Source organism: Rhinopithecus roxellana, chromosome 13, assembly GCF_007565055.1.
Source record: "Rhinopithecus roxellana isolate Shanxi Qingling chromosome 13, ASM756505v1, whole genome shotgun sequence".
Taxonomy (NCBI): Eukaryota; Metazoa; Chordata; class Mammalia; order Primates; family Cercopithecidae; genus Rhinopithecus; species Rhinopithecus roxellana.
Window position 1 is genome coordinate 132,171,097 of NC_044561.1, and position 280,435 is coordinate 132,451,531.

General features: G+C 53.2%; 6 protein-coding genes, 1 long non-coding RNA gene and 1 pseudogene across 19 annotated transcripts; 5 read left to right on the forward strand and 3 right to left on the reverse strand.

Moving 5' to 3' along the window:
• Positions 1-8,567: 8,567 nt before the first annotated feature.
• Positions 8,568-12,464, reverse strand: LOC115892653. The gene is made up of 3 exons (XM_030914005.1): positions 11,675-12,464; positions 11,474-11,556; positions 8,568-8,859 (listed from the first exon to the last, which is right to left on the reverse strand). Exons 1-3 carry the CDS (start codon positions 12,124-12,126, stop codon positions 8,726-8,728), a joined length of 669 nt encoding a protein of 222 aa, XP_030769865.1. The 5' UTR covers positions 12,127-12,464; the 3' UTR covers positions 8,568-8,725.
• Positions 12,465-21,245: 8,781 nt separating this feature from the next.
• On the reverse strand, positions 21,246-82,500 carry FAM207A (family with sequence similarity 207 member A). 9 transcript variants are annotated; one of them, XR_004052825.1, is made up of 8 exons: positions 71,952-72,136; positions 68,116-68,224; positions 52,270-52,338; positions 45,609-45,756; positions 39,803-39,877; positions 36,837-37,009; positions 30,564-30,762; positions 21,246-23,705 (listed from the first exon to the last, which is right to left on the reverse strand). XR_004052825.1 is itself a non-coding variant. In XM_030915591.1 (6 exons), exons 3-6 carry the CDS (start codon positions 52,298-52,300, stop codon positions 36,886-36,888), a joined length of 378 nt encoding a protein of 125 aa, XP_030771451.1. In that variant the 5' UTR covers positions 52,301-52,338; positions 68,116-68,224; positions 82,332-82,500; the 3' UTR covers positions 34,854-36,885. The 9 variants fall into 9 exon arrangements, 5 of the variants coding, with proteins under 5 accessions (XP_030771451.1, XP_030771450.1, XP_030771449.1 ...); XR_004052822.1 differs by having other exon boundaries at positions 21,247-23,705; positions 36,777-37,009; XR_004052824.1 differs by lacking the exons at positions 21,246-23,705; positions 30,564-30,762 and adding an exon at positions 34,657-34,826 and having other exon boundaries at positions 36,777-37,009.
• Positions 74,089-78,670, forward strand: LOC104659960 (annotated as a pseudogene).
• On the forward strand, positions 81,856-130,729 carry ITGB2 (integrin subunit beta 2). 4 transcript variants are annotated; one of them, XM_010360153.2, is made up of 16 exons: positions 81,856-81,982; positions 106,535-106,595; positions 106,980-107,068; positions 111,431-111,611; positions 114,926-115,096; positions 116,676-116,917; positions 117,978-118,133; positions 119,291-119,386; positions 121,782-121,871; positions 123,251-123,391; positions 124,753-124,940; positions 126,572-126,816; positions 127,301-127,520; positions 127,941-128,143; positions 129,782-129,948; positions 130,252-130,729. In XM_010360153.2, exons 2-16 carry the CDS (start codon positions 106,538-106,540, stop codon positions 130,312-130,314), a joined length of 2,310 nt encoding a protein of 769 aa, XP_010358455.2. In that variant the 5' UTR covers positions 81,856-81,982; positions 106,535-106,537; the 3' UTR covers positions 130,315-130,729. The 4 variants fall into 4 exon arrangements, with proteins under 4 accessions (XP_010358455.2, XP_010358454.2, XP_030771446.1 ...); XM_010360152.2 differs by lacking the exon at positions 81,856-81,982 and adding an exon at positions 97,065-97,369; XM_030915586.1 differs by lacking the exon at positions 81,856-81,982 and adding an exon at positions 102,640-102,656.
• On the reverse strand, positions 84,421-86,654 carry LOC115892902. The gene is made up of 2 exons (XR_004052826.1): positions 85,951-86,654; positions 84,421-85,539 (listed from the first exon to the last, which is right to left on the reverse strand). It is a non-coding gene; the product is annotated as an uncharacterized LOC115892902 (long non-coding RNA).
• Positions 130,730-141,635: 10,906 nt separating the features above from the next.
• Positions 141,636-168,368, forward strand: PTTG1IP (PTTG1 interacting protein). Of its 2 annotated transcripts, XM_030915593.1 has the most exons (6): positions 141,636-142,919; positions 151,515-151,567; positions 156,194-156,302; positions 161,225-161,396; positions 162,328-162,374; positions 166,329-168,368. In XM_030915593.1, the coding sequence occupies exons 1-6, from the start codon at positions 142,805-142,807 to the stop codon at positions 166,373-166,375; spliced, it is 543 nt and encodes a 180-aa protein (XP_030771453.1). In that variant the 5' UTR covers positions 141,636-142,804; the 3' UTR covers positions 166,376-168,368. The 2 variants fall into 2 exon arrangements, with proteins under 2 accessions (XP_030771453.1, XP_030771454.1); XM_030915594.1 differs by lacking the exons at positions 156,194-156,302; positions 161,225-161,396; positions 162,328-162,374.
• A 29,832-nt stretch (positions 168,369-198,200) lies between these two features.
• On the forward strand, positions 198,201-211,185 carry SUMO3 (small ubiquitin like modifier 3). Its single transcript, XM_030914878.1, has 4 exons — positions 198,201-198,388; positions 202,772-202,900; positions 207,374-207,445; positions 209,764-211,185. Exons 1-4 carry the CDS (start codon positions 198,368-198,370, stop codon positions 209,851-209,853), a joined length of 312 nt encoding a protein of 103 aa, XP_030770738.1. The 5' UTR covers positions 198,201-198,367; the 3' UTR covers positions 209,854-211,185.
• A 3,832-nt stretch (positions 211,186-215,017) lies between these two features.
• Positions 215,018-251,187, forward strand: UBE2G2 (ubiquitin conjugating enzyme E2 G2). Its single transcript, XM_010360151.2, has 6 exons — positions 215,018-215,335; positions 231,949-231,984; positions 232,079-232,124; positions 242,822-242,940; positions 246,859-246,999; positions 249,056-251,187. Exons 1-6 carry the CDS (start codon positions 215,293-215,295, stop codon positions 249,166-249,168), a joined length of 498 nt encoding a protein of 165 aa, XP_010358453.1. The 5' UTR covers positions 215,018-215,292; the 3' UTR covers positions 249,169-251,187.
• The last annotated feature ends 29,248 nt before the right edge of the window (positions 251,188-280,435 follow it).

Genomic DNA, 280,435 nt, shown 5'->3' on the forward strand with positions numbered 1-280,435 from the left:
CTCCTCTCTGCAGCCTCCTGCCAGGACCAGTCTGCCGGAGCTTCCTTCGCACAACCTTGAACCCCGCCCACCACTCTCTGCAGGCACAAACCCCTGATTTCTGTCCATTTGTTCCTTGCCTCTGAAATGTCACCATTGGGTGTTAAAGGATCTGGAGGTGACCTGGGGCAGGTGAGATGGGGGGTCGGGGGGCCACTCCTCAGCACTATGCTCTCTATTCTGCCCCTAACAGGAGCTAAGGAACTGTTCTTCGGTCTGGTTGTGACGCTGCATCTTGTGCTCTCACTGTGTGGTGGGCTGAGTAACGGTCCCGGAATGTCCGGGCCCCAATCCCCGGAACACGTGAAAGTGACCTCACCTGGCAGGAATCTTTGCAGGGGGGATTCAGTCAGAGGCCCTGAGACGGGGGATTATCCCAGATCATGCGGGTGGGCCTGAGATGCCTCCTGTGTCCTTAGGAGGGGAGGTCTGCCCCAGAAGACCATGTGACACCAGCCCCGTGCTGCTCTGCTGGCTGCGAGAGGGAGGCCGAGGGGGCAGCGCGGGGAATGGGGTGGCAGGAGCCACAGGGAGCACAGTCCTGCAAACACCTTTGTTGTGCCTGGTGAAACCACTTTGGACCTGGCCTGGAGCTGAGAGAACGTCCATTTCTGATGTTGCAGCTGCCTGCTCTGTGGCGATTTCTTGCAGCTGAAGCCCGTGCAGCGTGGCGGTGGTGTGATCTGTGTTTCTCGGGATGCGTGGCCCCCATTCCTGCTGAAGCCGGGGCACTGAGCGGAGGTGCTGGAGGCCCAGGGGGGCATGCGTGTGGTCCCCTTGAGGCTGCTCGGCTGTTAGGACCAACGTCTCCACCTCCTCCAGCAGCCCGCCCTCCTGTAGCAGCTGGGGTTGGGCGGGGCATGGGGGGCGCAAACACAACAGGCCAGAACCCAGGTGTGGGGTTGAAGCTTCTGGGGGCTGCGCCGTGCGGGTGCGGTTCCCAAATAATTATCTGGTCAAATGTGACGCAGTCCTGCAGGGAGCCTTGGCAGACTGGGCAGAGCCCGACGGGCTCACACACTTTGATCAGAAATTCCTTTTTTAGAAATTGCCTCTAAGGAAATGCCATGCGTGGGGATCAGATGCGCAATGGAAGGGGCTTGATGCCGCCGCTCCTCGAATTTTGGTGGATTTGGTGGGTGGCACCACCCCAACCACACCTTCTGGTGTGTTCCCTGTGGGCCACTGTTGGCCACTGTTCAGACAGACGACCTGGCCCCAGGGTTCCAGGCAGGGTCTGGGCTCACTGACTTGCTGGAGAGGTTGGAAGAAGGGGTGAGGGGGGCTGTCCCTCAGTGCCTTGGCCCTGCAGCTTGAGGTCACACCCTGGCTTCGGTGTCGGCAGCAGGTCCCACACAGGCCCGTGCCAGCCTTGCTGTGCGGGTACCCCTCTGCTGGGGTGGGTCTCAGCAGAAATGGTGAATATTGTGCTATCGAGAACACTAAACATGTTAGCTGTCAGTGAGACCACAAGTGATTCCTACCGTTTTCTTCATGTACCTTTGTATTTCTAGATTTCCTACAATAAACATGTATTAAATTACTATTCTAGTGAAAGAAATAAAAGAGGCCGGGCGCGGTGGCTCAAGCCTGTATCCCAGCACTTTGGGAGGCCGAGGCGGGCGGATCACGACGTCAGGAGATCGAGACCATCCTGGCTAACCCGGTGAAACCCCATCTCTACTAAAAAATACAAAAAACTAGCCGGGCGAGGTGGCGGGCACCTGTAGTCCCAGCTACTCGAGAGGCTGAGGCAGGAGAATGGCGTGAACCCAGGAGGCGGAGCCTGCAGTGAGCTGAGATCCGGCCACTGCACTCCAGCCTGGGTGACAGAGCCAGACTCCGTCTCAAAAAATAAAAAAATAAAAAATAAATAAAAGATAGTAGACTTCCACTTCTAGACAAGATGGGGTGACAGGGGCTGAATGTACTTGTCTGCCCAAAACAACTAAATAAGAGACAAGACTATTGAAACCAGGGTCCTCAAGGCAATGGGCATCAGACAAAAAGGGGCCGTGACCCGAGAAACGGGACACAGAAGCGATGAGCCCTCCGAGGGCCCAGCCGACCTCCCAGAGACAGTTTCCAGGTCACAGTGCTGGGAAGTGATGCAGGTGGAGCCAGGGGATCTCCTGAGTTGAGGACACTGAGAGTCGGGGAGACCAAGGCAGCCACAGTTTGCAGGGCAGAGGACGAGAGAGGGGAGCTGCACTTAGCAAGAACCCTGGAGAGGTGCGGAGGGCCCCTGAGAGGTAGCAGAGGGCTGATTAGCAAACTGAATCTGTAGTTAAAAATCTTCCCCTCTCACATACAAAATAACCCTGGGCTTAGACAGCTTCACAGGGGAGTTCCAGCCAACATTTAAAAAAAGAGCTAATAGCAATTTTACATAAGCTCTTCCGGAAAGCTGAAAAGCAGGGATTTTTCTCGAATCCTTCCAGGAGGCCAGCATGATCCTGATATGAAAACCAAAGACGTTACAGGAGAAGAAAATAGGAACAAGCATCCCCCTTTAGAAGTTCAAAACAAAAGCTTACTAAATTGAACCCAACAATGCATTAAAAAGATAATATATCACAACCAAGGGGAATTTTCCCCAATATGTCATGATTGTCTTAAGGATCGAACACTTAAAAATCAATTTAAGTGACCATATTAACAAACTGAAAGAAAAACAATGTGATTCTCTCAATAGACACAGAAAAAGCATTTGACAAATTCCAACATGCATTCTCAAAACACTCTTGGCAAACAGGAGTGGAAGCAGTTTCTTCAACCTGATAAAAGGCATCTCTGAACACCCCACAGCTGACATCATACCTACTCGTGAAAGACGGGGTGCTTCCCCTGAGGCCAGGAACAAGTCAGGGACAGCACTCTCAATGGTCCCATTCAGCACTGTACAGGAGGTTCTAGTCAGGGCAATTAGGAAGGAAAAAAGAAAATGAAAGACATCGTTATTGGAAAGAAAGGAATAATACTGTCTTTATTTGCAGAAGACAAGTTCATCTATGCAAGAAAAACAATCTAATGGAATTCACGAAACAAAAAGCTGCCAGAGCTGAGGAGTGAGCGTCACAAGGTTGCAAGGTCAAGATCAATGCCAAGAGTCACTGCATTTCCATACCCCAGCAACGGACAGCCAGAAATTAAAATGGAAAGAACAACATGCTTATAACAGCAAAAATAGGAACTAGGCATAAATCTGACAGAAGGTGTGAAAGACTTGCACACATAAAACAAGAAAACTTTGCTGAGAAAACATAAAGAGAACATAAGAAATGAAAACTTACACCATCTTCATGGGCGGAGACTCCATGTGCGTAAGATAGAAGCTATCCCCAGACTGATCCATACATTCAGCAAAATCCCAACGCAAGTCTCGAAAGGCTTTCTTTTTTTTTTTTTTTTTTGGAAGAGGATTTAACAAACCCATTCTGGGCCGGGCGCGGTGGCTCAAGCCTGTAATCCCAGCACTTTGGGAGGCCGAGGCGGGTGGATCACGAGGTCAGGAGATCGAGACCATCCTGGCTAACACAGTGAAACCCCGTCTCTACCAGAAAAAATGCAAAAAACTAGCCGGGCGAAGTGGGGGCGCCTGTAGTCCCAGCTACTCGGGAGGCTGAGGCAGGAGAATGGCGTGAACCTGGGAGGCGGAGCTTGCAGTGAGCTGAGATCCGACCACTGCACTCCAGCCTGGGCGACAGAGCGAGACTCCATCTCAAAAAAAAAAAAAAAAAAAAAAAAAAAAAAAAAAAAAAAACCATTCTAAAATTCACAGAGAAAGGCAAAGGCCCTCTAATAACCAGAACATCTTTGGGAGAGGAGAGCAAAGTTGGAGGATTTACACTAGCTGATTTTTAGATTTTATAAAGCTATAGTAACCAAGATAGTGTGTTTATATAATGCTCAGAAATACAGCCATACACACATGGACGATTGGTTTTTGACAAAAGACTCTCAGTGAAGAGAAGAGAGTCTTTTCAACAAGTGGTGCTAAAACAACTGAATAGCCATATGGAAGAAGGAATATTGATCTATACCCCAGGGCCATGTAAAAAATGAACTCAAAATGGATTATAGATCTAAATGTAAAACCTAAAATTATAAAACTTCCAGAAGAAAACACATGAGAAAATCTTTGTCTGTTAGGCAGGAATTTATTAAATTCAATACCACAATAAATGAATAAACTAGAATTCATCAAAATGTAAAACTTCTGCTCTGCAAAAGATATGTTTAAGAGAATTAAGAGATTGGCAACAAAGTAGGAGAAAATATTTGCAAACGATGAATCTGATAAGACTCCAGCATGCATTAAAGAACTCCCAAAATTCAATAATAAGAAAACTAACAACACCGTTAAAAAATGGGCAAAAGATTTGAACAGAAAATCCCTCAAAGAAGACATAGAAATTCAAATCAAAACACAAAAAAGATGATCAACATCATTAGTTACCAGGGAAATTTAAACCACCATGAAATGCCACTGTCCACACATTAAAATGGCTAAAATGAAAAAGACTGGTAGTATCAAGTGTTGGTGAGGATGTGGAGTGTCATGGTTGAATGTCTATGTACCTCCAAAATTCGTATACTGAAGCCTTAGCTCCCAGTGGGGTTGTATTGGAGATGGCCCTGTAAGGAAGCAATTAAGGTTAAATGAGGTCCTAGGGGTGGGGCCCTGATCCAATAGGATTAGTGTCCTTATGGGAAGAGACACCAGAGAGTTTGCTCTTTTTTCTCTGCATGTGTGCACTCGTGAAGGCCCTATGAAGACACTGCAAGAAGGTGGCTATCAACAAGCCAGGAGAGAGCCCTCACTGGGAATCAAATCTAGCAGCACCTTGGTCAGGGACTTCCAGCCTCTAGAATGGTGGGAAAATTAATTTTTGTGGTTTAACCCCCCATTCTGTGGTATTTTGCTAGAGCAGCCTGAGCAGATCAAGATACCAAACAACTGAGGATGTGGAGAAACTGACACTGCTGGTGGGGAAAGAAAATGGAACAACCACTTTTAGTAGCAGTTTGACAGTTTCTTAAAAAGTTAATGATATGCCTGCCGTAGGATCCAGACCTTTGACCCTAAGTTTTTCATCAAGGGAAATGAAAGCATGTATGTCCACACAAAGACTTGTCTACAAATACTCACAAATGTTCACAGCAGCTTTATTTGTAGTGGCCACGGACTAGAAACAATCCAAACACCCAGCAACAGGGAAACTGGTAAACAAACTGCTGTCTCTCCATACAATGGAACTCTAATAGGAATGCCATACTGATCCACACAGCAGCACAGACGGATCTCAGAAGAATCATGCTGAGTGACAGAAGCCAGACCAAAAACAAACAAACAAACCAAAAAAACAACAACAAAAAACCATACTGGATGATTCCACTTATATAAGTTTCTAGAAAATGCAAACTAATCTATAGTGACAGAAACAGATCAGTGGTTGCCTGGGGATGGGTTTACACGGAGGCGCGGGAGGGGGATGGGGTTACGCGGAGGGGCAGGAGGGGGACGGGGTTGCACAGAGGGGCAGGAGGCGGGCAGGGTTGCATGGAGGGGCAGGAGGGAATATTGGGGGTGCACGGAGGGGCAGGAGGGGGACGGGGTTGTACGGAGGGGCAAGAGGGAATATTGCAGTTGCAAGGAGGGACAGGAGGGAGACGGGGTTGTACGGAGGGGCAGGAGGGGGACGGGGTTGCACAGAGGGGCAGGAGGGGGACGGGGTTGTACAGAGGGGCAGGAGGCAGACGGGGTTGCACAGAGGGGCAGGAGGGAATGTTGGGGGTGCACGGAGGGGCAGGAGGAGGACAGGGTTGCACAGAGGGGCAGGAGGGGGGCAGGGTTGCATGGAGGGGCAGGAGGGAATATTGGCGGTGCACAGAGGGGCAGGAGGGGGATGGAGTTGCACAGAGGGGCAGAAGGGGGTTGGGGTTGCATGTAGGGACAGGATGGGGACAGGGTTGCATGGAGGGACAGGAGGGAATGTTGGGGGTGCACGGAGGGACAGGAGGGGGATGGGCTTGCATGGAGGGACAGGAGGGGGAAGGGGTTGCACAGAGGACAGCAGGGAATGTTGGGGGTGCTGCACAGGTTCGTTATCTTGATTGTGGTGATGGTTTCGTAAGTATACACATGTCAAAACTTGTCAAATTGCAGGCTTTAAATGTGTGTTTATTTCACATCAGCATTACCTCTGTTTTTAAAATTCTAGATGATGACGACTGCAAAATGGCAGGACAAGGATGTCCAAAAAGCCTCATTGATAAAAGCAATGAGAACACTGGCAAAAATGATCAGAATCAGGTTTTTCAGACCTCTGGAAATTAGCAAAAGATTTGCAGTGAGGAATGAAATTCTGGTGAAAAGCAATAGCCTGGCAGCCACTGGGGTGGAGAACCGAAGCTGAGCTCCCCCAAAGCCTCTTCCCAGAGAACTGCCATTGTCTGAGCTGCCTCTCTGTTCCATGGAAGGCTCTACTTGCAGGGCTAACTTGCCTGATTGACTCGGAGCTTAACCGGTAGGAACAGCCATTTCCCCAGGGTCTTTTGCTAAAAAGAAGAAGAAAGAAAACCCAAACAGGCAATTATTTAACATTGCAGGTGCCTGAGGCAGTGGGTAGCAGTTGGGCGGTGGGGGTGGGGGGGAAATAGGCTAACAAAAATGTTTAAAAGCAAAATCTGGGGGAATGAGATATCCGTAGGGAGATATGAAAAGCTCCTGCATATTCCTGGGAACCTCAAAGGCCACGGTCATGCCCAGGGTCCGTAAAGAAGACCATGTGCTCATCTCCCACGAATCGTGAGGCAGGCAGCGAAGGCTGAGGCAGAGTTGACAGCTGCCTGGCTGAGTGTTGACAGCACGCCTCATCACTGCATGGAGCTCCTCAGCAAAGATGGAGAGACTCTTCAGTTCCAGACGCTTAAGGAGGCCTCTGCCCGATTATTCAATGGCCACTAAGCCAAGTGAGCTGAGACTTCAGCAGGTACACACGATAGAGAATATAGATGCAACAGAATTTGTCCAGAAATCACTAAACAAACAACAACAAGTAGAAACAACAACAAACTCTGGGAAGGGAAGATAATTTGATTTCTAGAATTACAACATTCTATTATTTTAAATGTCCAGTTTTCAAAAAAGAGTTTTAGAGATATACAAAGAAATTTTAAAAAGTCTCAAACCTGGGGAAAAAAAGCAAACAAGAGAATCTGTCCCTGAGAAAGTCCAGAGATGACAGTTACTGGACAAAGACTTTAAATCAGTTGCTTTAAATATGTCCAAAGAACTAAAGGAAACTATGTATAAAGAGCTAAAAGAAACTATGAGAACAGTGTATCACCAAGTAGAAAATACAACAAAGGGATGTAAAGTATTTCTTTAAAAAATTCTGGAGTTGAAAAGCACAATAACTCAAATGAATCTTTCCTTGTAGGGGCCCACCAGAAATGTGAGCAAGCAGAAGAAAGAATCGACAAACTAGAAGATAGGTCAGCCTGTCCAGTGTGAGAAACAGCACAGCAACAACAACAGGAATATGAAAAATGAACAGAACCTTCCGAGACCTCTAGGACACCATCACCCAGACAAAAACACACATCACAAAGTCCCACAAGGAGAGGAGAGAGAGGAAAGGGAAGAAAGAATATCTGAAAAAATAACAGCCAACTTAACTGTGATGAAAACATTAATCTACACATCCCAGACTTAGCTCAACAAACTCCAAGTAGAATCAGCTCAGAGAGATCCACACCCAGACGCATCATAATCCAGCTGTGAAAAGTGAAAAGCAGAGAGAATTCTAAAAACAGCAGGAGAGAAGGGACTCATCTCATACAAGGAATCCTAAATAAGATTAACAGATGACTTCTTATCAGAAATCACGAGGCCAGAAAGCAATGGGATGGCATATTCAAAGTGCTGAAAGGAAGACTGCCAACCAAGAATTGTATAATAGCACAGCTATGCTTCAGAAGTGAAGGAGAAATCAATACAAATAAACAACAAAATAAAATGATTAAATATAAATAAAATTATATAAATACAATGCATTATATATAAAATTATATATATTAAAAATTCTAAATAGAAATACAATTGTGTATGTGTGTGTATATACATATTCTATATCAATTTTTTTAAACAGTTTTTAAACAAAATCTGAGATAATTCATCACTAGCAGACCAGATACTGTAGGGAGGACTACAGGCTGACATGTAAGGACACCAGACAGCCACTCACATCAACATGAAGAAATAAAAAACACTTGTAGGCCGGGCGCGGTGGCTCAAGCCTGTAATCCCAGCGCTTTGGGAGGCCGAGACGGGTGGATCATGAGGTCAGGAGATCGAGACCATCCTGGCTAACACAGTGAAACCCCGTCTCTACTAAAAAATACAAAAAAAACTAGCTGGGCGAGGTGGCGGGTGCCTGTAGTCCCAGCTACTCGGGAGGCTGAGGCAGGAGAATGGTGGGAACCCGGGAGGCGGAGCTTGCAGTGAGCTGAGATCCGGCCACTGCACTCCAGCCTGGGTGACAGAGCGAGACTCCGTCTCAAAAAAAACAACAAAAAAAAACCACTTGTAAAGGTAACCATGGAGGTCAATATAGAAGATGGTATGAATGTCATTTTAAATTTTAATCTTGTATGCTTAGACATAGAGTTACCATATGTGTTAAGCTGTTTTTATGGAGCTATAAAGAAATACCTGAGACTGGGTGATTTCTGAGAAGAGGATTAACTGGCTCACAGTTCTGCAGGCTTCAGGAACCATAAGGGCTTCTTCCTCTGGGGAGGCCTCAGGAAGCTCTTATGCATGGCAGAAGGTGAAGGGGGAGCAGGCGTGTCACGTGGTGAAAGCAGGAGCAGCAGGGTGGGGGAGGTGCCACACATGTTTAAACACCAGATCTCCCAGGAACCCAGAGTGAGAGCTCACTCTGCACCAAGGGGGTGGCTCAAACCATTCCTGAGGGAGCCACGCCCGTGACCTAAACACCTGCCACCAGGCCCCACCTCCAACAAGGGGGATCACAATTCAACATGAGACTTGGCAAGGATGTGCATTTAAACTCTATCACCATAAAACCCGGGAAGTCTCCTCCTAGGCAGATGCTCAAGACAACCGAAAACAGGTCCACACAAAACTTGTAAATCAATGTTGATCACAGCATTATTCATCATAGCCAAAAGATGACATCAGCCCCAATGTCCATCAGCTGCTGGACAGGTTAAAAACGTGGCCCATGCATGCAACGAAATGTTGCCCAGCCTTGAGAGGCATGAAGTACTAATGGAGTTTCACGTGGAGCAACACGGAGGAGCCTCAGAAACACCCACCGTGGTGCTGCCTGGAAGAGGCAGACGCGGAAGGCCACACGCTCTACAACCTCAGCCATGGGAAACGCACAGAGCCAGGGGCCGCCAGGGCCTGGGAGGAGGGGGCACAGGAGGGCCGGCTATTGGGATGGTGTTTCTCCTGCGGGCGGTGGGCCGGATGACCCACTGCACCACCATGGGAGTGGACCGAATGCCGCTGAACTGCCTGGACTTTCAAGGGGTAAATTCCAAGGCAGGTCAATTACATTTGAACTTAAAAACATTCTGTGAGAGATCATTTTTGTTAAAGATGCCATCTATGCTTAAAAGCCTGCACCAATGCCAGGCCATACCACTGTGGACCCTGGTGCCCCCACCCAGGGAGCAGTCCAGCTGTGAGCCCAGGCCTATGGGGCCAGCAAGAATGGGAGGGGGCATGGAGGGGCCCACAGATGCTGCAGCCTGGCCTGGCCTGAGAGGGGCCACCTCTGTGCTGGGGCTCCCAGGCACCCACCTCCCGTGGCAACTCCTGGCTCCAGTCGGCTCCCGGCCCCTCCGTGGCTTCGGAGGCCGAATCTGCCTGCATCTGCCATTGATTTCTAATTCCAAGGATGTTGTTTACAGTGTAGTGAGATGGGTTTGTATTTCTGCAGGAGATTCTAGAAGCCAGACCTCAGAGTGGGGGAGGCGCTAGGCCTCCTTCCCACCCGGGTAACCCGACCCCGAGCCTGGGGAAGCTGTCTTGGCACCCCCAGCCCTGACCTCTCCTTGTGGACCTGGCACGGCAGGCTCTGGGCACAGCCAGTACCCCCAGGGCCTCAGTCTAGCCTCTCATTTCCCAAGGCGGCAACTGAGGCTCAGCCAGGCTTTCAAGGCCGGGGCAGAGCCAGCCTGGAACTCAAGTCCCCAACTCCCAGTCATGGAACGTTGTATAAGAGGATTCTGGCAGCCAACCCTGACATCTTTAAAAATGATTTTTCTGACCCTTAACTACTGAGGCGGCACAGTTCCTCGGCCGTCTGTGTCTGTGCTGGGCTGTGCCTGGCTTTGTCTGTGGCTGTCAGTCCTATTTTGTCCACTAGGAACAAGGTCAGGGCAGCCTCTGTGGTCCCCTCAAGCTGGCCAGTCTTCCCTGACGCTTCCCTCTTCACCCCTGGCCTTGCTGTAGTCGTGTCCATGGATACCTCCTGCCCACCCTGGTGGGCACCACTGTGTGGACACAGTGCTGGGAGGGGTGGGGGGCACCCCATTGGGAACCGCGGGTCTGAGCTCTGCCTTGTCTTTGAGCCCTGGTTTTCCTTGTGTGCAGACAAGGGCTCCAGCCAGGTCCTCTCTAAAGTCTCAGCCCGCTGCCTGGCACAATCTCTGCCTGACAAACCTGGACCCCCGAAGTGCTCTCACTCCTTTGAGTCTCATTTTGTTAAGAGGTGGCTGTTCTTGTGGAGAATCCTGCACTCATTGTCTTAGCTGACCCCACAGCAGGGAGGTGGGGAGGGCAGGGATCTTCTGCCCACTCTGAGGATGAGGAGACAGCCTGGAGGGTGGCTGGAGGGTCTGGCTCTGTCCCTTCCGCTCCTCAGCTCCTTCCCCAGCCCCCTCCCCAGTCTCTCCCAACCCTCTCCCCAACCCTTCCCCAGGTCCCTCTCCAGCCCCCTCCCTAACCCCTCCCTGCCCCTTCCCCAGCGCTTCCCCAGGCCCCTCCCGAGCTCCCTCCCCAGCTCCCTCCCAGCTCCCTCCCCAACCCCCCCAGCTCCCTCCCCAGCTCCTTCCCTAGCTCCCTCCCCAGCTCCCTCCCCAGCTCCCCCACAGCTCCCCCACAGCTCCCTCCCCAGCCTCTCCCCAGCCCCTCCCCCGCTCCCTCCCCAGCTCCCTCCCCAGCCCCTCCCCAACCCCTCCCCAGCTTCCCCCAGCTCCCTCCCCAGCCCCCTCCCCAGCTTCCTCCCCAGCTCCCTCTCTATCTCCCTCCACAGCCCCTCCCCAGCTCCCTCCACAGCCCCTCTACAGCTCCCTCCCCAGCCCCCTCCTCAATCTCTCCCAACCCCCTCCCCAGCCCCCTGCCCAGCTCCCTCAACCCCTCCCCAGCCCCTGGATTTCAAGGCTGCATCACCTGGCCTCTTGCAAGGACAGACCAGCTGGCCGTGGTGCTGGCTCTTGGGCTTTCTGGAGCGAGTCCCTGGAGGCCTAAGGGGGCTGGGGCAGGGGCAGACACAGGCGTTTAGCCCCCATGCCCAGCCCCCTCACAGGAGAGTTAGCAGGGCAGACGACAGACCCCAGGCGGGGACTGACTATGGGCTTGGGACAACACTACCTGAAGGAGCAGCAGCCCCCAGGTGGCAGGGCTGACTCAGTAGCTGCGTGGGGCGCTGGGCCTCCAGCCGGGCCGCACTCACAGCTGGCTGTCCTGGCAAGCTCAGGGCTGAGACCAAGGTATGGGGGTGCGGAGCAGCGCCTCCAGGCCGGTTGCCCCAACTCAGCCTCTCGGGATCCACTGCCCCAGCACGGGTGCCCTCCCAGGACCTCCACACGGGGACATGGGCTGCCAGACCCACCCCCTGCTGCCATGGCTGGATCCAAGGTCACCTTCCTCTGCAGACACTTGTGGGCTGGGGGGTGGGACCAGGAGGCTGGGGAATTCAGAAGACCCCAATTGCAGTTCTGGCTGGGCCACAAATCAGCTGCATCCTGGCAAGTGGGCCCCTGGTGGCCACATGCTCTCAGGCGTGTCCCATGTCCACGGCTCCTGCCCGGATGCCCCTCCATGCCTGTGCACCTCCCTGCTGTTACCAGGCCCCAGGCTGAGCGAGAGCGGCCAAGACCCAGCCTCAGAGCCCACGCTGCCTCCCGGCCTCTCCTGCCCCACAGGCCCTGGCCCAGGCTGGTGTCCACGCTCCTCGCTCAGAGCTCCGCCAGCCCGTCCTCCCTGGCTTCCTGCCACTCTGTGTGTGAGTCACCGGGCAGGAGCCACTGCGCCAAGAAAGGAAGCCAGTAGGGTGGAGAGCGCCCTCAGCGTGTGGTCAGGGGCACCAGCCTGGCCACCTACCACTGGGCCTCCCGGACAAGTGATGGGGGCTTCTTCTCAGGGCGCACTTGGAGTCACAGACACCCTGGGGCAGAGGTGCCGTGAGTGCTTCCGGGGTCCAGGCTTCCGCTCGCACAGAAGCCCCGGGGCAGAGGCGCCGTGAGTGCTTCCGGGGTCCAGGCTTTGGCTGGTGCAGAAGCCTGGGCTGAGGCGCCGCGGAAATCTGCAGGGTCTGGTTTTGGATCTGATTTACGTCTCTGCTCTGTCGCCAAAGTTTTGCCTTTTCCGGAATGTTACAGAAATGAGGTCTCACAGGATGCAGCCCGTCTGGCTTCCTTCACTTAGAAAAGCACGTTTAGGACTCGCCTGTGCTGTGAAGGGCCAGCGCATGCCTTTTGCCCCCAAGATCCCGCAGTGGGGGGGGCCACAGCTGTTTTATCCCCTCGCTGGTGACGGGCACCTGAGCTCTCTCCAGTGCGTAGGGGGTTACAAACACACCCTCTCTCCACATTCACTCCCAGGTTTTGTGTGAATACAGGTTTTCAGTTCATTCGGGTGCACGCCCAGGACAGGTTTCCGTTGAGCCCTGGCTCCTCTGACTAGAGGGTCCGCCTGGACAAAGGGGTGGTCACGGAGTGTGGGCGAGGAAGTGCAGCAGCCTCAGTGGCACAGTTTCCAGAATGCTCTTCAGAGGCGGCTGCTCGGAAAACCGGAAAACTGAGGCTCCACAGCACCCACCTGGTGAGCTGACCAAGCGGGGCGGGGCCACAGACCCCAGCAGCGGGGAGGCCATGGTGGCCACCCCTGGCTTTTCTTAGACAGCAGGGCACCTGTGCAGTTCCGTGGCCACAGCAGTTGCCCCACTGTCGTCCTTGGTTCCAGGGAACCAGGTGGTGTCAGGAAGAGCCCGGGCCACACCACAGAAGCAGGGTCCTCCTGACCCCCTCCCCGACCTCACTGCCTGGTTACCCCACCGGGATCGCCTGAGCAAGGAGCTCCCAGGTGAGGGCCAGAAGCACATCTCACTGGCCCCAGGCCCTGAACATGTGGCTTCCAGGTGAGGCTCGAAGGCCCTGCCCTGCAGACATGGGACAGGCGTTCCAGGCTGGAGAGGCTGGCTTGGGCATGGCTAGGAGGCTCTGGGGAAGGGACACAGCACAGAGGATGGCTCTGCCTGGTCAGTTCTGTTGTTCTGGGGATAGAAGGAAAAGCAAATGGTGTCAGAAGATCAATCCAACTGCAGGGCCACGGGTCACTCCAAGGCCTTCCCCACAGGGAGGGAGAGTCCGTGAGAGCATGCAGGGCCTCCAGGCTTCCTGCAGCTGCTGTGACAGGAGCTCATTCTCTCACAGCCCTGAGACCAGAGTCCAAACCAGTGTCATGGGTCAAAGTCAAGGTGCCAGCTACACGCCCCTGGAGGCCACAGGACGTGTCCTTCCTGTCTCCCCCAGCTCCTGGCGGCTGTCCGAGCTCCTTGGCTTGTGGCCACATCACTTAGCCCTTCAGGGTGGAGTCTTCCCCTCTCCCTGCTGCGTCTCCTCTGAGTCAGCCGGATCCCTCTACCTTCCCCTTGTAGGATGCTGGTGATGGCAGTTAGGGCCCTCCCAGGTAACCCAGGGACATCTCCTTATTTTAACATCCTTAATTTAATTGCATTTGCCATCCAGGGAACAGCGACTCATCGCCTTCCTATTCACAGTTCCAGGGACGAGAAAGGGAATGTGTCTCTGGGGCACTTGCCCGCCTGGTGCACAGGCCAGAGCTCTTCTCGTATTCCCAGCTGGACGCCCTCTGTGGTGGGGAAGAGGACAGTTTTGCGAGTTTGGTAAGAAGGCATCACACGTGAGACGCATCCATCCTCGTGTTTTTCTGATGAACGCTCACGGACATTTCCGGTTGGTGATGGTGTCACCTGCGGACATGACTCAGTTGTTCCTCACCCTGGTGCCCTGGCCGGGGCCCCTAACGCTGTGTGGTGGTGCCCACAGGCCTCTGGGCCTTGTTTCTGTCCCTGAGAGGCACACAAGCGACTCACTGCCCGGCATGTGTGAGCTGACAGTGTGGACGGATGTTCACGCAAACTGGGAGGGCATCTCCTGAGAATGAATTCGTCAGTTTTTGTTTTGCTTTGTTTTGTTTTTTTTAAAGCAGAACTCACTGGTGGAGCAGGAAGCCCCTTTGTTTGGGGAAGATCTCCAGAATCAGCCCTTTATGGGCACAAACGTGAAATTAACACCCAGTTTTTCACAGAGAAAACTGTAAAATGACTATTGGCTTGTCTACAAATGTTTTCAGCCAGTGAGGTCTGCATGCTGCTTTGTGTTTGTTGGACCATCAGTCTCCTAAGGGTCTCTATCCACAGACCGGGTGGGCCAGGGGTACAGTCGTCGGCCAGCATGGGAAGGACACGCAGCCACAGCGCTGACAGACCAGCTAACGAGCCCATGTTAATCCTGTGGGGGTGAGAGGAGGGGCCTGGCCCCACACCATCCCGACTTTGCCTCACAGGCGTGCCGTGGTGCGTCTGCATCTGAGCTCCGGTTCCCAAAGGTACTTGTCATGGGGCACACATTTCTGCAACATCCAGGTCACAGAGCCCTGAGCCAGGAACCTGCTGCCAGCCTGGAGCGCAGGCCTCCTGCAGGATTAGGGCCTGGGCAAGCCGGACGTGTCCCCGGCCCTCCTCATGCTGCAGGCAGGGTGCCCCAAGGCCGCCTGTTCTCTTCACAGCATTGCAAGAAAGCAGTTAGGGCTGCTTGGAGACAAGAAATTCCTTGGAAAACATCACAGCAAAGATTTATTTGCTATTGAACAGTTTGCAAATGTCGTAAAATAACTGGAAATCATCCTGGCCTGGAAAAAATTTCACACAACCGATTCACTAGCCAAGAACTTTCGGAAAAAGGAGACAGCAGAGGAAAGCCTGGGCCTTTCTCATCCAAAGATCCTCAGGTCCCAAAGGGAGATCCAGCTGCATATTGCTTTGGTTTTGAAAACACAGGTGCCTCCAATCACTCGTCCTCTGCGGCAGCAGCAAGCAACTCCCTGACCCCGCAGGTGGGGATGGGCGGGGCTGGCCCACGAAATGAGCAGCCGTCAGGACTCACAGCCACGCTGCAGCTTCCCATCCATGCTCCACGCCGAGCATGGGTGGCTGGGAGGTGTTGTCCTCACTGTGTTAATGCCCATCACACAGGAACTTGGGGGAGATGCCAGCATGGCACCCAGGGTGGGGTCCCTGGGGTCCCTGTGGAGCAGCCTGCATGGGGCACCCCTGTGACCCAGGAATGGACTGAGAGCCCACCAGGACAGGACCATGAGCACCGTCCCTCTTGGGTTTCCTGTGGAATTGGGGGTGGGGGTCTGGCCAGTGAAATCTCCAGCGCCAGGGTGCCCATCCAATGCCCGGCTGCCCGTGTGCAGTGTTTGCCAGCTACTGTGGTGTAAATATTCCTGCCTGGCTGATCTCAAAGCAAAGCACTGAGCTAAACTGTACACAGTGACTCTGACAGCACTGCACGGTGGCCCCAACACCTGTGCAGCATGGACTCCCTAAGGACTCTGGGCAGAGTGAGTTTCAGGGGTGCAACAACAGCTGTGAGGTCCCCAGGGCATCCTCCCGGCCACCTGCCACAAACACGGCCCAGCTTCTCCCTCCTGGAGGTCCCCGCCCCGGGTCCTGCAGAGCCACGTGATGTCTGTCTGACACCATCTCCCTTCCAGCTCTGCTCTGAGGCCTGAGCGTCCCTGGCCGCCAAGCGTCTGCTGACTGAGAGCTCCAGCTCCCGAGAGGTGCCCAGTACCTGGTGAGCAGAGGGGTCTGAAGGAGCAGGTGCCTCCTCTTCAGGCACCTGTGGTCACTTCACAGTGAACGAGGCTCCAGCCGGGTGCCCTGAGAAGTGACCAACACCCTACCAAGAAGAAGACCGCACAGCCACGGCCAACGTGGAGCTCTAACTCCACGTGGGCTCTGGCCTCCAGCCCAGTCCTTTTCCTTGAGTAGGGACGACCCTTGCAGTGGCCTCTCCACATTCCATGAGTGGGGAGCACGTGTGGTAAAGACAGGCAGCCTGCAGGTGCCTGCTATGCGTGAGGGCCACGGCCGATGGAAAGCTCAATCATGAGTGAAAAAAAAGAAAGTGTTTCAGAAAATATAACAAGTCAGTGGGAAATTAATTTATCAAAAAGCAATTTAAAGCAGCCTTGCAGGAACATGGGTCCGCACTGGCGAAGCCACTGCTCACCTGTGGGCTGTGTCTGTCCGTCCACTCAGCAGATCCATGAGTCTCTGCCCAGCGCTGCACCCAGCCCAGGGGCACCGGCCTCCCGAGCTCATGGCCGGGGTAGGGCTCCTAGCAGACTCATGTGGGCAGTGAGGGCCGAGGTGCTGGGGTGCCAGGCAGCCTTGCAGCGACCACAGCTCTGCTTGACCCTGCGAGAGGACGCTTGTGCGGAGCCACTGAGCTGCCCGGATGGGGGTCCCAGGCACTGGGCACCCGGGACTGGCCCCACAGCCAAGATGGTGCCGCACAGTCTTTTGTCAGGTTCCCGGGATCCACACTGGTGTGACCCCCAACCCCGCATGGAGCCCCAGAGCCCTGGAACCCTGGCTGGCAGAGAGAAAAGAGTGAAGGGTTCCTATTCCCCTTTTCTCTTCTGAGACCGGCAGGGCCCCCTGGGCTGCTGTCTTGTGAGCCATTGCTCTGCACAGGGCTTTTCTCGGGCGAGAGGTAGGTGGAACTGGCCTGGGAAGCAGCTCTGGCCATGCCTCCCCCACTGTCTTCAGGGAGCCAGGCCCATGTTACCAGCCCTGTTCTCCCAGGAGAGGCGGGTGGCACACAGCGCCTTCTCCAAGAGGCTCCTGGCATGACACACAGAAGCTGCTCCCCCTGCGAAGCTCCCAGCCCAAGGCGAGGGAACGGGGCACCATCCCACCAGGCTCCCTGCCAAGGCGAGGGGACAGGGCACCATCCCACCAGGCTCCCTGCCAAGCCCTCTGGAGCGTGGATCAAGGACTGTGGCGTGGGCAGAGGCTCCAAGGACATGTGGTCCAGGTTCCTGTTTCAGATGAGGGAAACTGAGGCCAGGGGAGTCCCCAAATCACTCCCTGTGGGGTCAGAGGTTGAGCTCAGCCTGGCTGAGCCTCTGCTGCTCGTGCTGTCTCTCTCTGTCCCAGGTAGGCCGGAAGGTGCCTGATGGGGCCCTGGCCAGGGGACCCCTCCCACCCTCACAAGATGGGGACAGGGGCACAGGAGGTCCAGAGAGGGCAGGCCAGATTCTGGCTGCTGTCCCTGCCACCAGCCCGTGGCCCAGTGCAGGGACAGCTCCACGCAGCAGGGACAGTGAGGGTGTGCAGGAGGGAGGTCAGGCTGTCTCCACTGCCACCACCACTGCCTGGGGGTCGCCTCTACAGCACAGCACTCGTGGCCCTGGCTGGGGTAGAGGGAGGGCCAGGCGTCAGGCCAGCGAGGCTTCAGAGTCCACGCAGCATTGGCATCTGAACCAGCAGGGCTGTGGGACCTGAGCAGCCACGTGGCATCATCTGCCCCAGGCCTGGGCCTCCCCCGACACTCCTGGCCACTGTGGAGGCTGCAGTCCAGTGCGGCCTCCCAGGGGGCAACTTCAGCCTGTTCTTCTCCTCCTGGCCGTGAGATGGGCCCAGGGCCTGCCCCGCACAGCTGGGTGTGCTGCCTCAGACCAAGCCTGCCACTGAGGGAGATGCAGGAGGCCCACACACGGCCAGAACACTGCTGCCACTCACCCCCGTCGGCTGCTCTCCTGCAGGACTGATGTGAGCAACCCCCATCGCCGGGGGAGGAGGAAGCGGCCAGTGGCCCAGCTCCCAGAGCTGCAGGGACAGGGTGTGCGGGCACCAGGACGGTGGCTCCCTCCTGCCTGCTGTGGAGGCAGCCCTGAGGCCTCGGCCTGGCCCCTGCTCTGCCACGGTGCTCAGCCCAGCAGCAGAAACAAGACTCAGGGCCCCAACTCAGAGGGCAGGAATGGAGCTGGCATTGGGCTGAGCACCCCCGTTCCCAGCTGCTGAGGGCTGAGCAAATCACAGCTCTGAGCAACTCTGACCCTTGGCACCCACCCTCCTGCTGGGGCACCACAACTCCCAGGGCACCCACCTTCCTCTCCAGCATCCCCGTCTTCCTCCCAGGGAACCCATCTTCCTCCAGGGACACCCAGGTGCCTTCCTCCCAGGGCACCTACCTTCTTCCAAGGGCGCCTACTTTCCTCCTGGGGCACCCCCCTTCCTCCGGGGGCACCCACTATCCTCCTGGAGTACCCCATCTTCCTCCCATGGCACCCACCCCATCTTCCTCCCAGTGGCATGAGGTTCCTGGGGAGCTGTGTCTGCAGGGGCAGCATGTCCAGCCTGTGTCCAGTCCTGGGCAGGGAGTCCCACAACGGCCTCCAGGCACCTGCACCTGCCCAGCCGGGGTAGCCCTGACCAGGCAGTGCAAACACCAGGGCCTGGCCTCTCCCACATGGGGTCATCTGCTCACCCAGGGAGGGCTCAAGACTCACCTCAGCCCCTCCCTCCAGCCACAGGGAACAGGGTACCACGGCAGCCTCCAGAGCAGTCCTCGGGGTGCAGATGGCTCCAGAGCCCCCAGACCAGCCCCAGCCCCAGCCCCGGGCTCCTGGGCCATGCCCAGAAGGGACCCTCCCCCTCAGGGCTGGAGATGCCTGGCCTGGCACCAGCTACTCAGCCTTCTCCAAAGCGCTTTAAAAAAAACACCCAGCAGCAGCACCTCATCCTCAGGGCACCCGCAAAGCTGAAGATGCAGACAAAAAATACAGTGAGACTCCTGGCGGTGACAGGGCTGAGCTCGTGCCCTATGAGCTCTTTCCCAGGTTACAGAGCTGAAAGGAGCAAAGGGACCTGCAGGAGGCTGTGCCAACCCCCGCCTGATGGCTGGAGGTTGAGGGACTGGCAGCGGCCAGCCTGCCCATGGGCACTCAGACCCACGGCCAGCGGCTTCTGGAGCAGGACAGCGGAGGCAGCGAAGCCCCCTTGTGGGGTCTGTTTCTCGCTTCCCCCAGAGCCACTCTGGGATCTTCTTGATACGCTCTTGGATGCCCTTGTTCAGTGAGGGGGCAGGCAGGACTGAGTGGCCCCCATAACTCCTCCCCAGCCTTCCGAGGACCTTAGAGGGGGACCCTTTCTCTCCCCCGCATCTTGGCCAAGGGGTCCTGCACTGGAGCTGGGGCCTTGGTCAGACTCCAGGGCCCTGAAAGTCTCTTCCTTCCCCACTGAGGCTAGGAGAGGAGGCAGGTGGGCCTGGAGGCTCAGGTCGGGCTGCTGCTGGGCACCTCACTGGCTCTGCACCTACCTGCCCATGGTGTCAGCTGCTTTGCCGCTGCGTCCCCAGGTCACACACTGGGAACCCCATGTGGCCACCCCCATGTGTCTTTCCCAGCATGGGGCCCCAGTGGAGGGTGGGCTGGGACCCTGTCTTCGGCTCCTGTTCCACAGCTTGCCCGAGCTGGCAAGGGCTGCAGACTCAGCTGACAGATCAGGCTTGCCAGAATCACTGGTCCCGTGCAAAGCCAACACCCAACTCCAATGGGCAGCAAAGCGCCGCAGGCACAGAGCCTCCTTTCATCTCTACAGCAGGGCGGAGTTTAAAAAGCAGATTTTCTACACAATGTCCTATGTGAGTCCCAAGAGAGCTCAGGCCACGACCTCCAGCTGCCTGCAAGCCTGCATCTTCCTCTGGGAGGCTTCCCCCCTCACCCTGCCTCTGGGCCCGGGGTTGAGGGGCGATGGAGGCAGGATCCCCTGCAGCCGGGAGTTCTGGGAGCAGGTGCCCAAGGCAGAGGCCATGGCCCCCGGGCAGGTGGCAGCTTCGCCCCCACCAGAGCCCACCACCCTCATGGCATCCCACATTGCCTCAGTCTCTGCCTGGGCCAGGCCCTCAAGCTGCTGGCTCGGGTGTCCAGACCGTGGAGGCAGTGGTTGAAGGCTGATGGCTCCTGGTGTCATTAAATACTCTGTTTTTACCTGCTCTGGGCCTCCGGAGACCAGCCTGGCACCAGAGGAGGGGACGGCAGAGCCCCAAGCTGAGCCAGGCTCCAGCCCACACCCACTGGCCCCAGGTCTGGCCACGGGCTGGGCCCTGGTGTGCAGACACCAGTGGCTACTGCTCCAGGGCCTTTGCACAAGCCAGCTGCAGGCCCAGGCGGTCGCGGGGAGTGCGGCTGCAGCGGCCTCTTTTTCCTTCCCCTCTTGGGAGATGGCTGCTCCTCCCGGCTGTTTCCGGAAAGTGTGTTTGTTATTTGGCTCCTGGAAACACCATCTGATGAAACAGGTTCTGTTGGGCTGACCTGCCAGGCAGAGGCTGTGGGCGCCCAGGAGTCCCACCACGAAGCAGGCGGCAGAGACCCGACGGCCCCACCCTGAAAGCTGGGACCTGGCACCTAAACGGGGAGATGGAAGAACGTGGAAAATTCCCTGAGTGCAAATTGATGCTCAGCTTCCACAGGCACCAACTTGCTGCGGAATCCTGCTTTGCGGGTCATCGTTCTTCAAGCATTCGGACGCCTCGGGCCCCAGATATTCAAGAACAAGAAAGCTCTGTTTCATGCGGACACGCTCACACACGCACACCTGCTCTCACACACCTGCTCACACGACTCACACGCATACATGCGCACACACACGTGCTCACACATGACACACGCACACAAGCACGCCCACGCACTCACACACATGCACATGCTCACACTACACACACGTGCTCACACACACGCGTGCACACGCTCACAAGTGCACATGCACACTCACACACCCATGGCCACGTAGCCCCAGTCTCAGCATCATGTCCTCTATTTAGAAATATTGGCTAAACACCTAATAAATAACTGAACAGAAATGTAATCTTTAATGAAGACTCACAAACCAAAAGCCAGCTGGCAGTTCCATTTAGAACATCCATGAACACAGTGGCATTTATAGGAAACCTTCTCCAACAGCGATGCTCCCATGTGTGACAGCCCCCCCTCCAAATGTCCTTCCTTCCCCTTCACGCCTCCTCACAGCCCAGGGCCCTAGGGACACGGGTGCCAAAGGACTGGATCTGGTGGACAGGCCAAACCCGGGCCATGGGCCACGGTACTGGGCAGGCGGGGCCCTCAGGGAGGGACGGGGCTCCCTGGGTCAGCCCTCTGCCAGCCGACCAAGACTAACCCTAGATGGTGCCCTCGACCTGTCCTCCCTCAGCAGCCCCATGAATGTAATATCCAGACCAGTTTGTGGCCCCTAGGAGGGGAAACTGAGTCCCAGCCCCAGAGTCCTCCCTCAGCTTCACCAGGTGCCCCATGGAGGAGACAGCCAGGGTTTGTCACCTGACAGGCTCACCAGAATCAGGACAGGTGGGAGGATAGTGCAGGTGGGGGCAGGACAGGTGGGGACGGGGCAGGTGGAGACAGGACAGGTGGGGACGGGGCAGGTGGGGACAGGACGAGGGTGGACTCCAAAGGGAGGCCAGCAGCAGTGTGTCCCGGCAGCAGTGTGTCCCGGGGAGGCTGACAGTGGCCCTGGAGGCGTCAGGTCTCCTCCCAGGCCAGCAGCAGGGCCGTATGCTGGGAACAGGACCTTGTGGTGAGCAGGTGGGAAGGAGGTGGGTGGAGATGGTGGGCAGGGCTGCCTGGAAGACTCCCCAGGAACGGCCATGTGTGTTGGGAGCACTGCTGGAAGGAAGGTGTGACCAGGAGGAAGTCTCAGGGATGGGGTGAGGAACTGGAGCCCAGAGTCTGGGTGTGAAGAAGTCACCCTCAGCAGGCTGGGCCCATGGGCGATCAGGGAGGGGGAAGGGAGATGGGGAGGGGGCTAAGGCCTGCCAGGAGCCAGGTCCTGGTGGGCAGCAGATGGCACGGCGCCTGGCAGCACTGAACGGGAGTGGGTGGGAGGACACGGAGCCAGGCCAGCCTCAGTGGCGGGGTCCTGGGGCCTGTGTCCAGAGGCGAGGCCCACACAGCAGTGGAATGGTCCTGCAGGTGCACGGCCACAGTCGGCAGGGGTGGGGGCTTTGGCGCCCTGGCTGCCCAAAGCTTGACACTAACCTAGAGCCAACCAAACCCCACATTCAGGGCACACCCCACGGCGTATCAGACATCTATAGCCACGTAGCAAATAACCCCAAAACTTAGCAGTTTAAAAAGGCCTCCACGTGTTAGCTCCCCCATCTCTGGGGCAGCGTGGCTGGTGGCTGCAGCTCAGGTGGCAGCCACAGGCAGTCCCATGTCCAGGACGGGGCTCACGGGGCTGTGGGGAGGCCTCAGCCCGACCACGTGGCACCCCCAGGCTGCCAAGTCTCCTCCAGGTGCCAGAAGCCACAGTCTAACCCCCTAGGTCTGGAAGTGGCCTCCCTTGTGCCTGCTGTGGGCTGTGGTCACACGGGTTACCCTAAGGCCACGTGGGTGGGGCTGCACCAAAAACATCTACCCGGGGTCAGGGCGTCCGGGCTGCCACAATGCCAGCTCCTGCAGTGCTGGCCACGTGCCCAGCAAGGAACCCTATACACAGACCCTGCTCTGCCCATTCCCCAGGGGCCACGAGGCACACAGACCCCGCTCTGCTCACCCCTCAGGGGTCATGGCGCCCTCATCCTGCTGGGCCAGAGACGGTGGCCTCTGCCCTCCTCATACTGGCCGCTGGGAGACCATGTAGTGGTGGCAGCAGATGCCTGTGCGGAGGCATCCTCAGTGCTCAGACAGGGCAACGTGCACACACACACATGCATGCATACATGAGGGGCTTTGTGGGGAAGAGGAGCCCAGGGAGCACGACTCCTGACACGTTCCGTGGCAGGCCCAGGGTCGGGGGTGTAGCAGGAACTCTGGCCTTGAATCCAGAGGCTCCGCCACATCTGGGGCTGCTCTCGCCAGCTGTGCAGCCTGGGTGACTCCACGGCTCTGGGTCGTGGGCTGTGCTCGGTGCCTGGGGGGCCTGGCCTTCTGTGTCTCAGTGTCCCCCACCCCCCGCACAGCAGGCTAAGGACGCCTGATCCGTGAGACGCAGGGAGCTGTGTGGGATAATTTCTGGAAAGCACAGCCAGGACCGGCATCAGTGAGGGCATGAGCTTTTGGCCGCCTCTGCCCTTCCCATTCACAGCTGCCTTGCTGCCTGCCGTGGCCTGGAGACGCGGCTGCGGACGCTGTCTGCTTGCAGTTTTTCCCTTTTTTAGCCCAAGGCTGAGCGGTCCTTCTGGACTGAGGTGCGTGGAGCCTGGCTCTTGACTGGCAACGGAGACGCTCTCCAAAGCTCCTGGAATGTTACTGACCGCCGGGCTGGGATGGCGCTCACATTCTTCTAGGTGTGGATAGTGGAACAAAACCAAAATATTAGCACAAGGCTAAGTTTGTTTTACAGCATCCCGTAATATATGAGGTGCTTGTTTGGATTTTATCTAAACAACTTTCCCTGCACACCCAGCAGCTGCTGAGTTTCAGCTCCCGGCCCCTGGAGCGCCTGCGGCTGAGGCTGGGATGGGGGCTCCAGAGGTCACTCCTCCCCTGGAAGACACACGTTGGCCTTGGGCCGGGGACTCTTAGTGATGCGGTCACCCCAACGTACCGGAGGCTATGGCTCTGCTTCCTCCTGGGGCTGAGCTAAGCAAGCTTTAGCTCTCGGGCCGAGTGCAAGGAGGGCAAGAGCGAAGTCTCCGACGGTGCTGAGGTCTGCCCCGGGTGCAAGGGACCTGTGTTTTCAGCACTACCGTGTGGCCTGTGGATGCCCCAGGCCCCTGGACAACTGATATCTGGGGTCCACACTCCTGGACAGGGCTGAGGAGGTGATGTCCCCAGACTCACCCCAGCACAGCCATGGAGGGCACCCCGGACACCCACCCCGGCCTCAGGCTCCCACCCCAGCGGGCCCTGACATGGGTGCATGTGACGCCCTCCTGGCCTTGGCCTCTCAGGCCCAGCTCAGCCACGGCCATCCAGACCCTTGGGCTCCGGTGTCTTCTAAAAGCTCTGAGAAGCACCCCCTTGGGGCAGCCGGGGCCCTGACTACCCTCCGACCCTCAGCTGGACTCCCTGTGGCCCAGTCCGGAAGGTTCTCTTCAGAACAGATGGCAGATGAGGCAAGAGTCGGCTCTGAGCTCTGCCCTCCGGCACCAGCAGCGCTGTGAGGGCCCACAGGGTGGGTCAGTGGTCCCCAGGGACCTCGGCCTTAGGGAAAGTGCAGCAGAGGCCTCAAGTCCCCAGGCGCTCAGCTCATGTTGCCCTCGCTCCTCCAGAGCACAGCCCGAGCTGCAGGAGGGCAAACGCTCCACCTCTCAGCCAGTGTCCCTAACACCCGTGCCGAGAAAACAGCAAAGGCCGGTGCAGGATGGAAAGGACGTGAATGGTGAGGCCAGCAGTGAGCCCGAGGGGACCAGCCCAACAGCCAGTGCTCCCAGACACCGGCCAAGAGCAATGCCCCATCCTCACCGCAAACGCCGCTGTGACGCGCTGACAGTGGATGCGAATGTGTGACAGACAGTGAGTGCCAGTGTGACCGTCACGGCTGATGCTGAGCACTGCACCCACACACCAAGGAACCCGCAAGCCCAGGGCTCAGCTCCTGCTCGCGGGGTGCAGGCCGGGCCTCACTGTCCTACGTACACAGCAGCATGGGCGCTTCAGGCCTCTCCAGCCTCCTCCGTGCAGAGCCTGCCACCATCAATGTTGCACAAGGGACAGGTGCTGCACAGAGAGGCCACGTGCCTTGCCCCGGGCTGCCAGGTCCAGAGAACGGTCCAGGGATGCCAGGGTCACCCGGCCCCAGGGCTGCTCCTGACCAACCTGGGACGGATCTGGGCAGAGACAGGATGAATCACCTTCCGGACGGTGGCTCCAGGTCAGAAAGCTGCCAGGTCACCCAGGTGCCATGCGAGCCGCTCCCCGGGGACAGTTTTCGGCCTTGGGTTGATCACGGCAGCTGTTTTCCGTCTGCCAGGCCAAGCCCAGCTTTCATCTCCCATCACACAACCCTCTGCTTCCTGGGGCTCTGGGCTTATCGTGGTTTTCTTTTCTACTGTCTGGAACTGAATGTTTAGCTCATCTATTTTGTATTCTCTCTTGTTTATAATAAAAACATTTTAGATGAGTTTTCCTCCCAGTCAGTGCGTTTCTGGCCACCTTCTGGAAGCCACAGCAGCATCAGCTCCTCTCTGACCTCACAGCGGCTCTGGAGGGCATCGGGTGAGTGTCCAAGCACCTCTCACCTCAATGCGACACAGGGTCTATTTCCAGCCTTCCTGCGTGCCTGGGGATGCCTTACGTGTGCATATCGCAGCTGCAGTGCGCTGTTCACGGGGGGCCGACCTCGGCTGCATGCTCACCCACCAGGGCGTGGAATCCCACGAACAGGGTTTCGTCAAACAGTGACAGGGAGACACGAGTAGACCCCACGGTAGGATGGGAGGGGCCTGTCTAGTGAGAAACTCAAGGGAACAACCTTGCCAGAGGCCCATAAACCCAGGCAGCACAGGGACTGGGCTCATCCTGGAACATCAGGAGCAGGACAGTGGCCTGAACATCAGGACATCTAACGGCCAGACCAGTGCTGGGACTCCCGGGAGTAGCAGGTAGTAGTGGGCAGCAGCCTCAAAGAACCCCAGGACCCCCACCCAGGGGGCAGTTCCGGGTGGGGACAAGGACAGACAGGACACCTGGTCAGTCCTGAGAAGCCACACAGAAGCCTTGCTCTCAGACAGGCCTCCCTCAGGCCTGGGCTGCCTGGCTCTGAGCCCCCAGCAAGGTTTGCAGCCACGGGGAGGGGAGAAGTTAGGGGTCTTGACCTCTATGCGGCACCAGGTTGGGGAGCAGCAGGGCAGGCAGGGTGGGGTCCCACCTTGGAGGACCACCTGCCAAGGGTGAGGCAGGGGCAGGGAGGTGGCTGGCAAGCACGTCCCCCTCCCTACCAGCTGCAGCTTGGGTGACGCTGCTGAAAATCTGCAACCCCAAGGCCTCAGAGACACGACCTGCAGGACAGGCCTCTGTTCAGCCAGGCTGGACACCAGCTAGGAGGAAACCTCTGCTGCCCCGAAATACGAAATTGGAACAGAAGGTTACGGGCCAGTTCACTCATAGGCAGAGGACAACTCCAAAATGAGGCCCTGGCAGGCAAAATACAGCCCGGCCCAGGAATTCCCGTGCCTGAGCTCGGACTTCAGAAACAGAAACCCAAGGCTGTGTGGCACACCTGCCCGCAGGAAAAACAAAACACCCAGTTTTCTCAAAGGGCACCGAGAGGGAAGTCAGTAAAAGCTCCTGATAAAAGTGATGCAATGACAGGTTTCATTCCTACTTGATACAAGTGAGCAGATAAAAGCAAATACCTACGTACTTGTTGAGAATGCTTGGGTTTGCCCCTAAAACCACACACACACACACACACACGTGTGCACACGCTCAAGTGCGTGCACCCACGCCCCCAGCTCCGCCCTGGAGAGCCAGGGCGAGGCCGTGTGTCCTGACTTTCCAGGTGCACTGGTGCTTGTCAGCAGGCTTTCCCGAGGACTTCAGGACACCCTGGGGCTTCCTCCCTTGGGCTGCAGGGAAGGACTAGGCCCCTCGGGTGCCCCCTCGGCAGGGGTCAGTGGCGTGTGCGCATCCTCTGCAGCTGCAGTGCCTCCCCTGGGTCCCACCTGCCTCATCTAAATCTGGATGCCACCCCACCCCCCGAAGCTTGAGTGGGAAGTATGGGGACCCCCGGCCTGAGCAACCAGTGGTCAGCACGGTCACTGCCCCGGCCCCTGGCATCACCCCCAGGCAGGGCCTTGTCTGAGTGGACCCAAGTGCCCACTGGGCTCAGCTGTCCCCTGGCCTGAGTCCTTGGCCACTTCTCACTGAGCCCAGGGCAGCCAGGATGCTTCTGGGGAGGAGGAATGTGACCCAGCATGGCGCCCCGGAGCCTGGAGTCCACGGGCTGGGTCCTAGGGATCCCAGAGCTCTGTTCCACCCAGAGCAGAGGCGGGCGCTGCCTCGTGGCTGCAGGCCTGGAGCCCCAACCCTCCCCGCACACCAGGTCACAGAGGTTGGCTGACACTGACCAGCAGCAATGCCTGTTGGAAAGGATTTTGGGTTTTCGAGACACCCATGCATAGACACCTCCTGGTGGCACTTTCAGCAGTGCCCTGAGGGTCAGTCTGGCTGGGCTTGGCCATGGGCCCACTGCCCAAGGCAGGGAGGCCCAGGCTGGCTGGCAGCGGAAGGGTCCAGTGGAAACAGGTGGGGAGCAGCAGCCGCCAAAAGTGGGGGGTGGGGCCAAGGCAGCCCATCCATTACAGGGGCACAGAAGCCCCAGAACAGAGCTGCCAGGAAGGGCTCAGGGGTCCACTCCAGCTCCCCTGGCTTATGGAGGGTCGACTGAGGCCCACAGAGGGAGCACAACCTCCCCAAAGCCTCAGCCACCAGGTCTGAGGCCAAGCCAAGAGCAAATCACTCACTGGGCCTCGTGCTGGGGGCAGAGACCTCGCCCTGGGTCCTGCTCTCCAGCAGGCTGCGATCGTGGCATGTGGTCAGCGGACACAGGAACCCAGGACCGCAGGCTGCAGAGCTGCCAACGGGAACAGAGAGGTCCTGGGGCTCCCTCCCAGCTCTGTGGAGGGCTCCCCTGAGTCCAGGCCTTCCTGAGGCTTCAATGGTCTCCCCAGAGGCCAGGGATGTCCTACTGGCATGAGTTTTGGCCACCTCTGCCCAGGCTGGCCTGGGCCCCTGACTGAGGTGCCCACTCTCTCCCAGAGGGGTGGGGGCATCTCCCAGGGGCACAGTGGGGTGCAGGTGAGCGGCTGTCTTCTAACAGACACCAGGGTGGGCCTATGTTTCTGCAGTAAACAGGGCACCATCCCTGCTCCTTGGGACAGGCACCCTCTCCCCCTAGAGTGCTCCAGCAACACCAGACCACAAGGGCCTGACATAGGATCAGCCCTGGTACGCCTTTCACCCCCCACCGTTCTGGACTTTCTCTCTCTCTGGAAAACGAGAGCTGCTACCTGCAGGGCTGGGCACGTCTGTGACATGGGGCCCCTGCCAGAGCCCAGCCAGCCCCAGAGGATTTGCAAGCTGATTTCCTGTCCCTGTCCGTAGCCTGGGCAACGGGACAGATACCTTCCTCGGAGGGCAGGGAGCTTCCTGCCAGCTTCCCTGCTGCCCCCACGCTCAGTAGCTGTAAGCAAAAGCGCCAGCCTTCTGGGGCCCACAGCCTCACCTGGGAGACTGGGATGCAGACGTGATAGCTGGGGCTCTGGCAGCTGCTTTGGCATGAGAACAAGGGAAGGGTGGTGGCCCCTGGGCTACCGATGGCATCGCAGAGGCTGGGACTGCCTGTGCCCAGACTTCTCACTTTGAGACGGAAAGGCCCACCGCGTTTTAAACATAACCTGCCAGGACTTGGGTCTTTTCTTAACAAGCAGCCTGCCATGAGACTAGGAGGCCAGCAGGCCCTGCTCGTTCCCAGGACCGGCGAGCCCGTCCTCGCCTGTTCCACGTGGGCCTGAGTTCTGCCTACCCCTGGGCCCCACCTGGCAGAGCTCGTCCTAAAGCAGCAGAGTCAGGAGTGGGAAGCCTGGTCCCCGAGCACCTCCTGGCCAGAAGATGCCTGCTGCCTGCCCAGCCTGGCCTCCACCCTCCTCAGTCCCCATTAGGGCTGTCTCTCCAGGGCCCAGGCCTGACCACCCTCCACTTGGAACTCTCCCACCTCCAACAGGTGCCCCTTTCCCTCCTGGGAGACTTCAGGGCCCGCCCAAGGTCTCTGTGGCCGTCCTATGCCCCCGTGGCTGAGCTCCGAGGGGGCGGGCTGGAGCAGGGATCATGGCTGTTGCACAAACGAGACAGCTCATGGGCCCTGCCAGGCACAGGCTTCAGGAAGCGGGAGCCAGGCCCTGTGTGGGCGGGGGCAGTTTCACCGGGGATGGAGGGGTCATGGGGCAAAGGCCAGGTCCAGTCAAACCCCAGGCCACCCAGGAGCCATGCAGAGTCCCAGAGGGGAGAGACAGGAGGCTGCCCCCATCCCGCAGGAGCTGCACAGACACAGGGCCGGCCGCCTTCTCCAATTAAACATCAGGGTTAATTAGAGTCTTCCGGGCCCAAGGGAGGGGACCGAGATGAAGTAATCACGGCTGTGCCAGGAAATCCAGAGCTAAGGTTGGAGGAAGCGGGGAGCATGCTGCCCACTGGGAAGGCGGGAAAGCCAGGACTCAGCCACCCATGAGGGGTGCTCCGGCCACACCAGCTCTGGGCCGGAGCACACACAGGTCACATTCGGCTCAGTGGGGCCCTCAAGCCACCCGTCCTCACAACTGTGTGTGGTCACCGCCACCATCAGGGCCGGTGGGGGATGCCAGAGCCCAAGAGGCCACGGGCTCAGCATGGCGGCTTCTCCTGAGACAGCAGGGTGGGGTGTTTGAGGGGGTGTGTGGTGTGTGGGGGGCTGTGGGGGTATGTGTGGGAGGGCATGTGTGTGAGGTGTGGAGCATGTGTGGGATGTGTATGTGGAGGGCGGGCGAGTGTGGGGTGTGTCGGGGTGTGTGGAGGTGTGTGTGGGGGGGATGTGTGTGGGGGGATGTGTGGAGTATGTGTGTGGGGTGTGTGGGGATATGTATGGGGAAGGTGTGTGGGGGGGTGTGTGTGTGTCGGGGTGTATGGAGGGGTGTGTGGAGGGGGTATGTGTGGGGTACGGGGGTGTGTGTAGGGGTGTATGTGGGGTGTGTGTGGGGGATGTATGGGGGTGTGTATGGGTGTGTGTGGGGTATGGGGAGGGGTTTGTGTGGCGGGTGTGGGGAGGAGCATGTGTGTGGGGATGTTGAGGGGTGTGTGTGGGGTATGGGGGTGTGTAGGGGTGTATGTGGGGTGTATGGGGGTGTGGGTGTGGGGGGGTGTACGGAGGGGTATGGCGGGTGTGGGGAGGGACGTGTGGGGGGGGTGTGAGGGGTGTGTTGGGGGATGTGTGGGGTGTGTGAAGGGGGGTGTGAGTGTGCGAATCCCACCCCTGAACTTGGAGTTCGGGAGGGAGGGGCTCAAATGGAAAACAGATCCTGTCTCGGACTCTGCCTCCGGCCCCATGACACCTGGGGTGCCACTCCTCCCAGGACACCGGAGTGTGTGCCACAGTCCCCCTCACACAGACCGGAGCACGGTGGGAGGTTCAGCAAGTAAGATGGGGTCTGGGGTGGATGCTGACCTTGAGAATGGAGGGGACAGCCGGAAGCTCTGTGCTCCTGAATGTCAGCGCCCATCACCTGGCTGGCTGGAGAGGGAGGCTCTCTCAGGCCTCAGTTTCCCCACTCAGGGCTTCAGGGCCTTTTGTCCTAAGTGGCCGGGAGATCAGGCCTCTGCTCCATGGCCTTGCAGGGACTCTGAGGCCCCAGGCGCCTCTGCATCTGTGTCACCAGGAAGAAGTATTTGGAATCAGAAAACATGTCATCACCGGTTTTCTCTAAGTAATACCCCACCAAAAATTTTTAAATGAAAACTCCTTAATCTTCAGGAAGACTGAAACAATCCAGGAAGAGGCCTCTCATTATCATCCTGGCCCACGTTATTTTAACATCTCTGGAAGAAACACTTTAATTGGGTCTGTCTGACTTTAAAAAAACGGAGCTTTCCATACAGACCCGAGGGTCTCAGCGCCAGGAGCCAGGACCTGGCATGGAAGCCCCGGGACGGCAACTTCAAAGGGGAAAGAGGCAAGACCAGCATCCGCCCGCCAGCAGCCACCCCGGCATCCTGGAAGCACTCGCTGATAGTAGCGCCCCTGGAAAACCTGGTCACGGCGGCAGCTGAGAACCCACCAGGCTGGAGGGGCTGCCAGGGGCTGCAGGCAGACAAGGCCTGGGCGGCAGCCAGCACCCACCAGCGTCTCGGAGCAATGACCGTGGCTGCCGTCACTGGCTTTATCGCCACACAGGGAACATTCCAGAAGCAACACGCCTGGTGTTTGTACAACACTTGGCTTCCAAGCAGCACAGAACCCTGACTCACCAGCTTGGGGGCTGCGGCTGTGCCTTGCCTCTGCCCGATGCGGCCCCAGCCACCGCCCTCCCTCCCCATGCAAGACAAAGGTCGAAGACCTGATGTAACCTTCATGGACAAACTCAGGCTGGCACAGGGGCGCTGTGGGGCCTGGACAAGCCAGGTGCAGGCCTCATCTAGACAAACCCCTTGTGTGGGACGCTCTCAGAGCCCAGCGATGCAGGCAGTGGAGCAAAGGACCCAAACGTAAGCCAGCCCTCAGGGCCAGCACAGGGTCCCGCCGCCTCCCACAGCCGAACGGAACACACCCCTTGCCAGGAGCTCACCCACCCACACGTCTGGGGTGATCCGGGTGGACCCCATCGCTCTTCCCCGCAGGGGAAGGTGGAATGGGCAGGCTGAGATGGACAGTTCAGGGAGAGGTCCACCGGCACGCTGGAGTCGGCTCTGTGTGCAGGGCCCGTCCAGGCCCGGCTGTCTCCTGTGGACACCACACGCAGGCTCTGTGTGCGGGGCCCGTCCAGGCCCGGCTGTCTCCTGTGGACACCACACGCAGGCTCTGTGTGCGGGGCCCGTCCAGGCCCCGCTGTCTCCTGTGGACACCACACGCAGGCTCTGTGTGTGCGGGGCCCGTCCAGGCCCCGCTGTCTCCTGTGGACACCACACGCAGGCTCTGTGTGTGCGGGGCCCGTCCGGGCCCCGCTGTCTCCTGTGGACACCACACGCAGGCTCTGTGTGTGCGGGGCCCGTCCGGGCCCCGCTGTCTCCTGTGGACACCACACGCAGGCTCTGTGTGTGCGGGGCCCGTCCGGGCCCCGCTGTCTCCTGTGGACACCACACGCAGGCTCTGTGTGTGCGGGGCCCGTCCGGGCCCCGCTGTCTCCTGTGGACACCACACGCAGGCTCTGTGTGTGCGGGGCCCGTCCGGGCCCCGCTGTCTCCTGTGGACACCACACGCAGGCTCTGTGTGTGCGGGGCCCGTCCGGGCCCCGCTGTCTCCTGTGGACACCACACGCAGGCTCTGTGTGTGCGGGGCCCGTCCGGGCCCCGCTGTCTCCTGTGGACACCACACGCAGGCTCTGTGTGTGCGGGGCCCGTCCGGGCCCCGCTGTCTCCTGTGGACACCACACGCAGGCTGTGTGTGCGGGGCCCGTCCGGGCCCCGCTGTCTCCTGTGGACACCACACGCAGGCTGTGTGTGCGGGGCCCGTCCGGGCCCCGCTGTCTCCTGCCTCCCATTCGTCCGGCGACACTCATCTGCGCACAGTCCTGGTGCTGACCACACCGCACAGAGCAAAGACCCTGCTCTCTGGAGCTTTCCTTCCGACGAGGAAAGAAGGAAAACCAGGGCCCCAAAGTGTCCAGGAGCATCGTGGCCAGGCCAGGAGGGTGCGGACAAAGAAAGGCAGGGGCCGGGTGCTTCTGTTTGAACTGGGAGATCAGACCCTGAGAAGGGGCCAGAGGTCCGGCTGGGCAAGAGGAGGCGGCGTGGATGCCCCCAAGGGCCCTGAACAGCCTCCACCTTCCTTCCCTCATCGTCACATCCCAGCCTCAGCCCACTCGTGACCATCAGCAGCCACCCTACGGCCACCCAGGCCCCAGATTCTGGCCATGAGGCCCACACCGCCTCTGCAGCCCCCATCACGCCCACGGTGCTCAGCTCCAGCTGCAGGCCCCCTCCCACCTGCAGCAGGGGCATCTAAAACTCTGGTGCCCGAGGGTTTAGTCCACCGCCTAGATGGGAGATTTCCCAAAACTCATGTCCCCCAGAACCTCAGAGTATTTGGAACCAGTCAAGATAAAGCCACATTGGAGTAGAGAGGGCCCTAGCCCAACGTGGCCGGTGTCCTTATAGGACGTCACAGACACAGGGACGGGAGCGACGTGGCCACAAGCCAGGACGCCAAGGGCTGCTGGCATTTGTGGCACCAGGAGAAAGTGTCTGGAATCAGAAACACAAGTAATCACCAGCAGCCGGACAGGCAAAGAGGACCCTGCCCTGCAGCCTGAGGGAGCGCAGCTCTCGACACCCTGAGTGCAGACCACCGGCCTCCGGGACACAGACAATGTGCTGTTGTCTGACGCCCCCACTGTGCGCCAGTTTGTCACGGCAGCTCCAGGAAAGGAACCGCTCAGCCAGCGAGGCTGGCCAGGGTGTGGGGGGCCTGGCCCGGAGCGGTGGGGACTGTCCCTGCTTGCATGAGGACCAGGGCGGCAGCTGGTGACAGACACACAGCTCCTGGGAACAGGGATTGCTTACTCAGTGAGGGGCCTGAGAGGAAGGGAAGGAGGGCTGGGGGCTTTCTTGGGGAAAGGCGGGTCCAACAGCTGCTGGGTGTGGGCCTTGCAGAAGCCTGGTGGGTGCTGCGAGGTGGTTTCCTTAGCCCCCCTTGGAGTGGCCACACTAAGTGCAGACTGAGGGCAGCCAGCGACAAAGGAGACCCTGGGCGCCTGGAAGGAGGACTTGGGCCTGCCCGGGGCTGAGGACTGAGGACACCCAGGGACAAAGGAGATCCCGGGCGCCTAGAAGGAAGACCCAGGCCTGCCCCGGGCTGAGGGAGGGTGACCCCCCCAGGGCCTGCTGCTGTCCCAGCCAGGAGTCCTTCACTCTGGGCCTGGCGTTTGCTGTTCCTTTGGCCAACACCCCACACCCCCTGCAACCAGACACTGCCCTTCCTGCGGGACTGGCGGGGAGGGGGGGCTCCTCCCACTGCCTCTCCTGTCTCCCACTGTGTCCCGCAGCCCCCCATATGCCAACACTGGGTTTGGGGCTGAGGCACCCAGGATGTGCCCAGGCCGGGTCTGTGGGCCTCGAGCCTGGTGTCCACCGTCCCAGCCCAGAGCTTCTCAAAGGGTCATGCAGGCCAGCGTCAGGCACCTCCAGGCCCCAGGAGCCTTTGACCCGCTGTGTTAACCCTTTAACTCTGAAAAATGCACCGAGGGGCCCAGGGTCTAAAAGGCATGAAAGCCCAGTCAACTGTAGAACTTGTTTAAATCGATGACTGGGGGATTCATGTTCCTTCTCCTGAAGCTCTTCCAGTCATCCTCTCTGACCTGCTGATGCAGCGGCTCTACCCCAGGTGTCTGTCCAGAGAATGCACATGCCCCGTCCTCTGCCTCGAGCCTCCCTCTCAATGGTGGCCGGGAGAACTCAGCTGACAGCCACGACGAACCCCACACTTGGACGCTCTTCTGTCACGGGACGACCCCTTCCCAGCTGCCGCCATGGCTGAGGGTCAGGCTCTCTGCACCTGCAAAGAATGCTGGGGTGGCACTCCTGCGAATACTATCAAGGGCTACTTTCCTGGGACAATCTGCGTCCATCTCAGCCGATGGGACACCTGCTGCCACTCCTGCCCGTCACTGTCCTTCCACAGCGCCCTCCTCCACGTGACTCTCAGGCACCGCCAGGGGCTGCTCGCCCAGGGAGGAGTTAGACGCCCCTGAGCCCGCAAGGATCCCTAGAAGAGGAGCTGCGAGCCACAACCAGACAGGAGTAATTTCAAAACCAGGAAGCAAGAAGGTTTTTAAATTTTTATTTTTTAAAGACAGAGATCGCTCTGTCACCCAGGCTGGAGTGCCGTGGTGCAATCTTGGCTCACTACAGCCATGGCTTCCTAGACTCAAGCAATCCTCCCACCTCAGCCTCCCCAGTAGCTAGAACTACAGGCACGCACCACCACACCTGGCTACTTTTTGTATTTTTTTTGTCGAGATGGGGTCTCACTATGTTGGCTGGTGGTCTTGAACTACTGGCCTCAAGTGATACACTTGCCTTGGCCTCCCAAAGTGCTGGGACTGCAGGTGTATGTCACTGTGCCCAGCCAGGTTTTTCACAAGAAACCCAAACCGTGGGATGATGATGTTGGAGAAAGTGGAAGCCGCCCCCCACCCGCCTCCCCACCACGCTGCCCTGTGTGCATCCCACAGACGTTGTTCCCAACACTCGTTCTACCACAAAAACGGTTTTTTTGCAAGCACTGGTTTGTGACTAGCTCCTCTGAAGCGAGAAGTCCGTTCTCTAAGGAGCTGGGGCTGGGCAGCCAAGCCGGCCCCACCCGAGGGAGTGTGGGATCTGCTGCCTGTAGCTCCTGTATGCCCGTCTGCCCCATCATCGGGGCCTTGGAGGGTGTCCAGGCTGTCTCTGTGGATGCCGTGCCTGCTCATGTCAGGGAAGGGCCAGGAACACTGAACAGAAGGGATGCAGGCTCCAAGTCGTCTCGGCCACCCACTCGCCAGGAAGCCTTGGGGGGGCTGCTGGGGCTCTGAACCCTGAGCAGGCGGCAGGGCCAGGGGAGGTTGGACCACGGGCGCTCACGTCAAGAGGGGCCGTGCACACAGGGGCCACCCACATGCCCTGGAGCCAGAAGGCCGTGGAGCCCCTGGGACTACCCCCACCCCAGGCAGCCTGGGAAGGCTAAGGGTGCTGGGCCTCTGCCTGGGAGCTGAGAGTGGTCCTGCTCTGTACTTCCCAGACACCCCGAGTGGGGTGCACCACCACGCCCAGCCTGCCCAGCCCTGCTGCAGGACATGGGCCAGCGAGGTCCCGCAGAGCACTGGGGTGGCGGGAGCAGGGGCAGGGGGAGCCCAGCTGGGCCTCAGGGGCCTGGGGACGCACCACCCCCTTGCTTTCCACACCCTGAAAAAAAGGACTGATCAGTCACTGATTCACAGTCCAACAAACCCCCAAATACCAGGGCTTCCAGCAACAAAGGAGGCCCTCTCCTGCTTCTGGGTCAGCAAGAGCTTCAGGGCGGGGCCCACTCCGCGTCTCCTCCCTGCAGAAGGGTCCTCTGCTCTCCGCCCCCAGAGCAAGGCAGTGGGCGCCTGGGTTTGGAGCAGCTGGGAAGGGCGGGGGCGATGGTTGGGGTTAGTGGGCACAGCCCAGGGGGTGCATACAACAGGCGAGGAGCAGGCTGGGGCCTTGCCAGGGGCATCTGTGTCCCTGGTCACTGAGGGTGGTAAGGGAGACTGGAAGGGAAACAGACCCCCGGGTGGGGAGGGCCCCAAGCCAGCCCCCATGGCAGCCCCTGCAGGCCTCAGGGCTCCTGGATCCCACCAGGGCCGCAGCAGGAACCAAGGCTGAAGCAAATCAGGGTGGCTGGTGGCACAGCTGGGGCCACACCCAGGCACAATTCCTTCCCAACACAGCCAGGAGGCTATCTTGGGGGCACCAGTGCCTGTTCAGGGACGGATTTAGGGCCTCCACAACTATAGTCCCCACAAACCCTGTGCACAGCCCGCCCTGACTCGGCGTGGGGGCTGCGGCCGCCAGCGGAGGGATGTGGCTTGTCGTCCTGAGCAGAGCAGGGGCAGCTGTCCCAGGGTGGGCCCAGCCCTGTGAATCAGGGAGCAGCTCATGGGAACGGCCCTGGGGGTGCAGGGGAAGTTCACAGAGCCCTTTATTGAGTCCCACAACTGACCAGAGGGAAGGGTGTCCACCAGGCTCAGATCATGGTCCTCGAGGGGCTGGCGCTTTCTACCTGGCCCGCACGTGTGTCCTGAGGAGTTGGGGCACGCCCACTGTCCTGGTCAGAGCTGGCCGCCACCTTCCAGCTGCATCTGCCGGGCCAGCGTCTGCCCGATGGCCACCAGGGGTCTGGCTCTGTAGGCCGGACTGGCCAGCAGCTCCCGAAACCGGGTCCTTTCTTCCTCACTGAAAGAATGGAGACCACAGATCAGCAGGCAGGAACCCCCAGGCCCCTCAGCACCCCCAGGATCCGACACAGCTCAGCCCCTCAACATCCAGGCACGTCGGACACCGGAATGAATGGCAGAGGCCTGGGGCCACCACTGGACTGAATGTCGGGGCCTTGGAAACTCCAGCAGGAGGGGAGAGGCTGCCCCGGGCCCGCAGGGCCACATGCGTCCCAGAGCCCTGGCAGTGCCCACTGTGGGGTGTGCTGTGGAAGTGTCACCCGGCCCCGGCAGCAAGTCTGGGGCTGATGGGGCTGCTGCGAAGGCTGAGAAACGGGGCGGCAACTCACAAGCCCTGCAGACCACACCTTACATAAGAGACGACTCCCTCCACGGGCGACCAAAATAGACGCACATGAAGGAGAGCTGAGAGCCGGAGAGCCTGAGCTGGCACAGGCCTGCAGCAGAGGGGGGCACAGCAGCCCCAGATGGGTGCCACGGCGACGACCCAGCACAGCACCAGCTCACCCCAGCCGCCACCCAGCCCGGCGGCCACTCAGCTCCTGCTCTAAACCCAGAGCAGCTGCTGGCATCCCAGAGAGGTGCCCTGTGGAACACAAAGGTGACATGGGTCCCATTTCAGGCACAGAAGCCTCGGGGGCAGCTAACAAGGCTCCTTCACACCCCACTGGATGACCACCTGGGCAGGCTGCTCACACACCAGAGCCACCGAGGACAGCGGGGCTGGGGCCATCTCCACAGCAGGAGGCGGTCAGGGCTCTGCTAGTCACTGACCACCACCTCCTCCTGCCACTGCCACCCTGGCCCCAGCATGGCAGCTGGGACGCTCCCCGTAAAGTCAGGGTGAAATGCCTCAGTCACAGCCTGGACATCACTAGTGAGCTCTGGGGCTATCAGGACCCAACAAGGCCCCACCGGGGGCAAACAAGGAGCCGAGCCCAGGGCAGGCCCAGGCCAGGTTCTTAGCACTATGGTCCATCGGGCAGAGGCCTGGGTCAGAGCTGGGGAGGAAAGGAGCCGTGACAGTGACGCTTGGAAGCGAAGCTGCACGGGGAGGGGTTGCAGGGCGAGCCTGGGCCTGCGCCCGAGTTTGGACACGGTATGGGACACGGGCTCAGAGCCCCTGGCACTGTGTGACTCCCATGCTGGGCCAGGCCTCCAGGTGCCATCCTGGACAACTGTAAACAGAGACTCATAGAGAGGGCCCTCCCACCTGAGAGAACAGCCCTTTCCTTGGTTTGGTACACATGGGAGCAGCTGTGGGGCACAGACCACCAGCCCCAGGAGCTCCAAGGCTCACGTCCAACACAGAGCCCCCAGGGCAGCATGACCCAGGGAGGGGCCGCTCTTGCTTCCCACTGGGATCTTGGGATTGAAGGATCCAAAGCCACTCAAACATCTGAGCCCTGTCCCCACATGCCAGAAAGCACCACGGACACAGAACACGCAGTGAACAAGGGGCCTCCTGCTCTCCTCTCAGAAGCAACAAGAAACCAAACTCAATCTCTCATGAAACCAGGAGACCTGTTAACCTGAGCTGCTTCGAAATGCAGAGACCCCAAGGACGTGGGGGCACCAAGGGGTGCAGGCCACAGAGAGTCTGCGAGAGGAAAACCCGTCGTCCTGTCCAGGCAGGGAGGGGCTCCCTGGACCAGGCTGTACACTGGGGAGAGGCGGAGAGGGAGGCCACGCAGGAGGATGGCCACATGGAGAGGGCTCTGCCGTTTCCAAACTGTCTCCAGACAAGACTGACCGGGGAAGAACTCAGTTCACAAACAGAGAAGCAGAAACCAAAGAGGACAAACAAAGATCTACAGGAAGACCCCGCTCCTGAGGAGGCCGAGGCAGGAGGATCACTGCAGCCCAGGAGGCGGAGGCGTCAATGAGCCTTGATCACACCTCTGCACTCCAGCCTGGGCCACAGAGCAAGGAACTGTCTCTAAAAAATAAAAACAAAAACACTCTAAAAAACTAAAAAAGACAGTTTACTATACTATCTATACTTCACTCTAGACACGACAAAGTGTCCAGAGTAAAAATGGATTAGAGAACACGAGACGGAAGACAGATCAGAGAGATGTAGTAAATGTGTAATTGGTGCCCCTGAAGAAAAGCCAAGACAATAAAGAAATCTTTGGAGCTACCATTCGACACCAGCTGCTAAACAATCGTACTGATAAAACAGACTTCAGATTCTACACTGGAGATTCTACACTGGAATGGCACAATGGGCCTCAGTAGAAACTGACACGGAATGTTCCCTACTGAGAAATATCTTAGCAAAGTCATTTCAAAAACAAAGAAAAAAATTATTCCAGTAGCTTAACTAAAGCCATCTTATAAGGGCGTAACAATGTCCCTCAGTGGAAACCGGAGCTGAGTCTACAAAGAGGCAAGAGAGCGTGGTCTGCAGATTTTTGTACTCAAGAGGACAACTGAGTACAAATTTCTGCAAATCACAGTGTCCTAGCCTTGCTAACTGGGGGCCACAGTACACAGCCACAGAACCAAACACGAGCCCTCCTGGAGTGGATAGGCAGGAGCTAATGGAGCAGCGTGGAGCGGACTGGGGGGACGGGGGCGGGGTTCTCAGCTGCTGAACCCGAGAGGGCAGGCCGAAGGCACTCAGGAGCCCTGGAGAGGGCAGAATGGGGGCACACAGGAGCTGAACCCCTGGAGAGGGTGGGCAGGGTGGGGGCACTCAGGAGCTGAACTCCCTGCAGAGGTGGGTGGGGAGGTGGGCACTCAGGAGCTGAACTCCCAGGGAGGTGGGCGGGGTGGGGACACTCACAGAAGCTGCCGTCTTTGGGCTGTGCTCATCCGGCTGAGCTCTGAGGGCCGGGGCTTGTTGCTCTCCCTCTCCCTGCTGTGGACACAGAGAAGCCACGTTAGTCAACATCCAGCATCCCCTGAACACCTTCCCGTGGGCAGAGGTTGGCTCCTCCCTTCCTGGAGCAGACATCGTGGTGGCTGGAGGTGACCAAACCGCTGCAGAACCACAAGTTCCATGCTGCACTGTGGCCGTGGAGGCTGGACCTGGACAAGCAGTACAACTGCCTGACAGTCCTGTGACCACTGGCCCCAAGCTGCTGCGCATGGAACCTGGTGACTCCTGCAGCTCCTCCTGGCTCCGTGGGGCATGGAGGGAGTGGTCAGTCAGGAACATGTCTCACGACACACAGCATCTTCACCCCACCTGCCTGGCCAGGGCAGGCTGCACAGACACCTCACGCTTCGGGCCAAATGACCCTGGCAGGCAGAGCCGGTTCCACTCCCAAAGCACACACCACTTCCCAGGAAGGCTGAGTCACCCACCCATGTCTACATGTCCCCAAGTCCTCTCTCTAGAAGAAGGCGCATGCTATTCTACAGTGGGGAGCTGCGCCTGCCCTCCTGATGACTGAAGTTGGGGACAGGGGCGCGGACCTCCCGTAGATTCTGCCCTGCCTGCACCTGTGGGGAGGGGGGGTACCAGCGAGCACTGCGGTCCCCCATGGACAGGTGGAGGAATTGAGGAGGTTTCCTGAGTGCTGCTGGTTATTCCCTTTAGTCCTGGGATCTCCAAATCACCAAGCTGGGCCTTGACTCAGGGCACAGGTGGGCCAGGACACTCTCATCTCTGACGTCCACCCCAGGTAGGCTCTGGCTCCCCGCGGAAATTCTCACCCTCAGGTAACCGTGGGAATCTCTGGGAGCTCACCTGCACTCCCTGTGGTCAGCCGGCCAAGGCAGCTGCCCACCTGTCCGAATGTTCAGATGGGACAGCGACCTGGGCCTTGAAAGGAAGAGAAAACCTTCAGGGCCACACCAGGTGCCTTCCCAGACCTGCCGTCCACACAGTGAGGTGGGACCCAGAGGACGGCAGGAAGGTGGAGCCGCGGAGTCCTCAGGCCAGGAGACTTGATCTTTTATTTATGGATCTCTTAAAATATGAATGACAGACATTTTGTGTCTGCCCAAAATAGCCCTCAGCGTCCGCTTTCTTTTAACCCTGGCTCTGTGCTGACTTGGGGAAGGACTCAGTCCTCATCCCTTCCTGCTCACACCGGCAGATGACAGCCCCTCGCGTCTCCCGTTCCCTCCGCCCGCTCAAAGCCACAGCTCCATTCATTCCAGGGGCTCTGCCAGGGCTGATGACATCTCCCCGAGGCCTCTCCTGGGCCAGTCTTGCCCCGATGCAGCTCTGCCCCTCTGGCCGGCTGACCCCCTCCCTGAGCCCACCCCTGAGCAGCAGATCCCTCAGCAACTGCCCAGAGCTGTCCTGGGTCCCCGCCCTTGCAAAAGCCGTCAGCGTGTGGCCCCCTCCTCTAGGTGCACCCCTGGTGCCAGGGCAGAGCCCTCAGTGGGGGCAGCCACGTGCTGGCATCAGGAGACCTGAGCTCGGGCCCAGGGCAGCCTTCCTGGTTGGGGAAAACTTGGGCCCCGGAGCTGCACCCTCACTTTAAGAGATGAAATAGCAGTGGGGGCAGGACCAATGCCTCCCAAGGTCGCAAAGCAGAGGAGCTGCACCCAGGGTGGCTGCAGTGCCCACAGGGCCAAGCGCAGCACCTCCTTCTCCCCACTGCAGGGACCACCCCCCCACCCACACGTCCCACACCCCATCCTCCCAGGCGGGACGCACAGCCTCCCAGTGGGGTTTCCCGAGTTCAGGGTCCTGGGAACAGAGTGCTGGGCAGTCACCGTCACGGGCCAAGGTGACCCGTAGGGCAGCACCGGCAGTGATGCAACTCCAAGAGGCCTAACAGCAGGAAGCCGTGGAGGAATCCGAGCCTAGCTCTGCCCAGTGTGGACCCTCGCCAGTCCCCATGGCACTCCCTCCAGGCAGGAGCAGCGACGTCACCACCACCCCCCTCCTGACAATCGCCCACAAAGCGCACACAGGAGGCCGAGGTCCAGAGCTTGGGGGGGGTCACCGGGGTCAAGTGTCGCTCGATGTCTGCTTCCCAGCCAGGAGCGACGTGATCCCCAAACACGGGCCCTGCCCTGGCCTCTGAGATTCCAGCTCTGCACCCCGCACCCCAGGAGCATGAGGCCCTCAGGGCAGGGGGCCAGGACAGGGGATTGAGGGGACTGAGGGTTGGGAGGGGCTGTGGGGCAAGGACCCAATGCTTGGGTTCCACAAGGACGGCTCTGCCAGCCCAAGCCAGACATTCTCCCCGCTAGGTGGGAAGGGGAGAAGCGGGAGACAGGGCTCCAGGCTGGGAAGGAAGGGCTGTCTACCCTCCAGCCTCCCAGGCCACTGGTGCTCGCCTGCTGACCCCTCAAGCCCAGAGCACAGCAGAGTCCATGAGTGGTGGTCAGTGGGGCAGAGACCTGCCTGCTGGGACCTAGGTGCAGTTCCCAGAGACATGGCCCACTGCCCAGGCACGCGAGCCCCAGATCCCAGGGTCTCGCACCTGCAATGCCAGGCTCAGAGCTCCCTAGAGAGACAGCAGGACTGGCAGGAGATGTCCAAGATGCACCTGGGGCACCTGTGGGTGCTGGGCAGTGGAAAAGAGCTAAAAACACGATCCCCACCTCAATGGGGCCAAAGGGAGCTGGAGGCAACTGCAAGAACTCCCAGCGGCCAACGCTGGAACAGTTTCAGCACCAAAATCAAGTAGTGCTGGATGACAACCTCAAGTGTAAACTACACATCCATCTGTCCAGACCAACACCAAGGCATGACCGATACATATACGGGGAGGACAGACAAAGCTCCTTTCCCAGCAGAATTCCAAACCATCTTTTGTCACTGCTCTGTCTTCCAGGAGGTGGAGCACAACCCCCACCCCAAGCCAGGGCTGCAGAGTGACTTCCTTCCAAAGGGGACAGCATGGAGGGGGGGCCTCAACCCAGCAGGGGTCAGCTCAGCCTCACAGTGGTCAGTCACGGTGACAGGGTGTGCCCGATACAGTGGAGTGACAGTGGGCCTCCACCCCCACACTCATCCCTTCCTGTACCATGAGAGAAACATCAGACAGATCCCAGCTGAGGGACAACTTCCTCAGAACAGTCAAGGTCGCCAAAACCAAGAAGAGTCTGAGAAACTCACAGCCAAGAGGGGCCTAGGAGCCGTGACGTCTGGCTGTCACCTGGGATCCTGGACAGATCCTGAGGCAGAAAGGGGTCGTTAGGGAGAAATGAAGGAAGCCTAAGGTATGGGCTTTAGCTAACTATTAATTACTTACAGCTCACTATTTCTCTTTTGATACTGTTCCTTATGTGACAAACACACCACACTCATGTCAGAGGAACAGCACGCGGGGATGGCGGAGCTCCAGGGAGCTCTCGGTACCACCTTTGCCATTTTTCTATGAATCTAAAGCCTGTCTAAAATAGGGCCCATTCCCAGAGCTCCACCAGGGTCAGGAGGCACTGCTTCCCCAGCCGCATCCGAGGAGGGACGGGGACTTCCAGCGACAGGAGGCTCTCAGGGCTGAGAGCAGATGGGCCTTCCCAGCCCAGAGCCCCTGGCCCAGAGCCCCGCTCGGAGGCGCAGGCAGCCCTGAGGCAGGGGCACATCCTCCTCGGCCTGGGGGCTGGGTGTTTACACAGCTCTCTCCCTTCTGGGAGCCCCAAGCACATTTTTCAGATGAGAAAACTGAAAACAGGGAAACGATACTTGACCAGGGTCACATTTTTGTCCAAGAACCAGGAATGTTCGGTCGTCACATCTCCACTTCGGGCGGCCACTCCTAGTCTGGACCCAGTGCTCCACTGTGGGATGCCGGCCTGGAGCTGCCTGGGCCTGCAGCGCGTGACCTGCCACCCCCGGGCCTGGGCAGCTGGGCCATGAAAGGATGGACCCCAGGTTTGACATTGCACACAGCCCCTGCTTTCTTCTCAGATGGAAAGTTAGTAGGAGAAAGAAAATTATTTTTAAAAAGGCAAAATAAGGCCAGGTGTGGGGGCTCACACCTGTAATCCCAGCACTTTGGGAGGCCGAAGCAGGCAGATCATAAGGTCAAGAGATCGAGACCATCCTGGCTTACACTGTGAAACCCCATCTCTACTAAAAATATAAAAAATTAACCGGGCGTGCTGGCGGGCGCCTGTAGTCCCAGCTACTTGGGAGGCTGAGGCAGGAGAACGGCGGGAACCCAGGAGGTGGAGCTTGCAGTGAGCCGAGATCGAGCCACTGCACTCCAGCCTGGGCAAAAAAGCAAGACTCTGTCTCAAAAAAAAAAAAAAAGGAAGAAAGAAAAGGCAAAATTAGAGATGCACAAATGAATGAGGAAGGCCCGGAAGCTGAGACAGAACAGAGCAGCCCTGCCTCTTTCCCGCCAGCTCCGAAAGCTGGGCAGTGGCTACGAAGCTCCTGCCTGAGCCCACAGCCTCAGCACCCACACCCGGGCGGTGCCTCCCAGCCCCTGGGAAAGGGCGGAGGCTGCTCTCCTTTCGCGGGCATGTCACCCAGGCACAAAGAGCAGGAAAGAAAAGCTGCCGGGAGAGAGGCGCCACAGGCAGCAGCTTATCGGCAGGCTGCAGCCCCTGCAAGGTGACAGCGAGGTCATGCAGCCGCCGCCCTCCTGGTTGAGCCATCCTGGGTCGCACACACCACAGCAGCCTGGCAGGGCCACATCCACATGGCCAGGGCACAAGGAACCTGCCACTGGCAAATGGCTCACTGGGTGACAGGGTTCTGGAGGGAGCATCTCAGTGTATCAGGAGGGCTCATGCTGGGGACCAGGCCTTGCCCAGGGCAGGAGGGCAGAGGGGCCTCACTGAGGCCCAGGCCTGCTGGCTCGGCCGTTCACGCACTAAGGGTCCAGAATCCACCACCCCAGCTCTCAGCAGGGAGCAGGGGAGGGGCACTGTGATGCCAGCAGCCAAGGGTGGGGCAGGGGCCTGCTTCTTCCCTGAAGAACAAACCACATCCAGACCCATGGTGAGGCTGGGTGGCATGTGCCTCCCACACAGGTAGGTACAGCTCGGGAGAGCAGCCGCACTCACACCAGGCCCTGTCCCTCCTGGGGAGGATGCATGAGGCAGCTCCCATTCCAAGGGGACAAGCTCCGGATGTGTGTCCCAGGGGCCTGCATGTGTGCGTCCCACACCCTCAACATGCCTGACAGCAGGCCTGAGCCATCCCCACAGGCCACCCTCTGTGGGACGGAGTAAGGGGCAGGGTAGGGTGTGCAGCATTAGGCGGGCGTCAGGGAAAGGTCCACTCCGGAGGGGAGACTGGAGCCCTCGTTAGAGGCACAGGAAGAGCATGGTAGGTGCTCAGGGGCCTCGGCTGAGCACAGCAGGGTTTCTGTAGGACGGAGGCTGTGGCAGAACAGGGAGTTGCAGGGACCCCCAGTGGGACCTGGCAGGAGCTGTAGCCGATGTGAGGGGAGGGGCACACGAGGGAGCTCGGCATCAGCAGAGTCACCAGGCTCCTCACGAGGGTGGGCCTGGGTGCCCCCGAAACGCCCCCACAGCCCCCGCCAGCCTCACAAATTCACGCCCTGGGAACGGGGTACCTGCGTGGAGCACCAGCTGAAGCCCCAGCTCCTGGCCTCTGCAGGGTCAGGAGCCACCGTGGCCCACAGGTCCGGCTCATATCCCTCCACCTTTGGACCCGGGTCAGCCCCACAGCTCAGACAAGGTCACCACTCCCAGACACTCACCTGCGGGCTTGGCGCCGGCTGCTAGCCTCGAGCCCCAGCAGCTCGGGCAGGGCGTCCCTGAGCGGGTGCAGGTCCCCCACCACCACCGTGGCCCTCCGCCTCCGCTCCTCCCTGTGCTTCTGCTCAGCCAGTTTTATGGCTTCGATTTCTAAGGAAGGAGATACGGCATTAGAGGCAAGCCAGAGGCGGAGGAGGAGCCCAGGCCCAGAGCCCCGGCCCATGACAGACCCGGCGGGGTGCCCAGCCCCACTGCCTCTCTCCTTCCCGCTGTCGCCCCCATTCCGCCCCGGGAACCTGCGGGGTGGGCAGGCTTGAGTTATTTTTTTTCCCCTTAATGACAGAGCTGTGCTTTTTAATCATAGGGCTGACAATGAGGTGGAGTTGCAGCCACTGAGGATTTCTCCTGCAAAGGGATGCTGGCAACCGAAGCCGGAGCACGCATGGGGGATTGCACACAGCTACCGAGCAGAGGGGAAATGAGGAAAAGGGTCCTCAACTTAAGATGGCAAGTCACAGCCTGGGAGGCTCAGCTTTGTTCCCAGGAGGAAGAGGGCTCCCCAGAGGGAAGGGAGGAGCCCCAGGACAGACCTGAGGGCTTGGGGCCATGGGGGGTGGCAGGCAGGGCTGAGGCCTCCACAATAGAGAAGGGATTTGGGCAGGGTCTGGAGAGAAGGGGCATGGCCTTGGGATTTGATTTCATTTAAAAATGTATTTATTTCAAAATTGCTAAGAGAACACATGCTCGGACATGCTGCTCGCTGCATGTGGCTCCTGGAGGCTGTGGAGTGCGGACAAAGCCTGCTCTCTTCAGGGCAATCCAGTGGGACAGGCCTGCAGCTCAAACACTGCCAGCTCATGATACAGGCCCAGGCATGGCAGCACCTGTGCCCCCCAGGAGGAGTGCCCAGGTTTCCAGAGGTGCCAACAGCCAGCTCCTCTCCAATCCCACTGTCTGGGACGGCGGCGTCCCTCTCAGCCCCCAGGGCAGGTGACTCACAGAGCAAGGACTGAAGGGCCCACCTTGACCAACCCAAAGTCAGGGATGCCACCCTGCCCTGGGTCCCTGTAGCAGGGAGTGTTTACCTGGCTCCAAATCACTGACAAGAACCTGGGACAAAGACCACCCTTCCTCTGGGTCCTCAGCCCCCAGTGCAGCTTGAGAGCTTGGAAGGTGTACACCAGCTCTCCACAGCCTCGGAAACCACAAACATAAGGTAAGAACCCAGCACTTTCTCAATCCTGCCCGGACTGTGGTAGACACGTTACACAGCACCTCATCCAAAAGAGAGCCAGGGCACCCTGGAAAACGGGGATAGGGAGGGGCGGGCCAGGCCAGGTGGCTCCTTCACAGGCTGCAGACCCAGGCCAGGATGCGATGCGTGTGGCTCCCATGAGGACAGACACAAAGGCCTGCACCTCAGCAAGTCAAAGCCAGAAGCCTTTCAAAAGAATGATACTTGTGCCCAAGCAGGGTGAGCCTCAGGCATGCAAGGATGGTTCTCCTGGGAAATGCCTCAGGGTGACCCTCCACAGTGGCCACTCAAGAGGCGAGAAAGCCTATGGTCACCACCACCAGTGTCCAGAGGATTCTGCACAATTCACTGCCCACGAATGAGAAAAATCACAATGAAACCACAAACGGAAGGAAGCTCCTTGACAGAGATGAGCTGCTAGAAACCCACAGTGAGTATTGCATTTCAGGGCAAAACATTAGACACTCAATGATAAATCAGAGCAAGGAAAAGATGACCACAATATCGACAATCCCACCTGGCCCACTCTATTCTGAGAGAGGAGGGAGGGAGCCAAGCAGTGGCGGGCAGGACCCACGCCCTGGGAACACCGAGCACTGCTATCATCTGCGGCACCTGGGGGAGGCCCCACACAAACACCAGCTTCCACGCAGCCAGGAGAACCCACGGGAGAGTGCAGTTCTTCTCTGTCAGTTACTCCAGAAAAATCTGATGCCTCAATTAAAATTTCAACAGGATTTCTAGTCAAACCTGTGCAGCTAATTCTAAATTTTATTTTTTAAAAACAATTAAATGCATAAGAATAGTAAAGACATTTTTAAAAAGAACAAGCAATAAGAAAGTAGGGCTATCGGAGAGTAAAGCAAATGATGCCGTCTAGGAGGACAACTGAGGGTTGGGAAAGTCAACTGGGATATGCGTGTGATTCCAACTACCCACTCTCCCACCCACGGGACGTGGGGAGCCACTGCCTGCGGCATGGTTGGGGCACAGGCTGTGTGGTGGAGTGTGGAGGCACTACCTGGGCACTGGGCAGGTGTGTGGACAAGACAAAACAAAGCAAGGGATAGAGAGTGACTAGGGGAGGCCTCCAGGAATGGGAGGGCCCTGCAAAGGGGAGGAACAGCAAGGACAAAGTTTGCGAGCTTGTCCTCACAAAGATAAGGGGAGGCGGTGCGTGCAGATCCACAGCAAAAATTTCAACATATGTTGGGGAAAAAAAGCAAATTGAATGAAAAAATCCACACATACAGAAACTACGCATTTCTAAAGATCCTAAGGAATCTACCAAATGACCACCAGACCTAATCATGATATTAGTAAATTCATAGGATACAAGATCAATATTTTAAAAAACCAATTGTGTTGGTTTTTTAATATACTAGCAGAGAGCTGAGAACAAACTGTATTTATGATAGCATAAAAAACTATAAAAATACTTAGCAATAAGCTTATTACAAGATGTAAGACCTCTACACTAAAACTATGTAACACTGATGATGAAAATTAAATGGTGAGATATACCACGTTCACGAATCTGAAGATTTGCTTTGCTAAGATGGCAATTCTGAACTGATCTATACATTCAATGAAATCCCAATCATAGCCCCACTAGGTTTCTGTTGTTTTTAAAGAAATAGACAAGCTAATAATAATTTATATGGAAATGCCAAGGACCTAAAATATCCAAAGCAACCTCAAGACAGACAAACCAACAAAAAGGACTTGTGTTATCTGACTTCCAGACTAATGCTAAAGCTATAGTAATCAAGATAGTTTGGTATTTGCTAAGGTACAACAAATAGATCAATGGAACAGAAGACAGCCTAGAAACAGAACCACACTTATGAGACTTTCTGATTTTTCAAAAAGGCACCAAAACAATCCAATAAGGAAAAAAAGTATTTATAACAAATGGTGCTGGAACAACTGAATATCCACATTAGGGGAAGAAAAGGAACTTAACCACTAACATCACACAGACGAGCAATTCAAGATAGAAAAAAAAAAAAAAAAACCCTAAATATGAAAGTTCAAAGTATAAAGTTTTTAGAAGAGGAATAATATCTTCATGACTTGGGATTAGGCAGTTTTCTCAAATAGGACACACATACACATACATACACACACAATAACTAATATAAATTAAACTTCTCAAAATTAAACCCCCGTTTATTAAAAAAGTTCTCACGCCTGTAATCCCAGCACTTAGGGAGGCTGAGGTGGGCAGATCACGAGGTCAAGAGATCGAGACCATCCTGGCTAACACGGTGAAACCCCATCTCTACTAAAAATACAAAAAAGAAAAGCCAGGCAAGGTGGTGTGCGCCTGTAGTCCCAGCTACTCAGGAGGCTGAGGCAGGAGAATCTCTTGAACCCAGGAGGCAGAGGTTGCAGCGAGCTGAGATCGCACCACTGCACTCCAGCCTGGCGACAGAGCGAGACTCTGTCTTAAAAAAAAAAAAGTTAGGAAAATGAACAGGCAAGTCACAGTCACAGTCTGGGAGAAAAAAAACATCTGTAAAACACATATCCAACCAGAGACTGGACTCCAGCACAAAGAATTCTTAGAGCTCAATAATAAGAAGGCAAAAAGCCTCATGAAAAATGAATTTCACTGACGCTGAAACACAAACGGGCAGTAAGTACATGAAAACGCGCTTTCCGTGGCAGTGAAAATGAGGACCACCGTGAGACACCATTTCATGGTCACCAGACAGCCGAGGCTGGAGACGGCACGCCACGTGTTGGCAAAGCTGCGGGGCAAGGACTCTCACAGGCTTCTGGTGGGAGCATGAACGTACAATCACTCTAGAAAAGCGTCTGGCAGCTGCTTATAAAACTAAACATACACCTACCCTATGACCCAGCATTCCATTCCTCAGCATTTACCCAAGAGAAACGAAAACACATCCACAAAGAGACTTGTAAAGAATGTTCAGAGCAGCCTTATTCATAGTAGCTAAAAATGGAAGAAAGCCCAGGTGCCCATCAGTAGGAAAGTGAATAACCAATGGTGTATTCACACAATGAAATACTTCTCAGCAATCAAAAGGCATGGACTGCTGCTACATGCAGCCTGGACGGCTTTCAAAACCATTACGCTGAGCAAAAGCAGCCAGACCCAGAAAGAGTGCATCCTACACGATTCCATTTATACAAAGTCTAAGGCAAGAAAAGCTCAACTGTGGACGAGAAAGGATGACACAGTGGTTATTACCTCTGGGGCAGGTGGAAGAGGTAACTGACTCGGAGGGGCGCGGGACTGCCAGGAATGGTGGTGACGGTCCGTAACCTGAACGGGATTTCAGCTGCACAGGTGTCTACAACATTTGTCAGAAATCATTGAATGGCACACTTACGATCTGCATTTCGTTTTATGTAAATACAATCTTCAAAAGAAAAAGAAAAAAGCACCATAAATTCTAGAAGAATTATTTGGGGCGGAGTGTACTGATGATGTCTGCAATTTACTTTGAAACGCATTTTAAAAAACCCATGTTGGTAGGTGGACAGAAATTGCTAGATGAACAGTTATGTAATAAAGATTATAAAATCTGTATGGTGGGTATAGGGTATTCACTATAAAATTCTTCCCACTTTCCTAAATAAAATTTTTCATAATAAAATACAAAGTAAAAGTAACTTGGGAAATGTAGCTAAAGCTGTATTTAGAGACAACTTACAGCCTTTCACTCCTGAACAAAACATATATAAACCGATGAGCAGAGCAACCGAAACCCAAAAAAAGCTAGAATGGGAGAATGATCAAAATAAAAGCAAATAATTTTGAAGACAAAAGAGTAGAACTGATCATTAAACATTAATTATTAAATGGAAGAGACAAAACTTCTTAATCAGAAATGAAAGGGGGATACAAATAAAGAACGATAAAGAAAATAGAATATTTAATAAGAAACCAACTAACACATAAAGATTGAGCTCTGACTACATTTGATTATTAATATTACTTAGAGACAGGGACCCACTCTGCCGCCCAGGCTGGAGTACACTAGTGCAATTATGGCTCCCTGCAGCCTCAAACTCCTGGGCTCAAGCGATCCTCCCACCTCAGCCTCCTAAGTCACTAGGACTAGAGGCTCAGAGGCACGCACCACCTAATCTGGCTAATTTTTACATTTTTTGTAGAGACAAGGTCTCGCTATGTTGCCCAGGCTAGTCTGAAACTCCTGGGTGTAGGTGATCCTTCCACCTCAGCCTCCCAAGGTGCTGGGATTACAGGCATGAGGCACCGTGCCCAGACAAATTCGATCATTTCATGAGTGGCCAAAATTGACTCAAGTCGTGAAAAAAGAAAAAAAAGGACCAAGAGCTGTGGAATAAAATTTACACATCATCAAAGAATTATGGCCTAGAAAATCAGGGTCCAAAAGGCCACAGTCCAGGAGTCCGTCCAATCCCACTTTCACAGCTATGCTAGGAACTGTGAAAAAGAAAATGGAGGAATGAATCATTTCCCTGAGAAATATCCAAAAAGGGATCAAAACCATAAAACTAATAATCACGAAATAAACCGACCAAGTTTTCTACGTCCGACCTCTGAAAAACATAACCTCCAAAGAAAAAATAAAGCAGATCATACTCTAACGTGGGAGAACATAAAAAAGAAAATATTTCAAATTAATTTCACAAAGTCAGCAGAGTCACACTAAAAAGATAACCAAAAAATACAAGATAATTTTGACGAGAAACAATCTTAGAACAACACGGGCAAATATCCAGCATCATGAAAAATAAGGAGATACTCCAAAACAACCTGAGCGGGAAGTGTGGCTTTCAGCCCTCGGAGATGTGCGGCTGCGAGCACGTGGCAAGGCCGACCTCCCATGTGGAGCCTCAGAAAAGAGGGAGCCACGGGCCTGAAAGGGTCTGGGGCCCCCAGGAACCCTGCCCACACCCACATCGCTATGCGCAGACACTGTTTTCACCGCGGGCAAGGCCTGAAAGGATTTCACACACCACTGCAGGCACTTCTGAACCATAGACTCCACAAGCACAGGTTACTTCCATAATAAAAAATTTCACAGTGGGGAACAAAAATAGGTAATTTTTACAAACAAGGAGCCGAGAGCAGCAGCTTCCCAAGGCCGTCCTCCAAAGGGAGGCAGCCCAGCTCTGCAGGTACCCACAGGGATGGGGTGGCAGTGCCACCCGTAACAGGCCAGACCGGCTCGGCCGTGCTGCCAAGTCTCCATGGCACTCTCTCTGTGCCTCCACTGTCCTTTGGCCCCCACAGCCGCCTCTAAAGGGTCTTGGGAGATCCCCTTGGGCACCCTGCAGGGAGTGTGGCTGGTGTAGAAGGCCAGACCGTGTGGCTGTGGGAACAGGAGGGCCCACGGGATGGGACCTGGGCCGGCAGCTGCCTCGAGATGCAGGCAGGGACTTACTCTGCAACCACTGTTCACGCCTCAGCTTCATTTTCTCCTTCTTGGGCAAAACGGTCTTGGCCTCTGCACCTGAGGAAAGAGAACATGGGAGTGAGAAAACGTGTCCAGGTGGCACCCCCATGACCTGAGAATGGGCTGGGGCGGGTTCTGACGGTGGAGCCACCGCAGTCACTGCAACTAGTCTGGCCTGTGCCGGCCTCTCAGGCTCCACGGCTCTGGGCAGCACCAGGGGCACCTGCAGCATGCCTCGACCTGGCCTTGGGAGGCTCTCTCAGCAGCGGCCCCCCGCAGTGATGGCCTGGCCACTTACTCCTGACCTGCCCCGGAAAGCAGGTGTCCCAACACGGAGGCCTCCTCCCCACCCATGCCCCGAATGACTGTCAGGGCAGGCCACGGCAAAGCCATGCAGGAACACCCAACAGCTCATGAAGGGGGCCACGAACAGGGCAGAGGCCTCTACGGGGACATCCCCAAGATCCTGCACGGTCACGTGAGGCCCAGCGATGTACCTGCTCCCTGCCCCCTGCCAGGCCTGATGACGTGCTCAGTGGACCAGAGGCTCCATCCCTGGATCCCACAAAGCGGCCCTCTCAGGGAGTCCCCAAAAGTGAACTCCACAGGTGCCCCTGTGCTTGGTCCACATGGAGCTCAGACACCTGCCCGGCAGGTGGGGAAAGGAGCCTCATTTGCTCAGGGAATGGGGTAGGGGCGGGATGAGCCTGCAGGGCCATGCAGGTGGGGACAGCAGGAGAGGGCACTGGGCGCTGCATCTCCGACTCTAGTCTGCTCTAAAATAGAGGGGACTCAAGGCATCCCCGTTTCCTCGGCCTGAACTATTTCCAAGGCGGTTCAGCCTCCGCCGCATTCTCCCCAGAACACATCTCCCAATTTCTCTTTTAATGCATGCAGACCTTCCTGGCTTGTCCAACAAATCCACCACGTCTCATGAAAAACAAAGCAGAAGCAAGCCCTGCCTGGAGAAAGGCAGTCGCTGCGCTCAGCATTTCAGACTTCACTTCGGGAGTTGGTGTGAAACCTCCAAGGCCCAGGGCTCCTTCCTGCAGGATCTGATCCCCTCCCACGGCTTCCCGGTGTGCCTGGGCTGACCTACTTTCCTCCACTGCATCCCCGACCTCTCGCTCCCGACCACAAAGGGGAGGGGCTGATTCCGCAGCTTTTCTGGAGCTCTGAAATTGTTTCAAAAGAAAAATGAATCTAAGACCAGTGGAAACTGACCCGGACAGTGACCTGTGTCGTGTCGGAATGAAGAAAACGAGGCCTGGGCGCAGGCCGGGTCAGGAACGCAGCACAGTGACCCTTCCCGGCTCTGGCCCCAGGGAGCTCCCCAGCCCCATTGCCATGGCACCAGGAAAACAGGAACCAAACACGCTACTCCTGCAGGAGGAGAGGGCCTGGAATGCTGCAGCCGGAGCAGAGGCTGCCTGGAACTGCTGGCAGTGGCCCCACGACCCCCAGCTCCCACTGCTTTCTGGGCCCAAGGCGCCCTCGCTGAAGTGCCCTGGCACAGGTTCATGCCTCCTCCCCTTCCAGCCTCTGGATGGGCTGACGGGTGATCACGAGCTACAGAGGGGGCTCGCCCTGCGCGTTCTGCTTCTCTCTCCTCCGTGGGCCCAGGGCCACAGGGACAGGGCAGGTGGGTGCACCCCCACCTGTGAAGGGGACAGTGTGAAGTCAGCTCGAGCTACTCTGGTTTCTAAATTTACCCACAACAAGGCCAGCACAACACAGCTCCCACAGGTCTGCAGAAGCACAGGAGTTTCCTGTGAGTGCAGCAGAAATGCCAGCTCGGAGGGCTGGGCTGGGAGTGCAGATGCTGGGCCTCAAGCAAGGGTGTCTAGAGCCGCCGCTGTCCTGTGCCTCGTCCCAAACCCAGATCCCATCAGCGCCAGCACTACAGCCCCAGTGGCTATGCGAGGGGAAGGTCACCAAACACGTCTGATTAGTGACAAAATGACAGCAGCAGGGGCCACCCCTGAGGCACGTCATCCCAGCCTGAGCTTCTCACACGGGGCCTGGCCGTCCGAGTGGGCACCAGGAATACCAAGCCAGAGCTGATGGTAAAAACACGACGTCACAGAATCGACCAGTCAGCCGAGCTGAGGCTGCAGAAGGGTGCACACTTGGAAGGACTGTGACCTCGGCTTCCCGCTCTGGGCAGAGAGGCTTCTTCCTCCGCGCCCTGTGCCCTGTCTGCTTCACACACTAGGCCACCTGCTGCACAGGCGGCTCAGACACTGCCACTCCTTCTGGCCCGCTCAGTCCATGACTCAAAGGCGTCAGGGGAGACAGGCAAGTCCCCATTAAACTGAACCTTAAAAAACCCCAGCCAGTGGCTGAGGCAAGGCTAGAGGAGGTGCTCACACCCTCATTCCCCCAAAAACTGAGACAGGACCCCCCCCGAGGCAAGGCTAGAGGAGGTGCTCAAACCCTCATTCCCCCCCAAAGCCGAGACAGGATCCCCCCAAGACAGAGCCTCCCTGTGGGGAAATACGCTGCAGGTGCCATCCACTCCTCCTCACACTCGGCGGAACCCTCTGGGGTCACCTGTTGCTACTGGCAGTGAACAAGCCCAAAGGGTGAAAGCCACAGGGTGGCTCCTGCGATCTGGGTCCTGGGGCCACCCAGTGGTACCCAGGGTGCTCCTGGCTGCCACAGCGCCTGTACCTGAGGTGGACTGCAAGGCACAGGGCAGATGGATGGTGGAGATGAAGACGAGGAGGATGAGAAGCCATGCCCTCGCCTGAGTCTTCAGAAGCCCAGGATGCAGCTGCCACGGAGCCGACCTGCAAAGAGGTGCCCGGCTCACACGCAGCATGTGGGGACGGACCGTGTGGGACAGCCCCTCCAGTCCAGTGGGAGGCACTCTGAGGAGGACTCGAGGGCCATTCGAGGAACAGCCTTTCTAACCCTTGACTCTGGAAGATCCTGCCTCGGCCCTGCCCTCGGGGAGTGACTAGAAACCAGCCCTGAGCTGACTCGCCACGGAGCCCTGGGGGTGGCTTTGGTCCCCGGAATGCCGGCTGACCCAGCAGAAATCTGCAGCATGAGTTGAATGGCTCCGCACAGAGAGGGATGGGCACACACTCAGGTACAGGCTGCCTAAAAACCCATGACAAGAAAAGTGAAGGTGAGATGCTGCCACGCAGGAGCCAGGGCACGTGCTCTGGAAGTGCAATTCTGGGGACCCTGGGCAAGCCAACTGCCCCGCCAGAACCACGGCCTTCTCAGCTGCCACGGTGCTGCCTGGGCTCTCTGATCTAACAAAGGGGTCCCGGGAACAGATGCAGTAAACCAGGCACAGTGGAGGACACCACATGTGGCAGCCACACAGCAAGCCTGTGCGCTGCAGGCAGCTCACCTGGTTCCCGGCCCTCACCAGGTCAGCAGACACAGAACCAGGCTCACCAGAGTTGGGCTGTAGGGTGACGCGGTTCACGGGGCACGTGTTCTGACGGACCCTAAGGAAAATCAGCACGAGACTGGCTTTTCCATGCACGCCATCAACAAGCCATGATTCTCACCCCACAAAGATCTGCATGAGGCTCAGGCACAGAACACAAGACGCGATTCTGCTGGCACGTGCTGCTTCATCTCGGACTCAGGTGCCGGGAGACGCTGTGGCCTACAGAGCCGCTCAGATGCTGCCACCACCACCCAGGTCACGAGATGAAGCAGCACATGCCAGCAGCATCTCACGGTGTTGAGGTTCTCCTCACCACGCCTTCTGGGTGAATGCAAGCTGAAATGCATCGCGAGACAGGCCGTTTGGGGAAAAATGAAGTGGGAATCATCCGTCTCACTCTATACACAAAAATAAAGTCCTGATGGACCAAATACATTAAAAAGGTACTACAAAAGCACTGCAGAGAACACAAAGGGGCCACAAAACACACACAAAACACAGAATTTGCTACAGAAAACCTTTAAACCTCTGCAGAGAAAAAAATAACATGAACAAATTCAAAAGAACTACCAACGAGGGGGAGACATCTGCAGTTAACAAAAGAGATTGCTTCCTTCCTACATAGCTTTCTCAAACCAATCAACAGCTGAAAAGAAAAACAGGAAAAGGCACATACAGACAGCTCACAGCAATGAAGGCTGAATGGAGCCTTGCTGACGAAGAGCCGCACATTCTACGAGGCAGGCATCGGCAGACACCTCGTCCGTATCCTCCACAGGTACCGGCTGCAGGTGGAGGCCGACTTGGGTGCTGCTCCCGGCGGTGTCTGCAGTAGGCAGCCTGGCAACGCCTGTGAAGTGTCAGATGTTCATCAAGCTGGATCAGCAACTTCACCACTGCGGTCTGGTCTACAAATGTCTTTACATTCACAAGGACGGCCCACACTCCCTATACAGCTGGGTGCACCGGACAACAAAACCTCAGCAGCCGTGATGTGAGGCTGCCCCAGAACACAGCCCAGGGAAGCAGTAGGGGCAGACACACCCCCACTTGTAAAAACATAGGGGGCTGGGAGCAGCAGCGTGTGCCTGTGGTCCCAGCGGCTCAGGAGGCTGAAGTGGTGGGGAGGACTGCCTGAGCCCAGGAGGTCCAAGCTGTAGTGAGCCCAGATTGCACCACAGAGCAAGACACTGACCCCCGCCTCTGAAAAGAAAAAAAAAAAAAAAGGAGAGGAGCAGATAGACCAAGACGTCTGCAGCGGGGAGGCTGTCACTCAAGGGTAGTGTGCATTGAGTTTTTCACAATATCTACCATTTGCCACTTTGCACAACTTCACGAAGAGGCGGTGCTGCTGGAATACGCTGGAGAAAGCACAGCTTTCCCTGGGAGCACTGGTGGGCGAGCATCCAAGGGGAGAAGCGGCAGGAGCACAGGGGACCGGGAGTAGGGCAGTGGGAGGGCCAGGTTCCCCTGCCTCTCTGTTTTCCAAGCTTTCTTCCTTTTTTTTTTTGAGACGAAGTCTCACTCTGTCGCCCAGGCTGGAGGGCAGTGGCGCAATCCTGCAAATCTCCGCCTCCCAGGTTCAAGCCATTCTCCTGCCTCGCCTCCGGAGCAGCTGGAGTTACAGGCGCCACCACACCCAGATAATTCTCTATTTTACTAGAAATGGGGTTTTCATGATGTTGGCCAGGCTGGTCTCGAGCCCCTGACCTCAAGTGATCCACCTGCCTCGGCCTCCCAAAGTGCTGGGATTACAGGTGGGAGGCACCGTCCCCAGCCTCTTCCTTCTTTATACTACGTGTCTGTCATCAGGTGTCCATTTTAAAGAAATACTCAAAGACCTTTTTAAATATTGGTGACAAATTGTCTTGGTCAAAGACAGCATCCTGGAACAAAACTGGAACAAACCAGGCACTGCCATCCAGGGTCCGCATCGGCAGACACCCCCGGCAGAGGTTTGCAGCAAGGAAAAAGTACCGGCAGCACAGCAGGGAAGAGCAGTCACAGCCAAGAGCGCCTGGGGGGTGGCGCTACCCATGGACACTGAAACGCACAGCGCCAAGGTCATGCTGCTGCACTGAGGAACCCAGGCTGCAGGGCTGGAGGATGTTTCCACCGCCGGTCCCTGTGCCCACATCTGCTGTTCTGAGGAAAGAGAAATGGCTCACCTCAACTCCCTTCTCCCAGGACCTGAGGGTGGGCATTCAAAATCACAGACAAATCTGTCAATGGCCAGAGTTCCCCAAGTACCATGTCGGGCAGTCCCCACCCTCCAGCCAACACCATCCACCCCAGCCAGGGGCTCCACACTCCCCCCGAGAGAAGGTGGCCTGGGAGACAGGGCCTCTGAGAGAAGGGTCCCCAGGAGCACCGGAGACAGCCTGTGCACGGCGCCCGCAGAATGCTCGGCCCCTCTGATCCTGTCAGCAACCCACCGACCAGAAGATGTGGAGTCCACGGGATCTGGTCTTGCAAGTGTCACAGAGCTGATACAAATAAGAAACGTGGGCTCCAAACCCCACAGGATTCTCTCCACAGACATGGCAGCAGGCTCCCTGCACACTCCATACCCACCCCCAATGTCAGCTCACCCCACAAAGACCCTCCAGAACCCCCATGGGCAGCGCAGCCAGCGGTGGATGCGGTACTCCGGGCAGTGCGGCTTCTTGCTGTCTTGTGAGCTCCCAGCCAGGGTGACCAGGCAAGAGAAACATGTCAAAGGCCTAAGAACGGAGAAGCCAGAGACAGAACCACCACCATCCCCATACATGGCACGGTGGTGATGCAGAAAATGCCAAAGGATCCACAGCTACTGGGACTGAGGGCTTCAGAAAGGCCTTGGGGTGCGGCTGAGGTTTGCAGCGAGGAAAGTACCAACAGCGCCGCAGGAAAGAGCAGTCACGGCCAAGAGTTCCCTGAGGGGTGGCGCTACCCAGGGACACTGAAACGCAGAGTGCCAAGGTCACGCGACTGCACCGAGGAACCCGGGCTGCGGGGCCAGAGGGCTCTCTTGGCCTCCTGCCCACACACCTGGCCTGTGTCCTCGGCATCTGCCCAAACTACCCGTCCTACCTGGAAAGGAGGGGGCCCCTGAGGACTGCTTCAGTCCTAAGTCAACACAGGACAGGCTCCCGAGGCCTGGACACAGGGCCCCACCACCGGGGATGGGGCCCGAAGGAGTGGCTGTTCACCTAGAGGCGTCCTGCCCCAAGAGGTACAGCCACGCGCAGCACTTGGTGGGTTCAGTTGGTTTGGGGGCCCCCCCAGGGAATCTCACAAGAGCCTCCACGACCTGCCTACTCCTAGGACAAGCACATCAGAAAATCACAGTGCTCAGGCCTCGGCTGCCCACGGGTCCTACCCACAGCTGCACAGGGCCCCTGACCGTGACAGGCCGGCCACACGCCCAAAGGGGAAGGGAGAGCCCTGTAGCCAGGAGGGCATTCACTGCCACCTCCCATTAGGAGTAGGGTCTGAGGAGTGAACCAAGAGAGCCTGCTGCACAGGCTCGGCTTGGGCCTTCCCAGGCGGGGTTTGGAAAACACACCAGGTGGGGTACCAAGGGGGAGGCTGCCAGAGGCAGGGCCCTGGGGACCTCCTAGCCTCAGGACAGTGCCTGCAAGACAGAATGAGTGCCATGCCCAGAATACAGTGGCATCCAGGGCCCCAGCCCGTCCCTGCTCACTCCTGTTTCCATTTGAAAACACTCAGCTGCCCTCCCACCCCAGCTGTCGAGGAGGACAGTGACGTGCAGGATGCCTCAGCAGGATGCTACCAGCCAGGCCCCACCAACAGAACATGTCGAGAGCCTTAAATAGCTCCAGCCACCAAGCTCCAAGTGCCAGGTTTAGAAATAGCAACCCACATGCTCAGACACCGCCCCGCCGTCTCCTAGGCAGGAGGGCGCCCAGAGCACATGACACGGACACCCACGTAGCAGCAGCCCAAACGAGGGAAGGTCCCGCGGGGCCACATAACCCCAACTGTCCACCGAGACAAAAGACCTCTGCTGGGCACAGCATGCCCCTTGGGAGGGCGGTCCTGAAGCAGCTGGGGCCAGATCTGCAGGGGAGAAGGAGGGCCCTGGGGCCAACCTTCTAGTGATGGAAGGCGGCTCCTGGGAACCCCCAGGCCAGGTCCAAGGTGACTGGGTCACATACTCTGATGTGAAAGTTCCAGAAACAACTTAAACATTAGCCCTGACAGCAGACAGCTCTGATGAGAGGAGTCACTCCCTGAGCGGCCAGGGAAGCTGCCGATTGCTGTCTGGCAAACAGAAAAAGGCAGTGGCCGAGCTTCCCGGGTGGCGAGCAGCGCAAGCCCAAGACGGCGGCCCAGGGACCTCAGTGAGTCAGTGAGATCCAGACGGGCCCCGCCCACAACGGCCACACATGGCTGGCGAACCCTGCTCAGACATGGAGCAGCAAGGGCTCCTGAAGATGCTGCTAGCTAAGGCAAGGGCCTTTCCTGAGACGTCCCGCTCCAGTTAGTGATCAGCACGGGCAGCAGGCCTGGGCAAGAACACGTGTGGTCCAGAGACGGTGCCCACACAGTGCCCTCGGGCAGCGAGAGATGGTGCCCACACGGCGCGCTCGGGCGGCTCTAGGGGCAGGGCCTGGCTTCTATCTCCCAATGGTGCATATTTGCCTATTCTGCAATGTGTGCGTATGCGCTACTTTTTCAATTATGAAAGGTTATTTTCTACAAAAGTAATTCGAGATAAAGGTTGATCTTGGCCGGGCGCGGTGGCTCAAGCCTGTAATCCCAGCACTTTGGGAGGCGGAGACGGGCGGATCACGAGGTCAGGAGATCGAGACCATCCTGGCTAACACGGTGAAACCCCGTCTCTACTAAATACAAAAAACTAGCTGGGCGAGGTGGCGGGCGCCTGTAGTCCCAGCTACTCGGGAGGCTGAGGCAGGAGAATGGCGTAAACCCGGGAGGCGGAGCTTGCAGTGAGCTGAGATCCGGCCACTGCATTCCAGACCGGGCGACAGAGCAAGACTCCGTCTCAAAAAAAAAAGGTTGATCTCTAACCTTCAAATCTCAGCCACAGGCATGACGGTGAGTGGGGCACGGTGGGCAAGGACATGGCTGTTCACCCTGTGCGTTGAGGACTCAGCCCCTGGATCCAGATGGTAGAGCCGGGACTTGAACAGGATGGGCAAGAGGCCACATCCACAGCCTGTCCCTTTGCTTCTTCTGGGGCTGTTGCGGCAAGCTAGGGCCACCCATGCCCACTCTCCCTGCCTCTCTCCTGTCTCCCTGCGCGATGCCACGAGGTGCTGGCCCCGTGGATGGCTGTGAGCTTCAGCGCCATCAGGCAATGGGAGCTCCTCTGCGCCCAGTATGGCAGCGGCCGCGGTTTCATCTCAAGCTGAGTGAACAGGAGCCAGGCCACGAGACACAGGCACAAGAGAGACTGGTCGAGCCCAGGGGAATTCTCCTGTGTGTTCTGCTGCTGCTGTGTGTTTGAACCATTTTTAAGACCTTTAAATCCAACTGGCAACTTTAATCCGACGAAGGCTTAGCCGGCTGCACTGTGCCCACGACACGTGTGCCCAGTCGCCGTCACGTGCTCCAGGACAGGCACCAGCTGGAGTCCCTGTGATCCTCAGGCAGGTGCCGGCCACACTTGCCTGGGCCGGTCTCTGTGCCCCAAGTTCTACGAGGATAAACCCATCGCAGTTCTACAGCAGTCCCCAACTCCCTCCTTCCGCAGGTGAAGGAGCTGATTGCAGAAACCCTGAGGACACCGGCAACGAGGCGCAGGAGGCTAGAACCCCCGAGGCCCTGGCTGGCTCCTGACTCCCAGAGATGGGAGGAAACAGCACTCTGTCTGGTCCACGTCAAATGCCTCAGCGTGGCACCATGGGACTACGTGACCGTGGGCCTGAGAAGCGCCACCAACAGGGCCACGCTCCCGGATGGACTGGCGTGGGCCACGCCTCTGACCCCTGGTCTAGCATCTCAGCAACACACGGCTCATGAGGATGTCTGGCCTAAGAAACAAGTCACTGGGCTCCCAACATACCGGTCAGCACGGCCACACCCTCCACAGGAGTGCAGGTAAGAAGGCGCCCCACTCCCAGCCACTGCACCACGCAGCCAAGGCAGACGACACACAGGGAGCTGCGGCCGAGCCAAGGCCATCTGACCCCAAGCCTCACTTCCACGGAGGCATCTCCAACGTAACCTCCCCGTCGGTTTGTTCTTATTTTAACTTGGGAGTAGATATAAGTAACAAGTGTGTTCTGCATGGTTTCTGTCATATCCTTGACTTCACAATTGTAGAAAAAGGTCTTTAAAAAAGGAATTTTTTTTTGAGATACTGGAAAATAGCAGAAAATGAGCCCATTCTGTTTTCAGACAGGCACCTGGGACTCAAGCTCAGAGACATAGGCAGGGTGGGGGCAAGGTTCACTTTCCGCCATTTTCCAGTTTTCTTAAAAAAACAAAATCCCTGAAGACAACCGTGTAAGCCCAGAGTCTAAGGCATTCTGTACTGTCTGATGAGGAGCCGGGACTTCCCAAGTCTCCACTGTGCAAGGCAGGAGGGAGAGCCTGCATCTCTATCCCGGGACTGACCCACACCTGGGCTGACCTGAAAAGGACACAGCTCTGCTGCCCTCTGCTGGGCAGATCACCCGTGCAGAGGGACGCCCAGGAAGCCAAGGTGGCTCCCTCCACCGCAGGTGCCTGGGGGTGGAGTGGCGTCTAAGCAGGTACGATCACCTGGGCATCGCCCTGTGCTGACTGGGAGAGCCAGCCCTGCCCGAGGGCCGGGTGCAGGAGCTCCGGGTGTCCTTGCACCACAGCCTGGTGGCCTCGTCACCCAGTCCAACACGCCTGCAGATGTGTTCCACTGAACAGTAGCAGGTTGTACACAGCCGGGAGGCGCAGGCGGAGGCGGCAGGAGTGGCTGTCAGAGCAGCAACGGTGGTGGTGGGTGTCCTTTGCCCGGCATCTAAGAGCAGGCCTCTGCGGCTTCAGGTCTGGCCCCGCGGTGCGCTCTGGCCTGCTGCTGCTGCACAGAGGGCTCTGGGGAGTAGGTGGGGCTGGGGCCACGCTTTGGGGACCCGGACAGCAGTGTGTCCACCTGGCCAAGGGTGCCGGGTTCCTCTGGAGGAGCCTATGTGCAGGACCGCCTGGGCTGTGTCCCTAGGGTCCACCCCATATTGGGGTGACTGCCAGGCCTGACATTCCTGACAGCTAGGTCCAGGGCCCACAGCCCATGGCCCACAACCCACTCCCAGATCAGGAGCAGCCCCGGGCAGGGCCACAAGCTGTGCGAGGGGAGCCACAGCTGCATGCTCCAGAGCCAGCAGGAGCAGGAGCAAGCAGCAGCCCACCTCAGGGCTGGGGACCCAGCCTCTCTGCACTCTCACTCTTACAGGCTCAGAGATGCCTGCTCCTGCCGCCTGGCCTCTCCCTGCTTCCAACACCCACTCCAATCTCAAAGTGGGGTTGGGGCCGAGCCCAGGCGCTGTCACGGCCTGGCCGGGTGTGCACACACCCAGGCCCTGCCACCTCGGGCCCCTCTGGACCTTGGGCACCAACGAGCTCTGGGAGGAAGCCAAGGCAGGGGCTGCGGGTGGCTTGGCGCTGGCCTGCAACGGCCGGACCCTACGCTTGCTCACACACACCCTTCGCCACTCCATGCCCGACTCCAGTCTCCCTTGGAGCCATGGGATCCAGGCCAGTAGCAGTAGCACAAGCTTAGCACAGCCTGCCAGGCCAAGTGGGTGAAACGAGCCCAGCGGCCCTGGGCAAAACTCGAGCAAAGGTGCCACCGGCCACAGGTATCTGGCCAGAAAAGCAACACCTCCAAAATCCTGTAACCCCACCAGCGCCTCTCATGGTCCCCACGCCCCCAAAAGCCATCCACCGTGCTGTGAGCTCCCTCTCCAGCAATGGTGACAGGCCTCCCTCCACCCTCTGCTCAAGGGGCCCCGAGCCCCACCTGGCTCTGAGTCCACGCCAGGCCTCGCCCCGCTTGAGTCCCGAGTGCCTGTTTGAAAACAGGTGGGTTCATTTTCTGGTATGAAAGAACACAGAACTAGAAATCCAATTCTAAGCATGCTCCAGGACAAGCTCCCTGGACCACATGATGCTGCATGACCAGCTCCCCCGGACCACCTGATGCCAAGGATTGGCACCATGCCCAAGGCTTCACGACCAGCTCCCCGGACTGCCTGATGCCAAGGATTGGCGCCGTGCCCAAGGCTGGAGGATGCAGCCACCACTGGACACCCGGCCGGCTGCCAGGCTCTGGTGTTGCACAAGCTCACTGCGCCAGCTAGAGTGGGCTGCACAGCACGCACAGCAGGTGGCACTGTGTTGGGGGAGGCTCAGGAGACGGGTGCTCAACCCAGCTCTGCCACAGGTCCCTCGCCACCCCCAAAGCAGACACGGAGGAGCTGTAGCCTCGATATGGGGTCCAGAGGCTGCCACAAAGCCCCTGCATGCACAACCCAGCCCACAGGCAAAGCGGAGTCCTGCTGGGGAGGTGCAGAGGGTCTTAGAGAGCTGGGGCGGGAGGGGACTCTGGGCCAGCCTCAGCCTTGCACCCATGCCCTCCTCCTCCCATGGCAGGAGGCTGCAGAGCTCAGAGGGTCCCTCCCAGGATGCAGGGCTCACCTGTAATGGTAAGGCAGGCCCCAGGGCACAGGAAGGGAACTGGGGGCAGATGTGGCTTCTGGGCGAGCTGGGATCCCAAGGGCTTCAAAAAAACACAGAAGGGTGCAGATGGGCACATGGATGTCCACCAAGTGATGGGCCACAGCCTAGACCCCTCCCCTGGGCCACCCGGCTCCTTGGCCAGAGATGCGGCATGCAGTGCTATTTCTGACTCAGGCCAGGGAAAGGACGATGAGACACATCTTGGGAAGTTGATGTTGCACTAATCCAGGCAGACAGGCACCCACAGGCCGCCACCTCACTTCCATAGCCAGGCGGGTCACTGAGGGGTGGCGGCCAAGTCACGGGATGCAGTATCTGCATGACATGGGCCTGCCCTGGGCCCAGGCCCCAGCACAAGCCCAGGGTTGGGGGGGTAGGGACCCAGGGCACCAGCCAATCAGGAGCTGAGGAGACCACACCAGAAAAACAGAACTGTTCCTGGAGAGAGGGAGGAACATGGTGAGGAGCAGCCAAGATGCAAAGGAGCCCAGTGAGGCGCCTGGATACCTCGGAAGCCCGAAGAAAAGGGGCTGGGGCCTCCAGACCAGGGCAAGCCCCTCCGCCTGTGGGGCTGCTCCTCTGAGGGTCTGTGGGCCCCACCCATGGGGCACCCCTGCCACCCTGCCAAGCTGGCGCTTCAAATCCCAGGGGAAGTGGAGGCTTGTCCCTGCGTCTGAGCCCTCTGTGAGGTCCAATGGTCCCCTTTATCCAGCCCAGGACTCTTCAGTGCAGAGAACCCACAGCAGGCGGTGGAAGGAACGTGCACCAGAACCCTGGGCCGAGAGCCGCAGACAAAGATGGCTGGCCAGAGGCCTCGCTCCAGGACGGCTGTGACGGGGGCCCGCGGCAATGAGCTCAGAACACCTCCTCCACAGGACGGCCATCTGGAATGCACCTCAGGGACAACCTCCAAGGGACCATTTTGGAGCACCTTCTCCTGAATCCCCCTGGGGCACCGAGGCAGAAATCACAGCCATGGGCAGTGCCTGAAGCCACCGGCTCCAGGCCAGAGCCACTAAGTTCATCCCCAGGCCAAGGCCCCAACACCCAAAACCCTGACCCTGCCACACAGCTCAAATAACTCCCATCCTTGTGCCCCTCCAGGCGAGCTATGGGAAACACTGCATACAAGCAGGAAGTGCCAGCATGGGCCAAGCTACAGTCCAAACTGCACGAGCTCAGGGCTGGGGAGTGCAGAATGGGCCACGCTACACTTGGCACAAGCTTTAAGATTTTTACGCACAAATAAGGGTATATGAATTAAGAAAAAAATCAATTACCAATGGACTCGCAATCAATAGAATCTTCAAATTTTTCCAACTTATTGTTCAATTACTTCAAGAAAACATTTCTATGCTCTACTCTCATAACGTGGTTCTGAAATTTGAAATCAACCTTTGACACCATAAAGTTCAAGCTTCTACCCTCTCCCACCAGTTACTCTAAATTAATGAGGTTTGAGTTTATAGAAAACAAAGACCTGGCCAGGCGTGGTGGCTCATGCCTGTAATCCCAGCACCTAGAGGCCAAGGCAGGCACATCACGAGGTCAAGAGATCGAGACCATCCCGGCCAACGTGGTGCAACCCCATCTCTACTAAAAATACAAAAATTAGCTGGGCGTGGTGGCATGTGCCTGTAGTCCCAGCTACTCGGGAGGCTGAGGCAGGGGAATCACTTGAACCCAGGAGGCGGAGGTTGCAGTGAGCCAAGATCACGCCACTGCACTCCAGCCTGGTGACAGAGCAAAACTCCATCTCCAAACAAATAAACAAACAAACAAACAAAACCAGAAGATCCAGGGTGGCTCAAAGGAGAGGCCACAGGGCTGCTGGGCGTGACCTCAGCCCAGGAACACTGCGAGGCCAGATGTTGCTAACGAGGAGTTTCCCTGGTAGGCAAGAGGGGTCGTGAGCGTGACGCCTCCCTCAACTAGGAGGGGAAGAGGGGACGTGAGGGTCAGTGCAGCAGGTGGCCTTGGGGACCAGATGAGCCACAGGGGTTGAAGGGAGAGGGCCAAGAAAAGGCAGAGGAAAGAGGCCGCTGTGTGAAAGAGAAGCTTTCTCTGAGAAGCTCAGGCCAGAGCCGGGTCAGTGAGACCCATGGCTCCCCTCCCCTTGGGGACAGCCTCAGTGGCCTCGTCAGCAATCAGGGAGCGCACAGCTCGGGCAGACCACCCACAACATCGAAGCTTCTGGCCGGAAGGCACAGCTTCTCTCTGGAGTTACCTGGCCTGGTCACCTCACCAGGTCCTCCTCGGAGAGAAGGCGCAGGAAACCAGCACTGGTTAAATGTACCTGGATCTTTCTAGAGGCACAGTGAAGCCCTCAGCACCTATGAGCTATGTCTGTCGCCGCTTTGTGGACAATGGAGCTGAGGGTCAGAGAGCCCACAATCACATGACTTGTGCCCAAGGAATTACGGCTGGCCACCTCTGGGCAGCTGCAAAACCTACTCATCCCCAGCCTTGCCGCCAGACCAGCCTCATTCAACAGATGCAGAGTGGACACCTCCACAGCCCGCACTGCACTGTTTGAAACGTTTCACACCAGCTAACTCATCTCAACCTCAAAACTGCCAGAACTCAGGAGATAAATATTGTTACCACCTTTGACAGATGCAAAACCCAGGCCCAGAGTGATCAAGTGCGCAGCCAGAGGCTACCAGGCGGTGAGGAGCAGAGGCCCAGAGCCCACGCTCTCAACAGGCTGCCTACAGGTCCCAGACCTGGCTCCTGCCCTGTCCTGACACTCCCAGCTCTGCAGACTGTGAAGTCAAGTGCAGTCTTCACTGTCACACTGGTGCCCCGAGCTCTGCACCCACAGCCAGGCCCTCTCCCTCCCCAACCCGTGGCTCTCCGAGGCCGTCAAGATGTAAAAAGTCGAGCTCTGCACCCACAGCCAGGCCCTCTCCCTCCCCAACCCATGGGCTCTCCGAGGCTGTCAAGATGTAAAAAGTATTCCTTGTGCCCCTCATGGACTCCCTTAGATGAGTGAAGGAAGCTCTTTCCTGGATTTATCCCTGGGAGTGACACTGTGTCACCACCCTCCAGCCAGAAAGTCAACACTCCTGGCGTTGAGCATGGTGGCCTGGAACTCTCTAGAACACCTCAGGCTCAATAGGAGGTGCAGGGGACTGCATTCCGTGCTAAGCTCCAGACACTGGAGTGAGTGCGAATTCCCGGGCCCTCTCCCTGGCCAGGCTGACGTGTGTGCTGCAGGACTGCAAGGAGCACAACCAGGAGACAGGGAAGGGCGGCGCATGGCTCTGATGAAACTGACAGGACCCCACTTGGGCTTCAGGATCTAAACCCTAATGAGTTATTTGTACAAAATGATAAATAGCTAACCTCTGCAACACATAAAGCACTTGCTTAAGAAAAGGGATCAAAACTGCCCCAAACATAGAGACAGATCATGAGAGAATCAGCACACACGGAGAAAATAGTTCAAACCCTGTTGGTCACCAAAGAAGCCCAAGTTCCTGTGGCTTTAGCGCTGCTGCCAGGATGCAGGGCAGTCCCTGCGTAGCTGAGGGGGCAAGATGCAGCCCAGGGGCAAAACCACAGCTGCAATCTACTCTGGGGAATCGCCCCAACAAACAGCCAGGGGCATCCCTTGCTCAAGGACATTGTCAGGTACAGGTTAGCTGGAAAGCTGCTGAGACCTCGGGTGTGTGAGTGAGTGATCCCAGATCTGCTGGGCATCAGCATGGCAACCCACGCACTCAAGACTGCCTCACCTCTCCTGACGGAAGTGACACTCCTCACGTCCAGCTCCAGCTTCTGCACCAAGGCGCTGGGGTCTATCTTGGTCCTGGCAAAGATGTTGGTGTTGATGAACGCCCAGTCCTAATGTCCCCAACAAAAAAGGAAGGAAAAGAAAGGTGTGAGACTTGTTCTGTGGTTTCCGAGGGAAGTTAAAGGTGAGGAGAAGACGGAGGACAAGAACCCGGATTCCCTAGCTTCTCTGCCTGGGAGGACCTGAGGGGAACAAGCCTCACCTCCCAGAGCAGGAGCCTCCGGTCCCAGAGCTCCAGGGCGCCCAGGCCCACCTGCCCCCTGCCTAAAATCACCAGACGGGCTTTAGGAGTCAGGACCAGTATCTCAAGAACCAAATTTCCTGCCCAACCGTTTCATCTTACTGTTTCTACAACATCCTCCTGTGCCGCAGAAGAAACCTGCAGCTGAGCAGATGAAGGAGAGGCAGCTCCCAGCCTGCCGGCCCCTTCAGCTCACAATGACCACACCCCATCAGAACCAGTCATCTCAGCGGCCCCTCTGCCAGGTCTCCTTCTGAGCCACACTCATCCCTACATGAAGATTTCAGCTCCTCCAAGTCAGCTGTCGACCACACTGTAAGACAGAACCCCCAGTCCCTGACCCCCGTGCTGCCTGGCCCATTCACGTGCAGGCCTCGCTGACCTTGGCAGGGAAGGCAGCATCAACCTCAACAGAGGTTTCTGAGGGGTGTCAGAATACGCCACCCCAAAACATGTCACTTTGGCAAAAGAATTATTTTGAGCTAAAGGCACTTAAAAATATAGCAGGTACCAAGAGGGCACATTAACCCCCTCCCTGTTTTTCCTGAAAGAAGATAAAATCCCCATATGGAAGATGCCCTCTTACACCAGAAGGAAAGTGACATTCTTATCATCAGGGACGGATGAGAGGAGCCAAAAGCACCCTGTACAGACACACCTGGTGAACACAACCCCTCCCCTCCTGCAGCCTGCCTCCCCGAGCAGTTTAGTTTTCCACAATCACCTCCATTCAACCTCTTACCCTCTCACAGAAGCACAAAGGTCTTCCACTTCCTTGTCTTCATTTCCCTATGAGGCTCCCATGTCACATAAAACTTCAACAAATGTGTATGCTTTTCTCCTGTTTATCTGTTTTACGTGAGTCTAAATCTCAGGCCCAATCTGAAAACCCTGAAGGTAGAGGTAAAATGTGGCCTCCCTCACATTACAGAGGAGACAAGGTGCGGGTGAGGCAGAAGGCAGCTAGGGCACCAAGAGGTGCCGGGCTGGACTGCAGCTCCCCAGGCGCCCTCACCCACAGCACGTGAGGGAAAAACCCTCGGTCTTGGGGGGTTACGTGGCAGGGACAATAAAGTCGGTACATGGGAAAATATCAGACTCGAAGAGCAACAGTGCTGGAGACCAGGGCAGCCTTCAAATGGGTGGGCAGGTGGCTGAGGCAGCACAGGTAGGCTGAGGCCTCACAGGCAAACAGGGCCCAGGTGGGGACAAGGGGTGGAGCGTGCAGCCTTCCAGATCATGAATGTACGTTGGTATATGGCATACGACTGCTTTTCCCACCGTACCTGGGACATTCTCCATGGTGGCACTTTATACCTCATTAATGCATATTTCTGGAGCTTAATATAAAAAATGCTGTTACATCATTTGAATGTCTTTCAAGGATTACAACGTCATTGTCTGATTAGACACTAGAAATCCTTTTTACCTGTCTATTCCATATTCAAGTTCAATGACTACATTTTCCATATATACAAGTTCTATCTGTTGCTTTTATCTTCAAATTTGCCATGTCTTTTTAACGGCTCTGTTCCTTTCTATGATTCCTGAATTATGTCTTTCCCATTTTCAGACACACTTATTTTTTAGTTTCTGTCTGACAATTCTATTTTCTAATTTCCACCCCAGGCAGGGACATCAGAACACTGGGTCCCGCTCAGTCCCACCTCAGCCACCAGCACGGCGCAGGGCCAAGACGACTAGGGGCACACCCCTCTCCTGCTAGTAGAGAAAGATGTCACCTGAGAAGCTGAAGCTGCTCCTGCCCCATCTCTGGTGTCCTGACATGGAGCTCCCGCCCAGGAAAGGCGGACTGCAAAAAAGAACTCCACAGCTCCGCCAGAGGGGACTCACTTCGTCTGCAGCTCCTGTGAGGGCTCTCACGCCTAAGGGTGTTGTTGACCAGGAAGGAGCTCTGGGTGGTGACGGGTGCAGAGGGCAGGGTGCCCAAGGCTCCTGGGTAGACGGTAAGCCCCTCTGACCCAGGAACAACTCCCAGGAAGTCGCATCCCTGGCAGTCTGGAGGCTGTGCGCGTGTTCACGGATGCGCCCTCCCAGGAGTGAGAAGAGGGACTCTGTAAGCTACTAGTCCTTGGCTGTGCCTCTCTGAGGACAGAAGGGAGGTCAAAAATATGCACACGCTGAACCTGACAGCCACCTCCAAGCCGGAGGTATCCAGTGGTAAAGGGCAAAAACCCACTGGCCAAGGAGGTGTTAAGAACAATTGCTGACCAGTAAAGAGCTTAAGTAGATCCAAGTAGCCAGGCTAAAAGATAAACAGAGGAAGGAGAAAAAAAAAACAACAACAACAAGGGGGCACATCAGAGGCTACACACAGCTGGAAGGGGACGAGGAGAGAGGTCACACAGTTCAGTGCCAGATCAATAAAGTAATCAAGCAAATACTAATCCCTGGTTGCTACAGGACTATCCAAAACGCCCAATTTTCCACAAAAAGTGATACATTCAAAGAACTAGGAAAGCATGAGCCAAGTAACAGAAACTGCTTTGAGGGGCCCACATGTAAAGAATTCAGAGTAGCCTTTACAAATACTTCCGAGGACTAACAGAGACCATCGTCTAAAGAACTAAAAGCTATAATGACATTCTCACATCAAAAAGAAAACATCAGTCAAGAGAAATTATTTTTAAAAGGAGGAGGAACAGGAGGAGAGAAATAAAGTCAATTCTGGGGTCAAAAAAAATGAAAAATTTCACTGGAGGGGTTCAAAAGTAGCTCTGGGCTGGGAGAACATGTAAACTTGAATTAAGAGAGAGATTATGCCATCTGAAGAAAAGAGAAAAACTGAATGAACAGCGCCTTAGAGCACTGTGGGACACCATCAAGCACGACGTACATCTTTATAATGGAAGTATCTGAAAGAGAGGAGTGACAGAAAAAGGCAGAAAAAATTCTCAAGGAAATAATGGTTGAAAACTTGCCAACGTAATGAAAAACATTAACGTACATATGCAAGAAGCTCAGTAAACTCCACGCAAAATAAATACAAAGAGATCTACACCAAGACACATCGGTCAAAATATTTAAGGCAAAAGTTAAGAAAAAAAATTCTGAAAGCAGTAATTCCTTTCACGTGCAGTGTCTGGAACAAAGACAGAAGGTAGATTCGTGCTTGCCTAGGGCTGAGTGGGATGGGGAGACAGGCAGCTGCCTGCTAAAGAGAGCGGGGTCTCTCCTGAGTTTGCTCTCCGTCCTTCTCTAATCCTGGGAACGTCCTTTCCTTTCCTGGGAGCTCAGTGCGATTCAGGAACCTCTGAGGTGCGCGTGGCAACCCTGGACCGCAGCGGGAGGTTCCTGGCTCTGTCCCCGCCCCGGGAGCGGCGCGAGTCCATGTGCCCAGGACTGCAGCGCAGAGCGGAGCCTCGGAGTTAGCCACGCTTCGCGAAGCAAGAAAGTCGCGTCTGTCGCGCAGCAAACGCTCGCAGAGCCCGAGACCCCTGCCGGAGGCGAAGCCCCGCAGCTCACCCGCCCTCGGACCCACGCGGCGGCCCCCGGCCCGCGCCTCCCCCACTCACCTTCCCCGCGGCCGAGGCCGGCGGAGGGGCCGCCTCCGGAGCAGGAGGCGCGGGGCCGGGGGCGGCCTCCCCCTTGGGCCTCACGGCAGCCTGGTGCACTCTGGCGCGCAGCCCCCTCACTTTCCCCATCTTCCCCGCAGAGATCGGCGAACGCACGGAGCGTCTCCCGGAAGCTGGTCCTGCGCTCTCGCCGCCCGACGGAAACAGGAGCGGCGGCTGCCGGGATCCGCGCGGGCGCCGGAAGTACCCGGAAGCAGCTCGGGCGGGCGCAGGGTCGGGGATGTAGGGTTGCAGCGCTGTGCCTTTCACCGACGCCCCGGGGAGAAACAGACCGGAGGACGGGGATGGCGCGGAGCGCGAGAAACAGTGAGTTTCTGTCTAGATCGTGGGGTACCCAGGGGGGTGGGTCCGAGGTCGGGGATGGAGAGGACGCGACCCCCGCGGCAGTCGAGCTGGCCTTTTAAAAATTCTATGTTTGAGGAGTCTCCCGCTGTCGCCCAGGCTGGAGCGCAATGGCGCGAAATCGACTCACTGCAGCCTCGACCTCCAAGACTCGAGCGATCCTCCCGCCTCAGCCTCTCGAGTAGGTGAGACCACCGGGGGGCACCGCCACGCCCGGCTAATTTTTATTAATGTTTTTCTAGAGCCAGGATCTTGCTGTGTAGCCCAGACTGGTCTTGAACTCCTGGACTTCAGCAATCCTCCCTCCTCGGCCCCCAAAGCGCTGGGATTGAGAGCATGAGCCACACTGCGCCTGGCCAAGCTAGTCCATTTTGACTGACCTTCACTTCATGTCAATTTATTTTTTACTTTTCGATTTATTTATTTTTACTAAATTTATTTTTATTTTTAATTATTTATAAATTTAATTATATATTATATTATATATTATATATTAACATAAAAATAATTTACTATTTATATTTAAAATTATTTAAAAATAAATTTAAATTTATTTTTACTATTCAATTTAGTCCTCAGAACAGTTCCTTAGAATTGTGTATTACTCAGTTTACATGGGAAACATAGCCTCCAGGTAACGGGCTGGGTCCTGTGCTGGTAATGGGAGCCCTGCTTGTCTGACTGCTTGCACCCCCTGCTGTCTATGCTGGGCGCCCTGGGGTGCATTAGAGAAGAGACCCGAAGATGCAATGCCTGTCCTCAAGGAGCCCATTGTTCTCACGGGGACACAAAGCTGACACATCAAGAACAAACTATGGAACGGACTGTGGTTGGGGGCCATGAAGGAAGGCTGCCAAGTCCGGGCCCAGCCAGGTAGCGGCCACACCTCTACCCTGCTTCCCAACACTGGGCACTAGCACTTGCCTGCCCAGGACCCGCAGTGAAAACCCACCCATACAAAATGCACTTTGAAGAAGAGTAGCGGGTCCCAGGCAGAGCCAGGGCCACCTCTCAGAAAGGACCTCAAGTTTCTCGCCCAACTGAGAGATGGACAGATGACCACACAAGCCACTCGCAGCCCAAGGTTATAGACTAGGATATATTCAAGGCTCTGCAACTGGCTTGAAGTCGTGTCTACTAACATATTCGAAGACCTATGGAGCATTCACAAATCGTTCTTTTTACCCTCCAACTGGATGTGTTCACAGCCAGTCTACCTAGGAATGCTGTTGGCTGTGAAAACTCCGGAGATGAAAACTCCAGAGGCTGGTGTCTTTAGAGTTCCGTCAGGGTGCCTTCAGCATCTGAGCCCAGCGACTCTTGAGGTGAAAATGTTCATCTTTTTTTTTTTTTTTTTTTGTGAGACAGTCTCACTCTGTCGCCCGGGCTGGAGTGCAGTGGCATGATCTCAAAGTACTCATCTTTATGTACTTTTGGATGCCAGTGAATGTCTATTGTTTTAGCCACCTGGATCACTTTACCTGTTAACCATTCCAATGTGAGTTTACTTCATGGGATTGTCCCTGTTTTTAAAGAACATTCTGGCCAGGCGTGGTGGCTCACGCCTGTAATCCCAGCACTTTGGGAGGCCGAGGCGGGCAGATCACCTGAGGTCGGGAGTCTGAGACCAGCCTGACCAATGTGGAGAAACCCCGTCTGTATTAAAAATGCAAAATTAGTCAGGTGTGGTGGCGCATGCCTGTAATCCCAGCTACTCGGAGACTGAGGCAGGAGAGTCACTTGAACCCGGAAGGCAGAGATTGTGGTGACCCGAGATTGCGCCATTGCACTCTGCCCTGGGCAACAAGAGCAAAACTCCGTCTCAAAAAAAAAAAAAGAAAAAATCTATATGATTTAAAGATCAGCCTCCTCTTCCACGGCAAGCCCAGTATTTGCTATGGTTTGAATGCCAGTACCCTCTGAAACTCATGTTGAAATTTAATTGCTGTCATACCACTCCCATATTAAGATGTAGCACCTTTAAGAGGTGATTAGGCCACGAGGACCCTACCGTCAGGAATGGGTTAATGTTGTTATCATGGGAGTGGGTTTGTTATTAAAGTATTTTTTATAAAAGGACTAGTCCTGTCCCCCTTTTGACACACTCTTGCCCTCTCTTTGCTGTTCCACCGTGGGATGACACAGCAAGAAGGCCCTTGCCAGTTGCCAGCCCTTCAGTCTTGGACTTCCCAGTCTCCAGAACCATGAGCCAATGCATTTCTGTTCATTATATAAATTACCTAGTCTGTGGTATTCTGTTATAGCAGCACAAAGCAGAGTAAGACAGAGACAAAGATACTCACCTGCACCAAGGTGGAAGCTTCAAAAGAAGCCATTCATGTATGGGGTGGTGCTGCAGAAAGACCACAGTGGAGAATCCCTCACCAGTAAGGAACTGTGTTAATCAGGTAACTAATTAATTAAAAAAAAAAAATTTAAGAGACAGGGTCTCACTCTGTTGCCCAGGCTGGAACAGTGGTGCAATCATAGCTCACTAACGGTGACCTCCTGGGCTCAAGTGATCCTCCCACCTCAGCCTCCTGAATAGCTGGGAACACAGGCATGTGCCACCACACCTGGCTAATTTATTTGTTTATTTATTTACTTATTATTATTATTATTATTATTTTTGCAGAGACAATCTCCCTGTGTTGCCCAGGCTGGTCTTAAACTCCTGGGCTCAAGCAGTCCTCCCACTTCAGCCTCCCAAAATGCTGAGATGACAGGCGTGAGCCACTGCATCTGGCCCCAGATTTTCGTTTTTAAAAAAGCAGCATATGTGTATGATACTGTAGGGGAGGCAAATATCCACCTTCCTCCTCTTAGGGTCCTGGCTGGGCCTGGGAACTAAGTTGAAAGCAGATGGATTAAACAGGAGAAATGTATACAAATTTAATGTCACCTTCATGTGACACAGGACCCTGCTAAGGAAGCAAAGACCCAAGGAAGTGACGAAACCTATGTGTTTTTGCAGGAGGTTGAACAAAGAGGCAGTTATGGAAAAGTAAACCGTGTGGGGAGGCTTAAGAACAACAGGAATTACTTTAATTACTTCAATGTCTGTACAGAATTCTGTCGGCTATGATGTGCTTCCCTGTAAAGGAATATTTCTTTGCCCGGTACAGGGAGGGCATCTTTCTTTTCTTTCTTTTTTTTTTTTTTAAGATAGTCTCTGTCACCCAGGCTTGAGTGCAGTGATGCGATCTCGGCTCACTGCAACCTCTGCTGCCCAGGTTCAAGCGATTCTCGTGCCTCAGGAGAATCTCAGTAGCTGAGATTACAGGCACCTGCCACCGTGCTCGGCTAATTTTTGTATTTTTAGTAGACACAGGGTTTCACCATATTGGTCAGGCTGGTCTTGAACTCATGACCTCATGATCCACCCGCCTCGGTCTCCCAAAGTGCTGGGATTATAGGCGTGAGCCACTGCACCCGGCCGGGAAGGCATCTTTCACATGGGCATTTTTTTTTAAAATTATTATTATACTTTTTAAGTTCTAGCGTACATGTGCATAACGTGCAGGTTTGTTACATATGTATGCTTGTGCCATGTTGGTGTGCTGCACCCATCAACTCGTCAGCACCCATCAATTCATCATTTATATCATGTATAACTCCCCAGTGCAATCCCTCCCCCCTCCCCCCTCCCCCCTCCCCATGATAGGCCCCAGTGTGTGATGTTCCCCTTCCCGAGTCCAAGTGATCTTATTGTTCAGTTCCCATCTATGAGTGAGAACATGCGGTGTTTGGTTTTCTGTTCTTGTGATAGTTTGCTAAGAATGATGGTTTCCAGCTGCATCCATGTCCCTACAAAGGACAGAAACTCATCCTTTTTTATGGCTGCATAGTATTCCATGGTGTATATGTGCCACATTTTCTTAATCCAGTCTGTCACTGATGGACATTTGGGCTGATTCCAAGTCTTTGCTATTGTGAATAGTGCCGCAATAAACATACGTGTGCATGTGCCTTTATAGCAGCATGATTTATGATCCTTTGGGTATATACCCAGTAGTGGGATGGCTGGGTCATATGGTACATCTAGTTCTAGATCCTTGAGGAATCGCCATACTGTTTTCCATAATGGTTGAACTAGTTTACAATCCCACCAACAGTGTAAAAGTGTTCCTATTTCTCCACATCCTCTCCAGCACATGTTGTTTCCTGACTTTTTAATGATTGCCATTCTAACTGGTGTGAGATGGTATCTCATTGTGGTTTTGATTTGCATCTCTCTGATGGCCAGTGGTGATGAGCATTTTTTCATGTGTCTGTTGGCTGTATGAATGTCTTCTTTTGAGAAATGTGTGTTCACATCCTTTGCCCACTTTTTGATGGGGTTGTTTGTTTTTTTTCTTGTAAATTTGTTTGAGTTCCTTGTAGGTTCTGGATATTAGCCCTTTGTCAGATGAGTAGATTGAAAAAATTTTTTCCCATTCTGTAGGTTGCCTGTTCACTCTGATGGTAGTTTCTTTTGCTGTGCAGAAGCTCTTTAGTTTAATTAGATCCCATTTGTCAGTTTTGGCTTTTGCTGCCGTTGCTTTTGGTGTTTTAGACATGAAGTCCTACACATGGGCATTTTTATCTCCTGTCTTCAGGAAGAAAAGGAGAGATTCAGTGATGCTCTTGCAGGTGCCGTCTTTCAAGTGCCTTAAGTAGAAGTGATTCTCACGTCAAAGTCACAGAGTCAGCCACCCTTCGATCCCAATGGAAACATCCTAAAAGCTGTTTACAGTGAACAGTTTCCCTTCCTCCCCTGACCCCAGACCCTAGTTCCCTGCCCACTTGAAACCATGATTACAGGTTTCCTGTCGCCATCCTAGAGACTTTTATACAAAGAGAGTTTTATCTATGAGAAAATATTTTTCAGTGATCCTGTTCTTCACACCAATTAAACCGACTTCCCTGATCCACACCTGGCTTCTCTCACATCATAAAGATCTTACTGTTTGCCCCTCACTCCCCCTGGCACTCCATAGTGGCTGCAGAGGACACTGGATATGGCCGTGGCTCCATCAGTTCCCATGTGGCTTGTTCCCTGTCTCCTGCTGTAACTGACATGCTGGCATGCGCATTGCCTAATACATACAAACAGAAGCTTTCCAAAGAGAGAAGTCTCAGGAAATTCATGGTGAAATGTTTGGCAGTTGGTGTATATAAAAAGCTCAGGCCTGCTGCTCCCTTCCTGTTGTACCCAGGAGTGGCCAGAAGGCTTCTCTCCGGGCCTCATGGGGGGAAACACTGGTCTCATGAAAGACCTGGGTCCTGCCCATCAGGACCAAAGCGGCATGTGCGAGGACGCTGCGGGCCAAGAGACGACAGCGATACAAACCCCAGCCCCAGTCTTGCAGCTGACCTTGCAGGTGACACCCTGCCCGGCTGTCCCGGTGCAGCTGAACATCAGGGGCCTCTGCTGGACAAAAACTCCGAGTCCACACTCTGACCCCAGGGGCTGGGGCTGGTAGGTGACACGTTGCACTCTCATTCTGGATTCTGCTGCCTCTTTCTGATCAACAGGTGAAGCCTCAGCATGCAGAGAGGGGGCTAGGAGAGGCCCCTGCAGACATGCTGGGCCTCGTGGTGCCTCACGGCTGTCCAGAACCAAACCACACGGTGCTGCTTTGCCCCAGCCATGGCCAGTGGTGAAAGGGACAGAGGGAATCACTGACGCCTGCAGGGATGCTCGGACCCCTCAGGAAGGCTGCCCAGGTGCCCACCTTCAGGGAGACCCACAGATGCCCCATGCTGGAGGGGCACAGTATGAGTGGCCGGATCCTTGCAGAGCCAGTGCTGGGCTTGGACCCTGCAGATGCAGGGGGTGCTCCAGGGAGGGTCTCCATGGACTCCAAGCCTGCCTCCGTCCTGGACTGTCTCCTGCCTCTGCCCTGGACTGTCTCCTGCTCTCTCCTCTCTGCCCCTGGAGTGGTGTGTGCTGGCTCTAGGTCAGTAGGAGGCGTCATTCAGAAATGGCTTTCAGCTTGCCGCCCCGACCACATCTCTGTTTCAGGACCACTTCTACAAGAGGGGATGCTGCTGTGGCTGCATCAGTTTCAGCCCTCTCCCTGCCCCGAGACGTCCCAGAGAGCGGCTGGGTGCTCACAGTTCCCGTTAGGCCATCAGAGGAAGATCAAAGATCAACCCTCCCCCATGGGCCCTTGCCTGCCAGGTGGGCTCCCTGCCTGTCTCCCGGCCCCCAAGAGCTCCACAGACTCTGCCGATGGCTGCTTTGAAGGAGGGAGGGGGTTTTCTGATTCTCTGGATATCCCTGGGACTGGGGCTATGGGCTGAGCCATGGGAGAGCCAGCCCAGTTCCCTGGGGGTTGGGGGCTGTGCCCCTCCATCCCTTAGTAAAAATACAGCAACTCCCAACTCAGAGTCAAGGGTCAATAGTCAGAAAACCTTGGTGCAGCCTGGGACAGGCGTAGAGGTCTCAGCAGAGCTGCCCAGGAGCAAGACCTAGGATCTAGCAGAGAACTATGTAGTCACCCCCGAGAGGCCGGGCTCTCTTCCTGAGTTCCAGGCCTAGGGTGGGGGTGGTTGTGGGTTCTGACACTCTGTTCCCCTACGTGATGGGTCTCTCCCACTTGGCTCCTCCCACTCGCTTCCCTTCTGTGGAGAAGCCTGTCCAGGTATCACTGCCTCCAGGAAGCTGTGTCTGATTTCTCCAGTTGAACAGTGAGACTTGCCACACCTCACATGCTCGCTCTTGTCACTGGAATTATAACCACAGGTTTTCCTGTATCCTGGAGGACAAGGATGAGGGTTTCCACTTGAGCCTCCCTGGTGGAGCCCAGCTCCTGACATACCTGGTGAAAGTTCTCAAAAAGAAGAACATGGAGGAGGAATGTGGATAACAACCCTGGCTGCCTGCGTATTCTCAGCTAGGAAGATGTAATGGTGAATGGCCTGCCTGTGTCACAGCTCTGACTCAAGCCCAGGCCCTGGGTTCCGGCCCGAGCCTGAGTACTAGGTCCAGAGCCACACAGCGCCAGGCCACATCCGCCTCACCTGGGATCCTACGTGGGGTACAGTCTGCGGCCCCACCCAGACCTGCTCAGTGAAAGACCCCATGGCAGGACTCAGCCACCTGTGGTTTCCAATCCTCCAGTGGGTTCCTAGGTATGAAGACCACCGATGAGAGGCTGAACTGGCAGGAGCCTGTCTCTAGCCCCTCCTCGCCCCAGCCTGGCCCTGCCTCAGAGGCGGCACCCAGGACGTGGCCATGACCCGTGGACTCCACTCAATCCCTCTTCTCCAGGAGCCATGCAAAGTGTCAGCCAGCCAGGCCTCCAGAAGGCAGTCGTCACCTTTGAGGCATTGCGGTGTCAGTCGTGCAACTGCCAAGTGCCAGCACATGGCCCATGTCCAGTGCTCAGTAGCAGGGAGCCATGACCTGGCAAAGATTCCAGGCTCAAAGGCGCACCTGGGGGCCCTGGCGTCCGGGTGGCTCAACTTTGCGGGCACATCTGCCTCCTTCCAGATCTCCCATGCTCACCTCTGGACAGGGAGGGAAGGCTCTGCCCCGCCCTTCCTTCCCTCAGCTCCGCCAGTGCAGGCTGGGCAGCCTGGGCTTTAGAGCTGGCTTCTGCCCACACTTTCTCCTTGAAAGAAGAACGAGGCTGAGGCTGCCAAACGCATCTCAGGTGCTTTTTTAAAAATCCTGGCCGGCCGGGCGCGGTGGCTCAAGCCTGTAATCCCAGCACTTTGGGAGGCCGAGACGGGCGGATCACGAGGTCAGGAGTTCGAGACCATCCTGGTGAACACGGTGAAACCCCGTCTCTACTAAAAAATACAAAAACTAGCCGGGCGAGGTGGCGGCGCCTGTAGTCCCAGCTACTTGGGAGGCTGAGGCAGGAGAATGGCGTGAACCCGGGAGGCGGAGCTTGCAGTGAGCTGAGATCCCGCCACTGCACTCCAACCTGGGCGACAGAGCAAGACTCCGTCTCAAAAAAAAAAAAAAAAAAAAAAAAAAAAAATCCTGGCCCCCTCTCTCTGTCCCATCCTCCTCCTCAGGGACCTCGTCTCTCTGTGGTTCTCTCCCCACACTCGGTCACTGCCACATTTTCACCTGGGCCTGGCCTTTGTCTCCACCTGAAAATCTTGAAAATCTTGAAATGGATTTCTAGGTCCCTGGGGACTCGGGCAGCACATTCCCCTTCAGAATAAAGGGCGCCCACGGTCCCCCAGCACCTGCCCAAGCCGCGCTCCTAGCTCCCCTTCCTACCCCTGCAGCCCAAGGGCCCCTTCAGCCACCCCCAAGTCCCCACCTGGGCTCCTGCCCCGCCCCTGGCTATCAGCGCCTTCTCCACCCGGGCGCCTCTGCTCACAGAGCCCCCCTCGCTTCCCCTGGGATGGGGGCCAGGCCATGACCCTGAAAGGCTAGCCGTGGTCTTGACCTCCCCTGAGCGCCCTCCCCTCCCTCTCCGTCCCCCGCCCGGCCCCGGCCCCGTCCTCTGCTGCTGGCCTCCGGGCCGCGTCCCGCAGACTGAGCTGTGCGTGGGGGTCCTGGCGGCCTGGGCCCTCCCGCACCAAACCCAGGCGGTCGGAGCCCAGCGGGGATGCGCGAGGTCCTTCTCGGGGCTCCTCAGACCCTTTCTCGAGTCGCCTGAGGGCGCTGCTTCCCCGCGGCCGCCCCTGGTTTCTGCGGAGCCGGGGCCCCAGACTCCGCGCCCGGGAGACCCAGTGAGACCCCGGGGAGGCCGCCGGGGAGGCGCGGCTCTGCTCCCGGGTACCAAACGCACCGGCTGCCCCTTAGGAGGGACGGCGACCTCCACCCACGGCGCCGGCGCCCGCACGGCCGCTCCTCCGGCTCCCGCAGCCTGGACGCCTTCCGAGGCCGCCCAGCCGGGTCCCACGCGCGGCCCCATCCACAGGCCAGGACTGCCTTCCCGGAGCTCGCGGCCCCCAGCCTGGCGGACCCGGCCCCTGACGCCCTCCCAGCCTTCCCCAGCCCGCTCTCGGCCCGCAACCCCCGACGGGTCTGAGTGCGGGTCTCTGGCCCCGGCCTTTCCCGGGGAAGGAAAGCTCCCTTCGCGCGCCCCCAGGGAGCGGCCGGGCTCGGAGCGTGGAAACCCTGCCCGCCGCGGGCCGCAGGTTTTGGGCCAGCTCTGGCCTTCCTGAGCCTCAGTTTCCCCTTCTCTACAATGGGGACGCCGTGGGGTTTTTCTGAGGACCCATAGGGAAAGCTCCAGGAAGCGCCTACGCACAGCGCTTGCTCAGTGGTGGCCCCGGAGCTGGCAAGGAGCAAATGCAACGGAATACGGCCGGGGTCGGGGTGGGGGTCAGGGTCGGGGTCGGGATCGGGGTCAGGGTGGGGGAAGGATCGCAGTAGTGTCCGCGGCGGAGGAGGCTCCGAGCACCAGCCGAGCAGCTCCGGGCAGCGGGGGAGGGGAGGCGGCTTCCTCCTTGGAGACTCACCCTCGTGCCCGGGGGGCACCTCAGGGAAGGAGGCGCCATGCTCCAGGGCACCCGGCTGGGACCTGCCGCAGCCTCTGCACGCAGCGGGCTCCATCCCCCGGGCCACGGATTGGGAGATTGTAGCAGGCGCGAAGCCCACCGCCCAGCCTCTGCCAGGCCTGAGACCCCGGCCACCTCCGGGCAGGTTTCCTGAAGCCCGGGGCCAGGAGAAGGTGAGCGGCTGCCCGTCGGGCGTCGGGGGTCGCCTGCACCGGGGGGACGCGGTGGCACTTGGGTACGGTTGACTCCCAACCTCACCGTCCAACCAAGGGATCGCCCCGGCTGGGCGGGGACCTGGCGCGCCTAGGCCGGGAGGGGACAGCTGGTTTCGGGCGGCCTCTGCCCCAGTGACCTGTAGACTTTGGCTTTGGTTCAGGGACGTCTGGGGTTACAAATGATCGTTTGGCTTCCTGCAGTACTGTTCGCGGTCTGAGCATCTCCAGAACCCGCACATTCCCATAATGAATTTCCGAGAACCCTTACCAAGAATTGGGACGGCGAGGCCGCACCCCACCTGTGTACCTCTGTGCGTAGGGACGGCAGATGGCCCGGTTCCGCCTGTCGGTGCCCCAGGATGCTGCAGGAAGCTCAGATGCAAACTCTTTGGGGCTGCGGAGTTCCCGCATTGGGAAACTCTTGCAATAAAAATAATCTTTTTTTTTTTTTTTTTTTTTTTTTTTTGAGACGGAGTCTCGCTCTGTTGCCCAGGCTGGAGTGCAGTGGCCGGATCTCAGCTCACTGCAAGCTCTGCCTCCCGGGTTTACGCCATTCTCCTGCCTCAGCCTCCTGAGTCGCTGGGACTACAGGCGCCCGCCACCTCGCCCGGCAATTTTTTTTTGTATTTTTTAATAGAGACGGGGTTTCACCGTGTTAGCCAGGGTGGTCTCGATCTCCTGACCTCGTGATCCGCCCGTCTCGGCCTCCCAAAGTGCTGGGATTACAGGTTTGAGCCACCGTGCCCGGCGATAAAAATAATCTTGCTGTAATCCCCAGGGACCATTGAGAGGAAGTGGTGAGGGCCGGGGAGGGGCGGGAGGAAGCGGCTGGGGGCTGAGGTTGCCAAGTCTAGATTTGGGCAAGCGCTGTGCTGGGGTGGGTGGGAAACCGGCTGCGCCCAGCACGGAGCCGCTTCCTGATAGCCCTGGCGGCATCACCCTTGGGTCGGATTCCAGAGCCCGGAGGTCCTTTCAGCTTTCCGTTCCTGTTCCTTACACTCGTCCCTCTCTGCAGTTAGAGAGAGGCAGGCTTCTGGGGTCTGGGTGCTTTCGTTTTGGAGCCATTTAACTTGATTTATAATAACATGCTTTTCTGATTATAAAATTAATGCATGGCTACCATAGGCAATTTGGAAAAGTCAGAAAACAAGTTAACACGTTAAAATCTCCTGGATCCTGTCTTGTGGGGACTGCAGTGAAGCCCAGCCGGCCACCCCTTCCAGGGGCCTCTGTTCTCCCTGGGGCCTTGCAGCCTTTCTGGGCTTGGCATTGCTATGGCTAAAGTGTGAAAGGGTCAGGCAAGGCTGTCAGCCTTGCATCCCCCACGTATGACTGCATGGGGTCGCACCCAAATCTGAGTAATAGACCCACTCAACCTCACCCCTGCTCTGCTGGCCTCAGGGAGGAAATGCTCATCATTGCATCCGCCCACCCCACCCCTGCGGTGCCACATTCACCAGCCTTGCTGGGCATGTTCCCCTACCCCACCCTCTGCCCCTGCCGCATTCACCAGCCTCACTGCCCATACGGCTTCCCTCACTCAGCAACCTCTGGGCCCCAGTCCCCACTGCCACTCTATGTACCCAAGTTCTGCAGTCCCAACCCTTTGTCTGCTCCTCCCTGGGAGGCAGACCTGTCACCCCATTTACAAATGGAAAAAGGTGCCTTTCAGGAACTGACCTGACGCCGTGCAGCCCCCTGCCTAGCAGGTGCCTTGGGCTGCACCCCAGGCTTTCTAGAGCCCAGCCATGCGGGCCACTTGCCTGCCCAGCTCCTCTGTGTGTGAGAAGCCAGCTGGGCCCCTGGGGCCCAGTGGAGAGAGTTGCTGCTGTTTCTATCAGAAAGAAAAACTCACAGGGGGAGGGAGGGGGGAGGAGGGAGGTCTGCCCTCCAGCCTGCAGGGACTTCCTGGGTGGAAGGGGCCAGACCTTTCTGATCAGGTCCCTCTGGGTTGAGAGGTCATCTCTGGGCCAGGACCCAGAACTGGAGGAGAGAGGGGCAGGGAGGAAAGGTCCCTGCCTGGCGGTGCTGCCTTCCAGCAGGGCCTGGTGGGGCAGAGGCTGGAACACCCACTCGGGGTTTCCGGTGGGAACTGGGGAGCCGGGTGGGAAGCCTGAGTCCCGTCAGAGGAGGAGTCGTTTTGAAACTGGAGGGAGAGTCTAAGAGAGGAGGCTGTGGAGAGACCTAGGGTCGCCCAGGGTCCAGCATCAGTGTTTAGGTTCTCTGGCTCTTCCCTGCCTCCAGTGTCCTCCATGTCCACACCATTCCCATGTGCCTGTGTCCCACCCCTTCTCCCACACACTGTCTCCACTCCCCATGCCCCATTCCTCTCCAGAGAATCACTGGTCCAGAATAGAGACCTACAAACTTTGGCCCTTAGGCTGGCCCTCCACCTGTTTTTGTCAATGAAGTTTTATTGGAAAACAGTCATACTCATTCACTTTCAGAAGGTCTATGGCCACTCTGCAGCCACAATGGCAGAGCTGAGAAGTCGTGGCAGAGACCATTTGGCCAGCAAAGCCTAAAACACATACTGTCTGCAGGGGCTTCCTGGGTGGAGGCGAGTGAACCTTTCTGGTCAGATCCCTCTGGGTTGAGAGCTCTTCCTCCTCCAGGGAAGAGCTTGCCCAGCTCCTCCCTAGCGGGGGCATCTCAGCTCACTTTTACGGAGCACTTTCTCTGTGTTCTGTGCCACCCAGGCCCATACCCAGGCCCAGTGAGCTCTGTGCATAGGTCATCCCCCTCACTGCAGGGGAAGGCCCCAGATACCACCCACGGGACACATTGGTGTGTGAAGTGTCACACTAGGGCCCAGAAGGGACAGCTCCCCACCAGGTAGGGACGAAGCAGGGGTAAAGGGAACACATGGGCCGGCCTAAGGACTGGACCCTTCAGGATGGGAAATGTGTGGGCGGGGTTGCGGAGGGGGTTGGTAAGGGGCTCAGAGACAACACAGATGTGTTCAGAGACAGGGCGGGTCATTAGATTTGATGGAGGCTTGGGGTCCCTGAGCTTAGAAAGCCCCCATGGAAACCAAGTCACAGGAATCCAGGATGATGAAGGCTGCCCAGACTTTTCTGGGAGACACATCCCCAAAGGAGTCCTCTCGTGGCTCCATTCGGGCGGAAACCATGAATTGAACAGGAAAGGAAAAATGTCAAGTATCGGAAAGAAGACTGGCATGCTTTGAGGGCAAGTGGACCCCCAGTCCGGGACAGGGCCTCGGTTGGGGTAAAGGGCACCCACCCGATCTGACCCAACCCGACACTCGGGAGCCCTGCTCTCTGGTCAACCAGCCTTCGTGGGGTGCGGAGGTGGGTGGAGGAATGAGGTTTAGTGGTCTGTGAAGGTGGCAGACCTCGTTTTGGTAGATGAGGGCATTACCTCCCATTGCCCCACCGCATTCGAGATGCTTTCAATCGGCTTGGTGCTTTTGCTCTGACCGTGGAACTGTTGTTCACTGCTAGGCCATGTGGACGGACTGGAATTACAGTTTCTTCTCCTCTGGTTTTCCCCTGGAGTCCATCATTGCTTAACTGTTTTCCTTGCTCTGTCTCCTTTGAACAATGAGCATCTTCCCACCCTCCGGGGGCCTGGAAGGCCCTTCCCAGCATTAACTCCACCTCCCCCCCAGCCAAGGCTACCAATCAGTCTGTCCCTGGGCAGGGGATGACAGGTGAGCCTGTCTGGCAGCCCTTGCCAGGGGCTGTGAAATCTTCTTTTGGGTGAGTCAGGGAAGCAAGAATGCCACATCCTCATCTCCCTCTCTCAAGGAGGAGCCACGCCACGCAGAGGAAGGCAGAGGAGGGAGGAACTGTGCTCCCAGCGTGGGAAGCTGCGTCGGGGGGAGCACAGGCCCACCCAGGCCACAGGGGGATGGAGGCTGCCCCCAGCTTCTCCCGCCCCTGCCTCCTTCCTACACTCACCTGGCTGCCCAGGGCAGATCTCCATTTCTGCAGTGAACCCCGTCAGGTGGCCTGAGACCAGCCCTGGTGTTCAGCCTGTTGTATGAATCTGTGGAGGATCCCATGAGAAAGAGCTCGTTGGAGCAGCCCACCTGGGGCACCCAACTCCATTTCCTGCCCCATGCCCTCCCCACTAGCCTCTAGGGAGTGTGTGTCACCTCCTCCCCTCCACCAGCACTGCCTGCAGCCCTCTCCCCCGCCCCCGCCCCCGCCCCCGCCTGCAAAGGGCCTCACTCGCCTGCAAAGGGAGCTGAATCAACACTGTAGAAGGAAGTCACTGGGGGGAAGAAGTGAAAAAGAAAAAATAGGCCTACGTGGGGGCAGGGTTGGGAGGAGACCAGAGTTGGGTTGCAGGGGAATTTGCAGGCAGGTTGGAGGGTGGGCGGGAGAGAGAAGTGTGGTGAGTGACTGGGAGGGAGCAGCTGCGGCCCAGTGGTGCCCAGAGTCCTCACGGGGGTGCTCTCCAGGCAGGAAGGGGCTTTCTGCCACTTGGACATCTCCTGCTGGGGCCAGACCCCAGGGGTCTCCGCGGCTGGTGTAGACCCCATTCTCATCATCTCAGTTATGAACCCCACTGACCTGACTCTCTTCCCTCGGTGTTGTCAAAATACTGCAGCTCCCCAAGCACCACTGTGAAGTGAGCCTGGAACCACCCCCTCCGCACTGGCCCTCTCCATCCTTAGCATCTTTCTTTCTTTTTTTTTTTTTTTTTTTTTTTTTTTGAGATGGAGTCTTGCTCTGTCACCCAGGCTGGAGTGCAGTGGCACAATCTTGGCTCACTGCAAGCTCCGCCTCCCGGGTTTACGCCATTCTCCTGCCTCAGCCACCCGAGTAGCTGGGACTACAGGCGCCCGCCACCTCGCCCGGCTAGTTTTTTGTATTTTTAGTAGAGACGGGGTTTCACCGTGTTAGCCAGGATGGTCTCGATCTCCTGACCTCGTGATTCGCCCGCCTCGGCTTCCCAAAGTGCTGGGATTACAGGCTTGAGCCACCCCGCCCGGCCCTTAGCATCTTTCTAAACCTTCAAACCCTGCTCCTATGGGGTCTCCTCTGTGGAAACTTCCAGAATCCCACCTGTCACAGAGAGACCTCCTTCCCAAGCTCTGGGGCTACGTGTTATGGGGATGGAAGCTGGGTGAAGGGAAGCTGGGGGGCCAGGCCAGCGTCCAGGATGGAAGGGCAGGAGAGCAGCCCTCAGGTTCTGAATCTCCTTCCCCGCCTGTGCTTGCCAGCTGCCCCCGCTGCCTCCACGCGTGGACACTGGAGGTCCCTCTCATCCACCCGGTGTCATGGCTGACGTGCTTGTCTCCTGAACTCAATGGACTGTTCTGGAGTGCAGGGTTGGGCAGCCTCAGAGCACTAAGCTCCGCCAGGCCAGCACAGGGAAAGGCTCAACCAACCCCTGATGACATCAGGTGGTTTTCTGGAAGATGTAAGTGAAAGTGACTGCAAATGGAATTTCTGGGCTGACGTGAGGGAAAAGATTGTTCCCAGAATCCTGCTCCTGTTCTGCTCACTCACGCCCGGCTTCAGAACCGCGTTCAGTGGTTGAGCAGATGAGAAACCCTGAACAGTTGTACCCAGACATGTGGCTAGTTTCACCCACCTGACTCCCTCAGCCCTTAGGGCTGGACTCCTCATTCCTAGCTTGGGATCAACATCCACCCTTTCCTGCAGCCGCTGAGCTGGCAGAGCCCTGGGAAGCAGCCCGGCATGGCCCCACGGGTGCCGGTGCTGCTATGCTTCCTTCTGCGGTCGCCATTTCCTCATCAAAGCAAGAGGGCAGGGCAGCAGGCCTCCCAGCTCCTTGGAGCCTGTGATTTTCTTTTCTTTTTTTTTTTTTTTTTTTGAGACAGAGTCTCACTCTGTCGCCCAGGCTGGAGTGCAGTGGCCGGATCTCAGCTCACTGCAAGCTCCGCCTCCCGGGTTTACGCCATTCTCCTGCCTCAGCCTCCCGAGTAGCTGGGACTACAGGTGCCTGCCACCACACCCAGCTAGTTTTTTGTATTTTTTAGTAGAGACGGGGTTTCACTGTGTTAGCCAGGATGGTCTCGATCTCCTGACCTCGTGATCCGCCCGTCTCGGCCTCCCAAAGTGCTGGGATTACAGGCTTGAGCCACCGCACCTGTAATTTTCCCTCCGTGCAGCCACACCTGATATTTTTACACTAAATGCACCAATTACTCCCTTGTGTCCACAAAGAAGAACGTGCACAGCCTCTGACTTCCAGCCTTAGGCACATCACATGGGTGACAGGGAGAGGAGTGCTGAGTCCCCGGAATGGAGGCCTGGTCCTCCCACAGCAAGGTCACAGTTCTGGGAAGCCCCAGAGTCCCTACCCCTCCCCTCCACTTCCTCCACCAGCCTCCTTTCATTTATTTATTTATTTATTATATTTTGAGATGGAGTGAGCTCTGTCGCCCAGGATGGGGTGCAGTGGTGCCATCTCGGCTCACTGCAAGCTCCTCCTCCCGGGTTCACGCCATTCTCCTGCCTCAGCCTTCGGAGTAGCTGGGACTACTGACACCTTTTTTTTTTTTACTTATTTATTTTTACTTATTTATGTTTACTTATTTTTTTACTTATTTATTTTTACTTACTTATTAATTTTTACTTATTTTTTTGTTGTTGTTGTATTTTTAGTAGAGACAGGGTTTCACTGCATTAGCCAGGATGGTCTCGAACTCCTGATCTTATGATCCGCCCACCTCGGCCTCCCAAAGCGCTGGGATTACAGGCATGAGCCACCACGCCAGGCCTCCCTCCACTGGCCTCTTTTTATATAGGGCTTTAGCGATTGCTCTAGGAATTACAATAGACATATGAAACACTTCATTGTCTACTTATAACAAAATTAGTATTTTACCACTCCAAGTAAAACGTAGAGAAACGTTACAACTGTAGAAATTTCAACCGCCATTGCTTTCTGCTGTAGCCGTCACATATTTTGCATTTATATACGTTGAAAACCCCACCAATGATACAATTTTTGTTCTCAACATATTTTAAAGAACACAAGAGGAGAAAAGTAGTCTGTTCTATTTACCCAGATATTTACCATTTCTGTTGCTCTTTCTTCATTTCTGAATTTCCAGGTTGCCCTCTGGTGTTATTTCCCTTCTGCCTCAGATTCCTTTTAGAGTACATTTGCTGGGGTCTAGTGTTCTTAGTTTCTCTTCATTTGAGAATGTCTTTATTTTTCCTTAATTCATGAGGAACACTTTCACTGGATGTAGAATTCTGGGTGGGCGTTTCTTATCCTTAAGCACTTTCAAATGTTGTTCTGTTGTCTTCTGGCCACCATGGTTTCTGATGGGAAATGTGCAGTTTGAATGGGTGTCTCTCTATGGAATATCTTTGGTTGAAGCTTTTCAGGTGTTTTACTTTTGGTTTTCAGCAGTTTTAACATGGTGCATATAGGCTTGGTTTATTTTGAGTTTATCTTTTGGAAATTCACTGAGTGTCTTGAATCCATAAATTCATGTTTTTACCAAATTTGGGAAGTTTTCGGTCATTATTTCTTCGAATACTTTTTTCTGGGCCAATCTTTTACTCCTCCTCTTCTGGGACTCCAGTGAACAAATGTTATACCTTTGATACGATTCCACAGGTCTCTAAGGCGCTGTTCTTGTTTGTTTGTCTATTTTTTCCCTCCCTGTTGTGTATATTGAATAATTTCTATTGGTCTTCAAGTTCGCTCACCCTTTCCTCTGTCTTCACCATTCTCCTATTGAGCCCATCCCATTCACTGAATTTTTTTTTATTTCTGTTATTGCATTTATCATTTTTCATTTTTTGTAACTTCTATATTTTTACTAAACATTTTTACCTTTGCATTTGTTTTAAGAGTTGTTGCCTTTACTTCATGGAACATATTTATAACAGCTGTTTTAAATGCTCCATGTGATCATTTCAGCGTTGGGATTATCTCAGAGTTGGCATCTGTTAGTTATTTTTTCTCTTACAAGTTCTCAAGATTTTCTTTGTTGCTGTTTGAGTACTTTTGGGTTGTATCATGGACATTTTGAATATTATTTAATAAGACTCTGGATTCTACTAAAATCCTCTGGACAGCAATGATCGTTTTGTTTTGCTAGCAGTCAGTCTGGTTAGGGTTAGACCACAAGTCCAGACCTGCCTCTTGTGGGCTGTGGTTCCCATGTGAGTTCAGTTTTTATTTTTTTATTTTTCCTTCCTTCCTTCCCTCCTTCCTTCCTTCCTTCCTTCCTTCCTTCCTTCCTTCCTTCCTTCCTTCCTTCCTTCCTTCCTCCCTCCCTCCCTCCCTTCTTCCTTCCTTCCTTCTGTCTCTCTCTTTCTTTCTTTCTGACAGGATCTTACTCTGTCACCCAGGCTGGAGTGCAGTGGTGTGATCTTGGCTTACCATACCCTTGAACTCCTGAGCTCAAGTGATCCTCTCACATCAGCCTCCTGAGTAGCTGGGACCACAGGCATGCACCACCACACCTGACTAATTTTTGTATTTTTTGTAGAGATGGGATGTTGCCATGTTATCCAGGCTGGTCTTGAACTCCTGAGCTCAAGCAATCTGCCCACCTCAGCCTCCCAAAGTGTTGAGTTACAGGCGTGAACCATGAGTTCAGTTTTCAAAGTCTGTGTGTCATATTTGCATCCAGCTCACACTCGCATCCCCGAGGCCAGTCTGCGACCTTGGCAGTCAGTGGTCTACCCCATGGTTCAATTCTCAAAGCCTTAGACTTGCTCTTTGGGGTCATTTCCACACAGGTTCGGTTCAGGGCTGAGTCTGGAACTTTGTACACAGCTTTATGGGATGCCTCTCTTGAGCTCCTCCTTATTGGTTTCTCATACTCTGTGGCTTTCCAGGAGCCCCCTTTCCTGGTCCTCGCCTCCAGGCATGTCATATGCTTCCTCTGGGCATGTCACATGCTTCCTCTGGACACTGCCATATGCTTCCTGCTGGCTCCTGCAGTTGCTCCTGCTGCTGTGGCTGCTGCTATCACTACTTTGGGAGTGCAGTTTCAGGACAGGGGTTTGCTTCTTGGACAAGAGCAGGAGAAGGAAAACAGCACATATCCCCCGACTCTCTTCATCCTCCGGGGCAACCCCTTTCTAGGCCACTGACCAGAAAGGAGGGTTTCTCTTGGCCGTACTCACTGTGCTACTTTGAGGTTCAGACTGCTGCACATCAAAGCCAGGAGACAGGGAAGCGCAAGAGACAGGGAAGGGCAAGAGACAGGACACTGACCACGACCACGCTGTCAGTCCGGCCTCACATTTCGATTTCTCTCCAGTCTGTCTGCTGTTATTTTATTCTGTGTGGTGTCTTAGCTGTGCTCGGTGACAGACATAGAGTGCACTCCACTTACTCTGTCTTAGCTGGGACTAGAAGCTACTGGAGCTTTTTGTTCTTCTAAATATCTTGAATTTAATTTTATTTTTTTTTTTTTTTTTTTTTTTTTTTTTTTTTTTTTTTGAGACGGAGTCTCGCTCTGTCGCCCAGGCTGGAGTGCAGTGGCCGGATCTCAGCTCACTGCAAGCTCCACCTCCCGGGTCCAAGCCATTCTCCCGCCTCAGCCTCCCGAGTAGCTGGGACTACAGGCGCCCGCCATCTCGCCCGGCTAATTTTTTGTATTTTTTAAGTGGAGACGGGGTTTCACTGTGTTAGCCAGGATGGTCTCGACCTCCTGACCTTGTGATCCGCCCGCCTCGGCCTCCCAAAGTGCTGGGATTACAGGCTTGAGCCACCGCGCCCGGCCGAATTTAATTTTATTTTTTAACAGCATCATCAAAGTAGAATTTACATGCCAATACTCATTCTTTTTCAGTGTACAATTTTATGATGATTTTTAGAAAATTTGCAGAGCTATGGGCTGGGGGTAGTGGCTCACGCCTATAATCCCAGCACTTTGGGAGGCTCAGGGGAAAGGATTGTTTGAGCTCAGCCTGGGCAACATAGCGAGACCTAGTCTCTGTTAAAAAAAGAGAGAAAGAAACAACAACAAAAAGAAAATTTATGGAGTTGTGCAATCATCACCACAATCTCATTTCAGAGCATCTCCACCCCCTAAAAGATCCTTCTGCTCATTTGCAGTCACTTCCTTCTAGTTCCTTTAAAAAAAAAAAAGATATAAACTATTTTAAGAATATAGAAAAGCATGGAGCGCACTAGTACCAATCCCTAGACTCCTATCTCTCATCTTATCAAATCTTAACGTGTTGCCTGACTTTGCCCATAACTTTTTCTTCCTTTTTAGTAAAGAAAACTCTTTAATAGAAACACTGGGCTGGGCGCGGTGGCTCACGCCTGTAATCCCAGCACTTTGGGAGGCCGAGGTGGGCGGATCACAATGTCAGGAGATCGAGACCACAGTGAAACCCTGTCTCTACTAAAAATACAAAAAATTAGCCGGGCGCGGTGGCGGGCACCTGTAGTCCTAGCTACTGGGGAGGTTGAGGCAGGAGAATGGCGTGAACCCGGGAGGCGGAGCTTGCAGTGAACCAAGATCGCGCCACTGCACTCCAGCCTGGGCAACTGAGCAAGACTCCGTCTCAAAAAAAAAAAAAAAAAAAGAACACTGAAGCCCTCTGCTTCCATCTCCCAGGCCCATCACCTTCTCTGTCTTCAGAGGTAACCACCGTCCTGCTCGAGGGGTGTGTGGGTCTGCAATGCCTCCTTCTGCATTTTGCTTTTCAGAAGAATCTCAGTGTTACGGATCTGTGGGTCACAAGGCTTCAGACCAGCACTTGAAAGGCTCTTATTCATTACCCTGTAGCATGAGTGTGGCACCACAGACGTACGCGATCTAGGCTATATTTGGGTCCCCTATTCAGGAGTGCTGTTTTTTTTCTTTCATGCCATCCTTTGGCCAGCATCTAATTTCATTCAGTTGTGCCCGTGAATTTGACCTCCTTATGATCTTTGTGCTTTAGAATGTGTGATTACTTCCTTCGTGGTCAAGGAATTATGTGTTTATCCTTGTCCCGTGTTGTAACATAATTGTGTTTAAGTTGGAGACGAAGGGTTACATTCCTCAAATCCTCTACCTGCCAAATATGCATTTCTATTTGATTTTTTTCTTGTTTATTTATTTATTTATTTATTTTTGTTTGTTTGTTTTTTGTTCTGGAGACAGAGTTTCATTCTTGTCACCCAGGCTGGAATGCAGTGGCACGATCTCGGCTCACTGCAACCTCCACCTCCCAGGTTCAAGTGATTCTCCTGCCTCAGCCTCCTGAGTAGCTGGGATCACAGGCACCCACCACCATGCCCAGCTCATTTTTGTATTTTTAGTAGAGACAGGGTTTTGCCATGTTGGCCAGGCTGGTCTCGAACTCCTGACCTGAGGTGATCCACCCACCTCAGCCTCCCAAAGTGCTGGGATTGCAGGTGTGAGCCACCGCGACTGGCCTGATGTGTTTATTTCTGAGAGAGATGTGTTAAAGATATTTGCCGTTCAGGGCTGTGTTGGTTTGCTCATATATTTGTCAGTCTTTGTTTTATATATTTTGAAGTTCGGTACATAAAGGTTTATGACTGCTGAACTGTCTTTGTGGATTGTAACTCTCGTTCGTTACATCTTCCTTTGTTCATTTGATGCATTTTGCTTTGATTTATGTCTTTTTGACGTTATGTGATATCTTCGTTAGTATTTTCTAGCACATACGTATATTTTCTGTGTGTTTTCAGCCTTCAGTGTTGTTCTCTTTTAACCGTGTATCTGATAGAGAGACTTTTTCACACTTTTTACTTTTTTTTTTTTTTTTTTTTTTTTTTGAGACGGAGTCTTGCTCTGTCGCCCAGGCTGGAGTGCAGTGGCCAGATCTCAGCTCACTGCAAGCTCCGCCTCCCGGGTTCACGCCATTCTCCTGCCTCAGCCTCCCGAGTAGCTGGGACTACAGGCGCCCGCCAGGTCGCCCGGCTAGTTTTTTGTATTTTTAGTAGAGACGGGGTTTCACCATGTTAGCCAGGATGGTCTCGATCTCCTGACCTCGTGATCCGCCCGTCTCGGCCTCCCAAAGTGCTGGGATTACAGGCTTGAGCCACCGCGCCCGGCCACTTTTTACTTTTTAATTGGGATAAAATGTACATAACATAAAATTCACCATTTTAACCATTAGAAGTATGCATTTCTGTGGCGTTAAGGACACTTATTACTGTGCGACCATCACCACCGTCTCCAAAACCATTTCGTCTTACAAAACGAAAACTTTATACCCGTGAAATAATAACTTTGCACTTCCTTGAAATGTTTTTTTAATCTTACTACAAAAAATTTCACACATCTACAAAAGTAGAGAGAACAGTTTAGTGAAGCCCCATGTCCCCAACAGTGGCTTCAATAATAATCAACTCACAGGTAACCTTGTTGTGTCAACACCTCTCTCCCCGCACCCAACCCACCGCTCTTTATTTGGAAATAAATCTGAAACATCCTACTGCACCATCTGCAAATATTTCAACATGTAACTCTAAAAGATGAGGACTTTTAAACATAACCACAAACCATTGTCACACTTAAAACAATTAACAATAATTTCAAAATTATTTTGAATGCTCCTTGCATTGCAATTGGTTCATATTGAGATTAAATCTCCTAATTCAAAGGGTCTCTCTCCCTTCCTCTCTCCTCTTGTACTTTGCCGTTTGCCTCGTGGGGATTTCTTCGGCTTGGATTTTGCAAACTGCATCCCTACGATGTCATCTCACACATCCCCCTGACGCTTCTTTGTAGATCTAAAAGCCTCGACCTGACTCAGCCTCAATAGTAACCATTGTTCTTTCTATTTATCTTAATTTCTATTGTTATTTCATTAAGACCAACTCATTAAAGGTGTGTGCATAATGTCTGGTGCATCTGTGATGTTCCCAGCAATGGTCATTGACGACTTGAAGTCATCAGCGGGTGTAGTCGAATGATACTCTCTTTCTGTCCTTCTTCATTATTGTCTAGACTAAGTCTGTAATGAGAAGATGCCCTTGACAGAGAGCATTTAATTGGAGCTTGTTTTGTCTCTTTATTTCTAAAACCCAATGCAAGACCTTGTTGATTTAAAACGAGAAAATGTAACCCATTCACAGGTGCTGTGATTCCTGGTGGGTTTGAAATTATTCCCGGCCGGGCGCGGTGGCTCAAGCCTGTAATCCCAGCGCTTTGGGAGGCCGAGACGGGCGGATCACGAGGTCAGAAGATCGAGACCATCCTGGCTAACATGGTGAAACCCCGTCTCTACTAAAAAATACAAAAAACTAGCCGGGTGAGGTGGCGGGCGCCTGTAGTCCCAGCTACTCGGGAGGCTGAGGCAGGAGAATGGCGTAAACCCGGGAGGCGGAGCTTGCAGTGAGCTGAGATCCGGCCACTGCACTCCAGCCCGGGCGACAGAGCGAGACTCCGTCTCAAAAAAAAAAAAAAAAAAAAAAAAAAAAAAAAAAAAAAAAAAAAAAAAAAGAAATTATTCCCAATGTCTTATTGTTTGGTTTTTATTTACCTTTTCTTGTTTGTTCTATTTTCCCTTACTTTTTTCTTTTAAAGGATTTGTCTTTGTGTGTGTGTGTGTGTGTGTGTGTGTGTGTGTGTGCTCAGTTGCCCAGGCTGGAGTGCAGTGGTACAATCATGGTTCACTGTACCCTCAACCTCTTGGGTTCAAGAGATTCTCCCACCTCAGCCTCCCTGGGACCATATTGCGTGCCACCATGTCTAGCTAATTTTCAGAGCATTTTTTTGTAGAGATGAGGGTCTGGGTCTCCAAATGTTGCCTAGGCTGGTCTCGAACTCCCGGGCTCAAGCGATCCTCCCACCTTGGCCTCCCAAAGTGCTGGGATTACAGGTGTGAGCCACCACGACCAAAATAAAGATTTGTCATATTTTTTCAGGTATACACATTCTATTTTTATTCCTAAGGAGGCTTTTGAATTGTTATCATATATACTTAGATTTTTTTTTAGCAAAATGCCCACTGACGAGCATCTGTATTCCTCCCCAGATAGGATGGAACGGCAGTGTGCTCCCTGGCCCCTCCAACCCAGCTCTCTGGGTGTTTTGTTTCATAGTGTTAATGTTTTTACCACTATTTTTAAATCAATGGGTTATGACATCATAATTTTTACTTATTTCTTTGCCCAACTTTGTATCATCTGCTCTTGTATTTCTCATGGATTTCTTCATGTCTATTTCTGCAAGACATTTTTAAAACAGAGTTTAGGGGCCGGGCGCCGTGGCTCATGCCAGTAATCCCCGCACTTTGGAAAGCAGAGGTGGGTGGATCACTTGAGGCCAGAAGTTCAAGACCAGCCTGGCCAACATGGTGAAACCCCGTCTCTACTAAGAATACAAAAATTAGCTGGGCGTGGTGGTGCACGTACCTATAATCCCAGCTACTTGGGAGGCTGAGGCAGGAGAATTGCTTGAACCCGGGAGGTGGAGGTTGCAGTGAGCCGAGATCACGCTGCTGCACTCCAGCCTGGGTGACAAGAGCAAAACTCCGTCTCAAAAAATATTGAAAACAAAAAATAAATACATAAATAAAACAGAGTTGAGGGTAGTAATGTGTCTGAGTCCTTGCTCTGAAGATGTCTGATTTGGATTTTTTTCTAGGTATAATCTCTTTCCCTCCTCTTCCTCTTCCTCCTCCTCTCCCTTTTCTCTCTCTCTGAGCCTGTAGTATTTTACCTTTTGTGTTCTGTGGTATCATCCTCATGTTCCTAGTTACGGGACCTCATTGATCCATCCCTGGGGGGTTCAGTGGCCTCGCAATCCACGTCCCCACCCAGATCTGCAGCCTTCCTCCTGTGACCTGAGCGTCTCCTCCTCACTGTCCCTGTTCCCTCCCCTCCCGCCCGCGGGTGCAGGTGGATGTCAGTGCGTGCACGCAGCCACGTTTTCTTGCCTGTTCCCATCTCTTTATCCTCCTTGGCTGGTTCCTCCACTCTGTTCTCTGGCTCAGGAATTTGCTCTCCAGGGTTTTTCGTTCTGCTCTTTGGCAGAATGTGTTACTGTTGCTTTCCGTCATCAAACTTTTCACTCCCATGGCCTCTGTGCTCTTCTTCCTGATGGGTGCCCTCTCCTCTGCCTGGCGCTCCTGGAGGCCGGGCCCCTCTCCCAAGTGCAAATCTGATGAAGGCAGGTCCTTCTTGCCAGGACCTCGTGAGAAATGACATGTCCCACCTGTCTCGAGGGGTTGTTCTCTGACCTCGGAGCGGCTGTAGAGCAGAGAGGGGCAGGGGTGAAGGGCCGCGGTGGTGCAACCCACCACTTCCTCCAGCGAGGAGCTGAGAGGAACAGGAAGTGTCGGTACTTTAGGACCCACGCCTCCAGCTGAGGTTTTTAGACGTGATCCAGGGCAGACTGGTAGTGAAGCCCCCACACCAGCCGGGAGCACCGCCGAGGCCTCCAGTGCACCGAGGGTGAGTGTGCAGAGGCCCCGCCATGTCCACGGTGATTTTTGGAGGGAAGCACTCGCCTGTCCCGGCCTGGAGTGACCCTGGTGACCCTGCTCATGGCCCCGGCCCAGGGGTGTCTGGCAGGAAGGGGTCTCCAGACCCTCTGCTGCAGGGTCCCCTGTGAGACCCAGCAAGGGGAAGTGCCTGCCACCACGCGCAGTCACACGGGGTGCTGGGAGCGATTGTGACTGAGGATGGCGCCGGCAGGGGAGGACAAGGGACTGTGAGGCCGGCAAGGCCAGGAGAAGGCTGGGCCCATAAGTGCCTAGGGGTGGCTGGGGGGTCCTGGCGCTCCGGGCTGGGCAGGAGGAGGGTTCCTGGGGCCTCCTCTGTGAACCTGCTGCGCCTGCCTGTGTTAGGCCCTCCTGTCTGCATGCCGCCCCGCCTAGCTACAGTGAGTCCATCTCCAGATCAACTCGCAGTGTGTGGTGTGGTTTGTGGTGTGTGGTGTGTGGTGTGTAGTGTGGCATGGTGTGCATGTACGTGTGTTCATGTGTGGTTCTTGTGTGTAGCATAGTATAGTGTGGGGTGTGTGTGTGTGTGTGTATGGTGTGCGAGTGTGTGTGTGATGTGGTGTGGTGTCTGTTGTATGTACATGTGTGATGCACATGTCTGTAGTGTAGCATGGTGTGGTGTGGCGCATGCTCCACGCTCCTCTGGGACCCTAAAGCTTCCCTGCCTCCTCTGTGGGGACCCCTGGGTGAGGTCTTGCTGTAGGGGAGCGGGCGCTGCTGTGCAATTCTGGTCCAGATGTTTCAGCTGATGACCCTGGCCTCCCCACGACGGCTCCTGGAGGCCGTTCCCAAGGTCCTGGTGGGAGGGGGATTGAAGCCATGCCCCTGGGTCCCGGGCCCACCTGGTCCCCTTCTCCCAACACTGCGCTCTTGGGGCCAGCCCTCCCCATGCATCCTCTGCCCTGGCACCCCTTGTACCACCGCACCCACACACAATCTCCTCTCCCCCGGATCTGGGGGCTGAGATCCTGCCCTGCTGTCCCTGTCTGTCCATCTGGGGCCCCTCTCCTCTGTCAGTTCCTGGGTGGGGAGAAGGAGGGGTGGCACGGCTGCAATGGGGAAGCGGGGGATGGCCTGAGAGCACAGCCTGGGAGCAAGCTGTGGGGGCACAGGGGACACTCACTGTCACTCAACTTCCCCGTGACGGTGGCGCGATGCCCACGGGTTTGGGGGCTGAGGCTGGATTCTGGAGGCTTCTCAGAAATGAGCTGCTAGAAGCTCTGGGCTGTCCACCGTCACTGTAGCGCTTTACCATGAGCGGCTTTGCAACTCCACGCCCAGCTCACTGCAGAATCCCTGGGGCCAGCGCTTCACTGAGAGTGGCCTCCAGACTCCATGTTTTAGGAAGGAACTCCCGCCCCACCCAGTTGACTGCAGAATCCCTGGGTCCCTGCTGGCCTGGCACCCAGTGTTCCCCTTGGTATTCGGGGATGAGTGGGGGAGTCCCTTTGCCGGGAAGAGGTCCCTAGCTGGGCCCCTGCAGGCGGTGGCTGAGCCTTGGCCCCAGGGCCAGTCCCCACTGGGTGTGCCATCCTGAGCAGGGCCACAGGACAGATTCCCCACACGGCCAGGACCCCTGTGGCCGCCTGACCCCGGGGGCCCTGTGGCTCTCGGTGAAGCAGGTGACCGGGCGGGCTGTGGGGCTTGGTGTCAGCTCCGCAGTGTCACTGCCGCTCAGCATATGAGTTTCCATTCCCAGCAGTAAATGAACAGACGAGCAACCAAAGGCGCCTCCGAGTGCTGGGAGAGGAGACGCTCAGCCACCCAAGGGCCTTTGCCCCAGGGGAATAAATCCGGGCATTTGCTGGTGGGCATGGGCTGGGCTGGAGAAGCTGGGCCTCCAGGCAGGGGATGGCATGAGATCCAAACACTGCACGGGCAGCTGGACACTCCTCACCTGGGCCTCAGGCTTCTCACCTGAACCACAGAGTGGTAACCCCTGCCTCTCCCAGGCTGCGTCGACCTGACCTGCCTAGTGCACAGTGAGCCTGAAGCAATACAGTCACCACTGGGGGACTCCCTCGGGAAGAGGCCCCCAGACTGCGAGGTGCCCATGAAGGGGCCATCGCCACCCAGGAGATGGGAGGGACCCTGTCTGCACCCTGTCTGGAAGGGACGTGGGATGAGCAGGCTATTTGGTCCCCTGGGACTCAGTTTCCCCATCTGTGAAACAGGAGGGGTGGTCTGGCCAATTGTGCACACTCCAGTTGTCTGTATAGTCAATCGTGTAATTTGAACTCACTTCCCCAAGGCTCCTGCCAGGCCCAGCTCTGTCCACTCCGGCCCAGGCCAGGCCCCACCAGGTACCAGGGCTGTGGGGCATTTGCCTCTGTGGATGGAGCAGCATGGTGCCTGTGGCTGTTCCATGGAACAGGTCCTGTGTGGCCCCCCTTGCTGCACTCCTGTCCTGTGCTAGAGAACCGTGGTTCCACCTGAGGCCATGTCACCTGAGGCTGGCTCCTGTTCCCGGAGGAGAATGCCAGCAGCCACAGGGGTCAGTAACACAGGCGTTCACCAGCGGGTACAGACCAGGTCGCTGGGAAGCCCCAACTCAGGGGGCTCTGCAGTGGGTGCCTGGCAGTTATGGTGATGTGGGTGACACCCACCCCAAGCCGGACCTGGTGCCAGCAATGATCCCTCACATCCTACTTGGCACAAACTGGCACTAACATGGGGCATTGATTAGGTGGTTGCACTCCTCGACTCTGAGCCCATGTGTGTGGAACCCAGGCCCTGAGCGAGCACAGAGGGCCCTGGTGCTATCCTGAGCAGAGGCTCCCCCCACCCCCTGCCCACCCGGGACTACGTGTTCTCTCTGGCCATCCAGGGACCGAGAGTGCAGAAGAGTTAGCCGCAGGGGAAAGCTTCCTGCCCAGCTGATTGGTAAACAGCCTTGCTGGGAACACGTGTTGGTGTTGGGAGTGGTGGAGGTTTCTGTGAGTGATGGAAACTCGGGATAGGGGTTGGGGGGAAAGAGGTGCTGAGAGTCTTAGCAGAGGGCAGAGTCCAGGAGTCCTGGAGCACAGCTCGGAGCCCATGTGCCGTGCCCAGAGGAGAGGCTGGCAAGCCTGTCCCATGGATGGGTGAATGGGTGAGTGACAGTGGCGACAAGCCCATGCCAGCAGGGAGGTCCCACCGCCGTGAAGCAGTGTCCTCACCAACGTCGCGGTGGGAACAAGAAAGCCAGTGGCTTTGGAATCTGGAGGAGCAATTTCAGCACAATTCATCGGCCACCATGAAATTCAGTTTTTAAAATGTCCTTTATTCATTTATCACAGAAAGGGTGGAAAATACAAACAGGAATAATGAAAACTGAAAATACTCATAGTGCTACCACCCAGAGAAACACAGAATATTTTGGTACTGTCTCTCTTCCTCTTTCCCACAAATTCACTTTTACCACAAAGCCAAGCTGCCCTGAGTAGCCGTTCACATGTTTTTGTTGCTGCGTGGGACTCCACAGTGCAGGCATCAAAACTGTCAAAGCGTCTTCCAGGTTGACGGCTACACAGGGAATCAAGATATTTTGGCTGAAATCCCTGGTTCTTTCCTAGCGTGACTTGTATGTTTCTTAGCCAGTTTTCTTTCTTCTTTTGTGAATTACCTGTTCAGGGTGCCACAGCCTTGAAACATCCTTGAATGGAATATTTACCTTTTTGTTATTAATTTCTAAGACATCTTTAGAGGGGAAGATTACCAGTTACCTTTTGCACTAGAGAGATATTAGGTATTTTCTCTATGCAATTTGTTATGTACAACATGTGTCATTTTCAGAGGCTGTCTTCTTGCTATTTTCCCCCTTAGCTTTTCTTTTTTTTTTTTTTTTTTCTCTTGAGACAGAGTTTCACTCTTGCTGCCCAGGCTGGAGTACAGAGGTGTGATCTCAGCTCACCGCACCCTCCACCTCCCGGGCTCAAGTGATTCTCCTGCCTCAGCCTCCCGAGTAGCTGGGATTACAGGCGCCCGCCATCAGGCCTAGCTAATTTTTGTATTTTTAATAGAGACGGGGTTTCACTATGTTGCCCAGGCTGGTCTCAAACTCCTGACCTCAGGTGATCCACCTGCCTCAGCCTCCCAAAGTGCTGGGATTACAGGTGTGAGCCACCACGCCCGGCCTCCCCTTAGCTTTCATGCTGAAGTTCCCTTACTCTTAGATACCTATTCTTCTATTTCCTTTATTGTTTTATTCCCTAAAACCGAAGTCCTACACATTTATGGCCATTCTTTTATGTCCACAACAAGAGTGTCCAGGGCCTCAGCCTCGCGTCGCCACCTGGGAACAGACAGTCTCCTTCGTGTTAGACGGAAGAGTGGTGTCCCCTGGTCTAAAATGCTCTAAATATCATTGGATTTCCCTTTGACTTGAGGTATTTAGCAGAGTACTTTAGCATTCCTTATTAATATGTGTGTGTGTGCGGGATGGGGTGTCTTGTTTTATTTCATTTGGCCAGAAATTGTGGCCTTTAAAAGTTGTGCTATCAGGCCGGGCGCAGTGGCTCACGCCTGTAATCCCAGCACTTTGGGAGGCCGAGGCGGGTGGATCACGAGGTCAGGAGTTCAAGACCAGCCTGGCCGATATGGTGAAACTCCGTCTCTACTAAAGATACAGAAATTAGCTGGGCCTAGTGGTGCGCACTTATAGTCCCAGCTACTTAGGAGGCTGAGGCAGAAGAATTGCTTGAACCTGGGAGGCGGAGGTTGCAGTGAGCTGAGATGGCACCACTGCACTCCAGCCTGGGCAACAGAGTGAGATTCCGTCTCAAAAAAAAAAAAAAAAAATTGTGCTATCAAACTTCACAGATAGTAAAACGAACGGTAGGAACACGTCTCCCTGACGCTTGGGGAAATACACTTTTGCAGGGTCGGAGGTTCAGAGGAGACACGGGCTGGGTGTTCCTGCATCCTCTCCGCTCCAACTTGTTCCGATTTGATTTGACCTGTTTTTGTCCCTGGATTTCCTGGAGCCTCTGTGATCCGAGAACAGCCTTGCAGCCTCCACCTGAATGGCACTTCTCTCCCGTTCTTTATCATGTTCCCACGAAGCAGAAATGAGAGCATCTTGATGCTGTGGCCTCTGGCTTAGAAGGTGGATGCCCAGTTTATAATCATCCCTTGAGCCTTCCGTTCCCTCCCACCTCCTCTTCCTTCCAACCTCGTCCCCCACCGACGTCGTCCATTGCTTCCCGGGCACCTCCGAGTCACTTTGATGCGAGCGCATGTCCTCTAAGAAGCGTAAGGTGGGTTTTATTCCCTGACCCCAGCACAGGCAGGAGCAAGCTCTGACGCAAAGTTCTAATGGGTCTGTGGGGCCTCTGGCTTCTCAGGCAGTCTCACCTTAGAGTTTTACGGGCTTGCAAAAAGGAGCCTGACCCCGCTGATTCCTCTCCCAGCATAGGCTCTGCCCTCTCTCTGCTGTCTCACTTTAAAGTTTCCTTTCTTTCCTTTTTTTTTTTTTTTTTTTTTCAGACAGACAGAGCCTCCTTCTGTCACCCAAGCTGGAGTTCAGTAGTGCCATTAAGGCTCACTGCAGCCTCCCCCTCCTGGGCTCCAGTGATCCTCCCGCCTCAGCCTCCTGAGTAGCTGGGACTAGAGATGCACACCACCATGTATGGCTAGCTTATTTTCTATTTTTATTTTGTAGAGATAGGGGTCTCACTATGTTGCCCAGGCTGCTCTCAAACTCCTGGCCTCAAGTGATCCTCCTGCCTCGGCCTCCCAAAACACTGGGATTGCAGGTGTCAGCCACCACGCCGGCCTGTTCGTTTCCCGTGTTTGCTCCTGTTCTCTTGTCTTTGATTCTGTGAAATGGTGCGTGTGATTTGGTGCGGATCTGCTGCAGGTCTCTTCTGACGCCACTTTCGTGTCTCAGAGCCTGAATGTTCAGAGCTTTGCTCGCCGTGAAGTGGGGTTCATCTGGTGCCTGGGAGGGAAGGGAACCCGAGGGTTCTCCGGGGAAAGATGACCCCATCCCCCTGGTCCTGCCCCCTCAGCCCCCCGCTTCCCCTGTGCAGGGGACTTGGTGACAGATACCACTTCCTGCAGCTGGGCTGGAGTTGCACCAGCACTTCCCTCCCGGGCAGGGTTGAGGTCAAGGGCGACTCTGATGCAAGGTTCTGAGAGGCCCGCGGGGCTGTGAATTCCAAAGCAGCCTCAGCTTTGGGTTTTGCACCTTAGGTCTTGGTAAGGGGACCCGCCTGCCCTTAGACGGAGGAAGTCCAGGAGCTGGAGGACGAGGAGGGCGCCCGCCCCCAGTGTGGGGCAGCAGGGAGGGCGGGTGATCAGGCTCCAGGCCGGAGCTCTGGGACCAGCTCAGGGGCCGGGGTGCAGGAGGGGAAGTCTGTGCTCTTCCTCCCTGCTTGCCCTGCAGCTCTGCCGACTTAGCTTCAGGGCACCAGAGGTGACAGTGGCCAGGTATCTGCCTGTTTGTCCGAATGCTGCCCTACATCTGTGCCTTACCCATTCCCATCCCCCAGGGAGCTGGCACAGGCCCTTCGACCACCTCCAGGCACACGGAGGAAACGGACGCAGAGAGGCCAGATGGGGTCTTGGTCTCTCAGGCCTCAGGTGAGGCCCTGGACCTCCGTGGGCCATCCTGGCTGCTGGGCGGAGGGGCTGCCCTGCCCTGTTCTCCCACAGATGGGAGGCCGGCTGCCAGGCTCAGTGTACTGCCTTACCTCCTGGAGTCGACCTTCGTCCCCAGCTGTTTGTCTGGGCTCAGCCACTGGCATTGGGGGGTGGGGCAGGGCCTGGCTTCTCTTATGCCCCCAGCTCCCAGCCCCCCAGGGCTGTTCATGGAGGAGCAACAGTGGGGAGAGGGTGGCTCCCCACCCGCCCCCTTGCTATGGTCATGGTCGGGGCGCTGTGGTCTCTGAGCCAATCCTGCTGGAATCAAGGTGCACCCCCCTCTCCCTAGGGGCAGGGGAGGTGCTCAGGGTAACTGGGCTCTAGGTCCATATCTTGCTGCTGCTGGGGGCCTCAGTTTCCCCATTTGAGGGTACGAAGTGTTTGCATGCCGCTGGTCATGACTGTGTTAGGGGCGGAGATGTCAAGTCTGCGGCCCCAGGGAGAGTGTGGAGCTGGCGTGTGGGTCCTTACCAGCCTGGCTGGGGCTGGCACTGCGACCTGGGGGTGTCCTGAGGCCGGCTGGACCCTGCACCCTGGGGTGGCTCCAGCATGCACAGGGCCTCCGGTCAGCTGAGGGGCTGGTGGGCACTCGTGGCACCGAGGTCCATCCAGGCGCGAGACTTTGAGGGGGTGCAGATGGAGAGCTGGAACTGGCCTTGGCCTGAACCACAACCCCCAACGATCAGAGACACAGGGCCTTTCAGACACAGGGTGGGCCCCGTGTGAACCCAAACTACCTCCTCCAGGAAGTTACAGCAGGGTGCATGTTCTGTTTTTGACCCCAGAACAGGAAGGATCAAGGGTTCCCTTTTGACATTTTGGAATTCTGATTGTAATTTTGCTGGGAACCAGGAAACAAGGTCACCTCCAAAACGACAGGACCTTGGGGCTGGTTGGGGCCTCTAAGCTGTGGGATGCTCAGATGGGCCCGGGTGGGTGTTCCGTCGGCCTCAGAGCCCCCGGCACAGGTGCAGGGGTTTGGGGGGATGGAGGGGAGCCAGGGCCTGTGGCTGAGGGCACCCGAGCCTCCCCGGCCACAGCATAGCACCCAGCGCTGTCTTCAAAGTGAGCAGGCCCTAGTTTGGGGTTCTGCTGGCTTGGGTCTGCCCACTGAACCTGGGTGACCCTGCCAGCACCACCCGAGGGCAGTGGGTGGGACAGAAACACCCCAGGAGCCTGGAGGCCATGAGAGGAACCAGCATTTGCTGGGGGAGGTGTGTTAATCTTTGCTTCTGATAACAGCCCCAGGGTAACAGAAGTGTCTTCCTGCCCACTATTGCAGGCAGGTTCCTGGGTACCCCTTCTCAGTACCTCTCCACCTCTTGGTGCCAGATAAAAGGGTCCCAGCCAGGACCCAACGTTCTCAGGTCCTGGAGGTCAGACCCAGAGACCCACCCCACCTAGGAAGCCCTAAGACCCCCAAGGAGCTGACCTAGGGCTGCTTTGGGCACCTCCAGGATGGAGGGAAGGGAGCCCAGGGGTGGAACGGCCCTGCCGCCCGTTAGGAGGTGCTGCCAGCCTCCAGCACCAGGCTGAGGCCTGGTTCCATCATTTTGCCTCTGGGGCCGAGGGCCTGTGAGTGACCACAGAGCTGCCCCGGCTGTGGATGACTGGGTTAAGGACGGGGTGGGTGTGTATCTGGAAACAAAAGAGCAGGACCCCTGCAGCTGGTGGCTTGGGCAAGTCAGGTGACTTTTTTCCCCACCTGGCAGGGACCGCAGGGCTCCTGGGCAGGCCTTGCACACAGCCTGGCACTCGCAGGCATCAAGCCAGCTTTCTCTTCCTGGCCCTGCTTCTGCCACAGAGAGACAGGACCAAGCCCGGCTCTGCTCCAAGCACAGGCTCGGCACATGGAGGACTTGGGGTGCACAGGGGCAGAGTGCACACACCGGGTGTGTGGGGTTGTGGTGTGTATGTGCATGTACATTTGTACGTGTGTATGGTATGTGTGTGTGGTGTGTGTGCCTGTGTGGTGCGTGCGTGTGTGTACATGTGCATGTATATTTGTGTGTGGTGTGTAGTGTCTTGTGGGGAGTATCGTGTGGGTAAGGGGTGTATACATCTCTGTGTGTACATATGTGTGGTGTGATACATGGATGTGTATGTGTGGTGTGTGCGTGCGCGTGGCGTGTACATGCGGTCAGGCATGCGTCTGTGTGCGTGTACACGTGCATGTGTGGTGTGTGGTGTGTGTATTGTCTGCATGTGTGTGTGCCTGTGTTGTGTGTCTCTGCAGGGACCCACCGCAGCTGTCCTGGGTGCCTGGCTGCTAAGCAGGTGTGCTGCCCGCACTGCTGGGCCTGGCCTCTCTCCCTCCCTGGCTATTGGAAGCTGGGCCCAGTGCACCTGTGCTGGCCTGACTCTATCCCACCCCCTGCAGGAGGGACAGGGACCCAGCTTCTTGTCCCAGGCCAGCTGGAGGGGGGCTTTGTGGGTGGTCAGCCCCAGGGGCTGGGCCTGAGACCGTCACCAAGACCCCTTCCCTCCACAGGACATGCTGGGCCTGCGCCCCCCTCTGCTCGCCCTGGTGGGGCTGCTCTCCCTCGGGTGCGGTGAGTTCTGTGTTCCACGGAGGGGACTCCACGCATCACATTCCGGTCAGGGAGAACAGGGCCTGCCCTCATGTTCCCACAGACAGAAGTTCCCGGGAGGCTGGGGAAGGATCATGCCCCTGGGGGCAGGTCGGGGACTCAGGCTTCGTCTCCCCACGTGCCAGGAAGCTGTGGCTGTGCTGTTTCCCCAGGGCCCCTCTCTGCACCTGGGGGAGGTGGTTGATGCAGGGTCTCCTGGAGGCTGCCTCCCTGTCTTTCTGGGCCTCCTCTGACCCTCCTGCTCTACTCCCCCTTGGGTGTGGGCCTGTGGTCACTCACAGGCCCCCTTGGGTGCGGGCCAGGGCGGCCCAGAGCACCCACTCACCCGCTGGCCTCGTCCCTCAGTCCTCTCTCAGGAGTGCACGAAGTTCAAGGTCAGCAGCTGCCGGGAGTGCATTGAGTCTGGGCCCGGCTGCACCTGGTGCCAGAAGCTGGTAAGTACCTCCTGGGCCCCTCCCCACCTGCCCAGCTCCTGGGTGGGGGCCCTTTCCTGCCCCTGAAGCCAGTGGCACCCAGAGGACCAACAACTCCATTCCTCTTGGGGGGTCCCCAGACCCTGGCCTTACCCTCCCCTCAAGGGGCCCCTGAAGTTCTGATGTGTGGTCTATTTGGAAACACACACAGAACACACACTTTTAGTTTTCTCAGCCATTTCAGAGTAGGTTGTAGCCATGGAGCCCTTTGTTTTGTAGTACTGCAAGGGAGGTCTTTCTTAAGAACCGGGTTTTCACTTACAAAACCATGTAAGCAAGTGCAGAAACACACGCACTTCTGGCGCATCGCCAGCACGCTTTTCCGTAGAGGCAGCAGGCTCAGGGCCAGCGACGGGACCCACCAAACAGCCCTCCTCAGAATCCAGGGGCTTTGCAGGGACAAGGTGGCAGAGAAGAAATGTATTTGGATGTAAATGTGTGAATGTATTTTGATACATGTATATCTATATTTGATAAATACATGTATCAAAACCAGGAAATTCAGCATTGGTATCTCATTATGATCAAACGTACACACTGTACACATATTTTATTGATTGTCCCAGTGATGTCTTCGTGAGCATATTTTCCTGGTGGATCTTGTAACCCAGGCTCACCCTGCGCTCAGCCCTCTCAGGCCCCGACCCTCCTAACCCAGGCCCACCCTGCGCTCAGCCCTCTCAGGCCCCGACCCTCCTAACCCAGGCCCACCCTGCGCTCAGCCCTCTCAGGCCCCGACCCTCCTAACCCAGGCCCACCCTGCGCTCAGCCCTCTCAGGCCCCGACCCTCCTAACCCAGGCCCACCCTGCGCTCAGCCGTCTCAGGCCCCGACCCTCCTAACCCAGGCCCACCCTGCGCTCAGCCCTCTCAGGCCCCGACCCTCCTAACCCAGGCCCACCCTGCGCTCAGCCGTCTCAGGCCCCGACCCTCCTAACCCAGGCCCACCCTGCGCTCAGCCGTCTCAGGCCCCGACCCTCCTAACCCAGGCCCACCCTGCGCTCAGCCGTCTCAGGCCCCGACCCTCCTAACCCAGGCCCACCCTGCGCTCAGCCGTCTCAGGCCCCGACCCTCCTAACCCAGGCCCACCCTGCGCTCAGCCGTCTCAGGCCCCGACCCTCCTAACCCAGGCCCACCCTGCGCTCAGCCCTCTCAGGCCCCGACCCTCCTAACCCAGGCTCACCCTGCGCTCAGCCGTCTCAGGCCCCGACCCTCCTAACCCAGGCTCACCCTGCGCTCAGCCGTCTCAGGCCCCGACCCTCCTAACCCAGGCTCACCCTGCGCTCAGCCGTTTCCTTGGGCTTCTAGAATCTGGACCAGTCCTCAGCTTTGTCTTTCCTGTCCTTGGGCATTTCCGAGGAGTTCGGGGACAGCTTTGTAGCATGACTCGGGGTCTTGTCTGGAGTTTCCTCCTCCTGGACTCAGGTGTGCTTTGGCAGGAGCCCCTCAGTGACGGTGTCCTAAATGCCCGTGAGAGGCTCTGCTGTTGCCCTGTCCCAGTCCTGATGAGGTCAGTGTGGATGGCTCTGCTGAGATGGCATCCGCCCGGCCTCCCCACCCCACTGCACAGTCCACTGTGGGCTGGTGACGTTCTGCTCGCATCAAATCACACGGGAAGGCTCGGCATCCGCAGAGGTCCCCACCTGAAGCTGCCATCACTACGATGGCTGCAGCTGGGTGCAGCAGTGGTCCGTGCCTGCCTCTCACGGCTGCCAACCTGAGGAAGGGTTTCTCCTTCTCCACAGCCTCTCTCTCATCAGCGTGACCCGCAGTTTTATTTTGTTCAGCAGTGCATCATCTGTGACTGTCCTTTCTTCCCCAAGATGCCCAAATCCACTGGGTTTGGCTCCGTGTCCTGTCCATGAGTCAACATCTTATTTTTCTGAACACTTTCTTGCTTTCTGGAGCAACATGACACCGCAGGCCCATCTTCATGTCCCTTGCCCCAGCCTGGAATCGGATGTTTTTCTGAGGGCTCTGGTTCTTTTCCCTGCGAGTCCGGGTTCCAGCCCTGTTGTAGCAGGACAAGCCACAGGCAGAAATCCTCAGACACCCGGTTAAAGAAGGAAGGGCTTTATTTGGCCGGGCGCGTCGGCAGACTTGCATCTTAAGAGCCGAGTTCCCCAGAAAAGAAATTCCTGGCCCTTTAAGGGTTTATAGCTCTAAGGGGTCCACGTGAAAGGGTCGTGATAAATCAAGCAAGCGTGGGGAACGTGACTGGGGGCTATACGCATCAGCTGACAGAACAGAAAGTTTTACAATGCTTTTTCATTCAATGTCTGGAATTTACAGATAACACAAGTAGTTTCGGTCAGGGGTTAATATTATTATTATTATTTTAACCACCAGGGCCAGGAGGTGGTGCCAAGGTCGTCTGGCTATTTATCTTACTCCTGTTTCTTTCCAACTTTTTGCTTTCTCCCATCTCTCCTGTCTTATAAACTAGGGAAGGGGAGCGGGAGGAGAAGAAGGGAAGGGCAGCAGGAGAAGTGGTGTCTCATTTCTTTTTTTTTTTTTGAGACGGAGTCTCGCTCTGTCGCCCAGGCTGGAGTGCAGTGGCGCGATCTCGGCTCACTGCAAGCTCCGCAACCCGGGTTTACGCCATTCTCCGGCCTCAGCCTCCCGAGTAGCTGGGACTACAGGTGCCCGCCACATCGCCCGGCTAGTTCTCTGCATTTTTAGTAGAGACAGGGTTTCACCGTGTTAGCCAGGATGGTCTCGATCTCCTGACCTCATGATCCTCCCGTCTTGGCCTCCCAAAGTGCTGGGACCACAGGCCCGAGCCACCGCGCCCGGCCGTGGTGTCTCATTTCTTACCGTCAGTGGCTTCCTCGTTTCTCAAGTTTGCGGCCCATGGGGAGTGGCTTTGGGGCCTCCAGCCCACGCCACCGCGGCGAGCAGCCCGCGGATGAGAAGCTGGGTGGCTCCTGTCTGTCCTCGGACTGAGCAGGGCAGCCGGGCCCCAGGTGGAACCACCTTGCTCAGGTTGGGTTTTTCTCCCTCCCCTTTCCGGAGCTTTTCAGCTCATCTGAAATAAATACCTTCCAGTGAGATTTGTTTGTTTCTGTGTGGATTACATTTAGGCTTTCTTTTCCTTCTTGCGGGGATGCTTGCTGATGTAGTTTAATTTCTGGAGAACTTTAAAACTTCTGTGGTTTCAAAAGTCAGAGCCGTACAAAGAGGCACCCTGGGGACTGTCGCCCTCCCCTCCCACCTGCCCCCCTGCCCGCAGGACTCACCAGCCTGGGCGGGGGGGGGGGGCGGGGGGGGGCGGGGCCGGGCTTATCCTCCTGAGCTTCCCTCTGCGAAAGCAAGTAGAGAAACACATGCGTAGGCCGGGCGCGGTGGCTCAAGCCTGTAATCCCAGCACTTTGGGAGGCCGAGACGGGTGGATCACGAGGTCAGGAGATCGAGACCATCCTGGCTAACATGGTGAAACCCCGTCTCTACTAAAAATACAAAAAACTAGCTGGGCGAGGTGGCGGCGCCTGTAGTCCCAGCTACTCGGGAGGCTGAGGCAGGAGAATGGCGTGAACCCGGGAGGCGGAGCTTGCAGTGAGCTGAGAGCCGGCCACTGCACTCCAGCCTGGGCGGCAGAGCAAGACTCCGTCTCAAAAAAAATAAAAATAAAAATAAATAAATAAATAAATAAATAAATAAATAAATAAATAAATAAAAAAGAGAAACACATGCGCTTCCGGCCCCGCATCGCCAGCACGCTTTCCCATAGAGGCAGCAGGCTCGGGGCCAGTGACGGGACCCACCAAACACAGCCCTCCTCAGAATCCAGGGCCTTTGCAGGGACAAGGTGGCCAAGAGGAAAGCACCCCGTGCCCAGGCCTCCCAGGCTCCCCTCCAGCTTCCACTCTTCTAAACTTCGAGGGGCTTGGCCCAGAACCCTGCCCATGTTCTGGGTTCCTTGGGGGCCTAGGGACTGCCACATTCCTTTGGGACAGAACAACTCCCTTGGACAAAGGTTCTGCTGATGAAGGGCTTGGAGCCCCTGGGCCAGCTGCTGGAGGAAGCTGAGGCCTCTCCTCTCGGGTCAGCCTTGGGCTGGAGAGCGGGTCCTGAGTCCTTTCTGCTGTTAGAGGCAGAGGAGGAGGGGATACCCCGCCCCCCAGGGCTCTGCTGTGTCCGGGAGCCTTCAGGGAGGTGCTGTCTGGGAGGCTGGAGGAGCTCCCTCTGTCCACAGGGACTTCTGTCCCAAATTCCAGGTACAGAGGAGGAGGGGACAGGGTGGGTCCTCAGTCCCTGACGGCCAGTCAGCCTCCTGCAGGTCCTGCAGTGTGACCCCCTCCTGACCTCTGACTCCCCCTCCCCAGAACTTCACAGGGCCAGGGGATCCTGACTCCATTCGCTGTGACACCCGGCCACAGCTGCTCATGAGGGGCTGTCCCGCAGACGACATCATGGACCCCAGGAGCCTCGCCGAAACCCAGGAAGACCACAATGGGGGCCAGAAGCAGCTGTCCCCACAAAAAGTGACTCTTTACCTGCGACCAGGTAGGCTTGGCCTCGGTGGCGGTGCCAGGCACCCTCTGTGCTGGTTATTGGCTCTGGCTAGGAGCCTGGCCCTGCTCTGGGGTGTCAGGGCTGCCCAGAAGGGGCATGTGTCCAGGTTGGATGGCTGGGTGGGCCAGTGAAGCCCCAAGGCTGCTGGAAAGCTGAGCTCCTCAGCGCCCTTCCGCTCTGTCCCCAGGTGGAGCTGCCCCAGCCCTCACCATCGGCTCTCTCACAGCCAGACATTCTGCATCTTTTTTTTTTTTTTTAAGGGAGACCAAGCCATTTGGAAAACACTATTCCATTATATACTCAGAAGGCCACAGTACTCTTAGAAGAGTAAAGGGTCTGATAAGTCTTGCAGCTAAGAGACCTGAGTCACTGTTTAAACCAGTGTTGTCCAAACTGACTTGACCAGAGCACAGTTTCAGAACACAGTCCCCTGTCAGCACTTTGAGAAACGTCCTCCTTATCGGTGGCTCACACCTGCAATTCCAGCACTTTGGGAGGCCAAGGCAGTGGATCATTTGAGGTTGGGTGTTCAAGACCAGTCTGGCCAACATGGTGAAACCCCATCTACTAAAAATACAAAAAAAAAAAAAAAAAAAAAAAAAAAGATGAGCCGGGCATGGTGATGCGCACTTGTAATCTCAGCTGGCAGGAGAATCACTTGAACCCGGGAGGCAGAGGTTGCAGTGAGCCAAGATTGTGCTACTGCACTTTAGCCTGGGCGACAGGGCGAGACTGTGTCTCAAAATGAAAAGGAAGGAAGGAGGAAAGGGGAAGGGGAAGGGAGCGCCCTCCTTGCTCCAGGAAGGCGGGTGTGTGGTGGTGCAGCAGACAGGAGAAGAAGGCCTGGTGTGGCCACCGACCTGTGACCTCCCAGGCCACAGTGAGGCCAGGGAAGCCATCTCCCAGGGAGGGGGTGCAGACAGAGCGGGGGTGACTTTAGAGGAACCAACTGGTGTTGGACAGGCTGAGACTCAGAGCTCTGCCCTCAGGGGAAGCCCAGGTCAGCAGCCACTGAGTTAGCCTTGGGGCAGAGTCGCCCAGGGTGCAGGTGGCCAGGTGAGAGCCAGCAGCAGCCGGGCAAGAGGTGCCTGGGAGACAGTGAGGGACGGGGCCAAACCAGTGGGGAGGTCCTACACGAGTAGGGGCCAGGTGTCCCTGGGGGCAGCAGTGGACAAAACCCCACCTTGGTGGGGGGATCAGGCCGGCCCCTCATTGCCCCGTGAGCAGGCACAAGCCTCTTCGCCTTGGAACCTCCACCTCTGACCTCAAACTCGAGGGCCTGGCCCTGTGGCCCCTAGAGGCAGCTCTGATGTATTTTCCCCATGTCCCACTTCACAGTGAGGAAACAGGCTGGCAGAGGTGTTGCCTGTGGCCAGAGTTTGTGCAGCTCTGTGGTGCTGGAGGTGTCAGGAAGGATCGTCCTGGAGGGTGGGGGTGCGCCTGAACGGGGGCATCCTTGTGCCATGGGGAAGGGTCAGGGAGTGGCTGACCGTGGCCTGGCATGCATCTCCACTGTGCAGGGGGCAAATGCTGTCGCCTCTGGGGGGGCACAGGTGAGCTCAGGTGGGCACAGGTGAGTGTAGGCAAGCTCAGGTGAGCACCAGGGAGAGATCCTACAGCACCCCAGGGCCACAGGCTCCCAGAGCAAGGTGGTAGGATCTGGTAGGGGAACGTCCTCTCACGGGGTCCCGGCCCTAACCCGTAGCCCGCTGGCCCTTCGCTGAGCCTGGCACTCTGGAAGGGAAGGGACGGGACCCCTTGGTCAGCCACCAAAGGCCTATGTCTGTGCCCTTTGACTGCAGCAGCCACAACGCTTGTGGGCGCATGGTCTTGGCTGCCTCCTCCATGTTGCTGCAGACGCCGCAAGGCCCCTGAAGCTGAACACATTTACTGTCTGGCCCTTCACAGAAAGTGTTTGCTGGTCCTTGGCCCAGAGGCCAAGTGAAGCCTCTGAGGGCTAAAAGGCACAGCAGGGCCAGGGCCAGGATCGCCGGCTGTGAATGTGGGTGTGTGTGTGTGTATGTGTGTGAGTGCATGTGTGTGTGTGATGTGTGCGTATGAATGGTGTGTGTTGTGTGTATGTGTTTAGCATTCTGAGTGGAGTATGTGTATGTGTGGCATGTGTGTATGGGTGTGAGTGCATGTGTGTGTGAGTGCCTGTGTGTGGTGTGTGTATGTGTGGCATGCATGTGTGTGTGAGTGCATGTGTGTGTGTTTGGTGTATGTGTGTGTGAGTGCGTGTGTGTGCATGTGGTGTATTTGTGTATATGAGCACGTACATGTAGTATGTGTGCTATGTGTCTGGTGTTGTGTATGAGTGTGTGGGGTGTGTGTATGTGTGCATGTGTGGTGTTTGGTATTTGTGGTGTATGTATGCATATGTGGTGTGTTTGTTGTGTGCGGGTGCTATGTGGGTGTGTGTGTGTGTGCTGTGTGTGACTGTGTGTGCATGAGGTATATTTGTGTGTATTGTCTGTGTGCATGTATGTGGGTGTGTATGCCATGTGTGACTGTGTGTGCATGTGGTGTATTTATGTGTAGGTGTATGTGTGTGTTTTTGTGTGGGGGGGCACACATACCCTTTCTCTCAGGGTGTGGCAGCAGGTATGTTGGGGATGGGGTAGGCTCTGCACTTGTCCCAGGGCTGAAGGCTGGAGGGTTGGACAGAGGGGACAGGTCTGGTCACCCTCCCTCCTTGCTCAATCATTAACGTGATGTGTGTTTATGGAAAGCTGACTTGTGCCAGGCACGGTTCTGGGAGGCAGGGACACAGGCTGGTTGCGGTGACACGTAAACACAACCGCAGGTGTGACTGAGATGCAGGCGAGTGGAAGTCCAGGGCTGGGATGGAGAAAGGGCCATCCTGGGGACGGCCTGCGTGGGCCTTGCTGGAAAGTGCCAGGTTTGTGTGATGGCTGTCTACGTGGCTGCTGATGAGGGTGCCCGTGGGACTGCCGGCATGGGGCCGGGTTACGTGTGAGCCCAGGTGAGCCACTGGCACTCTCAATGAAAGGCGTCCCCGATGTCACTGGCGTCAACTCTGTGCACCCCAGGCAAGGGTTTCAGTGTCACTGCGTGGCACATGCCTGCGTCCTAGAGTCATGTCCTTCCTCTGAAACTCCAGCCTGCCTGGGTGTCCTGTGTCTGGTCCTCAGCTCTCCTGCCAGGTGGGGAGAGGAGTGGTCAGGAGGATTTAGGGGCTGGAGAAGAGGGCGCCAGTTCACAGCCCACTTGGGGCCACATGTCCCCAGACACCCTGTGTGAGACGTGAGGTGTGGCTCATGGTGTTCTGTCCCTACCGGCAGGCCAGGCAGCAGAGTTCACCGTGACCTTCCGGCGGGCCAAGGGCTACCCCATCGACCTCTACTACCTGATGGACCTCTCCTACTCCATGCTTGACGACCTCAGGAACGTCAAGAAGCTGGGTGGCGACCTGCTCCAGGCCCTCAACGAGATCACCGAGTCCGGCCGCATTGGTGAGGCCCAGGCGCTGCAGGATGAGACCCAGTCCTTTCCCAGACCCTGGCCACTCCTGCCTGTGGCCCACACACCTCTTCATGCACAGGTCCCCAGGGCAGATCGGGGGACCCCAGATGCAGGTCCCCCCAGGGCATCCACAGAGCTGCAGTCGGCCTTCCTCCCTGCCAGGGGCCACACCCAGTCCCTGGCTCCCCAAGACTTGTAGACATCGTCCAGTCCTCCACTTCCCCTTCCACCTTCTACTTCCTTTATTTATTTCTTGGTACGTTTAAAAGACAAAAGTCTGACAGTGCCAATTATTAGACATTAAAGACCATAACACACATAGATGGTACAGCAACAGCACCACCAAAGAAACCACACAGCAAGCTCTGCTGGGCCAAGGGCTCCGCTCTCCACCCAGCACTGCCTCGCCACAGAGCAAGTCTCCAGCACACGTGTGTGTCAGTCACAGCACATGTCTTCCCCGCCAGGCATGGCTCCTCCCATCAGCACTCTGCCAACTTCCCTACATGCAGGGATGCACACACGCATACTTACACACACACACACATGCACACACGCAAATGCATGCTCACAAACATGCATGCTCACACACAAATGCACGCTCACACACGTGAATGCATGCTCACACATGCAATGCACACACACAAATGCACGCTCACACAAATGCACGTTCACACTCGCAAATGCATGCTCACGCATGTGAATGCATGCTCACACACAAATGCATGCTCACACATGCAAATGCACACACAAAGGCATGCTCAAACATGCAAATGCACGCTCACACATGCAAATGCACACTCGCACATGAATGTATCCTCACACGCACAAATGGATGCTCACACATGTGAATGCATGCTCACGCAAATGCACGCTCACACATGCATGCTCACACAAATGCATGCTCTCACATGTGAATATATGCTTACACAGGAATGTATGATTACACACCATTGCATGCTTACACACACGAACGTATGCTCACGTACGAATGCACACTCACACATGCAAATATGCATGCTCACACACTTGCATGTGCACACACATGCACACACAGACATGCTCACATGCGTACTCCTGATCACCCATGTATGTCTTCACTCACATGTACAAATCATACGCAAACACACATGTCCACATATGTACCTGGTCACCTATGTGAACCAGGTGTGTCCACACCTGAACATGCTCACATGCATACAGGAATATGTGCACACACAGTTGTGCTACACATGTACACACTCATGTTCACATATGCAGATGGCTGCACACGCACAGATATGCATACGCACATGTCCACATGCCCACACTTATACCTGGTCACACACATACATGCAGGAACACACATGCATACACTTGTGCTCACACATGTACATGATTGCACATACCCACATTCACATGCACGCTTGCACAACACACATGCTCACACACACTCCACATGTGCCATCTTGCTTTCTCCCCTTCCCTGCTAGGACAGAGGAAACAGGCTCGCCCTCGTGCCCCTTTGAAGTTGGCCCTCCTACCTGGGGCCAGCCTGCCGCCTCCCCAGCCCCTCCATGTGCCCTGCAGGCTTCGGGTCCTTCGTAGACAAGACCGTGCTGCCGTTCGTGAACACACACCCTGATAAGCTGCGAAACCCGTGTCCTGACAAGGAGAAAGAGTGCCAGGCCCCGTTTGCCTTCAGGCACGTGCTGAAGTTGACCAGCAACTCCAACCAGTTTCAGAGAGAGGTCGGGAAGCAGCTGATTTCAGGAAACCTGGATGCACCTGAGGGTGGGCTGGACGCCATGATGCAGGTCGCCGCCTGCCCGGTGAGGACACTGCCCCTGCTTGGGTCCCTGGCTTCCCCCAGTGTTGGGGGCTCTGTCAGGCACTGGGGGAGCAGTGGGGTACCCTGGCTGGCAGGTCATCTAAGGGACTCCAGCCTGGGCCTGAGGAGGGCAGCCCCTCACCCTGCTGCTGCCCATGCAGGAAAGGGCAGGAGGACGGGAGTGGCCACGACGGCTTGAAAACCATGCGCAGATTTCATTGTTCGCTGTGAATTAAATTTGTGACCCTGGGCAAATCTTTTGAAGCCTAAACATTTTGCGAGTGGCCAAGGGTAGAACAGGGCCGCCAGGCAGCTGGTCCCGTGGTTCCTGGGGTGGAACTGCCCTCCTCCCTCCAGGCCCGGTGGGCCCCGGCTGCCCAGTGCACGTCTCTCTCCACGTCCTGCCCACCCCGTCTGTGACTGTGAGCCTAACGGAGCAGCCACAGACCCTCGGCTGTGTTGAGGCTGCGCCCCGTCCTCGCCTCACAACCCACCTTAGCTCTCCAGCTTCCCTGCAGGCCCAGCGTAGACACACTGCTCACGGGTGTCAGGTCACGGCCTAGGACATGCACAGCCCACAGACGCGCCTGCCAGAGGCTGTCCATGGTGGGCTCAAGTCCTGCCGGGCCCCCTCGGGCTCATCTTCCTCTGTGTTGCGCTGGTTCTGCATGTGGTTCACGTGTCTACGAGGGTTTTCCCCCTTGGGGATGGTTTCCTGAGGGTTTGTTCCCAGCTCTGAAGTGCAGGGACCACAACCATGTGTCTCTCCTTGCCTTTCCACGCGTGCCTGCGCTCCCTGCGCCTCACACATGCAGGGGGTGTTTGAGGGCCATTGTCTCCTTCTGGGCGTGGCATCTGGGGGAACATGGCTGGGTCCCTGAGACCCAAGGGAAAGGGGCACCAGCGCCAGCCTCCGGGCTACCCCACCAGCTCTGCGTTGTCTCCTCTGCTCCAGAGGGCCAGGTTTGGGAAACCCAGGCTCTTCGTTGTCTCCTCTGCTCCAGAGGGCCAGGTTTGGGAAACCCAGGCAGGTAACCCTGCCCTCCACGCTTTCCTCTCAGGAGGAAATCGGCTGGCGCAACGTCACACGGCTGCTGGTGTTCGCCACTGACGACGGCTTCCACTTCGCGGGCGACGGGAAGCTGGGTGCCATCCTGACCCCCAATGATGGCCACTGTCACCTGGAGGACAACATGTACAAGAGGAGCAACGAGTTCGTAAGTGCCCACCCCAGGCACCACCTGGGCACCGCCTGGCAGGACACCACTGACGGAGGGAACGAGGCGGGGTCTCCACCTTACAGAGCCTCCTTCCAACCCAAGGAGCAGATTCCTGAGGAAACTTCTGGAAGCCCCAAGTGGCAGTGTGGGGTCTCCCAGGACTAGCCTCAGGCCAGGGGAGGGTGGGGTTGGTGGGGACAGCCAGGCTGAGCCCCGGCCTCGCCGTTGTGGCACTCCCAGGCCCTGTTGGTCTCCAGCCCCACTGCCCCTGCACCTGGGCTGTCAGCGGCTGTGGAGGTACAGTAACCACCCCCAGGCTACAGCTGCGCCCTGTTGTCCCCGCCGCTGGCCAGGGTCCCATCCCGGAGCATCCGCCTCCTCCTCCTCCTGGCCTCCTCTGTGGTTTCCCTGCTGCCCCTGAGTCCGCCTCCTCCAGTGTGGACCCTCCCTGCCCCCAGCGCCTGAGCTGGGTGAAGGACTGCAGGGACCATGAGGAAAATGTGGGGAGGGACAGAGGCAAGAAGGGACCCAGGATGCACAGGGTTAGGACGAGCCTCTCTCCGCAGAGGCATCTCAATGGCTCGGAGGGGCCAGGACCTCTGGCTGGGATCAGCCGTGGGCCCAGAGGCCACCACCGGTCACAGGGGCTTGTCCTCGCTGACCGTGGTGCAATGCTCTTGCAGCCTGACATCATAGGCTCTGGGGGCGGGAAAGGACTTTAGAGATGCAAAACTCAGGTCCCCTGCCGGAGCCACAGACAGGGGAGGGACGGCCGTCGGGTCCTGGAACTTGGGTAGGGAGAGCCGCACCTGACCCTCATGGCCTCTGCTGAAACTAAGCGCCCCTCAGTGCGAAAGCAGGTCCACCGTGTGGGGCAGGCTGTCTGCCCCGTGGGCATTCCCAGTCCCACGGTGAGACGCCTCAAATGCTGCTCATGCCTGGACTCTGAAAGCCCAGGTCTATGCACACGTTGCCCAGAGGCCATGGCGGCTGTCTGCACTGCACTCCTGCGCGGCAGCCTCTGCCTCTCCAGCCTTCCCCCGAGAGGGTCCGAAGCACAGGCAGGGCTAAGGCTGAGTGGGGCAGACAGGGGCGGGCACCTGGAAGGCTTGTCTCAGACTCGGGGCCAGCTGAGCAGGACCTCCTTTCTCCAGGACTACCCATCGGTGGGCCAGCTGGCGCACAAGCTGGCCGAGAACAACATCCAGCCCATCTTCGCGGTGACCAGGAAGATGGTGAAGACCTACGAGGTGAGTACTGTTGGGTCCTGAGCATCTCTCGGGCAGGGGCACGTTTCAGCCGCAGGCCAGACCCAGCGCCACTGCAGGTCTGAGTGCCACCCCCACATGCTGGGCACGTGAGGGCCAGCCGGCCCGGGTCACAGATGCCCGTGGGTGAGGAGCCTGAGGCTTCCCGTCCAGGACAGGACACCTGCGCGTCGATAGGAGGAGGAATTCCTCCCTGTCCCTGAAACTTAGCTGTGTTAACAGCGTGTCTTGGCATTGGTGATATTTTCTGTTCTTTTCTGGAATATAGCACAATTCTTTATTTTATGGAAACATGCTTATTTTATGCTCACATACATTTGAATATCAACACTCTCCACGAAGATAAAATTACACAAAAACGTTCACAAGCTTGGAGCATGGAGTGGGATGAGTTTCACAAAGGAAGCACAGCCGATAACCAGCTCTGCTCCTAGAAGCAGAGGCTCTATACGTTCATCCCGAATTTCCACCGCTCGTGCCATGTGTTCAGCCTGGCCTGAGCAGGTTCGTGCGTTCAAGTCGCTCAGGTGCTGTCGGGGTTCCCAAGACCACCCTCAGGGTCAGTGATTTGCTGGAAGGACTTGCAGAGCTCAGGAACCAGTAAACTCACAGTTACGGTTTATTGCAAAGCAAACCCTCCTGGGTGCCAGCCGCTGCCCGAGGTGGGAGGATACAGACAAAAGTCACTAAAGGTCAAAGGTGCACAGGAGAGAAACCAGGCCACCTCCCAAGGGAAACCACTGCTTGTGCACACGGAGAACACACCCTTCTGCCATGTGTTGGCGGAGAAAAGCCTTCCATAAATGCCTCAAATGGCAGGAACCAAACCAAACGAATGGAGCCCTGGGATTCAGCACTGGCTTTGAAACAGCCCCGCCCATCCTACCTGGAGCAGGACATAGCCCCCTGGTCTGCAGAGCCCGATCTGTCCCACCCGAGAAGGACAGAGCCTCCTGTCTGTGCAGCCCTGTCCACCCCACCTGGAGAAGGACAACCCTCCCCGCACAACTGTGACCTATGCTTTGGGCATGCAAAGTGCAGTTAGAACCAGGCCTGACTTCCCCAACCCCCCATGCCAGGGAGCTCATCTCCACTGCACCGATGTGGAGGCCATGGCCTCTGGGAGGAAAGCACGGTCTGACTCCCATCATCAGGGACCCTCAGCCCTCAGCCCATGGAGCAGAGGGCCTCCCCCTCCATGTGTCTCTGAGGAGAGCAGCAGTTGGATCCAACAGCACTACACAGTGTGGAACAGAGGAAGAACCAAATAGGGAGATGATGATCCGGTGGTCAGGGTGGCACCCTGCAGCCCCCTCTGCCTATGAGTGTTGTTCTGGCCTGTCGGCACCAGCCAGGCTAGAAGGAAGGAAACGCCGCACACCCTCCTGAAAGGAGCCTCCGCCCGTGGCAGCCTGCACGGTGTGTGGCCCCAAGGCCACAGGGACAGAAGGACTGAGCTGGAGGAAGGAGGTGGTTGTCATCGTACTTTATGCAGCCACGTGCCCAGTTATTCAGGGTGGAGTTGGAGGAACGAGATGGTTGTCATTGAACTCTACACAGCCACGTGCCCAGTTCTTCAGGGTGGACAGGGCCCTGGGCGGCTCACCTCACACCCAGCTCTGTTACTTACCACAGGACACCCCAGGCCCTTCCTTACTGCAAGCCCTCAGTTTCCTCATCTGTGAAAGGGGCAGTGGTGCCCGGTCGGCAGAGCATCATGGGTACTGAGCTCACCCACTCAGGGAATTCACAGAGCAGCCGCCCTAAAGGGCCTGATTATCCTCATCTGGACAGTGACCGACCTGCTGGCCATTCCAAGGCCATCACCACCATCTTCTTCAAAATGGCACACAGGAAACCAGGGCACCCTCTTCCCCCCGCCCGGGGCTCTGCTGGGCAGCCTCACAGCCCCTGCCCTGCTGCTTAGGCTGAGGAGAGGCACTCGGGGTTTGGGGAAGAAACATGCCCGGGGCCGCCTCTTTTGTAAAGTGCACGTTGCTGAGCTACAGGGGTCCATCGTCAGGTCTGTATCCCAGCTACAAGCTCAACCTCGTGGTGTGTTGGGGACCACAGTGAGACCAGTGGTTCCTGCCATAGGTTCCCCGGGCTCTGGAGTTGGAGTAGGAAGAGATCTTCCCACATAGGCCTCCCGAGTGCTGGGATTCCAAGCATGGCCCCAGGCAGCTCAGGGCTTTTTACCCCCAAGAACCTCTTGCCACACATCGCTGACCACATACTCTGGGGACCAAGTAAGAAACTGCATTGAGGACCGTCCCAGCCATTTTGCAGGTGCAGAAGCCCCTGGGGTGAGCCCAGTGCATGGAGATGCCATGGCACAGGTCCTAGCCATGCCGTATCTGGTCTTCTTGCCCAACAGAAACTTACTGAGATCATCCCGAAGTCAGCGGTGGGGGAGCTGTCTGACGACTCCAGCAATGTGGTCCAGCTCATTAAGAACGCTTACAATGTGAGTCTCCCACACCGCTCAGCTGGGACCCATGCGGTGGCCAGCAATCTCCCCACTGCAGGTCAGCTCCTGCTGCAGGTCAGCAGGAGGGTGGTCTGGGAGGAGAGCCACTGCCCTGTGGGCTGGCTGCAGCCTCCAGGACACCCTGGCCTGGCAGTTCCATGGGGAGCTCCGTGTCCTCTCTCATTGATATTGTGGGCGATGCTCCTTGAAACCCAAGCTCAGGCCCTCTTCATGCCGGACTCTTCTCTGTGGGTCTCTATGGGGAAGGGGGGTGGACAGCTCTGGTGGTAGACAGTGCACCTGGGGCGGGAGGAGGCCACAGGAAACCCCCACGGTGGACTTGGGCCCTGGGAAGACACCCTGGGGGGTGGAATTCCTCTTGCTCTGTACACCTGTCCTGGGCAAGCCCCAGAGAAGCCCTCACCCACTGAATTTCTTCCTGGTGCATGGCCCAGCTGCACCCTGGGCTGCTCCCTGGGGAATCCCGGGGCCCTGGTGGGCATAGGTAGGCACAAGTGCACACTAGGCACCGCTCAGGGCCCCAAGCACCAGAGGTCCCAGACTGCTCTGGAAATCCACCCCCCGCTGAGAGATGTTCTCAGAATTCTGGCCTGGATCCTTCTAGGCCAAAGGTCCTGCTGGCTTGAGGGAGCCCAACACTTTAGCGCCTCTGACAAATGCTGGGTCATTGAATTAAACTGAAGACCTGTGGAGGAGGTGCCATTTGCTTCTTGTAGCCTCCTGTGAGTCCCAGAGCAGACCCTCCTGGGTGCCAGCCACTGCCCGAGGTGTTTCTGTCCTTATACAGAGGACGCAGGTGACACCACCACCCTGGCCATTATGAACCTGATGCCCCTATGAACCTATCCCTCTGCCTCCTCTCTATTTCCTTCTGTCTCTCAGTCTTCGTCTCTGTCTGTCTTTCTCTGTCTCTGCCCCATCTCTGTCTGTCTCTGTCTCTGCCTCTCTCTGTTTTTCTGCATCTCTCTATCTCTGTCTCTGGCTCTGCTCATCTCTGTCCATCTCTGCCTCTCTGTTTCTCCCCGTCTCTCTCATTGCTTGAACAATTTATCCAGCTCCTGCCCTGTGCTAGGTCCTGGGGACTCAAGGCTGAGGAGCAGCAGAAGCTCCCACCCCTGAGGCTCCCACCCTGGCTCCATGCTGGTCCCTGTGGTCGGGCCGTCTTGGGGTCAGGACTGTGGCCCTGGCAGCCCCGCCATCCTCGGCACATCCTGCTGTTCTCTCCTCTGTGTCATTAGCTGACACTGGTCACCTGCAGGGAGAGGAGAAGTAGAGACGGGTCTAAACCGCTGGGCCAGGCAGGGCCAGGACAGCAGAAAGACTCGCCCCTAAGAGTGGCCACTCTCTGCCCGCAGAAACTCTCCTCCAGGGTCTTCCTGGATCACAACGCCCTCCCCGACACCCTGAAAGTCACCTATGACTCCTTCTGCAGCAATGGAGTGACCCTCAGGGACCAGTCCAGAGGTGACTGCGACGGCGTGCAGATCAATGTCCCGGTGAGCCTGGCCACCAGAGTCCCTATCCCAGCATGCGGAGGGGCTCTGGGGACAGTCACAAGGAGCCAGGGTCCCCATCTCAGCAGGCTGAGGGGCTCTGGGGAGAGCCAGAAGGAGCCAAGGTCCCCATCCCAGCACTCTGACGGGGGCAGGGAGGGGCACACAGGCATCAGATGCTGTCTGGGGGCAGGCGGCATCCACTGGCAGGTCCCTGTTTCTTTCCTTCACCCCCTCTCTGCCGAGGCCAGACACTTTCCTTGTGGAGCTCGTGTCATGAATGTCAGCGAGAGGGTGCCCAGACAGTGCTTCACACACGCCTTGGCCCAAGAGTCCTACTCATCAACCTGGAACCCCAAATCCCTGGGTCAGGCCAGTGTAGACTGAGGGATGGAGTGATGGCTGCAGGCCCTGGGGACAGACACCGGACCACAGACCAGGCACAAATGCAAACCCGGGCTGGGCTCATCCTCATGATTTTCTGCGTGTTTCATTTTGTTTTTTGACAGACACATTAAGGCATGGGCCACGCAGGTGATTAGGACACTGAGTTCCCTCCCTAATCTTTCAGGTTGAAGTTTATTATCCAATCATTTGTTTTTTGTTTTTGTTTTTGTTTTGCTAGCTGCGAACTAATATTCAGTAAGACACTTGCTTTCATTGCACTTTTTTAATATGACTTTGGAATTCCTTCACACACGTTTCTCCCTAAATGTTGCCCATGTATTTTTTTTTTTTTTTTTTTTTTTTTTTGTGAGATGGAGTCTCGCTCTGTCGCCCAGGCTGGAGTGCAGTGGCGCCATCTCGGCTCACTACAATCCAAGTGATTCTCCTGACTCAGCCGCACGAGTAGCTGGGACTATAGGCGTACGCCACCACGCCCAGCTAATTTTTGTATTTTTAGTAGAGATAGACTTTCACCATGTTGGTCAGGCTGGTCTCGAACTCCTGACCTCAGGTGATCTGCCCGCCTTAGCCTACAACAGTGCTGGGATTACAGGCGTGAGCTCTGGCGCCTGGCCTGCCTGTGGCTTCTCACCAGAACATTCCCTCATGCTGGGTGGTCTGAGTGGGAGTGTGCTCAGCTTATCTTGATTTGCTGTCTGCGTGTCACATGTCTCTGCTGATGTGTGGCCTGGGAGATCCTGGTGCTGGTCAGAGCGGGAGTGCGGGCAGAGCACCTCCTTGCCAGCTGACTTCGGCTTCTCGGATCTGAGCATCAGCTCTTCCCTGCTCCCTGTCATCCCCTCGTCCCCACACTGAACCCCCCACAACCCCTGCAGAGGCCAGCAGGCGAGGGTTGGAAGCCGGGCTGTGACCCTGGCCGCCGAAGGTCCCCACCTGAGCCCAGCACTGCCCTGCAGGTCACCTTCCGGGTGAAGGTCACGGCCACAGAGTGTATCCAGGAGCAGTCGTTTGTCATCCGGGCACTGGGCTTCACGGACACTGTGGCCGTACGGGTCCTTCCCCAGTGTGAGTGCCGGTGCCGGGACCTGAGCAGGGACCGCAGCTTCTGCCATGGCAAGGGCTTCTTGGAGTGTGGCATCTGCAGGTGAGGCGGGCACAGGTCCCCGTGAAGCCTCCCCCAGCCCCACCCCACAGGGCAGGTGTCTGCAGGTGAGGTGGGCCCTGGTCCCCACCCCACAGGGCAGGTGTCTGCAGGTGAGGTGGGGGCAGGTGGCTCCATCCCCTCCCCCACTCCACAGATCGGGCGTCCTGGGGGCCCCCTTCTGCAGGAGGTGGGGAGATTTGGGATTGGAACCCAGAACCCCTCGGCAAGCCTTCCCCCGTGCTCCTGAGCCAGGGCACCAGCGATGCCAGCCTGTACTCTACACTCTCTGGCCATGGAGGACCCAAGGCAGGGGACTGGTGGGCGGGAGGACCCCCTCACCAGAGGATAGAGGCCCATGTCAGGGGCACAAGGAGTCCCCACTGGGCGTGCCCATGGCCTTGAGTGGGTCACTTTCTCTGCCCGACCTTCCTTGACCCTCAGAGCTGGCTTCTCTCTGTCCTTGGGGACCCAAGGCCATCAGGCTGGCAGCCCTGGGGCATGAGAGGCCAGAGAGCCTCCTGGGACAGGTGACTGCTTCTGGCAGCCTGGGCCCCATAGGCCTCCCTTCAGGAGTGCACACCCCCTGCCAGGCATGGGCACCCCACCTCAGGGAGAAACTGGGGACAGGTGGACCCAGTGAGGAGGTTCACACAGCACTCAGCCAGGAAGCTTACCCTGGGGCTGGATGGCTCTCCCCCTTTCCTTGCCTGCCTGGCTGGAGCTGCTGGGCTGACCTCGCAGGGCTCTGCCCCCTTTGCTCTGGCCACCTCCTCCCCTCTCCAGACTGCTGTGCCAGTCCACGCCCTGGTGGCAGTGCCCTTCCCCACCTGCAGGTCGCTGCTGCCCCCAGCCTCCTCCCATTTCTCAGGACAGTGATGGTCTCTGTGGTCTTGGTGGTCTCTGGCTGTCCCTGTGCCTCACTGCCCACCCTGCCCACTATCCTGGGTGTGCAGTCCTGGGGCGGCCTCTTCACGGGACTGTAGGGGTGACTCAGTCAGAACACTTGGCAGGTGTCGCGGGGTGCCCTGCCAGAGGTACTCAGACACTCGGTCCTGTGGCTTCCTCCGCTGGGGAGCAAGAGAGCCCATGGCAGGGTCATCCTTGAGGATGCCTCAGGGGCTCCTGTCTGCCTGCCTCTTGGTGCCAGCTTCCACATCTGACAAAACCACTTGTCCCTGAGTTCTCCCACAACCTGGCCGGTCAGTGCACAAACGCAGGCGGCAGCTGGCTGGAGAGAGGGCGGGGCTGTGGCAGGTGGCAGTGCCAAGTCCCCGCTGGCCACCATGTGGGGCATGCAGGAGCAGACACCAGCCACTCACAGGGCACCGGTGTCGCAGCACAGGCCATGTGCATGGCAGCAACACAGCTGCACAGTGAGCCTGCCGAGCTGCTGCATGCTCAGGCCGAGGCCAGGTGTCTGCTTTCCCCTCAGGACATCCTGGGGAGGAAGCCCAGGGCCCCCGCACGCTTTGAGCACATTTAGTACATGGCAGGTCCTCAGTAGGCCTCGAGGAAAGCACAGACAGTATGCCATAGGGGTGTTCTCCACCAAGGGCAAGGGGCCTGGAGGACGGGGCGGCCATCCCACATCACTGGGGGGAGCCTGACCTTGGAGCTCCTCCTGTCCCCAGGTGTGACACTGGCTACATTGGGAAAACCTGTGAGTGCCAGACGCAGGGCCGGAGCAGCCAGGAGCTGGAAGGAAGCTGCCGGAAGGACAACAACTCCGTCATCTGCTCAGGGCTGGGGGACTGCGTCTGCGGGCAGTGTCTGTGCCACACCAGCGACGTCCCCGGCAAGCAGATCTATGGGCAGTACTGTGAATGTGACAACGTCAACTGTGAGCGCCACAACGGCCAGGTCTGCGGCGGCCCGGGTGAGCCCGTGGGTCCCTGCTGGACAACAGCCGCCCTGCGGCACAGACTTGGCGTTGGGGGGTGCATTCTGGAACACACAACAAGTGGAACAGAAAGGGGGGATCCTGAGGACAGACAGCGCAAGTCTCGCCCGGCCACTGGGCGTCAGCAGGAACTTGGATGACCCTGCACCCTGCCCTGCCTCAGTTTCTGTCTCCATGAGGGCAAGGGGTCCTTGTAGGGGGGGCCCATAGGAGGAACAATCACAGCCCTACTGAGGTCCCATTCACAGCAGGGCAGGGGCAGGCCCAGACTGGCCAGGAGGTGGCCACGTGGCTGGCGGGGCAGGAAGGCCTGGCTAGTGGCCCGGTGCCTTTTGCTCAGGCACATCCCCCAGGCTGGAGGAGGCAGGTGGGCCGGAGGGAGCGACGGCAGTGGGGTTTCAGGAGGGTCTCGGTCCCCAGGCCAAGCAGGAGCTTAGCCCTGCTGGCCCCCATCTTCCAGGGAGGGGGCTTTGCTTCTGCGGGGAGTGCCGCTGCCTCCAGGGCTTCGACGGCTCGGCGTGCCAGTGCGAGAGGACCACCGAGGGCTGCCTGAACCCACAGCGCGTCGAGTGCAGCGGCCGTGGCCGATGCCGCTGCAACGTGTGTGAGTGCAAAGACAATTACCAGCCGCCTCTGTGCCAGGAGTGCCCCGGCTGCCCCTCGCCCTGCGGCAAGCACATGTGAGTGCAGGTGGAGCAGGCAGGGTGGGCGGGGATCCCTGCTCTCCGGCCACCTCCCCAGCAGCCGGGCTCACTCAGGGACCCCAGTGAGCACCTCTGCACCACGAGGTTCTCTGCGGGTGCATCTGGACTGAGGAGCCCTCAGCGGCCGCTGCGCCCCTGTGCCCCCCTCCCTCCTGTGCGCACCTGCCATGGGCCCTGGGATCAGGCTCTCAGTTCACCCACTGCACCCCGCATCTGCCCCACTCGGGCCCCCTCCTTGGCCTGTGGACACCCCAACCCCACCTGCCCCACCTGGTGGACACACACCCAAGCCCAAGCCCCCGATGCCTGAGCCCCAGCATGCCCTGGCACCCACGCTCACACCCTGGCACCCACACTCATGCCCTGGCACCCACGCTCACGCCTGACTCCCCACAGCTCCTGTGCTGAGTGCCTGAAGTTTGACAAAGGCCCTTTCGGGAAGAACTGCAGCGCAGCGTGTCGGGACCTGCAGCTGTCGAACAACCCTGTGAAGGGCAGGACCTGCAAGGAGAGGGATTCAGAGGGCTGCTGGGTGACGTACATGCTGGAGCAGCAGGACGGGTGGGATCGCTACATCATCTATGTGGATGAGAGCCGAGGTGAGGCCACTGGGGTGCAGCGGGGACCGGCTCCAGAGCTCCGACTGTGGGGTCTCTGCAGAGGTGAGGGTGGTGCGGAAGGAGGGTCTCACCTCCAGTGGTGTGGGCCTAGCAGAGTGGGTGAGCCATGTGGGATGCCCTTGGTGGCATTGCAAGGAGGCCAGAGGCCAGTCTCCCCTACCCCGAGCAGCCTCCCTTTTCCATCCCCTCCTCACCTGACCCCACATCAAGCTGGGCAGCAGATGGCCTATTCCCCGGGGCACCGCTGCTCCACACGGGGCAGGCCCACCAGCATGCCACACTGCCGGGGCCGGGTCATCTCCCACTGGATGCCTCATGGGGCAAGGCTTGGAGTTGCAGGTCCCTAGGGGTGGCCTGAGGTCAGGCTGCTGAGTGAGGCTCCCCTGAGGGGACTGGGAGATCCTGGTGCTCGGCTCTCAGCCCTGGAGGGGCCCAGGGCCACCAGGCACTGCCATCCCCCAACACTCTCTGCTCGTCACTCATTCGGCTCCAGTCGGAACCAGGCCCAGCCCCACGGTGACCTTGGCGGCACTGACCCTGTCTTTTCAGGTCTCATGTTCCACAGGCTCCCGAGAGGCAGAGGGGCTGGGACTGGGGGGCCGCTGGCAGACTCCATCAGGCACGGCCAGCAGCCAGCCAGAACTCTTGCAGGACTGAGACCAGGGAGCTCCTCCCTCCCCAGGAGGGGACCCAAGGAAGGCAGTGGGGTGCTCTAAGCCTGTAGGTGACATGCCTGGGGCTCACAACCACACGTGAGCCTGGGGCTGCGGATCCCCCCCTGCCAGGGCAGGAACCCCTGCAGGCCACTTTGAGGGACAGACCTGGGTCACGTCTGGTTTGTGCAATCCCAGTCAAGTCACTTCACCTTTGAGGACAGGTGAAGGAAGGCAGGCCCCGCCCAGGAAAGACAGGACGGCAGGAGGGGCACGGGGAGTGAGGGTGCGGGTCAGGATGGCAGGAGGGGGCACGGGGAGTGAGGGTGCCGGTCAGGACAGCAGGAGGGGGCACGGGAAGTGAGGGTGCCGGTCAGGATGGCAGGAGGGGGCACGGGGAGTGAGGGTGCCAGGTCAGGCCAGGGACTGCCTGTCTGTCCCAGGGTCAGCAGCTGTGGGCCTGGCCCACTATGGCCACGGCCCCCATGCTCAGGAGGCGAGCACAGCTGCTGCGGGAGCCAGGACCTCACGCTGCTCATCCTGGTCCTGTCCTTGACGATCATAAATCACCTTCGCAGTAGGGGGAGCGAACGCCAGCAGGGACCCTGAGCCTTATTCTGAACTCTGATGTAGAACAGCGGGGTCCCTCACACTGTCTCCTACCTCCCAGTATTAGCGCTCTGCCCTGGCTGCCCAGTACTCTGGCCCTGCCTTCTTCTCTGTGAGCAGGGGTGGTGGCAATGGCCCTTAGATTTCATTTGGAACCATGGGGCCTGGCCTTGAATCCGGCAGGGGCTCGGCCAGGTTCTCACTGACCCCTGGCCGTGGTGATGGACGGTGAGCCAGGGCCCTGGGAACCTCCGTCTCTCTAAGTGCTGTGTTGTGCGGTGACCTCGGACCTGTGGGCACACACGGCCCAGTGAGATGGGGCTGGACTGATGCTCGGTGTGCTGCTTCTGCCTAGAGTGCGTGGCGGGCCCCAACATCGCCGCCATCGTCGGGGGCACTGTGGCAGGCATCGTGCTGATCGGCGTCCTCCTGCTGGTCATCTGGAAGGCCCTGACCCACCTGAGCGACCTCCAGGAGTACAGGCGTTTTGAGAAGGAGAAGCTCAAGTCCCAGTGGAACAACGTAAGTGGCCATCCTCGGGGGTCCCACGCAGAGGGGCGTGTACGTCCCACACTCTGCGACCTCCTGCTGCGGGAGGCCACGGACACCCACGCGTGGCTGCACCCCGGCCTCCCCGGGCAGCTTGTCCTCTGGGTGTCCGCCGCTGTGGGTGAGCTTGGCCGCTGGTGCTGGGACCCTGGGAGGGCTGCCCCACCTCTAGCTCTTCCTCAAAGCGACGGCTTCCATGTGGGGAGTGTCTTCAGGGATAAAGATTCTGCTCTGAAAACCTCCCACACCCACAAGCCTGTTTGCATTTCCCACCAGGATAATCCCCTTTTCAAGAGCGCCACCACGACGGTCATGAACCCTAAGTTTGCTGAGAGTTAGGAGCACTTGCTGAAGACAAGGCCGTCGGGCCCACCACGTCTGCCCCGTCACGCGGCCGAGACATGGCTTGCAACAGCTCTTGAGGATGTCACCAATTAACCAGAAATCCAGTTATTTTCTGCCCTCAAAATGACAGCCATGGCCAGCCAGGTGCTTCTAGGGGCTCATCAGGGGGTACAGCCCTGCTCTGACCTGCACAGTCCTTGCATGGAGACATGAGAAGGGAGGGCTTGAGGCTGCTGAGGTGAGGAGCATGTCTCCTGTGCAAGTCAGGACAGCAGTCTGGTTAAAGGTGGTGCCAATTTATTTACATTTAAACTTGTCAGGGTATAAAATGACATCCCATTCATTAAATTGTTAATCAATCACATGTATAGAAAAAAAATAAAACTTCAACACAGGCTGTCCATGGAAACTGGCCACTGTGTCTGCTGTGTTCCCCCGACTGGCAAGGTGGCCAGGCGCACGGGGCCCTGTCCTGCTTGCTGACCTTGGCCACACAGGCTGGCTTCAGACCGTAGGCAGGGCTCTGTTTTCCCTTTTCCTTCCTTACCTGCTGGTCTGTACAGAGCCCCACCCTGAGCCCCTGTCCCAAATCCTAGGTGCATTTCCAGAAATGGTGTGGTGGCCCCGCCAAGGAGGCACCTGTGGCAGAGCCTGGCCAGGGCAGAAGCAAAGCAGGAAAGTGAGTGTCTGTCTGCCCTCCCTTCCAGCAGTCTACACCTCCCCTTCAGCGGTCTACACCTCCCCTCCAGCGGTCTACACCTCCCCTCCAGCGGTCTACACCTCCCCTCCAGCGGTCTATACCTCCCCTCCAGCCATCTATACCTCCCCTCCAGCGGTCTACACCTCCCCTCCGGCCGTCTACACCTCCCCTCCAGCCGTCTACGCCTCCTCTCCAGTCGTCTACGCCTCCCCTCCAGCTGTCTACGCCTCCTCTCCAGCCGTCTACACCTCCTCCTCCACCCATCTACACCTCCTTTCCAGCCATCTATACCTCCTCTCCAGCCATCTACACCTCCCCTCTGGCTGTGTCTACATCTCCCCTACAGCTATGTCTGTACCTCCTCTCCGGCTGTGTCTATACCTCCCCTCCAGCTGTCCATACCTCCCTTCCAACTATGTCTACACCTCCCCTCTGGCTGTATCTACACTTCCCCTCTAGCTGTGCCTACACCTTTCCTCCCTCCAGCTGTCTGCACCTTCCCTCCAGCCATCTACACCTCCCCTCTAGTTGTCTACACCTCCCCTCCAGCCGTCTACACCTCCCCTCTGACTGCCTACACTTCCCCTCCAGCTGTGTCTACACCTTCCCTTCAGCCATCTACTCCTTCCCTCCAGCTGTCTACATCTCCCCGCTCAAGCTGTCTACACCTCTCCTCCAACTGTGTCTACACCTCCCCTCTGGCTGTCTACAGAGCCCCCTCTGCCTCCCACTGGGGTACTCAGAGGGGAGGGAGCCAGTACCGCTTTAGGGGAAGTATAGAAACAGCCCTGGGCTGTGCTAAAGCTGCTCACAGCCCCAGAGCAGAATTCAGCACTGAGCTCCACACAGACCCTGCCTGAGAGCTCTGGACACAAGCAGGCTGCCGGCCGTGGCTGCAGTTGGTGAACATCTCGGTGTTAGCACAGGAAGGCCCTTGTCCTGGGAAACCCCTCAGTTTGTCTGGGCAAGCCACACAACTGGCCACACTGCCAGGGGCCCTGCAGACCTGCAAATGGGCACATGTGGTCAGCATCTGCTTTAGGTCCCCTACTTTAAAATTCTAACTGTGGCCAGACACGGTGGTTCACGCCTGTAATCCCAGCACTTTGGGAGGCCAAGGTGGGAGGATTGGTTGAGCTTAGCAGTTCGAGGTCAGCCTGGAACCTGAGGCTGTTAAGTTAGCAGCTGCTGACTTAACAAGAGTCACACGGCACACCTGGTGACCCAGCTGCGAACAGTGAGACTTCATCTCTACTAAACATTAAAAAAAATTCGTAGTGTGGTGGCACGTACCTGTAGTTCCAGCTACTCGGGAGGCTGAGTTAGGAGGACGGCTTAGGCCTGGGAGTCGGGGGTTGCAGTGACCTGTGATTGCACCACTGCACTCTAGCCTGGGTGACAAAGAAAGATCCTAGCTTAAAAAAAAAAAAAAAAAGCAAACAAACAAAAAACAAACTTCTAACTGCGTGATAACCTTTTACCATACATGCCTGGGAGCCTTTACCTGGGCAGGTGCGAGGAGCTAGAAATGACCAGATGCTCCATCACTGCCCACTTCCCAGCTCAGGTGTCCTCCACCCAGCCTGCGCCTGGGGCTTTAAATGCCCCTTCCCTGCCGGAGAAGGGCTGCCGTGGCTGGTGTTCAGTGTTCCTCGGGGAGGCTGCTGTGCAGCCAGGTTGGAGACCCACTGGCCTCGAGCCCCAGTTCCCCAAGGCTGGCCTGGGCAGTAGAACAAGCCTTATCTAGGAGCCTGTCAGAGATGCATTCTCAGGCTGGCCCCAAACCAGCTAGTCAGCAGCGCTCCGGGTGGGCCCAGCAATCTGGGCTTTGTGGGTCCTCCAGGGATACCAATGCATGCTGTAGATTGAGAACCACTGGGCAAAGCTAGGAGATGGAGATCAAATTGTTGACATTGACTAGGCGCAGTGGCTCACGCCTGTAATCCCAGCACTTTGGGAGGCCGAGGTGAGCAGATCACGAGGTCAGGAGATCGAGACCACCCTGGCCAATGTGGTGAAACCCCATCTCTACTAAAAACACAAAAATTAGCTGGGCGCGGTGGCACAGGCCTGTAATCCCAGCTACTCGGGAGGCTGAGGCAGGATAATCGCTTGAACCCGGGAGGCAGAGGTTGTGGTGAGCTGAGACTGCGCCACTGCACTCCAGCCTGGACAACAAAGCTAGATTCCATCTCAAAAAAAAATAATTGTCGACATCAAGGAATGGTCTACAGGGGTGTGTGCAGTGTGGTGATGCCCTCTCAGGAAGGAGGGATGGGGGAGGGTGACCCCAGGTGACCAGGCAACCAGAGGGCCTGGCACAGAGCACGTCTGGCCGAGATCGGATACCAGCCCTGCACGAAACCCTCCTCACAGAGTTACTGAGAATTCCAAGTCAGGCTTTGGGCAGAATTGGAGCTGGGCACTGACCAGGGTGTAGCAGGCACCATCACCCGCCTCACTGCAGCTCCTAACTTAACAAGAGTCACCCGGCACACAGACCACCTGCTCCCCTGTTGTTCCTGGAGGTGGAATCTCTGAGCATGGACCTTGTAAGCGAAGAATTGCTTCGGTGTTTTCCACACCGTAAATTCCAGCAAAACAGCCGATGCCAACCGGTCTGAAGGCCCCCACCAAGGAACTGACTCAGCTCAGGAATGTGCTTTCTTCATCCCCCATCCCGTGATTTCACCCCTCATACTCACCAATCAGTGATCTCCATGCTTCAGAACCCATCACCTGCCCAGATCCCTGAAAAACACCATCCCCAAGCCCCTCAGGAGGCGGGTTTGAGGTTTCCTCCCATCTCCTCGCTTGGCTGCCCCATGCGTCTTAGCCTTTCTCTGCGGCAACTCCCTCTGTTTCGGTGGGTTGGTATATCACTGTGCAGTGGGCAATAGGCCCTGAGCCAGGGTCCTAGGACACACGTGCCCCTGCTCGAGATCCATCTCAGTGATTGCAGCAAGGGCCTGGATCACCCCCCCCCCCGATGTGCCTCTAGCAAGACAGATGCCCTCAATCCACTTTGTGGTTTTTCTGACATCATTTTCCTGCCAGTTTTCAGGTCTTTTTGACATTCCAACCTTGTTCCAGGGAACTGAGGGGAGCTCCTGAGACATGGGAAAGAAGCACAGACTCCAAGGGTGAGCCCCCAGTCCACGTACAGCTCTCCTTCTTACTGCCTGCCTGACCTGGAACAAGCTGTGTTTTGTCTTGTGGAGGGATCACTAAAGCCTGGCCCTGGGAGGATGCAGAGAGGCTGGCACAGGAAGTACTTTGAGAATCGTAACTGCTTGCAAGGGATGGGCAACCGGAACTGTCTGTGCCTTGGTCAAGGACAAATTCCTGAGCACAAGAGACCCCACATGGCACAGACCAGCTCTGAAGCCATGAAGCTGCCCCCGTGTGCAGCCTTACAGGAGTCCTCCCACATACCAGGAGTGCAGGTTCCGCATCATTGCTTAGTCCTGTCATGGGACATGGGCTCTGGCCTGTGGGCACAGCCCTCTCTCCCTCCCTCTATGCCTCGCCCCAGACCCTGCTGACTGCTGCCTGTCCAAGGGCTCCCACAGACCGAGGCTCCACACGGTCTAGCCCCTTCCAAAGTGGGTCCCAAGTCTGGGACCTTCGGGTGCTCTCCTTGTTCTCCCCAGTGTTAAGCATCTGGTGGTTTAACATGCTGCCAGAAGGTTCACTCCTTCTATGCAGCCTCTCTGGAAGTAACTCTTTCACCCACTAAGGAATGTACTCGTAATGACCAAAAAAGCACAGACACTTAACCACCAAATAAAAACTCTGGTGGAAATCCCCAGCAGGTGACTCCAATATGCACAATTGGGTGGGGGCCTGGAATTTCCCCTCTCTGGCCCCAGCCCACTGTGGCTATCTGTGCCTGTGGACAGTCCTTTCCATGGCCCTGGGGCTCAGCTGTCATTTCTCCTAAGTTGGTACCATTGTGATTCTATCAGTTTAATTCTGTAAACATCTTTCTTTTTTTTTTATTTTTTATTTTTATTTTTTGTTGAGACGGAGTCTTGCTCTGTCGCCCGGGCTGGAGTGCAGTGGCCGGATCTCAGCTCACTGCAAGCTCCGCCTCCCGGGTTTACGCCATTCTCCTGCCTCAGCCTCCCGAGTAGCTGGGACTACAGGCGCCCGCCACCTCGCCCGGCTAGTTTTTTTTATTTTTAGTAGAGACGGGGTTTCACCGTGTTAGCCAGGATGGTCTCGATCTCCTGACCTCGTGATCCGCCCGTCTCGGCCTCCCAAAGTGCTGGGATTACAGGCTTGAGCCACCGCGCCTGGCTAATTCTGTAAACATCTTTCTTCATGGAAAGACATATGCACTTTTAATTCCAGACTGCTCTAAGTAATCATTCTGTTTCTCTAAAGAGTCATTATGGTGGTACTTCCTGTACAATGTGCCGTTGGGTCATTCCTCTGAGCTTGAAGCTCTCTGACAATTGAATATGTATCTTTGGATTCCAGACATGTTAAATTACACAATGCCCCCCATTTCCTCTTTTTAAATCTTGACTTCTATGTGGTTAAAACAGGAACTTGGGTTATACCACGTATTTTTTGAACTTCTGCATTGTTAAATTGTTCCAAAACTTAGCTATATTTTAAAATGCCATTGTGGATGGCACTGTTTAAAATGTGGTGGTATTCACTGAGTTTCGGTTAATGTTTACATGTCCTTACATGTTTAATGTCCTTCAAATACCATTAAATTAGCTTTGTGTGGTTGTATTGTTAGGATGGAAAAAAAAAAGGTTGCTTCAGGGGCATGGTTCTAAACTAGATTTTTGTTTATTCTGTTTCTGCAAATTGATTTTTTTTGTTTGTTTGTTTGAGACGTAGTCTCACTCTGTCACCCAGGCTGGAGTGCAGTGGTGCGATTTCAGTTCACTGCAACCTCTGCCTCCTAGGTTCAAGAGATTCTCCTGCCTTGGCCTCCTGAGTAGCTGAGACTACATGTGTGCACCACCAAATCCGGCTAATTTTTGGATTTTTAGTAGAGACAGGGTTTCACCATGTTGGCCATGCTGGTCTCCTGACCTCAAGTGATCCATCTGCCTTGGCCTCGCACTGTTGGGATTACAAGCATGAGCCACCACACCCGGTCTGCAGATGGATTTTTAAACATCTTTGATACAATAGAAGATCCCAATGAAGATGTAAAGTCTTCAAACTGGAAGACATGGGTCAAAGACAGTTTGCTGTCACTAAGGACCCTTTGCAGCCACTTTATCCCTTTATGCTGAGCCCAAGCAAACAGGACAAACATAAAAAATGATTGTAATTTCTAGAATAAGTTAACGTTTTTTGTCACTAAAGTTTGCCAAGATCCCAACCAGCTATTTAGCCAGTTGGTTAGAGGAGGTTTTGGCTCTGAAATGTTGGTTTATGTGGGTTTCTTATCAGCCATGAATTTAGTGATGTCATTTGGTTTATCTGGGATATAGACACAGCTTTCAGTTTTATGATAGCACAGGTTACCCTCGAGCTGCAGTGAGTATGTCTAAAGCCACATGGTTTTATAATACAGATTTTCTCAGGTAAGTTTGTCATTTAATAATGAGATACCCATCTGGCTATAACTTAAGGCCTTTTGTGTATAACTGGTAAGGGCCTTCACATGTCAAGTAACACCTTCGATACCCAGTTATGGAAGAAAGACGGAAGCTAAATGATGATACCAGTGGAATACAGAATGAATCTGACAAGACTATAGATGAGGAATATTGGTAAGTGTGAAATGGTATGACATATTTGACCTTGTGACCGGGCACAACCCAAAGAACACTGTCCTAGCTGTCCCAGGGTATCACTTTCCAGTACAACAATCCATTTAGGAAGCACAGCTTTCTTTTTTTTTTTGAGACAGGGTCTCACTCTGTCACTAGGCTGGAGTGCAGTGGCACAATCTCGGCTCACTGCAACCTCTGCTTCCCGGATTCAAGCAATTCTCCTGCCTCAGCCACCCGAGTAGCTAGGATTACAGGCGCACACCACCACGCCTGGCTAATTTTTATATTTGTAGTAGAGATGGGGTTTCACCATGTTGGCCAGGCTGGTCTTGAACTCCTAACCTCAGGTGATCCACCCGCCTTGGCCTCCCAAAGTGGTAGGATTACAGGAGTGAGCCATCGTGCCCAGCTGAGGCTCAGATTTCTTTAGATGGGAGATGTGAATTCAAGAGTCATCTTCTAATGTTGCGGTGAAGAATGGTCAGAAGTTCCTGATAAGGTCCACAGCTGGTTGCAGAGACTTTTTAAAAATGTCATTTCCAATAGACAAAATCTCCTGGTTGAAGTCTGTGGTCCTTCAAATTTTTGTTTCCCGGGAGCTCACTGTGAAAAGATTATTTTTGTCAATTATAATTTTTTGTTAATTATTTTGCAAGGGCACTGCAATAGCTGAATATGTCTCCCTTTAATATCATAGATGTACAATTCCTTGGAGATAATTTCATGGGTCTGCCTAATTTCGAACAGAGATAACTGGTGTTTACCTAAAGGTGTCGACCTCAGATTAAGCAGAACCAACAGAAGAACTTCTGACCAAGGAATTGAAAAAGGCTTGGTTAATTTTGCCAATTGAGTTTTGATTATTCCATTGGTGCATTTCACTAGCCCAGATGACTGGGCGTGGTAAGCGCAATGGAAATGCTGGAGGATAGGCCAAAGTTTACATACCGATTGAATCATCCACCCCGTGAAGTGAGTTCCTCTGTTGCTACAAGTTCCTCTGTTGCTGTTGAATTCCCCGGATTGCAATACGTTTTTCTACAGCAATTTTACTCACTGCTGAGGCCACTGCTCTTCTGCATGGAAATGCCTCTGCCCAGTGAGAAAAACACATAAATCATTACCAGAACTTATTTGTATGTTTCTGAGGGTGGCAACAGCATGGAATCTAATGATCATACCTCACAAGGGCCTCAGGTGAAGGGAAATGTCCTTATAATGGTTTTCCTGGATTATATTTTAGGCAACTGTGGCAATGACTGTCTATTTCGATCTTTGTGTTTGTTGAAAGTGAAAAGTTCCTCTTCAAAGTTTCCCTTCTTGTTAAAGAATAAATCATAAGTGCTAAAAATAATAGTTTCTTTTAAAAACTAACTTCCTTCAAGCCTCCTGGCTTTGTGCTAATAACTCTTTTTAAGCCCTGTCCTATGTGGCTGTTAAACATGCTCACAGGCATGTAGTACATTCTATGTCCCTGAACCTTAAGCAAGGTATCTGTGCTGGACCTGTTCACAGGCATGCTCCAGCTAGCAGCCTATGCCCCTTCCCTATTTGGCATAAGCAACTTCCTCTTTCATCTTTCCATAACTTTTACCTACTGAGAAAAGTTTTAAACTGTTAGCCAATCAGGTTTTAGTTTAGATTGTGAGGTCTGGCTCCAGCCAATGGAGACAGAACACAGCAGCAGGGACAAACTACGTCAGGGATAAAAATTGCTTCCCTCATTTTTTCAGGTGTGCTTTCACCATTGTTCCATCTGCGATGAGCACCCTTTCTGCAGAAAGTAAAAATGGCCTTGCTGAGAGGATTAAATTTATGTTCGAGTGCTGTTTCTTTGCAGCACTGGGGAACAAGCATTCTGTTTCTAAACAAACATTTTTACATATAACAGTGCTTTAGGAACCCCTAAAGCATCTCCACCACTTTCATGTATTATACAAATAATAATGGAAGGTTATAATTTGTACATCCCAAAGGCGGAGCATTGGCAAGGTCACGTTTGATCATTTCGAATGTTGGTGGATTTTCTTCTGCCGACCACAAAGTCCTGGCATGTCCTGTTTTAAGAGCGCATATAAGGACTGAGCTTTAAAGAAAAGTTTGGAATCCAATTTCTACAACATCCTGCCAGTCTCCCAAACCCTTTTGTTTATTGGTGGTTGGTGGTGGAAAGCTAAAATTCCTTTCAGTCTATCTAGATTAATAGAAAGTCCTTCTTTAGATAAGTGGCCCAAGTACTTTGTTTTTTATAAAACTGAAGTTTTTCTTTAGAAATTCTATGTCCCCTTAGTACTGTTGTAATGAATGTATCCCATCTTCTATTAAAACTTGCTTATCTGCTGAGCAGAGGAGTAAACTGCCTATGTATTATAATTAAAAAAAAATTTTTTTTAAGAACAAGTCAAAAGACCAGGCCCAGTGCCTCAGGCCTGTAATTCCAACACGTTGAGAGGCCGAAGTGGGTGAATCACCTGGGGTAGGGAGTTCGAGACCAGCCTGACCAACATGGAGAAACTCTGTCTCCACTAAAAATACAAAATTAGCCAGGTGTGGTGGCGCATGCCTGTAATCCCAGCTACTCGGGAGGCTGAAGCAGGAGAATCGTTTGAACCCAGGAGGCAGAAGTTGCAGTGAGCCGAGGTGGCACCATTGTACTCTAGCCTGGACAACAAGAGTGAAACTCCATACAACAAAAAAGAGCAAGTCAGCATCTAAAAGAACAGTTTTGTGTCAGTTGGGCTCTCAGTGTGGCCCTGGGCATAGCTGCCTGTGTGTGTCGTCTGCCTTCCCAAGTAAAGACAAAGAGAAATCAATACTTTCATCCACAGAACTACTAAAGGATGTGCTACAAAAGTCCACTACAGTAGAAGACTTTGATCAGGGTAGCCAAGAGGATTCTTCCAGTATCAGTGGAAGACTCTGACCATATTTGATCAAGTACTGCCTTTAGTAGGTTTTGTAATTCTTCATTATTCAATAATTCAGTGTCTTCTAGGGCAATATGGATTGCAAATGGCTTAGATTTTGAAACTTTTTTATGTCTAGTAACTCAGATTTCTCATCTAATTCTAAATACGTTGTCCCCCTTCGGGAGAAAAAAATGTGAGTATTATAATTCTAAGAAGTCTCTTTTTATAAGATGGATGGTAGCTGATAGAACTAGAAGGAAAATGTGAGTCCCTTGTAAAGGACTTAGTTGAAAAGTTATAGGCTGAGATTTACTTGCCATTACAGGAGTATTAGTGATACCTACCCTTTGAATTTTTTTGACTCCAAGGAATGGAACCTTGTAACAAGGTGGAATTTATTACAGACAATGCGGCTGCTGTATCAGCAAGAGCTTATGTCAGCAATGAGAACTTGTGTTAATTATCTAAAATAATTTTTATGGCCCGGCGCAGTGGCTCACGCCTGTAATCCCAGCACTTTGGGAGGCTGAGGCAGGAGAATCACAAGGTCAGGAGTTCGAGACCAGCCTGGCCAATATGGTGAAACCCCGTCTCTACTAAAAATACAAAAATTAGCCAGGCATGGTGGTACATGCCTGTGGTCCCAGCTGCTTGGGAGGCTGAGGCAGAGGAGTCGCTTGAACCTGGGAGGCAGAGGTTGCGGTAAGTCAAGATTGCATCATTGCACTCCAGCCTGGGAAACAGAGTGAGACTCAATCTCAAAAAAAAAAAAAAAAAAATTCCCAAAGTAGAGCCAGGGTCACACACTCAGGTATTTAAATTCTCTGGAAAAACCAGTAGGGTCCTGGTGAGCATCAAGAAATTCCTTGATTATACTTTTAAGTTCTACCTTTGACCACAACTGATGAACTGGGGCATGTAGTTGTCCCCTATCAGACACTGGCTGTTTGAGAAATGGCCTCAGAACAGGAGGAGGAGGAGGAGGAGGAAGAAAGGTGGGTCTGGGCGGGGTAGTGCATTCAGACAACATAGGATAAAGAGAAGGAGTTGAGGGAGGAGGGGGAGAAATTTCAGTAGCCTTTTTAAATTCAGAAATTATTTTAGATAATTTTTGTTTTTCTCTCATAAAGAAATACCTTTATTAGAACTTCTTTTGGATGCTTCCAAATACCATAAAAAATAACTCCCAAAGATTCTGTGTGATCCTAGAGCCAGCGTTTTCCAATTGAGCAAACAAGTAAATGAGCTTGGTATTCCAAGTGTACCCGGCTTTGGTCACTGAAATTGTTTTTTCTCAAGTTATGTGAGACCATTTTTCTAAATATGACAAGAGGTGGCGCCATAAGCACTGCGCAGGAATCCAGCTGCAGTTGCCAAAGATGGGTCCTTCCTGAAGGAGAAAGACTTGGTTTTGGATGGACGATTGTCTATGACATGAGTTCTCTTAAGTGACAAAAGCCTGTAAGGGAAAATCTGGTTACTCAAGAAAGTTTAGACATGTCACTTGAACTCAGCTCCAGAGCCTGGCCAGTTTTAAAGATTACAAATTTTGCTTAAGCCACGATTCGTTTCTTCTTTTCAAAGAGAAACTGCTTTCCCCTTCTCCAAATCTGAAGGAGAAAAAAGGCTGCAAACTTTAGCAAGACGAACGAAACCTTAACCTCGAAAGGCAGTGCAAGCACACACCTGCAAACAGCTGACTCTTTGCCTTAAAACCAAGCTTCCACTCCAGCCCCATCAGGTGTGTGGACCTGGGTAGGCGGAACAGAGTCTGAACCTCAGCCCTGGGAGGCTGCCAGAGACCCCGATCAGTTCGCAGGCGGTCGGGTGAGCCAAGGCCGCTCCGCGGGTGCCAGCGCTCCGAGTGCCAGAGAAGTGGCTCGGATCACAGGAGGATGGCTTCGGGCCCATCTGCAGGCGCCCAAATCCCAACCTAAAATCACACAGGGTCAGAATCTAATGTAAGGGGGGTTTATTCAAAGGTGGCTGGAGGCTGGCCCACCCGGAAACACCAACTCCAGAGGAATGGAGTCCGCCCTCGGAAGCAGGGAGGGGAAGGGTGCCCTCAAGCAGGTAGAGGCCGAGGGGCTTTTAGCAGGATCGCGGCGTCCTTCCTACGAGGTGGGCGCAGTCACAGCGTTTGACGGGTGACGGGCAGTGCCTGTTTCGGGGAAGGGTACATTTAACCCGTCAGAGGGTGCGGCAGTCATGGTTTCCCGTCTTCTGGTCTAAGCAGTGCAGAAAACAGCGGAAGTTCATCTACAAGGGTCATGAACCAAGAAGGCAGGAGGTTTCCGTCCCCCGCACCGGAGAATCCCGGACCCGAGAAAGGAGCTGCGGGCGCACGGGACCGGGCGGCCCCGGCTCTCGTGGGGCTTAAAGCGCGCAGACTGTGTTCAGGTTCACGCCTCTAAATGTATTTTTGCCATTTCTTAAGTAGCCTTAAAAATGTCAGTCACTATTTAATCCTTTCATCAACCGAGCAGCGAGGGCGTCGGCGAGAAGCCAGGGAGGAGAAACGGCGCTTCTCTCGGGAATTTAGGTGGCAGCTTCAGCACCACACGTTTCAGCCTATTTTGGGGCTGCTTCCAGTGCGGTTAACGTACAAAAATAAATAAATCCCCGAAACACCCCACGCGGACATCGGCGGGACCCCAGCGCCGGAAGCCGCGGTGTGGAGCGCGGGCACCGGCGCGGACTACGAGGGCCCACCCGCGCCTCGTCTAGGTCTCGCTTGAGAGCAGCGTGAGAAGGGCCTGGGGCCGCAGTCCGGGACGCTCGCAGCCCTTTAGGATGGAGGATGCCGTGACCTCCGCCACCGAAGCACCGCGCTCCGCCAGTCCACTCAGCTGGCCACCCGTCCCCGCCGCGCAGGCGCACTGAGCCTCCGCCGCTCCCTCACTACCGGGCGCCTTTCCTCCATCGCGCAGGCGCACCGAACCTCAGCCGCGCCGGGAGGCGGGCGGGACGGCGAGGGGACGGAGCTAGCTGCTTTTTGAGGCTGCGCACTCGCGTGGCCCCGCCCCGCAGGTCCACTTCCGGCGCCGCGGCTCTTCCGGGCGGAGACAGCTTGTGCTGCAGTCGGAGTTATAACGAGCCCTTGACTGACCGAGCGACGGCTGACCATGGCTCCCGGAGTGGCCCGCGGGCCGATGCCGTACTGGAGGTTGCCCCTCGGTGGCGCCGCGCTACTCCTGCTGCTCATCCCGGTGGCCGCCGCGCAGGAGCCTCCCGGAGCGAGTGAGGGCGCCGGGGCGGGCGGGGCCGCGAAGGGGGCGGGGCGGCTGGTGGGTCCAGGTCGGGGTCGGGGTCGGGGTCGCGGCCAGGGCGCTGGGCTCGGCGGGCGGCCTAGGCCCGCAGTCGCAGGCACTGCCCAGGCGGCGGCTTCTCGAGGGTCACGCCGGTCTGGCGGCCGCGGGAGCTGCCGTCGTGGCTGGGGCGCGGGCCGGGGAAGAGCCGCCTTTGTCTTTGTCCAGTCTCTGCGGCCTCTCCTCGCGCGTGGCCGCGGGTTGGCCCTCGCCTGGCAGGCGGCACGCTTGGCACCTGCGGACTCCCTTAGCCTCACTACGACCTCAGACAGCTCTCCTCGGGTTCGATCCCGAGCCGGGATGGCGGCTCACGACGTGCTCGGGGTCGCACAGCTGGTCGGGGGCAGGTCGGGATGGCGGCCCCAGGCCCCTGGAGGGTGATGGGGGCCGCGGCCGGCGTGTCTCTGCAGTCGCCGGCGTTCACGCCGCCGCTCCCTCCCGGCCGCAGTTCCATGCACAGCAGCGAACGTTCGCGCTTATCTTATGCCTTAGAAAGGAAGGCTTCTCCAAAACCAGGCTGTAGCATCTGATTTTGAAGCAAGCTGATTGCGGTTCTACGCTGTCTAGACCCGCAGGTGGCATTCTTCATTCGTTTATCCCATCTGCGCCAGGCCCTGCGGCCACAGTGGCGACCGACAGACATAGCTTCTGTCCTAGAGGAGCTGAGTCCCCGGGAGGCTGACCAAGAAAGAAGCAGTGAGGGCGCGGGGGCTGGAGGAGTGCTAGTGGAGGAAAGTGCAGGACAGGAGACTCAAGAGTTCCAGAAACCGGGAGTGTTTATAGAGAGTGACTTCCTGTGGGGCTGGGCCTCCGGGACCTGGTGGGCTGCGGGAAAATCCAGCAGGTTCTAAGCTGGGGAGTGTCATGGTTGGACCTGTTTCAGAATGTCATGCTGGTTTCCGTGTTTGGAGTTTCCAGGTGACCACTAGTGGTGGCGAATAGTGCCACCTTAACTTCAGTTTCCCGACCCTTACAATTAGGGTTGACCTGGGCCCAGCTTGAGGGACTAATACTTTTCTCAACTCATGTTAGCCCAGGCTCTGTCAGGGTCTGTTTAGCATAGTAGAGCGCTTTTTCTTTTTGTGACCTTATGGAATGTTTATTCCAGTGCGGGATTATTTGTGTTTCTTCTTATCTGTTTCTAAGTGTACTTAGCGTTTGTGTCGTTAGCAATGCAGCTGCCTTGAAGTTTGTTAATCAAGGAGGCCAGTGGTACTGTACTGGAAACTTTTGGCCCAGATTGAGTTCTAAGCACCAATGTGCAATGAATACGTTTCAACAAACGGAATGGGCGTTTGCCGGGAGAGTGTGTGATTTGCTTGAAACTCGTATCAGTGGCTTGGGGGTGTGTTTGTTTGCATTGTTGAAGTGGGAGTGTTACGAAAGCCTCCCTGAGGTTTTTGTTTGACTACTGTGATTCCTTCTCCTCTGCACTTCTGAAGGGTGCAGAGATGGGTGTGGACAAGTGGAGTGGACAGTTTGGGAGTTAATCCAGAACTGCCATTCCGTGTGTCAGCTGAAAAGCACTTCCTTCTCCTCTTGGAAACTGCTCTTGGTTGCTTCCACTTAATCTCCAAGTCCCAGTGGGTGAACTGTTGTTTCTCTTACTGGGGACCCCTTGAAATAGGAAGAATGGTGCCACATCATGTTGGCATTCACTGCCCAGGCGCCCGTCGTGTCTGCGTGCCCCTTGTCCTTGGAGAGAGGGGCTATTTATAGCTTGGAGAACTCGCGTCTTCCCACAGAGTACTTGCTTAGTGTGAGATTTTTCACTGCTTGTCATAGTTACAGGAATGTGACCACAATACTAATGTTTAAAACATTTTGTCTTCTTTACAAGGACACGGTGTGAATTTAAAAAATGCATTATACCAATCCAAATCCAGCGCTTTTAAGCGTCTTTTTATGTGTTTTGATGGAGGAGAGACATTAAGAACCCATGGTGTATTGAAGATCTTTGGAGCAAGATTCTTGAAGTTAGAGAAACCTGGATAGGGCTTTTGGACCCCACTTTATTTATGTATGGGGTCAGACTCAATCCAAGAGCTTCATCTGGAAGAAGGACAACCCCGAAAAGGAGTTGGGACTACTGTCTGAGGGCTGGAGCACTGGTGGCCATGCAGGTCCTTGAGGTGGTGGGTGCCACCCAGCCGCTCCTTACAGTGGGGCCTCCTGATGTGGAAGGGGTATCTGTAGTCGGCCCATCACCCTGAGAAGCGTGGCTTTCTAACTTCACAGAGTGCTGCAGTGTACACAGGGCTCACAGCGTTGATATATACTACTAGTCTTCAACTCTTTGTTTTGAAATAGTGGAATTTGCAAGAACGTTTTTTGTCTCCATATCTGCCCTCTTTTCTCACCTGGAATTGACAGTGTAGTTGGTCTTCATGCCTCTGTCCCAGTGCAGAGTGGGCACCATGCCTCTGTGGCCGTTGGTTCTGATGAGAACTGCAGCCTGTGGCCTGTGGTGTGACAGGAGCATGACGAGGAAATACTTACACTTGCTGGCGTGTTCCTATGTGCCTAGTGCGCTTATTAACTCACCTGAGACTTCAGGAAAGCACCCAAATGGGTCATGGAGGATTGGTGTATCCTGACAGAAGAAAACTTTTTTTTTTCCTTTAATTTTTGAAACAAATAAGACTGAAAGGTCTTTAAAAATTGATAAATGGAGTGTAAGTTGAAGCCTTGCAGTCATAGGACCTCAGAAGTCAGGGCAGTCACATTCAGTGTTAGACTCAAGCAACACAAGGGCAGTTTTTATCTCTGGTTTTCTAGCACATGGTTTTTCTGTATCTTGTGATGCGATAAGAGATGGTGATCTCTTAGAGAAATAAACACTGCTTGTCTCTGAAGCAGTAACAAATGATTCATGCCTTTCTTTTTTTTTTGAGATGGAGTGTTGCCCTGTTGCCCAGGCTGGAGTGCAGTGGCATGATGTCAGGTCACTGCAGCCTCCGCCTCCCAGGTTCAAGTGATGCTCCTGCCTCAGCCTCCCGAGTAGCTGGGATTACAGGCATGCGCCATCACGCCCAGCTGATTTTCGTATTTTTAGTAGAGATAGGGTTTTGCCGTGTTGGCCAGGCCAGTCTCGAACTCCTGACCTCAGGTGATCTGCCCACCTGGGCCTCCAAAAGTTCTGGGATTACAGGCGTGAGCCACTGCACCTGGCCTTCCTTTCCTTCCTATGCAAGATGATGTGTTTTCAAAGGACAGAGTAGAATGACCTTTTCCCATCTTTGATGTTATTTTCATAAGGACTGTAAACATTGTTATTTTCCCCCTTATTGAAAGCCCGCCCTGTTCTTGGCCTGCTGGGAGCAGGAGGAATGTTGGGCGGTTTTTCTCTCCCTCTTCCTCTCATGCCTCTCTGCTGACTCAGACTGACCGGTAATCCAGAGGTCTGGGGTAGATGGAGTTGATGGTGTGTGTTTTGGAGCTCAGTTCTTGTCGTTCACACAAGACATAGTTATCAGAAAGAAGCTTTAAAAATGAAAATCCCCACGAACAAGAACGGCATCATCCCTGTTGCTTGTCGCCACTGTAGGGCTGAGGAGAGGAAGCACATGCACCCTTCCTGGTAGATGACTTTTCAGGAAGGACTCGAGTGGGTGTGTCGGGCATACCCTGTGTCTCCTTGCCCAGGTTGTGTTTAGAAAGACCTCAGAGGTGCAGAAAGTTGAAGGAATAGTGCAGTGAAGTCCTGGATGCCCCTCTGTTCTCAACATTGACTCCGTTTGCCTTAGCACTCTCTCTCTAAATCTCCTTGTTATTTTTTAAATTTATAATAAAATTGTGTTTTATTTTTAAAAATTGGTTCAGGCCAGGCGCAGTGGCTTACGCCTGTAATCCCTGCACTTTGGGAGGCCAAGGCGGGCGGATCACTAGGTCAGGAGATTGAGACCATCCTGGCTAACACAGTGAAACCCCATCTCTACTAAAAATACAAAAAACTAGCCGGGCGAGGTGGCGGGCTCCTGTAATCCCAGCTACTCAGGAGGCTGAGGCAGGAGAATGGCATGAACCCAGGAGGCGGAGCTTGCAGTGAGCTGAGATCCGGCCACTGCATTCCAGCCTGGGAGACAGAACGAGACTTCATCTCCAAAAAGAAAAAAAAAAAAATTGTTTCAGCTGGGCACAGTCGCTCACACCTGTAATCCCAGCACTTTTGGAGGCTGAGGTGGGAGGATTGCTGGAGGCCAGGAGTTCAAGACCAGGCTGGGTGACATGACAAGACTCATCTCTACTCATATTTTAAAAATGTATTGTAAATTGACAAATCACAATTGTATTGCCTGTTGTTATTTTGACCAAACCATTTGAGAGTAAGTTACTATTGTGATCTTTATCCCTACATTCTTCAGAGTTTATCTCCTAAGAAGGAGGCTGTTCTTCTACATAACTGAAATTTATATAATTATCAAAACCTAGACATGTAACATTGATACGATATCATTGAATACCTGATTTAACCTCCAATCCGTGTACAAATTTTACCAGTTACCCCAACAATGTCCTGTTCCTACCTGCTGAGATCCAGGACCACAAGTTGCATTTAATCGTTGTGTCTCTTTAATCTCCACTGATCTAGAATAGTTCCTCTTTGTTTTCAGAAAGCCAGTTTGTGGAAGGACCCTCAGTGGGTCTTACCGGGTGTTTCCTTTTATTTGATTCACGTGCGCTTTGGCAGGAGCATGGCGCAGTGATTCTGTCCTCTCAGTGTCCTCCATAGGGGGCACATGCTGTCACTTTGTCCCATCATCGTGTTGTTCTGGGTTATGGTGGGGATAACTGATCTCTTGGAAGGTGCCACCTTCTCCCCCTGAGTAATGACTCACCTGTGGGGAGGTGCTTTGAGACTGTCTTGTCAGGCCACAGGCAGACCCAGTGGACTTGACATCTTCGAGGAATTCTTGCCTGCGTTAGTGTTGGCGGTGATGATTGTAAAATGGAGGCTTCTCAACTCATCATTTCTTCAGCGTTTGCCACTCGGTCTTCTCTTTATTTCATGTCAGTATGAATTCTAGGGCTTAGAGTTCATGACTGTTACCATTTATTTTGATGTTCAGTTGGCTCAGATTTGGCTAGAAAGACTCCCTCCAGGCTGGCTTCTGGATCCTCTTGCCATTCATTCCTGTCCGTGCCACTCTCAGGCACTGCACACTGTCTGTGGCTCATCTTGTCCACTTTCTGCCCCACTTCTGGAATCAGCCATTTCTCCGAGGAGCTCTGCTTCCTGCTGCTGGGGAACAGCATCTAGAAACCAAGACCTGGGCACCAAGAATCCACCTCTGCTGCTGAGTGTTGTCGTTTCTCGGCGCTTTCAGTGGACAGAGCTGGGAGTTGAATTTTAAAACCAAGAGTTCATCATGGTACCCGTCACATTGCAACACCACGGGGGTCTGTGCCCACCATCAGCCCACCGTTGCTCCTTCCTCCCACAGTGCCAAGTCACTGGGGACTTCGAAATGTCAGCAGTGCTGTCCTTTTTTTGTTTGTTTGTGTTTTTGAGACGGAGGCTCGCTCTGTCGCCCAGCCTGGAGTGCAGTGGCGCGATCTCGCCTCACTGCAAGCTCCGCCTCCTGGGTTCAGGCCATTCTCCTGCCTCAGCCTCCCGAGTAGCTGGGACTAGAGGCGCCCGCCACTGCGCCTGGCTAATTTTATGTATTTTTAGTAGAGATGGGGTTTCACCATGGTCTCGATCTCCTGACCTTGTGATCCGCCCGCCTCGGCCTCCCAAAGTGCTGGGATTACAGGCGTGAGCCACCGTGCCCGGCAGCAGTGCTGTTCTTATCAAAGTACCCTGTAACCCTGCCTCTCAGCAGTGATTTCAGAAATTAAGGCTTTTCACTGGTTGCCAATTTTCTTTACCTCCCTGGGGCTGAATACAACCTGTTGTTTCTCAAGTATCTAAAGTGGCTTAAAATAAAATTCTACATAAACTGAATAGCACACCCCTAGAGACTCTGAGGAAAGTACTACTTAGTGATAATTGCTATAGAACATGTGACAAAATGTACTTTCATTTCAAATAAAGTGGAGATTTATTTAGAAAAGTGGAGTGTAGAATTACACTGTTAAATAGAAGGATCCCAACAATGGACTCAATGTGTTATTAGTCCCTCTTGGTAAACGTAATGAGTGAAATTGTAAGAAAGCTGAAGCTCTTTTCCCTCCATTTCATCATGAAACTCTTCACATGTACAGCAAAGCTGAAGGATTTTGTGGAGCGCGCTTGTGTACCCGCCACCTCAGGCGTGTCACCACGCTTTGCTGTGTTGCATTTATCCAGGTGTCCCCACAGCCTTCCACTCCTGCGTGAGTGTCAGGCACAGACATGAGTGTCAGTCACAGACGTGAGCGTCACTCACAACGTGAGCATCAGTCACAACGCGAGCTCAGTCACAGATGTCAGCGTGCTCTTCTGCCTTCACTGTGCCTGTCAGGGACCAGAGTTTAGAGTTGTCTTATTTTTTTTTTTGAGATACATTTTTCATACAGGGAAATGTAGGAAACAATTGTGCTGTTCAGTGAGTTACACCCATGTAGCCGGGACCGAGACAGACCCTCGATCTGGAAGATCGAGCCTCCCCCATGCATGGCTGCCCCCAGGCAGCCATTGTCCCCCTCCCTCCATAGGTGAGTCTCACCTTTTCTAGAGCAGCATGGCCACGAAATTACACGGTCGGGTCTTTTGTGGAAGGCGTCTTTCACTCACATGATGTGCTTCAGACTCATCCGTGTTTTACATAGACCAGTTCATTTCTTTTCATCGCTGAACAGTGTTAGTGATTGCACAGCCACATAGCTCACCTCTAAAGGAGAGACACAGAAATCAGCCTTTTGTATTTGGAATGCCTTTTCCAAAGATCCCTTCATCCGGGAGCCGCATGTTTGCTATTCTTGATGCCCTGCTGGTATCGTGTGAGTGTTCCAGTCTGTCTGTCCACCCTCCTACAGAGTGACATCTGGGCTGTGTCCACTTGGGGCTGTCACAGGGCGTTCCTGCGCAGGTCCGTCTGTGGATGTGGGCTTCCTCTCTTCTGGATGAAATACTAAGAGTGGAATTGCTGAGTCATAGGTGGTGGCATGTTTGTTTAGGAGCAGCTGCCAGACCTTTGCAAATGATTGAGCCATTTACACTTCCAACACTGTGAGAGTTCTGTTGCTGTGCATCCTTGCCAACATTTGCTATTGTCATTCTCTTTAATTTTAGCCATTCTGGTGGGTGTGTAGTCATCTCTTGTTGGAGTTTTAATTTTCATTTCTCTAGTGACTGGTGATAAGCACAGAGCTCTTTTCAGCGTGCACAGTGGGTGTGTGTGTGTGTGTGTGTTACGGGATTGGGGGAGTTAGGCAGTCAGCGTGTGTGTGTGTGTGTGTGTGTGTGTTACGGAATTGGAGTAGGCCGTCAGCGTGTGTGTGTGTGTGTGTTACGGAATTGGGGGAGTAGGCAGTCAGCGTGTGTGTGTGTGTGTTACGGGATTGGGGGAGTAGGCAGTCAGCGTGTGTGTGTGTGTGTGTGTGACGGGATTGGGGGAGTAGGCAGTCAGCGTGTGTGTGTGTGACGGGATTGGGGGAATAGGCAGCGTGTGTGTGTGTGTGTGTGTGTGTGTGACGGGATTGGGGGAGTAGGCAGTCAGCGTGTGTGTGTGTGTGTGTGACGGGATTGGGGGAATAGGCAGTCAGCGTGTGTGTGTGTGTGTGTGTGTGATGGGATTGGGGGAATAGGCAGTTAGTGTGTGTGTGTGTGTGTGTGTGTGTGTGTGAGTGACGGGATTGGGGGATGGGGGAGTAGGCAGTCAGCTTGGTTGCGTGTTGGAAGTTATTCATGCCGTCACTCTTGCTTCTGATTGGCTTGAGTTCCAGAGCTGTTGGCTGCGAGGAGTTGGACCCCTTCCTTAGGAGCAGTGCTGTGAGTAGCGGGCAGAATCCCAGGGTGTTCTGCATGATTGGAGCAGGCTGGCGCACCGGGCCTCTCCCTTGGTACAGGGAGCTTAGCCCAGTCTGGGGTGAGGCTGTCAGGGGACTGAGACCTTGCTTTGTCACATGAGATCTGTAGGTGAGTCCGAAGACACAAGTGTGCTGCTTGGCAGTGTTGCTAGCGTCTCTGTGGTCTTGGATGGAGGCTCTTGGGTTCCCAAAAGAGTACGTGCTGATGAGCAGAAGGTCCCAGCGGGTTCGTGGCTAGTGATTACACAACCACAGGGTGCACCTCCTCTCAGAGGGATCAGAAACACGGCCCTCTGTGTTGGACTCTTCTCTCCCAGAAGAGCCCTTGCGGACGGGAGCCGCGTGTTTATGCCCTTGGTGCCCTGCCTGCAGCGGGATTCCTGAACACTTGTTCCAGATGTCTAGAAGAAGGCTTGTTACCAGCAGGGCTCAGGAAGAGGACCTTCATTTGGTAATTCCAGATCAGAGGTTCTTGGTGCTGCGCCCCTCTCTGGTGCCCACCCTGCCCTTCTGGACTAATATTTACACTGCCTGATTCTCAGTGACTGACTTGTCTCTTGCCTCTTTCCCGCAGCTTGTTCTCAGAACACAAACAAAACCTGTGAAGAGTGCCTGAAGAACGTCTCCGTAAGTAGCACGCGGACTAGAGACCAGAGTGCCGCCCAAACCGTCCAAAGGCACACGGGCTTCCTCTAGGTCCAGGGAGCCGCCGGGATGTGTGGAGGGCTCTGTTGTTTGGGATTTGGGGGATGGTTTTTTGAATAGTTACTAAATGTTACTTCAGCCCTTTCAGGCATATCAGACCTTCTCCTGAAAACTGCAGTTACTGTCTGAGCATGGTCAGTATCCATGATTTCACTCCTGTGCACACGGGGCCACACTGTGGGTCAGCACTGCGGGTCAGCCTTCCCCACGAGGCCCCTAGCGAGAAATTGGGCTGTCCATAAAGCTGCACCCTAAGGCTGGGAGCCCGTGTTTCCCAGGCTGTCAGGGGCTGCAGCAGAGGCTGCTTTCTGAGCTCCTCACACAGGATTGGAAGGGGCAGAGCAAGGAGAGAAAGGCACCAGCCCTTTGGGCCGGTGGGCCAGGCTGTCCATAGCACTCTCTGGTCGTGATCTGGGGCTCAGGTTTGGATTTTGTCCCTGGGCCTTTTAAATACCTGTGTGCCCTTCAACAAGAGGGTAGCGGTCTAGAGCAAAGTTCCCTAAGCCTCCACGGCGTGGGGTGGGGCCCAAGACTCCCTGGGGTACCTTCCCAATGGAGTCTGATGCAGATGTCCACGTGGGAGAAGGAGCACCCACGGTGGGGAAGCAGCGGCACAGTGCAGGTCTTGTTAAAGACGTGTGAACAGGGTCCTTTGGCTTTCTCTGCATGGTGGCCTGCTCTCAGGCCAGCCTGGCTGGCACCTCTTAGGCTTGCCTTGCTGCGCAGCCCTTGGTTCAGCAGCACCCACGTCTCCTCGCAGCACTATGAAGTCAGCGTGGGAAACCTGAGGGAAGGCCTGCGGCGGGTGGAAGTGGTTAGGCAGAAAACAGCATCCTGTGAGGCCTTTTTCTTAGGATTCCTGAGAGGCACCCCCTGCCCCTTCCAGTCGGGTTTAGCAAGTGTTGAGAACTGCAGGGTGAGGCTTCCTTTTCCCAACAGTGAGGTTTGAGGACATGAGGAGGCTGGGAAAGATGTATTAGGTGATTTCCATTCCAAGGCATGAGCCATGTTCTCAAAAAACAGTTCTTCCTGCACGAGGCAGTGGCGTAGGTTTGAGACACATCTTGTCAGTTTGTGGCACTTACCTGGATACTTGCATTTGCTGATTAAAAATTGAAAGACGGGCCGGGCGCAGTGGCTCACTCCTGTAATCCTGGCACTTTGGGAGGCTGAGGCGGGCAGATCACAAGGTCAGGAGATCGAGACCATCCTGGCTAACACGGTGAAACCCCGTCTCTACTAAAAATACAAAAAATTAGCCGGGCGAGGTGGTGGGCGCTTGTAGTCCCAGCTACTCAGGAGGCTGAGGCAGGAGAATGGTGTGAACCCGGGAGGCGGAGCTTGCAGTGAGCCGAGATCACACCACTGCACTCCAGCCTGGGCAACAGAGCGAGACTCTGTCTCAAAAAAAAAAAAAAAAAATTGAAAGACGCTGTTTCTGTAGTTTCAGATCTTGACATTGGTGATGTTGAACTTGCTCCACTGCCCTGGTCCTGGTGCATTTTCTAGATGGTGCTTTTTAGTCCCTGGGTTTTTCTATTGGAAGTCATTTCAGCCTTAAACACAGCTGACTATTGTATGTGGCTTTGTAGCCTAGAGCGTGTTTTTGCCGTAGTGCCCTGTGTAACCCTCACCACCCCGGGCGGGGTGTGGTGATGGCAGCCATCTCGTGGATGAGGCGGGGCCGAGGGACTTGCCCAGGTCATCGTGGGTGGGGCCAGTCCAGAAGGCTGAAGGCCTGACTCCAGTTCTGAACCGAGACAGGGCAGTGAAGAGGGCCGCTTGCCTCGCAGCTAGCTCCAGGCCTGCATGGGCGTGTTCTTGGGCACACGGGAAGTTTCTGGAAGGAGGTGTCTGTGCCTGGGAGGCCTCAAGAGAACCCTGCGTGTTGGAACAGAGGCTGTGGTGGGCTGTGTCCATGCTGCTGAGGCTGTGGTGGGCTGTGTGTCTCTGCTGCTGAGGCTGTAGTGGGCTGTGTGTGTCTGTGCTGCTGAGGCTGTGGTGGGCTGTGTGTCTGCTGCTGAGGCTGTGGTGGGCTGTGTGTCTGCTGCTGAGGCTGTGGTGGGCTGTGTGTGTGCTGCTGAGGCTGTGGTGGGCTGTGTGTGTGTGCTGCTGTGGCTGTGGTGGGCTGTGTGTGTCTCTGCTGCTGAGGCTGTGGTGGGCTGTGTCTCTGCTGCTGAGGCTGTGGTGGGCTGTGTGTGTCTCTGCTGCTGAGGCTGTGGTGGGCTGTGTGTGTCTCTGCTGCTGAGGCTGTGGTGGGCTGTGTCTCTGCTGCTGAGGCTGTGGTGGGCTGTGTGTCTGTGCTGCTGAGGCCGTGATGGGTTATGTGTGTCTGCTGCTGAGGCCGTGGTGGGCTGTGTGTCTGTGCTGCTGAGGCCGTGATGGGTTATGTGTGTCTGCTGCTGAGGCTGTGGTGGGCTGTGTGTCTGCTGCTGAGGCTGTGGTGGGCTGTGTGTCTGTGCTGCTGAGGCCGTGATGGGTTATGTGTGTCTGCTGCTGAGGCCGTGGTGGGCTGTGTGTCTGTGCTGCTGAGGCCGTGATGGGTTATGTGTGTCTGCTGCTGAGGCTGTGGTGGGCTGTGTGTCTGCTGCTGAGGCTGTGGTGGGCTGTGTGTCTGTGCTGCTGAGGCCGTGATGGGTTGTGTGTGTCTGCTGCTGAGGCCGTGGTGGGCTGTGTGTCTGTGCTGCTGAGGCCGTGATGGGTTATGTGTGTCTGTTGCTGAGGCCGTGATGGGTTATGTGTGTCTGCTGCTGAGGCCGTGGTGGGCTGTGTGTCTCTGCACTGCTGCCTGAGCTGCTTGCTATGTGCATATTACTTAATCGATCAGAAAAGCAACGCAACAAAAACCAGAGAAGAGAATGCCATGTCCTCCCAATGAGCTCCTGTGGCTCATGGTACCACTGTCATGGAAAAATGGAAAATTGGACATTTACAACTTGAGCCATTTGAAAAGGGAGGATTAGCCAAAAATCGTTAATCGCAAGCAAAACCCCTGAAATTTAAGATACTCCTTAATGACCAAAATAAACAGAGTTTAACTGTTACTTGTTGTGTTATACTGGAAACCACTTAAACAGGACACTAAAGTGGTCACTGTATAAGTAGCCCTGGGAAAGAAAGCCCAGGGGACATTGTTATATTTTTTTGTGACAACGACTTTCACCCTAAGCAGGGCCAAAAATGTCATGACTTTCTATCCTATATCCTATTAAAAAGTTAGCAACACTGTGAATGTGGAGATTTGAAGTAACAGGCAGTCTGGAGTTGGGTCTGGTCTTGGGCTGGCGCATCAGGTGCTGCCGAACGGCAGTTCTTTTTTTTTTTCCTTTTGAGAAGAGTTTCACTCTTGTTGCTCAGGCTGGAGTGCAACGGTGCAATCTCGGCTCACCGCAACCTCCACCTCCTGGGCTCAAGCGATTCAGCTGCCTCAGCCTCAGGAGTAGCTGGGATTACGGACATGCGCCACCACACCTGGCTTATTTTGTATTTTTAGTGGGGACGGGGTTTCTCCATATTGGTCAGGCTGATCTTGAACTTCCCACCTCAGATGATCCGCCCACCCGGCCTCCCGAAGTGCTGGGATTACAGGCGTGAGCCACCGTGCCCGGCCTGAATGGCAGTTCTTTTACCCCTTCCTGTGCCACCTGCCTGCGTGCTAGGCTATTTCCTGTCACACTTGGTGCCTGGCTCACAGAGCGCTTGTGGACCTCGTTGTGTACCACTGTGGCATGTGCTGGGCCCAGCTCTGGGCTCTTACACACACAGGTGTGATGGTGTTGTCTCCACACCACTGCGGCCTCACACCTGATGTTCGAGGGGCTCAGACGAGCATCCATGAGGTTCTCTCCAGCTCTCGGTTTAGGGCAGGCTGAGCCTTAGTTGCATCATCTTTCAAGTTGTGCAACTTAGTGCATTTGTGAAGGTCAGAGGTAGGAAGCATGGTCCTTTCTACAAATGGTGACCATGCTCACCAAAGTCCGTTCAACACAAACTCAGTGAGTGCCTGTGATGGGCCAGGCTATGTCCTGCGTTCTTGGGATGCTTCAGCCAGTGATGTGCGTGGGTGCCCAGCGTGCGGGGAGGAGAGGTCTACAGAAGCACACCTCACAGGAGATGAGGAGGGGGTGGAAGCAGGTGGTTGTGTCCAGTGGTTGGTCAGGGCAGGGCTCATCCAGTCAGTGGGGAGCCACACAGATGTGGGGAGAGTACTCCAGGCAGAACAGGCAGGCTGAGCTGAGGCTGTGAACAGGAGGTGGAGTTGGCAGCACAGAGGCCCCGTCGCTTCAGTAGGGTGAGTTGTGGAAGAGGTGTGAATGACGCGGGCCTTGGTGAGTCCATGGAGAGCTGACAGGGCTGCTGGCTGCTGTGCTGGGTGTGGACTGAAGGGCGGTGAGGGTGAAGGCAGAGACACGGTGGGAGGGGAAGGCTGAGCCTTTACAGCCATCCACAGAGTAGATGCACTGGTGGGCTGTAGGCAGAGCCAGGACAGTTCTTTCTTTGTTTTTTCTATTGTGTTTCTAACGCTTATTTAATGTTGTTCTCTTTCAGTGTCTTTGGTGCAACACTAACAAGGCTTGTCTGGACTACCCAGTTACAAACATCTTGCCACCTGCTTCCCTTTGTAAATTGAGCTCTGCACGCTGGGGAGTTTGTTGGGGTAAGTCATTTTTTTCATTTGCTTCTTGCAAAATCGATGCTTCTTTGAAAATAGTAGTATGGGCTGGGTGCGGTGGCTCACATCTGTAATCCCAGCACTTTGGGAGACAGAAGCGGGTGGATCATGAGGTCAAGACATTGAGACTATCCTGGCCAACATGATGAAGCCCCGTCTCTATTAAAAATACAAAAATTAGCTGGGCATGGTGATGCGCACTTGTAATCCCAGCTACTTGGGAGGCTGAGACAGGAGAATCGCTTGAACCCAGGAGGGGGAGGTTGCAGTGAACCAAGATTGTGCCACTGCACTCCAGCCTGGCGACAGAGTGAGACTCTGTCTCAAAAAAAGAAAATGGTATTATGTGCCCAGTTAGCAGAAGTTGCTAGAAAATGTGATGCCAATAGCTCTTTGACTCCCAGGGAGAGGCTGGGAAGCCAGGGGTGATCTGGTGACCAGGAAAACAGCCCTGGGGCTCCCTGGGGAACCTGGAGGACCTCCTTCAAGGTCAACCCAGCACTGAGCTCTATCTCACCACATTACAGAAGGTGTGGGGGAAGGGCGAGTTGGAAGGCAGTGTGTCTGACTTCTCTGCTCAGTATGTTTTGTTCATGTGTCACCCCGAAACTCATCTATGAATTCCCCTAGAATCTGCAGTTTTCCCAGCTTGAGAATCCCTGCTTAGTGTGGACACAGCCCTCTTTTTGTGTGTGCATATCTTTGTATATTTGATTTTGCGGGCATTTTTAATTAGGGTATCAGCTCTTGTAAGATTCAAATTGTTTCCTAGTTTGCCTTTTTGCCTTTTTTTTTTTTTTTTTTTTTTGAGACAGAGTCTGGCTGTGTCGCCCAGACTGGAGTGCACTGGCACGATCTCGGCTCACTGCAAGCTCTGCCTCCCGGGTTCACGCCATTCTCCTGCCTCAGCCTCCTGAGTAGCTGGGACCACAGGTGCCACCACCACGCCCGGCTAATTTCTTGTATTTTATAGTAGAGACGGGGTTTCACCCTGTTAGCCAGGATGGTCTCGATCTTCTGACCTCGTGATCTGCCCACCTCGGCCTCCCAAAGTGCTGGGATGACAGGCGTGAGCCACTGCGCCCGGACCCCTAGTTTGCCTTTTAAATCAGTCCATGGTGTGTTTTGTTACCTGGAACTCATTGTTATGTAGTAGAATTTATTCATCCTTTAGGCTTCAGGTTTTGGGGTAATACGTAGGGCTCCCAGGCTTTGTAAAGGAGCAGTGTTTTCTTAAGGCGTTTTGATGATTTCTTTTGTTTATTTGCATCTCGGGTCCCTCTGCAACTTACGTCTTATTTATCGCTCTTCTAACTGATTTCCATTTCAGAATCTCTCAGACTCCACCTGAAACAACTTGTTGTCAGTGTTGAGGCCCTAGAGAATTCAGAAGTTTGCGTGGTGTTGGTGGTTGTAGTGTGGGATGTCTGGCAGGGGAGGTGGTGGTGTGTGTGCACATTCGTGTGTGATGTGTGTACTGTGTGTGGTGCATGTGTGTGTGTGTGTGTGTGAACATTCATGTGCCCATCAGGTCTTGTGTGTTCCTGTCATGTCTGCCCAGGGCCTGGTCATGCCCGCCTCCACCTTGCCTCATCCCTTCCATGGAACTTCCCTTAATGACCACTCTGTAGGGATAGCTCCTGGACCTGGGGAGCCTTGCCCTTTGGAGCACCTGTTCTGGAGTGTTTTTAGTGGCACGTAGCTTCTGATGAAGTGCACACATCTAAAGTCTCCCTCTGCATGGACTGTGGTTTATAGCCTACACAGTGCACACACATGTGCGTGCATTTATTCAGTGCATTTTTGCATACTTATACAGGTTATCACCACTCACAGCAAAGTAGGTAGGACTTCCAGGACTCTCAGAAGGCCCAGTTCCTGTCAGGACCCCCACGGGAGCCACTGACTGGACTTCCCATCACCACAGATTAGTGTCGCTGGTTCCAGCCTTTATGTGGAGGAAATCCTGTGCTGTATTGGACGTTTTATTCAGCATGTGCCCGAGATTCATGTCAGCTGCCTGCACCAGTTGTCTGTCTCGTGCAATGTTCTACAGCTGTTCAGCCACGCTGCCGCCCAGGGACATCTGGGTCCTTCTCGTGCTGCTGTGAGCGGTCTTGTGTTGGTGCCGGCACGGGTGCTCACTTCTGGAGGCACGTAGGAGTGGAGTTGCTGCATCACAGAGCATATTTGTGTTTAGCCTTAGTACATCTGCCAAACATTTTTGGAGTGGCTGTACCAATTTGGCCTCCCCCAAGCAATGTGGGGCTTGGTTGCTCCACATCCCTCCCAATGTTTAGGGTCACCAGTCACCCTAAGTTTAGTCCATCTAGTGGCTATGTCATGGTGTCTTGTGCTTCTCATCTGCATTTCTGCAGTGACTGGCCGGTCATGCTGAGCACCTTTACAATGGTGGGCGTTTCTGACAATTCTCTTGTGAAATGAAATTCCCACATTAGGCTGCAGAAGTGGATGGACACACAGTGCCCGCCCTGCACACAAGAGTGACAGCAGGTGACTAGTCACAGTCACAGCGGGGAGGGGGCACTGCACACCACACAGGGTCAGGCAGGGGAACAGGGCTCGGGGAGGCAGCTGTGTTGTGACAGGAGGGTGGGGTGCGATGGGCTTGTTTGGTTAATTCTGAGGCTGAGAGGGAACTGACACCCGCTCCTCCAGGAGAAACAGGAAGTGTGCCTGTCCCTGTCGAAAGGAGGAAGAGGCTGTCTGAGCTGAGACCTTGTCCAGCCTTGTCCACGGGAGCAGAGTGGGGAGGAGAAGTTGTGACTGGGCTTTTAGGGCCCTCCTGGTTTCACCAGATGCCATGGCGCACATGATAACCAGTTTTAGGTCTCGCACCCCAGGTCCTTGTTTATTCTTACCAATTATCTTAGAACCATTTTTATCCTGTTCTAGGCAAAATTATTTTGGAGCTTTAGTTGTAATGACCTGAAAAACACGCTCACTTGGAGGAAAATGAGATGTCTACAGCATTGGCCGTTTGTCCAGAGGCAAAGATGCCTCTGTTTGCCAGGCCTTTCCTCGGCGTTGGCCGTTGGTCCCGAGGCAGGATGCCTCTCTTTGCCAGGCCTCTCCTGCGTCCTTTGGTTTTACCCTGGAGAATCAGCACGAAGGAGCCCAGAGTGTGTTTCCCATTGTGACAGGATTTCTGTTGGTTTTTTAACTAGTTTTAGCTGCTAATCAGAAAAGCTCTCTGAGGGGTAGATATGTTTTAGGGCCAGCCATCTTGTTGATCTCATTGGGTTTTTTAGTTGATTTTTCTGGAGTTCTCCAGTCAAAAAAATGACATCTTCTGCCAATGAAGATCCCCTCTGTAGTTCTCCCTATTACTGTAATTTTTGCAATTCTATACTTCCAGAACAGGTCAGAGGAGGAAAAAACACAGGATTAAAAGTTCAAAAGGCATTTGATCAGATGTAACCTCCTATTCCTGATTTTCAAACTGTTTTAATAAACTAAGAAATGAATTCTTTTAAACAAGTAACCCACTAGAAGTGGATCTCAGGGTCCAGGGCAGCAGGAGGGTGAGGCTGAGGGAGCCCCAGAGGCCTGGCTGTCAGCCTCCTTGCCAGGGTCCAGGCGTGCAGCAGGTGTTCACTCCCAGCCCCTGGAGGTCAGAGGTTGTCACCTGTGGTGGTGGCACAGCTGTTAACTGTAGTTAAAAACAGTGAATCATGCGGTCATCTACTGCCCAGGGGAGTTTGCTTATAAAGCCATCTTCAGGAGGCTGGGTGGGTGTTTTTGTTTTTTTCAGGATGGTGTCTTGCCGTGTTCCCCAAGCTGGAGTGCAATAGTGCAGGCATAGCTCACTGCAGCCTCAACCTCCCGAGCTCAAGCGATCCTCCCACCTCAGCCTCCCATGTCGCTGGGACCAGAGGTGCATGCACCACACCCAGCTAGTTTTTAAAAAATTTTTGTAGAGATGGGCAGGTGTGGGTCTCACTTTGTTGGCCAGGCAGGTGTTAAACTCCTGGACTCAAGCCATCCTTCCATTTTGGCCTCCCAAAGTGCTGGGATTATAGGTGTGAGCCACTGTGTCCAGCCAAGAAGGCTGTTTGAACTGCATGATTGAAAACATGTTTGCAAAAGTAGTGTTACGGTATTTTTTGATTGACTCTAGTGTGAACTGAATGGAAAAATCTTGGCTGATTTTAATATATAGATCTTGAAAAGAAGTTTAAAAGAATAGTAAGATCTGTTTTAAATGTGCATGTGTCTCCGAAGGCTGGTTAAGGAAATCGTAACAGGGTTTGGGACTGATTAGTCAGCCGTTCTTCAACCCCAAGGTCCCCAAAATATTCGGATTTGAAGATGATCCCGTCTTGTTCCGTGGCCTCATCCGCTCCTCCATGGTCATTCCTTATGAAACTGGCTGCCAGTATGTGCCCTTTACATAAATTTATTGTAAATAAAAATTTACAGTATTTCTCTTGTAAATCATTGTAATATTCTTGACTGTGGTTTAAACAAAAAGCAAAGCTGCATCAGGCTTAACCTCCATTTCTATGAGTTTAGAATGTCTTAGGAGAATCTGAATACTCTCCTAAGTATTGGAATTTTGGTTTAGTTAACTTTTCTCAGGCTTGAAATACCTTTTCAAACTCAACTGAGACAGACTACTCTGTCACTTCAGTTCATTGTGGTTAATATTATAAACCACAGATAGGAACATGTGGCTGAAAGGAGACTCGGAGAGGGCGGGACCCTGGGGGGTGGGGGCAGGGCCACAGGCTTTCCACACCCCAGGAGCCAGCTTCCTGGCCGAGGCGGCTTTCCTACTTATGCTCCTGTGTTCCGAGGTTGTTCCCCAGGGACAAGGGAAGGCTGCGGTGCTGGGTCGGTTATGTGTCTGGGGCGGCCCTAACTCCAGGTGCTTGCATCTCCAGTGAACTTTGAGGCGTTGATCATCACCATGTCGGTGGTCGGAGGAGCCCTCCTCCTGGGCATTGCCATCTGCTGCTGCTGCTGCTGCAGGAGGAAGAGGAGCCGGCAGCCAGACAGGAGCGAGGAGAAGGCCATGCGCGAGCGGGAGGAGAGGCGGATACGGCAGGAGGAACGGTGAGGTCGCAGTGATGCCTGCTGGGAAAAAGGTCACTTCGAGGGGATGCAGATCTGCCAGGCCATGGAAATCATGTGGACACATCCTGAGTTTCCCTCAGTTTTTAGAAATTAAGAATGTGTGTAGTGCCCAGGGGATCTTCTAGGTGGTGGTAGAGAGGGAGAGACCATGGTGGGAACCTAGCGGTGGCTGTGAACCTTGCTTCCACGGGCTTCCTCGCTGGTCTCCTCCCATCAGTGCAATAAGACTGAGTCTGCGCTCGGTGTCACCAATGTGTGACGGCTGCTAAGGCGGCTCGTCCCGGCCCAGCATTTGCCAAGAGCAAGCTGAGGCTCAGAGGGGACAGCGTGACTGTGGCCAGGTTGGCTCTCCTGTCACCCTTTCCCTGGTGACACAGCACTCTCCTGAGTGTCTGCTGGGGCTCTCGGGTAGCCCTGGGAGGAGGTGATGTCGTCCACACCTGGCAAGGGAGAGGATCTGCGGGGCCGACTGTCAGGTTGGTGGCGGGTGAGGGTGGAGGCGGGACATATTTTCCATGTAGTCACCTTGAGGTCACATACTACTAAGTAAAAGCTGACAATTGCATTTTCCTAACCATTCAGAACCTGGTATATGATTTTTACTGTGTTTTCTTCATATGAAAAAAGCTTTTTAAAAATCACGGTATTGGGCATTTGAATTGCTTTTATTGAAAAGAATAGAATAATACATTGGAACAACCTTCAGAGACTGGGTTCGTTGTCACCTTGCCTGTCCTGGTGGGTATGTGGCCTGATGACCAAGCTTGTCCCCATCCTGGTTTCACTCTGGGAACTGGAGGGAAGCCACCAGAAGAAACCTGGAGCCTCCAGTGAAGGACACGGAAGGGCGTGTCTAGCAGTTCCACCGCGCATTGTCGCTTGGTGCTCATCATGTTCCTCTGTGTTTTAGGAGAGCAGAGATGAAGACAAGACATGATGAAATCAGAAAAAAATACGGTAAGGACTGGTCACGCCTCCTTTTTGACTGGTTGGGAGGCGATGGCACGCTGTCTGCGTCCTCATTGGACTGGTTGGGAGGCGATGGCATGCTGTCTCGGTCCTCGTTAGTGCCAGTGGGGCCTGAGATTGGGCTCTGGGTTCACCCATCGGAACAGAAGGAGGTCTCTCCAGAGAGGAACAGCTGGCGGTTGTCGCCAGCAGTGCTGTGGTGAACTCTTTCCTAAGAATATTTTTGGCCGGGCGCGGTGGCTCAAGCCTGTAATCCCAGCACTTTGGGAGGCCGAGACGGGTGGATCGCGAGGTCAGGAGATCGAGACCATCCTGGCTAACACGGCGAAACCCCGTCTCTACTAAAAAATACAAAAAACTAGCCGGGCGAGTTGGCGGGTGCCTGTAGTCCCAGCTACTTGGGAGGCTGAGGCAGGAGAATGGCGTAAACCCGGGAGGCGGAGCTTGCAGTGAGCTGAGATCCGGCCACTGCACTCCAGCCTGGGCGACAGAGCGAGACTCCGTCTCAAAAAAAAAAAAAAAAAAAAAAAAAAAAAAAAAAAAAAAAAAAAGAATATTTTTATCTCAGCCAGTCGTCTTCATGAAGTCTGGTTTCTCAGATACCTCTTTGCTTATCGAGTCACAAGACTTCTGGGCTGGAAGTCTGCAGCTGTTCTGCTGTCGTGTTGGGCTTCCCGTGGGCGCACCTGCGCAGCCCAGGTGCTACCGCTTTCTGGTCTTTGTTCCAGGGCGGCCCCTCATCCGCGGGAGCGTTGCTCGTTGCCATCTTCTGAGTGTGGCAGGCGCTCCTTCCAAGCACTCCCCAGCACCGGCCCTGCTCCCTCTTGCCCGGCCTGGGGGTTCTGTTCTCGTTTGGTTGTATCTGGAGAGATTTTGGAGGGGAGCTTTGAAGGAGCCAGAAGGAATGTATTTGCCAAGTGTAAACCTTTTATTTAGTTGGAGTGAATTGGAAATACGCATTACATTATCTGTGCTCCCCCAAATCACGTGATGTTCACTGCTTAACACTGAACACCATCACCCAGCCATGCTTCGTTGATTCTGTACTGATTTTTTTTTTTTTCTTTTTTTGAGACGGAGTCTAGCTCTGTTGCCCAGGCTAGAGTGCAGTAGCGCAATCTTGGCTCACTGCAAGCTCTGCCTCCCGGGTTCACGCCATTCTCCTGCTTCAGCCACCCAAGTAGCTGGGACTACAGATGCCTGACTAATTTTTTGTGTTTTTAGTAGAGACGGGGTTTCACCGTGTTAGCCAGGATGGTCTCAATCTCCTGACCTTATGATCTGCCTGCCTCGGCCTCCCAAAGTGCTGGGATTACAGGCGTGAGCCACTGCGCCTGGCCAATTCTGTACTGATTTTAAAGTCCGCAAAGAGTCTAGCGTCTCCTGCGCTGGGTTTGTGGTTGTGTGACGTCCTGGACATGGTGGGAACTGACTCCTTGCCTGTGCGAGGTGTGAGGTCCTGGGTTCACGGCAGCCGTGGGCCTCAGGAATCTGTCGTCCTGCGCCCACGGTGCTTTCCTTGAAGCAGTGTATTAAAGGGTAAACCTAATTTGAAAATTTCAGAGCCTTTTCTGACTAATGCAGATGTTTTGAGTCTTCTGTTTGTATTAGGAAATACCATAAATTTATGGTATTTTAGGATCCCGCCCACTGGGGGCATGGTGACATCACTGCAGTTGTTTCCGTCATCAGGTAGGGGACGGGACTGCAAAGCCCAGCAGCCACTGTGAGCAGCGCCTCTGTCAGGCGCGTGTGGTTGGCGTTGTAGCCCCCAGAGGCTTGGTTCCCTCTCATGGGGGCTGCAGAGGTCCCATGCAGCTGGTGCCCTGGGCTGTAAATGCTGGGTAGCTCTGCCCACTGGCCGGGATGTCCCCTCCCTGTCAATTCTGGCCTCCTTGGAAAGTCACCTCCTTGTGACTGTGCTGTGACCTGAGGCCAGGTGAGTCCTGCCAGTCTCGAAGTGTCGGCTTTGGGGTGTGAGGCTGCCTTGGCTGCTGGCCCCGAGATGACCAGCGGCTGATGGAGGCTTTTTCCTACGTGTTCCCGCCCATCAGTCTCCTGAGTGCTTCGTGCTTGGGCACTGACTTTCTGGGTTCGCTACTGCCTTGCCCTTGCCCCACCCCCTCCGTCACCTGTTTCCTGGTGTGTGTCTGGAGTGGGTGGTGACCGGGTACCTGCGTGCAACTTCCACAAGGAGCAGCACCAGGGTCGCCCTCCTCAGTGAGCGCATGCCTGTGTTCGTGGAGCGTGGGCCCAGCAGTGTCTGTGCAGGCCTTGGCTGAAGGCAGCATGCTTTCCTTGAAATGGAAGAGTCAAAACGAGCTTTTTGGCACCTAGTGACTAATGTTAATGTAAATAAAAGATGAGGTGGGGACACACACACACACACACACACACAGCCCAGCACCTGCTATCGCCAAGTGCAAGCTGTGTTTAAAGTTGCTCGACCTTTACTGTGGCCCAGCTCCCAGCGGGTGTGAGGCTGTGGGCGGCCGGCCAGGTTCTTGGTGGAGCGGTGTCTTCTGTGTCAGGGCCCTGATTGACTTGCACCTGCCATTTTGGTGGTTAATTTGGCCCTTTAATTGCATGGATGAAACTCGCTTTTTGTGCCAGTTTGTAATAAAGCCCATTGAATGACCTGTGCTTTAGAAAGCCTCGGCTAGGTAGAAGAATCCTGGGGAATTCCGGATGGGAGAGTGGGAGAAGGCGTGTGAGTCAACCTGGTGCAGTTACATCAAATACCAGCACGCACGCAAAACCCTTCTTCTGGCTTTGGTTTTTCCCTCTAAACTGGAAGTAGACTGAGGAGCAGGTTTTTCAATAAGACCTTAACCAGTCTCTTTGCAGCTGGTATCTGATAACTCTTTCCCAAAACCGACTTTGAGCCTCATCTCCCAAAGCCTGATGCCTGTGGCCCTCCTTGACAGGCAAGAAGGAAACGTGGCTAGGCCCTTCCTTACCATCTGCTTCCCTGCCTCCCCTTCCACCCAGGCCCCAGAATACCTGCAGTGAGTAGCTTTGTTGTAATCACTGCAGATAATTTTAGTGTACAATACAGATTTTTAAAGGGAGAGAGAGGCCAGGGGCGGTGGCTCACACCTTTAATCCCAGCTGCAGGGAGGGATTACAGGAGACCGAGATGGGTGGATCACCTGAGGTCGGGAGTTCGAGACCAGCCTGACCAACATGGTGAAACCCTGTCTCTACTAAAAATACAAAAATTAGCTAAATGTGGTGGTGGACGCCTGTAATCCCAGCTACCCGGGAGCTGAGGCAGGAGAGTTCCTTGAACCCAGGAGGCAGAGGTTGCAGTGAGCCAAGATTGCACCATTGCACTCTATTCTGGGCAACAAGAGCAAAACTCCGTCTCAAATAAAAAATAAAGAGGGAGAGAGTGTGTGTATGTGCACGTGTGTCTGCAGCGTGAAGGGAAAACTCCTGGTCCTCGGGTGACTACCACGGCTTTACTCTTCTGGTTCGATACACATTTTATCCCAGTTCTGCCAGAGCACTTAGAGAGTTAGATTGAGGGTCGTGTTAGCTCTTTCTTAGCCTTAATTCGGAAGGTTTACGAGCAAGTGTAAATGCAAAGCAAGGTCATTTTGTCTAATACAGGTCATTCACTGTGGAGCTAACCAACCGCTGTGGAAAGAAATGTTTCCCTTAAATTTCTTTTCTTTGCCGAGCATCAGGAAACAAGTGCTTCTCTCTTAGGATCTGTTAGAATTCTTGTTTCTAGTAAATTTTATTTCAAAGCTTAAAGTGGTTTGACTTCAAAAAAGGGTGAGCACAGCATGAGAGCCTGCTTACAACACCCGTTGTTGCTTGTTGCTATACCCTCGGTGAATCTTCTTATGAAACTTAGTCAGTCTGGGTGGCTTTTTAAGATTTTGTTTCTGGTTGAATGAATGAAGTTATGATTCAGGTTGATTTTGTTTTCAGGCCTGTTTAAAGAAGAAAACCCATATGCTAGATTTGAAAACAACTAAAGCGCTCCAGCCGTCAGGCAGTCCCCACGCTTCCTGTGAGGTGCACACTCCGCAGCACAGCCCAGCCGGGAGACCACGTGGCCCTCGCGGTCTCCTGACCTTGACCAGTGAACCTGCCAGCCTTCTAGGACAGGTGGCCGGAGAGCTGCCCCTGAAGGACAGTCTTCCTCTCGTCCTGCAAACTGGTGACCTTCTATTCCCTGTTCATCTCTGTTTCTAGATTTAGTCACTTGAAATAAGAAATCTTTGGGGTTTGGGGTTTTTTATACTCTTCTCAGTTTGTAAGAAGCTAACTGCACGCAAAGCCGCCTGACGGCACCTAGCACTGTGGCTGTCATTCTCCCGGCGCAGCACCAGAACCCTGCCTTCCTCTCTGTCTGCTGACTAGCTTCACACGCAACAGACGGAAGACGGTTTGACTTTTGTCGTGAGGAGAACTGACCAGCCCTCATCAGTCCCCATGAAACCACGGACAGCATCGAGTCTTCACACCTGTTGACTCACATGGCTTTTGCTGATGACACGGGGCTCCCGTACACAGTCTGATAAGGACTTACTTCCTAACCTCAATTGTATTAAATAGCATTGGGGAATAGCTAAACCTTTAAAAAAAGAAAAAAACATTATTGGATTTTCCTCCCTACTTAAAAGATTTTACCAGAAGACTTTCATGTAAAAATTCAGGCTCTTTTTGGCCAGTTTTTAAAATTTGTATCTTTACTAGAACGTGAGAATCTTTTTCCCTTGGAAGCTTGAATTATAAATGTGGTGTTTGGCCTGCCTCTGCAGCACCAGTTGCCTGCTCGTGTGCCAGCACTGTTGGGAGGACGGGGCAGGACGCTGCAGCTTTCTCCAGCCCTGTTGGCATCCTCAGTGCCTGCAAGCCTCTCCCTGCCTGTTGGGCTGTCTGGGGGGTGGCCATTTAGGGATCGTGGGGACGGGGTCCCCACGAAGAAAGAAAGGCCCATCCACAGGCCTGGCTCTGGGCCCTGTGCCCCAGAAGCAGGTGTGTCCAGAGTCAGCTGAGGGCTCTCTCCTCACGCCATCCAGCAGGCGCCCGTGCTCCTTCTGCCTCACGGGACCAGTCCAGCTTCCAGCCACTCTGGCTCGAGGGTGTTCTGAGCCCTGCCTTCAGAGTGGGCCTCCCCAGGAGCTCTCCAGTGGCACTGCTGGACCTGCCCCACGTTTCTATAAAATCAGGATACGTGGCTTTAGTAAGGAGACCAAGCGCTTCATGGCAGGGAGAGCAGCGTGCGGGGAAGTCACTGAAAAGTGCTGCCTAAGGAAGTTTGAAAATAGTCCCCGTTCCAGATTGCCTTGAATTTTAAAACGTTTTGCTTTGGGAAAGTAGGTCGACAGCACCTAAGATAAATGATGCATTCCATGTTCACACCTCACAGTCAGGAAAACTGAGAAAACTGTCTTCAGCATGAACTAAAGTTCACAGGCAGATCACTGTGATCCACAACACTAAGAACTCATCAAACAGCTTGATAAGCCTTTTTGGCTGTGTACATCTGTACCGGGAATAACATTCCTATGCTGAAATTTTCACAAAGAATAGAACCTGCACCCAGTTCTTCAGGCTGATTTCTCTGACCTCTTGGGCATTTGTATTTGTAGTAAAGTATTGCAGAGTTTCCTAAGTATTTTATAGCAGCCATCAAAATTGGACTTTGTATTGTTTATTCATAAAAGAAACTTAGTAACAGACTTGAACGAACTTTGTATGAATAGAGTAGTGTGTACGCAAAATCAGTGTCCTGAATGTAGGCTGCTGAGCTGAAGGTAGAGCTTGGTTGTTAAATACAGTGGGTGAATCCTTGCGTTCAGTGTAGAAACTACATCTATAAGGTTGGTCTTAGTCCATCTGATTTTTTCTGAAATACGCTAAGAGCAGCCACAAAACTGTAACCTCAAGGAAACCATAAAGCTTGGAGTGCCTTAATTTTTAACCAGTTTCCAATAAAAGTTTAATATCTGCATTTGTCTAATATGCTGTGTGTTCTGTGTTTCCTATCAGTGGTGTCGACATTACTGCCTGGAATGCTGGGAGGCAGGTCAGCTTTTCTGGGTACAGTGGGCCTCTGAGCCACCACGGGACGCCTGGGCAGTCTCCAGACTAAATGCCTGTGGCTGTCACAATGGACCAGGCTGTGTCCTAAAACTCCCCACCCACAGGCCTGCCCCACAGGGGAGGTCTTGGCCGTCTCCTCCCTCCACAGCTGCCCTGCCCACCGCATGCCCTCCACTTGCACTGGGTGTCGAGGGCGCTGGGAGAAAGCAGGGCTGCCTTCGAGAAGGGTGACCTTGGCCCCGCACACCTGCATGAGGCTCCTGTGCTCCGTGCTCCCCTCCCGTCCTTCCCTGGTTGTCTTCTGTGCTGTGTTCTTAGGGAGTGCCCTGCACCCCGGCCCCCTTCTGTGTTGCTCCTGCCACTTCAGTCCTCTGGGACACAGGGTTTAGTCTGAGCAGCAGAGTCTTGGGGCGTCTCTCTGTCCCGTGGACCTGCCTAGCCGGGCAAGGTCTGGGCCTGGGTGTGAAGCAGGGAGGCCAGAATAGTGGGCAGGATGTCGACTCCATCCTGTCACTGACTTCGGTCCAGGGGTAGACACGGCTTCTAAGAAGGCAGCAGGAGGGTGAGGAGCAGCTCTTGTCCTGTTCAGGTTGTCCTGGGGCTCCCCTGACTGCCAGCCTGGCATCACGCCTACAGTCCCCACTCTGCTGGATGGCGCCGTGTGCAGGCCACAGGCGGTGGCTGTGGCAGTTCAGTCCTCAGTGCTCACTCGACGGGCGGTCCCAGGAGGTACCAGTACGCCGCCAGCATTCCAGACCAGCTCTGCGATGCCCATGTTACAGAAGCCTGTCTGCCCCAGAGTCCATCACGAAGGCCGCCGTGCAGCCGCTGCCCACCGTGCGTCCACTGTGAGCCCCGAGTGACCTGGGGCAGCCACCTCTTCCGGGGGAGCCCTCATTGTGACACAAAGGTGTCTGCTTGAGCTTGACAGGGGTAGCCCAGGTCCCCGGGTGGACTGCCTGCTGCCCCTCTTAGTCTGTGGTCCCATGCGTTTGCTGGGGAACAGCCCCCACAAAACAGCCTTTGGATCAGAGCTGGCCACGTCTGGAAGGAGGGAAGCAGCCCGTGAGCTGCATGGGCTTCGGCGGCACGTCTGTCACCCTCAGGTGCTCACACACATGGACTCCGACGCGCACAGTGGCTCATCCCAGAGCCAGACTCCAGGCCCTCATCTGTGGCTCTGCCTCCCCAGGGCTCTTGGTGCCCATCCCTCCAGCAGATGGGGAGAAGCCCCCGGTTGGAAGTGACTGTCCCCGCAACCCATTCCACTGGCAACAGCTGGTCACCCCCTGGGGCCTGGGCAGTTGCCTCCCACACGGGTGGGGGCACCTCTGGGGCCGTCTCTGCATGGAGATGCCTCCGCTCCAACAGGATCTCTACTTCTTCCTCAAAGCCGGTTTAACGAAGACGCAGTGGAACCTCTCGGTACAGGCAGAGCCTGACGCGGGCGCAGAAAAAAGCCCGTGTCACAGAGGAATGTCAGAGCTGCCAGCTCAGCCAGTACTTACTCGGTCTGATGCTTTTCCACTCTCCAAAGCTGCAGAATGTTACTTAACCCACCATCAGGCTGCAGAAGTTTTGTTCTTTTAAACCTTGAATACCAAGAAACGATTTCTAACTAGAGATAATCATAAAATACAGCCAATAGCAGTATTCTTCAGTACTCTCTTCCACAAATCCTATTTCTCTGAGCTTCCATGTAGTGGCACTTAGTAAACAATGAAAAGAATTTTTTTGAGAGTGGTCTTTGCTGATGAGGCTGCAGGGACCTGCGTGAGGCAGGGCTGGCCTGGCCGGAGGCATCTGGTTCATGGAATTTTCTCCAAGAGGGCGCCATTGAGCCGCTGCCCTCTCTGCAGAACAGACTGGTGCTCAGGGTCCCTGCCCACAGCTCCAGGGCCCGCAGTTTCTCTCTGGTTGGTGGCTGGAATTTTTTAATGGGAATTCTCGGTGTATTTCGAGCTGTCTTAACTGCTTTCATCACTACAACTCTCTCCAGAGGCTTTATCTCACATTTCCAGCATGTTTGTGTGGATTTGTTCCTCTTGTTTTACTTTGTATATGAACCACAATTGGCCAGATTAAGCAGATGAACCTCTGACACTGTGGGTACTGGGCGTGTCTGTTCCTCAGGGCCCCCACCTGTGCCTGCCTCAGGACAGCACTGCCATTCCGTCTGCTCCAGCACCACGGGCCATCTCCAGTAACCCAGACGGCCTCAGATGCACTGGAGTCGGAGGGTGGTGGGGAACGGCTGCCCGTGTGGCCCCCAGGTCTGGCCTGAGTCGTGCAGGAAGCGCCACCAGCGACTTGGGCAGAGAGAACCTGGTAGAATCGCCAACTCAGCATAGAGAGGGGTTGGCCAGGTGTAAAGGGCTAACTCGGCGACCGAATGGCAGAACCCAGAGGTAGAGGCTGCCCTGCTTAACACCCAGAGCCAGGAGGAGCTCGGACTCCCGGGGCCCGGGTCGCCAGGGCTGTGGAGGGAGGAGGGCGGCGTGCACTGGCTGGCTGGGCCCGTCTGAGAAGTGCTGCAGGGCCCATCTGAGAAGCGGCAGGCTGGGTGCAGCCGCTGCCATCAGTCCCTTCTCTCCCCTGCGTCCCTTCCAGAATTCACCTTCTCCCCTGTGGGCACTGCCTGGCAGGGAGCAGCTGGTCAAGCACACCTGGCTTTGCAGGGCAGGGTAGATAGACAGGCTTGGAGCTGGGCATCGGGAGAGCCAGGCGGCACAGCTCCAGGTGCTTGGCCCTCCAGCAGTGAGACGGGACCAGCATGTGGGGGAGGGACCCCAAGGGGGACACAGTGTCCAGGTTCTCCAGACGGGTCCCGTGTGCCTTTCCGCAGCTGCCAGTCCCAGCATGAGGGTGGCCGGGACTCTGCTACGGAAGCGGCCTGGTCACACTGCGGCTGCTGGGCCCTTGTTTTGCAGATGAAGCCTTGTAGGTTGCATCCCTCAGAGAGAATAGAGGGCAAATGTCTCTTTTCAGACCTTAAAGATGTCAGGCTCTCAGTTAATCTCTCCTAGGTCCGGAAAGTCCTAGAAGGGGAAGTCCTGATGCATTCATGGAGATTCTCTACAGGTGCTAATTTCCCTGAGAAAGGACGGCTCTGGGGGGCCATTTCAAAATATGTCAAAGAAATATACTTTGAGGCAAAACATTCTCACTTCCTTCAGAGTCTGGCGATGCTATACCAGAGTCAGGCTGGAATTTGGTGTCTTATTGCCACACAGAGTGTTCCGTCCGTCTTAGGATTCCGATTTTCATGTCAGGGCTGGGCCAGCTGTGCCTCAACTCTGAAAGGGAAGGTTGCGGCTGTAAACGGCAAAGGTCAGGCTGTTCGCCGCTTAAAAAGAAGCCACGATGACAAGGGTGGGGTGTGACAGAGAGTGAGCTGCTGGGCGCAGTGGCTCATGCCTGTAATCCCAGCACTTTGGGAGGCCAAGGCGGGCGGATCACGAGGTCAGGCAATCGAGACCATCCTGACTAACAGGGTGGAAACCCCGTCTGTACTAAAAATACAAAAATCTTAGCTGGGCCTGGTGGCAGACGCCTGTAGTCCCAGCTACTCAGGAGGCTGAGGCAGGAGAATGGCATGAATCTGGGAGGCAGAGCGTGCAGTGAGCCAAGATCGTGCCACTGCACTCCAGCCGGGGCGACAGAGTGAGACTCTGCCTCAAAAAAAAAAAAAAAAGAAAGAAAGTGAGTGAGTTATATTCTCCTTGCTAGCAAGGGGGAGATTGGCCAGAATCCTTTCCAAAAATGGCCACTCTTCAATTTGTAGAGGGAAGCATAGAGGGGGTCTGGAATGCAGGAGAGGCAGGGGCCAGGAGGTGCCAGGTGACCTGCTCTGATGGCTTCTCTTGCATTATTGTTCCATCTGTTAGAGTAGGCAGCTGGTCAGACGTGAGCAGGGCAGGAGCGGGCCCTCCCAACCAGGAATGTCAGGCGACCATCAGGGTTGGTCGGGTGGCTGTTAACTGTCTCTCTAAAATAATCCTTGGTCACAGCCAACGCCAGGGAAAGGCAGTCTCCCAACAGACAGAAAAATCCTGAAACTGGTGATCAGCAGCTTCCCCGTAAGACCTCAGGCATTGGGTGAGTGGGCTCAAGCATGTGTATTAAAAGGCAAAATTGTGGAGTGTAACTGGCCTATGGCCTCCTAGGGACATTGACGGGTAAGGGAACAACGCCTCAGGTGAGCAGGTGCACAACTCCAGTAAACACACAGCGCGTGCTCCTCCCGAGTGCTGGCAGCCGCCGCACATGTGGACAGCCCAGCCCAAGGGAAGAATCAGGGGAGAAGGCATGTCAGACCCCGGATGCGTGCCAACGTATAAACCCAAGTCGAAGGTCAAACCACACGTGTCCTTCAAGTCACCCACTCGGCCCCCTTCCAAGTGTCCTGTCCTTCCTGCTCTGAAGCTTCTTAATAAATGTCACTCCTGCTCTAAAACTTGCTCAGTCTCTCCTTCTGCCTTCTGCTCCTTGGTCGAATTCTTTCTTCTGAGGAGGCGAGAACTGCGGTTGCCGCAGACCTGTACAGATTTGCCACCGATCACACACTTTGGTGCCGTGTCACTTGGATAACTTCCACCACAAACACATCTGGTGAAGGGGCCGCGCCATCGCAGGTCGCCCCCAGATTACAAATCAATCGCAGTCAATCTTGCAGTGAATCTTTAGCCAGGAGTGAGTTCCAGCCTCTAAGTAACCCGCCTGCTGGGGAGGGAATTCTGGAGGTGCCTGTTTGGGATGGTGCAGAACACCATCCCAAAATCAAGCAATGTGGATTCCAAGTTTTGCCTTAGGCCACATGGGATGGAGTTGCCCCCGGCTGGCAGACAGGACCTTTATCCCCATTGCCACAAGAGGATTCCCCTCTGGGGCCTCCCCACCGGCTGTGCCCTAAAATGGGTGCTATGTGCACAGCCCAGCAGCGGAGTCCAGGAGAGACTGCAGCAGGCAGGGGGCTGCTGCCCCAGGAGCACATTTCAGCCTCTGGAAACTCCTCCCACTGCAGCTGCAGGGGAAGCGCCTAGAAGAGAAGGAAAAGAAAGAGGAGGAGGAGGAGAAGGAGGAAGAGGAGGAGGGTCGTGCCCATGCTCATGGCAAGTGCCACCCTGGAGCTTTCTGTCTCGGTCCAAGCACATCTACCCGCCCTTCCTCACTGCAATCTCCCAGGGGCCCCTGGCCACACACAGGCACTACCTGCATTTGCATAGAGGGACTGGGCCCTTGGTGGAGGGCCTGGCCTGCCTCATCTTGGGTCCTGGCCCAGTGCTGTGGCTGCCAACCTGCCCTCAGAGCTTCACGGGAACCGAGGGCCCAGGCTCTGAGTGGAGTCCGGGTGGGCCGGGGCAGTCCTTGCCAGAGAGGCTCCTTCCTGACGTGGCCCCGCAGGAGGAGAAAGTGTTAGTTCCTCTTTCAGGCCCTGTAGACAGGTGTCCAGGTAGACAGGAAGTTCCGGAGGTGATTTTAGCTCAAAGTCTGTTGCTTTTCTCCCAGCAGGCTGGCTTTACTGTGGTTGTCCCTGTGGCCGTTGGCTGACGTTGCTGAAATTCCAGGCCTCCGGAGTGTCCACACATCCACGGAGGGGAAAGCCTGTTGCAGACCAGCCACCACGGCCCTGCAGCTCAGGACCTTGCTCCTGAAGCCCGGAGTCCTGCCCTGGGGGCAGTCCTCAGCCAGGACTCACACCCGAGCAGAATGAGAGGGGAAGCGCCACCAGGCCAGGATGCCAGCTAGCAGCGCCCTCCAGTAATGTCCTGGAGGGAGCATCTCATTCGTGCCAAACTCACTACTTCTAATTCATCATCATGATTCTTCACAACGAAGAAAACCTCCAAGCCAGGAACCAGTGCCTTCCTGGGGCATGGCAGGCCTCCCTCTGGCCTGAGCGGGCAGCTCTGTCCAGACCTGGGCTGTTCCAAAGGCGTGTGACTGTGTGACTGTCCTGCACACAGCCGGGTTGTGCTTGAGGCTGCATTTACGGTGGAGGCGGAGGGTTCCTGGGGTTCCCCCATCATTGATCATTTCATCGTGGATACTCTCATCATCGATAGCTTTATCATTGATACTTTTTTCTTTTTTTTTTTGTCGCCCAGGCTCTGTCGCCCAGGCTAGAGTGCAGTGGCTCCATCTCAGCTCACTGCAACCTCCGCCTCCCAGCTTCAAGCGATTCTCCTGCCTCAGTCTCCCAAGTAGCTGGGACTACAGGCGCCCACCACCATACCTGGCTAATTTTTGTATTTTTGGTAGAGACGGTATTTCACCATGTTGGCCAGGCTGGTCTTGAACTCCTGACCTCAGGTGATCCACCCGACTCAGCCTCCCAAAGTGCCGGGATTACAGGCATGAGCCACCGCGCCCGGCCTGCCTTTGGAATTTTAACTTTACACCTGAGTCTTTCCCCCCTAGGGTTTTCACTGGTGCTGGTGAGTTACAGCTGCCGCTGTGCTCTGCAGGTGGCTCCCGGCCTCAGCGCTAGGGGCGGTGGAATTCACACCCGCCGCTCTTGGGAAGGGTCGTCCGCCTCTCAGACGTGGCGCAAGGCCCCCCGCCAGGCCCTGCGCTTGGTGTCCCGGGCAGAGGAGAGTGGGGCGTGTGTGCCGATGCCGGGTGTGGGGGTGGCCGTGGACACAGCCGTCCTCGGGAGCCTGCCACCGTCTGCACACAGGAGACACGGCCCGCTCCCCTCACCCCAGGACGCCCTCCCCTCCACCACGAGCCCGCTCAGACCACCAGGCCCTGCCAGGGCCCGGGAGGAAACTCTCCGGCTCTACTAAAAATACAAAAATTAGCCGGGCGTGGCGGGCGCCTGGAGTCCCAGCTACTCCGGAGGCTGAGGCAGGAGAATCGCTCGAACCCGGGAGGTGGAAGTTCCAGACTTCCGCAGGCAAGTCAGGCCAACCCGGGAGGGGAGCGAGGGCCGGGGGAGGCCCCGGGAAGGGACCCTGCGCGTTCCCAGCTGAGGGCGGTGCTGCTCTCCCTCTGGCCGCGTGGAGGGCGCAGACCAGACCAGGGGCCGGGGCCGGGGCCGGGGCCGCAGGAGGAGACAGGTGTGGGGTCCAGGCAGGCCCGACGCGCAGGGAATCTTCAGGTGCTTGTGGCCAAGTCCACGTGCAGGAGCCGCGGCAGGCGCCGGGTGGACGCCCAGGGCTCCGGGGCCAGGCCACGCCCGCCTGCCCTCCTGCCAGCTTATCTGCCACCGCCGCCGCCTGCAGGCTGCCAGGGCCAGAGCACGGGGCATAGCTGTGGAGAACCCTGCTGTGCTGCTGGACGCAGAGAATCCCGGGGGCCCAGCCACGGCGCACCGGCCCGGGACACGCCCTTCCTTCCTGGCCACAGGGACTTTTGGAAGCCCGGCCCCGCCCCCGCTCCGTTTGCGGGTGCTGGGTGTGGAAGAGCAGGCGGACCCTGCGGAGTCTCTGCGGGGAGGAGTCTTGGGGTCCGTGGTCCCGCCCTCACCCGGCGTGGCGCCTAGCGGTTGTTTCCACTTTCGCTTGTTGGATGCACCGCAGGGGGCCTCAGATGGGAAGCCTCAGCCCTGTGAGGACCAGATGGGACCCTGAGCCCAGAGAGGCGTGGCCCCCTCCCCACCCCCACTCCTCCTAGCCTCTCTCCTGAGCAGGCGGGAACAACCCTCCTGCGTCCACAGAAGCCAGATAGAATGGGGATGAAATGCAGACTCAGGAGGAAAGGGGTTGGAGAGGTTGCACATTTGTCAAAAAATCTTGGCAGAATTTCATCCATGCATTCGACACATCTGTCAGAGGCGTTCGAACCAGAGCGACTCCGTCTTGAGTAGGGTCTGGGACTTGGTGGGCCGCATTCTCAGAAAGTCCAGCATTCCTGGCCTCTAGATGTTTACAGTTAAGGGAACAGATTAGTGATGTTTACTAAACAGACTCAGACTTGGGAGTGTCCAGGTGGCCCGATATCTGGAGAACAAACGCATTCCTAATTTTGCTTTAAAGACAATAATATCGATTCTTTCAAAATATAGTAATTAACAAAATAGGCTGGGTGCAGTGGCTCACACCTGTAATCCCAGCACTATGGGAGGCCGAGGTGGGTGGATCACCTGAGGTCAGGAGTTTGAGACCAACCTGGCCAACATGGCGAAACCCCGTATCTACTGAAAATATAAAAATTAGCTGGGCGTGGTGGCGGGCGCCTGTATTCCCAGCTACTCGGGAGGCTGAGACACCAGAAGCGCTTGAACCCAGGAGGCAGAGAAGTTGCAGTGAGCTGAGATCACACCACTGCATTCCAGCCTGGGTGACAGAGGGAGACTGTCTCAAAAATAAAAATAAAAAAAAAAGAAAGATAGAAAAGAAAAGAAAATTAATCCTTTATCACAAACACTTGCAGCCGAGCACACCTCCCCATATATACCAGCATTGTACCTACGGTGGGCGTGTTCCCCCTCTTACTTTCTGGAACGCCCTGTTCTGTCTATGGAGTAGCTATTCTTTCACTACTTTACTTTTGCAATAAATTTGCTATTGCTTTGCGCTGTAGACTTGCCCTGAATTCTTTCTTGCACGAGAGCCAAGAGCCCTCTCTTGGGGTCTGGAGCCAAACCTCATTCCTATAACATATTTCTAGCGACCGCAGAAGGGACTGTAGTGCAGAAACCCTGACTGCCTTTGGGTGTTAGGGTCCTGTAACACATCTGCAAAGGAGAAACGGTTGTGTATCAGGCTGGGCACGGGGTGGGCAGAGAACTGAGCTGCCCAGAGTCGGGGGCTGCACATCCCCCGCCCCAGGAATGAGTGTGACCCTGCTTATGTTTCCAGATGGGAAGTGCTCAGAGGGACTCCGGCGTTTGGAGCCCAGGCCAGAGTAGGGTTTGACCCAGGCAGGAGTCAGGCAGGGCTTGGTTCAGGGGCTGAGATTTCAGCGGAGGAGGAATGGGAAGCGGAGAGGAGGTCAGGGACTGCAGGGGAGAGGGTCCTGGGTCAGACTCTGGGCCTGATTCGATGGCGGTGGTGGGAGGCCACCTGTGCCCTGTGGGTGGTGAGGGGGTTTCCTTGTCTTTTTTTTTTTTTTTTTTTTGAGACGGAGTCTCGCTCTGTCATCCAGGCTGGAGTGCAATGGTACGATCTAGGCTCACTGCAAGCTCCGCCTCCTGGGTTCACGGCATTCTCCTGCCTCAGCCTCCCCCAATTAGCTGGGACTTCAGGCGCCTGCTACCACGCCCGGCTAATTTTTTTTTTTTTTTTTTTTTTTTTTTTTTTTTTTTTTTTTTTTTTTTTTTTGAGACGGAGTCTCGCTCTGTCACCCAGGCTGGAGTGCAGTGACCGGATCTTAGCTCACTGCAAGCTCCGCCTCCCGGGTTTACGCCATTCTCCTGCCTCAGCCTCCCGAGTAGCTGGGACTACAGGCGCCCGCCACCTCGCCCGGCTAGTTTTTTGTATTTTTTTAGTAGAGATGGGGTTTCATCGTGTTAGCCAGGATGGTCTCGATCTCCTGACCTCGTGATCCGCCCGCCGTGGCGAGGGGTTCCCCCACAAGGCTGGTGGGGGTCTGTGGCGCTGGCCTCTGTCTGGGAGGTGAGGGCTTTGTCTTTCCTTCACTCCCCCATCAGGAATTGGGAAGGGACCTGTTCAGATTGATGATGGAGAGCAGGCTGACCTATGGCTCATTCCCAGGACCATGCCTGCTTCCAGGGCACGTGTCCTAGGACGAAGCCATCAATAAAATGTCCGGGAAACCCCAGAGCAGACCCCGAGAGCAAAGCCCCCCTTTGTGGGTACAGATTGCCCATGGAGGGCAAGGAGAGCAGAAAGGTAGAAGCAGGTGGGCCCCTGCCTGCCCAGCCCTGTTCTGGGTTTGTACAGAGATAGTAGAGTGTTTGCCTTTCAAGATAATGCTGGCACAACAGTTCCTGCCTGTAATCCTAGTGCCTTGGGAGGCCAAGGTGGGAGGATCACTTGAACCCAGGACTTCAAGACCAGCCTGGACAACATAGTGAGAGCTCGTCTGTCCAAAAAAAAAAGCGTCCAGTGGGCCCTGCCCCTAAAGGAGAGCCTCAGGAGGGGAAAAGGCACCCACATTTCTCAGGCCACCTGTGTCCGTGACGCCGGCGCCTGCAGGTTGCTCTGAGAATCGACGTTGGCATTTCACCGCAGGCGTGACGGGGGTGAGGGGCTGTTGCTGGGCTGGTTAAGTTTGGTCACACAGGAAAGAGGTCTGGGGTCTGTTACACGTGATGTGCGGGGGAGATGGAGCTGTGCTGCACCCTGGGAAGCTGTGGGCGGTAAATGTTCCGTGCTTCCCAAGGGATCTGGAAAGCGCATTAAATTCCACTGAAATCCTCAGTTTGGGCTTTGGATTAATCACGTGGAAAAATGAATCAGAAACTAGTCTGTAATGATCTAGAAAGGTAAACAGTCATGCACCGCATAAGATTTTAATGGACTGACCGCATGCACAATGGTGGTTCCATAAGGTTCTAATACGGTACCTTCTCTGTGTCCGTATGCACAAATCCTGGCTACTGTGTTCCAGTTACCTGCAGTTCCCACACAGTAACATGCTGTAAAATTTGCAGCCCAGAGTGATCCCCTCCATCAGGCACCCTGAGCACACAGGCTTTCCCACCTAGGTGTGTGTGTGTGCGTGCACTCTGTGACGTGTGCACTCTGTGACGTGTGCACAGGGACCAAACCACCCAGTGCCGCACTCCTCGATCCCCGTGCCTAAGCGACTCGTGACTGTGTTTAACGATGTACAGCCTCCGCAAACTAAACGTTCAATCTGGGAACAGGAGAAAATTTGGTGGAGATTCCACAGTCTCCCCTCTTGCCCCTCACCCCAGCCCTTTACTTTTAAGGCTGGAATGCCCTGCACAACCAAAGTGGCAGCAATCCCTTACTGCCTGCCTGCTGACGTCAGGGCCTCACTCGTAACCTTGTTGAATCCCCAGGTTCTCCTGCAGACCAGCAGTACGGGAGGAATGCCACACCCATTACACACGTGGAATCGGAGCTTGGTCGATTCAGGCGACAGCACCAAGAACAAGAACATCACTGACGCTGCTGATGCCGCCCTTGTGAGGGTCGCTGGGCGGAGGCTGGAGACTTGGACCCAGGTCTGCTTCCTGGGGTACTTGCTCCCTGCCATTGTCTCTTGCTCCATAATCTCAATGCCGGGGACAGGTGGAGACGTTACCAGCAAGGGGACACTGTCCCAGAGACACCTGAGCCATCCCACAGAACCATGCAGCTCTCAGAAGCCCTGCACGGGGCCAGCTGGGGGGATGCTGTGAGCTGCCGCTTCCGGTTTCTCTATAGGTAACTGGATTCAGGGAGGCATCCATCTGGGAGAAGAGAATCTCGTTAACTGTGGCTGGATCAGCGGCAGAGGCAGCCATGGCTGTGCCCAGGGCAAGGCCCCACAGCCGGGCCTAACTGTCCAGGGCTCTCTGCCTTGGGGCTCAGTCCTCACAGAAGGGGCTGTCCCAGCCTCTGGGCCTGGTTCCTCGAGGGTCCCAGCGGCAATGAGCCCCAGCCCCACCTGCAGCCCACAGCTCTGTGCTCACCCTTCCTGACGCTTCCTCCCGGCCCGACTCACACTCCCCACCCCACACTCCTACCTTGGTAGACCACCCCCCAAAGAATACTTCCAAGGCCTTGTCCCAGGCTCTGCTTTATGGAGAGCCCCAGAAGTCACCACGTGAGGCCTGTGCAGCGGAGCCCCCAGTGATGGTTAATTTTATATGTCAACTGACTAGGCCGCAGGATGCCTGCTAGCTGGTTAAATGTGTTTCTGGTTGCATCTGTGAGGGTGCTGACGGGTCACCATTGGATTTGGTGGACCCAGGAAAGCCAACCCTCTGCCCAGCACGGGTGGGATCATCCGACCTATCGAGGGCCCAGACAGAGCCGAAAGGTGGAGTTGGGGCGTCAGCCTTCCTTCGGCCGGTCTGCTGAGCTGCAGCCGTGAAGACACCAGAATGAACAACTATTTTAATACAAAGGTAATTTTTCTTTTAGAGTTTTGTAGAGATGGGTTTTGTTATGGGTTTTGCCAAGTGGATCTTGAACTTCTGGCCTCGAGTGATCCTCCCGCCTCTGCCTTCCGAGTAGCTGAGACTACAGGTGCGCACCAGTGCACCCAGCTACTTCAGTGAATTTGATTTGCACTTTGTATGTAAGGGTTTTGCACCCTATGGTCATGAGGCTGGCATCTGTTTTGTTTTTTTTGTGCTGTCCTTCTAGGTTTGGACATCAGGGTCGTGCTCGAGTTGTAGTTGAAAGTTTCCACAGTTTTCTATGTTGTAGAAGATCTTTAAGGAATCTGGAGGCACTGTCTTCTTTAGGGGAGTTGAGTATTTTAATACTGCCTCAGTTTGTTTCATGGTTATTGGTCTATTCAGGTTGTCTAACTTTTTTTTTTTTGAGACAGAGTCTCGCTCTATCGCCCAGACTGGAGTGCAGTGGTGTGATCTTGGCTCACTACAAGTTCTGCCTCCTGGATTCATGCCATTCTCCTGCCTCAGCCTCTCGAGTAGCTGGGACTTCAGGCACCTGCCACTATGCCCAGCTAATTTTTTTGTGTTTTTACTAGAGACAGGGTTTCACCATGTTAGCCAGGATGGTCTCGAACTCCTGACGACATGATCTGCCCACCTTCGCCTCCCAAAGTGCCGGGATTACAGGCGTGAGCCACTGCGCCTGGCCAACATCTTTTTTTTTTTTTTTTTCAGAGGCAGGGTCTTACTCTATCACCGAGGCTGAGTGTAGTGGCAGGATCATCGCTCACTCTGATCTTGAACTCCCAGGCTCAAGCAATCCTCCTGCTTCAGCCTCCTGAGTAGCAGGGTCTACAGGTGTGTACCACCACGCCTGGTTAATTTTTTTTTTAGAGATAGGGCCTCACTCTGTTGCCCAGGCTGGTCTTGAACTCCTGGGCTCAAGTGATCCTCCTGCCTTGCTGGGATTACAGGTGCAGCGATCCTACTGCACCCAGTCTCACCTTTTACAATTCCTACTGCTTTTTCCCTTTTTTCTTTTTCAGACTTGGGAACTTTTCTATTTTATTCACTTTTCACAGGAGCAGAGTCGGATCTACTGACGGAGTCTCTTTTTTCTGTTTTGTTACTGTGGTAGGGGACTGTGTGATGGCTGTCAGGGAATCTCGTCTCCTGGTCCCCTCCCATGCTGGTTGGCTGGCTGTGTGGCTCACTTTGACCAACAGAATGTGGTGGAAGTGACTTTCCTGGGCTCCAAGAGGCCTTGTGTCTCTGCTCTCCCCTCCGGTAATGCTGCTGGGTGGAGAAGCCCAGGCTCTCCTGCTGGAGACGGGGGCCCAGCCACGGCCGGCACTACACACCAGACATGTGGCGGAGGTCATCTCGGACTGTCCAGATCTCTGCTCCACACCCCATGAGGACAGAGGCCCTGCGATCTTTGCTGCTAGGACTGGAAGCGACTGGAAACAACTGGCCAAGCAGAGGCTGGGCCAGGAGCTGCATCCTGGGTGCCAGGGGCTGCACGGCTCTGCCCCTGCAACCCGCTGCCTCGGAGCCTTGCGTGACTGGCATCACCACCTGACTGAGTGCGTGACAATCCACTTCTTCTCCAAGCCCCACCTGGCTGTGGCGGCAGCTGTGAAGGGGGTTCGTGGACCGTGGGGTGTGTGTGCTGCAGCTGCCATGACAAACGCCACAGCTGGGCAGCTCACACAGACGCTGGCAACCTCTCAGCCCTGAAAACGGCAAATCTGAGGTCCCGGTTCACACAGACGCTGGCGACCTCTCAGCCCTGAAAACGGCAGGTCTGAGGTCCTGGAGCAGCAGGGCCAGTTCCTCCTGAGGCCTCTCTTCTTGGTGTGCAGACGGCATCTCCTCCCCCGGTCCTCACGTGGTCTGTGTCCTCATCTGCTCTTACAAGGACATCAGTCAGATGGGGCCAGGGACCAGCCTAGTGACCTACTTTAACATAATCACCTCTGTAGAGAGCCTGTCTCCAAACACAGTCCCGCTGAGGCCCTGGGGCTTCAGATCTCAACACTGGAATTCAGGGAGACACGATTCTGCTCAGCACTCGGGCACTGCGTGTTGTGCAAGCCTTGACTGGCACCTTGACCTCCACAGCTCTGGGGATGTGGCAGTCTCTCTAGTTCCCTCTTTCTGGGACAGGAGTGGGGACGGGGTGGGGTGGGGGCTGTAGGGGTGGAGTGGGGGCTGCAGGGGTGGGGTGGGGTTAGCGGTGGGGTGGGGTCAGTGGTGGGTGAGGGCTTCAGGAGTAGGGTGGGGGCTGCAGGGTTGGGGTGGGGTCAGGGGTGGGGTGGGGGCTACAGCTGCACGGGTCTCATTTGGTCCTTCTTGCAACGGCAGCTTCCATCTGAGGCCAGGGAAAGAGTGGAGACTCTGCCAGTTGCTAAATATGTGTGTTCCCGCTGGGCCCACTGTACGGTCGACTCAGGGGAGGCCCCACTCCAACCAGGGACCTTGCTGACTGGCCAGGCCCTGCAGAGCCAGCACCTAATAACCTTGGAGGGTGCTGCCCTTCCCTGGAACTCCATGACCCTTGAAAATGGCCATGGGGCCTTGGAAGGAGCAGGGATTGTTCTGGGGCCCACACCCATGGGAAGCTCCCCACTCACAGCACCTGGGGAAGATGCTTAGGAGGCCCCACTGTGGTGATTCCAGTTGGGTTTTTGCCCAACAGACCTAGAGTTTTCCTGTCTGTAGATATCAGGCAACAGCTTGGTAGCTGTGCCTCTGTCTCCTTGTGATGCATTTGCCACCACCACCATCGCTGCGGCTCAGGCAGCTCTGAGTTCGTCTCCCTCCATGGCTTGCAGTGATGCCCACTCCCACTGTCTCTCACGTTCAGTGCTGACACCTGGCATCCAGCATGCCGGGTTCCAGTCGTACCCCCTGAGATCTGGGAGCCCATCTCCCTTGCAACGTCTTGGGCCTCAGAAGTCCCATGGGGACGCTGTGTGCCTTCCCACGCCTTAATGACCTGGTGCAGGGAGTGTCCGGATGAGGCAGGGAGAGAGCAGGCAGGCTGCACACAAACCGCCCCAGTGCCTATCTCCGTGAGCCTTCCGCCTCACCCTCTGTGGCAGCATCTCCACCTTGGCTGCAAGCTGGAATCACCGAGGAATCACCGAGGAGTGTTTACACCTGCACCGCCAGACCCTGCACCAACGCACTGATTTCATGGGCCTGGGGCCTTGGTGGGCCTGGCACAAGTGTTTCTTGTTACTCTCCAGGTGACTCCAATGTCTAGCCAGGACTGACAACCCTGCTCCAGAGGCTCCTTGAAGGCACGCCCTCCAGCAGCAGTGCTGGCAGCACCTGGAGCACGTAGTGTCCATCCCCACCCAGGGCCTGCTGGGTCAGAAGCTGTGTGTCAGCAGGATTCCTAAAGAATTCACACATAATTTGCGTCTTACACTCACAGCATGGGAACCCTTTGGAGGGCTCGCCAGGAAACAGGTCCCTGAGGCTCTGATTCGGCAAGCCTGGGAAGGGGCCCAAGAATCCACATTTGGAACCGGTCCCCGAGTGATGTAGGTGATGCTGGTACAGCGGCCACGCACGAGGATGCCAGGAAGGCCGTCGTGTCAAGCCCATTGGCCACAGTGCAGCCCAAGAGTCTATTAGCCAGACGAGGCACCGATTTCCAAGTGCCTGATGCAACACAGTAAAATCCCTGTGTCCTAGGCCAGTGCCTCCGGCCTGATCAGCCTTACTTCACCTACCAGGCTTGGAATCTCGATAGATTTCTCCAACCCTGGCCTGAACACCTCGGTGAGGGCTTGCAATCCTGCAGCATTCCGTGTTGGGATCTGACCTTGTTTGGGGTCAGGAAGCAGTGGGAGGTGGGGGTGCATCATGAGGAAAATGGGCCCTGTGTCATCAGGGACCAGCTTATCAGGGACTCATGCTGATGTCAGCGTGGAGGTCTCTCTATGCACCGAAAGGCGTCTTCTCTTCCCTGATGTCGGCGTAGAGGTCTCTCTATACACCGAAAGGCGTCTTCTCCCCACTGATGTTGGCTTGGAGGTCTCTCTGTCCACGGAAAGGCATATTCTCCCCACTGAGGTCGTCATGGAGGTCTCTCCGTGCACAGAAAGGCATCTTCCTGATGTCGGCGTGGAGGTCTCTCTCTGCACGGAAAGGCGTCTTCTCTCCAGTGCAGTCGCTGCACCTTTGTCAAAAATCAACAGGCCATTTGTGTATACGTCCACCTCTGATCTGTCAGTGTATTCAGTGATAGTGATCTGTGTGCCTGTCACTTCTCATTTGATGACTGTGGCTTTATATTAAGGCTTCAAGTCAGGTGTGGTGAGTTCTCTGTTTCTGTTCTTTGCAAAACTGTTTGGCTATTCTAGTTCCTTTAATTTCCCTGAAGTATTCTAGTTCCTTTGCCTTTCCCTAGAACTTTTAGAATCAGAGTGTTGATTTCTACAAAAAGTCCTGCTGAGATTTTGGTTGGGGTTATGTTGAATCTATAGATGATGTCATAACCAATGACGATGTCATCACCATAACAATGCTGAATTATGATTGACTTTTACAAATGCTGTAAACCCACTATGTGGCAACTGTCTGTTTTAGACCAAGGGTTGGCAAACTATGGCCCATGGCCCATGGATGAAGTGCAGTCTACCATGAGCTAAGTATGGTTTTTACATTTAAAACATTTTATTTATTTATTTATTTATTTATTTATTTTTTTTTTTGAGACGGAGTCTTGCTCTGTCGCCTGGGCTGGAGTGCAGTGGCCGGATCTCAGCTCACTGCAAGCTCTGCCCGCGAGTTTACGCCATTCTCCTGCCTCAGCCTCCGGAGTAGCTGGGACTACAGGCGCCCGCCAACTCGCCCGGCTAGTTTTTTTTTTTATTTTTAGTAGAGACGGGGTTTCACCGTGTTAGCCAGGATGGTCTCGATCTCCTGACCTTGTGATCCGCCCGTCTCGGCCTCCCAAAGTGCTGGGATTACAGGCGTGAGCCACCGCGCCCGGCCTACATTTAAAACTTTTTAAATGTAAAATGTCAAAAGGGGCCGGGCGCGGTGGCTCACGCCTGTAATCCCAGCACTTTGGGAGGCCAAGGTGGGTGGATTATGAGGTCAGGAGTTCAAGACCAGCCTGGCTAACATGGTGAAACCCCGTCTCTACTAAAAATACAAAAATTAGCCAGACATGGGGGCGCACACCTGTAGTCCCAGCTACTCAGGAGGCTGAGGCAGGAGAATCGCTTGAATCCAGGAAGCAGAGGTTACAGTGAGCTGAGATTGTGCCACTGCACTCCAGCCTGGGCAACAGAGCAATACTCCACCCCAAAAGTAAAGTAAAATAAAATAAAATAAAATAAATAATATTAATTCTTTGTAGAGATGGGGGTCTCACTATATTGCCCAGGTTGGTCTTGAACTCCTGGCCTCAAGTGGTCCTCCTGTCTCGGCCTCCCAAAGTGCTGGGATTACAGGCGTGAGTCCCTGCGCTGGGCCATTTTGGTGATGACAGTTGTTTAAAGAGTTGAGGACTCTCCCAGCCTTTGGCTAGGAAAGCATAACATATTTACTATCTGTTCTTTTGCAGAGGAAGTTTGAAGGTTCCTGTTTTAAACAGTTAATTATCTTTTACATGATTAAAAATCTGGAACAAATGTTTTTTATATTTAATTTTAACCATTCTGGGGTTCTTCGTTTCCTTGTCTGGTTATCATATACCCTTCTGCCTCAAGAACTTCCTTATCATTTCTTAAAACATAGTCTGCTGGCTCTACATTCTCTTTTTTTTTTTGAGACGGAGTCTCGCTCTGTCGCCCAGGCTGGAGTGCAGTGGCCGGATCTCAGCTCACTGCAAGCTCCGCCTCCCGGGTTTACGCCATTCTCCTGCCTCAGCCTCCCAAGTAGCTGGGACTACAGGCGCCCGCCAACTCGCCCGGCTAGTTTTTTGTATTTTTAGTAGAGACGGGGTTTCGCCGTGTTAGCTAGGTTGGTCTTGATCTCCTGACCTCGCGATCCACCCGTCTCGGCCTCCCAAAGTGCTGGGATTACAGGCTTGAGCCACCGCGCCCGGCCTACATTCTCTTTTTTTTCTTTCATCTGAGAATGTCTTTTTCAGTGCTTTTCCTGAAGAGTATTTTCACTAGATATTAAATTCTGAACTGAATTGCCTTCGGCGCTTTCACAAGGTCATTTCTGCCTCCTGGCCTGGGTGGTTTCTGATGAGGAGTGTGCGGTGGCTCGAACTGCTTGCCCTGAAGGTGAGGTACTGTTCTCCCCTGGCCGACTGCAAGACTTTTTTCTTTATCTTCGATTGTTATGTTCCTGATTGTGGTTTAGAGTTTATCTTCTTTGGGGTTTGCTGAACTTCTTGAATCTATAAATTTTTCTCTTTTCATTAACTTTGTGGTTTTTTATTTTTTTGAGTCTTTATTTCCTCAAACATTTTTTCTTTACCAATCTTTCTGGGACTCCAAAATGACATGAAAATTAGATCTTTTGTTTTTCCCCTACAGGTGTCTGGGGCTCAATTCAGTTTAGTTTTAATATTTTCTGTTCTTCACATTGGATCATTTCTACTGACTCCCCTTCAGGTTCACTGAATCTTTCCTCTGACAACTCCATTCTGCTTTTGAGGTCAGCCAGGGGATTAAAAAGTTCCTGATACTATTATTTTTAAATTCTAAGTTTCTTTAAAAAATATATTTTCTACATCTCTGCTGAGAACCTTGATCTTTCTAACGATTTCAAGAAAGTTTAACTTTTACTTAAATAAGCAGTCAGCAGAGCTGGGCGTGGTGGCACACGCCTGTAGTCCCAGTGACTTGGAAGGCTGAGGCGGGAGAATCGCTTTGAGGCCAGGAGTTCGAGGCTGCAGTGAGCTATGATTTTGCTACTGCACTCCAGCCAGGGCCACGGAGCAAGACCTCGTTGAGGCAGGAGAATAGGGTCTGGAAGCAGCGAACCTAAGGCCGATTCATGCTGACTTCCTAGAACTTAATCAAAAGGAAAACCCCAACTTTCTACACCTAAGTAACAAAAGAACTGGAGGCTCCCTTTGCAAATCTTCCCACCCCCACCCCCACCCTCACACCCCACCCCACCCCCACCCCCACCTCACCCCACCCCCACTCCCACCGCACCCCCCCACCCCAACCCCTTTTCTGTGTGGCAGATGGAAAATTGAAGGTATCTCTGCTTGGTTGCTTCCTGTAACCAATCAGACATTTGCATAGAAGTGTAACTTTGTAACTTCACTTCAGCCTCTGACTGGCAACCAATCAGACTGATTGCAGGCCAAGTCTTTGTAAGCATAGAAGTGTAACTTTGGAATTTCACTTTAGCCTCTGACTAGTTGCTTTCCACAACCAGCCATACACTTGCATAGGATGTAACCCTTGTAACTTCACTTCAGCCTCTGATTGGTTGCTTTCCACAACCAATCAGACTGTTTGCAGATCACTACTTCATTTACATAGGGTGGACACCAAGTAACCAATGGGAAGTCTCTAGAGGGTATCAAAACCCCTGAGAATTCTGTAAGGGGTCTTGAGCCCCTGTGCTCTGGCGACTCCCACCCTTTCATTTGCAATAAATCTCTGCTTTTGTTGCTCTATTCTTTCCTTGCTTTGTGTGCTTCATCCAATTCATTGTTCAAAACACCAAGAACCTGGACACCCTCCACGGGTAACACCATCTCTAAAAAAATTAAACAGCAACAAAGAGCAACCAGCAAAAGTTTTTGTCTGGTAATCTTAACACCCACGTCATTGTGGGTTGACATATGTTGGTGTCATTTCCCTTGAGAATTAATCACATTTTCCTTGTTCTTTATATACCAAGCAACTAAATCTTACACTGGCCACTTTGATATGCTGTGACACTCTGGGTCCTGTTAAAATCCTTTGGAGGATGCTGATTTTTTTTTCTTTTTGTTTTGTCCAGCATCCTGTCCTGTGAGTTTCAGAATGCAAGCTCTGTCCCACCTCCCAGGGGCCAAGATTTCACTCTCGGTTCTTTCTCAAAGCTGTTGCTATGTTGCTTTGAATCACCCCACCATGCCCAGCTCAGGGTTGATTCGTTCACAGAGTCAGGGGACCCCTGTCTCCAATTCTCTCCTTGCTGAGATTTCTACCACGTTCACCAACTCCCAAGAGCCCCCTTTACCAGTCCTCTGGTTACAAGGAAGGGATTTCTCTGGGAACTTTAACCACCCACACTCCACCACAGTTTCAGGGGGGTTGCCCATGGACTAAGCAGCAAAAGAAAAGAGACAGGCCGGGCGCGGTGGCTCAAGCCTATAATCCCAGCACTTTGGGAGGCCGAGACTGGCGGATCACGAGGTCAGGAGATCGAGACCATCCTCGCTAACACAGTGAAACCCCGTCTCTACTAAATAATACAAAAAGCTAGCTGGGCGAGGTGGCGGGCGCCTGTAGTCCCAGCTACTCGGAGGCTGAGGCAGGACAATGGCATAAACCCGGGAGGTGGAGCTTGCAGTGAGCTGAGAACTGGCCACTGCACTCCAGCCCGGGCGACAGAGCGAGACTCTGTCTCAAAAAAAAAAAAAAAAAAAAAAAAAAGAAAAGAGACGAGAAAATAACAGGAACTTCCCCAATGCTCTTTGGATAATAAGGCTCCTTTCTTCTAGTGCCTGTGGCCAGAAGATGTGTATTTCTCTTCAGGTTTGGGGTCTGTTCTGCCACCCTAGTGCAGTGCTATGATGGGACGCTCTTGGGAGAGGGCTGGGAAAGATTAAAAAAGGGAAAAACCAAACCAAACAAAAAATCTGAATTCAATCCACATGCTTTGACTTGCAGGGTCTCTTCCTCTGGCCAGAAAAAAACCAGAATTTCTTTTGGATTTTTTTCTGTCCACACATATTGTGCAGTTCCACACAGAGGTCAGCCTGCAGTCTAGGCTGGGCGATGAAAGATGAAAAATGCTTGGAAAATCACTCACCAGCTTTTTCTTTGTGTTTCAGTCTCATTCCCTAATTTACTTCCTACTGTTTACTTTTCCCAGTCCTCAGATAGTTTTTTTTGTGTTGTCCAGAGCTTTCCATTGTCTTCAGTAAGAATGTAGGCTGGAGAGGACTTGCTCCATATTGTCCAGCATTAGAAGTCTCTTCTTCATTTTTGAAAAGTGTTTTACTGGGTATAGAAATCTGGGTTTATAGTCTTGAAAGATGTCACTTCATTGTCTTTTGGCTTGCATAGTTTCTACTAACAAGTGTGTTGTACTTCTTATCCTTGTTCCTCTAGGTATAATGTGTCTTTTTTTTTTTTTTCTATTTGCCTTCAAGATATTTTCTTTATCTTTGGTTTTAAGCAGCTGGATATTGTGTTTTATTTCTAAAAGAGATTTTTAATCCTGGCTATGGTTTTCTGAACTTGGATGTGTGATGTGGTGTCTTTCATTGTTCCTGAAAAAATTTTTGCCATTATTTTTTATTTATCCTCCCTCATTCTCTCTTCTTCTTCTGTTACTCCAATTACACATATGTTAGACCATTTGAAATTACTCCAGGGCTTTTGCTTGCTCTTTTACTCTTGATGTTTTCATTTGTTTGTTTTCCACATTTTCCTCATGTTTTTTAGCTTGGATAATTTCTGTGGACTTATCTGGAAGTTCACTGCTTGTTTTCTTGGCTGTGTTGAGTCTACTCATGAGCCTGTTGGAGGTAGCCTTCCTCTCTAGCATTTTCACTGGACTCTTTCTTAGCATTTCAATCTCTGTGCTTAAGCTCCTCACCTTTCCATTCATGTTAAAGGTCCATTCCACTAGGACCTTTAACATAAATTCCTATCTGACAATCCCTGCATCTGAGTCATATCTGAATCTGGCTCTACTGATTTTTGTCTGCTGGTTGTGGTTTTTCTTTTCTTTTTTCTTTTCTTTTCTGTTTTTGTGTGTGTGCCTCATAATTGTTTACTGAAAGTCAGACATTGTATATAGACAACAGTATTTCTATCTGGAAATGGACAGTCCCCATTAAGTTGTCATTATGGGGGTTTGAGTCAATCAAGCTAGGAGTTGAGCTGGATTTGAGTTTTGCTGTTGCTGTGGTCACCTTGAGGGTAGCATGACCTTGAACTTAGGGTTGAGGATGGTTTGCTGCAGGACTTTGCTCAATGAGCCGGCTCTGCACCTTTACCTTAGGTCTTCTTTGAATGTCTGCCCTTGAGACAGGGCCTGTTGGTGCCCCTCACTTGGGAGGGCTGCTCTTGCTTGTTTCTCTCTGCCCTGGTCCAGCTCAGTCTCAGGCAGGACTCACATCCTTGAGTTTCAGAGTGGGATTTTTTTTTTTTTTTTTTGAGGTGGAGTCTCGCTCTGTCGCCTGGACTGGAATGCAGTGGCTGGATCTCAGCTGACTGCAAGCTCCGCCTCCCGGGTTTACACCATTCTCCTGCCTCAGCCTCCCAAGTAGCTGGGACTACAGGCGCCCGCCACCTTGCCCGGCTAGTTTTTGTATTTTTAGTAGAAATGGGGTTTCACCGTGTTAGCCAGGATGGTCTCGATCTCCTGACCTCGTGATCCGCCCGTCTCGGCCTCCCAAAGTGCTGGGATTACAGGCTTGAGCCACCGCGCCCGGCCAAGTTTCAGAGTGGGATGTTTTTTCTGTAATCCTGTTCCTTCCCTGGAGATGGAAGACCTCTGAAGGGCTGAGCCTACACGTTTCAACCCCTCCCTTAGAGGTGGAATTATTTTCTTGTTGTTTTCCCCAGCCACAACAGGTCCCTAGGTGACAGGATTTTCTGCTCCTCTCTCCCTGGCATCTTAAGGCATCTGTTCCATAGGGAAGAACTGTCTGGTGGGGTTTTTCCCCTACCCCCCACCCACAGTGGTGGTTTCTCCCCTCCCAGGGCCTCTGCCATCACATATTGCTTCCTCTGGCCTCCTACTTGCTCCAGCCTTTCCTGTGAGTGCCCAGGCTGTGATGTGTGGAAGAGCCTATAAGCAGGGTGAGCCTCCCTTGTGTCTCCAGTTCTTGGGGTTCTATATTTGCACAGAAGCCCACACTTGGTCTTCAGCAATTTTCTAATAAGGTTGTCTGAATTCTTCTCGTCCACTTTTACAGCAGCTCCATCTTCCTCCTGTTCCTTGTAAAGGGTGAGCCAATCACCCTGTCTATCCTTGGATTTCAGGCTGGTTGATTACTCTGCAATTTCAGCTCCCTGATAGATTTAAGAACAGTGATGATTTTGTAGGTCATTCGGTATTTCTGTTTTCAGGGTAGTGGCAATGCTCTTCCCAGATTTCTACATTCTAGGCAGAACCTTACCCTTGTATGACTTTGCCTCAGCTCCCACATCTGTAAAATGGCACAATAATAGTAGCTACCTCCTATCATTAATACATATAAAGGTATAGGGGAATGCATTTCACATAAGTGCTATGTATTATCTTCCATTATTATTTTTATTGTTTATATCTCTTTTAATGAATCTGTTACATTGGTTGATTTTTGCTGTACTGCTTTTCTTCCAGTGGTTTGAAAGCTACTTCTAATTTTCTTCAGATTATCCTAATTTTGTGGTTGTTGTTGTTGTTGAGACAAAGTCTTGCTCTGGTGGCCCAGGCTGGAGTACAGTGGCACAATCTAGGTTCACTGAAACCTCCACCTCCTGGGTTCAAGCGATTCTCCTGCCTCACCCTCCTGAGTAGCTGGGATTACAGACGCCTGCCACCATGCCTGGCTAATTTTTGTATTTTTAGTAGAGACAAGGTTTTACCATGTTGGCTAGGTGGTAAATTTTTTCTTTATAAACCACTTTTTCATTGAAATGAAACATACACACAGAAAAGTGCATACATAACTTGAGCATTTTTATATGTGTTTAAACTCCCATTATTCTATCAACAAATATTAATATCTTTATCTGTGTTTTTACCTTGAACCAGACAAGAACTGTAGTATGCTTGTACTTCCCTTCTTCCTGTGTCCCTCTCCTCCATCTACCCCTTCCATCTGTTGTGTTACAATGTGCTGGGATTTTAATCCCAGATACTGTATTTTTTTTTTTTTTTACAGTATGCAGCACAAAGTATTTAGTATTAAAAATGACTTTTGCTGGTTTCTTTGCTCACTTTTTTTTTTCCAGCCAGGAAACTCTGAGAGAACTCATCAATCACACTGTAGTTTAAAGACAGTGATGTTCCTGGAGTTAGGTTCCAGATGTTTCTGGAGTTGTGCAGTGCACAGTCCACTCAACAGCACACACTGATCCTGCTTGAATGTCTCTATCATCGGTTCCATTTGCATTTTGCTGCCGTGAATCCATGATGATTCTTTCAATGAGGATCCGTGGATGGAAAATCCAGTAAGTATTTGCATTTCTGAAAATATCTTAAAACTTGTCTGCCCTCCCCTTTACCGCTTTTTAGACACAGCAAGAACCGGAGAACACTTTAATTCCTCCCGCCTTGTGCTATCATTATCACTTATTCTAATTCCACATCTATTTAGAACTCCAGAAGACATTATTATTGTTGTTCTACACAGTCAGTGTCCATTTAGATTTATCCAGATATGCAGCCTTTTAAAATTGTTCTTCATTCCTTCCTGTACTTCATACTTCCATCTGGGACCACTTTCCCTCTGCTGAATAAATCCTTTTAGTATTTATTTTAGTGTATGCTTTCTGGCAGTTAATTCTACAAACCAAAAAGTGTCTGAGACAGGTCTCAATCAATTTAGAAGTTTATTTTGCCAAGGTTAAGAACAATTCCTGGGAGAAAAAAGCATGGAATCACAGAAACAGTCTGTGGTCTGTGCCTTTCTCCAAAGATGACTCTGAGGGCTTCAGTATTTAAAGAGGAAGAGTGGGCTAGAGGGGAAAGAGGAAGGGTGTAGTCACATGACTGAATGTACTTGGTGCAAGAGAAAAGAGGTCGGTGGGGAGGAGTCAATTGTGTATTCGTCTTACCCCCAGCAAATTGGCACTTTCCATAAGATAAGGTGAACTTAGAGCAGCTACTTGTGGAGATGTTTAACCTTTTATCTCTAGCTATCTGCTTAGGAACCAAAGGAAAGGCAGCTTCTTGCATAACTCAGTTTTCAGCTTGTTTTTTTTCCTTTTGGCAGAGTGAATTGGGGTCCCAAGTTTTTATTTGCCTTTCACATTTCTCTCTGATTTGCTTTTTCTGAAATATCTTTATTTCACTTCTGCCTTTATATGATGTTTTCATTTGGTATAAAATTCTATGTAGATAGCTGTTTTATTTCAGCACTTTGAAGATGTTAATTCCATTGTCACCTGGCTTCCATGTTTCTGTCGCAAAGTCAGGTGTAAGTCCTTTAGTTTCTCCTTTATATGTCTAGCTTCTATTCTCTCTGTCTTTGGTTTTCAGCAGGCTTAGTATGTAACCACTTGTTTTTTTAATCTATTCTGATTGAGATTGATAGTATATTTGTAATCTGTGTTTTGTACCTTTGATCTTTTTTTTTTTTTTTTTTTTTTTGAGACAAAGTCTTGTTCTGTTGCCCATGCTGGAGTGCAATGGCATGATCTCAGCTCACTGCAACTTCTGTCTCCTGGGTTCAAGCAATTACAGGTGCCTGCCACCATGCCCGGCTAATTTTTTGTATTTTTAGTAGAGATGGGATTTCACCATGTTGGCCAGGCTGGTCTTGAACTCCTGACCTCAGGTGATCCACCCACCTCGGTCTCCCAAAATGCTGGGATTACACTACATCCAACCTGAATATTTTCTTCTTTTCTTTCAGTTCATTAATCATCTCTTTCACTGTGTCTAATCTGTTTCAAACCCATTTATTTTAAAATTTCCATTAAATTCTTTTTTATACACCCCACTGCTCTGCCGAACATTTCCATCTCATAATCTATTTTCTTGAACATGTTAATCACATTACCTTAAAGTCTATGTATGATAATGTCAATATGCTGTTAACATAATCCCATGGGATTATTCCTACTATATTTATATATATATTTTTTGGTTCTGGATTGTCTCCTGCTTTTCTTTGTAAACTTTAAATCTGGATATTGTATATGGAAATATTTTAGTTAATTTGAGGCCCTGGATGATGCTATTTTCCTCTGCATATTTCCTTTTGCTTCAGGCTGGCTGTGGGAAAGAGGGCAGATCAGCTTAGTCTGGGATTGAGCCCTTTGGAAGCTTGGTTTCAGACTTTGAGAGGGAGGATCTACTCACCCCTCAGCCTTCCTCCCCTATTGCAGCCCTCAGTGCTCTCAGCTGAAGGTCTGGGTCACTCATCAGAGTCTCCCTATCTTGTGGGCTGTCGCCAGTTATTGTCTCCCCAACCCTAGGAGATGCAAAAGCTCTGCTCAGTGTGTTAACTTCTTTCCACTGCATATGTGAGACTGAATTGTATCCCCCCAGCATTCACATGTTGAAGCCCTGACCTCCAATGTGATTTCATTTGGAGACAGGACCTTTAAAGAGGTGATTAAGGTTAACTGAGGTGATAAGGGTGGGGCCCTAATCCCAGAGGACTGGTGTCCTTGTAAAAGGAGGAAGATACACCAGAGATCTCTCCCTCTCTGCACACACCGTGGAAAGGCCATTGTGAGAATACGCCAAGTTGGTGGCATACAAGCTGGGAGGAGAGGCTTCACAACACCAACCCTGATGGCTCACTGATTTTGGGCTTCCAGTCTCTAAAACTGTCTGGAGGCTGGGAAATAACTATCCATGGTTTAAGCTGCCCAGTCTGTATTTTTTTTTTTTTTTTGAGATGGAGTTTCACTTTTGTTGCCTAGGCTGGAGTGCAATGGTGTGATCTCAGTTCACTACAACCTCCACCTCCCAGGTTCAAGTGATTCTCCTGCCTCAGCCTCCCGAGTAGCTGGGATTACAGGCATGCACCACCACGCCCGGCTGATTTTGTATTTTTAGTAGAGATGGGGTTTCTCCACGTTGTTCAGGCTGGTCTCGAACTCCCAACCTCAGGTGATCTGCCTGGTTCAGCCTCTCAAAGTGCTGGGATTACAGGAGTTTGCCACCGCATCTGGCCCCAAGTCTGTATTTTTTTATGGAAGTCTAGGCTAATACAGGATACTAATCACCAAGTGCCTCAACGGAAAAAAAACACTTCCCTTTTTTTTTGAGGTGGGGGAAGGTCTTTGCCCCTCACAGAAAGACTTGTTTTGGTAGCTGATAGCCTTAAACAGATTTAAAAAATATTTTATAGTGATTTTTGGGCTATTTTTGTTGGGTTTGTCTGAGGCAACCAGTCCTCCCTAACTGTAAGCAGAAATGTCTCTGAACGCCTCAGGGATTTCTCCTCACATGCCACGCATCTGTGTCTGTCTTATCTCACACAGTCATCTGATACTCAGGGGCCCTTTCCATTTATGGAGTCAAATATTTCTTTCAGATAAATTTCTTATTTTTATTTTTTCTTTGAGATAGGGTCTTGCCCTATCACCCAGGCTGGAGTACAGTGGTACGACCTTGGCTCACTGCAGCTTCTGCCTCCTGAGTTCAAGCTGATTCTCCAGCCTCAGCCTCCCAAGGAGCTGGAATTATAGGCACGCCAACCACACCTGGCTAATTTTTGTATTTTTAGTAGAGACGGGGTTTCACCATGTTGATCAGGCTGGTCTTGAACTCCTGACCTTGTGATCTGCCAGCCTCAGCCTCCCAAAGTGCTGGGATTACAGGCGTGAGCCACCGAGCCCAGCCCCGACCTTCCCTCTCTTAACTTCTCCGTCATGGGAAAGTCCTGTGACTTTGTCTCGAAGTTCTTTGCGTCCTCAGCCAGGACCCCTCTCCTAGTCAGCATGTGAGTCAAGCTTTCATGTCAGCAATCCTGTTACTCATTTGCCAGTTCCCTGCCTTCTCGTGAGTCTTCTTGTTGGGACCATTGCCAGGTGTGATGACCCTCCAGAGGGGCTCTGGCCATCTGGGTTCTTTACCCTGTGCTCGTGGTAGGCCCTGGTTTTTCCTGAGCTCTGGTTCCTCCATCCATTCGATCCCCTTTGGCTGTGTCCTTCAGAAACCTCTTGGCACTCGGTCCAGCAGCGGTGTCCTTTGTGTCCCCACAGCTGCGACGGAGCCTTTTTGCATCTTTGCTGTCACATGAAGGATTCGGGGCAGGTCAGAGTGTGGGAGACAGCTACAGCACAAAAAATTGAATTCAGACCACCATTGTTTTATAGCCTGGCTTTTTAAAACCTAATGTCATCTGAGCATCTTTTTCTGTTATCCATGACTGTAGCCATGCATCACTTCGTGATACAGCACCTGGCTTAATTTCTAGTGGTAACACATTTGGGATCTGTGTCTCATGATTTCTAAGCTGCGTGTTTCTCACTTCTACAACACTGAGGCGGGCTGCCCTCATCCACAGCCTGCAGGAGTTTAGTGTGCCTGTGCAACCTACGTCCTGTTGTTTTATGATTAACGGTACCGGTGTCTTGGAGTCGGTAACTCTCTGAACCCTGCCTGCCCTAGGGCACTTCCCGCCAGCAATCTGAGGGCTCCGAGGCACCGCGTCCCCGGGGAAGGGGCTGGTTGCGGAGCCCCCTCCCAGGACAGCCTGAGCTGGCCACCCACCTCCACATCTTCTGCTGAGGCCCCGGGCTCCAGGTTCCAGAAGGAAGGGACCACACCATATGACCTGCCTGGGACCGGGGCTGACTCTCTGACCCTCTCCCTGAGAGACTTCAGCAGCCTTCCCGCTCCTAAGTGGGGGCTCTAGCCAAGAAAGTGAATTTTTGAGTCGAAGACGGTTTGTGAAGTTATGGTCCATGAAGACTTGTCTCCATGGCTTTGCGACCTTGCTCAGTTGGGTGGGCCTTACCCAGGCAGGAGAGAAACGGCTCAGACCCTTAGGTTCAAATCCAAGCCCTGCCATTTCCCAGCTGAGCCTGTTAGGTGCGGCCTCCCCCGCCTTCTGCCGGGCTCACCTTCAGGTGAGACCCCCGCCACGCCCCGGCTGGCACCACCCTGGCACTCCTGAGGGACGCAGGGGTGTCCGCCCTCATGTCCGTTCCATCCGAGGCCCTGGGATCACAGACAAGGAGGCCGGGGCTGGCCGGGCATCCCAGGAATGGCGCCCGCAAGGCCCAGGAGGCCGTCCGGCCGGCCCAGCGCTCCAGCGCGTTTCCCGCGTCCACGCGGTCCCCGTTCCGCCGGCACTGGCGGCGTCCAGCCTGGGTTTGCCCGTGCTCGGCGACGGGGCTGCCTGGCCCAGCTCGGCGCCGCTCACCAGCGCTGACTGGGGGTGGTGTGACCTCCCAGTGCCTCAGTTTCTTCACAGGAAAAACGGGTCTTCTTGAGGACGGGTGTGGAGGGCCCGGGGCATCCCCGTAGGAGCGTTGGCCGAAGGAGCCCGGCCTGGGGCTGACAGGAACCCTCGGCTGCAGGGAAGCGCGTGGCGCCCCCAACCGTCTAGGGTGCTGGCCCGATTCGCGCGGCCTCCGCGGGCGGGACCCCGCGGGCCGCCTTCTCCGCTCTGTCCGCGGCTCCCGCGAGGGAACATCACCCCCAGAGGCTTCCCTCCTCCGCCCCAGGTCCCCGCGCCCCCGGCCTCACTTCCTGGCGCCCCAGGAACGCGGCCCCCAGGAAAGGACTCGGGGCCCGGGCGGGGAGGCGGGCAGGGGTCCCCAAGGCCCGGAGTCCCCGTACGCGCTCCTGGCCCGCGTACCACAGCGCCCTAGGGCGTCCGCACCCGCCGGGGTCGCGCGGGACCCGCCCCGTGACGCATCTTCAACCGCCCGGAGCCGCGGCCCGGCCAGCGCGCGCCCGACGCCCCGGGGAGCGCGCCTCGTGCACGCGCGCCGCCACGTGACCCCGTGCCGGCCAACGGGCGCGCCGGGATTTGGGGGATAAAGCGCGGCCCCGCGCACAGTTGCGGCGGGAGAGCGGCGGGGCCGAGAGCGTGACTCGCCTGCTCCGCGCTGCTTCCCCCGCGCCGCCTGCCCGCGCCGCCCGCGCAGCCATGTCCGAGGAGAAGCCCAAGGTAAGCGCGGCGCCCCCGCCCGCACGCGCGGCCATCGCGGGCGTCCCGGGCGCCTCCGCCGCTGCGCGCCACTCTCGCGGCCCTAGAAGACCGCGGCTTCCACGGGGACCCGCGCCCAGGCCTGCGGCGCCTCCCGCGCTCCCGCCCCTCCCCCGCTCCCGTCCGGCCGCGCCGCTCCCCTCCCCCGCCCGGCGGCGCTCGGCGGCGCGCCCCGCCTCCAGCCCGGCTCCGCCCCCAGCCCGACTCCACCCCCAGTCTGACTCCGCCCCAGCCAGACTCCGCCCCCAACCCGACTCCGCCTCTCCTTGCCCCCTATAGCGCCCCGCCCCTCCGCCCCCTGTAGCGCCCTGCCCCTAAGTGGGCCCGCCCAAGACGGGCCCCGCCCCGAAGCGCGCTGTGCCGCGACCTCCTTCCCCGCCGGGCCTGGCCACGCCCCCGCTCCACGCCCATCTGCTCCCCAGCTGGGAAGGCGCGCGCCTAGCGCCTCCTAGACCGCTGGTGTCGGGCCCCGCGCTGCTCCTGTCGAGCGCGGCGCCCTCGGATCCCGCCTCGGCAGTGTCCCTGAGGCGTCTTGGCGTGATCCTCTCCTGAGTCATTGCAGGGCGGGGTCGCCTTCTCCCCCGGCATCGCCCTGGGTGCGGGGACCTGTGTCAAGTGCACGGCGTCGGCTCAGGAATAAGCGTCTGGGGTTACCCCCGAGGGGCGCGCTCTGAGGGGCCTAGCCCCTGTGAGCAGCGCTGCCGTCCTTCCAGCGCGCCCATCACGCCCCTGGTATTCACCCACTTCTCCACACCGCGCCTGGCCATCGCGTCCCCCAGTGTGCGCCCATCCCTCTCCTTCGTGTCTCCCCGGTCGTGCCCCCAGTGTGCACCCACCCATCCCATCGCGCCTTGTGTGCACCCACCGCCTCTCCATCGCGTCCCCCGGTGTGCGCCTACCCCTCCCCATCGCGTACCCCGGTGTGCGCCCACCCCCCCATCACGCCGCCCATGGTGTGTGCCCACTCATCCCCATCATGCCCCACGGTGTGCTCCCTTGCCTCCCCATCAGTCTCCCGGTGTGCGCCCACCCCTCCCCATCATGCTCCCCGGTGTGCGCCCACTCCTCCCCATCGTGTCCTTGGTGTGCGCCCACCCCTCCCTATTGCGTCGCCCTCCCCATCACACCCCCAGTGTGTGCCCACCCCTCCCCGTCGCGTCCCCTGGTGTGCGCCCACCCCTCTCCATCACACCCCCAGTGTGCGCCCACCCCTCCCCATCACCCCGCCGCGATGTGCGCCCACCCCTCCCCATCACCCCCAACGATGTGCGCCCACCCCTCCCCATCACGCCCCCTATGGTGTGTGCCCACCTCTCCCCATCACGCCCCTTAAGGTGTGTCCCCACCCCTCCCCATCATGCCCCACTGTGTGCACCCACCTCTCCCCATTGCGCCTCCCCTGCCATGCGCACCCACCCCTCCTTATCCAGCCTTGGGTGTGCTTTCGTTTCCCCCATTGCCACACTGGGGTGTGCATCCTTCCAGTCTCAGTCCTGGGGTATGCACCCTTCATTCAGGTGCACTGGCCATTCCTTCTTGGGAGGGTCCTTAGTCGCAGTCTCCAGTGTTCATAAAAAGAGAACCTTTCCGAAGCCCTTGGTGTGCACTCTTGGCCTCTATGTTACATCCTAGTGGAAGATGACTAGAGCTGAAGGCTCTGTAAGGAGGCTGTCTCTGATACTGGCCTAGTCCTGGAGGTGACCACCCTCCCTTTACAGATGAGGGTGGAGGCTCAGTGCCAGACACTGGTGGAAACTGGGATGGAACCGTCCGGAACCATGGTTGTGGCCTCTGTAGAAGTCTGCACTCTGCTTGCTGTGGTCAGACTCCAAGGAAACCTCCCCTATCCAGATGGCATTTGGAGTGACCTTTGCTTTTTACATTTTGACTCTAGTGAAGTCAAAATTCTCCCACCCAGGGGTTGTTTGAATATTTAAGTACTTGTTAAAACTAGGCCAAATATAAATGTCCTTTCTTTATGTTTTCATAGGTGGCTTCCTCTTAATGAAGAGTACATGTAATAAAATACGTATGATACTCATTTTCTCAGCAGTGTTTACACTTAGCTCTGCCATGTGGTCAACCTCAGGCTCCAATTCAGTTGAAAACACTTGTTTAATTCCAGAATGATCGAGTGGCTGCCACCTCACAGGCCCTGCTCCTGGTGGGTCCCCTCAGCCCATGTGGGAGCAGCTCTATCCTCTGGAGCTCTGAGGAAGGGGAAGAAGTGGACTCTGGGGCCCAGTGGTGCTGGAAAGAAGAGCTTTTGGGTCAGGCAGGAGAATGTTCTGACTTCCCTGGATAGCTGAGGCGGAGGATTGACTAGCAAACTGAGGCCCATGTTTTTAGGGCTTCATTCTTTAACTCACCAGTTCACTTGCTTATTAGGAATTTACCAGGGGTCTGGGACAGACCGACATTCCTGGTGTCTGTCTGTTTGGAGCAGAGGCACTGTGGCCGACCCTGCCCTGCCCCAGCCTCTCCCGGGGCTGCAGCCATTACCCTGTGGGGACACGTGTGGGCCCTGTATCTGTGCCTTTGAACACACTCATATCTTCCTTGCCTAAAGAAGCCAGTGCATCCTCATGCTTGGGGAAGTGAAGGGGGCTCATCCGGGGTCCCCACGTCCATCCTGCCTGGAGCTGTTTGCATGCTCTTCTCTCCTAGGCCAGTTTTCCCTGCGCTGGAGGCCACATTCGGGATGGGGGGATGGGGGTGTGCCAGCTCACCACTCAGGCTGCTGCCAAGCCACCGGCGTCCCGGGAGTGGGCAAGGGTGTCTGGCCCAAGACTGGAGTTGGGGAGTGAGTGCCGCCCCAGGACCCGCACCTTCAGGTTCGCAGCTGTAGCCCCTCACTGCCAGGGCCCCTTGCCGGCCACTCTAGCTCTCTTGACAGAGCTCCATAGTTCCCCAGGGTCTCCAGGAACCAAGCATAGGGGCAGTCCCCGCGTTCACCCTCAGGTGAGCCTTCTACATCCCACTCCCTGTATTTAGGCATCGCTGGGACAGTTGTCCCTCTCCCAGCCAGGGAAGGTAAGGAGAAGTGGAGAGAAAAGGCATGTAACGTACAGTGCTCCCTGCGGGCAGCAGCTCAGCATGGGGGGAAAGGGTACCAGGATGCTCCAGACTTGACTTTCAGAGTGAGCCGGAGGGCCCTGCCTCATTGCTTCACTCACAAACGACTTTATCCCAGCAATGCAGGCCGGCCACAACTCAAAATGCATTTTCAGGCAACAAGACATCCCAGTTGTGCCATTGTTGAGTAGCTTCAGGCTTGGCATGAATTAAAAAATAAAAAGTACCACCTGCTGCTGCTCAGATGGGACAGTTTGGAACTAGAAAGTACACGGAAGTGGCTTCCCTCACATTTGCTGATGTCAGGGCAGCGAGGAGGAGGCTGGCTGCCTGCTGTGGGAAGTGGCCGTCCTCAGTTGGATTCCAGAAGTCACCACTTGAATGTCCCACAGGTTTTCTCTGAGTCACAAATGTTTTCTTCTGATTTTGGTTTCTTTCACTAATGCTGTATAGCTGTGTGAGTTTTGGATATGTGTTTTTACTGATTTCATAAGAATTTTTTTAAAAAAGAGATGGGGTCTTGCTATGCTGCCCAGGCTGGTCTCAAACTCCTGGGCTCAAGCCATCCTTTCATGTCAGCTTCCCAAAGTACTGGGATAACAGGTGTGAGCCACCGTGCCCAGCCTACAAGAATAACTTTAAAATAAAGATGGATTTTCAGGCCAGGCGCGGTAGCTCAAGCCTGTAATCCCAGCACTTTGGGAGGCCGAGACGGGCGGATCACGAGGTCAGGAGATCAAGACCATCCTGGCTAACAGGGTGAAACCCCATCTCTATTAAAACATACAAACAACTAGCCGGGCGAGGTGGCGGGTGCCTGTAGTCCCAGCTAATGTAGTCGGGAGGCTGAGGCAGGAGAATGGCGTAAACCTGGGAGGCGGAGCTTGCAGTGAGCTGAGATCCGGCCACTGCACTCCAGCCTGGGTGACAGAGCGAGACTCCGTGTCAAAAAAAAAAAAAAAAAAAAATGGATTTTCTCTGATTTTTCCCTAGACTTATTAAACAGGTTTTTTTCTTTGAATTAACAATGTCAGAGGACTGTAGACTTGCATTGTTTTGCACATGAATGCTTAACAAGTGGAAGTTAAAAATAAATTCTGTGTAAAAATAAAACCATCACAAGTGACTCTGAATTGCTGGAGAATTTTAAGAATTAGGTTGGTTTTAATGACTTTAGAAAGCCAACAATTACCTAAAGACTTGCTCTTTCAAGTCGTGGTTATTTTGAGATACAGTTTTGAGGCCAGTCTCCGGTGTCTTCTTCTGCAGGAGGGCGTGAAGACAGAGAACGACCACATCAACCTGAAGGTAGCCGGGCAGGACGGCTCCGTGGTGCAGTTCAAGATCAAGAGGCACACGCCACTGAGCAAGCTGATGAAGGCGTACTGCGAGAGGCAGGTGCGGCGCCTCGCTCCCCCACGGGGCCTCCCCGTGTGCGCGCTGCTCCTGTGTGCGCCAGGCATCCCCAGAGCACGAGTGTCGGGGCTGGACCCAGATGTAGCCGCTCGAGGTGCCCTCTTCATGGATGGGCAGGCGGGGGCTTGTGCTGTAAACCTGGCCTAGGCTGGGCTTGCTGACTGTGTCCCCCATGGCCTTTTATGAGGTGGAGGGACCTAGAGGCTCGGAGAAATGTGGTGGGTTTTTCTTCCTGATAAGGCGGCTGCCCAGGGTGCTGTGTTCTCCCTGGGGTACTAACATCTGTGAAGTCTGTGACGCTGAAGGCTCTTGGGGGCCCTGCTCAGATCTGGCCATTCTGGGGCTGCAGGTGGCGTGTGCCCCATGCTGCTGTCACCCCGTCCTCACGTATGAGCTGGCGTGGCCCTGAAGAAACACTGCCCTCATCTGCAGTGTGGTTTTCCATTTTGTTAGGAGGGGCAAGAAAGCTCATGATTCGTTCACCTGCTTCCTCAGTTTCAGGATAATGAGCTGCCTCACTGGCAGTGCCCAGCTGGGTGGATGCCTTCTGGCTGCTGTGTGTGACTTGGTGTGTGTGTGTGTGTCTGTTGTTCTTGGTAATGCTGTGGAGGACTCACCCTGGGCCAGGGGGTCCCTCTCTAAGCCACTCCTATGGGCTTTGCCCGCCAGCTGCTGTCTGGCGTGTCGGGGGCCCGGCCCTGCAGCCAGGTGCTCTTCCCCAGGGAGCCCTGCTTGCCTGAGTGGGACCTAGAGGCTGCTTTTCTTCAGCTGCTCTGAAAATACAGCAACTTGTTGCCCTTTTATTTTACTCTTTTGCCTGTAGATTTTCAGTTAGATTTCCTCCTCTTTCCCTCCCACTTTGGATACCCTGCTCATAGGGGCAGTCACTGGCGACCACCTTGCACTCTTCATTGACAAGCAGACCCTCTGACTTCCTTTCTTCGTGTTTGCTGATGGCAGATCTTATTTTCACCTGCGAAAGGTGAGACTGAGCTTCCAGACACGCAGGCTCCGGTCTTCCCAGCAGAGTGAGTGGCCTGGCGCCATGCAGGCCCCGTGACCCAGCTTCTGCCTGGTCCTGGACCCTGGCCCTTGTTGGAGTTTGTGCTGCCTGGGCTGGTGGCCACATTCTCCCCTGCGCTGCGGGATGGCAGGTGTGTGGGGCCGTGTACATGTGGCGGGGGCTCTGCCCTTCCCCCTGCTCTTCCGGGGCTCCCCTCCTGCCCCACCTGCACTGCTGCTTGTGAGGCTGGCTACTCAGCCGTGGTCCAGGGCCCCCTGTTCAAATCCTAGAGGTTCTCTCTTGGTGTTTCCTGGATTAGTCCTCCTCCCTTTTGTGTTTTGTGGTGGAGTACATCCTCCAGGGTCTTCTCAGAACAGGCACAGAAGGGTAGCGTCTTTGAGACACTGCATGGCTGAACGTGACTTTTGCTTTTATAAACCTTCACACTTCAGTATGTGGCTGCACGCAGTATTCTTGGTTGAAACTCTTTTTTTTTTTTTTTTTCTTTCAGAGATCAGCCATGAGAATAGCTCCCAGTGTTAAAAGTGAAGTTTACCAGGCATGGTAGTTTATGCCTGTAATCCCAGCACTTTGGGAGGCTGATGTGGGAGGATCATCTGAGGTCAGGAGTTCAAGACCAGCCTGGGCAACACAGGGAGACCCTGTCTCTACGAAACATTAAAAAAATTATCCAGGTGTGGTGGTGGAAGCCTGTAGTCCCAGCTACTCAGGAGGCTGAGGTGGCAGGATTGTTTGAGCCCAGGAGGTGGAGGCTGCAGGGAGCTGAGGTCGTATCACTGCTGGCAGCCTGGGTGACAGAGCAAGACCCTGTCTCAAAGGAAAAAAAAAAAAAAAAAGTGAGAAGTTCAGTGGATTCTGATGCTCTGTGCTTTGTTTGTAACTTAGTTTTTCTCTGGAAGTATCTGGGACCATATTCTGGCATTCCAGTGTCCCTTATGTGCCTCAGAGGCGGGTGATTTTATCACGCATGCTGCTGGGTACTTTATGGGTCTGGACATTTATTTTTCTTCAAGAAATATGCCCTATGTTAGTTCTTTGATAATTTGTGTCCTTCTCCACACTCTGGTCCCTCTTTTTGGAGTTCCTGTTCCTCCTGCTGCTAATTGTCCTAGTTTACATTTGATAATTTTTCTCCCATTTTGCTTTGGGCTTTATTATTGCTGTTGGTCTCCTTTTCAGGAGGTCGTTTCAACTTTATCTTTCCACTTTCTGTGGACATTCTCATCTCTGTCGTGATTTTTAATTTCCAAAAGTTCTTTTCTCTTTCTGTTCTTTGAGCGTTCTTTTTTTCTCAAAAGCAGTTTATTTATTTATTTTTTTGAGACGGTCTCGCTCTGTCCCCTAAGCTGGAGCACAGTGGTGTGATCATGGTTCACTGCAGCCTTGACCCCGGGGCTCAAGTGATCCACCCACCTCAGCCTCCCGAGTAGGTGGGACTACAGGTACACGCCACCACACCTGGCTAATTTTTTTATTTTGTGGAGATGGGGTCTCCCTATGTGGTCCAGGTTGGTCTCGAATTCCTGGGCTCAAGTGATCCTCCTGCTTGTGTCTCCCAAAGTGCTGGGATTACAGGTGTGAGCCACCATACCCATCCTCAGTAGCAATTGATTGTTTTCTGAAGGTAGTATTATTTTTCACTTCCCATAGATCTTGAATTGTGAGTGTAGGTGTGTGTGGTGTGTATGTCCATGTCTTTGTGCATGTGTGTGTATGTGTGGGGGTGTGTGCATGTGTGGGCCTGTGTTGGGAGCGTTCTCCTGCCTCCTTCCTGTCTGTTCTCCTCTGTGCTTCTCCCCTCCTCTCCTCTCTGGGCTGCTGCACAGTGAGCCTTACCCTGACTGCTGTCATGCAGGCTGACTTCTGTGCAAGCATGGAGCACTGAGAAGCTGTTGAGAAGCCATGTACATGGATGGCTGTGTATCCCTGGGGTGACCTGTCTGGATTGTGGGTTTTGGAAGCACCCAGATGCTAAGTTTGAGAGTTGAGTCCTCCAGTCTCTGGCCAGCCTCCTGGGGGCACATCTGGAGGGGAGAGGGGACTTGGCGCGCAGCGCTGGGGGCACGTGCTTCCATGGGCCTGTTTTTGTCCTACACCTGGAGCTCTGCACCCACCTCTTCAGAAAGCAGACCTCCTGTGTGCTGCTGTGAGAGGCACAGGGTTGTGGGGGTCCTGCTGGAAGTCTGCATGTGAACTTCCAGGCAGCTGTTCAGAATCAGCTGCCTGCCACACAGGCTGGGTTGTGCCCAGTCCCTCTGCCCCAGGATCCTAATCCAGTGTCCATCAGACCACCAGTGTCCACGCCTCAGTAGCCTCTGGCCCAGCCCAGCATTGACATCTCTGCCCATCCCTGCTCCCATTTTCTTTGTCCTTGCTGTTTGTGCCTTTCTCATTTACGTCATTTCAGTGGGGTTTCAGGAGGGAGCAGAGATGCACGTTTTAACCCCGTCTGTCCTGTTTCAGTTAAATCAGAACTGCTTGTTGAGGAAATGTTTCTGCCCCGACCACGTTTCTCCATTCCCTCAGGACACAGAAAGGCTGTGTGCTCTTTCCTGCTGCCCTCCACAAGGCCAAAGTCATGGTGGTGACTGCTCCCTGGCCTCATGCAGCCTTCTTATCTGTCCCTCATTGGCACACAACCTGTTCCTTGCTGAGAACTTTGTAAAGGGGGAAGGTGGTGGTGCCAGCATTGTAGAATTTCTACTCTGCTTCTGGAAGGAAATGGGAGGGATGACCCAGGACAGGTCAGGGCACCAGGACAGAGAAGATTCAGTGTTTGAACTGACCATTTCACACAGCCACTGCACTGAGAAACTTTGATTGAAAAGCTAGCCGCTGGAAGATGAGTATTCACCCGGTGGCTCACTTGCCCTCCCCTGGCACATCACCAGTGCTAGTCCAGCTTTTTTCCTGCTGAGGGATGCATCCTCTCTTCAGAGACCTCCTGGCTGACAGCTGTCTGAGCCAGCATCACTGTGACAGGTTACCTTTCCTCACCTGGGTTTCGTATGTTAAGAAAGTGGATTTTAGAGGCAGATGAGTTTGGATGTTAGTCTAGGATATCTCTTGTTTTCTCGTGTTTGAATATTAAGTCTGCTTTCCTTCTGCCATGAACAACTTAGCTATCTGCTTTGAAACTGAACTGACACTGAGTTGGCTTTAAGAAGTTCCCAGTATACAGTGGTGTAACAAAACCCGGGTTGAAAATGAGCTGTTTTAGCCCATCAGAGAGAAGATGGTAGAAAAGTGGGTTCTGAAAGCAGTGGTGTCAGGCACTGCGTGAAAGAGATTGTAGGCCCACTGGTGAGTTTTTAATACTGAACTGGATCATAAATCTGCATATCAGAATGCTGATACTTGGATTAAAATATTTGATTTTTGAATTAAGCTATATCTGGACATGTTTAATGGCGACTGCTTTTCCTTTTCAGGGTTTGTCAATGAGACAGATTAGATTCAGGTTTGACGGGCAGCCAATTAATGAAACTGACACTCCAGCACAGGTATGGAGCTGGCTTTGCGTGGTTCCAGGGTGACTTCCGATTTGCATTGGGTAACTGCCATTTGGGATATGCTTATTTGAGAATCGTAGATGGGAGGTCATACAGAATGCCTTCCTTTTTTTCCTTAATGATATTATTAGATTATTTATTTTTCAAATTTTAGATTTAAATTTTCAAATGAGTAAACTGCTTTGCAGACATCATTCTTTTTTTTTTTTTTTTTTTTTTTGAGATGGAGTCTCGTTCTGTCGCCCAGGCTGGAGTGCAGTGGCTGGATCTTGGCTCACTGCAAGCTCCACCTCCTGGGTTCATGCCATTCTCCTGCCTCAGCCTCCCCAGTAGCTGGGACTACAGGCGCCCGCCACCTTGCCCGGCTAGTTTTTTTTTGTATTTTTTAGTAGGGACGGGGTTTCACTGGGTTAGCCAGGATGGTCTCAATCTACTGACCTCGTGATCCGCCCGTCTTGGCCTCCCAAAGTGCTGGGATTACAGGCTTGAGCCACTGCGCCCAGCCCCAGACATCATTCTTGCTGTTTGGAGATGGAGTGAGTGCTGGGCCCGTCCTCACTGTAAGGGAAGCGGGGGTGTGAGGACCACTCAGTGGCCCCTTCCTGCCCATCCTCTGGACACTTGCAGTTGTAGCCCGTGTGCAGCTCAGGGGCCGACTGGATTCTTGTGCCCTTTAAGTAACTTGCACAAGTGACGTGGGTGGGCAGAATGTGCCATCACACCTGATCATCCATCTGCACAGGTTGCTTCTCTCATGTACCTGTCACATGCCGAAATGAATGAGATTTCATATATCACATTGCAGGGCATCATAGTGTCGTGGAAAGAGCTTTGGACTTGGAAACAGACTTTTTTTTTTTGAGATGGAGTCTCGCTCTGTCACCCAGGCTGGAGTGCAGTGGCGCGAACTTGGCTCACTGCAGGCTCTGCCTCCTTGGTTCACGCCATTCTCCTGCCTCAGCCTCCCGAGTAGCTAGGACTACAGGTGCCCGCCACTGCGCCCGGCTAATTTTTTTGTACTTTTAGTAGAGACGGGGTTTCACCATGTTAGCCAGGATGGTCTTGATTTCCTGACCTCGCCCACCTCGGCCTCCCAAAGTGCTGGGATTACAGGCATGAGCCACTGTGCCTGGCCGAAACAGACTTTTTTAAAAAACTTGGTTCAAGTTGCAGCTCTTGTCATTTGTCAGCTGATGGCCCTGTGACCAAGAGTCACTTCATCCTGTGGAGGCTCAGTTTTGTCTGTAAATGGAGCTTTTTTTCTCCCTTTCAAAGTTGTGAGAATCCACTGGAATGTTTATGTGGAAATATTTTTGCAAAACATTTAGTATTTTAAACATTTAATATTCAGTATTTAATAAATATTGAAAACATCTTTGCAATAAGTATCCATTTCTAGCTACTTTACGAAATCTACACACTGTTAAGAAGTGGCAGCTCTGGGAGTGTTCACCAGGGAGAGGCTGCTGAGAGCAGCTGAGCGGGGAGGGCCTTGTGGAGTCTCCAGGACTTGACTGGGAGTCAGGGGGCAGGCTGTGGACAGGTGGACCAAGAGGCAGAGGGAGCCCTGCCTGGGGACTCTCCCTCCGGCCGGTAGTGTCGGTGGCAGGGTGAGGGTGGCCGACAGCCCCGATGGGACTTCTTTCCATTTGGGAGCATGGCTGCTTCCAGCCTTGTTGAGTCTCTATAGGAACTGGCAGAAGCTTCCTCTTGCTCAGAGGATGGAAGATGATCAGGGTGGGTGTTTTGCGCCCACTGTGTCGGGAGGAGAGAAGTGAGCAAGGGTGTTTCACCACCTTGCCTGGGCTTTGAACGGGGAGGGGCAGGAGAAGCCAGCCGTGGACCCTCACTTGATGGGCCCTTCTGTGAGCTGGGGGCTTTGGCTTTCATGGCATGGTCCCCCGCACTTGGTATAAAGCGCATGGCTTCCGCGGGTCCTAGGACTCAGTGCTGCTAATCAGATGTTCTTAAGTAGCATCTGATTTTGTATAATTTTTCAGTAAGAATTTTAGACATTTCAGTTTATCTTCTAGACTCAGTTTTTCTCAGTTAACATTTTAGCTGTGAATCTGCTTTTGTGAGTTTTGTTAGGGGAAGCTTGCTGAACCGTAACGGCTGTGGTGAGCACATAGCAATGCCTCTTCCATGCGTGCTGAGCTGCAGTGAGGGGACGGACAGGAGCCAAGGTGGGATCAGGTGATGTCGCTAGTGTCAGGGAACACTCATGCCAGGGGGGATCTTCCCACTCTCTGATGAAAACTAACAAGCTCCCCTCTCTCTCGGTGTGCCTGCTGTGACAACCCTGACAGCTGGAGATGGAGGACGAGGACACCATCGACGTGTTCCAGCAGCAGACAGGAGGTGCGCCGGAGAGCAGCCTGGCAGGGCGTGGTTTCTAGAGGGCCTGTCCCCAGCTCGGGCCGTCCGTCCTTGCATTGCTGTTGAATGGTGAGCACATGACCATGCCGACCACAAAGGCGTCTGCGGAAACTCGAGGACATTCACCACAATGATTTTCCTCTCTCTGATGTACTTCAAGTGCAACTCGAAACTATATCTGCAGGGATGAATCTGTAACTTAAATTGGGCCAATCAGAATTGTTATTTTTGTTCAGGTAAAATGAGTTGCAAGGTATTTTGGGTTTTTTTGTGTATTCATTTGTGTTTTTCCCCCCACCTAAAACATTTTTTAACCCCAGAATTATAGCCTGAATGTTCGCTTTTAGTCTGGCCAGGGATTTGACTCCTGAGTTGCTGCCTCTCCCCCGCTCACTCCAGTCACACAGAGAATTGATGCTTCCCGCAGTGGGGGTGCGGCTCTTGGACAGGTAACGGGGGCAAGGTGGGTAGGGAGGATAGACTGTCACTTGCTGTTATAGGCACAGGTGATTAAAATGCTAAATATTGCAAATGTATGCTTTGTCAGTATATGGAAAAGTTGAAGGGAAAATACTGGAATGCTTCTTCAAAGGTTAAAAAATAACTGGGTCCTTTGGTAATTTGACCCCACGTGCTCTCTGGCCCTCAAGCATGTAATCTCGGGGTCTGAGGCCCAGGACCCACCCCCCTGCCACCCCTCCCACCCCACTCCCTGCTCAGTACCTGGCGTTGGTACACAAGCAAGGATTGGCACAACCAAAATTGGCTTTTCTCTTCCTCTTAATATTGAAGAAATTCCCATATTTCTCATTTGGTAATGGTGTTGTGGCCTCAGATTTCTTCCAGTATTTGCTTCTGATGAATAATTATGGTCTATACATAAAAAAGTAAGATTAAGTATTGCTGAATTTGCAGTTACGTTGTCGTGTAAAAGAGCTACTTCCAAGTGTGGTTACAAATGAACCCATGGAATGATGACTTCATGTTCTTCTCGTGGGTTTGTGCCGTGCTGCTTTCCAAATATGTATTGAATTTATGCATCAGTCTGGTGATTTCAGTTCTGTGAAATATTTTGGGATCTATACCAATTAAACATTTTCATAGTTCTGCCTACCGTCCTTCCCTGAGGCTCCATTGCTGCTTGGTGGCCATTCTCTGCCTTTTCATAGTCACCTGAACAACCACCCATTATGTCTTGCTTGCTCGAAATCTTGCTGAAATGTTCTCATTTCCTGTTTGCTGTATGGGCTCGGGTGGGATGCTTGTTGGTTCTGTTGTGTTTATTCACCAATTTGTACATTATTTGTTGTCCTTTACTACTGTAAACAGTAAATATAGTTTGGTATTCTGTCTCTTGGCTTCTACTAAACACTGCATTTGAAGGTTGGGGCGTACCGGTACAGTTCAATGTTTGAATTGACCATTCCGCGTGGCCACTGCATGGAGAAACTTTGATGGAAAACCTAGCCGCTGGAAGGTTAGTATTCACCCAGCGGCTCATTTCCCCTCCCCGGCACATCAACAATGCTCGTCCAGCCTTTTTCCTGCTGAGGGATGTAGCCTCTCCTCAGAGACCTCCTGGCTGACAGCTGTCTGAGCCACCATCACTGTGACAGGTTACCCTTCCTCTCCTGGGTTTCATATGTAAAGAAAGGGTGGATTTTAGAGGCAGATGAGCTTGGGTGTTAGTCTAGGACATCTCTCGTTTTCTGGTGTTTGAATGTAAGTCAGCTTTCCTTCTGCCATGGACAACTTACCTATCTGCTTTGAAATGGAACTGACGTTGATTTGGCTTTTAAGAATTTTCCAGTATGCAATGGTGTAACAAAACCCAGGTTGAAAATGAGCTGTTTTAGTCCATCAGTTGAGTGAACCCAAGGTGAAGAAAGATGGGCATCTGTGGAGATGGAATACGTGATTCACTTGCACCAGGAAGAGTGCACAGATTAAGGCACACTACAGAGACGGGGACATCCACCAGATTCCCTAGGCAGCCTGAGGCGAAGGGGCTGCCAAAATCCATGAGGAAAGGGATGTGTCTCAGGCACCATAGGTTAGATGAGAATAATGGCCAGGAGCATATGTGGATGTATTAGGGCAGTGCTGCTTGAACTTCCATCCACAACACCTCACAGCAGAAGAACCAGCAGGATGTTTTTAAACATTTTTAGAGATGGGGGTCTCACTATATTGCTGTATTAGTGCATCATCACATTATTATGAAGAACTGCCTGAGACTGTGGTAATTTATTAAAAAAAGGTTTAATTGACTCATAGTTCTGTAGGCTGTACAGGAAGCATGGCTAGGGAGGCCTCAGGAAACTCATGGCAGAAGAGGAAGGAGGCACGTCTTACATGGTTGGAGCAGGAGGGAGATGCCACACACTTTAAACAAGCAGATCTTGTGAGAACTCACCGTAACAACAGCAGGGGGAAAATCTGCCCCCATGACCCAATCACCTCCTACCACGCCCCTCCTCCAACACTGGGGATTACAATTCAACCATAAGGTTTGGGCATGGACACAAATCCAAACTATAAATTAGTTGCCCAAGCTGATCTCAGACTCCTGGCCTCAAGTGATCCTCCTGCCTCAGCCTCTCAAGTAGTTGAGATTACAGGTGTGAGCCACGGCGCCCAGCAAAGGCATGTTCTTGAGGTTGTCTTTTCTCTGAGATTTATGCGAATTGTGCATTTGGAAAAATAGATTTGTTGGCATTACTAGTTTCAAGAACATTATGAGAAACTGAATCTTTGGGTTAAATTGATGCTCCTGGAGGAGAGAGGCCCTATTTATCCTGGTATCTATGCCTGGGGTTCCAACTGGAACTTCTCGTTTTTGCACTGAAAGGTTCACATCCCAGGAACCCCCACTCCCAGGAAACTTGTCATCTTAGCCATGCTGCAGGAGTGCCCAGCTGGAAACGCGTGATGTTCATGGGAAAGCCCCACCGTGTAACATGGGTTAAGCTGTGAGGTCCTTTTTATATTTCAGAACTTTAGTTGCTAAAGATAGAAGGCATTAATTTTATTCTGTAGAGTTGGCCTCTCTAGGGTGTGCTGCCATGCAGTATTACACACTGGCTGCTCAGAACCCCTGGGACTCCAGTGCCACTTGATCCAAGTTGAGAGTTGCACGAGTTAGCCGATTAAAATACAGGATGCCCAGCTAAACTTGAATTTCACATAAGGAAATGAGCGCTGACCATGAAAAATGTTGCAGAGAGCCTGGTTCTCTGAAGATAAGGTGGTGTAACAGCCCTGCTGAGGGGAGAGACTGCCATCTTATTTCGGCAACCCATGTTTTGGACTTTTGTCACTTGAAGCCGAAGTTAATCCTGATAGAAGCTGTAAACCACATTTCTGAAAAATAGTAATTGGAGAACATACAGTGTTCTACAGTGAGATGTCTGGAGAAGATTGATAAAATTATGAAAATATCACACATATGATGTTATAGTGAGCATCACAGCATTGACAGTAATGCTTTATTGCCCATATTTCCCATAACTGGAAAAGGGGAGATGCTTTCCTTTAGTAGCACTGGACAGAAACGCCTTGGGGTGTGGGGTGCTGTCTGATTACAGAGAGAGCAGCTCTTGAATGGGGGAGGAAACACCTCCATTGTGACTTTTTGCACATTGCATTTGCACAAATTACTCTCTGAAACAGTCTCAAAGAACGATGTCAATTTTTTTTTTGTTTGTTTTTTGAGACGGAGTCTCGCTCTGTCGCCCAGGCTGGAGCGCAGTGGCTGGATCTCAGCTCACTGCAAGCTCCGCCTCCCGGATTTACGCCATTCTCCTGCCTCAGCCTCCCGAGTAGCTGGGACTACAGGCGCCCGCCACCTCGCCCGGCTAGTTTTTTGTATTTTTTAGTAGAGACGGGGTTTCATGGTGTTAGCCAGGATGGTCTCGATCTCCTGACCTCGTGATCCACCCGTCTCGGCCTCCCAAAGTGCTGGGATTACAGGCTTGAGCCACTGCGCCCGGCCGAACGATGTCAATTTTATAAAGCACTGGTGGTCATTTGAAAAGATTTGATTTGACAAATCCGTATTAAGAGTATATGGTGTCCAGGTACAGAGGCTGCCCCAGAAACAAGACAGAAGTAGGCAGAGACCCTTGGCTCTCATGGAACACGGTTTTGGTTAGAAGCAACAGATAAGGGTAATAAATGTATAGCATGCTAGTAAGTTCTACAGTACGGTGTGTTGGGTAGGAGTTGCAGAGAAAAAGGTATGCGGTGAAGGCCGGGTGGTGATGGTCTAGGCCACACTGAAGACGCAACATTTGAGCAAAGACTGAAAGAGGGTGGGAAGAGTCGGGGACAAGAGCCGCCAGAAGTGTTTCTGGGGTGGGAAAAGTCAGGGACTCTGAACTAGGCCAGGGCAGCTGGAGTGGAGTGAGAGGGAGGGAGGGTCTGGGAGGAAGGCGGGGTGGCCCAAGGCAGAGCAGCGTGTGAATGTGATCAGACTTCTTTTACAGGGATCATCTGCAATGCTGGAAAGGAAAAGACAGATGAAGAGATTATTGCAACAAACAGCCAGGCAAGAGATGCAAACTTTTTTTTGCAAAGGTGTGTGTGTATATACATCCTTGCACTGGACAGCCACGAAGCACTCACTGTGAAGTGAGTAAATCGCTCACCTATTCACAGCGGGTCAATCGGGAAAGCACACCCACTCAGTACAGCCATTATGGGAAAATGGCTCGCTCCTTACAGGATCCTCAACTGTGGAGAGGCCGGGAGCCCACGCCGGTCACTGGGGAGTCTCTCAGCACCCCAGGGGCTCGGGCAGGGACCTGAACCGCGCCCTCCCTCCCGGGGGTGCCCTGGGGTCGAGGCTGCCCAGCGGAGCCGGCGGCTGTCTCCCGCGGAGTAGAAGGTGCTGGACCCGAACTCCAGCGGAGCCGCACAACACGTGGAGAAAACGCGCCAGGACAGCCAACCTTACCACTTTTTCAAACCTGAAACCCGGCCGGCCGCGGGCGGTTGGAACGTTAAGTGCGGACCCCGCGCCTCATGCGCCTTGTTCGCAGTCCCCCACCGCCCCGCGACCTCCATCTCGTCTCCGCCCTCCCTCCCCAACCTCCATCCTCCCCCCTACAAACGCCGTCCTCCCGCCCTTCGGCAGCGCACACACTAGAACAGGCGCCACCGTTCAGAAAGTCTCTATAAGACCAGGACCCTGAGGCCTCTGTAAGTGCCGGGACCGGAACCAACCACGCAGAGCGACTAAGGCCGGGGCAAGAGCCGAGAAAACCGTAACCCGCTGCCGCCCGTTGAACTCCCACCGCCCCGACAGCGCGCCTCGACGATTGCGCACGCGCGCTACGCACCACGCCCCGGAAGAGTTCCTGGGCCCGTGACGGTGACCCGGAAGCAGCCCCCGGTGTCGGGGCAGGAGGGACGAGCGCGGCTGAGGCGAGGTCGTTCAGCGCAGCTGTTGCGGGGCCATGGCGGGGACGGCGCTGAAGAGGCTGATGGCCGAGTACAAACGTGAGTTCGGGGACCTGGGCGGTCAGCAGCGTCCCGCATTCCTGCTCCCGGGCCCACGTCGTCCGGCGGGGCTGGGGCAGGGAGCCTGGCGGGGGAGCCGGGCCCGGGGCCTCCACCGCGAGCCCCGCTGTGGGTCCCGCGGAGCGCCGCTCTCTGCGCCCGCTGCCCGCCCTCACGCGTGAAGTGAGGAGAAGCCTTCCCAGCGTCAGTAAAGGCGGCGCCGGCGCCGTGTTAGTTGAGAGCACACACGGTTGAGTCTTTGCGGGCCTTTTTCCCCCTCTTTTCTATTAATTCTTTTCTTGGCAGCCTTGAGAACGTGCAGTGAGAGCTTGGGGAAGACGGCCTGAATTGCTGCTGAGGAATTAGCGGGGGAAAGTGTATGCGTTAGAAGGGGAAAGATCGTTGGTGGAGCTTTAGGTGGAAGGTCGGAGTTTGGCTTTCACGCTAATGAAGGAAGAGGGCTTTTGAACAGTGCCACCTGTCACTGCTCCTAGGTAGTGTTGAGAAAACCTCATGAGTGCTTTCCTACCCGGTACATTAGGTATTTCTAATGTCTGAGGAGAGCGAAGGGAGAAATGAGAACCTAGGAGCACTGGGCATTCCATCGTTCGACGCCGAATTCCCGCTCGGAGGAACTGCTGCGAGAAGTCTTGGAAGGCCATTGTGTTGAAAGCGCCAGAAACCTGACTCGCCGGCGGAGACAAGATAGTAGCCGACTGAGAGCAGGGCCTGAATTCAGACCCGGCCTCTCTACTCCTTAGCTCTTTGACCTTGTTCCTCTCTCGCAGTCTCTGCAGTTTCTTTATCTTAAAAGGTTAAAGTTGATACTGCAGGTGAAGTGCTTAGCAAAAAACCTGATGTGTAAAACTCTTAATAAAGTTAGCCGCTGCTTTTGTAATTAGATTGAGGGTAATTTTGGAAGAAAGTTAAAAATAAGCTAAAATAATAAATGTGATAAAACAAAAATAAGTGGTGAATATACATGTAGCTTGATTTCGTATAGCTGTATTGGTGACACTGCACAGTGAGAGTTGATGTTTGGCTTAAGCAAACAAAAACATTGCAAATGCAGGTTCACTCACGTATGGTCATTCATCCCTTGGTATCTGGAGGGGATTGGTTCCAGGCCCACCTGCAGATACGGATGCTCAAGTCCCTACTATAAAGTGGCGTGGTATTTGCGTTTAATGTATGCATAGCCTCTCATAACTTTTAAATCATCTCAAGGTTTACTTCTTGTACCTAATGCAGTGTAAATGCTGCGCAGTTATACAGATTTTTTTTACTTGTATTTTTAAATCGTTATTTTTTTCAAATATTTTGTATTTCTGGTTGGTCGAATCCATGGATGTGCAGCAGCAGATACGCGGCCTGCTGTAAAAGTTCAAATAACGCTCGCCACCTAGTGTCTGCTAGAGCAGAACTTAAAGGCACACTCACTTTCCCACGCGCTTTGCTTTATTGAGCTTCACTTCGCAGATCTTGCGTATTTTACAAGTTTACAAGTTTTTTTACAAGCAACCCTGCATGGGAGCAAGTCTGTTGGCACCATTTTTGCGCACTTCGTGTCTCTGTGTCACATTTTAATCTATTACGGTGATCTATGATCAGTAATCTTTGATGTTACTATTGTAATTATTTTGGGGCATCACGAACCATGCCCATAAAGATGGTAGTCCTAATAAATGTTATGTGTGCTTCACTGAGTGGCTGTTTCCCCATCTCTCTCTCCCCATCTCTCTCCTGGCCTCTCTCTTCCCTGAGACAAAACAATATTGAATAGGCCAATAATAACGGTACAGTGGGCTGAAGTGTACAAGTGAAGAGTTGCACTCCACCCACTTCAAATCAAAAGCTAGAAATGATTAAGTTTAGTGGGGAAAGAATGTTGAAAGTCAAGATAGGTTGAAAGCTGGGTCTCTTGCCCCAGTTAGCCAAGTTGTGAATGCAAAGGAAAAGTTCTTGAAGGAAATTAAAAGTGCTGCTCTGTTGAACACAATGAATGATAAAGTGAAAAAGCCTTACTGCTTATATGAAGAAAGTTTTAGTGGTTTGGATAGAAGATCAAACCACTCATAAAATTCCCTTAAGCCAAAGCCTAATCCAGAGCAAGGCCCTAACTCTTCAGTTTTATGAAGGCTGAGAGCAGTGAGGAAGCTGCAGAAGAAAAATTGGAAGCTTGTAGAGGTTGGTTCATGAGATTGAAGTAAATAACCTGTCTCCGTAACATAAAAGCACAAGGTGAAGCAGCAAGTTCTCCAGATGATCTAGCTAAGATCAAGATGAAAGTGGCTCCTAAATTAAGCAGTAGATTTACAAGGTACGTAAAATAGCCTATGCGGTATTGGGAAGAGAGATGCCATATACAACTTAAACAGCTAGAGAGAAGTCAGTGACTGGCTTCAAAGGACAGGCTGACTCTTGTTAGGGGCTAATGTCGGTCACTTTAAGTTGACTTTGAGTTGAAGCCAGTGCTCATTTATCATTCAGAAAATCTTAGGGCCCTTAAAAATTATGCTAAATCTACTGTGAGCTCTAGAGATGGTACAACAGCCTGGATGACAGCACATCTGTGTACAGCATGGTTTACTGAATATAAGCCCACTGTTGAGACCTACTGCTCAGGAAAAAAAAGATTATTTTCAAAATATTATTGCTGACAGTGCACCTGGTCCCTCAAGAGCTCTGATGGAGATGTATAAGGAGATAAATGTTTTTATGCCTAACACAACACCCATTCTGCAGCCCATGGATCCAGGAACAATTTTGACTTTTATTTAACAAATACATTTCATAAGGCCATAGCTGCCATGAAAGTTGATTTCTTTGATGGATCTGGGCAAAGAAAATCAAAAGCCTTCTGGAAAGGATTTATTATTCTAGATGGCATTAAGAACATCTGTGATTCATGGGAGGTCACCGTATCAACAACAGGCGTTTGAAAAAGTTGATTTCAATGCTCATGGATGACTTTAAGGAGAGGAAGCAACTACAGATGTGGTGGAAATAGCAAGGGAACTGCAGTTAGAGGTGGAGCATGAAGATGTCACTCAGTTGCTACAATCTCATGATCAAACTTGAACAGATGGGGATTTGAGTCTTATAGATGAGCAAAGAAGTGATTCTTGAGATGGAATCTACTCCTGGTGAAAATGCTGCGAACATTGTTGAAATGACAAGAAAAGATTGAGACTATTCCATTAACTTAGTTGATAAAGCAGCGGCAGGGTTTGAGGGTATTGACTCCAATATTGAGTGAAGTTCCACTATGGGTAAAATGCTGTCAGACAACATCACAGACTACAGAGCAATCGTTGGTGAAAGAGTCAGTCCCTGTGGCAAACTTAATTGTCTTATTTTCAGAAACTACCACAGCCACTCCTGCCTTCAGCAACTACCACCCTGATCAGTCAGCAGCCATCAATATCCGGGCAAGACTGCACCGGCAAAAAGATTATGATTTGCTGAAGGCGCAAATGATTGTTAGCATTTTTTAGCAATAAAAATTAAGCATATTTTGGCAAATAATTTTTTTTTTTTTTTTTTTTTTTTGAGACAGGGTCTTACTCTGTCGCCCAGGCTGGAGTGGAGTGGCACAACGACAGCTCATTGCAAGCCTTGACATCCTGGGCTCAAGCTGTCCTCTCACTTAATCCTCCTGAGTAGCTGAGACTACAGGCACGTGCCGCTACACCTGGCTGATTTTTCTGTCTTCATCTTGACCTCCCTCCGTGTTGTCAGGGTTTGACGAAAGTGACTCCATTTTGATTCTGACAACGTTCATACTAGAACAGAGGATTGGATATGGGAAACTGTTAACTTCTGTGTCCTCGTGGGAAACCTGGTTGGTGGGTCAAATGTGTAAACACCTACCATTTCTTGGTGTCCTGGTTTGTGTTTGTGTCTCTGTTTTAGTTTTATTTTAGTCCTGTTTCTAGGATGAGGCTAGACTGTGAGCAGCCATTTTCTCATTTTTACTGAGAAGAAAATCATTAAACCCCTGCATAGGAAATTAAGTTCAGGCTGCTGCTTCAGGCCAGTCTTTGTGTTGTTGAACTTGTATTTTCTAAGGATATTTGCATTAGCAAAGATGTGTTCTCCCTTTTACTGTCCTGACAAAAGCTTCATCTGTTATTTCAATTGTCAATTAGTTTGCAGTAATAAAACCTAAATAATAGTTGATTTCCAAAGGTTTGTCACAGAAGTGTATTGTGTGTTTTCACATGTTAACATGAAAGTTTGGACTATGTGTGGAAGGTAGAACTCTAAACATACCTCTCTAATATTCCCATGCCCTAGTTATTCAAGCACTTTCTAGTACTGCGGTGGAGGGCCTTTGGAGATGTAAGTAAGGTTACTAATCAGCTGATCTAAAGAGAGGGAGATTATTCTGGATTACCCTGGAGGATCCAATAACATAAGGCTCAAAAGCAGGCAATGAAGGCAGGATGGGGGCGGTCAGAGGGATTCAACATATGACAGGATCTCTACCTTCTGTGGCTGGCTGTGAAGATGAAAGGAGCCATGAGCTGAGGAAGGTGGGCGGCCTCAAGAAGCTGAGAATGACCCCAGGCCAACAGCCCTGTGGAACTGAATTCTGTCAGCAACCTCAATGAACTTGGAGTGGCAGCCCTGGTGAGACTGAGCGGAGAACTAGCTGGCCCATGCTGTGTCCAGACTTCTGACACTTGGAAACTCTGAGATCATCAATGAATGTTGTTTTAAATCACTGAATTTGTGGTAGTTTGTGTTACAGCAGTGACAGAAGATGAATACAGTATGTTATTGAGGGGTCTTTGTTTTTCCCGTATCTTAATAATGTGATAAAATTTAGTGTTTATTTTTTGTGTATCTTAACATCTGGTTTGTCCTCATAACGTATTTTAAGGTAGCACATTCTAGTATAAAGGTGGACTTGACAGAATCAATCTGTACATAGAAGGGGTTTAGATAGATTTGGATAGATGTTCAGGCCCACTTTATTGTATTTGGGAATAGTCATAGAACTGCAGAAATTTAGAGGTGGTGGGACCTTGGCTATGATTCTGTTTAGGCCCCCTAATTTTACAGATTTTGTGGAATTGAGCAACAGACAAGATGATTTTGCCTAGATTCACAAACGGGAAAAGGAGAGCTGGGAAAGAACTCAATTGTTCTAAACTGCTGTCTTGTCTTGATGTCCTGTTTTTATTCATCATCCAGCCTTTCCTAGGAGTATCAGAGATAGACCCAGGTAGAAGTGGGCTGCCATACAAAGTGCTACCCATAGAGGGCTTAGCATAACAGAAATTTATTCTTTCATAGTTCTGGAGGCCAGACATCTGAAATAAAGGTGTTGATGGGGTCAGTCTTCCTCTTGAGGGCTCGAGGGAAGAACCCTTAGTTGCCTCTTCCAGCTAATGGTGGTTGGTGGTCTTCCTTGGCATTTATTGGTGTTCTCTTGCTTGAGGTAGTGTAATTCCATCCTCTGCCTCCATCTTCACATAGCCATCTTCCCGCTGTGTGCATTGGTGCCCATATTCTCTCTTACAAGACCACCAGTAATTCGGTTTAGGGCCCACCTAATTGATATGACTTCATTTTAACTCAATTACATCTTCAAAGACCCAGTCTGGTCCAAATAAGGTTACAGTCACAGAGCCTGGGTGTACCTGAATTTTCAGGGGACACTAACCCAGTACAGTATCTAATTCCTATTAGATAGGATTTAATTCCTATTAGATAGGATTAGAACCCAAAACCTACGTGTACGAAACTGAGCTCTAAAACTGAGCTCCTGCGTTTTCCACTGTCATTGTTCACACAACCTTCCCCCTCTGCACTTACAGCAGCCTTGTTCTTCCAGTTGTTGGGCTAAAATCCTTAGAATGTCCTTAACACCTCACTTTCTTTTATAGCCATGTGTAATCTGGTGTCCTTCCTTCAGACTTCATCCCAACCTTCACTCGCTGCTCCCTGCTGGTCCAGGCGCCTCTCACCTCTAGCCTAGATTCTTTCCTAGAATCCAGCTGGGTCCTCTACCTCTTGCTCTTGACACATTTTCTTCTGCCCTCAGTGTGGCAGAGAGTGATCATGCCGCCGTGCTCAGGACCCTTGTTGCAGCAGAACCAGAGTCCTCACAGTGCCCTGTATGACTGCATGCTCTCCCCTGGGTCCCTCTCCTCCAGCCCTCCTGGCCTAATTGCTGTCCCCTAACTCTCCGGGCTTGATATGCTCCTCTCCTGGGCTCCTAGGTGCAGTGACACTTTCCTTCCCTGGCTGGTTTCATCACTTGTGCCCTCCCTGCCACAGGGAGGAGCCCTCTCTGAACCACCAGACCCAGTCTGTCCCTTCCTATTACTGTCGTGTTTCCCCATGATGTCCCCTTTTTAGTTTTTAAAAACTTTATTTTTGTAGAGACAGGGTCTTGCCCAGTTTTAAAACTTTTGTTGTGAAGAATATTGTATATGTAGAAGTATGGAAAAGGTGTATGTTCTGATTAAATGATAAAATGAATGTCTGTGTCCATGGCACCAGTTTCAATGGAACAGTGGCAGCAACTTGGAAGTCTTTGTGCTCCTTCCTACCACCACCAAAACTTAACTGCCCTTCTGAATTTTGTATAAGTCTTTCTTTTCTTTATATATACCACTTAACATATTGTTTACTTTTACCTGTTTTTGAACTTAGTAGAAATGGAATTATACAATATGTGTTCTGTGAATCAAATCTTTTGCTCAGCCTTGTTTTTGAAATTCATGTATGTTGAAGCATTTACGGTCATGTCACTTAATGCCAGGGTAGTGAGAAACGTGTTGTTAGATGATTTCATCATTGTATAAACATCCTAGAGTGTACTTACAGGAACCCAAATGGCAGTGCCTACTACACACTTAGGCTATATGGTAGAGCCTGTTGCTCCTAGGCTACAAACCTGTGCAGCCTGTGACTGTACTGAATACTGCAGGCAAAATGTAACACACATCATTAGTGATCAGAATCTCTCAGCTCCATTAGAATCTTAGGGGACCCTCTTTGTATATGCAGCCTATCCTCTACTGAAATGGCATTAAGTCGCGCATAACTGTGGCCTTAGTTTATGTTCGCTGTTGAGTAGTATTTCTTTTTTTTTTTTTTTTTTTTTTTTTCTTTTTTTATTTTTTTTTATTTTTTATTTTTTGAGACGGAGTTTCGCTCTGTCGCCCAGGCTGGAGTGCAGTGGCCGGATCTCAGCTCACTGCAAGCTCCGCCTCCCGGGTTTACGCCATTCTCCTGCCTCAGCCTCCCGAGTAGCTGGGACTACAGGCGCCCGCCACCTCGCCCGGCTAGTTTTCTGTAATTTTTAGTAGAGACGGGGTTTCACCGTGTTAGCTAGGATGGTCTCGATCTCCTGACCCCGTGATCCGCCCGTCTCGGCCTCCCAAAGTGCTGGGATTACAGGCTTGAGCCACCGCGCCCGGCTAGTATTTCATTTTGTGAATAAGCCACAATTCATCCATTCAATCGTTGGACGTTTGAGTTATTTCCAGTTTTTTATTTTTACAAATAATGCTGCTGTGAATGTTTTTGAATATGTGTATTGCTGAACACATTTGGGTCATAACACAGGGTCACAGAACACTCATAATCAGCTTTCCTTGGTAATGCCAAACTGTTTTTCAGTGTGGTTGTCCAGTATGTTTTGCTTTCAGCAGCAGCTGATCATTCCCAGGGCTGATCATGGTTGCTAACACCTTGGTGGTGTACTGTATTTCGTTTTTAGCGATCTGATGAGTATGATGTGGTATCTTGAGGTTTTCATTTGTACATCTGTGATTCTGAATGAAGTTGAGCATCCTTTCATGTAGATAGGTCATTCATGTTTTTTCCTTTGTGAAATGTCTGTTCATTTTTTTTAAACCAATTTTAGATAAATTGTCTTTTTCTTATTGACTTGTAGGAGTTCTTTATATAATCCCATCCCTTTTTCTACCCCTAATCTTGTGTTGGTTATATATGCTATGATTATTTTATCCCTGTTTGTGCTTCATCTTTTTAGCCTTTATGCTGTCATTTTTTCCCCAGCCACCTTAAAAAAAAAGCTTTGAGGTACTATTGACGTATAGTAAACTGACATATTGAAGCATACAATTTGGTGAGTTGTGATATGTGTGTATTCCCATGAAACTATCACCACAGTCAAGGTGATGAATGTGTCTATTATCCCCAAAAGTTTCCTCCTGCCCCCTTTTTAATTCATCTCTCCCTTCTTCCCTTCTGCCCCAGTTCTCAGGTGGTGACCCATCTACTTTCACTTACCATGTAGGTTGTTTTGTACTTTACTCTTATCAGACTTGTTTCATTCAGCATTATTATATTGAGATTCATGTGTGTTGTTGCCTGTGTCAGTATTTTGTTCTTTTTTTATTGCAGAGTAGTAGTCCATTGCATGGATAGACTACAATTTATTTATATATTTACCTGTTGATGGACATTTGGATTGTTTCCAGGTCTAGGCTATTAGAAATAAACCTGCTATGAACATTTGTGTACATGTCTTTCTGTGGATATATGCTTTTATTTCACCTGTGTAAATAACCAGAGTTATAATGGGAAGTGTATGTTTAATTTTTTTTTTTTTTTTTTTTTTTTTTTTTTTTTTTTTTTTTTTGAGACGGAGTCTCGCTCTGTCGCCCTGGCTGGAGTGCAGTGGCCGGATCTCAGCTCACTGCAAGCTCCGCCTCCCAGGTTTACGCCATTCTCCTGCCTCAGCCTCCCAAGTAGCTGGGACTACAGACGCCCGCCACCTCGCCCGGCTAGTTTTTTTGTATTTTTTAGTAGAGACGGGGTTTCACCGTGTTAGCCAGGATGGTCTCGATCTCCTGACCTCGTGATCCGCCCGTCTCGGCCTCCCAAAGTGCTGGGATTACAGGCTTGAGCCACCGCGCCCGGCAGTATGTTTAATTTTTAAAGAAATGGCCAAACTGTTTTCCTCCAGTTCACATTTCACTAGCATCTGTATTAAGTGATCCCATTGCCCTACCTCCTCGCTGACACTTGGCGTGACCAGTTGTGTTTTGTTTTGTTTTGTTTTTGAGACAGGTTGTCTGTCACTCAGGCTAGAGTACAGTGGTGCAGTCATGGCTCACTGCAGCCTCTGCCTCCCAGGCTCAAGCAATCCTGCCACCTCAGCCTCCCCAGAAGCTGGGATTACAGTCACATGCCACCTCGCTTAGCTAATTTTTGTATTTTTGGTAGAGATAGCGTTTCACCATGTTGCCCAGGCTTGTCTTGAACTTGTGGGCCCAAGCAATCTGCCCGTCTTGACTTCCCAAAGTGTTGGGATTACAACTGTGAGCCACTGTGCTCATCAGTTTTAAAAATTTTAGCTATTCTATTGGGTGTATAGCAGTCTTATTGGGGTTTTATTGGTTTTTTTTTTTTTTTTTTTTTTTTTTTTTTTTTTTTTTTGAGACTGTCTCGCTCTGTCATCCAGGCTGGGGTGCAGTGGCATGATCTCGGCTCACTACAACATCTGCCTCCTGGCTTCAAGTAATTCTCCTGCCTCAGCTTCCCAAGTAGCTGGGGCTACAGGCGCTTGCCACCACACCTGGCTAATTTTTGTGTAGTAGAAACAGGGTTTCATTGTGTTGGCTAGGCTGGTCTCTAACTCCTGACCTCAGGAGTTCGCCTTGGCCTCCCAAAGTGCTGGGGTTACGGGCGTGAACCACCACCCCGGGCCCTTACTGAGGTTTTAATTTGCACTTCCATAAGACTCATGATGTTGAGCATCATTTCATGTGTTTATTTGTCATCCATGTGTCATTTTTGATGAAGCGACTTGAGTCTTTGCTCCTTTTAAAATTGTGTTGCTTTTCTTAAGTTTTTTTTTTGTTTTTTGTTTTTTTTTTTTGAGAGGGAGTCTCGCTCTGTCACCCAGGCTGGAGTGCAGTGGCCGGATCTCAGCTCACTGCTAGCTCTGCCGCCCGGGTTGACGCCATTCTCCTGCCTCAGCCTCCCGAGTAGCTGGGACTACAGGTGCCCGCCACCTCGCCCGGCTAGTTTTTTTTTGTATTTTTTAGTAGAGACGAGGTTTCACCGTATTAGCCAGGATGGTCTCGATTTCCTGACCTTGTGATCCGCCCGTCTCGGCCTCCCAAAGTGCTGGGATTACAGGCTTGAGCCACCGTGCCCAGCCAATTTTCTTAAGTTTTATGAGTTCTTTGGCTGGGTGCAGTGGCTCACGCCTGTAATCCCAGCACTTTGGGAGGCTGAGGTGGGCAGATCACGAGGTCGGGAGTTCAAGACCATCGTGGCTGACACAGTGAAACCCCCATCTCTACTAAAAATACAAAAAATTAGCCTAGCGTGGTGTGAGGCGCCTGTAGTCCCAGCTACTCAGGAGGCTGAGGCAGGAGAATGGCGTGAACCCAGGAGACAGAGCTTGCAGTGAGCTGAGATCGCGCCACTGCACTCCAGCCTGGGTGACAGAGCGAGACTCCGTCTCAAAAAAATAAAGGAGGGTTTTTATTATTTCAATGAAATTCAGTTATTGACTTTTAAAATATTTCTTGCTATTGTGTTCTATTTAAGAAATAGCTGCCAAACGTCAGGTGGCAGTAGGATTTTCTCCTGTGATTTTTTCTAGATGTTTTATAGTTTCAGCTCTCATATTTAGGTCTGGGATCCATATAATAAAGTTTTCCACATGGTGTGAGATAAAGGCCAATGTTTATTTGTAAATTATTTGTAAATGGCAGTGCAGTTGTTTCAGCATTATGTTTGCTAGGGCTGCTCTACACAAAGTGGGCATGGCTTAAACAACAGAAATGTATTTCCTCATAGTCCTGGAGGCTGGTAGTCCAAGATAAGGAATAGGGCAGGCAGGGCTGGTTTCTTCTGAGGCCTGTCATCTATGCCTGTGTCCTCATCTCTTCTTATAAGGACATTAGTCAGATTGGATTAAGGTCCACCCTAATGACCACATTAATTTTAATTACCTCATTAAAGGCCCTAGTCACACACTTTTCTCCACCTTGTTTTTTTCATGTAATATGTCCTGGAGTTTGTTCTGTATTAGCATGTAGAGGTATGTATACCTGCAAAGTATCCCACTGGTATATGTATCATAATTTGACTGGTCCTCTGTTGATAAGACACTCGAGTCCTTTTTAATTTCTTTTTGTTTTTACAAATTGTCCTGAAATGAATAGCCTGTGTATACATCTTTTATCTTCACCGATGTTATCGTGGAATGGATTCCTAGAAATGAAAGTGCTGGGTCAAAGGTTAAATTTATATTTCACTGTGTGGTGGCTATTTGTTAAGCCACTCTTTTAAGTGGCAAGGAATGGCCTCTGAAAATTGCCCTGATACTAAGATTCGTATCTTTTTTTGAACTTGTTTCTTATCAGTAAACACGAAGCTGTATATTATTTTGTGTGTGCGTGTATATGCTTTGGAAGCAAAAAAACAAAACGGAAAAAATCAAGTGTCCAGAACCATTCCCTCCAGCCTCTGAACTCTGCAGTTCTTTATTGCTGCATTTCTTTATTGACCAGTAGAGGCCACTGTTGAATAACAAAGCTGGCGGGAAGGTCAGCGCACACCTGGGCAGGTCTCTGTGCAGAGCCTGCATCGCCAGGAGCAGGTCTGGAGCTGCAGTGTTTAGACCACCCTTTCCCCTCCCTAAGGGAGGGTGTCACACAGGGGAGTGCCAAAGGGGAACTCCAGATGAAGAATAAAGCCAACTCTCTTTGGTACGAGCTCTTCTTCATAGTTCCACGAAAGTGATTTGTAAAACTTTTGTGTATTCTACTGCCAGGCCTCTACTTAGTTGCCCACTGACATTGTGTTTCTCCCGCACCCCACCTGCTTAGCAGTTCACAGTCTGTCTGCCTTAATCTGTTATTTTTTTTTCTTATAATTAGGCGGTTTGGCTTGAGACACAAGAATGGGACTAGATTTTAGATGACTTGGTGTAGGAAGCCTGGCAAATTGGGTTCTGTGGTTATTTCTCCTGATCTGTTCCATACTAAGAGGCACAAAGGGAGACCATCAGGGTGTGTCTTGTGAAATCCAAGGTCTTAGTCTGCTTGGTACTTGACCTCATTCACATTCAATTCCCACCCGCCCCTGAAATGTTTAATGCACTTGGCCCTTGGGGCCAGCACTTGCCTTTGACCTGCCTTGCTGGCCCCTCCTTACCACTCTGTCTCTTCTCACTGCTGGGTGTCGTCACACCCTTGTGACAGCGCTTGGGTCTCTTCAGGACCTCTGTTCCCTGGATCAGGGCTTCTCAGCAGGTGTTAGTGGCATTTTGAGTGAAATAATTTTTCCTTGTGTAGGCCCTGTTCATAGCAGGATGTGGGTTCATCAAACGGTTGATGGATATATTAGCCCATTCTTATACTGCTATAAAGATACTACCTGAGACTGGGTAATTATAAAGGAAAGAGGTTTAGTTGACTCACAGTTTTGCATAACTGGGGGGCTTCAGGAAATTTATAATTATGGCAGAAGGGGAAACAGATCTCTTGTCAAGGGGATGGGAGAGAGAAGAGCAGGAGAAGAGAAGAGCAAACCAAGGAAGAACTTGCCACACACTTACAGAACTATGAGTTCTCCTGAGAACTCGTTATCATGAGAACAGCATGAGGGAAACTGCCCCCATGGTCCAGTCACCTCCTGCTAGGTTCCTCCCTCAACACTTTGGGGATTATAATTCAAGGTGAGATATGGGTAGGGACACAAAGCCAAACCATATCATTTCTCCCCGACCCCTCCCAAATCTCACGTTCGTTTCAAAACCATTCCATTCCATTCCATTTCAAAACAAATCATGCCTTCCCAGCAAGGCCCCCAAGTCTTAACTCATTTCATCATTAACTCAAAAGTCCAAGTCCAGAGTCTCATCTGCAACAAGGTAAGTCCTTTCCGTCTAGCAGCCTGTAAAATCAAAAGCAAGTTAGTTACTTTCAAGATACAATGGAAATACAGGCATTGGATAAATACTCCCATTTCCAATGGAAGAAATTGGCCAAAACAAAGGACTGCAGACCCCAATGCAAGTCCGAAATCCAGTTGGGCAGTCATTAAATCTTAAAGCTCAAAATGATCTCCTTTGTGACCCCATGTCTCGCATCCAGGGCACACTGATGCAAGGAGTGGCTTTCATGGCCTTGGGCAGCTCCGCCCCTGTGGCTTTGTAGGGGACAGCCCTCACGCACCCACCCCCTTCGGTTACTTTCATGGTGGGCATTGAGTGTCTTCGGCTTTTCCAGGTGCACAGTGCAAAGCTCTTGGTGGATCTGCTGTTCTGGGGTCTGGAGGATGGTTGTCCTCTTCTCACAGCTTCACTAGACAGTGCCCCAGTGGGGACTCTGGGAGTTCCAACCCCACATTTCCCTTCCTCAATGCCCTAGCAGAGGTTCTCCATGAGGGCCCTGCCCCTGCAGCAGATTTCTGTGTGGACATCCAGGTGTTTCCATACATCCTCTGAAATGTAGGTGAAGGTTCCCAAATGTCAGTTATTGAATTCTTTGCACCCACAGGCCCAACACCACGTGGAAACTGCCAAGGCTTGGGGTTTGCACCCTATGAAGCAATAGCCTGAGCTGTACCTTGGCCCTTTTTAGCCATGGCTGGAGCTGGAAAAGCTGGGACACAGGGCACCAAGTACCAAGGCTGCACAGAGTAGTGGCGGGGCTGGGCCTGGCCCAGGCCCACAAAACCATTTTTCCCTCCTAGGCCTCCCTGCATGTGATGGGAGGGGCTGCTGCCAAGATCTCTGACATGCTCTGGAGACATTTTCCCAATTGTCTTGGCGATTAATATTTGGCTCCTTCTTATGTGAATTTCTGCAGCTGCCTTGAATTTCTCTCCAGAAATTGGGTATTTCTTTTTTATTGCATCGTCATGCTGCAAAGTTTTCAAACTTTTACTCCCTGCTTTCCTTTTAAACACAAGTTCCAATTTCAGATCATCTGAAGTTCAGAGTTCCACAGATCTCTAGGGCAGGGGCAAAATCTCACCATTCTCTTTGTTAAAACGTAAGAAGAGTGACTTTTGCTCCAGTTCCCAAGAAGTTCCTCATCTCTTTTTCAGACCACCTCAGCCTGGGCTTCATTGTCCGTGTCACTATCAGCATTTTGGTCAAAAGCATTCAGCAAGTCTCTGGGAAGTTCCAGACTTTCCCACATCTTCCTTCTTCTAAGCCCTCCAAACTGTTCCAGCCTCTGCCTACTACCCAGTTCCGAAGTTGCTTCTACATTTTCAGGTTGTCTTTATAGCAGCACCCTGGTACCAATTTACCGTATTCGTCTGTTTTCACACTGCTGTAAGAACTTCCCTGAGACTGGGTAATTTATAAAGGAAAGAGGTTTGATTGACTCACTTCCCCATGGCTAGGGAGTCCTCAGGAAACTTAGAGTCATGACAGAAGCCGAAGGGGAAGCAAGCACCTTCTTCACAAGGTGGCAAGAGAGAGAGAAGGAGTGAAGGAGGTACTTTCGAACACTTATAAAACCACCAGATCTCATGAGAACTCACTATCATGAGAACAGCATGGAGGAAATTGCCCCATGATCCAGTCAACTCCCACCAGGTTCCTCCCTCAGCACCTTGAGATTACAATTCAAGATGAGATTTGGGTGGGGACACAAAGCCAAAGCATATCAGTGGACTTTTGGGTTGTTTCCAGTTTGGGACTATTATGAACATTCACACCCAAGTCTATGGCAACATAAGACCCAGTAGAATTGCTGGGTCTTAGGGTCAATATATAGTTAATTTTAGTGGAAATAGTCAAACTTCTTTCCCAAAGGGTAACCAGACCATTTTGCATTCCCATCACTGATGCACAAGAGATCTACTTGCTAAACTTGCCAGCAGTTAGTCTTTGATTTTGGTCATTCTGTTGTGAATAAAGGTATGGATAATGCTGAAGCTATTGAGCTGTATCTTATTGTGGTTTTAATTTGCATTACTCTTATGATTCACAATGTTGAGCATTTTCTCATATGCTTATTTGTCATCTGTTTTAGTCCAGGCTGCTGTAAAAAAATACCAAAGACCAGGGAGCTTAAATGACAAACGTTTATTGCTCCCAATTCTGGAGGCTGGCAAGTCTGGTAAGGGCTGTCTTCCTGGTTTGCAGATGACTGTTTTATCCTTGTGCCCTTACGTGGCCAAGAGGCAAATCTCTCTTGTTTCTTATAAAGGCACTAACTCCATTCATGAGAGTTCTGCCCCCCTGACCTAATCTCCTCCCAAAGGCCCCACCTCCCAATACCACATACATTAGGATTCAACATAGGAGTTTTGGGGGGACAAAAGCGTTTGGACCACTGCACCATCCATGTTGACTCTGGCAGTGGCTCTGTTCAACTCTGCCTCCTTTTTTCTTCTTACCTATTTTGATTTTTGTATGTGGTGTGAGATGGGGAAAGTTTGATTTTTTTTTTTGTCTTAGAGATGAGCATCATTCATGGAAAAGACTGCCCTTTGCCTCTGGGCCATAGCTCTGTGTTCCCTCGAGTCAGGGTCTGTGTTGGCACAGGTATACTTCTGGGCTCTCTCTTCTGCTCCATGGTTCAATTTAACTTCGAGCCAGTGCTACATTGCCTTAATTTCCATAGCTCTGTAAGGAAGGCTTGGTAACTCATAGACGAAGCTTTCTGTTTATTCTTTTTAAAGATAGTGTCTTGGCTATTCTTGTTTGCATTTTTATATATCTTTTAGACATACACACACACACGTATATACCTCATCTTCAGCAACTGTGCCAAACTCACTTTTACTAATTATCTTTAGATTTTTTGGGTCTTTCCTGTGTATATGGACATAGCATCTGTGAATAATGAGTTTTCTTTCTTTTTCAGTCCTTATACCTTATATTTATTTGGCAAGGATCTATTAATTTTCTGTCTCTTCAAAGAACCACTTTTTGGTTTCGTTGATTTTTTTTTTCTGTATGTTTGCTTACTGTTTTATTATTTTCCCCAGTACTCTGCCCACTGCACTCCAGCCTGGGCAACCAGAGTGAGACCCTGTGTCAAAACTAAATAACAAAGTAACCAGCCGAAACAGTTTGGAAAGACACTGTACCTCTTATGTTTGCTTTTGCATTAGTAAAAATAAAAAGAAAAATGAAAGTCTGTATTTTGTTGGTATAAAGAACTGTTTGGGCCGGCGCGCTGGCTCATGCCTGTAATCCCAGCACTTTGGGAGGCTGAGTCAGGAGATCTAGACCATCCTGGCTAACATGGTGAAACCCCGTCTCTACTAAAAATACAAAAATTAGCTGGGCCTGGTGGTAGGCGCCTGTAGTCCCAGCTACTCAGGAGGCTGAGGCAGGAGAATGGCGTGAACCCAGGAAGCAGAGCTTGCAGTGAGCCGAGATCACGCCACTGCGCTTCAGCCTGGGCGACAGAGTAAGTGAGACTCTGTCGCAAAAAAAAACCAAAAAACTCTTTGTGTGGTCTTTATCAGAACCACTATTGTACTAGGTATTCACTTTGGGCAAACAGAATTTTCACTAGTTAATATGCATATTCTATGGTTTATAGGCTTATATATTTTGTAAAGGTGTTTTGTTAAAATGACATTGTAACATTTATTCTGTTTGGTAATGGTTTTACTTGTTAATTTTATAGAATTAACACTGAATCCTCCAGAAGGAATTGTAGCAGGTAAGGTACCAAAGTTAACTTCCTTATAATTTACTTTTAATTGCCAAAGTTCCTTCAAAGTTAAAATGTTGTGAAATTTTTTCTCACCCTACAGGCCCCATGAATGAAGAGAATTTTTTTGAATGGGAGGCATTGATCATGTAAGTTAATCTTATGTGTACTTTTTAGGTCTTTGCTGGAAGTCAGATGTAAGAATCACATCAGCAGTGTGACTGTGCCCAAAAGCGTCACCTGAAAAAAAGACTGAGTTCTCCAGTAATGCCCACCTCTTCTCTAGGCTGCTGGTCTGAAAGCAGAGAAGAACCTGAGCGTTGATCCAAAAGAAATGAGTGTTTCCTTAGAGCCAATCAAAGGTTTAGTTATAAGCATGTAATATATGTATTATATATTTGAGAATTTTAAGGTGGTAATTTTGGAATGTTGTATGATCGTGGTTAAATTAACTTCAGATGGTGTAGGTGGCTTTGGCTTCCAGAAGTGGTCCCTACAGGTCTGAAATTTTGACGAGAAAAGGGTCCTCGAAGGTGTGTCTGATCACAGCAGGCATGTTAGTGCAGCCTTGCCTGCCGTGCCTTTGGGCCAGGACTTCTTTTTCTTCTCCTTTCCTCCCAGTTTGTATCTTCCTGTACTGCTTCTCCTTTTTCTGTTGCCTCGTCTGGATTTATTGGCTTTGCATTCTGTCTGACCCAAGTAAGTGAGCAGCATGGTTCTGGGATTCATGGCATTTAACTTAGGGTGGCGTTGCTTGGAAAGAGAAACACGTGGACCCCTGATTTTAGAGTGTTCTATGGCCTCGACTCACTTTGCTTTTTCTTCTTTCTACCTTAGATGTGCAATTTTTGGCCATTCTTAGTATATTTTCAGCAAAGTGAGGTTAAGTAAAATTTAGGAAGCTGAAATTTGTAATCAGTCTCTATTTTCTTTCTTTCCTTTTTCTTTTTCTTTTTTTTATTTTGAGGTGTAATTTCACTGTTGGTGCCCAGGCTGGAGTGCAGTGACGTGACCTCGGCTCACTGCAACCTCTGTCCCCTGGGTTAAAGCGATTCTCCTGCCTCAGCCTCCCTAGTAGCTGGGATTACAGGTACCCACCACCATGCCCGGCTAATTTTTGTATTTTTAGTAGAGACAGGGATTCCCCATGTTGGCCAGGCTGGTCTCGAACTCCTGACCTCAGGTGATCCCCCTGCCTTGGCCTCCCAAAGTGCTGGGATAACAGGTTTGAGCCACAGCGCCAAGCCCAGTCTCTGTTTTCTCATTAGTGAGGTCTTTTAATTTGCAGAAAGGTTTCGGGTTGGATTTTGTTGCATTGAGAAGTGCTCTAGAGGGCAAGGACCAGCAAGTGAGGGCTGTGAAACAAGTATGAGCTCTGGCTTGATGTGACCTTAAACTCCATTATGCTTTTGGAATTTGCCAGTTGCTTGGATCACATTAATTCTTAATGCTCTATGGGTTAGTCTGAGAAACAAATCACAGCTAAGTGTTGTCTGTGGAGGTTAAATTGATATGAAAATTAGTTTTTTGGATAAACAAAATGTTTTTAAAAATTCATCAAACACTATTCAGATGGTACGGCAGGCCTGCCATTTCCTGATCATTTGTAATATCCTAATTGCTTGGGCCTATGGCATGCGTTTTTTCTGTGTCTGAAGGTTTCTGGAATCTGTGTTTGTGTATAATGTGGCCCCCAAAGCAGTTATGAGATGAATGGCGAGTCCCACAGTCTGCACTGTCCTTATTACTGAACTGTGGGGCTGTGTACTTGTATCGGGGCAGATGTTTTATTTCTGTAGAAGCAGGAGATCATGTACGTGAGCTGATGTGTAACCTGCTTGTTTCATGTGTTAACACAGGCGCACCTGCACTCAGCCAGCGGGGCAGCATGCCTGCTGCAGGGGCGCAGAGTAGCGGGAGGCCTGTTTTTGTGTAGAGGTTAAAGACGCCTGTCAGGTCTGCAGTATTTGGGGGATGTTGGCTCCTCAGTACGCCTATTTGGAAGCTCATTAAAGGAACAGTTGAGCCTTCCAGTGTGGTTTTAAAAAAATGTTCATTGTTAAAAATCTATTAGGGTAACTATTACCAATTTTTAAATAAACAGTATAAAATTAAACCAATATTTTGAAAAACCTGTCTTAAAAAGTAATTAGAACTATTTTTAGGTAGAGCACTTTTGTGTTTGAACAAGGCTTTTTGCATTAGTGTGGAATTCCCCTGCTTGAAGATCCTGGTGAGTTTGTGGGTTTTGGTCCTGTTCCAGACCCTTCACAAACAAGAGGCCGTTTACAAGTGCACTTAAAACGCCTATTAGGGAATTAACTGTCCTCCCATCGGTTTGTCTCACCCTGCTGTTTTGGCAGACATCTGGCTAAGTCTTTACTCCTTGGTGATAGGTTTCTTCTTTTTCTCTTTATTCTTTGATGGCTTCCAGGGCCGCCTCTCTACCCTAGTATTTCTAAAACCTGGGGTTGCCTCACGGAAGTCTAATGGCTGTTGGTTTTTGCTGTTGTGCTTGCCTTAAGGGCCAGTGAAGAAAATGTCATTTTAGATACCTAAGCAACAAATACTAAGTGCCTTTTATGTATTAGGGCCCTTGTCTGAGGACACAGACATGTCAAAGATGCACTGAAATTTTTACCTTGGAAGATCAGGGTTGAGGGATTAGGATAGAGAATAGAACAGATTAGTGAATGAGAGGACTAAATAATGAGAGTCCTCAGGGTGCGTCTTTAAACACTGGAAATAACTCTGCTGACCCTGCTGAGCTCATGGAGGAGTCTCAGCCTGCAGTCAAATCAAGCGTGGCTGGGATGGCGGCACACCAGGGGATGTGGCCACTGTGGCTGTGGTTGCTAGCATGGCCTGCTGCTCTTGGCCCGGTCACTTTGCCTCTCTTTCACTTATTTGGATCAAAACAGAGAGGTTCATCAGCATCTTCTAGACAGATGGTTACAGGTCTTGCCCAGCTCTGGGGTCCGTGGCCTGTGACCCCATTGCCACTAAGCCATGGTGACGTGGGTGCAGCTGCAGAGAGGGTGGGTGCCCTCTTTTACTGATGTACTTCTGTAGAATGGAAGGAGCCCTAGACAGCTGTTCAACCCCAGTGGCCAGACAAACCATGGAGTCCCTTGGCCCTTGCTGTCTGCTGTGTCCTGCCCCAGCATTCCCAGATCAGCTGGCATAGTGACCTTCCTGATGGTTCGTGCCTGACTGCTGTCACCTCCCCAGACCAGTGGTTCTAGAGGCTGTGGTGAAATAAGAAGGACCTTCCTTTACTGAATGGTGTGTTTGGATGGATGCTCCCAGGTTCTCCATCTGGCTCACAGCAGCCAGCTTGAGGGTTCCCATGCTGCCACTTCTACCGGGAGCCCTTCTCACACTGGGGGCAAGTGTCAGGGGCACAGCAGCCTCCCTTTATGTCCAGATTTCTTGTTGACTGAAGACTGTCACAGAGCATCTCTTGACAGTATTATGCCTTGCTGAAATAAACCCGAGATAATAAAATAGGTGTTTGTAATTTGTATTGTATGTAATCTCACCATAGCAGTTGCTTAACAAAAGTGTTACAAAGTTCCCTATATGAAGAAGTCATTGCCACATTCATTGCATTAATAAAAAAGGAAACATCACTCTTCCACATAATTTATGAAGCATCTATATAGAGTAATGCCATGTAGCTCTAAAACAGTTCAGGTGGAATTTTCATCCTGGCATAGAAAGATGCACACAATATAAATGGTAAAGGCAAATTCTAGAATAATAGGTCTAGAACCGTCTGTCTATCCTTCCTTCCTCTCCTCTCCTCTCTGCCTTCCTGTCTCTCTTCCTTTCTCCCCTCCTTTTTTCCCTCCCCACCCCTCCCTTTCTTATGGAGACATAGTCTAGGTCTGTCACCCAGGCTGAAGTGCAGTGGCCTAATCACAGCTCACTGCAGCCTCCAATTCCCAGGCTCAAACAGTCCTCCCACCTCAGCCCCCCCAAGTAGCTGGGACCACAGGCGCACACCACCACGCCCAGCTAGTTTTTAAAATGCTTTGGTCTTGCTCTGTTTCCCAGGCTGGTCTCGAACTCCTGGCTTTAAGCGATCCTTCTGCCTTAGCCTCCCAAAGTGCTGGGATTACAGGCAGGAGCCAAGGCACCCAGCCTAACCAGCTTTATTGAGATAATTTACATACTGTACATTTTACCTGCATTAAGTATAGAAGTCAGTGGTTTTAGTAAATTTCTAGAGTTTTGCAGTCATCACCACAATCCAGTTTTAGAATATTTCCAGAAAGATCCTTAAGCCTATTTGCAGTCAGTTCCCATTCCAACCCACAGGCAATCCTTACTCTTTCCTCTGACTATAGATTTGCCTTTTCTGACTTTTCCTGTGTGTGGAATTCACTGTCTAATCATCTGTGCCTGGCTTCTTTTACTTGGCAGAACATGTTTGTGATTCATCCACGTTATACTAGTATCAGCAGCTCCTTCCTTTTCCATTCCGCAGCTGATGGACATTTGGGCTTCCTACTTTTTGGCTCTTTTGAGCAAATGCTGCTGTAAATACTTGTCATGTCACACTGTCTGGGTGGACATGGGGTTCATTTCTCTAGATATAGAGGTCTGAAATTGCTGGGGTGTGGAGTAAATTTGCATTCAATGTTTTAAGAAGCTATCAGGCTATCTTCTAGAGTAGCTCACCATTTTGCATTCCCACTAGCAGTGTATGAGTGCTCCAGTTTCTCCACTTCCACACCAACACTGCTGTTGTCTGATAACAGCTGTTCTTGTGGGTGTAAAGTGCTTACAGATTTGACTTGGATTTCCTTGACGACTAATGATGTTGAGCATCTCTTAATGGACTTACTGGCCATTCATGTATCTTCTTTGGTGAACTTCAGAACTTTTCGCCATTTTTATATTGGGTTGTTTTCTTGTTGGTGGGACATAAGAGTTTTAAAATATATTTTGATACAAGTCCTTCATTAGACATAGGATTTTAAAATATTTTCTTCCAATCTGCAACTCTCCATTTTGTTTTCTTAATAGAGTCTTTTGAAACTAAAAAGTTGTTAATTTTGATGAAGTGCGATTTTGCATTTTTTTCTTACATGGAGCATGCTTTTGGTGTTGTATATAACCCAAGGTTATGAAGATTTTCTCTTATGTTTTCTTGCAGAAGTTTTGTGTTTTATCACTTTTACATTTAGGCCTTTGATCTATTTTGAGTTAGTTTCATGTGAGTTGGGGGGAGTCTGTTTCATTCTTTGGTATGTGGTTATCCAGTTATCTCAGCACCATTTTTGAAAAGACAGTTCTTTTCCCATTGCTTAATTTTGGCACCTTTGTCAAAAATCAGTTGACTATAATGCAAGGATTTATTTTTGGACTCTGAATTGCATTCCATTGATCTATGCCTATCCTTAGGCCAGTGCTACTCTGTCTTGACTACTGTAGCTTCATAGTAAGTTTTAAAATTGGGAAATTTAAGTCCTCCAACTTTGTTCTTGTTCAAGATTGTTTAATTGCATTTCCGTATACATTTTAGGGTCAGCTCGTCAATTTCTGCAAAATGCCTGGTGAGATTTTGAGACTACATTGAATCTTTAGATAAGTTTGAGGGATATCGCCATCTTATCAATACTGAGTGCTCTAATCCATGAACATGGACCGTTGCTCCATTTATTTAGGTGTTTCAAAATTCTCAATAATGCCATGATACATTTGAATTTTTAAAAATCCAGTTTTGTGGATTAGAGTATATGAATTTATACACATGTAGAGAAAAGCTGGAACAATAACCAAACTTAACTCTGGTTACCTCAAGGAGGTGATTTGGGGAGGGGGAGTGAGGGAGGTATTTGCTTTTTATTTTATATACTTCTGTATTTGAATATTTTCCAACATTCTTATATCTTCCTAGTTAAATAAGGTCAAAGTTTATGTTGTAAAAGTGTCTACGTTAGAGTATACTATAAAGTTCTTATAATTGATGAACTTATTTAGTATTTAGTATACTTTATAGTTCAAATATATTTGATTTAAAAATTTTAAGAAACATCTATATTGCAAAAAATAATTAGGGTATGGCTGTAGATGCCCTTTGGACAGGTTTAACTATGAAATTAATTATACGGAGCAAAAGCTATATTTGCCCCACTACGATTTCATAAAATGGAAATGTTCCCCCTTTTCTTCCCAGCAGTTCTTAGCATTGATTCTCTACCTGAGCATCGCCTGGGGTGCTTAGAACACCACAAAACAGAAAGGAAACACAGGGGATCTCTGGGTTTAAATCAGAGCCAGGGCCCTGCTGTGGGGGTGAGGGTCAAATATGTCATCCCGGTGGAGACCAAGTGCCTGAGGAAAGTGCAGGAAGGCACTTCCCCCAAATCATAGCTTCTTACAGCCTTGTCCTCTTGCTATGAGCGTATTGGGATCAGTTTCTTTTTAACTTCTCACTGCCTGGCACAGCAACACGCACAACGTGGCAGAGCAGAGCCGGTGTCCTCGGGCTTTTAAAGTACCCAGTGTGGGGGCTGTGTGTGCAGCCCACCTTGGTCCCGCTGTCCCGGGCATTAGTGGGGTGGGAGCATTGGCAAGAAGCTTTTGCTGAACTGCAGAGCAGGGACTGAAGGAAGGAGACGCACCCATGCTCGGATGCTGGGTGCCCTCATGCCCTTCCTGCTGGGTGCCCTCTGTTGATTCTGTGGTGTAAGGGAGGTGGGGATCCTTCCCCCAGAGTGGAGGGTGTCCGTGAAGCAGTCTGCTGTTCCCATCTCCAGCTCAGCTGGCTCCAGCTTTTGGAGGGCCGTGGTCCCTTAGTCATTGTTTTAAATACTGATGGATGAGTTTGCATTCTCTGATTTTAATTCTTTATCACATATGCCTTGGAGACTTTTTGTCTGTATGCTGTGACAAACTTGATAAAGAGAACAGCAGCAAAAGCAGTCGGCTTTCCCAACCTCTGCCTGCAGCTGAAGTGACGGAGTGCACCAGTTCCCGGAACACGCCTTGCCCGCGAGGCTCAGGACACCCACTTGCCCTGGGTGCTCCTTAGGCATTGGGACCTGCCTGCTGCTTCTGTTACGTAGAAAGTAAAAAGTATTGGAAAGACAATGCAAAGAACAACAGTCTCTCCCTTGAGAGTGGAAAGACAGAAGAGGCTGATGTTTGCTTTTCACTGGCTTTATAAGTGAGCCACACTGTTGCTGAGGAATGGTCACAGCTCTGGGGGAGGACAGTGACAAGGCAGTTGTGCTTTGTGAGGAGGGAGAATTGCTAGTCAGTTAGGAGCAGGCTGTGGGTGTTTTCAGTATTGCTTTTGTATCTAATTCACCTGTAAGACAGCAAACCAACCCGAGCTGCTGTTGCAAGTGTGCCTGCTGTGTAGAGCGCAGGGTCGTTTTGGTGCTTAATCTAGTGCTTGTCCTTAGCGCAGCTCTGAAACCGTTTGGGTCATGATTTCAATCAGTAAGGCAGCCTAATGTGTAGGCTTTGGAAAATGTGCATTTGCTTTGATATATCTGCATCCTCCTTGTTCTTGTTGTTTCTTTGGAAGATTCCCAGGTGAGGCCATCTTTGTGAAAGAGAAGTGAGGTTGTCTGGGAGTGTGGCAATAAAAGTTGTCCAAACCAGCACTGTGGCGTCTCCCACTCCTGGCTCAGGCGTTGCCTGGAAGGCATGCTCCATAGGGTCAGGCATGCTGCTGCACACCACTGCCCAGCTGCCCTCTTGTCTGGGCGCCAGGCATTCTAGAAAAGAGAAAGAAACTCCAGTTTCAAACCAGCAGTAAACCAGAGCATTTGCAAATAACTTTGATATTTAAGATGTGGGCGCACTTCAGGAAATGTTTGGTCATGCTTCTGAGGCTAGGAACGACCTGGTAGATTAAAAAAATCTTTTTTGAAAGAAAGCCCTATTGTGAGAAACAAAGATCTGTTATCAAAGTATTGAGCAAATACCATTTGGCTCATTCCAAAAACACTACCCAGATGTTTTTTTTATTCTAGACTCAGAGGTGCCAGAAATATTGAGTGCTGGCAAGCGTTCCTGACATATGAACAGTGTTACTTTTAAAGATAGTATCTTTATGTACCTGATTTCTGATTTCACAGTTTGAACTGTGTTCTCTTAACTCTAATACTAAATTGATCTAGGACCTTGACTAAGTCATTTCATCCTTGAATTTTCCAGCGTTGCTTGACAGTAAAATGAAAACCACAGTCCTTGGTGCCCTTTCATCAGAGTGCATGTGGAGAGTGAATGGGTGGCGGTTATCATTTGCTCTGAGCTCTTGTACTGGACAGGAGGCTCGGGGTGGCCACGCGTCACTCTGATACATGGTGTGTGCCCACCCTGTGTTGAGAAGGTGGGGCTTCAGGAACATGTTTGTTCAGGCCATTGCAGGGGGAGCAGAGTAACCCAGACTTGAGGCATCCCCAAGCTGCTGGGTGCTGAGGGCCAGTGCAGGGCCGGGGGTACTCATCCGGGCACTGCCCTCTCCAGCGCGGCTGTTGTACCAGTAGCAGGACCTTATGCTCATGCCTCCCTCGGTGGTGTTCCCTGTGCTGGTCATGCTGAGGCTCTGGGGACTGTCACACCGTAAGCTGCTCCCCAAAACAAAGTGGCCGTATTCACTCTCTTCTTCCCAAAAGGTAGCAAAGACAGTTTTCAGAATCAAAATTTGTCTTTTAGATAGAAAAATCTTGTCTCCACGAAGCAATCACTGCCTTGTTCTCTTCTGACTGTTGCCCGCAGATCAGCCCCGTCAGGGCCATGAGCCGTTCTGGCATCTGCTGTTGCTGCCGACAGCCCTGAGTGCTGCCTCCAGGTGAAAGCTAAAGCTCTTCGTTCAGTTTCTTTTTGATTTTTGTCTTTTTCTTTTAATTGTAGAGGTAAATATTTCCAAATCTGTTGTTACTAATTTCACTGAACCAAGATAATTTTAAGATTTTTAAAACAGATTTTTACTTTTAATCTATTTTTTAACTGAAGATTTAAAATGTATTTTTTTTTTAATTATTTTTTTCCTGTGCCGTATCCTGGATTCTTTCTGAAGGCAGTAGGTCTTGTGTGGACTGTCCTCTGCTCATCCAGGCCTTGGCCCCCGCGCAGCTGTTCTTTCTGCCTTAGCCGTTATTGTTAGAGGAGCAAAGCTGTTTATGAAGGGACTTGTTCTTTCAGTTCATAGAAGTAGAACGGATTTACTGACTTATTTATTGATCTGATGAGTCACACCCAACGCAATTTCCACTGTTTCAGTGTCTGTCACTGTCATTCAGCAGTCCTGCTTTCTTATCAAAGAAAGATGGTGCAAGATCTTTTAGAACTCCTTGAATGTGTGTTTTATTAATGTGATTTGCCGGAGAGGAGGAGTTCGTCCCTGGCGTAAAGGTACAGGCATGGTGGCTGTCACTTTCTTCTCCTGTGGCCATCATGCCTTGAACTGTTGGTTAAGATAGTGTTAATTTATACTTGTTGGGTTTTAAACCTTAAGCAGGATTTCTGAAATGGTTTCATCTATTTCTTCCATTTACTCGTGAGGAAAGTATAGGTCCAGAGAGACTCACATGCCTGTGTCTGTGCCCATGACGGGGAGTTGTTCCAGTGTTGCATCAGTGGGATGAGGCGTGGCACGTGGTCCTGCAGGTGCAGCCTGGAGTGGTGGTACCTTGTGTGCCCAGCCTTTCACCTAGCATGCAGCAGTGATCACATGTGCTCTTCATTTGCTTCTTGAAGGTTGCAAAGATGCCTTCTTGGGCACGTTTAAAAATTAAAAATCACCTTTAAAATGCAACTCTTAGCCCCTCATCTGTTGAAATACAATGAAATCTTGCTATATCCTGTGCCGTAATTCATACCCTTATCCTAAAATGTGATTGTACCACATCTGCAGAAAAAGCTCCCAGATCTTAGAGCATTGACATGAGTTGTTTTCTCTGACCCCCTAATTATCAAGAGGCTTTTTTTTTTTTTTTTTTTTGAGACGGAGTCTTGCTCTGTCGCCCGGGCTGGAGTGCAGTGGCCGGATCTCAGCTCACTGCAAGCTCCGCCTCCCGGGTTCACGCCATTCTCCTACCTCAGCCTCCCGAGTAGCTGGGACTACAGGCGCCCGCCAGGTCGCCCGGCTAGTTTTTTGTATTTTTAGTAGAGACGGGGTTTCACCATGTTAGCCAGGATGGTCTTGATCTCCTGACCTCGTGATCCACCCGTCTCGGCCTCCCAAAGTGCTGGGATTACAGGCTTGAGCCACCGCGCCCGGCTATCAAGAGGTTTTGCTGCTCAACTCTTAACCTTTATAAATGTGAAAACTGCCTGTAACTCAGTCTTTGTACTTGTACTTAAGATTTAGACCAGATTGAAATAGGAGAATGAGACATTGCTTTCAATTGAGCAAAAAAGTACCAATTTATTGTCATTTAGATAATCTTTTCATGTGCATTTTTATTATTATTTATCTTTATTTTTGTTTATTTTTTGAGACAGAGTCTCGCTCTGTCGCCCAGGCTTGAGTGCAGTGGCGCAATCTTGGCTCACCATGTCCCGGGCTCAGACGATTCTCCTGCCTCAGCCTCCCTAGTAGCTGGGATTACAGGCATTCACCACCACACCCAGCTAATTTTTGTATTTTTAGTAGAGACAGGTTTCACCATGTTGGCCAGGCTGGTCTCGAACTCCTGACCGCAGATGATCTGCCCGCCTCAGCCTCCCAAAGTGCTGGAATTACAGGCGTGAGCCACCGCGCCTGACCTCATGTACATTTTTAAAGTGGTAAAAATGTTCTTAACCCATTTCTCAATTGTGGTCGATGTCGAAAAATGTACTTTGAAGTTCAGTCTACATATTTGATATCTTCTAGGGGCCCAGAAGACACCTGCTTTGAGTTTGGCGTTTTTCCTGCCATCCTGAGTTTCCCACTTGATTACCCGTTAAGTCCCCCAAAGATGAGATTTACCTGTGAGATGTTTCATCCCAACAGTAAGTGCTTTTGGAAGTAGTTTTTGTGGTACCAGGATAGGTACAGAGATAATCTTATCAACCACTTGAAATGTGGTATGTTCTATGTGTCTGTGATGTAGATCTTTAGAAAACACTTCTTAGGTTTTGAAATTCAGCCAGGTAAGCATGGTGGTATTAAACACATGATTGCAATTTTGAAGGTCAGTTTAATGTAGATAAAAGAAAACTGGATGCCATTTGACCAGCCACCCTACTTCACTGGGGAGGAAATTTTACGCGTGGGTGTATTCTCAGAAAGGGGTTATGCTAATCTTTGTCATAGTGTTATTTTTAATGGTGAAAATTTTGACTTAACCTGGGTTTTTAACACAAGAATAAATTAAGTTATATATTGTATTAGTCTGTTCTCATGCTGTTAATAAAGACATATTCAAGACTGGGTAATTTATAAAGGAAAGAGATTTAATGGACTCAGAATTACACATGGCTGGGGAGACCTCACAATCATGGTAGAAGGCAAAGGAGAAGCAAAGGCACATCTTAGTGGTGGCAGGCAAGAGAGTGTGTGCAGGGAAACTGCTCTTTATGAAACCATCAGATCTTGTGAGACTTATGCACTATCACGAGAACAGCATGGGAAAGGTGTGCCTCCATGATTTAGTACTTCCCACTGGGTCGCTCCCATGACGTGGGAATTATGGGAGCTACAAGTCAAGGTGAGATTTGGGTGGGGACACAGCCAAACCATATCATATATGTTAGAATGTGATGTAGATTTTTAAAATGATCTAAAATAAGAATCAGTGATACAAAATAATATTTGTGTTATATTGACTGGGAAAAGCAGTAGGACTGTTGTAATTTCCTCTTGAAAAATAAATTTACATGTAAATGTATCTATAATTGGAAAAGTAAGCACAAAAATGTTAAGTGGTTCTTTTTTCAGATTGAAATTATTTTTTCCTTTTTATAAATATTTTTTTGCCCTAAAATTAATATATATTACTTTTACAAGGAGGAAAAAAATAAGGTCATTTAAGTGAATTGTACTGTGGCTTATTTGAAAATGTGTCCAGTAGTAGGAATTGGAATTCCTGAACGACTGTAGTTTTTATTTCTTCCTTTTACATTTGGGGATTATACATAAGAGAATTAATAAGGAAATAGAAAGTATATTTTCGATGATGTTATTTCAAATAGTGTTTCTTATAAATGATTATTATTGCCGCTGATAATCACGATCTTAATAGCTATAGAGAAGAAAAGCAAATGAAGTATCCTATTTTGCAAAAATGAAATATTTATTTGAAACGAATTTCTTATTGTATACATATCAAAGAGCATGAGAGAATTTATAGAATTTTATGAGCCTCTGACTTCTCTCTGGGGTTAAAATGGAATCCATTTGGTATACTTTCCGCTTGTCTACACCTGTCTAGGCAGAGCCCCACTCAAACTCCTCCTTGCCATAGGGGTTTTCAGGACTGCCCCCGCCCCCGCGACGCCTCCGCCACTTCCCTCATGGAAATGCCCTCTGCTGTTAGACTTGCTGTCCTAACCCTCATTAAGGACTTCTCAATTACTGCAGATATTGGTACACATAGGTAGTGGGTGGCCGTCTGAGAAAGACCATTTGGTACTTCTTTTCTTGTCTCAGAGCTACTTCAGTCTTGTGTGCACAGGAGATGCTCAGAAGCCTGCCTTCTTTCAGGTAGACTGGCCATGATGAGCCTGAGTTAAATGGTAACATGGAGGTTCATCATACGCTGTCTACTCAAGTGTGTTTTTGGAATTCTCCATAATAAAAAGTTAAAAAATAAAATTGATAGGTAAGAGTAATTGAAGTCGTCAGTTTCAAGTTGGTTGGCTGTAAAATGCAATGGTGAAGAGGATTGTAGGTAATTAAGATACTAACATTGTATTGAGGATAAATACATTATTCAGAACAATACCTGTGATGTGGCATTAGTGACAAATATGACCAATAAACTGATTACATTATGTGACTATGTACTACAGGTGGTCTGATTATTATTTTTAGTGTTCTAGTAATTATTTTTAATGCTCAGATAATACAGTTTTAAATTTTTGCCCTACTGTAATTGGTTTATTTTGATTTTGTAAAAATTATCTTTGAGAACTATAGGTCTACCAATATCATAAAAATTAGACAGTCAGTAAGTACTTTAAAAAAATCCAACACATTTACTACAAGTTGCTGGGATACAGTGGTGAGCAAATAATAACAGACCTTCAGCAGCGTGTAGTCCAAGGACAGGGATGGACATTGATGGAAGAATCACACAAACAAATGCAAAGTCCCATCAGGAAGGTCCGGGCAGCACCTTGCAGAGGTGGTGGTTGGATGGACCATCTGTAGGGAGTGAAGCAGGAGTTACCTGAGTGATTTGGGGAGGAGGGTCCTTCACATGTGCAAAGGCCCAGAGCAGGAAGTGAGGGAAGAGGAAGGAAGGGGCTGAACTACCTCAGGCCTTTTGGTCATTACTGAAGGTTTTGATGTTTTCTCCTGGGAGTGGCAGAACTCCATTGAAAGGTTCCAAGGGAGTAGCATGACCAGAGTGATATCTGACGGATCGCTCTGGGTATAGTGCAAAGGACAGATAGGAGGAAGCCAGGCAGGCCCTCGGCTGTAGCGGTCTAGGGTAGAGACACCGGCAGCTTGGGAACCAAATGTGGGCACTAAAGATGAAGAGATGTGGGTGGATCCACGAGAGTTTTAGGATGCGGCACTGCTGGGACTTGGTGAAGGAAAGGCTGTAGCAGGGACACAGATGCTTTTGGTGCTTCTGGGGGTGCACAGTGTCACCCTATGGGACCACCACCTGGAGAAGGCGATGCAGAAGTGGGAAACTTCCAGATTTTGTGGATGTGGATCTTAGGTGGACAGCCTGATGTGCAGGGCAAGTATGCATCTAGTTTCTTCCACTGTCCTTGAATGAGAAGTTGTGGTTCAGTTCCTGGATAGTAGAGAGCATTTACCACTGAAAGAGTGGATGAGTGGAAGGAAACACATGGGACCAGGTATGAAAGACAAGACTGTTTGAAGGTAAATGATCACCATTAACATTCGCAAATTTTCATGAAATTCAGAACTCATGAATTCAGGTGAGTTAAATAAAAGTATTTTAAAATTGCTATTTCTATTATTATAACTTTAATGGCTTTATAATTTTACAGTTGAGTCTATCTAGATGGATTACTGGATGTCTGAGTATATACAGAGCCATCTGAGAATTCTTCCCAATTATATGTAAAAGAGGACTGATTACATGCTGTGAATTAAAAATGTATTTTTCTTCATCAGACCTTGCATATCTTTTTAATGATGATATTTGGTGGAAAGGGATTTGATTTAGACACATTGATCTCCATTCCAGGTAGTACTGATGATAATTTACTTATTATTAGAGTAAGCTCCCAAGAGAAATCCTGGTGTCTTTCTTTTTGTAGATATTTAAATAATTCCAGTTGCCTTTATCATAGACATGTGAACATATATTTTACACAGACCAGGTCAGGAATTTAATGGTAGAATTAGAAATATCTAAGAAACTAGCTCTGAAAAGTATTATAAATAATCCTAATCACATTAGATATTTTGATAAAATATTTGCCAGATATCACCTTTCATTTACTCTTTTTGTGTGTAGTGCTTGAAAAAAGTTTATATGAAAGTGGATTAGATTATTACAGCTGATTAGAACTGGCTGGGTCAGCCTGGAGCCTGTCAGTGAGTAAGCAGGCCCTACCGGGATTCCTGCAGACATGAAGCGTGACACTCAGGGCCCCAGGCTGTGCCCCAGCTTGGTTGCTGTGTCTGTAATCCTTGTTCTCATTATCTGTGGAGCCTGCCCCAGCGCGGTGATGCCTTGGGCACCATTCCTGGGCTCACCTGACTGCCTCTGACCCTTGCAGTCTACCCTGATGGGAGAGTCTGCATTTCCATCCTCCACGCGCCAGGCGACGACCCCATGGGCTACGAGAGCAGTGCGGAGCGGTGGAGCCCCGTGCAGAGCGTGGAGAAGATCCTGCTGTCGGTGGTGAGCATGCTGGCAGGTAAGGCCCGAGCCTCCTGGCAGGAGCTGCTGTGGAGACCCAGGCTGCAGCTGTTCTCCTGCCTTGGGTCATCTTGTCTTTAGAATAAACTTTTACTCATTTGCAGTTAGTTTACACATGCTATTGCCGTTGAGTGTCATCTCCATATACTTGTCCAGTTGTAAGCGTGCCTTCTAGCGCAGCCTGGTGTCGTATATTGTATTGTTGGCCATAATTAACTGGTCTCTGGTCCTTGAACCTCTTTTTCCCTCAGTGGGTGTTTATTGAGGACCTACTACATGCCACCCACTGGACTGGGAGTCTAAAGCTTTGTGCGACAAAGACCCCACTTCTGTGTTCCCATGGTTCTAGGGAACTGGCCAAGCCTACTAGCAGTTAGAGGCCAGCAGGATGCACCCTGAGATCAGATACATGCAGGGACTCTCGGGCTACTTCCTGGTGGGGCTGTCTGGAGTATGTTTAGGACACGTAGGTGTTGATGAGGTAGGAGGGAGGGAACGACATTTGGGGCAAAGGAAGCAGCCTGGGCTGAGGCCCAGAGGCAGGAGGCGGCTGACTTGATGGGGGCACTGTCAGCTCATTTAGGCTGGAGCGAAGGCTGCAGGGAGAGGAGCCCCGGCAGACCCTGGGGATTGGAGTGGAGGTGTGACGTCCTGTGAGCTGTGCCTTCGAAGGGCCATCCTTGCAGCAGTTACCAGTAGTGTGATGGAAGACAAACAGAGACTTCGTGGTGTTGCAGTAGCCTGGAGAGAAAAGAGAAGGGCTGAGTGGTCCCAGGACTAAGAGGAGGGGGTGGTTTTGGGAGACCTTAAAGGTACGGGCTCTAGAACTGGTTCTTTGTGTGCCAGAGGTGCTGCTCTGGATTCCGGAGACAGCAGGATTTGGGGAACTGTTTGAGGTGTGTAGGACAAGGGGCCTCCATCCACAAAAGGGGGTCAGACATGAGAGTGAAGATGTGGGGTCATTTCTGGATGAGGCAGTAGGTGATGGAGTAGGACAGAGGGTTACAGCAGAGCAGGGAGGAGTCTTCCAGGGCAGGCAGGAGAAAGGGTGTGGGAAAGGAAGGTGGCGAGTCTGAAAGGAAGGAGCAGACCCAGCAGAGGGCCCGGGGGGTTGATGGATGCCAGAGTGAGACCACTCAGCTGTTCTCTGCAGAGCGCTTGGGTGCCGTGGAGTGGGGTCCAGAGGGATGTGAGGTCAGGGCCTGTGATGCGAGTGTGTATCCTGAGAGGACTGAGGCGGAACTCCCTTCATGTGCTGAGTGGAGGGAGCCAGGCCAGGAGATTGGAGGTGGGGAGGGAGGCAGTGGCTCAGGCTGTCTTCAGATGTCAGCTGTGGATTTTATCCTCATCAGCTCTGCTCTGAACCGGTCCCCATGTGCCTTCTGAGCAGTACTGCCGCCACACTGCACAGCTGCTGCTTCAGCACATGTCATCCGTTTCTGGTGGTCTCTCTCCTTTCTGCCTTCCGGCAGGCCCTGGCTCTTCCCTCTGTGCCTCCTGACTGCAGTTCTGGAGTGACTGCCAGAGCCGCTGGCTAGTGGGTGGGTCAAGTGTCCTGGGGTCAGGTGTCTACCTTAGGCTGCACATTTGCTTGGGATTGTCTTGGTGGGAGCTGTGAGGGGCAGTTTTGCTGAGAGGGTGCTCTGTGAGAGAGAAACCACACTGCAGGGTGTCTTGAGAAAGGTGAAATAAGCAGCAGGTGGGTCCCATGTAGCCTGTCCGGGTGCCGGAAGTGCAGTGGCCCAGGAGGCTGCTGTGGGAGGCCGTGTGGGCCTGTGCTTAGGTGGTTGTCACGTGTTCACAGCAAGACAAATGGCAACTTGTCCTGGCGTCTTCAGACACTCAGAACACAGCAGTCATGAGTGGCTCTTTGAGACCCGCGTGGCCAGCACTCTGGAAGTGGGGCTGGCCCCATGCAGTTCTCAGGTTCTTGTTTGTTTCTGAGACACAGCTCTTGAAAGCCTCCTCCAGTGTTTTAAGTAAATGGGAGACCTTGCCAGGCTGCTTACATGTAGGACTCCCTTTTACATGGAGGGTGTTCCCTTTTCTTTCAGAGCCCAATGACGAAAGTGGAGCTAACGTGGATGCGTCCAAAATGTGGCGCGATGACCGGGAGCAGTTCTATAAGATTGCCAAGCAGATCGTCCAGAAGTCTCTGGGACTCTGAGACCTCGCCTCGCACAGGCGCACACACCGCCAAGCAGCTCAGCATTCTCTGGAGCACTTAATGACAGTGATACTCTGTGCTGGCACCAAACAAACAGACTTGCAAGAACCACAGTATCTTTTTTTTTTTTTTAAACCTTTCCAACTTCAAACAGGCTTCTCTTCTGAAGTGATGACTTAATGTCAAATATTGACAGCTTACTGCAGTTTTACAGTATTCCTCACAAAGGGCTTCAGGTAGATTATCAGAGCTGTCAGCACTACCTCTCCCCGCTGAAACCAGCAGTTCATGGCTTCCCATGGATTCCCTCCCTCCCTGGAGTGTTGAGGGGGTCGCACCTGCCAGACTTCCAGGGGACGATGGAATACCCAGAACGCTCCTTCTGAAGAAATGGGGCCCTGGAGCTACAGCACAGGGAAAGGGTCTGGCACCCTTTCTGGGTCCCTTCTGGTTCCCTGTGGGCTCCATGAAGAGTCCATTACTTCCTTTCTTCCTTCATATTCTACAGGCAGATGCTTTTCTTATAATCTAATTACATCTTTTTCATTTGTTATATATTACAAACCATCACACTTAGAAATACTTCCAGGAAATGCTTTAAGTGTGAATAAGAAATGGGATAGATAGAAAAGAAATTTATCGTTGATAGGCTGGGCATGGTGGTTCATGCCTGTAATCCCAGCACTTTGGGAGGCCAAGGCAGGTGGATCATGAGGTCAGGAGATTGAGACCATCCTGGCTAACACGGTGAAACCCCATGTCTACTAAAATTACAAAAAATTAGCTGGGCGTAGTGGCGCACGCCTGTAGTCTCAGCTACTCAGGAGGCTGAGGCAGGAGAATTGCTTGAACCCGGGAGGCAGAGGTAGCAGTGAGCCGAGGTTGCGCCACTGCACTCCAGTCTGGGCGACAGAGTGAGACTCAGTCTCAAAAAAAAAAAAAAAAAAAAGAAATTTATTGCTGATCACAAGGACAGACAGTTTTTTCCCGATCATACTCATCCAAGATTTACAGTTGTGTATTAGTAACTAGTGCATTACTAGAGCAGGTGCAGGTGAGGTCTTTAAAGTTTCAATGGAAGTTTTTTTCTGGATCTACAGGAATTTTTTTTTCCCCATCTAAAAACTGGAAATTCTCGGGTTTTTGTACATTTTGGATGCACTGGGAATTTATTAGCACAAAATCATTCTTTGCAACTCAAAGTCAGAAGGGACTCTACCATATTTTAGCCCAGAGCACAGAGGAGTGCCTTATCCCCACACTTGACTGGGCTGTGGAGGTGGGCATGTGGGCCCCCGGGTCCAGGTTGGGGACAGAGCCCTTGTTTTGTGACTTAGAATTTTGATGGTTCCCATGTTCTCTCACAGGGCCCGCTGAGCAGCACAGGCCAGGAGGCCACAGTGTAAAGCAATAACAGATCTGCCACATGCAGAAGCAAATATCAGGCCTGTTGCACACAGGCGGCATTTAAATAGGAATTTCTATTTTTGAAATAAGGGATGGTCTATGAGGCATACAGTAGATTTGACGTGATCATTTTCTCCCTCCCTTCCATAGTGGATCGTGGTCTGTATGACTGAACCCACACAGAGTGTCATGGGTGACAGTCTGTGGTTGAAGTAACTTCACGTTGGGCTTCTGTGGACAGCAGATTCTCTCCTCTTAAGGGACTCATTTAAAATTGGGAACGCGGGGCAAGAACTTGTATTTGCAAGGAGATGGCGAAAAGGAGCGGTATTGTACCCAAGGAGTATTCGCAGGCAAATGAGAGGGAGCCCTCTCTGTGAAGGAGAGTCGTTTGTGTAAGTAGACGGGGGCTGTGGGTGCGGGCCCCTGAGGGGCGCACAATTGCCTGGAGGCTTCTGTGAAATGGGGAGAGGGAGGAGAGGCAGTCTCTTGACAAAGTATTTTTATTCATTTGTATTTATTAAATGAAAACACCAATCCCATGGTGTCCCTGTTGTGTGGTGGAACCTAATCACTCTGTTGAAATAAAGTTCTGTGTTTTCCCCGCCCTGCCGTGTGTGTCCCTTTGTCGTGTTGTCACCTGGCCACAGAGGAGCCTGTGGCCACTGCCCCCAGGGAGCACACCAGATCATCCCAGCCGGGGTTCCTCACGGCAGGGGCTTTGCTGCAGATCTGGGTTCGCTCTGGCACGTTTTCTTCTCTTTCTGATCTCCTGTCCGTCATTCTGTGGTCTTTCTCTGGAGTTCTCAGGTTAGTTGGGGTCTGTGAGACGGATGTGTTCACTGACCCGTAAATGATATTTTGTAGCTTTTTCAGCAGATGCCATCGTGTAAGTGGCACATTTGACCACTAGAAGCCAGCAGGCTGGTTCCCACCGCCCTTCCCTCCTGCAGTTGCGTCGAAGCACAGCTCTCTGTCATCACTCCTCTGTGGTCCTCTGTGGTCACGGTCAGTCGCGATCAGACCTGCCTCTGCATCTTGTTACTTAGCACGTCAATAAAGAGGCAGATTCCTGTGTCAGTGATTTACTGTTTCTGTTCTGGTAGCTTGCAGTCAGCTTTCCTTTGTAATCCTGTGAGGCAGGGTCCCCAGGCTCCCCCAGGTGCTGGTGCGCCTCGTTCCCTGGGCTGGTTCCCAGGCTGCTCGTGGTGGGGAGCACTGGGTGAGTGCCTCAGCACAGGCCCCCAGGCATGTCGCTTCTGCCCTCTGCCCAGTGTTCTCACTAACCATACTTTTTAATGGCTAAGAACTCCAATGTGATACTGAGTTGGGGTCCCTAAGACCACCCAGGGCAGTGATTCTCTAGCAGGACGCAGGCCACGCAGGTCGTGGTACTCATGGCTGTGATTTCCCACAGAGAGGACAACGAGCAAAATCAGCCAAGGGAAAGGTTCCTGGGGCCAAGCCCAGGGGCACCAGGCTCAGTCAGCTTTGGAGGCCTCTCCTGGGGCAGGGGTCACGCAGGATGCGCCTCACCCACCCGCGAGCAGCTGGGACGCCCTGCCTGGTGATGTACCCGGGACGGGTCACGTGAGCAGCTTCTGCCTGGGCTGCACCAGAATTCCAGGCTCTCAGCGGGGATGTGGGTGTTCTGCCTAAACCACCTTGTACAAACAGCACAGGCCCAATGAGGTGGGGCGGGGGGAGCCCCTCGGAAATCCCAGTTCCCACACACCAGCCAAGGGCCAGCCCGGCCAGCGGGCCTCAGGACGGCTGTCCCCGCCCGCTCTGTGGACCCTTTCTGCACAGATAGCCTTGGGGGTTGATAGTGATTTTCTCCATTTCATTTGCTCTGTGTTTCTGGGTTTTCGTCTGCTGGCACTGGTTTGCTGCAGTTGTTTGCCTGTCTGGCTGAGTGCCGCCCTTGATTTTCCCATGCGCCTGTCTGCCTCCTGGGATGGGGAGGGCTGCTGGGGTGGGGGTGTCCACTGGGGTGGGGGGGGCCGCCGGGGTGTGGGGGGCTGCTAGGGTGGGGAGGTCTGCTGGGGTTGCCAGGGAAGCTCTAGGGTCTCATTTTCTGGGTGTTGGGCTTCTCACCCTTCCTGGGGGTTAGCGGCCCCATTTCGCTGCTTGGGCCACAGCAAAGGTAGCGTCCACAGCTCTGACTGACTTCTGGGATTGCTGCACCTCCTGGGGCTTCTCCAGTCCGGTCTCTGTGTAGATGAGGTTGCTAATTTTTCAGAGAGGAGTGCTATTCAGTATCAGTTTCTTCACTGGATGTGGAACTGCTCCAGCTGCACAGAAAGGCATCCCAGGGCAGCCTAGCTTCCCTCCCCTGGGCATGCCCTGCGCCATGGCCTCCTGAGCTGACAAGGTTTCTGCAGGCCGGAATTTGTGCTGGAGGCGAGGGCCCTGGGGATGCCACCTGGACACGAGGGGACAGGGAACAGGTCCAAAGATTTGGGGCTGCCAAGGGGCAGTGAACGTACCAAGGACAGGTGGATTCTGGAAACCCTGCCCTGAGGGGGACCGTGGGGCCGGTTGGGGTGTGGGGAGGGGTTGCAGGGGGCTGTGGACAAGGCCAACCACTCTGGGTGCTGGCCTGGGTCCTGGACCCTGGGCTGTGGGGGGCATCCTGGGAGGAGGTCTTGTCGTACTGATGGGGGGTGGTGGCCCCATCTGGGAGGGAATGCTGTTGGGCCCAGGTCCTGGCTGAGCCCTGTGGAAGCTGGAGGTGTTCAGCTCCTCAGATCTGTCCAGGTTGTGCCCTGTTGTCACCAGAGCCTGACTTTGTTGAGGGGACAAAGCAATGTGAACCCCCCTGCAGAGACAGGAGACACTAGCTTCCTCCCCCAAAACCCAGCTCCACTCAGCCAGCCATAGCCTGCACCCCCTCCCCATCCCGGACACACCTTCCAGGCCTCAACACCCACTGAACTCACCCACTGTGCAGTGCCAACTGTCTGGTGCCCCCGAGGCAGCTGGCCCATGCCCTTCGTCATCCCCTGGTGAACAGCTGTAACCCCTGCCCTTGGCCTCACCCCGGTGAGTGTCCCGGCCCTGCCCTCCACTGGGTGGGTGCACTGGTTTGGGGATTCCGTAGGAGCGTCAGGGAGACAGGGCTCTCCACCTTTGTGCCCCTCCTGTGCCCCTGTTCCCATGCCTGGACTGTGAGCGCTGCTGGCTGTGGTGGAACCTGACACCTGATCTCCAGGACCTGAGCTCTGACACCAGAAGTTGGCAAGTCCTCACACGTCCGGGCATCTTCCCCTCTGAAGGCTTCCCTATGAACCTGGCCATGAGATGTCCGAAGACGTGTTCTGAGGAGTTGAGGTGGGGGAGGTGAGGTCACTTGCCAAAGCCCTAGCCAAGAAATGGTCCTCGCCATGCCCTGATGCAGCACTGCATCTGCAAAGTCCCCCACCCTCCAGGACTGCGGCCCCTCTGCCTCCATGGGGTGCGGTGGGATCTGCACTGGCTGCCAGCAGCCCTGTCTGCTTTGGTGGCATGAGGCCCACTGCACCCTCCTATGCAGTGTCCACCTAGACCCAGGGGCCTGCTGGGCAGCCTCCACTGCTCCACCTTCTCCCACTTCAGCTGCTGGCCTTTGCGACACAGCCACCTCACACCCCTTCTCGCACCCTGGTCTGGTCCTGTAGGTCCCCCCACCATCAGGCTCATTAGCCCACTTGCTGTACTTGGCAAAGCGTCACCTTCCACTCGGGGCCAGGAGACACCAGGGCCTGGCCCTCAGCACCCTCCCTTACGTGCCTGTAAGTTCCTCTGTCTACCAGCTCAGCAGGGAAGTGCTCTGGACGCCCCACCCACTTTCCTTCTGCTCCAGACTCCAGATTTTCCTCCCCTTGCGGTGGCCACGCATGTTGTCTGCCTCCCACAAGTGTGGCCCTGCAGCCGCCTGCGGCTGTGCCCCCAGCTGAGTAGTGCCCTGGTCAGGTGAGTCACTGCCCTACACCCTTATGAGAACCCCCTGGGGCCTGGGGTGACAATCGGCCAGCGTGGTAGCTGGCAGTGCTGTTGCTCTAAGTTGCTTGTTGTAGGGATAACAAAAACGCACAGTGTAGCTTGCTTTTGCTGTCGCTTTCTTTTTTGAGTACAATTTCATGAGAGGCTAGGATGGCAAAGTGATGGGAACTGGTTTTTCAGGTGTGTAAAACAAGAAGCGTTCAGCTCCATCTCTGTGGTCGGGAGATGATGCAGGGCCCTATCCCTGGTTTAGGCTTTGCAGTGGCACCCTGTCTTGTGACTGTGGGTGGGGCTGGGCTGGGGGCCACAGACCTGAAAGCTGCTCATGACATTGCCAGGACTGTTGTCTGGGGATTGCCGAGTGGGCATGGGCAGAGTTGGTGTGGGATGGTGGGCAGGGTATGTTCTGTGGTCCTGCCCTATGGGCAGAGGCTGACATGGGGCAGCCCCACTGCTGCCTGGTCAGTGGCTGTAGGTGAGCTGTGGGTCTGGCAGTTGAAGGTGGCTCCGGCCAGCCTGCTGGGGCTTGGCCTGCCTCAGACCCCAGCAGCTGTATGACCTGGGCGAGCTAGGGAACTTGTCTAGGTCTTTGTTTTCTGGTCTGGGAATGGGTTTGATGGCAGTCACGCCCCAGCCCTGAGCGGTGGTGAGGATTAAAGACCATGTGTGCAAAGCTCAGAGAACATGGAGTAGCTCTGGAGACAGCAGCCCTCTCTGTGGTGGGCGTGTCCAGGAGGCTGCCCCTGCCCGCCTCTCTGGGTAGGATCTCCTGTCTCTGTCCCTCCCAGCCCAGTGCACGTCTGAGCTGTGGTCAGGACATCTTGTCCTCAGCTGTGCCCCTTGCCCGGTCAGTTCTTCAGGTGGCAATGGGCACATGTGTGCCAGGAGGGAAGAGGGCATCGTCCTCACAAGGGTGACGTGGGGCCACCTCCAGAGCACAGCCACGGGGCCACCTGAGACTTGGCAGCAGTCAGCAACATGGCTTCTGGATGCCTTCCCGCCCAGGCCTGTCCAAAGGAGAACTCCTCCAACGTGGGGTGGATGGAGCCCCACCCTGGGTGGCGTCCCTCCAGGAGGTTACCCACTGAGAGGCCCGGGGCCAGCTGCTCACCCTTCCGCTGCAGGGCCAGGTCCTACCAGGCGGCCACCACCTCAACATTCCAGTCTGAGTCTGAAGAGAACTTTCAGATCAGAGCACGAGTTCCATGGGCCTAGGGCGGCGTGTGCTGGGTGTGCTGAGTGCCTGGGTATATGGGTGCTCTGGGTGTGCCAGGTGTGCTGGGTGTCCTGGGTGCCCCCAGTGTGCCAGTTCTGCTGGATGCCCGGTTGTGCTGGATACCCGGGTGTGCTGGGTGTCCCGGGTATGCCCCAAGTGTGCCGGTTGTGCTGGATGCCCAGGTGTACGGGGTGCCTGGGTGTGCGGGGTGCCCAAGTGTGCTGGATGCCCAGGTGTGTGGGGTACCCGGGTGTGCGGGGTGCCCAAGTGTGCTGGATGGCCAGGTGTGTGGGGTGCCCAGGTGTGCGGGGTGCCCAAGTGTGCTGGATGCCCAGGTGTGTGGGGTGCCCGGGTGTGCTGGATGCACCGGGTGTACTAGTTGTGGTGGGTGTCGTGTGCTGAGTGTCCTGGGTGCCCTGAGTGTGCCGGGTGTGTTGGGTACCCCAGGTGTGCTGGGTGCCTGCCTCTTGGACGTCCCATGGCGGGCACATCTCTGCTGGTCAGGGAGCACGTTGGACACTTGCCATGGCCCCAGCCTCTGTGCGCGGCACTCCTGTTTGCTCAGGGCTGGTGGAGGAGCAGCGGGAAACCAGACGAGTATGCAGGTTGCGTGCCTGTGTGGGGCTTTCTGGCAGAGGACCATCTCACGTTGGAACCAATTCAGATGGAAACAAGAGACGTGGAAGGTTGTCCTTTGCTAATGGATCTTTGAAATCCTGGATAATATACTAGATGAGTTGGAACCACATGAAACGTTTGCAGCTTAAGGGCAGAAGAGACTTGGGGATTCTCATGGGTTTCTCCTCCTGGACTGGTTCCCACCTGAAGGAGCTCCTAAAGCAGAGGACGGGGCCACAGCACAATCCCAAATGTCCCGGGGGGCCGATCCCACCCAGACCTCAGGTTCCACGTCACCGAGCATGTGTGTGTACACACATGTATGAGAGTGTGTGTGTCTGTGGGGGCGTCTTTGGAGCAGTTCCAGCAAAGCATTTGGCCTGCTCCAGGGGTGTACATGAGAGAGATACGGCCAGAGCAGCCCAGAGTGAGCACCTGGGAAGGCTACTCATCCCAGCCCCAGAGCAGCCCTGCTGGCAGCCAGCATTGGAGCACACCCCTCTCTCCTCCTACAGGGGCTGCCGAGAGGTGGATGTGGCAAGAACCTGATACCTGGAACTGATGGGCACATGGGCAAGACAAACACGTGCCCTTAGCTGGCCAATCCTGGGCCTGCCTACAAAGACCTCAGGGCTGGGTGGAGCCATCTGGGCCTGAGAGCTGCGTCCCTGGATGGAAGGCAGGTTGGCTCCTCATCCTACCGCCACCAGCCATGTGACCCTCCTTGATGACGTGGGGTCATGAGAGTCTGTGTCTGGTGGCTCTGATGAGACTGAGTAGCTACCTAGCAAGGGTACGTAGCAGGCCTGGCTGTGGCAGCCCTTCCTGGTTAAAGTTGGCAGTTGTGGCATGGTCAAGGTCAACTCTCAGCACACTGGGAGCTGGATAGAGAGCTGCAGGCCCCGGCTTCCTGGCCAGAGGTCCTGGAATCGGCTTGCCAACGCCTGTCCATTCCAGCTGCTTCTAGCAAGAAACGTGAAAACGTAACCTCCAGTTGAGTGTGATCTCCAATCCAGTCCCCTTCCGTGTTTGCCACAGGGGTTCCTAACCAGGGGCTGCCTGGCCTGGGCACACTGGGTTCCATCTGCAGACCTTTCTGGTTGTCACAGTGAGGGGCGGTGTGCTCTTGGCCTCCAGCGGGCAGAGGCTGGGGTGCTGGCCGATGGCCCCCCCAACAGGGACTCAAACCCAGAACTCAGTTGGACCGAGTCAGCCTAACCTTCCATTGGGCTGCTCCTGTTTGGGAACCTTGGGCCGGGGTTTGCCATGGACAACGATGTGGGTGGTGACAGGGAAGCAGAGGAGGGTAGAGCCCTTGACATGCTGAACACCAGGTGCTGGAGGGCAGTGAGGTGGGGAGTGGACCAGGGAGCTACCTGGCCACACCCCTGCACCACCATCACGTGCCAGACCCCCACACCTGCGCACCCACACAGTGCCACGCCCACACATGCCTGGGCACACAGCCACTCAACGACACACTCACACCCTTTGCTCTCTGTTCTTCAGAATGCGCCATTTCTATTCATCCATCTTCAGGGTCCCTGATTCTTCCGCCATCTCCATTCTGCTATGCGCCCATGGGGTAAAATTTGTATTTCGTATGTTGTATTTTTTAGTTCTACAGTCTTTGGGTGGGTTTGTTCCCTGCTCTCCGTTTCTCTGTTGAGAACGCCTGTCTTCTCACGCAGCCTGGGTGTGCCCACCTTCGCCTCCGGAGGATGCTGCCGGAACTGCCTCAGAGCCTTGTCTGAAGGTTCCAGCCTCGGCCACGTCTTGGGGTTGGCATCTGTTGATTATCTTTTTCTTGGGAATTGTAATTTTTAAATTCACTGTATGTTGAGTAATTTTATATGAGTATTTTGAATGTTATGTTTCCAGACTTTCTGGTGGTGGCGGCAGAGCTCTTGGGAGCTTTTCTGTTGGCATGGGCCTTTTCTCTGTGTGTGCAGCTTTGGGGAGCCGAGAACTTTCATTGGTCCATGCTTGAGTGAGAGGCCCTGCCCAGCCCTCTTCCCAGGAGCTCCAGGGCCCCTTCCCCACCATCTCCAGCTGGAATCTGGAATGTTCTAAGAAGGTCTCCCCTGCTCCGTGCGGCTCAGCACAGCTGTGGTCACCTCAGAACAAGGCAGTGATGAGCATGGAGAGAAAAGCAATGTAACCGTTCATGGAAGACGCCCTGGACCCTCCCGTTCTCCAGAAGAGAACTGTTGTTCTTGGTCCCCTTGGCTGTTGAGAACTGGTGGGTCCACCTGAATTGGTCTGAGTTTGGTTTTATGCTTTGTTGGGTGGGGTCTGAGAAATGTCACAGGGGCCTCCCAAGTCTCTGTACCTGAGCAGGACTCCGCGTCCAGCCTCCTCCTTCCCTGTGGCTCCTGCCAGGGCTTGCCTTTAGGCGTGGCCAGGGTCTAGGTAGACCTTACTTGAGGGCGTCCTCCTCACTTCTCTGTTGTGGCCTTTCTAGTTTCTCGGCTAGATGCCCAGGGGATCTCAGAGGGACCTGGGGGCTCTTTCCATGGTGGCCCGGCCAGAGCTCCGTGTCCCCAGCACCCTCCACTTCTTGTCTGTTCCCCCCTCAGCCCAAGGCAGCTTTTCTGTCTGTTGCCATGTGCTCCCTTCGGGCAAATACAGCAGCACCCAGCTGAGGCCTTGGGGCACCATGGATTTTAGGCCCCGCCTCTGTGCACTCCTGCTCCTGTCTCCAGCTCCTAGGCTCAGGGGCCCTGCCAGGCTCTGCCTGGAGTCTAGCCTCTGTGCCTGGGTAGAAATTGCCCTGGGAAGGGAGCTGTGGCACCTGAAGTGTGCCCTTCTCCCTGGATCACAGCCTTCACCCACCCGCGACTGTCGACAGGTGCCTGTGTTTTCCGTCCAGTGTTTGACTGTTCAGGGCAGACGTGCTAGTCCAGGACTAGGTCCCCATCCTAGTCAGTGGCAGAACCTTGAGGGAATTCTCACCTTTATTTTGTATTGATTCCCTTGTTAGAGCCAATATGTGTCACTTGTAAAATTTGAAAATCGTGAAATGGCGATGGGAATGTTGATAAAATCTGTGGCCTGCCGTTTGCAGGCTCAGCTCTGCCCCACTGCTCAGGCCGACCGTTCTTGTTTAGCACTCTGGGGGGCAGGAGTGGGCGCAGCCAAATCTTCTGCGTTTTCTCCTGAAGTCTGCTGCAGGGAGAGAATGAGGGCCACGCACCTCCAGGGAGGGGATGCAAACATAAATTCAGTTTTGTTGGACGCCTGCTCGCCACCCTTTAAAGAGCGTTTAGAGCTTACGTGATGCTCATTTTGGCTTTGGTCATCAGGCATCTGAGCCCATACGTGGTGTTTGGAGGCCTGGTTTGGAGATTCCGACAGACCTTGGCTAAGGCCCATCCAAACAAGCAGGAAAGGCCAGAAGCCCCATCTCAGAGAGGCCGCTGCCCATCAGTGTCGGTGCCCTGAGCTGGCCACAGGGGGATGTCGGTGGGCTTTGTGCAAGGACACCATCCACTGCCATGAGGGCAAGTCCCCATGAGGGCAAGTCCCCCTGGGCGGGCCATGGTCATCTGGCAACACCGCTGGCCTGGTGTTCACAGGGGAGAAGAGGGGCCACAGGGCAGCAGGGGCCGCTCAGCTCCAGGCTTTTTCTGGGTGGCGGATCACAGAGTGCCGGCAGGAGGGCGTGCTGGCCTGGTGGCCGGGCTCTCCCACTGTGGCAGGGTTTGCTACGTGCCCGACCAGAGCCCTCTGTAGGGGTGGATCAGTCCCCTCGCTTCCATGGCTGTGGGAGCTGGAGAAGCCTACCAGACACTGTCAGCCAAAGTGGCCGGCTGATTGAAAGGAGGTGGCCTCAAAGCGGGGCTTCAACCTCAGCGGGCTCAGGGAAGGCCGGAGCCTCAGCAGAGGGAGCCAGGTCATGGTGGGGAGGGCTCAGGGCAGTAGCTTGTTCTGGAATTAGGGTGGAGCTTTGGAGCTTAGGGAGAGGCAGGGGCTCCTGAGCTGGCCTGGTGGGACTGGGCCTGGGGATGGGATGTGAGGGACGCGTGGCATGGCTCTGGTGGGCCCTGCAGCCCGGGATCCAGACTGACCTTCGGGAACGTTCACTTGTGCTGTTGTGTGGGAAAGGATGGAGTCCAGGAAGGAGGAGGCTGCGGCGGAAACCCAGGGGCCAGCTGGTGACTGAGGAGGGGCCGCCCCAGGTATCACAATGGGCCCCACATTTATGAGGGACCACAAAGGCACACAGCTCCAGGGGAGGATGAGGGGCTGCAGGACCTGGGGGCAGACAGGCTTTGCATGCACACACGTGTGCACCAGGAATGCCCAGGGCACCAGCTTGCAAGACCCGGACAGGTGACACCTGATGTTCCTCCACCTGGGCTCGTCCCACGCCTGGGGCACCTGCCGCAGGGCAGATACCTCCAGCCTCTGTTGCCCCGGGTGACTGGCAGCAGGCCCATGAGGCAGCGTGCACTTGCCTGCGCTCAATGTGTGTGGACTGCCTCTGGTATTACCATGTACCCTCCAGACAATGATTACAAAGTAATTAACCTAAATTTAGCTTGTTTGTCATAAATAAATTAGCCACTTGAATCATCTGATTTGCCCGCCTTGGCTACCAGGTGAGCGTCCCTGCAGGGGGAGCTGGGGTCCCTGCAGGCCCCACATCAGGCTGCTGCTGGTGTATTCACCTGCAGGTGGTAGAGGAGGTCACCCGTGGGTGCCGGCTCACACCCCAGGTGGGCCTTGGTGGCTGAGGGTGTCACTCATTGTGCCTGGAGCTCCGCACTGGCAGAGAGTGCAGCCTGAGGGCTTTGCCTCGGACACTGGCTGGCCTCTTCCACCAGCCCCTGAGGGCTGAGTGGGTGGCACGGGGGGAGCCCCCGCAGGCCAGGGAGGTGGTGCCCCCTGGCTGCAGGACCATCTGGGCCTCAGGAACTGGCCCTGGGGGTTTGTGGACCACATGGGGCTGCTCTGGCCACTCATGTGGCCAATAACCTGTGGCCTGTGTATGGTTTTGTGGGGGTCCCGGATGGGGATGTGTTTCTGGTACTCACAGTAGGCCTGGCTTATTATGCTGCAGAAGCAAATGGTCCCCAAACCTTAGGGCTTGAGGCAAGTTTGGTTCTCACACTCGTCACCAGCCAATCTAGTGAGTTCTTTTTTGCCCAGCCTTGTGCTGGTTTACAGCGTTCAGGGACTTTGGGGTTCCGCCTGCACACCTCTCGTGACCCGCCCCGCCCCCTGCCCCCAGCTCTCTACTGTGCAGTCTCCTCCTCCATACCTCTCGTGACCCGCCATCCGCACCCCCCAGCTCTCTACTGTGCAGTCTCCCCCTTGGGAGCCCCTCCTCAGTGGCCTCTTCCACCTGGGCCCTCTGGGATTCCACCTGGGCATCTGCTTTCCAGCACTCACCTCCCTCCACAGTCTCCTCATGGTTTCCTTGAAAATGTCAGTGCACACCCTCTCTACCATCCCCATCCCAAACCGTCTGAGTGTCCAGTCATTGCGGCTGGAGCTCCAGTCACCACCCCTAGCTGCCCCATCAGGTCCCGGGGTCCCCGTGTCTTCCCCGTCAGGCCCTGCCTGAACACATGGCCTCATGTCCTGGTAATTCTCAAAACTACCCCACCTGCATTCTAGGTTGTTCTCTCTCACCTGGACCGTGGCAGTGGCCTCTCCTTAAATAGACAAAACACTGAAAAAATCCTTTTAATTTTCAATGAAAAATCAATTTATGATCATTTTGGAAAAATCAGAAAAGGAAGGTTAGCAAAAAGCTGGAGCTAAAATATATCCATGGTCTGGATCAGCACTGATGATAATTGCTTCTTGGTGCCCTGGTCTTGTGCCCTGTCTTTGGACACGTGTTCTATTTTAATACTCAGCACGGTGCTCTGTACCAGGATGCTGGGAATGGCAGAGGTGGCGGGTGGGGGGGGAGCCTGGTCAGAAGCAGGTGGGCACGTTTTCATCCTGCCTGCCTACGGGTGTCCCTAGCGCCAAGATGGGGCCCGGATGGACAATAGTGACCGGCTGCAGGGCACAGGCGGCATTCAGCCTTGCACATCTCCTGAGTCCAGACTCACAGCCTTTCTCAGCTTCTACATACATTCCTTCCAGTTGGCATTCAGGTTTCTGGGTGGCCCCCCACTTCAGAGCCACCTCAGAGGCCCCATCAGTCTTCCCTGTGGCAGTCAGGTCTTTGCTACCCTGAAAACCATTGCAGACGCTGTCATTGTTCATATTCTTGACTGTGTCCTTAAGATGGCTGGACAGCTGTTGAGGGGAGCAGGAAAGCAGAGGCCCCATCGCATGCTAAGGCTAGACAAGTGTTGCAGGCCGAAAGAGGGAGGGTCGTGATCAACTCAGTATACCACTGGAGGCTGTATGAGTAAACAGCAAACTTCTCATAAATGCAGAATGTTGGCAAACTGACAAACTGCGTCTGTGGCCCGGAAGGAATGCTGAGGGCAGTCACGCCTCAAGCCCAGTGTTTGTTGTGATGAGGCACCTCTGAAGCCTGTGAGCAATAATGTGACCCTGTGATTAATTGAGCAGCCGGCCAGTTGTCACCCCCTCCTCCCTGCCCTTTCTACCTAATGCATACGAAGGGCTGTAGAAGCTCAGGGCGGCGGCCCTAGCTCACTAGAAGCAAGGAACCCTCTTCTTCTTCCCCGGAACCCTTCTTTAAAAGTTTCTTGGCCGGGCACGGTGGCTTAAGCCTGTAATCCCAGCACTTTGGGAGGCCGAGGCGGGCGGATCACGAGGTCAGGAGATCGAGACCATCCTGGCTAACACGGTGAAACCCCGTCTCTACTAAAAAATACAAAAAACTAGCCGGGCGAGGTGGCGGGCGCCTGTAGTCCCAGCTACTCGGGAGGCTGAGGCAGGAGAATGGCGTAAACCCGGGAGGCGGAGCTTGCAGTGAGCTGAGATCTGGTCACTGCACTCCAGCCTGGGCGACAGAGCGAGACTCTGTCTAAAAAAAAAAAAAAAGTTTCTTTTAAGTTTTCATTTCTGCGTTTGTCCTCCTTCGTTCAGTGCCGTGGTAACTGTAATAACTGTGGCAAACGGCGGCAGGTGACTCTCAGGAGAAACGTTTGTCCACAGGGTTCAATGTGGGGTCTGGCGGCCCTGCTGAGCAGATCTGGGGCCCTCTGGGTCATGCCTGGTGTCCAGACCTCCCTGCTCCTCCAGCATGCTTTGGTGCTCTAGCCATTGGCCTTCTAGAACCTTCCCACATTCCTGAACTTCAGTAGGAGTACCCTCCCTCTTCTCCATCACTCCAGTTCTGTTCATTCTGAAATTGTGTGTGTATGTGTGTGTGTGTGAGACAAGGTCTCACTGTCTTGTCCAGGCTGGAGTGTGGTGGCATAATCATGACTCACCTCAGCCTCAACCTCCCAGGCTCAGGCAGTCCTCCCTTCTCAGCCTCCCAAATAGCTGGGACTACAGGCATGCACCACCACACCTGGCCAGTTTTTCTGTTTTTTGTAGAGATGGGGTCTTGCTATGTTGCCCAGGCTGGTGTCAAGCTCTTGGGCTGAAGCGGTCCTCCTGTGTCAGTCTCCCAAAGTGCTGGGATGACAGGCGTGAGCCATTGTGCCCAGCCCTTAAATACATTTTGCAAATTAACAAGTAATTTGAATTTTTACTGGGGGGTGGTCTCAAAGAAATTATTACAAAGAGGGTCAAGATGGTATTCTTTTTTTTTTTTTTTTTTTTTTTTTGAGACAGAGCCTTGCTCTGTCACCCAGAGGACATTTAACCCATTACACAGAACAGTCCCCCCATAAATGTTTGGAGAATGAGTGGTGCCCCCAGGTGGCAGGATATTGAAGTTTCTGTTTTACCAACCCAGCTGCCGTACCAAGAATGGAGGTTGCATCCAGGGGCGTTTGCATGGTGGGGGATTGTAGGTTGGGAGAGACCGGAAATGCCACCTCACTGTCTCCCGGCTTCCACGGCCACTGTGCGGCTTCCTGTGCCTCCTCGGAAGGAAATCTGCAGTTTTCTTTGGCTGCTTTAATGCTTTGACTTTAGTTTTCTGTAGTTTCATGATGATGAGTCTAGCTGTGTGTTTCCTTTTATCTATCCAGCTTGGATTTCTCTTGGTCTCTCACATCTGCAGATTGATGCATTTTATCAGTTTTGGAAAACTGCCAGCGAGTATCTGTTCAAATGTTCCTTTCTCCCCATTTTCTCTCCCCTTTCCTTCTGGGATTGGAGTTAAAAATATGTTGGAATAGTCCAGGGAGACTCATTTTGATCTTCCGACCTCCAAAACTGTATGAGAATAAATTGTGTTATTTTAAGCCTCTAAGTTTGTGGCAGTTTGTAGTGTTTCAAACATGCAGATTCCACTTTTTGTAATTTCTAGTTTCCTGCCAGAATTTCCAAGCTTGCCCAGTTGTTTCCATCTGTATCCAATCTGGAGTCTTTGAGGGTCTATTTTCTGCTGTTTTGGCTTTTGTTCACGTGGTTGTGTATCCTTGTACGTTTGGTCATCTTTATATTCTGGGTGTTTTATCTGAAAACTTACTCACAAAAAATAGTTTGAGGACTGGGATAGTGTTATTTTCTTCCAGATAGGATTTTAAAAATTGCTTCTGCTAGGTGCCTGCTGGCATCACTATTTGGAGATTGCCTTAACATCATTTCCGGGCTTGATGTTTTCCTGGCCTGAATGCGTAGAAGCCAGGCTGCAGGCTGTACAAAGGCTGACTTGTATTCTGCTCACCCTGGTCCTAGAGTGCAACCCTTCTGGGTCCTGGCATGAGGCAGAGGTGCTTCCCAGGGCACCCACCTTTTTTTTTTTTTTTTGAGACGGAGTCTTGCTCTGTCACCCAGGCTGGAGTCCACTGGTGTAATCTCGGCTCACTGCAAGCTCCGCTTCTTGGGTTCACACCATTCTCGGGCCTCAGCCTCCTGAGTAGCTGGGACTACAGGAACCCGCCACCACGCCCGGCTAATTTTTTGTATATTTAGTAGAGACGGGGGTTTCACCATGTTAGCCAGGATGATCTCGATCTCATGACCTCGTGATCCGCCCGCCTCGGCCTCCCGTGCTGGGATTACAGGCGTGAGCCACCATGCCCGGCCTGGGGCACCCACTTTTGTTAGGCAGACCCCAGTTCCTGTTCTCCAGGTCATGGGCAACTCAGCTCAGCTGCTTAGCTGCCTCCTGCAGGTGTCAAATGCCTCCAGAGCAAAGTGGTTCCAAACCCTGGGCCCATCTCTTGGCTTTCTGTCCTCTCTTGGGTCTTGGAGTGCTCACTGGCTTGTTACCTCTTTGATGGTATTCACGAGATTTTAGAAATGTTTTTTGAGCTCTGGAAAGGTCTTCAGCATGAGGAGGGCACAGACGGCCTGGGTGCTGCTGCACAGACTCAGGTGGGTCCCTTCACTTCACTTCTCTGGTTTATGGGCTACTGCACTAAGTCCAGAGCTTAGTTTTTCATATCAGAGCCATATGTAGACACTTTTTCCATGGTTCCCTCCTGTGTGGAGGATTCTCCAGGAAGCTGTTCTGCTCATTGTGAACTGACTCCTCTGAGAAGCTGCAGTGATGAGAAATCAAGGATTGACTGAAACTGATCCTGAGCCCATGCATCCTGCAGCCAGAGCCACGGCCCCCTCTTCACTGAGGGCCTTGCACAGTGGCCTGGGGCTGGCGGAGAGCCAGGGCTCTGGCATCAGACCGTCCTGAAGCTGCGGCATGAGCTCTGTCATGTGGGAACAGCCACCGTGCTTGTGGACACAGCCTGGCAGGTGGCAGGTGCCCTGCAAACAGCCCCGTGTTGTCCTCTTCATCAGCACTACCTCTCCCATGCTGCTGGACCGAACCGGGCCTCCCCTAGGAGCCCCTGAGGGTAGGTGCTTTGACAGTGGATTCTACTACGAACACACGGCCCAGCCACAGATGTGCAGAACAGGTAGCTGGGGCTCTGAGCAGCATGGACGGCGAAGATGTGTGATTTCTCTCAGGGTGCCGCGCTTTCATCTTTTACAGGCACAGACGCACGTCGAGACCAGTTGTGGGCTGCCTCATTAGCAGTGGCACCCGACTGACATCTCATGTTTTACACTTGAAAACCTGGAGTCACACTCGGACTGAGTCCAGCTTCCTCCCCTTCAGCCACCTGGAGATGCAATCATTTCCTTTATCTGGCTAGATTCTATCTGCCTTATTCAAAGCCATGGGCCTTTCCCCAGTTTTAATTATCTGTGGCAGGAGGTGACTCACACAGCCTTGGAATCGAATGAGGCTATTGCTCTTGCTGGTTAGACAGCTACACTCACACACATGCACATACACTCACATGCACGTACACGTGCACACAGCACACATGCACACGCTCACACGCATTCATGGACATACACACATGCACTCTTGCGTGCACACACAGCTTGTCGGCCCCGGGGAGCAAGGCCATGTGCAATGGCAGAGGCTCAGCAGGTGAAGAAGCGCTGAGCATTTCCTGGCTCCTGTTGCCAAAATCACATCTTTATGCAATAAGTTGTCAACAAATTGTTAAATGTTAGAAGTGTTAAAATTCCCGTTTCCTTCCCCACTCCTTCCCTTCATCCCTCCCTCTGTTCCTTCCTCTCTCCCTCCCTCTCTTCCTCTCTCCCTCCCTCTCTTCCTCCTTCCTCTGTTCTCCCTCCCTCTCTTCCTCCTTCCTCTGTTCTCCCTCCCTCTCTTCCTCCTTCCTCTGTTCTCCCTCCCTCTCTTCCTCCTTCCTCTGTTTCGCCCTCCCTCTCTTCCTCCTTCCTCTGTTTCGCCCTCCCTCTCTTCCTCCTTCCTCTGTTTCGCCCTCCCTCTCTTCCTCCTTCCTCTGTTTCGCCCTCCCTCTCTTCCTCCTTCCTCTGTTTCGCCCTCCCTCTCTTCCTCCTTCCTCTGTTTCGCCCTCCCTCTCTTCCTCCTTCCTCTGTTTCGCCCTCCCTCTCTTCCTCCTTCCTCTGTTTCGCCCTCCCTCTCTTCCTCCTTCCTCTATCTCTCCCTCTCTCCTTCTCTGTCTCGCTACACTTATTTACTACCCATCAGGTGCCCGGCATTGTGCTTGGTGCTGGGATAACAGTGGAGAAAACACTCAGCAGCTGTGGGCCTCGTGGATTTGGGGAGACGGACGACACACAAGTGGAAATGGATGAAGGGAACGTCCAGTGCTCCAGGCGGTGAGGAGCAGCTCCGGGCGCACACCGTGAACCCAAAAAACCCTGGGCGGGTGGGAGGGGGCTTCCCATCGGCAGTGGCTGTAAAGGGTCGCTCTGGGAGCTTCACAGGCAAAGGCTGGGCTGAGCAGAGGGCTAGGGGTCCAGGAGCCAGCGGGTCGGGGTCTCCTGCAGAGGCCTCCCGGGCGGAGCTGCTGGGGAGAGGTCTCGTGCCCTGGCCTCCGTTGGGCAGCCTGGGGGTTTGGAGCTTATCCCTCCTGCAAGGAGAGGCTGGAGGAGGTTGAGGAGCCACACGCTGGGACCTGGGTCCTCAAAGGGTCCCTCTTGCTGGTGAGTCAGGTTGAGGGAGGAGGTGGCTGGGAGGCCGGAGGCTGAAGTGGGGCAGGGGCGCCAGGGGGCGCTATGGAGAGGGAGACAGCAGGTGCACTCAAGATGGATTCGGAGTGGAATCCACAGGATGGGCCAGTGGCTGGGAGGGGACAGAGGGAGAAAGGGAGGACTATGGCTTGCCAGTGGGACACTGGGCAGGGGGTGGCTGGAGCCACGGGGAGGACCGAGGGGCCGGGAACAGGTTTGGAGCAATGGATGTGGGGCCCTGTTTTGGATGTGGGGCCTGTGAGATGCTGCGGGGACACACTTGTGTATTCAGCTACAGCACCCATTCTCCCTGATTTGGATGGCGCCCCCTCCCCCATTTCCTTTTGGGAATCACCTCTTTCCATAGCAGTTCCCCGGGACGTGGGGAGCGTGCGGCCGTTGCCTCAGTCCCTGGGGTCCCACCTCCTGTCCTGTGAGCTGAGGGTCCCAGGGACAGAGCATACCCAGAAGCCTGTGCTCCTCCTGGGAGGCCCCATGGGTAGGAAGAGGCTGTGCCCCTGAGACACCGTTCTGCAGAGCCCGGCCTGATGTTTTAGCCACGCTGTGACCCCGGAGCCGGTGGAGAGGATTCATCCACCAAGGGCCGGTTTCGTTCTCAGCAGCACAGGGAGCCCGGCACTGGGTCTTTGAAGGTTCACCCTGTGGGGTGCAGGAGCAGGCACGGGAGCTCCAGCGGCCGCAGGGAAGAGGTGCAAGCCCCAGCCAGCAGAGCCTCTGGAAGGGGTTAGGTCGCTGCGGGCGAGGGCCTGGGCATAAATGCGGCGTTCTCGGTTTTGATGCTCCCCTGTAACTGGCATCTGAAGTTTCCGGTGGATTCCAAGGGAGGCCTCCTGCCAGGCTTTGCTCCCTTGGGGAATGTTCTGTGTAAGAGCCGAGACCATTACGGTCTCTGCCTGCCTCTGACAATTGTCACTCACTGACCTGTGCCTTGTGAGCTTGGCTCGGTTATCTAACACACACCTGGCATTGAATTCTACCTTTTACAAAACTCCACCCAACCACAGTGGATCAAGGAATTAAATTTGCTTTTAAAAAATACCAGTGTTATTGGAACAAGAAACCAGTTAGTGGTGTGTGTGCGGCTGTATAAGCAACAGTGTCTGGGTGACTCCCATCACCTGGGCAGATGGAGTGCAGCCTGTGGAGGAAGCATGACTTTAGGGCACAGCACATTCACAGGAGGAAGTGGGAATGGAGAGGCAGGGGGCTAGCATGGAGGGGTCAGGTGTTGCTGACCTCTGCCAACACACAGAGGTGCAGGGACACAGCCAGGCTGCTGCGAGGCCTCATGGGGTTGCAGGGAGCCCCACATCCATAGCAAGCAGGCCATCCGCCCCGGCACTCACACGGCACACACAGCACACACGGCAGGGACGTTTGTTGGTTGGTTGGCTCAGCACACGGGCATCTGCTCAGCCTGCCGGGGCAGGGAGTAGCCGGGACTTGTCCAAGGGCTTCCGACCCCTGGGCAGAGACTGGGCTGTGTGCCCCATCCCTAGACACCACCGCTGAGGACACAGCGCCCAGCCTGAGGACGGTTTCATTCCCGGGGCAGGTGGACTCTGGGTGACTGGCGTTGCAGGGTGCTGGCACCGGTACGGGGAGGCCAACTGCATGGGGTGCAGGGTGCTGGCACCAGTACGGGGAGGCCAGCCGCGTAGGGTGGGTGACTGGCGTTGTGGGGTCCTGGCACTGGTGCGGGGAGGCCAGCCGCATGGGGTGGGTGACTGGTGTTGTGGGGTGCTGGCACTGGTGCAGGGAGGCCAGCACGTGGGGTGGGTGACTGGTGTGGTGGGGTGCTGGCACCGGTACGGGGAGGCCAGCCGCGTGGGGTGGGTGACTGGTGTTGTGGGGTGCTGGCACCGGTGCAGGGAGGCCAGCACGTGGGGTGGGTGACTGGCGTGGTGGGGTGCTGGCACTGGTATGGGGAGGCCAGCTGCGTGGGGTGGGTGACTGGTGTTGTGGGGTGCTGGCACCGGTGCAGGGAGGCCAGCACGTGGGGTAGGTGACTGGCGTGGTGGGGTGCTGGCACCAGTACGGGGAAGCCAGCCACATAGGGTGGGTGACTGGCGTTGCGGGGTGCTGGCACCAGTACGGGGAGGCCAGCCACATGGGGTGGGTGACTGGTGTTGCGGGGTGCTGGCACCGGTGCAGGGAGGCCAGTGTGTGGGGTGGGGGCACTGACCCAGAGGGTCCGCTTCCTCACTGTTGTAAAAGAGGTGTTTCTATTCCAGAAAGTCTTTTGTTGCTCATCACACTTCCTTGCAACAAAAAATAGACTGGTGCTGTGGGGTGCTGGCACCGGTACGGAGAGGCCAGCCGTGTGGGGTGGGTGACTGGCGTGGCAGGGTGCTGGCACCAGTACGGGGAGGCCAGCCGTGTGGGGTGGGTGGCTGGCGTTGTGGGGTGCTGGCACTGGTGTGGGGAGGCCAGCCACATAGGGTGGGTGACTGGCGTTGCGGGGTGCTGGCACTGGTACCAGGCCAGCCGTGTGGGGTGGGTGACTGGCATTGCGGGGTGCTGGCACCAGTGCAGGGAGGCCAGCGCGTGGGGTGGGTGACTGGTGCTGCAGGGTGCTGGCACCGGTGCAGAGGGGCCAGCTGTGTGGGTGCTGCCCTTGGGTGGCTGTGTTTCTCCTGGAAGCTCCTCACCAGTGGCAGATGGGCACAGCGCATGCTGCTGGAGGGGCTACAGGCCCTGCCCCAAGCTGAGGTCTCCTGGACCAGCCCAGGAGGAGTGACATTTGAGTAACTGCAAGGAAAGGCCAAGAATTCCACAGTCAGTTCACAGCCTTGGAAGTGGCCCACAGGAAGGAAGGTGGAGACCTCGCAGGCTTCAGAGGGTGTCAGGGACCAGGACCCTGGAATCGAAGGTTAGCAGCAAGGAAGCAGCACCACTCCTCACAGCTCACCTGGAGGCCTTGGTCGGCCCAGGGCACCAGCACGGAGCTGGTGAACAGACATCCTCTCTGGAGCCCCTTCATCAAAGCCCGTGTCCATTGTCTGGAGACCCCCAGTGACGCTCTGTCCAGCGAAGGAATCCAGGGCCACCCCCGTGAAGGGATCCGCCCTTCTCCTTGGACTCCCTTGCCCCAGTTCTGGCCTTTCTCTCAACCTGCAGCTCACAGCCAGGTGAGGGCACAGAAATACTGCGACTCTGGAAAGAAGCCGAGCCCGGGTCTTCCCCGGCCTGCCTGGGCAACTGTAGTGCTTGCAGCGGAAGCTCCCGCAAGGATTTCTGTTCACCCATTCGGTGCTGGCGCCCTGGGCCCACCGAGGCCTCCAGGTGGGGTGTGAGGGGTCACGCTCTTCCTTGCTCCCAACCTTTGCTTCCAGGGTCCTGGTCCCTGACCCCATGTGAAGCCTGAGAGGTCTCCCCCTCACTGCCTGTGGGCCACGTCTCAGGCCGTGAACTGACAGCAGGATTCTTGGCCTTTCCTTGCAGTTACTCAAATTTCACTCTTTCTCGTCAACCTGGGCTTCGTTCCCCTGCCTGCCACTGCCCCTCCTCATCCACTGCCCCCACTTCCCAAATGCCTTACGGTGCTAGTCTCAACGTGGCTGAGTTTCTCCCTGAAGCCCTAGCACTGGTTCCCAGTCCATAGAGAGAATCAGAGCCACTCCGAGGCTTGTTAAGACAAGGCTGGCCCCAGCCCTGCCTGCTGACTCTGAAGGGCTGGGCGGGGCCTGAGAATTTGCATTTCTAATGCAGTCCCAGGTGATAGCCCTGGGGCTGGTCTGGGAAAGCCTTTGAGAGGCTCTGCCCTGGAGCAGTGCTTTCCAGCCTTGGCGCCTGGTGATCGCAGCTGGTGGCCTCTGAGAGGCTGACTCAGGCCTGGGCTGGGGCCCCCTGAGAGCTGCTGACACCCTGCGAGGTCTAACAGAGGTGGTGGCACAGGGCTCAGTGGACTCAGACCCTGCTAAGCCAGACTTCCGCAAGGGCCAGGGAGAGTAAAAGGACCGAAGGCCGGAGAATACCGTGGAACGTGATGTGGTTTTCCAAAGACCCAGAGGGTCCGCTTCCTCACTGTTGTAAAAGAGGTGTTTCTATTCCAGAAAGTCTTTTGTTGCTCATCACACTTCCTTGCAACAAAAAATAGATGTGTTAATTGAAATTAAAGTTAAAAAATTCTATGAACATAAGGATCGAAGTGCTAAATTAATTATTTATTTTTTCCTCTGGATTTTCCCTTAATACAAAAATGTGTAAAACTGCCCTGTAAACTAAAAAGAATATTGGAAGCCCCCCACCAACCGAATGGACCTCCTCTTGGCCAAGGGGACCCAAGAGAAACCTGAAAAACATATTTCTCTCCTGTCACAAAAAGCTCTTGAGCCCAAGAGTTCCGGGATGCAGTGAGCCATAATCGCGCCACTGCACCGCAGCCTGGGTGACAGAGCAAGACCCTGTCTCAAAACAGTCCTCCAAAACTGACAAAATATGAACCGGACCTAAGCTCATGCCAGACAAGGGTGAAGTCAAACACCTCGTAGGTCACACTGACGCAGTGTATTGGTTCAAAGACTTCCTGATGTTAAACATTCTTTTCTGCCTGCTCCAAAGTTTTATGCAAAGCTTTATTCCTTTAACCAATTGCAAATGAAATAATCTCTGAATCTACCTACAACCTCTAAGCCCCCATTCACAATATTCTGCCTGTAACCCCAAATATCTGAGACAGGTCTCAGTCATTTTAGAAAGTTTATTTTGCCAAGGTTAAGGACACCTGCCTGTAACACAGCCTCAGGGGTCCTGACATGTGCCCAAGGTGGTTGGAGCACAGCTTGATTTTAAACATTTCAGGCAGACATGAGACATCAAACAATATGTGTAAGATGAACATTGGTTTGGTCCAGAAAGGCAGGACAACTTGAAGCAAAGGTGGGACAACTCAAAGTGGGGAGGGGGCTTACAGGTTATAGGTAGACAAATGGTTGCGTGCTTTTGAGTTTCTGATGAGCCTTTCCAAAGGAAGCAATCGGATATGCGTCTCTCTCTGTGAGCAGAGGGATGACTTTGAATAGTGTTGGGAATAGGCCCCCAAAATCTGGGCATAAACTCGCCCTAAAACTGGCCATAAACAAAATCTCTGCAACACTGTGACATGTTCGTGATGGCCTTGACGCCCACACCGGAAGGTTGTGGGTTTACCGGAATGAGGGTAAGGAACACCTGGCTCACCCAGGGCGGAACCCGCTTAAAGGCATTCTTAAACAACAAACAATAGCATAAGCGGTCTGTGCCTTAAGGACATGCTCCTGCTGCAGATAACTAGCCCAGCCCATCCCTTTATTTCAGCCCATCCCTTTATTTCAGCCCATCCCTTTATTGCCCATAAGGAATACTTTTAGGTAATCTATAATCTATAGAAACAATGCCTATCACTGGCTTGCTGTTAATAAATACATGAGTAAATCTCATCTCTGTTCGAGGTTGTTTGCTCTGAAGGCTGTGAGACCCTTGATTTCCCACTTCACACCTCTATATTAATGTGTGTGTGTCTTTAATTCCTCTAGCGCCGCTGGGTTAGGGTCTCCCCGACCGAGCTGTTCTCGGCAGAATAGAATGGGAGGCAGCTTTAACCTAAGCAGTTCCTGGCTTGAATTTTCCATTTAACTTAGTGGTTTTGGGGCTCCAAGATTTATTTTCCTTTCACATTCATTTTTGGTCTAAACCAATGTATACCTTCCATGTATTGATTTATGTCTTTGCCTATAACGCTTGTCTCCCTGAAACGTATAAAACCAAACCATAGGCCAGGGACAGTGATTCAGGCCTGTAATCCCAGCAGTTTGGGAGGCCAAGGTGAACAGATCACCTGAGGTCAGGAGTTCGAGACCAGCCTGACCAACATGGTGAAACCCCATCTCTACTAAAAATACAAAAATTAGCTGGGTGTGGTGGTGCATGCCTGTAATCCCAGCTAATCGGGAGGCTGAGGCAGGAGAATGGCTGGAACCTGGGAGGCAGAGGTTGCAGTGAGCTGTGATCATGTGACTGCACTCCAGCCTGGGCGACAGAGAGAGACTCGGTCTCAAAAACAATACACACAAAAAACCCATAACCCAACACGTCAGGCACACTTTCTCAGGCCTCATGAGACTGTGTTTCCGTGGGCCATCATCAGCCATGTTGGCTCAGAATATCTCTTTAAAATTTAATTTTAGAGAGTTTGGTTTTTCTGCTAACAGCACAAACATAATTATAATATTTAATAAAATACTGAAAAGTGAAGTAGGTAATTGTTTGGGAAGTGCAGCTCCTGGTTAGGTGGGATTTTTCCGTTGTTCACATGTCTACACTCCATGTAGTATTCACACAGTCCATGTGTCATTGATACAGGATTTCTCCTCCTTAGCTAAGTGAAAACCTGGGAGTCTTGTCCCACAACCAGGAAAAAGTTAGGCACGTGAACCTGTTGAAAGGTAAGGAAAGCAGAATTTACTAAAAAGAAGCTCTCAGCAAAAAAAGAGGTCCTGCCAACAGGCTCCCATCACACAGACTGAATTCTAGTTCACCACATGTGAGCTAGAGATGAGGCTCCTCTCCCTGCATAAGGCTCTAACTTCCCATGGCTCCGCCACATCCTCCCAGTACGCAGGCGGGCCCCCACTCTGTTGTGGGCATGCGCAGACAAAGCCCTGGGCAACTTCCCTCATCTGTCTTCTGCATCTGTCATTCCCCCTCTAAAGAAGTACATCTAATTGGCATTAGAATAAAGATAAGAATAAGGACGAAGTCTTAATTGCTTCCTATTGACAGGGGCACTGTTTTGGGGAAACGGCAGTCAGGGCTCCTTCAGAGGCCTATTTAAGGGTTCCCAGCAGAAGGGGCTATCATCTGAGGCTCCTGTTGCATGACCAATTGGAGTTTGATGGCCTGAAGGCAAGAGGAGACAAACTAGATTATTAGAAAACATGTATCAAAATGAAATAATGGGCGGGTAAGGACAGTTCAAAAATCCTGAGGCCTTTTGCCAGTTTGTAGAAGGAGAGGGAGGCCAAAAACCCAATGGGTTTAAAAAAAAACCTTGACCCTTTTGCCAGCATGTTGCGCTTCTGAATCCCTTCCCCTGAGTCCAATCCTAAGCCAACCAGTTTAAGGTTTGGGAAATTAGCTTTTCCCAGTTTGGAGGATGCATCTGAGGGGAGTGTCCCATTGTACAGAGACACAATGACCTATCTATGAAGACAGGACAGGAGGAGAGAGGAAAAAAAGAAGGCTTTTTTATTTTTCAAAGGAGTCCCAGGGGGTCAGGATGCATTTGAAAGGGGTACAGGTGAAGATGGATGGCTACCCATCTAGAAACAGGGAATTGAGGCACCCCAGGTTCCCTTCTCTTCCTAGCAAATACCTGGGGCACGTGAGGGGGAGAAAGTGAGGCAACCTTCTTTCTTCTTCCCTCCTCATATCCCTGGGTCCCAGTGACCACAACAGGGGGCCACCCATGGGTATCAAATCGACTTTCATCCATGTTACCAGGGGGGCCTAGAGGAGGGAGTATCTGCTCTCACCCATGTACGTCCTATTTCTCCTGCTATCAGTAGCCTCCGAATTGCCTAGAACTTGCTTATGCCATGGATACTAGCATGACCTCTATCCATGAAACAGGAGGCTTGGCTTAACCTGCAGGAATCACTCACCTGTGCTGTGCCTTTTAACTTCCATTGTCGTCTGCCTCTGGGTCCCTCAGATCCAATTTTCTTTCCTAGGGCTTTGACCCAAAGCTTGGAATTGAGTTTGGGACAAAAATAGGTCTCGAGGAGGTTGCATGGACTCCTTGTCATAGGCCGAATGGTAAGATGAAGCTGTGGAGTTGAGTCCTCCTCCAACAAGGCAGAGAAAAGGATGTGCTGTGACATGCCCTGATAACTGGTGGATATAGTTAAGATTGCTAAGATTTGGGTGCATGGGGCTTGGCCTTGGTTAGCTCCCTTGGTCTTACTTTCACAAAAAGGAAACCTCCAGGTGATGGGCACCATATTTATTCCCATCACCCGGCAGGATTTGCAGGATAATTGCTCAGAATTAATTATTGATTCAGATTTTTACATTACCCAGCCCCTTTTTTTCCTTCTGAGCCACAGTTGGAGATCACTGGTTGGTTCACAGGAATAAGCAGGGTTAGTCTAAAATGTAGGCAAAAACTTAAAAACAACAAATGAGTCTAGAATTTAATGACAAATGTATGATAAGTTTTGAAAGATAATGTCTCTCTCTCCAGTCCTCATTTTTGTTAAATCATGATAGGACTGAGTTGTTTGCAAAATAGACTTTAGTCTTATACTTGGCCTGATTATTTGCATAAAGAGCAGCAAGCATAATTATTTTTACATGGGTCTTTTAGATTGGCTCTGATGGAACTCTGTTTCACAAGGAATCTCAGATAGGACTTTCTAAAGCGGAGCCCCGGCATGGGTTTTTACCTTCAAATACCTGTGAGCTGGGTAAACGCCTGTCTTCTTGAGGTCCCAATAGCATGGGGTTCCTGGGCCAGTTAGAAAGTGACATTCTTTACTCACTGCAGGTTAGGAATCCTGTACGGGGGCTGTGTAGACCAGGTATGAGGCCAGTTTTCCCAAGGGACTTTTACTGGCTCTGCAAATTGAGCTTGACTCCTTAAAGGGAAGCATACCCTTCTAGTCAAAGCCTCGGTAAAACAACCAGTTTCTCCAATTGTGTATTGTTGCAAAAGAAAATGGATTCTTACTGCACTGATGTAAACAGCTATATTGCCAAAAGTTAAGAATACTTACAACTAGTTTCCAAATCCCAGCGAAGCCAGGCAGAGAGAGAGACAAATATGCTCCAAATTTTGTTCACAGGAGTATACCTTACTCAGTTATTAAGGGCCGTAAATAGCCCAAAATGTTTCCTTGACTCTGAAAACAAGGATCAGCAATTTTCCAAGCAAAAGTAAAAAAGATTACTTCAGTTTTCTATTAGTTCCATCCTTTCAGTTAACTCTTATTTTACTTGATAATTGTGAACAGTTAGTTCAGCTCTTCATGAGTCCCGTACGTTTTTCCTTTATTCTAATGTCACAGTCTCCAAAGTTATCAGAAACCTGCATTTGAGAGCACCTGGCAAAGTTCTGCAGCTGATTATAAACCATCCTTTGAAGAGGATCAAGACAAGACAACAATCGTCTATGAGTAACAAAATGTCCAGGGTAGTTACAGTCAGAAACACGATTGACAGACACACTTGGTTATCTCCGTAGTTTACAATGACTTAACAACCTTAATTGTGATTGATAGCATATACTCAGACATTAGAATTTTAGAAATCCCATACAATTTTTGAACATATATTAATACTATTCCCTAAAATATAACCTGAAGAAGATTAAAGATCATTTTGGCAATCCCATGTATCTAACCATGTCAGGTAATCCTGTTTACCTCTCTTCTGGGTGCTCCAGGGGCCCTCTGTAGCATCCAAAGGCCAGGGATCAGGAAAGACAATTTTTGAAACGGAAGTTTGATTTTAGGAAGCCTGTCAAATATGTTAGAGGTTTCAAAGAGTTGATGTTATGAAATAGAATTACAGATTTTCGTAAGTTATTTGTTCCACCACAAGGATGACTCAGACATTTTTTAAGAAGCAAAACTTTTTTATAATCCTTTACAAATTTTGCTATAGCTAGATAGATAGGGCTTTTATTTCATTGCTCAATTTATGGAAAAGCCATAAATTAAAGTCACATGAGCTAAAAGATGAGCCACAGCTTTTATCTTCCCTTTAAAAAATATTTGATCCAAGTGCTCATGCTTCCTTAAGTCAATTAATTAGAGCTTTTTTTTTTATAGACATCACACACACAACACATATATAACTATACAGACAGTCAGAAGAAGATTCAGTAGCTATAATATTTTTCATTTGCCAATCTCCTAATTGGATTATTGGCCTCTGGGTGGAGCCCTTTAAGAGCAAGACTAGGAAAACATGCCGTTCCCAGGGTCTCATAAACAAGCATAGCTGGAAGACAAAAACAGATTTTGAGAGGGATCCATCGGTGTCTAATTCCTGGGGCTCCATAAGGAAATCAGAGGTCTCTCCTCTCTCATGTGTGCATTAAGAGTGGCAAGGCAAAATGGAGAAAAATAATTCAGTCGATTGAGAAAAACCTCTTTCTAGCAAAAACAAGATCCAAGAAGAGAAAAACAAAGGCCTTTTAAATATACCTATAACTTGAATATCCACTTTTAATTAAGCTGAGTGCTCTTAATAAAATCCTTTTTAATCTCATTACCCGACTTCAGCCATGCCAAGTGGCCAGTATTTCTGGCTTTCAAACTTTTCTAAAGGCTCAGAGAAAGGAAAATCCAAGGCAGTTCGTGGAGGGGAAGGGAATCAACCAATGACAAAGGTCATGCAGATACCAAACCAGAAAGAACTCATTCCCGAAGCCAGGACTGGACCCGGGTCACCATTGTAAAATGGTGGAGGCTAAACCAAAGTACTGCCACGAGGTTACAGGTCATGCTCCCAAGGACGTAAAACAAGATGAAGCCTACAGCAAAGTTTGCTACTGACCATACAGAAAGACATGCAGAGCACACCAGATTGGCTGTAGCTTAAGACCAACTCACAAATCTATCGACCGACCTTCCTTCCTTCCTTCCTTCCTTCCTTCCTTCCTTCCTTCCTTCCTTCCTTCCTTCCTTCCTTCCTTCCTTCCTTCCTTCCTTTCTCTCTTTCTTTTTTTCTCTCTCTCTCTTTCTCTCTCTCCTTTTCTTTCTTTTCTCTCTCTCTCTCTCTTTCTTCCCTCCCTCCTTTCCTTCCTCCCTCCCTCTCTCTTTCTTTCTCTTTCTTCTTTTTTTCTTTTTGATGGAGTTTTTTACTCTTGTTGCCCAGACTGGAGTGCAGTGGTGCTATCTCGGCTCACTGCAACCTCTCCCTTCTGGGTTCAAGTGATTTTCCTGCTTCAGCCTCCTGAGTAGCTGGGATTACAGGTGCATGCCACCATGCCCAGCTAATTTTTTGTATTTTTAGTAGAGGCAGGGTTTCATCGTGTTGGCCAGGCTGCTCTTGAACTCCTGACCTCAGATGATGCATCCACCTCGGCCTCTCAAAGTGCAGGGATTACAAGCATGAGTCACTGCACCTGGCCCACAAATTCTTTTTCATAATTAAAATTTTATAGGGAATATAAACAGTGATAGCTAGGGTCCCGGCTTAGTAAAACACTTTCTAAAAGGGGGGAAAAAAACCCTCTCACTTAAAAGTTAACTCTTGACCTGGTGGAGAAAAGAAAAAACGCTTAAAGTGCAGGGTTAGAAAGATGCCTTGGGAAAGAATCTCTTATGCAAATAGTTTCCTCCAACAGGGAGGGAAACTTACTGCTGTTTCTTCCCTAGGGCTTGAACAGAGCTGGACTCCTCAGCCATGAGAGGCGGAGACACCATGGACTCTGGTGGGGAATGCTGGCCAGGTTGCCACAGGCAGCCTTTGAGCCATGCACCCCAGCCCCAGCTGGTGGGGGGGCGGGGGTGCCGCTCACCTATCTGTCCCAAACAATGAAGGAAAATGGCATAGAAATTCTGGGTTGGACGAGGCTGACATTCTTGACCCCTGGGAATGGCAAGGGTGGGGGCCTGTTTCCTTTACCTTCAGAAGAAGTCTGAGGACAAATAGGCTGAAAAACAAAAGGGGAAAAGATGTTTTGGTCTGCATTTACTCACCTTCAGGGCCACCAAAATTATGCAGGATTTTTACTCCTTAGCTCAGCTAAAACCTGGGTTCTTGTCTCATTACCAGGAAAAAATTAGGCATGTGGACATGTTGAAAGGTGAGGAGATTTATTAAAAGAAAGCTCTTGGCAAAAATAAAACGAGGTCGTGCCAACAGGGTCGCACCTCACAGACAATTCCAGGTCACCACATGCGAGCTGAAGAGGCCAGGCTCCTCCCCACTGCACAAGGCCTGCATTTCCCGTGCCTCCACCCCATTCTCCCAGTGCACAGGAGGGCCCCCAGCCCGTTGAGTGCATGCGCAGATAAGACCCTGGGCAGGTTCTCTCATCTGCACAAAAGCATCTGATATAAACACTTGTGGGGTGGGCTGGAGATTCTCTGGAGACCCTCTCTTATCTGCCTCCTGCATATATCATCATTTTGTGATAGAATGAAACTGAGCCCTGCAGAAATTAAAAGCAAAGAGATAATAATGTCTTGGCCATTAATAAGTCTGGAGCTTAGGATGAGTATTTTGAAGACTGTGCTAAATGTCTTATTTGAGCTAGAATTGGCATTGTGTTGCTGTTCATGTGGGTCTAAGTCAAGTCAGGACTGATAGGACTGAATGGACAAGTGGAAACATGGCAGCTGGGCAACAAGAAGAAAGACTTGTGCCCAAATGCAAAGTGACTCTGGATTTGTAGTATGTACTATAGTCTACTGCTGTGTGACAAACTGTCCCAAAACAGTAGCTTAAAACAGCCAAATGTATTATGGCAGTTTCTAGGGGGTCAGGGACTCAAGAGCAGCTTAGTTGGTG

Excerpts from the sequence above, each read along its gene's own strand:
- LOC115892653 (XM_030914005.1), bottom strand. The coding sequence starts at position 12,126 with ATGGAGGGGCATCCGGGCAGGAGCCGTGGACATGGGACACGCCTGAGA. Across the intron at positions 11,557-11,674 it reads GGGGGCTGCTGCTCCTTCAG|CCCCCTTAGGCCTCCAGGGA; the intron begins GTAGTGTTGTCC and ends CCCCTGCCCCAG. Across the intron at positions 8,860-11,473 it reads CTGTCCTTGCAAGAGGCCAG|AGCTTCCTGAGGCCTCCCCA; the intron begins GTGATGCAGCCT and ends GCCATGCATAAG.
- FAM207A (XM_030915588.1), bottom strand. The coding sequence starts at position 72,080 with ATGGGGAAAGTGAGGGGGCTGCGCGCCAGAGTGCACCAGGCTGCCGTG. Across the intron at positions 52,339-68,115 it reads TGTCACTTCCGTCAGGAGAG|GTGCAGAGGCCAAGACCGTT; the intron begins GTGAGGCAGTCT and ends CTCTTTCCTCAG. Across the intron at positions 37,010-39,802 it reads GCCCAAAGACGGCAGCTTCT|TGAGGAAGAAAGGACCCGGT; the intron begins GTGAGTGTCCCC and ends CCATTCTTTCAG.
- ITGB2 (XM_010360153.2), top strand. The coding sequence starts at position 106,538 with ATGCTGGGCCTGCGCCCCCCTCTGCTCGCCCTGGTGGGGCTGCTCTCC. Across the intron at positions 116,918-117,977 it reads TGCAGGTCGCCGCCTGCCCG|GAGGAAATCGGCTGGCGCAA; the intron begins GTGAGGACACTG and ends CTTTCCTCTCAG. Across the intron at positions 128,144-129,781 it reads CTATGTGGATGAGAGCCGAG|AGTGCGTGGCGGGCCCCAAC; the intron begins GTGAGGCCACTG and ends GCTTCTGCCTAG.
- PTTG1IP (XM_030915593.1), top strand. The coding sequence starts at position 142,805 with ATGGCTCCCGGAGTGGCCCGCGGGCCGATGCCGTACTGGAGGTTGCCC. Across the intron at positions 151,568-156,193 it reads AGTGCCTGAAGAACGTCTCC|TGTCTTTGGTGCAACACTAA; the intron begins GTAAGTAGCACG and ends GTTCTCTTTCAG. Across the intron at positions 161,397-162,327 it reads CGGATACGGCAGGAGGAACG|GAGAGCAGAGATGAAGACAA; the intron begins GTGAGGTCGCAG and ends TCTGTGTTTTAG.
- SUMO3 (XM_030914878.1), top strand. The coding sequence starts at position 198,368 with ATGTCCGAGGAGAAGCCCAAG. Across the intron at positions 202,901-207,373 it reads AGGCGTACTGCGAGAGGCAG|GGTTTGTCAATGAGACAGAT; the intron begins GTGCGGCGCCTC and ends TTTCCTTTTCAG. Across the intron at positions 207,446-209,763 it reads AAACTGACACTCCAGCACAG|CTGGAGATGGAGGACGAGGA; the intron begins GTATGGAGCTGG and ends CAACCCTGACAG.
- UBE2G2 (XM_010360151.2), top strand. The coding sequence starts at position 215,293 with ATGGCGGGGACGGCGCTGAAGAGGCTGATGGCCGAGTACAAAC. Across the intron at positions 215,336-231,948 it reads GCTGATGGCCGAGTACAAAC|AATTAACACTGAATCCTCCA; the intron begins GTGAGTTCGGGG and ends TTAATTTTATAG. Across the intron at positions 247,000-249,055 it reads GGTGGTGAGCATGCTGGCAG|AGCCCAATGACGAAAGTGGA; the intron begins GTAAGGCCCGAG and ends CTTTTCTTTCAG.